This window comes from Eublepharis macularius, chromosome 1 (assembly GCF_028583425.1).
Source record: "Eublepharis macularius isolate TG4126 chromosome 1, MPM_Emac_v1.0, whole genome shotgun sequence".
In the NCBI taxonomy this organism is placed as follows: Eukaryota; Metazoa; Chordata; class Lepidosauria; order Squamata; family Eublepharidae; genus Eublepharis; species Eublepharis macularius.
The window spans coordinates 97834800-98081062 of NC_072790.1; the positions used below are offsets into that span (position 1 = coordinate 97834800).

At 41.8% G+C, this 246263-nt stretch overlaps 1 protein-coding gene across 2 annotated transcripts; it reads left to right on the forward strand.

The window, feature by feature from the left end:
- Nucleotides 1–34088: 34088 nt before the first annotated feature.
- Nucleotides 34089–189353, forward strand: FOXO3 (forkhead box O3). 2 transcript variants are annotated; one of them, XM_055003368.1, is made up of 3 exons: nucleotides 34089–36047; nucleotides 177881–179316; nucleotides 186895–189353. In XM_055003368.1, the coding sequence occupies exons 1-2, from the start codon at nucleotides 35490–35492 to the stop codon at nucleotides 179279–179281; spliced, it is 1959 nt and encodes a 652-aa protein (XP_054859343.1). In that variant the 5' UTR covers nucleotides 34089–35489; the 3' UTR covers nucleotides 179282–179316; nucleotides 186895–189353. The 2 variants fall into 2 exon arrangements, with proteins under 2 accessions (XP_054859343.1, XP_054859271.1); XM_055003296.1 differs by having other exon boundaries at nucleotides 34091–36047; nucleotides 177881–179306.
- The last annotated feature ends 56910 nt before the right edge of the window (nucleotides 189354–246263 follow it).

Below are 246263 nucleotides of genomic sequence, written 5' to 3' on the forward strand. Positions count from 1 at the left end.
CACTTCATTTCTAGAGCTATTCTCTCGGTATTTATTATTTATTTTAACCACTTCTCCTCTATTTCCTTGGACTCAAGGTGGTGCATAAATGTAACAACAAAGAGTCCCTCTACACAAGACCTCTTACATGAGGACACACAAGTGAAAGGAGACGCAATGCTAGCTGGGAAGCATAGTTTAAAAAGGCAGGCAAAGCCTCTGTCAATTTCCTCTCTCTAGGAGCTGCCAAAGATCCCTGCTCAGAGAATTTGTTAATTTCCTTTTTGCCTCCCAAAGGGGAGGTGAAATTGACAGACCCATAGGAGAGGTGAAGAGGAAATGAACAAACCCTCTGAGCAGGGATCTTTGCCAGCTCTGTGGAGAGGGGAAATTGACAGCGCCTCTTTTTAAATTACGCTTCCCAGCTAACATTGCATCTCCCTTCACCTGAACATCCTCAAAGTTGCAAAGGTATAGATTAACAAAATTAGATTAAAATTCACAATTTACCAATTTAAAAGCGTTCACACTTAAGAGTTAAAACTCACAGGTTCAACAAACAGACTGAGTCACTGGGAAAAACTGCTTTACATGCCTTCCTAAATATAGCAATGGAAGGTGACCATCAGCTGACCACCGAAAAGGCCCATAATCTTGCTGTGGCTGTGTAAGTCCTAAAGGAGAGCACCTTAAGGAGAAGGCTGTCTGAACACTATAAATGGTGCAAAGTGTTGGATCCTCTGGCAGTAAGTACCTAGCTTCCAAACGCCATCATCATGTGTGCAGTGCAGTTACACATAGGGACTGCATGCCTGCCATGGAAGAAATTTTAGAACTCTAAAGAACGCTTTAAGCAGTTCTCACAACAATGAAAACAAGTCAACTCCATAGTTCAGTAGGTATTAAGTATGTAAATATAAAGCCATGAACTCCCCAGAAGAATTTTCTCTGTGGGAAGTGTAGACAATGCAAACAATACGGTAACATTTGGGTGAAGAAAACAAACCTTTTGCAAGGGAGAAGGCCATATACATAAGGAAGAATGAGGGGGGAAACTAAGGGAAGCTCTTGGGGACCAGCAGCAGACTCCACATAATAGCTCAGTGGAAATACTGACACTACTATGGGAAACAGAAGAGAGCATTCAAGACCTGCCACAGAGGGAAGCTGAAGTGACCACTCGGAAGTATAGTTTCTTTGTTGGTTGAACCAGAAATGATGCAATGTATGAGGAGGAAGCAAGACTAGACCCACTTCCTACAGCCACAACAGAAAAATGTATGCTGAGGCCTTTGTGGTCTTCCAGGGGTCAGGATTATAATGTGCTTGCTTCTCTTCCTTTATGCTATACATGCCCAACCAGAGACAAGGTCTAGAGTGGGGAAATGAGCTGTAGCCATGCAGCCACAGGCTTTCTTCATATATTTCTGGAAGTGGTAAAAATGGATGGAGACACATCAGAGACGATGCAGAGACCTAGTCCATTAGAGAGAGTGATGCATAGACTAAGAATTCTTCCATGCATGCCATTTTGCCTGAACCAGACACACCTTCCCTCCACCAAGGTGACAGCAAAGGTGAAGCTGATGTGGGGGTGGGGGGGAATCCTAGTGTGACTCCCTGCATTCCCCACCCAGCTATTCTTGTGGGCCTCCCCTTGTCTTATATACTAATAGTCAAGTGGTTCTGATCTTTGAATGCTTAAATCCAGGAAGCCAAGAACAAACAAGACAGATCTTCCTACACACTTTAAAAATGCTCCAAGTTTGCAGAAAAATCTGAAATCTTAAAAAAAAACAACCTAAAATGGTAAAAGGAGCATCTGTAGCTTTAACCAGATGACTTCAGTGGCTGTTGCTAGGCAACCATAACAGTTCAGTCAGTATTCTGAGCCTGATAAAAGGCAGGCAGGGCCCTTTAAAGGACTGATTTGGACTTTGAGGGAGGGTTGAAAGTGGCCAGCAACTACCAGGCAACTTGATACCACTTGAATTGCATGACTCACCCAGGTCTGGGCACTTGCTACTGTTCAACAGCAGTCCCCTCCCAAAAGCCAGTGTAGTATAGTGGTTAGAGTTTCAAATCAGGATGTGGGAAAGCCAAGTTCGAATCACCACTCTGCTATGGAAGCTCAATGGATAACTTTGATCCAGTTTCACACTCTCAGTCTAACCTACCTCTCAGGGTTGTTGTGCAGATGGTATGGAGATGAGGAGAATGATGTAAGCTGCTTTGGGTCTCCATTATGAAGAAAGGCAATATATAAATGAAATAAATATATATGGGGTAAGCAGATAAAAGGTAAGTTTAATGAGTATGAAGGAGAAAAGGATGTAGAGTAGGTGAGCATATGGAGGTTGCCAGAAGGAGGGAAGAGGAAATAGTGTGGGAAAAGGGATACAGGGAAAAGTGAAGAACCTCCTGCAAGTCCTTGCAGATTCCCCGTCATGCAACTGGGCCATGAAGGAGAAGCTGAGGGTGATGAAGACTGGGAAGCAGACAAAGGTGGGTGGGAAAGAAGGAAGGAAGCAGATAAGGAAGCTATGGTGAGGAAGGGAAGGGGGAAAGGACATGGCAAGAGAGGGGTTGCCTCTCGCAAGTACTTGCAAGTCCACTTTTGTAATGTTATGCCATCAGAACTAAAGTGACATGTGGGCAAACAATCATTCCTCCAAAGACCTACTCTGCTCTTGATATGCCCTTGTGCTGACAGTACTCAGACAGCTGTCCTGTTGCACTGGTGGTAATGTTCTACTCCAGTAAATATCTGCATCAACTTGAGGATTAATTCATGCCCTTGATAACAGAAATGTTTTTTAAAATGAATGAATTTGTGTTCAGCTTCAGCATGGGGGTGGTTTTGAACTAAACATAAGATTTCTACCTCTAACAATTGAGAACAGTTTTTATTTTATTTTTATTTATGTTATGTGTAGTCTACCTTTCTTACTGAGACTCAAAGTGGATTACACAATATAATTCAATATGATCAACAGCTGCGACTTCTAATGAATAAAATATAGATTGCAGAAAACTGAAAACAATGTTGAAACAAAACATAAGCAGTTTGACATGACATAATAAATTACAGTAACAACCAGTGCACAGTAGTACAGCCTACAGTCCCTATCCTTTTATTGAAGCACATCTTTGAACCATTTCCTTTCAGTACAGCCCTATAACCTTATATGAAAACCCTTTTGAATAACTAGGTTTTTTACAGTTTGCAGAAAAAAAACAGAAAAGTGTGAGCTTTCCTGATCTCTTCAGGCATGTCATGCCCATACATGTACATTTAGAGAATGTGCATGTATGGGCAGCTGTTGATTCTGCCCATTTGCAGTTGGTAGATCAGGGTGTAAACTGCCCCCCAGTAAATAGCAGTATGTAGAAAAATTAGATTGAAATAGCAGACTTTGTAGTCAGTAATGTGGAAAATATTATCTGTTCTTGTTCACAAATATGATTATTGCACTTTTAATTCATATTTCTATTCCCATACTTTTAAATCGCTCTAAACTCATTAGCCATAGAAACTTAATGATGCTTAATTAGAGTTTGTTGCAAATAACTTATTAGTTGCTTTGATTTCAGTGGCACTTAAAGCGCCACTATTAATATCTGGATTGGTAGGTACCTTGCCCACTTTGGCTAGTTGTTCCATAGATTTGTATTTTTCAGTTTCCAGTCCTTCTGTGCATTCATAAGGATCATTAATTTCAGACTAGGAGCACATGGCTGCTACAGTAGGCCAAGCCATACTTGGTGTTTTGTAGGGGAGAGCATTTAATTATTTCTACAATCAGGGCTTTTTTTCAGGGGGAACGCGGGGGAACGGAGTTCCGGAACCTCTTGAAAATGGTCACATGGGCTGGTGACCCCGCCCCCTGATCTCCAGACAGAGGGGAGTTTAGAATGCCCTCTGCGCCACTTGGCGGCGCAGAGGGCCATCTAAACTCCCCTCTGTCTGGAGATCAGGGGGTGGGGCCACCAGCCCATGTGACCATTTTCTCTGAGGGCAACCTACTGAGTTCCACCACCTCTTTTCCCAGAAAAAAAACCCTGTCTACAATTATTGTGATTGCAAATATTGAAAAATTAGGTAGGGAGACACCTGAAACTAAATTGTACATACAAAATATATGGCAGATATTTTGCAGAGCATCTTTATTCCAAGATTATATATAATTATTTTCATATAAACTAGTAGTGAAAAGAACTTGCTGTTATTTAATGGGAACGCAAGTAATATATTATTAATATGGTGTTTAAAAGTACCTTTTTAAAAAACAGCTATGGTTTATTATATTTTGGTAATATACTAAGCATAGGTAGAATGGAATAGGGTATATGTATTCTTTCCTCCTATCTACAGTGACAATCCCAGGGAAATATATTTCTAAATGAATACTATTATTACATTGTCCTACACTGCTTCTGATTACCAGGGGCCTAAAGTACCATTTTTTCCATTATTTCAAAATCAGCACTGAAATGTGTTCATATTATATCACACTGGAATAGATTTTTTAAATATTACACTAGGCCATAAAATAATTTAATTTTGTTGACACCGATAAAATAAATCAGTGGGAGTAGCTTGCAAATGTGATTTTGTTGATATAGTCTTGTCTTCCTTAATGGTTACAAAGTTGCACTGTAAATATATAGAAACAAGCAGAGGACTTGTGGAGAAATCTTATTTTCCCCTTCCCAACTATTTCCCCTTTCTCTTTCCTGAGAACTCCATAGAATCTCCCCTTTTCCTGCCTTTTTCTCTCCTTCCCACTCCCCAGCCAACCTACAACAACAACAACAACGTTTGATTTATATACCGCCCTTCAGGACAACTTAATGCCTACTCAGAGCAGTTTACAAGGTATGTTGTTATTATCCCCACAACAAAACACCCTGTGAGGTGGGTGGGGCTGAGAAAGCTCCAGAGAACTGTGACTAGCCCAAGGTCACCCAGCTGGCTTCAATTGGAGGAGCCCCCCCACCCGGGAAGTTAGAGGACAATAGTGGACCCCCACTCCTGACAAACCTCTAAGGGGGATGTGTGACTGCTCTAAGAACTCATCACCATGGGCCAATAGGTCCCCCCCTCTTCTGATTTCCCTCCTCACCTCCCCCTGGTGGCAGCCTTTCCCTGGGAAAACTCCACACACTGTTGGCCACTGGGCTGGGCTCAGTTGCACAGTAAGGAATCCACAAGGACTTTTGCGGGGAGGGGATTCACTTTCCTTTGTATGTTTCTTCCCACACTATTTCCTCTTTTCCTTCTTCTGGAAACTCCCATAAGAAAAAATAGGGTCGTATCCCCTACATCAAAAGTGACATAAGCAATATTAACAGATGCCCTGCCCCCTTCTGGGGCCTAAGTTCTGCCTCTCTCTGCCCCTGAACTTATCCTTCACATGTGAGGAAATGACCCCTGACCCATATGATCCCTAGAGGTCTCTAGTAGTGTCATGTGACCCGTCAATGAACTTATCTCATTGCCCTCAACCAATAGGAAAGGGTTTTGAGTTTGTGGCATGCAGAGATGGGATACAATATGCAATAGCATACCTCCACTCCTGAGAAGCCTCTAAGTATTTAAACCGTGGTAACTGTGGCCTGCACTACAGGGGCCACTCAGCCCCAGCCCTTGGTGTAAGGGTAGGTGTTGGCTCACACATTACCACCTGCTGCACTATTGCCTGCTGGGAGAGCTATGGACATGCTGACAGCAGTGATTGTTGCTGCTAGTGAAAGCTAAGTGGCCTCTGTGGTGTTGGCATAACTACAGGCTCTTGGCTCTGCTTGCTCCTATCCTCAGCAGCAGCTCTTGAGGGCAGCAGCCCGCCAGGAGCTTTCCCTGGTTAATGGTGCAGTCTCTTCACGGGTCCACCCTCCTCACAAGAAAGAAGATGCAGCAGCCACCATTGTGATATCATGAAGCTGGATGGCCCAGGCTCAAAAGCTGCCTGCACTTGGGACATTCCTCCTTGTGAGGAAGACACAGCAGAGGCCATTCCCTCCGCCTCATGAGGATATCCTCCTTGTTTTCCTCCACTTTGTCACTACAATATAGAGTGGAAAATGGGACAGGTGAGAAGCAATACGCTAGCCCAGCCTAAAATGCATACAAAGGTCTTAGCAATTGAAAATGCAGACCTGAGAGAGTCAGAGAAACGCTTTCGTTCTTACCTCAATAATCTTAAAATTAAGATCAAAGGTTCTTATAATCTAGCTGTTGATCTTTACTTTATTCATAAGTAAAGATCAAAGTAATTTCTTTGCAACTGTTCCCATCTGATTCTAACACTCTAACCCCTAAGAATAATGATGGATTTGTACCATAAATATTCTTCATCTGTCTGAAGCATTAGGCTAGGTTTCTGGGCTCCTCGTTTATGAACGCCTCCTCCCTGATTTGTTTTTTTACCACCCCAGATCTTTCCTGCTACAAGTGCTGGCATGTGACTTAACCACCAAAACTTCTGAACAATGTCTTGTGTGCCAAATAATTACTGGAAATATGAATTATGGAAATATGATGGCGAGGCACAACCTCTTCAAGTATAAATCCAACCTGATCTGCTTAATATACTACCATGAAACTCTGATTAACAAAAAGCACTTTCTTCCAAGATTGATTGTAACTTAGTTCATGAACTGGTGACTCAGCTCAAATCTATGTATGTTTATTCATAAGTAAACCTAGTGTTTACATATGAATAATCAATATTCAATAATCCTAAACAGATGTATATAGTCCCCAAAGAACTTCAGATGTTAGAATGCTCATGCAAAAAGTAGCCATTCGCACTTTTATCACAACAGTAACCTGTTTTATTCTTCATTCCTTTATGCCTGTTAGGTGTATTTATGATGAAAAATAATTGCATTACTGCATTACAGTGATGTTGAACACTGAGATAATAGATTGTCCAAATTATTTCATGTGATATTATGATATTAATAATGAGAGATCAATTTAAAACTGTGGAGTCAAATATTTCCAAATAAAATTCTGAAAAAAATAAAAACTGAGAATATGTATTTAGGCTCTGGTTATAACAGTAAGAAAACATTGACGCTGTGTATACATCTATGTGTTCTATAAGCATCATATGTCAGCATATAGCACCACCTAGTGTTTGGATATATTTGTCCGCAATAGAAAATCTGTTTGACCTTTTCTCTTTCAGCCACTGTTACAGCTTCTCACCTGTTCAAGAAACAACTGTTAAAAGAGACTTTAAAGATTGGCTAGGGCCCTCACTGATGCTGCTAATGTAGAAGTCCTAGATAAACTGTTGTATTCTTCCCAAGAGATGGGTAAAATGACTGATCCGTTAGCTACCTCTCTTGGACAGCTTGCATTTGAAGGACATGCTACTCATAAAGTGTTTCCCAGCTGCAAACGCCTTATTGAATCTGACAACAAACATAACCAGTCTTTGCAAAATAATGTTTCTCTTGCTTTAGTATGCCATCAGGCCCACACCTTCACTCAAACTATTGCAATGAGCATGATCAGGATTGCCCAAGCTAGACACATCCCATTGGAAGTAACAAACCTCATTAAAGATGATCTTTCTCCAGGATAATTGACCTTACAGGCCAAGTGGAGATTTATAAATCCATTATATACCACCACCCAACACAAGATTATATTGTTTATAGTCATAGTAGTCACTCAAAGGAAACAGTCATAGTCACTTAAAGGAATAACCTTCTCTCTATCGTCGTATCTTCCCTATCTCTCTTGGCCTTGGTCTCTCAACCCTCCCTAAACTTCTTTTTCTTCCAGACCTGCAATCAAGGATTAAGGTGAGAATGCACAACAGCCAGCAGATTTTCCAGATTTTAGTCACTTTTAAGAGTGCAGGAAACCATGTACGGTGGGAGATGCTTCTTGGCTGGAGTCCAACCATATTGGGCTACACATTGCCCTCCATTGATTGTGATAATTTTGGCCTTCCAGCTAGCACTTGTGCTAATGAGTACTGAAACTTTGGAGACTGATCCACTGATGGACATGCCTACCCATTGCCACAGGGGCTTGCAACCACCTAGATCTATCAATGTAATTTCCTCAGTAAGGACAAGTCTTTCTGAGCACAAAATCTAATTACTATCAAGCAGCTAGGTGGGCTCGATTATGTTTACTTACCTTGTCTGAATGTCTCCTACCAACCTGCCACAAGCATCGGTGAAGTCTTCACCCTGCCAGCCCTTTTTCTCTACTTTGCTGAGATGCAGTCACCTTTTGTTAACTTTCTGCGAAGCCTCCCTTCCTAATGCACACAAAGGCAGGAAAAATCACAGATTCTTATCCTGGACTCACTCTGAATTCCTGGATATTAAATTATTTATTTGATATTTCTTTGTGCAGCTCCTATATGGATCCCAATTCCCCAGTGGGGGATCCCCTGCTCCCAGCCTCCGCCCCCCTGCCACTGCTTACCTGGCCAGTGGGGGGGGGAGGTGCAGGGAATGGACCTGGGAGCCCTTCAGCATGCTCCTGCACATTTCAGAGCACTTCCTTCTTGCACTGGGAATGATGTCATCCCTGGAGCAAGAAGGAAGTGAAGGCCCCCACACAGAGCTGATTTGATAAAAATGGCTCCAACGCTAGTTTTGGGGCTGATTTTTATCAAATTATCCCTGAGTACTCTGGAGCCCTTCTGCATTGGGCAGGGAATGATGTCATTCCTGGCATGACACAGAAGTGCTCTGGAACGCACGTGCATGGAGCGCACACAAAAGGTAAGCTCTCCCAGTTTGGGTCCCAGGTGACCTAGCAACCCTCATCTCCTTATTGCTGTTCTGCCAGCCAAAAGAGGCAGTCCAATCCCCTCTGCTAGCTCAGAGGTTGCCCACTTCACTCTTCTCTTTTGGAACTTGCCAACTTTTATCTTGAGACCTTCAGAAGCTCTGTCTGAAGTTTCCTACTCTCAGTCTCTGGATCATCAAAGCCACTGCCGGCGTCAGGGTCTCTGGCACCTGTGGCAACCCCCCTCCCGTGCGCGCACAGTGTGCACGCACCATGGACTGCACGATGTCATCGCGCGATGACATCATCGCGCAGAGCAAGCCAGGGGCATTCGCCGGCGGATGGCTGGGGTGGCGGGCGGAGGCTGCTCTGCGCTCCGCACGCCACCCCAGCAGCGGCTCGTGGCTGCTGCGCCTGGCTGGGGGCGTGTGGCGGTGGCGGCAACGGCACAGGGCTGGCTGGCTGCAGCAGCTGCGGGCCAGCCACGCCAGCTCTGCGGCATGCGCCTCTGCCCCCGACACCCCCTCCGGCGCCTCTCCAGGGCTCTTGCGCCTGAGGCCACCGCCTACCTGGCCTCTATGGGCGCGCTGGCCCTGATCAAAGCAGACAATGAACTCTGCCCAGCTCAGGAGACTGAGGACAGGTAAACTCCTCTGTTCACTCCTTTCCTCTGAAAACTCTCCTTTCCCCTTCTTTAAATCTCTCTCTCACTTCTCCTTGTGGCCATTCCCAGGGGCAGAATTCCCACTTGTCTGCTCCACATGGGAGTATTTTGTGCGTGTGATACAGCAGAAATGGAAAAACTCTCCCCCCTTCCCTGTTTTTGCCTGGAGGGGGAAAAGCTTGGGAGAAAAGCAGGAGCCCGTCTTCCCCCAGTGGCAACTTTCCAAGCCCATTTGGGCTCTTCTTTTTTAGTGCAAGCCATTCCCCAAAGTTGCTGTGTGTCTGCTTGAACCCGGGTTGGCTTCATGGAGAACTTGTAAAGGATGTGACGTTTAGAATGACCCTAAGCTAGTCAGACTATGGAAGCAGGAAGAGGGTTCCCCCTGACACTGAGCTTAATTCCCCCAAATTGATTGCAGCTCTGGGTAAGTGTCCCAAACCCAAGTTAGAGAATCCGTATGTGTCAAAGGATACAAGTGAAGAGACGCACATGTAATAACAATACTAGTTTAAATGTAGCCCATTTTACAATTTGGGCCTAAATCTACATTAAACTACCATTCTGCCATCTTTCTTCCCCCTATATTAAAGGAGCTGCTGGCTTAGGTTTTAACACCTGGCTTAAGGAATGCTTCCTGTCTAGGCAATCAGCAACAAGGAATGATCTGGCTTATAAGCAGCACCAAGAAATGGTGAATAATTTTAATTATAGCTGCCAAATTTGAGATGGCATTCAAATGGAAAGGGAGTGGTGCCCCACAGCTAGAAAATTTGATTCTTATTTCAAATCACCCTGCCCCAACATTACATTCTTCTCACAATGAATGGATAAGCCCCCACCCCCAGTAGGAACATTTCACAAGAAACCAACGAGGAGTGGGATCCAGGTTCCTGATCCAACAGCACACAGTTTGCAGTTTAAAAAATAAGGTCTGTCTAGACATTTTGAATGGCTATATGCTTGCAAAGTAATCTTGAGGGATTGTCTCCAAACAGAGGCACCCATGCTTTTATGTTTTGCAGTGGCAATCTAGAAACACAAATAATACAGTTTTTGCAACCGATGGATTCTAAAACTCATTTTTTAATCATTTGTTTTGGTATGACCTGTTAAGATTCCAGTGTCTCATGAAAACTACTTATGCATCCTGACATTCATATCAAAACAAGCTACATAGAAGTAAAATTTACTGGTTTCTGTGGAGCTAGTTTTCACAAAAACATGCTTAGAATTAACAACTTTATTTTTTTTGGTTACCAAGTTCTTATGATAGTATAAATATTTCCACTCTGAATGGCCCAGGCAAGACCGATCTCATCAGACCTTGGAAGCTAAACATGGTCCACCTTGGTTAGTAACTGGATGGGAGACCTCCAAGGAAGTCAAAGGTCACTATGCTGAGGTAGACAATGGCAAACCACCTCGGTTAGTCTCTTGCTTTGTTGCCATACATCAGCTATTACTTGACAGCACTCTCCACCACCATAAACATTCCTTCCTCTTTCTCACGAAAAATAATTTGTCATCACTTTTTTAAATAGAGAGGATCGTAAAATAGCCAATACACTAAAATATAATATAGAAGTGTGTCGTATTGATTGTGTATGCAAAAATATACAGAAATGTGCAAAAGTATACCTATCTGATCATAAACAGTCTGATCGAACTAGATATTCATAATTAAAATAATGTTGTGAGGTTCCATAGAGAAGTTGCACTTCAGCTACAAAATGATATGAAAGGATGAACTTTGACTTCTACTTCAAAATGTTGTATTTCAGACTCTAATTTCAACTGTAATGCCATTGAAGAAGCTGAACGTTGACTTTAGGCTAGAACTTCTATAGGATGCTGGATTATTCCCATTTTGAAATAAGCTTTTCATATCTGTATTAAAATCAATTGCATCTGAGAAAGACTTCGAAAACATAAAATATAAGAATTTGAACTAGAGTTTGCCTGCAAGTTTGAATAGAGCCACAAGATGGCAGAATCAAATCACTTAATTTAGGGACCTACAGTTTCTGTTTTAACTTGGGAAGATTGCTCAAAATATTATTTTGTACAGAGCTGTTGGATTCCCCATCCCTTAACACATGGTTAGTAGCTCAAGGGTCGTCGGACCTCATCACAGCGAGCCTTCATAATTAAAGCATCTAACCGGATAACCATGGAACCAGTTTTGTTTAATCCTCATACTAGGTGGTATTACTCCGTTTTAGGTTTTTTGCACTCTTGAGAGTTCTCTTGGGGACTCCATTAGAATGAATGATATAGCATATGAATCCTAGTTCTTCTGAACCACAGGGGATTTCATCCTCTCCAACAAGCTCTGTTTTACTTGGATTTTCCTTTGTGTAACAAACTCTTTAAAACGTTAACACTGAGTAATATCATATAACTTATATCCTTAAAAACAAAGCTTCAGAGTACATATCTTCCTTTAATGTTTCATTGTACTACTGCATAAAAAGTGACAAGTGTTTCAAGAAATGAGTTAACATAACAGGTTTATTGCCCTCATATATAATTAACATCATCATTTCTACAACTGACCACGTTCTTTTTCAGCCAATCACACAGAAGCAGAACTCTTTATACAGCTGCAACTGATTCTAGCAGCACAGATTGCATTATATATGCTTTAAAAGTTATACACATTATGGAGGCTATATTGTTTTCAAATCACACTGTACATAACACCGGAGTCCTAGGAATCCAAAAAATGACTCAGTGCAATATCATGCCTGATGAGCCCTTAGCCTGCGCACAGTAAGTTAGTGACTACTGGCTCAGTGACAGAGCATATGCTTTGCCGGCAAAGAATTCCTGTTTTCAGTCACTAGCATCTCCAGGTAACAGTGGATCCCATGTAAGGGGGAAAAAAAATCTTTCCGGGTTGAGACTTTGGAGATCCACTGCCAGGATATTATTTATTTACTTCATTTATGCCCCATCTTTCTCCACAGCAGGGATCAAAATGGCTTACATCATTCTCTTCATTTTATCCCCAAAACAACTCTGTGAGGTAGGTTAGACTGAGAGTGAGAGACTGGCCCAAGGTCACCCAGCTAGTTTCCATGGCAGAGTGGGGATCCGAACCTGGGTCTCCCAGATGCTAGTCTAAAACTCTAACCACTACACAACACTGGATCTCAACACATTAGACAATTTAATGTTCAGCTCTGTTCAAGGCAGCTTCATATGACTATGTCTCAGTTCATCCTTCATACCTTGTGAGTACCTGAAGTTCTTTAAGATGCCAAAAGAATGGAGAAAGATAAAGCTAGTAAAAACAGGGAGCTCACTTTGCTTCTGGCTATTTCTGTGCTCTATTAATTTTAATTTCTTACTTTATTAGTAATCTTCCTTTTTCACTGAGACTCAAGGCTAACCCTTCCAAAATGGTGGGACTTGACTATGCATTGCAGATGTAGCACCATCTATTGCAATGAGCTATGAGAGCAAATTAGCAGCCCATTTCTTCTCCTAAGCAAGAGATAGAGAGCAGCGTGACTGGAACAAAGCAATTGCTCCTATTTCTTGGGAGACTTTCCTCATTAAGACCTTTGCACTAGGTAGTCAAATGTTTAGAATTAGATGTTTCTTCATAAGGATGTTTCCAGACCGGTGGGAAGGGGAGTTAAGCACATTGGTTTTAATATATGTGTTTCTTGTAACAGAAAAGCAAAAAAAATGAGTAAATGTTTTGCTAATCAAGTTGAAGAATAGGCCTGAGTACTTGCAAGTAACGATCACAGATAACCTCTGTGGAGAGTCTACCCAATTTCCTGTGTTTTGTTTATTTAAAATTTCCACAGCTGATACTGGCATAACTTGTACAGAGTGAGGATAAATTTAGATTACTGCTAGGATCCCACCCAGAGTCTCTGAAATGAATCCATAGGGTTCCCTTTGGCTAAGGGGGGATTCAGTTGCTGATAGAAGGAATCATATTCCAATGGAAGCATCCTTCCCCCATCAGAGGAAACCTCCTTGGATCCAATTTTCTGACACTTCTACCCTAGTCTCCCAATATTTCCTTCACCATCCTTCTGTCTCACCTGCTATGAAGTGTAATATGAGTTCCATTTGCTACAGCAGGAAAGAGGGAAGAAGGACGCAAATGGACCTTTGGAGCAATGGGGATGGAAGAGTCTTTTTTTTTTAGTTTCTATATATTTTATTTAAAGAAGAAAATAACAATGCATAAAGGAACAAAACTAGAATATATAACAGAGTACTTAAACTACATAATACTTCTCCTCTCAGTCTCCATACTTACTACTTTGCATTCAACATTTTGTATTCAACTTTTTATGTTCAACATTATATAATAATTCTTCTTAGTTTTTCTCAGTTTCCAGCTACGTAATCAAAAAAAGCTTTCCATTTTTTTTGAAATTCTTGGATCGATCTGTTATGCATATAAGAAGTTAATTTAGTCACTAACACATATTCATACAATTTGTTCCCTCTGTACAGAATTCTGCCTTCCATTGCATATTCTACTCTCACTGCCATCACCATATATTTTAAAAGTTCACTGTGCTCTTTTATTATATTGTTTGGAATAATATTTAATAACATATTTTTAGGATTCAGCACGAAGCTAAACTTTAATATATTTTGCATCTCATATATTTTTATCCAATATCTTCTCGCCTTCTTGCATGTTCACCACACATGATATAATGTTGTGTCCATACATTGACATTTCCAACACCTTCCACTGTAATCCTTGTTAGTTTTTGCAATGTCCTTAGGGGCAATATACCATCTAAAAACATTTTATGCCAGTTCTCTCTTAACATTTGACAGTCTGTGAATTTAATTTCTTTAGTCCATAAATTTTCCCATTGACTCATAGAAATATATTCTTCAACGTTTTGCATCCATTTTATCATATAGTTTTTGAAGGGCCTACTGTTGATGGTCTTGCTGTCTCTGAGCACTGACAGGGTTCTGGAGTGGCCCTTAACAGTGGCTCTTTAGGTGTGAAGAAGGAACAGATGCATTACTGACTGCCACTACTGAGCAGTGATAGAAAGGGGGCAAAGCTTGTATACACACATGCAAATGTAACTGGACAGTGTTGGCAGGAGGGAATAGATGGAATGGGTCAGGAGGACAGATCTTGTCATGGTATACCTGAATTCAATAACAAGGGGTATAATTGTTCAGGGTCCATTGCTTAAGGTATAGGTACATCATGACTGTATCTGCTGTTCTTCTTCTGACCCAAAGATAGAAAACTGTGGGGCATAATAGAACCCATTATGTGTGGAGTCCCACAACAAGCGCAAATAATCCACAACATGAATTAACATGGTTTATATTATATTTTGAAACTGTATTAAATACAGAAGCAATTGCTACAGAAGCCCATCACAACCTATGTTACTGATTCCAGTCTCTATCCTATTTGCATCTTCCCTTGTCCTATAGAGGCCTTGTCTGCGACATATGTGGCTGTCATGGTAGCCATTCCACATAACTTAATGTATTTTGTATTATATATTGCACAGAGCTCTTTTTCAGTGGGATCTCCCAGGATCTGAGATCCGGCACCTCTGAAAAAAGATGACATGACTGGTGGCCCCGCCCCCCCAGCGCCCAAAGACCCGTGGGCTGTCTCCCTGGGTGGAGCTTCTCCCGGGCTGCCTTCTTCCCTGGCCTCTTCCCTAGCCTTTCCCTCCCTCCCTCCCTCCCTTTCTCTTGCCATATCTTTTCTTCTTCCCTTTCTTTACCTTCCTTCCTGAGGCACCGCTGCTGCCTGGCTGGCTGAGAGGCAGGCCGAGAGGGAGAAGGAAGGAAGAGAAAGCCACCCTCCTGTTGTTCTTGCCACTGCCACCGCCACCGCCGCGCCAAGCAAGAAGGAAGGAGGCACATGGCTGGCTGGAGGTGGCGGTGAAGGAGCAGCTTAGCGGGACGCTCCCCCCTCAGCCGCCCCGCAGGGAAAGGGCCCCCATCCTGCCCACCAACTTCATGGTGGTGCTGGTGGAGGTGCCCGTCGAGGGGGAGAAGGAGGAGCACCAGGCAACTTCTGGACGTGATGTCATTTCCTGGAAGTGACATCATCGTGTGTTTCTGGTGGCATGCGCATGCTTTGCACGCGCACATGAGATAGAGAGATCCACCACCTCTTTTCCCAGAAAAACAGCCCTGATATTGCATATGTATTACATAGACTTAGTGGATTTGTCATATTCAGTTGTTCCATGCAACTGCAACAGGAAATCCCAAGTTTCTGTTACCAGTAAATTGCATCCTCATTTAGGATATACACAGATTTTTGAGATTTTGAAAATTGTTGGCAGGGGACTTAGTAATGATAGGAAAAGCATAAAGGAAAGCTGGCACATAGGAGATATGGGCTTGGATTTACCATAACATTTCAATGGATGGATTCCTGCCTGCAAAGTGTAACATTGGCCGATTCCAGACGGCCCTCTGCCTCCCGAAACGTTGCGCGTCGTCGCGCGTTGTCGCGCGGAAAACGCGAAATATCGCGTTTTCTCGCGCGAGTTTTGCGCGACCTCGCGCAAAACTTGCGCGAGAAAACGCGATATTTCGCGTTTTCCGCGCGACGACGCGCAACGTTTCGGGAGGCAGAGGGCCGTCTGGAATCGGCCATTTGCATCTCTTCTCTCCCTGTGCAGCCCCCAAATGCCTGTCAAAGTCCTGAAAGTCCTCTGTCCCCAAGGAGCAGCATTATGATTTATAAGAAAGTGATCAAGTTGTGCTGCATGGGCAGAAACCTTCCATCTACTGAAACATTTTGCTAGATCCAAGCCATTGGGGACTAAGCAAAGCAGTAGTACTGTTGTATTCTTGAGGGCAATTACTAGCTATAGGGAATGAAATCAGGGCAAATTCAGAATGCTTGTGTTCAAAGTCCTTAAAGCAGCACACAACTGCATATCAATAACAATGGAAATTGCTGCAAGATCACTTCAGGAAAATGACAATCTTTAGAGACTTCCTGATAGCCAAACTTTCTCACTGTTCTCTGTTCCTGCTGACATCTTATTCACTTTTCCCCTTGAGGGCTGCATTCATTTTCGGAATATTATAGAGTCTGCATATCACCTCTGCCTGGTTTCAGAGCCCCCTTTCTCAACCAAAGAAGTATCAAGTTGCAGCCACATCCATGCCAAAGGGCTAAGAGACAACTATGTTAGGGCAGCACTCTGAATCTGTTTTGCAGAGCACACAATGGCCACACACACCAACCATGTAAGCAGCCTGCCTTCCACTCTGAACAGGGGTTTTCCACATAAGACACAGAAACGGCCCTGAGAACTCAGGAAATCACCAAGGAGACACTAAGAGTACACCTCCAAATGAAATCAACACATGGGATACTTAGCTTGGTAATGTGTGTATGTGTGTGTGTGAAAACAGATATGGGAGAGCAAGAGCTGTGAAGACATTAACACGGCCGTTTGCAAAAGAAGTGGAAAAAAACCAGCTGCTTTGAGTTGCCAACACCTGAAAAATCTGGCAAGAGGACAATTGTTCAAACACACTGAGAACCTGAGGTCATAAGGGTTTATATATCTGTTGTTAAGTGTTAACATTCGAATCTAATCTAGAGTGAATGAGAAGGAAAATACCAAGAAGGGGGGAAGTTCATTCCTTACCATTGTGTGTTCTTAACGCATAAAGAATATAGCAGGACTAAGACAGGGAACAGAATGAAATTGCAAACATTTCTGTAAGTTTAGCATCAGCTGCTTTAACCAAGCCATAGGACTGCCACCTTTTAAATATTTATTCTTCTTCTTGTCCCTTGAGCAGCAGTTTGATCAGCAGCCATTAGGAAGTGACAGTATTTCTCTCCATACTATGGAAAATTTCATTTGTGAATTTCTGCAGATAAAAGCTGTTGTTTAAAGCACAAGAGCAATCTGAGCTGGTTTTCTTCAGGACAGTTTATTTATTTAGAAATTTTCTGTGGTGTGGCAATCAACCCCAAAATTCCACCTGTCTCCAGGACACTGAACCAATCCTGGGTAATTTGCCCTCAAGCATGCCCCAGACACGGGCCAGCCCTGGCTTATGGATGGGAGGGGGAGTGAGCTGCCTCAGTTTAAACAGGGGGAGGTAAAGTTTGAGGCAGATTTAACACAAGACTTCAAACTTATAAAATCTTGAATCACTGGTATCTAACTCCTAGTAAAATATCCAAATAATTTTCATCTAGTCCTCCCTATTGCTGGAAGAAATGTGGTGCTTATGGGTCGTATGCACATGGCTGGTGGCAGTGTCCTAAAATTATGAAATTTTGGGAAGTAGTGCTTCATCAAATAGAAGAAATCACAGGCTACAAGATACAGTTTAGCCCACAAATTGTCTTTTTAGACGACTGGCAACATTCCCATATTCCATCAATATGACGTGAATTAATCAATAGGCTTTTGGTTGTGTCCAAAACATTAATTGCATCGAAATGGAACCAACATACAATTCCATCCATCAACCATTGGTTAATAAAAGTTTGGGATCAGTTCATTCTAGAGAAAATAACATGTTGTTTACAAAAAGACAATACAAATCCACATACCTCTTCCTTTTATGAGAAATGGTGGCCTTTTTTTGATTTTGTCGCTAATAAAGACCTCTCTCCTCCAAACATTCTATATCAAATGATATTTGATAGTTAATCTCTTTGGTATTAGTAATCAATGTTTAATAACATTGTAATGATATCTTAACCTTGTCCTATTTTTTGTGAATCTATTGTTACTTTTACTGTTTATCTTGTTGTTGTTTAATTGTTAATATTGTTGAACATTCTCCTAATAAAAGTTTGAAAAAAAAAGTTTGAGGCAGATGGAGCTCTGCAGCATTGTGATGCCATGGGGGTCTGCTCTCCAAAGCTGCAATTTCCTCCAGGGCAACTGACTTTTGGAGAATAGCTGCTGTTCCAGAAGAACTCCAGGCCCCATGAGGAGGTAGGTAAATCTAACTGGTGTGTTGTTCTTACCAACACTACAAAGCTATTATAGGGAGATTAAATAAACCAAGGTTTATAATAGGGATCCCAGGTCCCTCAGTGGAGGCGGGAGATCTGTTCCCACCCTCCGCCCCCTCCCTGCCACCACTCACCTGGATGGTGGGGGAACAGGCCTTCTGGGCCTGTTCCTAGGGTGGCATAATGACATCTCTCTCAGTAGTGATGTCATTGTCTGAGAGCACTTCCTTGCTTTGCAGTAGGCCAATTTGGGAAGTGACATCATCGTGCCTCCCGCCAGAGCACATGTGAGCAGTCAAGAACCAAGGTGAGTGCTGGTTCTCCCCCCTCCTGCCAAGGCAAGGGGACCTGGTAACCCTTGTTGATAACATGAGGTGTGGGGGGGACTAAAAATAAAATGTAGAGAATAGATTTGCTACTATTTGTTTGCAAAAACTGGGCATAATATGAAGGCTTCTACACATGTGTAGAATATTTTCCACCTAAGAATAACAACATTTTTCTAGAAGAGATTCAATGCAAAACACTTACGTATATGTGCAGAAAGCCTTTCTTTTATGAAGGAAATGCCCCTCTTTGGTCTTTGTTTGGTCTTGCTTGTTATATGACCTGCCCAGGAGCTGTCTGATTAGAGTAGAGATGGGCACAAAGCACAAAAAAACCAAACCATGAGGTTCGTGGTTCATGGGTATTCATGAACCAGGAACCACAAACTGGCATGAACTGGAGCAAATCTACGAACCAGTTCGTGGTTCATGGGGTTTAAATGCCCCTTTCTGGCCACTTAGCAGTGGCAGGAAAAGGGGCATTTGACAGTTTAAAGGGCCCTTTCCTGCCTTGCAAGTGGCAGGTCCCTTTAAACTATCAGCTGGCAGGCGGTGGGGCCCTTTCAACTGCCCAAATCCCAGCCCCACCCCAGCCCCACACTTACCTTGCCCTATGGGCCTGCGGCATCCTCCCCCTCCTCCCGCTAGGGGTAGGAAGGCCATTTTCCGCCTCCTCCACCACGGCCATTTGAGGGGTGGGAAGGCCGTTTTCAGCCTCCTCTGCCCCCCTGCAGGCCCACGCAATGGCGTAAGACGCCAAAAACAGCCTTCCCGCCCCTCACAGGATGAGGGGGAGGACACCGTGGGCCCACAGGGCAAGGTAAGTGTGGGGCTGGGGTGGGGGGCTGGGCAGTTTAAAGGGCCCTGTGGCTTGCAAGCAGCAGGTCCCTTTAAACTATCAGCTGGCAGGTGGCAAGGGGGCCTCCTTGCCTGGTTCATGTGGTTTTTTGGGTCGTAATTCGATTCGTGCCCATCTCTAGATTAGAGTAGCGGTAGTCCCATGGACATTGTGTTGAAATCCATTATTCTTTCATGAACCCTGGAAAGGTCTGGCTCAAATTAAGTTCCACTATTAGCTCTAGTCTACAGATCAGGAAACTGAAGTTGAGAGATACTGATTTATCCAAATCAAAAAGAGTCCAGTAGCACCTTTAAGACTAACCAATTTTATTGTAGCATAAGCTTTCGACAATCAAGTTCTCTTCGTCAGGTGCTCGAAATCTTATGCTACAATAAAATTGGTTAGTCTTAAAGGTGCTACTGGACTCTTTTTGATTTTGCTACTACAGACTAACACGGCTAACTCCTCTGGATCTATGATTTATCCAAGCTACTCAATGAGCAGAATGCTGTACAACAGTCAGATTTCAGTACTCTATCTACTGGACTGAACTATCTGCTAGTTTACCAATTACAAGTATTTGTAGGGCCAAACTACACTACATATAACAACTATAATCCAAAGAGGAATAACTCAATCTTGGAAAAGGCATTTGGGAGCAGAGAAGCAAGAATGTGACATACAACATTGCTTTCTTTGTCCATTATTTCCTGTTCCAAATAGCCTCTTTCAACAGGGCCATTCTAAGGATTTTTGGCATACTAGGTGAATGACTTTGTTGCCCCCCTGCACTACAGGGAACCTACTGCTGCCCCCACACACACCATGGGAAGCCACCCCCACTCAAGCCTCCCTCTCTGGGGTTGGACTGTGACTTCCTGCAATGCCACATCTCCCATCAGGTTTGGGTTGAGAGACAAAAATGATCCTGGAAAAGGGCCCTGTCCCTCAATCAATGGGGGAGGAAAGAAGGCCCACCACCATCACCCCCAAAGAAGGGAGAGAAGGAACAGGCTCACTGCAGGCTATTCAGTGAGGCTGGGGGGCACCACTGCAGCTGTCACTTGCTGCAGCAGACCCAATGCCATAGGAGGAAAAGGTGGCTGATTTTAGTGCCCCTCCAGTTCTGGTGCATTAGGCAATCACCTAGGTGTGCCTAATGGATGGGCCAGCCCTGCTGCTAACAGCTTACCTGATACCCTTTGTAGGAGAAAGATACTTGACAGCAATGTGGATTGGGAAACAGTAGCTGTGGAAGAAGTTAAACAGTCCACAATACCTACCACTTTTCTGCTCTTGATAATCCCTTCAGGAAATTATAGGATTTGGGTCCAGTGGCACCTTAGAGACCAGCAAGAATTTCAGTGTAAGCTTTCAAGAGTCAGAGCTCTTCGTAACACAGCTCTGACTTAGGCCAAATCCACACGCACTCACCATCCGCTTATCTTGTGCAGTCATGGCAGTTGGGTTCATTCCGCTACCATGCTGTGCATCATCACATTCACCCTCCCAGTACGTCTTCGTGGCACAATCAGTTCTCCACACACCACTGAGTAAAGCGTTATAGTGGGCACTTCCCTCCTCTGTCGTCAGTGTTGACGGTGCATGTCACTTCCCTTTTTTTAAAAAGAACAGTTAATTTTGTGCTATACTTTTTAAGAAATGGCAAAGTCCCCTCCCCCTCAACTTTGATTGGCCCATTTTTTTGCTCGTCACAGACCATTTTTTAACAATTGGCTGGTTGTTATGGCGGGCAAATTTGAAAATAATTTGTCACATTAAAACATTCTCCGGAAACCCTGTTGCTCACAAAGTAGGTTTTCTGGTATACCGACCTTTCTTTATTCTGCAAATGCGCTATGAAAGCCCTTTTTTTTTAAAAAAAAGGGCTGGGCAAAAACAGATTTCCACCATTATCACGTGGTACGGAAAGGAGGCACAATTGTGGCGCGGTGATGGTGGGGAACACGCGGAATGGGAAAGCGTGTGAGTATCTGCTTGATCAGTGCCACGGTTGCGAAAAAGGTGCGGAAACAAAAAGGAAGTGTGGATTCGGCCTTACACTCTGAAAATCTTGTTAGTTGCTAAGGTGCCACTGGACCCAAATCCCGCTATCCTACTGCAGACCAACACAGCTACTTACCTAAACTACCTTCAAGAAATGGTTTTTCATCTTATAAAGTGCCCGAAGGCTACAGTTCTGTGCATTTGCATGCTACAGAGAAAACAGATAAATGCCTAGAAAATATAATAATAAGGCATTTCAGGCTTCTTTCCTATGGTAATCCCTCCCCCACTTCCTGGAACACAAAGTTCCTAAAAGCTATTGCTCCTTGTTGACGATACCTGCTATGGAGCAGATCCAGACCCATGGTTTACCATGGAGATTGATGACCTGCAGAGACATCCAGAACAATGCTTGAGGAAAGCTGAATCCAACAAAGCATTATTTAGCCTACTGGAAACCCACGTAGCAGCTGTGGCAGCAGCAAAGAAACATTACTTCTCTGCTACTGTCGCATCAACCAGTTCATGATCATCCCAGTTGTTTAAAGTAACTTGGCATCTGCTGTCTCCCAAATCTAAGTTTTTATTATTTCAGGAACAAATAATATGTGGTGAGGCTTTAGCAAAGATTTTTTTCTGATAAGATCTTGAAAATACATTCTAATCTGGATGCTGCTTGTAACATAGATTAAACGAAGAAATGTCTAATACACTTAACATGATAACACCCATGTTTACAGGATGTTGACAGGATCTTGGGATCTGTAGAGACCACCACTTGTGCTCTGGATCCTTGTCTGTCCTGGTTGTTCAAATCATGTAAGGACTACATTAATGAGCTTTTGGTGTTCATCGCAAATCAGTCATTGACTCAGGGCACCTTCTCTCAGATACTCAAAAAGGCTTTTATCCAACCAGGGCCGATTCCAGACGGCCCTCTGCCTCCCGAAACGTTGCGCGTCGTCGCGCGGAAAACGCAAAATATCGCGTTTTCTCGCGCGAGTTTTGCACGAGGTCGCGCAAAACTCGCGCGAGAAAACGCGATATTTCGCGTTTGACGCGCGACAACGCGCAACGTTTCGGGAGGCAGAGGGCCGTCTGGAATCGGCCCTGTATAAAAAAATCCCTTCAGAAAAAAAGATGCAGCCAATTATCACCAGTCTCTAACCTGCCATTTCTGGGCAAGGTGATTGTGAAAGCAGTGGTGGACCAACTTCAGACCCTGTTATTATTCATCTGCACTGGACCCCTTTCAGTCTGGTTTCAGGCTGGGGTTTGGGATGGAGACTTTGCTGGTGGTTTTAGTTAATGAACTCCCCATCTGAATATAGAGGCTATGCCTCTTTTTTCTCCTACTGGATTTATCTGGCTCCTTTGACACCATGGACCATTACATCTTGTTGAGACATTTGGAAGCAGAAATAGGGATCAGGGGATTTGTACTGGATTGGTTTAAATTGTTCCTTACACACCAGACAGTTGTCATTGGAGACCAGTCCTCATCAATGTGGGACTTATTATGTGGGGCTCTGCAGGGGGCAATGCTATCCCTCATACTATCCAGTCTCTGTATAAAGCCCCTAGGAAAAATAATTTATACTTCGGAATTGGATGTCATCAATATGCAGATGACACCCAACTCTACATTTCTCTATCCAAATCTCCTGGAGATGTGGAAAAGACCTTGAGCCACTGCCAGTGACCAAATTGAAACAGAATTTCAAGAATGAGGTAATGTTCAACAGGAAACCTGATGTCTTGAAGGACATTGTTGCCCACTTTTGATGGGGTTCAATTGATTCAGTTAAGCGCCTAGGGAGTGGGAGCAGTTAAGCACCTACTGGAGTGGGAGCCAGACGGGGGCAACAGCAAGTGTAATAGGAATGGGTGTGTGTATGTAGTTCCATCCATCCCACTCTGCTTGCTTTTGCTGCAGTTTCTCTGTCTTTGTGTAGAAGGAATCTCAAACTTCAGGTGTAATAATGTATCTCCCTCTAATGGTTGCTCCTAGCAACATATAATGCTCGTAATTGGCTCACAATTGATGGCTTTATATTTCTACTATAAAGTTAATATTAAAAAGGGCACAAGGATATAGATATATATTGAAACCATGGATTTCTTTTTAAAAAGAGCCAGATTCACAGGATAACTGGATTATTGCAACAGAGGAACTCAAAGCAGAGATCTGTAAGGAATCTGCCTTAATGTGCATTCAAATGCTAAATGACAGGGTTTTTTTCCCCTTTAAAAATGGCCATTTCCCAGGCTATTGTGGAAGACGATGAATGTAGTCCTAATTATTCTGATCCTTTATCTGACCTTATCCAATAAGTTATTACCTAGACAATATGACTGAGCCAAAACCAGTCCCTGTAAATTTTAGAAAAAGAAACCTCCACATTCCTTGTCAAACACTGACACTGAAAATAAGTCTCTGCAAGTCTATGGAAATCAGGAGCACAAATTCACAGCAAGTGGCAAACATCATATTGAACTGTATGATTTGACCCATTCCTCTGTTGCAATTTAAATGGTGTTCTGGCCTACATTGTCCTCCTCTTTCTCTTTGTATCTTTACTGTATTTCCTCCTTCTGGAATTGTAGGTTTGTTATGTTTTTAAAAAATGCTAACTATGTCCACAGATATCTGTGCTTCAACTACACACACCAATAAAGCAGAAGCAATGTGTAAAACAAGTGGAGGAACCCACAAAATTTCCCTGCTGATATAGGGCTGCCAGCCTCCAGGTGGTGGCTGGAGATCTCCTGGAATTACAACTGATCTTCAGGTGACAGATATCAGTTCCCCTGGAGAAAATGGCTGCTTTGGAGGTTGCACTCTGTGGAATTATACTCACTGAGGCCCCTCCCCAAACTCCACCCTCTCCAGGCTCCGCCCCTGAAATCTCCAGGAATTTCCCAACCCAGACCTGGCAACCCTATGCTGATATGAAGTAGCCACATGGCAGGAATCCTCAGATTTCTGAAGTGGGAATTTAGTTTTGAGTTCAGTCTATGCTGAACCTATGTGTAACAGGAATTCACTGTTAAGCAACAGTGAGTATTTGACAACTGAAATGTTGAGGTTTGTTACAGACTTGAAACCAGCAGTATCTTGATGATGGTACATATTCAGCCTATTTTATTCACAAATAAAGTAGATCTTGTGTTCAATGATGAGTATTGATTCAATGCAGCAAACAACACTCCCATCTCAATTGAAACCTAATTGACACATGCACTGGAGGCTGAGGCCAGTGGATCGCTTGAGCTCGGGAGTTTGGGACTGCAGCTGTGTAACGTCAGTGGATGTCTGTTGCTGTTGCAGTGTGGGGTAGTGGTTAGAGTGCTGGATTAGGATCTAGGAGACTGAGGTTCACATCCCCATACTGCTGTGAAAGCTTATTGGGGACGGGCCATAATAATAATTGCCACCACTCACATATACAAATGGCAAATCATACTCAGGGACCTCCCTGTTGGGAAAGTCAAAATTAGAGACCTATTGTCAGACCCCAGGACATCTGCGTCCTGAGGGAGAAGGACTGGGCATGCCAACAGCCCTGTAACTGGTAGAATGAGGAGCCCTGGGGGTTGGTAAAGGCAGGGTAGGAGCAGACAGGAAAAAGACCTACTTGAGGACAAAGGTATCCTTGGGAGAAAAGATCTACTTAAGAGTAGGCACAGGGCAGCAGGAACTGGGTGCGTTGAGGAGGAGGAGGATAAAAGGGGCCCAGCCATAGGAGATAAGAGGGAAAGTACTAGGCTTGGACTAGCTTGAACTAGGGAAGGAAAGCAGCCAACCTAGCCTCTACATTGTGAGCAGAGACCCAGGACTTCACTGAATTGCAAAGGCAGCATTCCTGGCCAGGAAGCTACAACTACTGCTGGTCCAGTCCTGTGTCCAGTGGTAATCCTGCCAGAAGTGGAGGTGGCCAAAGCTACCAAAGACCTGGGGAAGGACCTCAGCAGGGGAAGCAGGCTTAAGAAGCTGGGCGAAGGCAATGCTTTAAAGCTGTGTGTCTAATTTTCCATTTAAAAGGCTTAAAATAGATTTGCTAACACAAGGATGCAGACACCATTCACTTCAGGAATTCTCCCCTGCTAAGAGATCAGGTAAAACAGCAGCTTTGACAGTCAAATGTTACCTTTGGTCAAGAAGGGTTTCCTAAACATGATTAATGTCTTCCTCTTTTATATCAGAAACCCCTGATGTCACTATTTCTGCTAAGACATGGGACCCAATGTTTCTGAATACACTGAAATGCGTATGTTTTCCTTTAAGCCGCTTGGGATTGAACATATGTCAGCCCTGAACTAGGCCCCTACCCCCGCTTTCTCACTCAATTTGCAAAGAAGGAAAATCTATTTTAAAATAACACATCTTTGCAGTGCTTCTCAGCAAACAGCTATTTAAGCAACCTCATCTTCTCCCACAACAGATCTTTCTCTTCTGGGTTCTTTTTAAAAATGTTATACCACTGACAACTATCAACTTTAGCTATATTATTTCTTGACCATCCACCAAGATACAACAGAAGTGAGATCAAGAGGTCTAAAAAACTTTGTGTGGCATTGTCACTGAATTTAGTGAGCTTCTAGGAAAACAGTAATTCTTATCTTCATTATTAAATAAAAAGGACTCTACACTCACAAAGAAACAGGAGCCAATGCTAGAGATTATATGAAAGAAAGAAAGAAAAAGAAAGAAAGAGTCTGATGGAAAGGATATGCTTGCTTCTTTGTGGGAGAGAATAAGATCTTATAAATGCTGACTTGATAAGAGTCTTCCACTGTATTCAAAGGACTGGGCTGCACATATTGTCCTAAACAAGGCTATTTTTTGCTTACCTTGCAAAACATACATCAGCTAGAATATATGTTCCATTCCTTGGCCCCTGTTTGCTGGTATCACATAACCTGCATATGAGACAAAAAGTGCATGAAAGCTTTACTCATGTTGTTTAATGCATATATCTCAACACAAGTTGAGATATATGGATATGCATGCTTCTGATATGCACTAGCAAAGAACATGCCAACCAACTGAGCTATGTTTATATAGTGACCTTAAATAAACATTTATACCTGACTGAGCTAGCTTATCTCTGCTGTATTTGCTGGAATTCCTTTTGTCCACACGCACACACATTTCTACAAGTACTACAACATATCCAGAACAAATAGAGACATCCACAGGCACTTCTTGTATAAGCATAGGGAGTGGCCTATAAAGATTGCAGTATGATAAACAAAATTTAGGAGTGTATTTGACCCTGAAGAAATATTTGATTGTTAGCTGTTAATTAAGGCCTTTCAAAAATTACAAGCCTTAAATCAATCAGGTCCAGTCCATTCTCTGTCCTAGAAAACATGTAAATAACAACACATAAGGACATGGGCCTCACACACGTTATATTAATCTGTTCACCTTTCACACTAAACAGGATTCTGTTTAATAGGATAGATTTAATAGAATTGTGTCCACAGACTAGAAAGAATAAGTAAATATAGTGATAATGCTCTTACTCCAGGCTCAGACAAGAATGAATGAAGAGTGAAGAACTTGAAGACACACAGCATCCGCATATATGCTGCATGAAAAAAATAATAGCAGAAATTATTGTCACAAATATTTTCTAGTCTAATTTTTTTATTGATTGTATTAACTTCATTGTAAGGTATTTGCAGACTGACACATGAAAAAGCAGCTACTAAGTAGTCTAAAAAAATAACAAATTGCTCATCATCAGTTCTCACACAGGTGCTGTGCTCGTATTTCCTCACAACAGAACAACCACGCTGCCTAATGCTCTGCGCGACTGTTGCTCCATTCACTGTCATCCGGTCCACAGTTCCCTAGTCTGCTTCTCTCGGCCCTACCTCATTGAAGCCCCCAGTGTTGTTTACTTGCACACATGCTGTCAAGATCCTTTGATATGGGCCACGTTTAACCCACGCGGGCAACAGCTCGTCCAGTATTTGACAGGCTGGTGACCAAGCAACTTTGAGCCACGGCCATTCAGATGCCCGCCACATTGTGTCAAATTCCCTCGACCTAGCCTAGAGACGCCCAGGGCTCCCTCCTGCCTCGCCCGCCAGTGGGAGGTGCTTTGGACTGAAGCCACCAGCAACAATGGAGCGAGCACGGGGCAAGACCGGACACTGAAGCGCAGAAAAAAGAACTTCTTAGCCTGAGGGGGGGGGCATCGGCCAGGCATTGGGGCGCGCGAGAGGTCCTCACGCTTCCCCCTCCTCTGGCTCCATTTTACTAGATTGTTTATTATTGTGCAGGGGCGGGGGAGGGAAATGCAGCTCGGCCAATCGCCGCCTCCGCGGTCTAGACGGACGGCACCTTCCGAGCAATGCGAAAAGAGGGAGGGCTCCCGCGGTCACGCGCTTATTTGGGGAATGACATCATCGCTTTGCACGCGGCAGCCTAGCTTGGTCGGCAGAGGCCGGGCGGAGAGGAGTGGTCTGCGGCGAAGAAAGGGAGGGGCCGGCTAAGGGCAGGGAAGAGGCGGGGCTTCGGGAAGTCGGGAGGGGTGTTGCAGGTTGCGGCGCGAGCTGGGGTTGCTGTACGTCGCAGCTCCTGGCCCGCCGTGAGGTTTGGCTGTCGTGTGCAAATCTCTCTGACTCTCGAGGCTAGGAGGCGTTGCTCTGCGCCGTTCTGTGCCAAAGAGGGCGCGCTTGAAGAAGTCCAGGGAGATGGGTGGCAAGTTTCGGGGGCTGCGGAAGTGAGCGCTTTGGCTGTGGACTGGCGCCTGAATCTCTCCTCTTGTGGAGAAGGTCCAGGTGTTGCATAGGTTCAAGCCACACAAGCAGAAATCAGGAAAAGGGAGCATTTGATGTTTCCGCGTTCAGAAGCAGTGACGGGAAAGTGAGACGCTAACAGCAGGAGGTGCAGAAACTGCCTTCCCACGTTCCACCTACTGTAGTTCCCGCAAGCTTCTAGGAATACCGTTCACGAAGACTTTGTGCGTCTACTTATATTGCCATCCCACGGTGCAATGGCTTGTTTGTTGGCTGTTGCGCGCGAGTCCTTTCGTGGACGCTTTTCAGATGCGTGGTTGACCTTTTGCAGTACCTAGCCAAAGCTCGTTCAAATACAATGCTTTGGTTGCAGAGAGGGCTAATAACTAATAGTCACTATAATTAGGTGTTCATCAAGTGTTATTATCCATATTTACATATGGACAAACTCTGACAGTAACCAGGCAAAACAAGTTATATTACTTAGGCAAGTCCATATAGAAGTATCATTAGCAAAGCAAGAGCGTGCATTTCCTCATTCTCAGTCTCTTCCTCTAGTCATTAGGACACTTCTGGGAGGCACTTATTTTACTGTAAAGTATACTTACCTTCAATTTAGGGAAACTTACAGTAATATATAGAATTTGTTTGTAAGAGCCTGTGCTGTTTTTTAAAAGTTCAAAATGTCCCACGTAAATTCAACCCAGGAGAATTTCACTGACATCCTAAAAATGGCTGAGGTGTTTCCATAAGAGACAGATAACTAAACATTATGCCCAGACTTTCTGATTACTAGGAAAGCCATTTTATAATTAGCATTCAAAGTACACAATCCAATACATTCCCTCCTTAAAGCAGCTGCTACTCCTACATACACCAGATTGCACACGTGACAAGGGTGTTGTGGCTTTCCTTCAGATAATTCAGCAAACATTGGATTGGATGAGTGAAGATTTTGCATGAGAGACAGTAATGGAACTGAAAAAATGGGATGTACTCCCATGTATGACAGAATGAAAGGATATAAGCGTTCTCCTTTTACCATACTTTCAACAATTCTCAGATGGGGAAGGATGAATTTCCAGTAGAAGTCATGACTATGTGTATAAGCACCTAAGGAATTAATTTTTTAATGAATACTGGCATACTGGAGAAACGGGCGATTTCCCCTTGAATATTTATTTGCAAACATGACATACATTACAGACCTATACAGTATCACCTTCATAAATGTTACTTTTCTGAAGTTGCTCAGTATGATTAATGGATAAAAGCTAATGAATCAAATAATTTATCACAGTGATCAGATAAACTTGAGCAGAAGAAATTTCAGCAAGATTGCAGAATTTGACACACTGTAAACCACTTGAAGACCAAGCCCATTCTTGGAGAGGCCTCTTGGGCCTAAGGTTGTCACTTTGTTAATTCTAACAGGTCTAACTGGTAAAAATTCAACAGAGATGTGTGTAAAGTGCTATCAGTAGCAGCTGACTTACTACAACCTTTGCTGGGGTTTTCAAGGCAAGACAACAAACAGAGATGGTGGTTTGCCATTGTCTGCCTCCACGTAGTAACCCTGGTTTCCCACTCTCCCATCCAAGTTCTAACCAGGACCAGTCCTGCTTAGCTTCTGAGATTTGATGAGATCAGGTTAGCCTGGGACATCTAGGTCAGAGCTCAACAGGTATAGCTTTCTCCATCATTAAAAAACCATGATAGGATTTAAAAATTTACTTTATGTTTATTGTCTGCCTTTCTCACTGAGACTCAAGGCAGACTACACAGTGAGTCAGTACAGTCAGTTTCAATGACATTTCAATAAACAATGTAATAGGGTATATACATGCAAATTTGCAAAGATTTTAAACCAACTCCAGCAGTAATCCAATACAGAGTTGAAGAAATGCTGTAAGAGCATAAGCAATTCTAAGACTGACATATTAAACAACACAGGAACTATTCAGTAGGATATATATAGTAAAGTCTATATCATACTTACAGCAGGAGTAGTAAGGTTTATAGTTCCTCTCTATTCCTTTACTGATGCATCTCTTTGAGACCACTTCCTTACAATATAGCCTTCCTATCTAAAAAGCCTTCTTGAATAATTCAATTTTGCATAGTTTGTGGAAAGCCAGGGGTCGCAGCTTTCTTGACCTCTTCAGGTAGGTAGATACATAAGGCCACCATAGAGAATGCCCATGTATGGGAAGCTGTTTTGCCTATGAGCAGGGTGGCACCTGCAGGAGACCTTGTTCAGATGAGTGAAGCTGCCATGGAGGAACATAGGGAAAAAGGCCATCCCACAGAAGACTATGAGCTAAATTTCTGCCAGACCTATCAGGAAAGTGGTGGCATTCCTCTGATTTGCAATCAATGCCCAGGCCTACAACACTGGTTTGTTTTCAACAGTCTTTATAAATACAACCTTACTGAATTGGTCATCAACCTTTTAAAAATAGTTAGAACTATACATTTGCAACAGGCAGACACTGAATAACATTTTAACACAAGTATTAACTTTTGCTTACCACTCCTCCCCTTCCAGTAAACTTGATTAGTCAGATTATGGAGCAATAATTATTTAAATTCAAAATGATGAAAATCATTTCCTCCAACTTTCTGATGCCTTTTCATGGTTTCTGGCCTCGCAGATTCATTGTCTGTTTCATTGTATTTGTAGTACTAAAGAGTGAATAGAGGTTTCCTGAGCTCTCTTTTTGAATCCACTCATTATTTACATACTTGCATCATATATCCTCACTTTTGTTCAGTCCTGAGTCCCTTCCAGTGTGTGGAGTTTTGTTAAGGTCATTTTTGTTCAGTGATCCTGAAGTCCTTTCCATTTCAGTTTCTTTATATGTGGATTTTTCCTTTTTGTTCAAAATACAATACAGTTTTCAGAAAGAAGTCTCCTGGCTTGAACTTCTGCATGCTTAAGATATATCTCTGCCACAGACTGGAATTGGTTTAATAGTGATTGCCTTTAATTTGGGTATCTTGTGGGTTCTGTAATGTGGGCTAATGAGCACTAAGGAAGAATTGTTGGTTCAATTACCAAACTACAATGCTCAGGGATATAAAAATAGCCCCACTGAATTCTTTGGGGAGAAACCATGACAAGTTAAACAAGGGTGTGTGTGATATAAATTTACATCTGGAGAATCCTTTCAAGGATTTGAAAACAATGCTGGTTCTACGAAGTCTTGTCAAATGTCATTAAAGAATGTTCACCTGCACACAAAAAGGCAAGGAAGGCCAGAAGCTTTTCATTATGAAGACTGAAACTGGATATAGACTGTTGATTTAAATAATGCTAGCATGAATAGCAGAGCAGTGTTTTATAGTTTTGTAACAAATGACTGCTTTTCCTGGCTAAAAAATTTGCAATTTTTGGGAACTAAATACAAATACAGCAACTGAACGCAACTGAGATAGCTACTTGTCTACTTTTAAGTCATCCCAGGGGTTTTTTTTTATAGGAGGGAGGGATCCCTCACCCTCTGAATTAGACAACAGAGTACTTGGTATTAGCTTGGTGGATCACTGACTGTGCTGACGTGTCCTAAGCATAAAAATATTTGATATTTCATGTCTGGTATGTGACAGATTAGTCTCAAAGATAAGCATGGCCATGCTAGAAGAGATAAATACTGATAAGGTGGAAAGTATTATAGCCAACTATCTATCAACTACAGCCAGCCTGAAAGTTCTATAGCTGCAAAAGGCCAAAAGGCTATCAAGTCTTATCCCTCCAGTGCAAACCAGGACTTTGTTCACACTGGCTTCTAGAGAGCAGTTCACATCACAGTGTGCTACAAGCAGAGACTAGATGCACCAGCCTCAGGTGCTAGCAAAACAAACAGTTTCAGATGCCACATCCTACAGGGGAGAGAACCCAGTCCAAAGTTATTAGCTGGTTATTAGCTTCAAATATGACATTCTGTAAGACCCCAAACAAGAGTAAAACTCTATCCATAAGTCTACGAAGTCTACAAAGAATATGTCATTTATTTATGTATTTTATTTACTTTATTTATACTCCACCTTTGTCCACAATGCGTGGCTTACATAATTCCTCTATTTTATCCTCACAACCACCCTGTGAGGTAGATTAGGCTGAATTTTTGTGACTTCAACCAGTGAGCTTGTGACCTTTGAACTGGAGTTTCCCACGGATTTGAATCTGAGTCTCCCAGATCCTGTTCTGACACACTAACTGCTACACCATGTTGGCTCCCTCTTCATTGGAATGCAAAGATGTTCTGCCCCAGGAGAAAGGAGAGAAAACGCATTTTAGAATATGAAAAAAGCATTCTAGACCTCTATGGACCACAAACAAAGCACCAAAGAAAAATATTAACATTTATTAATTAAGAAAATGTGTATGCTTCCGCTCCACACCTGTTTGAGGCAGATCACAATTAAAAACAATAAAAACTAGTCATATCAATAAGAACAAAATATCAATTAAAACATTGCCAATAAAAGCAGACAAGAGTATAAAAGTGCTTATGACAGAGCACACTAAAATGATGTTGACAAAACAGTTTGCAGGCAAGGAGCTGAACATAAAGACAGCTAAAAAACCTGGTGAAAGATAAATATGTCGGCCTGGTGTCTAAAAGATAGTAAGGGGAATACCTGGTGAGCCTCAGTGTCAGGCACCACCAGAGTAAGTTCTGTCTCTGACTGCCATTTGCCTTGCCTGTGCAGTGTGGTCACAGACAGAAGGCTTGGGAAATCTCATTTGGACAGTCTGGGAGGAGGTGGTCCTTCAAGTACATGGCCCCCAGCGCCCCAGTGCTCAGTCCATGACTGGGTCCCAACGAAAGGCAACTGACACACACACACCTTACAAATGATTCCCTGGGGGTAAGCCCCATTGAATAGGCCTGAGTAAGACTTTGCGTATACCTGCTTAGAGTTGCTGTCTTAGGGCCTTATACGTAAGAACCAACACTTTGAATTGTGCCTGGAAACTGCTATCAAATCGTAGTTGGCTTATTGAGGCATATTGAAGCATATCCAGGTCTGGGTTAGCGTCGAAATGCTGGGAACATGAAAAAAATTGGGGGGCCTTGAGGGACACTTTGCTTATATTAGAATCTAATTACTGTTAGTATTTATACCAGTAAATAAGTGATGCCTTGCTGTGCACCTATATGTCCAAGTTTATGTATCTCTGGATTCTGGATCAGTCTCTAAACAGGAACCAGTTACTCTTTTAACCCAGTAAGATAGTTTAAATAAAAATTATAGGATTTTTCAACAAAAGTGGAACCTAGAATGACAAGCCACTCATTAAAGTGACTCCTCCCTCACCTCCCCCCCCCCCCCCGCAAACACCATCCGCCTGCACTTTGCAATAGCAAGGGCATTACAATACCGAGCCACCTGCATGTTTTGTAGTAAAACAACAGAGAATTGTAAAGATTGCGCCAATGTTCTAGGGCAGGGGAAAGCAGTCAGCATGTGCACCACTATTTCTCCCAAAACAAAGGCCGTTGAATGCTCTGTCCCCCGCCCCCCCATCCGTATGCCGAGTCCATTTTACAGAGTGAAAAAGTGAACGAATTGCTGAATCAGAAGAAATGAACTAGAGGGAAAAGAAACGCTGCTCCGTTTTTCAACCGTTATGCTAATCATGAGCTGTAACACAATACTCAGATCATTTTCGAGTTGTCATCGCTTTCCTAGATCCGCTGCTTATTGTTGCTGTTTTTTGTTTTTAAAAAGGCGGCGTTCCAAAGGGCACCGCGGGCAGAGACACAGCCTCCCCTCGCACGGCGTGCTGTGGGACTGGCGGCTCCGGAGCAAGTCCCTCAGCTGAGCGCGTTAGCCCGTCCCACTTTGAGGGAGGCGCCCAGGCTGCTACGGGGTTAGGTTGAGGCTCCCTGCGTGTGTCTATAACTTTGTGTTGCCGCTGCTGGTTGTTAGGAGAAGGAATGTGGAAGTCAGCGGAGTGGAGGGCGCCAGGCTGTTCCGGCGAGCGGGCTGCGGCGACGGCAGCGTTTCTCCCCGGCGGCTCGTTCGCCTTTCGCCGCGGCGTTGCAGGAAGCTCGTTCGCGCCTCCCGCCTCTCGCTCCAGCCCCGCTTCTTCGCCGTCTGCCTAAAGTGAAAGGCGCTGGAGCCGCAGCCCCAGGAAGCGTGCGGCAGCGCTGCCGCTTTCTCCGGCGAACGTCTCCCTGGGATTTTGCTTGCTGTGGGGATGCTCCCTTTCGGGTTCTCGTGACTGGGAGCCGGCCGCCCGTTCTGCCTTCTTTCGCTCGTGTGGACCTCGCGCCGGTCTTTTGGCCAAGGCTTTTGTTTTTTTAAATGACTTGACTAAAGAAGGGAAACTGTCAAGATGGCAGCAGCAGGAGCGCGGAGATTATGAACGTGGTGTCGGTGCTGGAACAAAACCCATCTTCTTGGCAGCCCTGCGGAGCGCTTCGGGCTTTTGGACCTGTTGGAAGAACGGCGGTTTAACTGCTGGGCTTTCGAGCTTCTCTCCCTCTCCATTGAAGGATCAGAGAGTTCCGGCTGTCTCCCCTTTCCCTCCCTCCCTCCGTTTAAAAGATTTGCTTTCCCTGTTTTTGAAAACCCTTCCCTTCTCTTCAGGGGAGGGAAGAGGCGGCATGCACAGCTGTGGCGAATGCGGCCGGATGCCTTGTGAGAGTTCGGCTCCCGAGGAAAGGGCGCTGTGAAGGGAGGCAGGGAGGGAGGGGAAGTATCGGCGGGGACGGCTCCGAGAGAAGAGGCGAGAGCAACAAGCGAGAGGCTCGGCCTGCGCTTGGATTCCGGGGAGGGGGCGCGGGTCTCTCGCGGAGGATACGGCGCGATGCTATTGGAGCAATCTGGCACGGGGTGAAAGATAAACAAACACGCGGCACGCCACCGCCGAGTCTGCTGGCCTTGGGGGTGCAGCGAGCGCCCGCCAGCCGTCGGGACCGGAGGAAGAGGCACAGGAGCGTCCTCGATCCGAGAGCAGGAGGCTCGCGAATCGGGCTGCGGGGGAGGGAGGAGCGGCCGCCGCCGCCGGACCTTTAATGGAGAGCGGCGCCTTAGCTCAGCCCCGCTGATCGCTGCTAGGAGGCGGGCCGGGCTGCGGATCGGGCTCCTTCGGCCCCACTTCTCCCAGCCAGCGGCCGACCGGCAGGAGCGCCTGCGGAGCGGGGGAGGCCGAGATGGCAGAGGCTTCTCCCCCGGCGCCGCTGTCCCCCCTGGACGTGGAGTTGGACCCCGAGTTCGAGCCCCAGAGCCGCCCTCGCTCCTGTACGTGGCCCCTGCAGAGGCCTGAGCTGCAGGCGAGCCCGGCCAAGCCCACGGGCGAATCGGCCGCCGACGCGGCATCCATGATCCCGGAGGAGGAGGACGACGCCGACGACGAGGAACAGGGAACCGGCTCGGCCATGACTGTCGCCGTTTCCAGCGGCTGCGGGAGCGAGCCCCTGGCCCCCGAAGAGGCTGGGCGCCTGCTGGCTCCGCTGCCCGGTGAGGGGTCCGGCCAGGGCGCCAGCGCGCTGAGTGGCGGGCAGCAGCAGCAGGGAGCGGCTGCGGCGCCGCGGAAATGCTCGTCCCGGCGCAACGCGTGGGGGAACCTCTCCTACGCCGACCTGATCACCCGCGCCATCGAGAGCGCCCCAGAGAAGAGGCTCACCCTGTCCCAGATTTACGAGTGGATGGTGCGCTCCGTGCCCTACTTCAAGGATAAGGGCGACAGCAACAGCTCGGCCGGCTGGAAGGTGAGCGCGAGGCGCGAGGTTGGTCCGGGGAGGGGGCGTCGGATGGCGGGCTCTGGCGAAGCGGCGGGAGTCCCCGCTCCGGAGTCCTGCCGATGCAGCACGCGCGCTTGCTACTGTTTTTAAAGTTTTATCTTCCGTGGTTCATGCTGTAGCCGAGACCGTCCAGTCCTACCTCCCTGTGGCGGGCTAAGCAGTACACTTAATCTGCGGATGCAGGAGCTCGGTGTTAACTAGTGCAGAATAACGATCTCCGGCGCGTTGCGCCATAGACGGTCAAGGCTGACGCTGGTTAGAAGGCATCGAAAGGGCGGGAAAAGAGGCGCCCTCTTCACCTTTTCTCCGGCCTGACTTTGATGGGGGAGGGAGGGGTTGGCTTACAAACATGAACTAATTGTTGTTCGGTGATTACTGTAAGTCAGTCCCTCAAAAGGTCACAGCACATTACCATAAGCATGTAGCATATTAACCCACATAATCGGAATTCCTAAATTATACTGCTCCTGAACTAGGAACTGAAGCAGATGACTGTGCATGAATGAGGCGGTTGTGCTGCTGACGTCCGGGTATGTTTTCACAGAACATTCCATACAGCAGCATATCCCACCCCAGCAGGTCTGCCTCTGCTGAAGGCTGCAGCCCAGGTTTGCCTTCTGCCTGTCCACATGGGCTGGTGGGGCAACCACAGGACAGTGCAGACAGTAGTCTGCCCAACTAGTTCTCCCCTGTTGGCTGTGAAGGGGCTCTTTCCCAGGGACACTTGTTGCACTTTCAGTGGTGCTGTGGAATGGCCAGGCAACCCAGAGTTTCCACACAGACATGCTCAGAAGGAACATTCTTGCAAGGATTCAAATTGTAGGCTTGACCCTTCTCTGCTTCCCAGGAGGGCAGTCAAATCAGGTATGCTGTGCCCTGCACATTTCACCAGTTAAAGATTAAACAGTGGTAGCAATGTAGATGTAGAAGGGCAGGTAGTGGTGGTGGAGAATGGTCAGAGTCCAGGGTGCTTCCCAAAAAGCACTGATGCAACTCCCTCTCTTTGCTGCTTTGCTATCTGGCCCCAACATCAGCCGCTGTCTACGTCAGCCTGGTATTTGCTGGGTTGAATGTGACCTGTGGTTTCCACCACCGTCTTTTAGGGAAGCTAAGAGGCTTGCGAGTGGTGCAAAAGAATGAGCAGCAGGTCTAAGATATGAATGATTTGTTTTTTTAGGTATGCCCAGGTGAGGGGGGGGGGTTTGCTGGCCATTGCCAGATTTTTTTTTCAGCCCACCAAGGTGTACATCAAAAAATAAACTGGAGTAACAAACTCAATCATTTCCCAGCAGTAGAAAGGGAGCCAAAATTATTCCCCCTGTTCAGTCTGTGGCTGCTGAGTGAGGGGATGATCCCTGTCCTTTGTTCGATGGGATTATATTCTCACAATCGACCTTAGAACATATTCAGTACTAGAATATAAGTGGAGGGACTTCACTGGCTTGTGGCAGTCCTCACTGGTAGATGTGGATTTATGTAATACTAATTCAGTCCTTTATTTTGAATATTGAGATCTCTTATTGTTTGGCAAGGAAGGGAAACTTTTCAGTAACAAACACTAGAAAATAGAGCATGCAGAGAGTGGCCTTGAATGCAACATTATAAGACTAAAATCCCAGGAGGTTAAATATTAAATAGTTAAGAGAAAGTACTATCTAGTGCTAGCAGGGGTAGACGGAACTGCCCTATTTCTTTACATAGCCATCTATTGTATTCACACACACATTATAACCCAAATATGTATCTTCCAGATACCCTTTTAAATTGCTTTGTGTAAAAAGTTGAACTCAGAAGGTAATACTGTAAAGCTCCACTCGTGCTTTCATGTTGTCTTTTGTTGTGACATTTCCATGCGTAAATACACAGAGATCACAGCTGAAGTGTGTTTGTCTCTTTTAGGTATAAGTCAGAGCTGTTCTGTTTACATTATACATACCACATAAAGGTAGTTTTAAATTCCTGAGCAGAGTTATATCCTTCTATGTCCATTGAAGTCAGTGTGTTTAAAAGGGTATATTACACTGGAAGTTTTGTAGCAGTATGCTTATGGTTCTAATCTTAATCTTCCTTTTTTCAGAAGCAGGTTTTGGTAAAGATGCAATAGTGTGTAAAGTTACTTGGGAATAAGTTCGATTAGGTAAAGTGGGGTTTATTTCTTGGTGAATATGCATAAGATCAGTGTATTAAGGGTCAGGTTGAAGTGGCAGTTTATGTAATTTGAATCAGAGAATCTAAGTAAGGTGCACTGGAGAAGTAGCAGGGTGAGGAGATACTTAACTTTTTTCCTCCCTGTAATTTCTCTGGTTCAAATGGCCCCTTCCTTATTCCATGCGGTTTGAAATATGTGTTTTTTGCATTAGGAAACTACAGGAGCAAAAGCACCCTAGAAGTGATTTGAACAACAGGAAACAGTAGGCAGGGAAAGATTTATGCATGCATCTCTCTTCCCATCACTTCTCTGTTCCCAGTGTTGCTTTTCTTAACAACAACAAAACTGAGCCATTGTTTCCTGTATTTATATGTAATATGAACAAGATTCAAGTCCAGTAGCACCTTTAAAGACCAACAAGATTTTCAGGGCATAAGCTTTTGAGAGTCAAAACTCCATCAGATACAGGGAGCTTTGCCTCTTGAAATCTTATACTCTGGTAATATTTAGGGTGCCACTGGACTCAAATCTTGCTCTTCTACCCTACATCAACATGGCTACCTACCCCAAAACATTTATATAACACATAATTTGTTCCTTATGGCATGACTAAATCCATAGATTTTCTTTTTAAAAAGCCATAGGTGTACTTACCTGTAGTCTGCCCCCCCACATCCACATCACACTTGCATACATCTCAGATGAATCCTGTGGTCCTCTATGTGACAGATGTGGATTATAGTAGCATGTGCAAGTACTGTCAGTGCAGGGGAAGAAGCAACATTGCTGTGTGAAAATTAGTGTCATGTTGATCCTTCCTTCCTCAGGCCCCACTTGTCCAGTTTTTGTGGAAAATGTACCAATGATAGAAAATTCCTGTCAACCCTGGAGTTGGACAGTGGTGGGGGGTTTTTTTGAGAGAGAGGCAGAGTTGAAGGTAGTACGAGAGAGATGTTGGTGAATGTGGTGTGCACACTCACCCCATTATTGTGTTTGTTCACTAGTTTTGCAAGGTTTTGAAGAGCTGCAAAACCCAGCAAAAACCTGTTTGACCAGAAAGGCCATTGTGACAGAAGAAATTACAGTGTAGGGCCAAGCTAGTGACATCTTTGTCACTCCACCTTCGATGCTATTTTGAATAATTGTCTTTCTCCACCTGCTGACACGGTTTTACAGTTAAGAAAAGATGGACTTCTTCATGTATTATAAAATTCATATATAGAAGGGTTTTTCCATATAGAAAATAAGATGCAATACATGCACAGCAATGTGATAATCTATTTAGAGGTTTTGCTGCAAAACAGATGTCGACTATGGCCAAAATTCTCTCTGTAGTGCCATTGTGTGCATGACAAGTTGGTCTGTGGGTTGTATGCTGTGTCAGAATTTTGAAACATGCAAACTGGCCCTGAGTTTTTCACATGTGAATATTGCTGTAAAAGATTAGAAAGAAAATATTGTCTTTGGTGCATAAATTGTGTAGATAAAATGGTTACATTTTGTATGAGGATACACAGAATCAATATATGCCAAATGCGGAAGGACTTCTGGAAAAGGGGGAAACTGTTTTAAAGTGTTCATATAAAATGAGGTTCATTTCTACCCAGCATGCTTATACTTTACTGCACTAAAGGTCAGGATTTTTAAGCTTTGCTGAAATGTTGTTGCTCTGGTTCACTTGCCTGCTGCTGGTCTTCTGAACAAAGAAGGAAGAAGAGCCCAGTTTTGATACAGAGCCTGCATCAAAAGCATGAATGAGTGCATTTATTTAGAACTCTAGTATCTTTACAATTTATTATAAAACCTCCTTTCCATTTTGAATATCTTTATTTGATGAGAGTAAAGGAGAATGCAGCACTATACGTTAGAAAAAATAATTTGGAGGCTTGAAGACAAAAACCATGTTTCTTTTGGTAACTTGTTCATGTGTTTGACTTCTTGGTTGGACACATTACTTAAAAACCTAATTTAAGTGCAAATGAAAGATTTCCACCAGTCTGAGAACTTGATTTAGTACACTCCCTTGGCTCAGGATACAGTGTTTACTCCAAGTCTAGGTTTTGTCACAGGCAGGCTATCAAAAAGAAGGTGTCATTTCATATTTGCATACAGGTTACAGTTATGTCCAGTAATAAAAAAGTTTTGTGTGTAACATTTAAGGGGGTCGTTTACTTTTGGGATCATACCCCTTTCAAGTAAATATGGTAAACATTTCTGTTTTGTTAGATTAACGTTCAGCAGTTTAAAAAAATCAAGGCTTGTGTCATAATATACAAAAATATATAGATGTATTTTGATAGCTTCTTTATATAGCAAATTTGCACGAGAGAGAGATGCAAGTGCCATTAGGAGCTTAGCTGCTTTCCATGCTTAGCATGGGTGTCCGTTGTGATGTGTCAGTTGCAGACTTGCTTGTTTGTCATCTTATTTGTTGTGACAAAACCAGCCTTTTAGCTATTACCTTGAGTGTTCAAAAAACTCAAAAGAAATAAGAATAAAATACTATGTAGAAGCTTGCAGGCCTGAAAGGTAGACTCCCCCCCCCGCCTTCAATTTCTTGGAAAACTAGTAACAAAGCCCGTTGTGGGAAAAAACACAACGAGCTCTAGAAAAGGGAGGGCGGGCAAGCAGGTATAGCCTCCTCCTCCGTGACTGACCCCAGCCGGATGAAGGGGTGGGTGGGCGGGCATTACCTTATGCGCCGCTTCTAATCCCAGCTGGTGAACGGGAGCGGGCATTGCTGCCTGCTCCACACCTGATTTCAGCAGGGTAAAGGTGGGGGATGGGCACTGCTGCCTGCTCTGCTCTTGATCTGGCTAATACTACGTCTTTGTAAACTTGTATTCGTCACCCTATGACATTGTTTATAGAAATGTTCTTGACACTGTATGGAAATGCCTGCCTTTGTCCTTGCCACTGATTTTACTAATCCCACACTATGTAATCCACCTTGAGTCTCAGTGAGAAAGGCGGAATATAAATGACGCAAATAAATAAATAAATAATTAAAAAGGGGCTGGACATTGCATCCTGCTCTGTACCTGATCCCAGCTGGGTTAAGGTGGGGTGGGCGGGCGTTGACATCTGCTCTGCTCCTGTTTCCAGCTGGGCGAAGGCGGGGAGTGGGCATTGCCACCTGCTCCATACCTGATCCCGGCTGTGTGAAGGGGAGGGTGGACATTGCTACCTGCTCTGTGCCTGATCCTGGCTGAGTGAATGAGGGGCAGGCATTGCCACCTGCTCCACTCCTGATCCTGGCTGGGTGAATGAGGGGGCGGGGATTGCCTCCTGTTCTGTGCCTGATTCTGTCTGGATGTAGAAGGGTGGGCATTGCTGCCTGCTCCACGTCTGATCCTGGCTGAGTGGAATGGGAGCAGGCATTGCTGCCTGCTCCATGCCTGATTCCAGCAGGTTGAAGGGGGAGTGGGCATTGCCACCTGCTCCACATCTGATCCAGGCTGGGTGAAGGGAGGTGGGCATTGCCAACTTCTCCGCTCCTGATCCTGGCTTGAATGGGGGGACGGGCATTGCCTCCTGCTCTGCGTCTGATCCCAACTGGGTGAAGGGGAAGTGGGCATTGCTGCCTGCACCATGCCTGATTCCGGCAAGTTGAAGGGGGAGCTGTCGTTGCCACCTGTTCCGTACTTGATCCAGGCTGGGTGAAGTGGGGAGCAGGTATCAGCTCCTGCTTTGCACCTGATCCCAGCTGGGTGAAGGCAGGGGGGGCATTGCCACCTGCTCCGCTCCTGATCCCAGGTGAGAGAAGGGGGTGGACATTGCCACCTGCTCTGCTCCTAGTCCCAGCTGTGTGAAAGCAGGGGGTGGTGGGCATTGCTACCTGCTCCGCACCTGATCCAGCCTGGGCTTCCCACCACGACACACTCTCTGGAGGGACGTGCTGCCTCACCTGGTCTTCCCTCCACAGCAGCACCCTCTGGTGGCACACCAGGGTAGGAAGTGAGTTGTCTGGAATATGCTTAGTCTTTTATATAGTAGGATTTTAATTGATTTCAGTAGCAGGAGTATCTAGGCCATCCAACAAAGCGCCTGCATTAATTAGATGGCTTAGTATTGTCGAAAAAATTCTGACGATTTATAGTTTTAATTTGATTTTGATTTTATTTCTGAACAGCCTTAAGTGGTGCTCAGAGCTAATTAACACGTTGAAACACAGATCTCTGGAGACACGGTGATAGAAGTCAGAAAGAAGAAATTTCTCAGTGCCCTCTAACATTGACTGTGTTGGAAGATTAAACCACACTGGGAATCTGAAGTTTTATTTTCCAGGGTCTTGGGCAGCCTTTGAAATGAATGATAACCTATAATGACTACCAGGCTTTTCCTCACTAATACTAAATGCTGACTTACCAGAGTTGTAGTCCTTCAGAGTAACCTCACTAGTTTCTGTAGAGTAATGGAGAATAAAGCATTCTTATGTATAACTCTAGGGCTCAAAGAAGGGTCTGAAGAAGGGGGCTCTGAATACCAAAAGCTTACACTCTGAAAATCTTGTTGGTCTCTGATGTGCCACTGGATTCAAATTTTGCTCTTCTATAAACCAACATGCCCACCTAAAACTATCTAGGGCTCAAAGTGTATTACATAAATCATTTTAAAAATTATATTTGCATGTATATGGGTGTGGCAAAGGAAGAGAACATTTTCGGGGGTGGGGGAAAAGTTTATTTTTGTGTTTCGAATACACATATTAATTTGTACTACCTTAGATATGCATAATTTTTTCCTTTTTTTTCTTTTGGAACATTACTTGGCATGCCTGTGAAACTAACATGGTTTGGTTAAAAAGTATTTTGAGGCTATTTAGAAGGTATCATGAGGCAGTCCATGGTTAAGCTTATGGTATGCTTGCTGAATATCCTTTACTATGGTAGAACTATTTACTTACTAAATACCTTAAAGTGTGGACACATTCAGTCTTACTTTTGGCATGTCACTACTGTAATGCATTGGAGAAGGCAGTATTAGGCATAGTAGGAAAATAGCGCTACATAATCGTCATGATTTCTGGATGTATCTATCAGTATATTAATTCTGTGGGCCATTTTCACATAGGGCCCATATAATTCATAAGCTGCTTACAGAGAGTATTCACGCCATTGTTGCACATTCCTGGTTGGCACTGACGTTAGATTCTTTGAACTCCTCTTACAAATAGTAGGGCTCCATGAGCAGTTTCTGCAGTGTGGGAAATGTTTTTGATGACCTCTATGTGGGTTCCTTAAAAAGTGGGTGTTAGCAACTAATATGGTAGGTGGTGTGCAGCAGGGAGAGTTTGATAAATATATAGATCGAGAGCGACACTGATTTGTTGCTTTGAAAGTATAAAAAATACTATTAGTATTTTTTACTTAAACACATGGTCACATGTATAGGGGCTGAAACTATACAAGCCTTGATTGTGATAGTACCTTCCTTAATTCTGTAATGAATGGATAAATGGAAAAAAATAGTATTGGCACATACATAATATATGTAATAATATATGTGATCCTTGGACCACATTTGTATAATATAATAATATGAGTTACAGGCTTGGAAGAGAGTCAGGGCAGCTTCAGAAACGAACAGTCTGTGCAAATACAGGAATTATTATTGCTTCCTGTATTTTTGTGTATCAGTATATCAGGCTTGTAATATTATTATGCTGGTATTTGTGTTCACTGTCTTCCCCTCTGTTATCAGTGTATGGTGTCCAGCAATGCCATCCTCTTTTCCACACACAGCCCCATTAGCATTGCAGCAGCAGAGGTCAGACTCCTTCCCCAGGGCTCATATCAACTCCTCCCATGGCATCTCAGCAGGAGGCACCTCCACAGAGCTCTAGGCTACCTTCCCTGTTGCGGAAGCAGCTGTCAACACGTGTTAAGCCCCAAGCAACAAACCCTGGCTTTGCAGCTAACTCATGATTCAGGTGGCTCAGTCTCAGTCAAGCCGATGGGAGGCCTTGCCTGGGCAGGGCAAACACAGGCCTCAGGCCACTAAGGGAGCCACCAGAGAAGCTCTAGCAGCAGCGAGCCTGACAAAGAGCAGAACAAATACCCTGCCCAAGACTGAGTTGGGGCAGGAGGGACCAGGAACCTGTAGAGTCTGCCTAGCCCTCCCGTCAGATAAGCCAGGAGGAAAGCCTCTCAGGGAGGCTGGGTTGGGATTGGGATGAAACCTAGGAAGGGGATAAAGGTAGGTTCCTTTAAAAGTAGGTTCCCATGAGGGCTGACGGGGAAAGCAAGGGAAGAGGCATCTGGAGTGTGTTGGGTCTGTTGGGCAGGAAAAGGAACAAGGTGGTGCAATCCCTTTCCCTGCCTGTTTGAAGCTTGAAGACACCTGCCTTTGGCAGCCTTCAAAACAGTGGCCGGCCAGCTGGTGACGTCAGTAAGGGAGAAGTCTCACATATGAAAAAGGGACGGTGTTGGATTTTGGACTGTACTGATCTGTGGTGCAAGCAAAAACACACCTCTTCTGTCTGCTCCAAAACTAAGTGCTAGATGAGAGCTCCACCATCCACCCAACCCTCCAGGTATGCCACATGCTTCAGAAGAAGAAAGGGGGGGGGGTCTCTTGGATACCTTGGAGCAGGAAAGTAGCTTAGCAGCTTTCAGTATCATTGATGATGGCATCTTTTTGGCATCCTTTTGGATGGCCTTTCTGAGCTGGGACTTGCTGCAATACACTTTACATAAGGCTGCCTTGAAAAGTTAGAAAATTCAGATGGTGCAAGAGCAAGATTTGGGTCCAGCGGCCCCTCAAAGACCAGCTAGATTTCCAGGGAATTTAGTCTTTGTCAGGGAACTTTGACTTTCGAAAGCTCATACTCTGGAAATCTAGTTGGTCTTTAAGGTGCTACTGCACCTGACTCTTGCTCTTCTGCCAGAGATCAACACAGCTGCCCATCGGAAACTGTCTTCAGTTGATGGAGAATGCTGCAGCTAAGACACTGATCAAAGTGAGTTTTCAGGACTATATCATTGCAGTCTTGGCCCAACTACATTGGCTCCCAGTCTGTTTCCAGGAGCAGTTTCAAGGTGCAGGTGTTTACCATTAAAGCTGTATATGGCTTTGGATGAGCATACCTGAAAAACCTCCTACTCCTTTATGAAGCTACCCAACCACTACAGCCATCATCTGAGGCCCTGTTTCAGATTCAACTGCCTTCTGAGATTGGAAATGTGGTAACCCAAGAGAGGACCTTCTCATTTGCTGCAGCAAAACTTTGAACATGCGTTTCCAGAGAGTCTCACATGTCGTCTCCTGTTGTCTTCCACCAGCTTGTGAAGACTTCTTTGTTTCATTTGGCATTCCTTCAGTGATCCCTCCTTCTTGGTCTGTTTATAATTTATGTATGTGTATTTTATTTTATTGTATCCTATTTGTATTTTAACTTTGTTTGAATGATGTGTTTTTGTTTGTTTTTAAGATGTGTTTTTGTTATGTATGTTTCATCTGTTGGCTACATTGGTGGCCATGATGAGGGCAGAAAGGCAGGGTGTAAATTTTGTAAAATATAAGGGTCAGTGACATAGTAGTTAGAATAGGACCTGGGAAGTCCAGGTTCAAAGCCCCAGTTTTGAAGCTTGCTGGATGTCTGTGAGCCAGTCATGTATTCTCAGCCTAACCTACTTCACAGTGTTATGAGAATAAAATCAGGAGTGGATAACCATGTACACAGCTTCTTGTTAGCATGCCAGGATAAACATGCTCTGGATAGACACACTTCTGATGGGCAGAGGTCTATCCAATGTTCAGCATGATCAAAGAACTCTCTTTAATCCTCTAGGCATAAGAGAGGAAGGGCAAGTCTTATGTAGGAGTGATTTTTGGAGTAAGCAGACGTTCTTGTCTGCTCCAAAGCTCAGCCGAACAGGAGAGCCTTCCCACAAACAAGAGTTCACAGAAAAATTGAAAGGAAGGGATCTCTGTGTTATTCTGTGCCTCAGCAGAAGGCCATGGACATATGAGTGTTCGTATAGAAGACTGGCTTCAGTGCTGATGGTGCTGTAATAATAACCAATGTTTCCTCCATAGGCTTCTCAAGATCCATCCTGTCGTCTACATTCTAATAAACCTATGTGCAAGCTATTTTAACACTCACCTACACATTTCAAATCCGCCTCACAGTGATTTATTTATATGACTCAGTATCTGCGTTCTCCTTTGAATAACTGATGAGGGTACAGAGATAATGTTTTAACTTTTGGTTTTCCTAAAGTGAAGAACTGGTGAAAGGAGGGGCTGGATATTCTTCTTTGTAGAGAAACAAATGTTTTAGTGCTTTTTCTCTACTCTTGTTTGGTAATTTGATGAGGGTGGCTTATTTAAGGTCACTCTGGAATATACTTTGCACACATTTTTTGTTCAGCACTCTCACAACTATTTCTCACTCTTTTATCCTTTACAAGGAGCCCCCTTAAGAAAAAAAGTACTGTGTTAAATATTCCAAAAATAACAGTTTTTTTTTAACAAAAATGAATGGTCATGAGCACTCTTGCCTGGAAATGGAATCAAGACAGATGAATGATAAAAGAAGAAAATGAGGCAGATGAATGGTAAAAGAAGAAAACAAGAGCTCTGGGAGAGCAATAAATCTGGCATTGTTATATTCACATTCCATTTTACCAACCAGCATGGTACAAGAGGCAGACCTCACAGTTCAGTAGCTTCAACTGGAAAGAAGGAAAAAAAACCACTCAATTTTCTGGACCAATCTTCACACACAAAGCAACCTAGGAAAAGAGAGAGGAGGGAAGAATTCAAGACTTCTCTAGCAGCCAGTAAGCTTCTACAGATGGTCCACTTCATACCTCAGTTCTAACGTGGAATATTCAGTGACTGGCAGAGTACTGTATTGCAAAAAGCATTTGTCAGATCTAGAAAAATGAAGATATTTATACTTAAAATTCCATAAATATACCAAATAGTATAATTTTATGTTAACTTATAGATAATGCATTTTTGTTGTTCAGTGAATAAAAGAAGTTTAGCTTTGATTAAAAATAAGTATTGCTTATATTTCAGTTTTTCTCAAAATGTCTTGTTTTTTTCCTAGGAAAAAAGGTTAAAAGCTTTTTTTTTCTGTGTGGCTTTACAATTTTTGGAAATTTAACATCTCTAGTCATACTGTGCCAAGCCTTCGATTTGAGGCTGAGGATAATGGATATGTCTCTTAGCTGTCCTATGTCACTGACAGGAGTTGAGGGGCGGGGACATGGGGGGTGCTGTAGTGCCAACGGTATTATGCCACTTCCAGGAAAAACCTATAGGTGATGTCATGCAGCTCTAGGAATTACAATAAATTCTGTGGCAAAGCAATAGGGTTTCTGGTGATTCCTAGAGCAATATGATGTCACTTCCAGTTTTTCTCTGGAAGTGACATAACACCATTGTGCCCACTGTGATTTTTATTTTTTTCTTTTACCAGCTGTTGGCGCTCTGGCAGGTAATGGGAACTGGGGAAGGCCCCCACCCCCCACCCCAAGTGGATAAATGGCAAGCCTACATTTCACTTACCTGCCATTGGGTTTTGTAGTTTTGTGGTATTTCTATACCTAATCTAGTTGACCAAAATCATTGTTTTTCTCATATATGTTTTAAGCCTCTGGGTTCTTTCATACAGCTATATCAATAATTCTAGAATTTAGAAGCAGATATTTTGCTTTATTTTGTTTTTATATCAGAAGCCTAATTAATCTACACCTGGTATGTTTATCTTCCTTGTGAGAGATAAAGACCAGCTGCTGGTATATTTTGATTTTTTATAAAGATTTTTCTAAGCTTCTGTTTCAAGAATGTGATACCATACAAAAATATCTTGCAATTCAAGTTTAGCTTTGCTTGATACCTGCTTAGTAGGTTTAGGTTTCCCTTCCTTTTGTCTAGAAAGATATAGATGCTAAGCATTAATAGACAAATAATTTAGCAGTGGTTTGGATTTGCAATTTACTGTGTGGTAATCAGGTAGGGAAACATTACAAAAGTTGTTAATTTTTTTCTTACAGATCAGCTCTAACTTCAGTGAACTTATTAAGTATTATTAAGTCCCATTGAGGTATATGGTATTTGCTTCTGAGTATGCATGTTAAAGATTGCTCTGTCAATCAGCATGTTTTGAATGTTGGTTGCATTCTTCAGCATACCAAAAAGAAATCATGATTACATCACTGTGTTCTCCCTTCACCACAGTATTTTACTGCAACATTCTTGAAAGTGAGTAGAGTATTGAGGAACAGCAAATGCAGGGAGAGTTGTAGACATATACAGTGAAATCCTAAGAAGAGTTACTCCAGTCTTAAGTCCATTGAAGTCAGTGGGCTTAGACTGGAATAATTATGCTTAGGATTTCACTGATAATGATGCACTCTTACATGTCTCTGCTACCATGTGTCAAAAAAGCCACAAATGCACTCGGCCCAGCTGGCTGTGTGAATCATTTCTCCATAGGTATGCAGTTGCAGTTGGGGATGGTCACTTGGGGGAAAAATCAGTATTTTTCAGATCTCAGGAATGGTTTCCATACTGATATTTTGGATTTTTTGGGTTCCCAATGCTGTTTGGCATTCAGATTCAGATTTTCTTTTCAGATTTCTAAAAATTTTGGAGGTCTGTTATTCCCTATGGGGAATTCTTTCTGGGGGGCTGGAGTGGCTGTTTTCAAGCAAATTACACCAAAATTGCAAGGAATCTAGTTCTGCTTGCCCACTAAAGACCCCCCCGCCCAAGTGTCAAGTGAACAGGGTAAACCCAGCCGTCCTACTTGTCTCCGTTACTTCCTATGGGGAAAAATCCCATATTTTTTCCAGCCACACCAAATATCTCCCATCAGAGATGCATAACATCCCTTCCCTACAAGAGTCCTGGAGGGCAGAGCATCGGAGAGATCATGGAGTGATTCCCATCTTGGCTGGCTGGCTGGCAGCAGCACGGCCACTGTATTAGCCTCTCTTCCCGCCCGCTCCCCCCAAAGAAGCACCATCTGGTGCGTCTTCAAATGGTTCCTGAGTCTGGTCACTCAGAGATGGCTCATAGACTTAAACTGCTGGTGCTGTGCAAAATGGAAATTGTCGATCCTCTTGAAGTACTTCCATACCATTTAGAAACAAGGGCACCCACACTGACTAGCAGCTGCGGGCACTGTTGGAGCTGCCTCCTGTGATGGGTTTTTGGTAGACATATTGTGTTTGGAGGGGGCCTAAGGAGATGCCCAAAGGAGAAGGGATTGAGATGGCAGCACCTTGGGGTGCACCTCCATCTCTTCAACTTGCACTACCTCCCACTGATCTTCCTTCCTCTCCTCAGAAGGCCTGCTGGACTATGGAGGAACCAGAGAAGGGGTGCTAAGTCTCCACTTCAGTTCTACCAGCATCCTCTGGGTCCCTGGGAAGAGCTTGAGAGGCTGAAGATCTCTTTTCCCCCAAGTTCAGCTCAAAAGACAGTTCAGGCTGCTCATTCTCCTGCTGCTGAGTCACTGCAGCAGCCTGAGCGGCAGGCCCCAGTGCCAGCACCTACCTCAGGCACCTCTGCAGGCTGCACTCCAATCAAAGCCTCAGTGAAGGAGGGCCTTGCAAAGCCTCTTCATTGCACCACTCCAACCAGAGGATGGGAATGGTGGAAGACTGCTGTGTGGCAGGCATCTGCACAGGTGATGGTGGTGGAGAAAGCCGTAGTCTTCCCCTCTGCTCCACTACTCTTCTGCTTAGCCTTTCCCCCAGGGCCCCACTGCACTCCTATCATTCATTTTTTCTCTCTGGACTACTTCACCAAAGTAGGCTAGCTCCTCTACTAGGCTACACTGAATTCTAAGTCTGAGCACTAATTAATCTGCTTTTAAACCCAATTCACTAAACTGTAGTAGACCTTTTTCTGTCCACCTGGCTCCCTGAGCACTAGCCTGTATTTGCCTGAAAAACCCACACAACTCCTCTCTCTTTTAAAACTCTTTAAAAACCCACACAATCTAGGCTTGATTTAATAGGATTCTTTTTTAAAACTTGCTTCTGACTTTGTAGCCTATAATCTAATTTTTTTTGTAAGTACAAACTATGATGGATGTATGGAATTATTTTTAAAACCTCCATTTGTTTTTTTCCAAGCCTGCAGTCAAAGCCATTCCCCCTCCCAAACAAACCCTGGAGCATAAAACTTACGCTCCAATTTTTTTTTTAAAAAAAAAATTTGATTTATCACTTGGAAGCCTTAAAAAACCCTACTTCTTAAAGACAACATTGGATCCTAAGCTGAAATTTAGTTTGTGTTTTTTAAAATACCTAAACCCTCACCTACAGTTAACTGATATTAAAACCTAACCAGAAATTTTCTTCAGAACCTGCTGCAACAATTAAAAGAAAAGAAAATCCAGCAAAACAGCACAAGCCTTTTAAAAACAACTCAATACAAAACCAAGGAAATTTATATTTAACAAGAATCAGAAAGAAAGCAAAAGCTCCTTCCTCTAAATCTTCCAGGCCAAAAAATTCCCTAAAAAATGTGAAATAATGTTTTAAATTTGGTGGGCCAGTCCTGGTGGTGTCCAGAAGACACAGACAGGGTCTTCCTAGGGAGACAGCAGAAGGCAGCCGAGATTGCCAGAGCAGCGGCAGGCAGGCAGCCAGCACCACCAGGATTCCAGAAACTCTAGCCCTGCAATGGAGTCAAGCTACAGGGCAGGCCAGTTTTTTATCTTTTTTACTCATGCTCAAAGAACCATGGAGGACAGTGAGAGAACTGTCCTGAAAGTTTCAGTGCTCCCCCTAACTTCTGATCCCATTGCCTGAGAAAGCTGCCTTCCTCCCACTCCTCTTGTTGCCTGGGAAATGTGTTAAATAGAAGAAAAACAAGCCTTAAAATGCTGGCCAGGATATTCCAAAATATTTCCGCAAATATTCAGGACCCAATTACTGGTATTCCAAAAAAACGGAATATCGATCCGGATATATATCCGACAAATGCTAATAAGGCATTTTTCAGATATATATTCTGACTGAATATATCTGAATGCACATCTCTAGTTGCAGTTACTAAGAAGAAAGTTTTTATCCTGAGCTCCTAAATTTGGAGGTGAAAATAGAATACAGAATTTGGAAGTGGACTTTACTATGAAAGGCAAGGGCCTGAGTTATCTGTGTACTTTAAATTATTTTTAGTTCTTCCTATTTATGCTGGATTATAACTTCTGTGCATGGAACACCAACTATAAGATCAGAATTGAGCAAACATAAGAGGAGGAAAAACTCAATCCGACAATCTGCCTGATAGGCTTGATATATAACATGACTTCAACTCAGACGAGTAAGAAAATCATGAGCTGGATGTTAACAGAAGCTCCCTTGGCTTTATCTGCCAGGGGTTGCAGATACTGTATGGATCTCTACAATTGAAATTTGCTTCAGTGTTAATAACTACAAATAGACATGCCCAAAATAGACTTTCATCAGGGTAGCAAACTGTTTTCCTGTGTCTTGAATTGGAATGTTGATGGGTGTGAAGGGAAAATAACTAGGAAATATAGCCACACAATTTACAGCATATGATTCCAAGAGACTCACAGGAGGTGGTCTTGAAAGTAGCAGAAAATAATAAATATGGCTGGAGGATTTTTCGTACCTGGTAATTTGTTAAATGTGTGCAGAAATATGATTGTCATTGATCTGTTTTACACAAGGTATGTGTGAGTTGTTACGGATTTGCTACTATGGATAATGTGGATCACAGTGTTATAACAGCATAGCAGGGAAGAAAGAATTTTGAGGAAAACAAGCTTGGGTTAATGAATCTCTGCTTCTGTGGTGATCCTTGTCTCCTGCTGCAGAACATATCTCCACGAGTTGCCTTGTTTTGCCTTGTTTGAAAAGAGGCTCTGGGAGTTGCCTGGGTTTTCCAATCCAGCTGCTGTGTGTGTTACTGATGATTGTGACAAGGGAGGCAACCCTGTATGTTTCACAGCCTGTTTTGCTTCCATAGGTTGTTTCGTCATAGATGTGAAAGCAAAAGCACTCTGTTAGCTCATGTAATTCTATACCCTTCCTGCTCTTTTGAAACTTGGCTACATGTTACAGCTGCATACGTGGAAACTGTCTATTTAAAATCCTGGAACTCTCTCTTCCTACATTCAGAAAAAACTCGAATGGCTGGAAATTCTGGCTCAGCCCTCCCAGGAAGGAGAGAAAGAGCTCTGGGCAGATAAAAGGAATGGGAAATAGCTCCTTACCTTACAGAGGAAGTCATTTTGCCATCTTGCTGTTGGCTGAGTCTTTAAAATTTAATTTTATTAAAACTTTTGATATGAATGGAGTGAGGAGAATTTAACTCCCTAAGTGCCATTGTTCCTATTCTCTAATGAAACCAATCAGGAGCAAGATGGAGAATGATTTCTTCCGTCAAGCAAGGAGCCATTCCTTATTTTTCTTTTTCTAAATTTTACTAGAGCAATGGTTGGTTGTTGTGGGTTTTCCGGGCTGTATTGCCGTGGTCTTGGCATTGTAGGTGTAGCACCAAAAGACTTTTGGTGCTACACCTCTGAAGATGCCAGCCACAGCTGCTGGCGAAACGTCAGGAACTACAATGCCAAGACCACGGCAATACAGCCCGGAAAACCCACAACAACCATCGTTCTCCGGCCGTGAAAGCCTTCGACAATACATTTACTAGAGCACTTTCTCCTTTGTGGGCTGGCAGGGAAATACGAAGGTGCTCACAACTGTCCCTGCTTTCTAAAAAGAAAGAACTTTCAGATTTTAAATCTTCTCACATGTGCAGGAGAATTAGGTGGTAGAATGCTGATAGACTGCACCTCTTCAGACTGCAGGTGGAAAAGCACATTTTGGAATGCTCCCCTAAACCCCTTGCAAATAGAAAGCCAATATAGCAAGCAAAGAGAGTAGCAGAACCTTTACCTCGGCTGTGCTCCCCTCCCCCTCCGCATTTGCATGGAGTTTATTTTAATGAAAAAAAACATTTAAAGCTAGAATAATCGAAATCTACAGTTTGAAGAGTTGGTCTGTTCTGCCTCCATGAGGCTGTGTCATTGCATGGGCCTAAATTGACGTCTTTCTGAACATGGTGTGAGAACAAATGCTTCTGGTATTCAATCACATCCTTACTTGTCTAGTAATATATGAGAAATAATTGCACTTACTAATTTCACTTATGCCTAATACAGTGAACCATGCAGGGCTTTTCTTCCCTTCATATACTTACGGTGAGGTCAACGTGTTATCCCGCAATGTATCATTGAATGTGTTATGGATAGGCATAGCATACCCCACTAACAGTTTGATCCTAAGAAGAATTACTACTTTCTAAGTACATTGAATTCAGTGTAAGGTAAAAATGAATTTGCTTCCTCCTTCAGAAACACATGGGCAGCCCACTCCTAAGACGTGGCCCAGTGCCCACACCCATGCATCAACATAAAAGCGCATGGACTTAAAAAGCCCACTCCCTGTGGACTTACACAGGAGAGCCATGCTGGTGCCCGAACTCGGCAAGGCAAGGCATGGCCGCCACCAAGAGCACCTGCCCGCCGTTCCCCTGATAATCCTTCCCACAACAGCGAATGGCTGCACTACTCCCCTGACAGGTGTGTGAGGGGCAAGCAGCGGTGCAGCCAGTGGGGAGACCACGATCCCCACTGCCTACCAACACCTTCGCTCCCATCAGGGAGCAGGCATCCTGGCCTGGGAGTGGGCAGAGGTAACACTGAAGGTGCTGACAGGGCACCCACCCTCTTGCCTGTTTAACTCCCATTTCTAATGAGGGCCAGGCCGGTGGCTGTAGCTCCACGTGCCTGCGAACTCCCCCACCACCATGAGAAACAGGTTCCCCCTCCCTAAAAGGTGGGACCAGAAAGGCTGCAAAGAGTGTAGAGGGACCCAGTACCCAGGATCAGCCCCCCAAGGTCCAGGAAAGGCAACTCTGTAGAGGTGAGTGGGGGTGGGTGCTGCAACAATTGACACTGCTGCCCAGTGGAGACCATTGGGGAGATGGGAAGGACCATTTGATGGGATGGGAGCAACCAATGCTCCTCAAATTGCAGCAGCTCTATTACACATCACCACATCGAAAAGATTTAAGGAGAATGCAGGGTGGCCCTCGCAAGTCATGCTCCAGTCCTATGATGACACCCCCCCCCCAGAATGGAATGATGGCCTGCGTTGCACCACCCCCACCCCCACCAGACACACACAAGCTGCACACCAAGTCCCACCCTGCTGCACGCTGTGAACCTAAGGGGGGAAGGGGGAGGGAAGCTGGCCGGGGCTGAAGTTTCCAAGGTGCAACTGGACACCTGCTATTTTGGCCTACAGAGCCATGCAAAGGCATGGAGCCACCTAGAGCCTCATAGGAGCAACTCCACCTGTCCCAGCCAAGAGTCAGAGACCATTTGCTTTGAAGTGTGGAATGGCAGCCGTTCGGGGAAGTGGAGGGGGCCTACTGTCCTCTAAAGGCAAGCAAACAGATTGGAGGGCAGTTGGTGTTCAAAACAAATTTTATTGAATTGCGAAAAGGGAAGAGGATGTCTGGACACTTGTCTCACCAATGTCAACCAGCAAGGCCAGGAGCGAAGCCAGCCTGCACAACTGTCAGAGCTGTGGGATCCATTCCTCTTTCTGCCCTCACAGGAGTGAGGTTGAAATGCAGGCTGCCTGGAGAACCACTCCCTACGCTGGACTTGCATGGCAGTTGAAGAGAATCATGGGGGGGGGGGAGACCTGTCTAAAAGGGAAGCAGACATGTATGGCAAGGGACCTGGCCCTGTGCAAGCCCCAGCCTAGTCTGCCACATTCTGAGAGGGTGTACGTGGGTGGGAGTGGCGGTGGCAGCAGCTCCATTTGCTTGGGTGCAGCCCACAGGCAGATGATGCATGCCCCTCTGGTGAGAAATCAGCTCTCATCTGCCTCAGGATGGTCTGAATCTGTGAGGGAGACAGTCGAGGGGCTGAGCAACCACCACCAACATGGAATTATGAAAACCCAGTCACCTCGACCTGCGGCCACACTTCCTCCTCTGCTGGATTGCACCCAGCTGAGGGGGTCTGAACAGAGCTCCCAAATGGGAAGCTGGAGCCCCCCCCCAAATGGCTGTGTCGAGCCCCCCCCCACCAGCGAGCCTCATCTGCAGAGGCTGGTGTTTAGGAGGGTGTGGGTGAGGGGAGGGGGGAAGCTGTTGCTGATGAGTGAGCTGGGACACTGCTACCCCATCTTCTTCTTACCTGTCAGAGCACCCTTATCCTTTCACGAGCTGGGACTCAGATATCAGAGAACCTGCAAGGAAACCTGGGTGGAGTTTGTTAGTATAACATTCTGGACTAGGCACTTCTTCCCTTGAGTGAGTGCAAAGTACTCCCTGATTCCTCAAAGCCCCCCAAGTGCTCTTGTGCCCCACCACTGTGAGCACTCTGTCCCACCTCACGCTCAAAGTCCCCACAGCTCTAAGTCCCCGTGGCAGGGGGCTGCAGGGCAGGCAGAGCTTCCAGCCACCTGCCAACTTACCCACGTTACCTTGCCCAGAAGTTATATAAGGCGCCCGGTGAGCTGATTGGGTGCATGGAGGGAGGCTCACCCACCACAATGGTACACGCAGATTGGTCCCTGCAGTAGTCACCATCCTGTGTTCCACCGGGCCTCATGGGTAGGGCTGGGCGTGGGGGGGGCACCTATGGGCTACGCCACCTTTTTCGTGGTATAGATTTCTGCCACTGCAGGGGGCGTGCCTGGGCCTGAAGCGGCTTAGGGAGCCCTCCCCGGCACACCCCCTATGGTGCCAGCACAGGAATTTATGCTGCACTTACACCTATGTTTAGCTGCCTGTCCTGGCTGCTGCCGCTGGCCCATAGCAGGGGTGCACCTTGCCGGGCCATCAGCAGAGGTGGGGGGGGGTACGTCCATGTAAGTGTGAGTTACAATAATTTAAACCTTAGTCCATTCCCTGAGCTCTTTCAACCCATTCCTTCGGATTGCGCAGAAAGCCATTGCTGATTTACATATGTCCATGCAGAAGATAAAATAGTTCATTGACTGAACTAAAACATGCTGTCAAGCTGGTTCAAAAGCAGCCCATGGGTAAGAAGAGATTAAAATTAATACTTGAGGTATCTGATCCTGGAGCCTCTTGTGTCATGAGCATTTTAAAGACTTTTAATATTCATATGTAGCTGGGACAATGAGATTCCCATTCACACCAATGATAGGGCACTTCCTTTTAAAATGTCATGCAGAAGAGACACAAACTCACTCTTGAATTAGCACTGAACACACTAAATGGGCTTGCATGGTACCTGCACTGTAAGAGGGTGGATGCTTTGCTGCACATTTAGTTTTGGCTCATGGCCTTTACCCACCAAAATATCTGATGGCAACAGTTTTAAAAATGATGTTTGTGAAGTATTGTGTACTGTGTAGTATGCATTGTGAGCACGAAAATAGTTCAGTGAAACAACATCTCACTTTTATTCTGCAAATGGGCAAAACCAACAGCTGCCTGTACATTCACTTCTCTGTAGTGGCCCCCACTTCAGCTTGCATGAAGAGATCAGGAAAGCTTCCACTCCCCTGGCTTTACACTGTGCAAAAACCAGTTATTCAGGAAGGCTGTCTTACACAGGTAAGACAGCTTTGCTGTATGGAAATGGTTCAGAGATGCTTCGATAAAGCGATAGGGACTGTAGATTATACTATTGTGCGCTGTCTGTTACTGTTGTTAGTTTCATAATGTTAAATTACTTATATCTTGCCTCACTGTAGTTTCAGCTCTGTATCAGATTTCTGCTTGTTTTCAAATTTCTGCCATTTATTGTTTGTTTGAAGCCCCAGCTGTTGATTGTATTGTATTACACCATGTAATCCACCTTGAGTCTCAGTGAGAAAGGTGGACTATAAATAATGTAAACAAACTTTCATCATAATCATAACCTTTATTGCATTGGTTCAAAGCCTTAGCAAGCACACAGTTTTACTGAAAAATTCATTATGATGACAGAAGGACTGATATTTAAAAGAGAAATTATATACAGTTATATATTTTTTAAAACTATTCACAATCTGTAAAGTTTGTATAGTTATTCCAGTGATTACAAATGGTTTCCAAATTTTCCTAAATGAAATAAGTTCTCATTTTCAAATGAGTTCTTGTTCCTTGTTCATTAACAAGTTTTTTTTAGTCATTTCAATCCATACTTTGTATAGCCATATTTTTGTAGTTGGTAATTTTAGAAACCCCCCCCCCCCCAAGACGTTTGGCTACAGAGACAGTCTGGCTACTGTTTTCCTAAAAGAATATAACATTTTGTAAAGTTACCTTTTTGAAATAACTGAAGAGAAACAGGAGGGGATCAATATCAACTGTGTACTCCAATGTTTTACTTCTTAAAGTTGATATTAACCCAGTATATATTGATTTTGATGCAATTCCATCTTCCAGAGAAAATATGTGCACTAGAAATCGTCACAGGCCAATATTTTTCAGAATATTTATTTTGGTGTCTAAGGAAGCATTATACCGATGGTGATGGTGTGATGACACCCTGTCTTCAGACTTAAAAACTAGGGACTTAACAGCATAGTCCTCAGGCCTGCCAGGCACTGGCGCAGCCAGGAGTGAATGCTCTGTACTTGTCTGGGCAACACCAGCAGAATCCAACAATTGTAGGGCAGCTGCAGTTGACAGTGCCGTGAGTGGCAGGAAAAGGCGTAGCCAGTCCATGGGCTGGGCCACAGTTCCCATCTCCAGCTGCCAATGCCACTCCGTATCTGCATAGAGCAGGAGTACCGGGCAGGAAGACCTCCACGATTGGGCTTGCCGCACCCTAATAAAGTCACCTGGCCTGAGCGGAGCCCTGCTCCATGGGAGGGGGGCAATGAAGGTGCAGACAGGGTGCCTGCCTACCTCATTTCCAACAAGGGCCAGGCTGGCGGCTGAAGCACCACTTGCTTGCAAACTCCCCTCCCCCACCTGCTGCTGCCGCTCTGAGAAACATGCACTGCCCCTGAAAAGTAAGACCAGAAAGGTGGCAGGACCTGATGAGAGTTGCACTTGCAGGATCAGCCCCCCCCCCAGGGTTCTTTGCTTATGTTCAAAGTAAGAAAAAGAGCAAAGTCATAGTAGGCCCATTGCAGGGACAGGAAAGTGAAATTGTAACAGACGATGAAGAGAGGGCAGAACTGCTCAATTCCTACTTTTCCTCAGTCTTCTGCTGTGAGGGAAATGGTGCTCAACATGGCAGTAACAGAACACGTGAGGAAGGAAAGGAGTTACAGCCTAGCATCAGCATAGGGGTAGTACATAAACACCTAGTTTCTTTAAATGGAACTAAGTCCTCAGGGCCAGATGAATTGCCTCCAAGGGTACTAAAAGAACTTGCAGGTGTAATTTCTGAGCCTCTGTCCATTATTTTTGAGAATTCTTGGAAAACAGGTGAGGTGCCAGAATATTGGAGGCGGGCAAATGTTGACTTCATCTTCAAGAAGGGGAAAAGGAGGATCTGGTTAATTACCATCCTGTCACCCTATACCTGGGAAAGTTTTGAAACAAATTATCAAAGTCTGTCCTTGAGCATTTAGAAAGAATTGCTGTAATTACTAAGAACCAACATGGGTTTTTCAAGAATAAGTCATGTAAGATTAACCTTATCTCTCTTTTTGAGAACATTACTACCTTGCTAGATCAGGGGAATGCTGTAGACATAGTTTATCTCGATTTCAGTAACTGTTTTGATTAGATTCCACATAATATTCTTGTTGACAAGTTGGTAAAATGTGGTTTGGATCCTATTACTGTTAAGTGGATCTGTAACTGGTTGACAGATCGCACCCAAAGAGTGCTTGTTAATGGTTCCTCATCCTCTTGGAGAGGAGTGACAAGTGGAGTGCCTCAAGGATTGGTCCTGGGACCTGTTTTGTTGAACATTTTTATAAATGATTTGGATGAAGAAATAGAAGGAATGCTTGTTGAGTTTGCAAATGATACTAAATTGGGAGGGGTAGCAAATACAGTAGAAGGCCTGGATGAAGGAAACGTCGGAGTGTATTGCTAACCTTTGTCAGGACTCTCCTGCTTTTGTTATCACTGTGGGGTGCAAGCAGATTGGTCCCTGTGATAGTTGGCATCCTGTGCTCCGTCGGGCCACCTGCGTAAGACCGGGCGTGGAAGCGACTTTCCCTGTACAATGAACGCTATGGGCATGCCATCGTTTTTCGTAACTTTCTGCTGTTGTTGGGGGCGGGGGCTGAAATGGCTTACAGAGACGAGTAACTTGTGTCCCACCTCCCAGCCCATCCCCTGGCCTGCTGGCGCAGGGACTTATGCTGCAATTATGCCTGTGACTGGCTGCAGCAGCGGACACCAGCAGAGGGCCAGGGTGGTGCAGCGCCATGGCTGGGTGCCGGGGTGGCGGGGTTTATGCTGGTATAAGTCTGGAATACACCAGCACAATTGGTAGTTGGCTCCTTGAGTGCTTTCGCTCCTCCCCCACTCAGGATTGTGCTGTAAATTGTATATCCTATATACTTTCTTAGTTTTTTTTCTTCTATCCTTATTTTAAATTGAGGCTTCTAGGACTGCTTAGTCTTTCTGTCCTCAGTGAGGGACTCAGGATGCCACCTGGTATTCACTTGAGGTATTATTATAAGCTTAATCATGCAGTAGGCTTGATGAAAATAACTAAGAAACAGGTTTATTTCAGTGGTGTGCATGGCTTGGTTGTTTCTTTGTTTTACTTTTCTCCAGCACTCTTGGCATTACAGTAACCAAGTTACTGGAGAGCTGATGTCTGAGAAAATGTGACAATTACAAAGCAGGTTTCTTGTTTGACTGATTCAGGTTTCTAACATGGAACAAAAAGATGTTCAATTTTGAACAGGAACAGAACCAAAACCCTACCTATTTTCAAAATACCTAAAACCCCTAATTGAGTTCCTGCCTAACCAGCACATCTCCTAAACCTTCTTCTACCAAAACCCAACAACGTTCAATTCTGGCAGTTGGCCAGCGGTTAAACTGCTGAACTCCTTTCCCCTCCCTCTTCTTTTCTGCATTCCAGTCCCCCATTTGGAAATGATTAATTGAGGTTCCTGGAGGACAAAACTTGAAACTGTCCATCACAGGAGGATTTAGCAGAACTTTTCTTTATAGAGCAGAAATTATGACATCTACAAATACAATAATTTTTTTAAAAATCTCTGTAGAAATTTAAGCCATTCATTTCAGGGCTCTTTCCCATTGATAGTGAACCCAACAGAATATTATATATGTGCCATAATAATCCTTTGAACGTTTCATGTTCTCTGTTCATTTATTTTGTAAATGCAAACTGTTTTATTTGTGCATAATTGCCTGACTGTTACCACATGCTATGCTTCCTAACCTTTTGTCTAGACTAGGAAATGAGGTGTGATTAGCAATTTCGATAAGTAGTGCGTGTTGACTTGACACATTTTCAAACATCACTTAGTAGCTAGAGTAAACAGAAGGTGCATCCTGCTTCTTATATATAAAAAGGCTTCTTCACCCAACTAACAGTATCAAGGGGATTTTCAATTAAAAAAAGAAATATATATGACTAAAGATCAAAAGGCAGGGGAGTCCTGGAATCAGGGATTTGCAGAATATTTACACTTACACGGAATATTTTAAAATATTTGCAAAATAAAAAAATGCTATCTATAAAGAAGCCAACTGCTTACACCTTTGGTCCCATCGGGTGCTGGTGAGTCTTCCTCTATGGGACACATGCCCATTAAAAGCCCAGTGAAAGCAGAAGACAGGAAAAGTAATGCATGTTGGTACGCACAGAGCACTATATTGGGGTGGATCCTACCTCTGTCCTGTCACTCATCTGAGCAAAATTTGAACCGTTCCTCCAGCCCAAGGAGCCTTCTTCCAACTTATGTGATTCTTAGGCTGAAGGAAGGCTTCAAACTTTGTTCAGTGGACTGATAGGATCAGATTGAGATAGGATCTACCCCATTGTTTCAGCCAAAATGCCAGGCAGACTGCTTGCTTCCTTCACACACATGGATTGCCTCCCGGGGAAGACTAAGTCAGACTGCCCAAATGAAAGGAGAATACTTTGCTTCCGAGTTGATTTTAGGCTTGCTTCTTCTGGGAGGAGGAAAGACAGCTGACCTTGGGGATGCATTAGGTAAGTTTATGGACAGAGGCCTGTGCTACCACCAGGGTAATGGGAATGGCTGTGTACAGTTTAATCTTATGCTTGTTTACTTGAAGGTAAGCCCATCGAATAAGTGCCAAGGAATGTACATAAGATTGAAGCCTTAGTCAGTATAACCAGTGGTTCTCTGTGGCAAAGAGTCTGCTATTAGAGCTTCCCAAGTGTAATTAAGACCACAGTCAGACTCTCAGCTGTCAGTTCTCACACTCGTGTCAGGTTTTGTGATAGACAAGTAAAAGGTAGCAACTCATAAAGGGACTACCTAAAAAATACTCAGATACTGCTTTGTTCTTTAACATGAGGAAGCAGAAATAAACTTTTGTATTAGAATAAACTTTACACATAGTCTGTTTTTGTAGCTGTGAGCTGCAGTCCCTAAAGGAAGAAAAGGAAATTTATTTAAAACCATTACCTGAGAAGAAACTATTGATGTCCCTTTATAGAGTTTAGAGGTATGTGTGAGACTGAAGCAAAAAATGGAATTGTCTTTTCTAACTGGAAAAATCATACTATGTCAGTTGCGGATATTTCTACTAGCTTGTTTTAAGAATATCACTGCACTTGAAAATACAATGATGATCATTGTCAACCTGCTATTATGAACTGGGACAACTGGCCTAGTTGCTGTGCTAAGTGTTTTGGCTTGGTAGCTTGATTTCTGAATGTACCCAAGATAATGATTAAAATAGGCACTGTTTATCACTGTCAATCTAAGGAACCTGCTTGGAGTTGCTAATTTGGTGTCTACCTAATATAACAACTTAATACCCTAACCAGTCATTTATTAACGATTTACCAAGGAAACGAACAAACCTGGAAGTGGCAGTTCGTTACTAGATGCAGATTCATGAGTCTCTGTATTCTTGTGATAAATCTCCAGGGTTTTTTTTAGAAAAGCATAATCATGTTTTATTAGTATAAAGGCTTACATTCCAATCTTCTAGGGAGGTCTTCTTTTTATTTATCTTGGAAGAAACTGAAGTTTAGAAAGCAATGATTTATGCTAGGGTTGTTGGTTTTTTTTGGTATGAATTAATTTTTATACCATTTGCTTTTGTTAGAAAGGCGTTAGAATTTCCATCATAGAATTTTGGCAGAAATTCAGAAAAGCAACAACTATGTCAGCATAAACAAGTTATCCTGGTTGAAGTTCTTCAGATCAGCCATTAAAACAGCCATCAAATTTCAAGTACCATAGACTGAATGTCAATTTGATAGAAGGTTTAATTTTTCACACCACTTGTCTCATACAAATCCAATTAAAATCAGTAGGAACTTCACTTCCTCCCAAACCAAGTCTACTTGCACAAAGAAAAGGCCTGGAAAAAACAAAAAAGGAGATGATTTAAATCACTTCTAATAACTGCTGTTGCACTGGTATGCAGATGTTCATCATTTGGTGAACTGATATTTGTGAATTAGACAAATTCATGAAAACATTGGAATATCAATAGCTATTAGCAAGAAGGACAAAACATGTGTCTGTATGCTTTTGGTATACCTAAATCATATATATATAGGCAAAAGCTGGAAGTAATGCACTGTGAATGGAGAGTTTTATTACTGTGTACTTTTGTTCATTCTCTCTGAAATCTCAAAAATGAACCTCGCCATGACACATCTAGACACTTCTGATGAAGTTGCAGGGCTGTATAAGAAAACTGATCACCACTGTTCCCATGCACAGGCATGTTTTTAAAGTCAGCCAAAATTTTAATCCTTCCATTCAGAATTAGATGAAACAGTACATGATAACTTTTTATGTCTTTTGCAGTTTTAAAGACACAACTATACTGTGAGCAGTTTCCAGTTTTAAGCGAATCTACCTTCTACCATTCAAAATCTAGGCAGCCATTGTCTTTTCTATAGATGAAAACAGTAGCGGTCCATCGCGAGAGGTTCTTCTCCCCTTAAGCACCCATGTCCTCTGTTAACCCCTCTTCCTTGGAAGTGGTCATAACTTAATGGAAGAGCACATACTTTGTATGTAGAAAGACCGATAATCTCCTGTTAAACACAGGTCTGGAAAAGACAGGAATTCTTTTCCATGTACGGTCCTAGTGGCTGTTTAAGATCATCGCAAATTCCAACTTACCAGTTTGCAGATTGAATCCAACCTTGGGTAATTTCCCTTTGTTGTATATCTGCTCAGATTCTGCATTTTTTGCATTTGAAAGGGGATTCAGCTGCTTCCCATAACAGTTCATGTTTCATTATAATATCCTTTATACAGATCTGAAAAAGGTTCAAAAGAAGGGTATTATCTAGAGTCTTGTAAAGTTTTAACAGTTTATGAACATGACATTCAGTTAATAGATAGTACATTGTTGTATCCATCATTGCCAATATATATGCATAATATCTTGTGGTCCTTTTTCCCACACTAAAGTTTACCTAATATCAACAATCACTTTTTATATAAGACAAAGAAAATAGTATACATTTTGCCCACGTAGAAGAAGAGTCCTGCCATTTTAATCCAAAAGAGCAAAACTGGAACTGATACAGTTTTTTTTTTAATGATCATAGTCCTTCACTCAAATTTACTTTCCAATGCATTCCAGTCAAGTCTCGATGTGTATTTAATTGAAAATAGTTTGCCAGATCAGGGGATTTTGGAATATGCAGAAACATGCATCATGAAAATATCCTACTGCTATTATGTTCAATGTAGGGCTTATTGGACATATACTTTTATAAAAGGCTATGAGTAGGTCCAGTTTATCCATTAAGAAGACTGCATTTATGTGTTTTGATAAGAGATAATTACTGCTGATATAAGCAAACCAATGTGTTGTAGTGGTTAGTGTTGGACCAGGACAGAGGAGACTGGGGTTTAAATTCCCATTTAGCGATAAAGTCTATTGGATAACTTAAGGCCATTTGCTGCTTCTCAGCCTAACTTGTCTCATATGATGGGTTGTAATGACAATAATATGGATCCTGAACTCTTTGGAGAAAAGGTGAAATAAAACCATAATAGGTAATTTCATGTTGTCAGAGGATGGTAATGAGCTCCCATATGCAGGGCCAGAACAGGGGGCTCATGATATGGATTAGATTACAGTGCTGAGAAGGGCTTAGATAAGCACTGTGGGACAACCTGACCCTAGCAAGGGAGAATCAATACCACTTATATAAGAGAAGGTCTTCTCAGACCAACCTTTCGTATTTCTTTCTGAGGATTACCACACTTGGACAAGGGTGACCCAGTAGACCTTATGTACTTGAACCTACAAAGGCAACTGGGAAATTATCGGGTTCACCCTACTAATGCATTTTACAGGCAAAAGCTGCAACTGATAATGAGTACTCCAGTAATGCTATACGCATGCATTTTGTGTCACTTTCTGGACCCAAAGTATTCAAATTCAGATTTATTTGATCAAAATAACACATTTTACAAAAATCACCACAAATATGTTCAGTAGCCATGAAAACAATCAACCTCATGTGCAGAGAAATTATTTTAATGTTTATGGCCATGAAAACAGCAGAAGCCACTTTTTAACAGTACAGTTCTCTTGTGGTTGGCAAGAAGAAATCAAGTATTTGAACCTAAAATCTTCCTTGGGTAGCAAATATTCAAGATGCTTACATCTTTATATAAAGAATATTGAAGCAAAATATACCATATGATGGTGGTGGGGTTTTAACACAAGGTGGAAATTGGATGTTATATTCCTCTTTCTGTTGCATACGGCTCGGGAGGTTGTTGGAAGAAAGGGAAGGCTGGAAAGATCCATTTCAGTAAACTCTTCACAGAGGCTGAATCTAGCTCATTGTCTCAAAGTATATTTTCCTATAATGACCACCCAGGACTGCAGTAGGCAATTGCTAAAACTACAAAAGAGTAACACATTTCCTAATTGTATTTTAGTAAGAGTATAGTGGTAGCTTTCATGGCCATGAGAATGTATAATCATATAAAATGAGATAGTACTGCATGAAGTAGGCCTCAGTGTCTGTACTTGGTACACGCATTGTCAAATCTAACTTCTTGATGTTTCACAATATTAGCTGTCTCCAAGAATTTGAAATAGGTTGCTACCTCTTGGGTAGGCAGTAGCAATGAAGTGATTGCAGGCAAGTTGCATAAGCTAATTATTGGAACTATAAGCAAATTATAAATTTCTCCACTTACTAATATTAAGGGTAAGCTTGAGGGTGGGGAAGAAGCTGTTCAGGACATGGTTCACTTCCTCTCTGCTCTCATGGTTAGCTGACAATTTTATGTTCAAATTGCTGAACTTCTGAGCTCATCATTGGTTTTTGAAAAGGTTTCTATTACTTAATGTTTTACAGAAGAGCTTTAAAAATGTGACTAAACCATCTGCAGAAGCAAAACGTAAGTAAAATAGATGGGGTTATATATGCATGGATTAAAGCTTGTGTTGTAGTTGCAAAGTCATGACAGATTTTAATACTGTAAGTTTTGTCAAGTTACTAACAATTTCAGTAGTCAGATTATTTATTTATTTATTTAGAAATTTTCCATGTTACTTTTCCAGTAGGGTTGCCAGGCAATGCAATGCCTGACAATCAACAGGAGTGTTGGGAGAGCATTGGCAGGAGACTTTTAAAAATGTATCCTTATGTACTTAACAGAAAGTCTTAGTGGAAATGACAAAGGGTAGTTCTGGGAATAGCCAGACACTCCATAGTACAACCATAGAGTTTCTGGTGATTCCTAGAGCTACTTGGAAGTGATAAATGGCAGCTCCAGAAATGGCTGGAAACGCTGGTAAAACCATAGAGTTTTTGGAAATTCCTAGAGCTCTTGTTTGTCACTTCCAGTAAGAACTCCTGATAAATACATGAGGTTGCATTTTTTTAAAAAATTTTTTGCTGCTGCCAATCCCAGCAATGGGACCTAGGGGTAGGGGAATCCCCCAGTCCCACCAGAGGCTTGACAGCCCTATTCTCTGATAATCCTGAGGTGGCTCACAACTAAAACATAATATAAAAAAGCATAAAACAAACATTGAACAACCTAAAGATGTACTCATGATTTGAACAGTCTTCAGGCTAGAAGCAGACCATGGCCGTCGTCACACGGGCATCTGTTCCGTTAAATTTACAGCATATAGCGTCATCACTGATATTGGCACAGTAACGTTTCTTTGGGTCACCTCGCGTTTCTTCGCGCTCCCAGCTGTCCATACCTAAGCGCTCTGTTCCGTTCTCTCTAATGGGCGCAGAAGCAGCTCCTCCCCCTTTAAAAAAATTTTTTTTTGGCGTTTAATTCCGCTATAACGGAATAACATTAGATAAACATGCCTGTAGCCTACTGCTGTTTCCTGAATAATCTGAAATCCGTGTGCACAACTGAAATTGTTGTCAGATGGATGAGGCTGCAGTCTTCCGCGCCTAAGATCCTCTCGGTAACGCAAAACTGAAAGTGGAAGTCAGATAGAACGGTTGCGAAGTTTAAAATTTTCCCGCGCAAACAAAATAAAGGCATTATATCGCTATAACATCGTAATTAAAAAAAAAACTGGAAAATGACTGAACACGGCCATTTTTAGCAAGGTGTAGTTTTGGGTTAAAATAAAAATTTCTCTAATGGCAATTCAGTCATTTTTACTTGTTTTCTTCAGCAGAAAATTTTCATTGTGTGATGTCGTTATAGCGATATAAGGACATTATTACAAAAAAAAAAGGAGTCGCGGGAGAAATGGATTCTGGGATTGAGGAGAGAGAAAAAGGGTGGGCCTATGGCGTGGCGAGGCGAAAAACATCAATGTGAGGCATTCACACTGAGGCGCAAAATATCGCAACTATCAAGTACAAAGCAGAAAAGAGAAAATCGCATCAGTGTTGGAATAAGGTGGGTGTTTGCCGGGAAATTGCGCCATTTTCGCGCTAAATAGAAGCCCGTGCGACGACGGCCCATAAGAGACAGCTCATTATTTGAGACAGCTCAAATGATGGCACCGCTTAGTTAAAATGCTGGAAAGAAAGAAATGTTCTGACCTGGAGCCTAAGGGAAAGTAGGGTAGAGGCCAGGTGGGCCTCAAGGTGGGAGGTCATTCAAGAAAACAAGGCTCCTCTACTGATTAGATAAATGTTTTGTGCTTTCTAGCAGACAAGCAGATTCAGAAATGAATTTTAGAATGAGGCTGGGAGGAATGAGGGACACTAACAATGCAGTCCTAAGCATAGTTGCCCTGTTGAAAGCCAACTGCTATCAATAGGCTTAGAAGAGTGTAACTCTGCTTAGGATTGTACTGTAAATATATCATTGTACACCTAGAAGTATGGGCAGTGTGGTGGTGCAAAGTGGGATTCCAGTGGTGGTCTTTGTTTTCTCCTGATCCTGTGTGGGAGCCATTCCCATATTTTATACTAGAAGGAAGGTGGCAGCAGCAGCCGTCCGGTTATTATAATTTTGCTGTTACTGGTAGTTCCCATGTGGTGCAGAAACATCCTGAAAGGGTAATTCTGAGAATGTGGAAAGGGCAGGTGGGGATTAAAATTTGACCCAGTCATCTCTCCTTGATCGAAGTCCTAATTGCTTTAAAACTGGCTCCATTCATCGTATGCTGGTAAAATTTTTTGTTAGTAAGCAGTGGTTTTTAGAGGCTGAGAAGAGATATTTATAAATAAATATATTTAGAACAGTGGTGTTTATTTCTCCTACTTCTAACATGCAAAAGTAGTTGCAGGCAACACATCCTACAGGCATAGGAGTAATATAAACCAAATTGTTTCTTTAACGGTTCTGAGAAGTTGCTATTATCATTTTGCTGTTACTGGTAGTGCCCCGACTTGGATAGCCCAGACTAGCCCTATTATGTCAGCTCTTGGAAACTAAGCAGGGCCAGCCCTGGTTAAGTACTTGAATGAGAGAGAGCTAAGGAGGTCCAGGGTTGCTCTGAAGAAGCAGGCAATGGCAAACCACCTCTGTAACGAACTTTTGCCCGTGTTTGAAACTAAGCTTCTACTTAACCAAAAGAAAGATGCATCTTTTCTCATGGAAAGCTTTCAGCAATTAGTTTTCAGACCTGTCAAACAGCTAAGTTCTTTGAACCACCTGTTTATCAGTACATTTATTTATATAGGGTTCAACATTGCTTTGCAACTCTTTATCAAACACACAGACACCTGTCTAGAATTTATTTCACTTTATTGAAAATACACCCTAGTTTTTTAATGAAGCAAGTAATTAAAATATAAATGGTTATTAATATAAATCTTATAAAAACAGAACACAGGAAGGCAATAAGAAATAAGTTTGCTAACATTTCCTAATAAATTCCAAGTTTAACATAATCAAAGTTTCTATGAAATGCATAGGTAAAGATAAATTCTCACCTAAATTCTCTCAAGAGATTTCTTCCATCAGAGCTCTGACATTCTATCTGAATTTGCAATTTTATAAGTCATCATATGCAAATACCTAAGAGCTTTTCACGTGATAGCACAAACAAACAATAATTGGTCCGATGCTTCATTGAATATTCATACTTTCTATTGTATAACCTTCTAATTAGTAAAAAATGACATTATACTCAAATTTGCAAAACAAAACTATAAATCTCTGAGATGTGCCAGAAAAAGTTAAGTTGACATATCACTATTGGTTGAATCTCTGATAGAGGAACATTAATCTCGACAAAGTCCACTATTTTAATTAACTGTCAAAAGATTAAAGCACACCTATTAGAATTACCTAACAGTTAGAAAAAAACACACAGACGGTTCATGCAAAGTTTGAAAGTTCATCTAGAATACAAGTACATGGCATAGTATTGCTTAGTATTGATCATTGTCATGTGCTTTTATCTATATTGGTGCAACACCGCTGAATGTCTCTAGCCTTGAAAACTCTATGGGGTTGCCATAAGTCAGCTGCAATTTGACAGCATAAAAATTATTGTTAGTAGCATCTAGGTGATCTTTTGCTTGTTCCTCTGTGAAGGCAGGTAACAGTCATCTATGTCTCTGCCCAAGTGATGGTGCATAATTCATGCAGGATAAAATCTTTACTCTGGGCATGGTCTATTGAAAAGAGTTCTTGGAAAAAGTGTATTTTGAGAACAAAGATGAGGCTTACTTGAGAGGTGAAGAGACTACTAAAGAAAGCTGCCTTGGGGAAGTGATTTCCAGTTTTGATATAGAGTCCAGATCTGTTAGTATGAATGGAAATGTTGCTGCTGACTTCAGCTGAATGTGGAGTGTACTCTGTACTTGTGATATATTATATTTTACAATATGTACATATGTATAGGTGGAGCAAAATTAATTCCTGTTCTGTTTCTTTTCATGGAGTTTCCCAAAGATTCCATTGTATGACACTTCTTGAGATATTTTGTGTGGGGGGGGGGCGAGGTGGGTTGAGCTTGATAAATATAGAGTAAGTGCTACTAGAGTATGTAGGTGGAAGGAAGGAGAATTTCTGTGCATGTATACCTCTGATGTCTTCCAAAGACTTTGTTTTTTAATTTTTTAAATTTGAAAATAAAATTAAAAATAAGCCTCATACACAATAGAAATAAAATAGTGAGAAATCTACAACTAGGCATCAATAAAAGGTTTCCAACTACTATCTAAAAATAAGTCCATCCACAGTTGTCGATATGCCATATGTTCAAATGTTGCTAAACTGTCTTCTGAAGACTTTATGAAGCAGCATTGTACATGTGGACAGCTGGCCAAGTTGAGGCTGAACTATTGTTCTTCTGCCAGGGCTGGTGTGGAGCTGCCTGGGAGAAAAGAGTCTCCTTTTGGACATTCTCCATCTCAATCAATTTGAGATCATTTGGGAGAACCGCTGAGATTGATTGATCATTGGTAAAGTTCATGAATAATGCTATGTAAAGAATGTATTGTGTGTAGTGATGATAGGATAAGATAATGTAAACCAGAGATGGGTACTATGAAGAGAATGTGCTTACTAATGTGGTAATCACTGATGAAATTTAGAAAGCAATGGGAAGAAAACCCTCAGGGGACTAGTACTGGACAACATAGCACTCCCAGTTGAATCTCGCAGCAAGCCAGGACAGCAGAATGGTAACTACAGCTAGTTAAGATTAAGAACCACGATGATTAAAAACAAATTCAGAAGATTTGACATCATTATCACATTCTTTGTAGGTTTAGGACACCATGACCTACAGTATCAGTCACAGCTGGTCAATCCAAGAATATAAATAGTGAAAAGAATATTCAATTGGCTGGAGGGAAAGGTTCACTCTGGGCTTTTCCAACAGCTGTCTACAGGATGCAACTTTAAAACTCACTGTATCTTTGTGTCAGCTTGTGGGCCTGAAATATCCCAATATATTTACATATCTTAAATTATAGCTAATTGATATTCTTTATCACTTGGTGTCACTATGCTTTCCTCTGTATTTATTTATTTTAGACATGTATATTCTGCTTTTCTTCCCAATAGGGACCCAAAGCAGCTTAAATCAGTCCCCTCTCCTCCATTTTAATCCTATGAAGTAGGTGAAGTTGAAAGAGAGTGACTGGCCCAAGGTCACCTAGTGAGTTTCCATGACATAGTGGGGACTTGAACCTGGGTCTCCCAGATCCTAGTCTGATCCTCTAACCACTACACCATCTTGGCTCTCTTTTGACTGACTGTGCCATGACATATATGGCCACTAGGGCTGTTTGGTGATTCCTAATGCGCTATTCTTTTCTCTCAGCTTATGTTCAGTTTGGTGTGTGGTTAAAGGTGTGTGTGTAATGTGGGTTCTGGCCTGGCCTCTTCCTTCTTTTGGCTTCTTGCTGCTTAAAAAGTGTGCTTTGGTTTCTTGGCTGCACCCCCTTGGTACAATTCAAACCTATGCCTCTTATTTGCCCTATGCATGATTTTCTCCAATGTACTAAATAAGAGCTAACAGGAATGCCTTCTGTGAATGCGCAGTTGTTTATTCTCTTGTTGCTGTCATAATGTTTACAGTCCTTTGCCAGGAAAAAGCCAGTGCTCCTTAGTCTTCATTCCTCATGACTTGAACCCTTATGCATGGTTGCTTCTGCCAAGTGAGCTGTGGAGGTCTATGAGTGGTGTAGTTGGAATTACCATGGTTCTTCTTTGTATGCCTGTCTGGCAAAAGGATTGTGTTTGCAGGAGAACTGAACGTGCCCTGGAGTATATATCCACGCCAGTGTTCCTACTGGTTGTGTCACATCCACCCTATAGTTGGAAAGCTGTGTTTCCTTTGTTCCTTCTCTGTGTGTGGGCATTCATGGATTGAAATCAAGTGTGCACTCTTACTGGCATAGGGGCATCATCATTAGCCTGCCCTAGTATGATTGCAGTTGACTTGTGCAGTTGCTAAGCTCTCCACACCTTGGCATTATCTTTTTTTTATGTATGTAAACATATGATACCACTACAGGCACTAGCCCACAAGGTTCAGAATGAAGCTGTCCAAGTACAGATTTTCCTAAACCAAGCTTTTTATTATTTCCATATAGTGGCCAGAATGAACACAGAGAAACAGCCTGGAGTGGTTAGTTTGGGATAAGGGACATCGGTAGGCTTGAAGTTTTAGCACCTTATTGTTGAAAGCACATAGCAAAGACAGACATGGGTATTTGATAGTTAATCTTTTTTGTCTGAGCTAGTAAAGAGTTTTAGTTATTTGCCAGTTGCCATAGCTGAATCATAAGCAGCCCTAATGGTTCACGTAAAGAGGGACATTAGCATAAAAAATTTGCTGCTTAGGCAGTCTTGCTTATCTTATTCACATATGCATGGCAGGCTGATCCATGGATAAACTTGGAGAGATTACTTTGGTGAAGGGTGGAAGATCATGTCTAAATTCTGTGGAGCTCCCTTTCTTCAGTGACCATGTGCCAATCCTGGAGCCTTTCAGAAGCACTGCTATACTGATTGTGGGTGGTAAGGATTAAGTGCTTGGCTAAGTGACATTTATTGTCTGTATTTTAATGTTGAATGTGAGTTTAATGTTATGGTCCACCCTGAGCCCTGGGGATAGGGTGGATAAATATATTACTGACCTAAATTGGTAATGTTTTAGTGAATTGCTTTTGTTTAGTTATGAAAACTATTCCTCATAGCACTGAATGTGTGGCAGCCCATGATAACTCTTCAACTTCTTCAAATGGAATCATTAGAAGTGTAGTTGTTTATTTCTCTGGAGCAATATTAGTAGCAACTCAGAATCTAGTTGCTGCCAATCACCATCACTCTTTTCTCACACAAGGAAATCCAGAAAAAATTCCTGAAAAACCTGTTCATCTGTCATTCTCTAAGGTGTATCGAATGAGTGAATGAAACAAGCTGTATTGTAGTGCTGGTAAAGTAGAAGGTGCTACATCTCCACATTCAGAGGACAGAGGTTCAGTTCCAAATAGTAAGATAAACCCCGTTGATTTCTGTGGAAATTAAGCATGTTGAACGTTTTTTGGCTCCTTAAGTGGTAAGTCATAGTATCTCTTTCCATGGGACTGGTCTTTCAAGACTATTTACATAAATGTGTTTTCTTCCATTATGAACGCCCAGCTGGGTGGCAAATTGATGGGAACTAATCCATAGAAGTAGTTTTCTTATTTGCTTTGGGATGATTGCCATGATTAATGGCTGTTTTTATATTCTCTCGTCAGCTTTGAAAAAGCTGTGTATTCTAAATGTGCGTATTCTCTGAACTACAGGTACTCTAGTATCTGTCTCCATATTAAATGCTGCTCCTATTTCACAATAGGGAATAATTGAGAATGACTGGAAAAAAACATGGTACAAACTTCCAGCCTTGACAGTTCTGACAATCCATACAGCAGTCATGTTCTGATCCTTATATCAAAGCTGAGTATTAAAATCTAGCATACCAAGCAAAATATGGTCTTAGTACTGTTCCTTTTTTTGCTGCTAAAAGCCAACACATCTGCTTTTTCCAAAGCTGCTATGATGGACACCCCCTTCACTCTCCCCACTGTGAGGCAGATTTTCCCACCAAAATTCAGTTTCCCTGATTTAGTTGGTTGTTGTGGGTTTTCCGGGCTGTATTGTTCCCTGTTTTAACTGGGCAGCCCCAAGTAGCATGCTAATATTTGTGGCTTTGAAAGTCTGTTTGTCCCATCCTGACACACAGATATAATTTTGACTTTTTAGCCCAGCCCAGGAACTTGGTGTTTGAAATGGCACTAGAGACTGTATAGTGTTCAAAAAGAAATAACTTTATTTAACAGGCAGGAATTGAATGTGTAGTCAGGGGGTGGAAATGCAGAGGTAAAATTTTGTTGCTATTACAGAATACACTTTGAGTAAAGGCAAAATAGTATCCTTAAAGCTTATTTTCATATATTCTTGGTTCTTAACAATGAAAGGTGTTTTATTTAGTAATTTAGTTACAGCAACAATGTTTCTTCAGAAAGTCTCCTGTGACAGTTCAGGTTATCTAGAGATAGTTTCTTTATTTGTGCACCTAACTCACTCATTTCTTGAAACTAGAGGGTATTTCAATCTCCTGAGTAGTCTAAAACTGTTTTCCCTTCACAATAGACCCAGGGTCCTCCTCAGAGCCAAACTCCCTTTGAAACTTGGCTGGAAATAATCTCCTCAGAAGATATAACCCCTTTTTGGTTTGAAAGGGAGTCTCAACCCAGTACCCAACCACTCTCACCAAATCACACTCCCAGTTCTCTGGTGTCTGTGCAAAGCATACTTGAGCTTGTACTGATGCTTAAGACTTTAAATTCTTAGACAGAATTCTACCTCAGGACAGTAATACTACAGTTAAGGCAAAGGAGTCTTCTTCTATCACTCTAAAGGTGGATCTGTCTGACTTTTCTTGTCAGACTCCCCTACTCCAAATCCTGCCAGAAAACCAACTGATTGCTTTCAGACTTGTTCGAACTGACCATTCAGAGAATAGGGAGCAGCCTGTCACTTAAGCTCTCCATTCTAGGGAATAATTAACCCTTCCCCTCCCAGCTCTCTGATTTTGCTGCACTTTGGAAACCTGCTGTTAAGTGCAGTCTGTCACAGCTGCACCTAAATGTATCTATTTTGGCTGTAGACTGAGGCACAACACGTCTCATTACTATTGAAATTGAATCAACATCTGTAATGACTCAGTTACCCATTTCTTTCTGGTTATAAACTCATACAAATACTGGGTACTCTGACTTTGGGAGTGTTTGTATTAGGGATAAACTGGGATTCCTTTAAAGATGTGTACTAAAGTACCCAGGACCAAGTTATATGTCAATTCAGGTCTCTTTTCTTTTGACCCAGGAGTTCTAGAGGTATTTACGCTGGGTTATCTGCTGTATGTTTGTCTAAAGGTACTCTCGGAATATCATCCGTGACTGCTTGTATTCTAAATGTGCATCCATGTCTGGTTGTATGGGTGTATTGTCTGCTTGTATGGGTGTACAGAAAGTGATCTTACAGGATGATAAGATGTGTGTAGATATAGATAATCCTGGTATAAGTCCCTAATCAGTTACGTACCTCAGCAGGCTGAATACATGAAACTACCTTATTTTGAATCAGACCATCAATCCATCAATTTCAGTATTGTTTATTTAGACTGGCAGCAGCTCTCCAGTGTTTCAGGTTGAGGTCTTTCATATCATATCCTACCTGATCCTTTTGACTGGAGATGCCAGGGATTGAACCTGGCATCTTCTGCATGCCAAGTAGATACATTACTATTGAGCCACAGCCCTCCCCTACAGCACTCCCCCTAAAGGTTCCCCTCATCTCTCAGCTTCCAAAGGGTTACAGAGACTAAAATGCTGCACTGATCTCTTTTGTGGAAGGGTAGGTTACAAATGTGGTAACTTAAAATACCAGGTTTTGAATTAGGTGACTCTGTGTCTCCTGTCCTCAATACCAGTGTTCAGCAAGCTGGTGAGGACTCTGCAGGTCTCTTTTGCTCTAAGACTACTGTATAGTTACAAATCTCTGGGTCACGGTGAGTTTTTCTGAGTGATCATAACCTTGAGGTTGTAACCTTGTAAAGGAATTAGGCTGCATATAATGTTTCCAAGAACTGGAGACACCCTACCCTATTCAGCTGGTACAGATCTCTGGATCAATTACGAGCATTGGCTCAATATTGCTGTAGGGGAATCTTGCCACTGTATTATAAGCTTGTTGCTACCCGATGGTTAATTGGGGTGTATGATTGAGACCAACATGTCAGAGGAGCAGAATGAAGGTGCAATAAGTTTGGCCAAATAATTTTTCTACAAGTAGCACTAGTGCAAACATATCATTCTGGTTAATATGTGTTGTTACTTTTAAATTTGTCACCTAAGGAATATCATTTGTTGGATCAGATTATTTTCTTGTAGAATATGCAGGTTTTTGAATTGCACAAAGCTCTTCATCAGGCAAAATGAATAGGGTAGCTAATTCTCATTGATGTGTAAAGCAGATTTAGATACAATTAAACGAGAGTCCCCAGAGAGATGGTGGCTTAATAACAAACAGTTTTGCATTTCCAACACATTGCATTGTATTTAGGCATGAGACTTTTTTTTAGCTCCATCATTTTTAGTACTGTATTTTAGTTTTTTAGATTTATCTATCTGTTACTTATTTTAGTTGCCTGGTTTTATGGAATTGTTTTCTTAAGGGATTGGGCCTGTTAGAAATAAAATTAAATATACTATATATATACTATATTTTGAAACAAAATTGAGTCAGCTGTGTAAATAGACACTAGGCTTCCCTAGACAAACCCAATTTAGGGGAATATTTACTCCATCATGTTTACTCTTGTGTCCAAAGTTAAGATTACTGCCAATTATTGTTTCCATGGTCTTAGTCCATACTTGTTCAAAGTGAACTCACAGGGAAAACTAGCAGAAACAAGGAGAGCTTTCTAAAGCAGAGTTCTAATTTTTCTGTAGTGCACCAGCTTTCAAGTTAGGGAATGAATTCATGCTGAGGATACTTAATATTCTTTGGGGTTTGTGGTGGCAGTAGTAAGTAACAGAAGAAGACATTGTCCTTTTGTCATGTGGGAGCATTTCAGATATCCAGTAACACTTCTGTAAACCATGCTGTTGCTGTTGACCCCTCCAAACACCTCCAAATCTTTCAGTTCACGTCAGCCATTGTGCAATATCATCTTTCATCTAGCCTGGAATCTCCTCAGTGTTATGCTAGTCATGAGTCTCTGCAGTTTCTTCATTGGTTGTCTGTCAGGTATCATTTAACAGTTTTATGATTTGTGCCATTTTGAATGCATTTCTTTAAAGTTGGTAAGTTCATTATTCAGCTCTTGAAAGTAGCAATGTGGATTAAATTGTATACATGTGAGATGACATTCTGTTTGTATATGCCAATGTCCATTTTCATTTTTGTTGGGGGTGGTGGTGGAAAACATCTGCTGGTGGTCCCTGGCCCCGGGAGGCTCGGTTGGCCTCAACCAGGGTCAGGGCCTTTTCGGCCCTGGCCCCAACCTGGTGGAACTCTCTGTCTGAGAACACCTGGCCCTGTCAGGATCTTCTATCATTTTGGTGGGCCTGTAAGACGGAGATGTTCCACCAGGCATATGGTTGAGGCCAGCACGAGATCTTCACTGAGCCTCCCACTAAGTGTGGGGTTATACAGTGTCCACCGTCCGGCTGCCTAACATATGGGTACAGCACGGGGCTATGTAGTGCCCATTCATTTGGTGACCCACGTATGGGTTGCAGTACATTATCTGTCCACTTCCCTCCCCCTGTATGTTGATGGGCAGGAATCTGGAATTGACTCCATCATGGGACAGTTAGTATCATTTTATGATGAGCTGTTGTTTTTTGAATTGTTTTAATATTTGTATTATATTTTTATAACTGCTGTACCTCGCTTGCAGGAAGGGCGAGTTAGAAATGTAATAAATAATAACAACAACAACAACAACACAGGGAGGAGCATAGTATTGGGTTTTTAATAGGACACCTAAGGTAAGACATTATATATTTTAGTTCTTGATTTTGGTATCTGAGCAGTCGTAAGAGCTATCTGTGAGCTTGTAGTAAATGTTTTTTGTGTTGCACCAACATTCAAAATATTTTAGTTTTTTTTAGTATTATCCCTACTCCACAGAATAAGGGTGCAGTAAAAGGAGTCATTACTAAATTATCCATTGAGAATGAGAGATGCAAAGCAGGAGTATTGATGTTAAAAATTAGACGGGATGTAAGAACTACCTTACTGGATCCAACTAAGGTCTGTCCTGTTCAGTATGCCCTTTGTACCGGTGCTCAATCAGATGCCAGTAGCATTAGGAGGTTTACAGATGGATCATAGCCAACTTGTGCTGATTGTTTTCAGCATTTGGTAGCAGTTAAAGTGTTGGACTAGGATCTGGGAGACCTGGGTTCAAGTCCCCACTCTACCATGTAAGCTAACCTTAGGCTAGCCACTTTCTGTCAGCCTAATCTACCTCACAGTATTGTTATTGTGAGGATAAAATAGAGCATAGGAAAATGATGTTTTAGACCATCATGCATTCCTATTGGGAAGAACAGTGGGATATAGAGAGGCTATAGATAACTATCTTCTCCTGGACTGATGAGATGGTGTTTAGGGCTTTGATGGTGCCAGTCTGTACACAGAGATAACAAATGAAAAGGCGACATTTCTTAAATGACAATAGTGTAGGGCTAGGTACTAAAAGAAATGTGCAGTTGTGGTTTGTGCATCTTTGTAAGTAGGTCCCAGAAAGCAGTGCTTGGGGAAATTTTTTTCTTGCATACTCCAGTTGTAAAAGGCTTGCAGAATTGCGACTGGTGTGTGTGTGTGTCATGAAGTGTACAACTGAATTCAATAGAACTTCTCAGGAAACATACTTAGGAGATAGTTATATAGTTCTTAAATGAAAATGGTCTGTGAGGAAGTCCTTCTTCCCCACCTCCCTGGCAGTAGTATTGTAGTTAATGACTCGGAGACCTCTGACGTGTATGTTTCATAACTCAGAGTTAGGCATTCTTTACAGACTATCATATTTAGTGCTGTGTGCATACATATACACAGAGAGAATATTGTTTACTTCCTCTGTAAGTGCTGGGACATTCAGTACTATGAAGTATGATACGGTTGCATAAACACTAGGGCCAGATTTATCTCTCACTCCTATCTTTCCTTTCCAGTCTTGGAAAGTGATTAATCTGCAACACACGTTTTGTTCTTGGATTGCACTGCATTATTCTCTAATCAGTTACAGTTTTGCTGAACTCTGGTGATTTCTTGAAAGAACATTTCTGTGCCACAGCTACTTGAAAGAGAGCAGGTGGGCACAACCTAGCTCGGTGTGTAGTTTGCATTTTAAAAACTTCATACTCTGTGGTTAGGAAAGACAAATATTGTGCCTGCTTCCTGTCTTCACTGGGGGCTGTTCCTCCCTGGTCTTAGTGTAGTTAAGCCCATCCATCCCAGATTTTATTTAATCTTGTAATTCCTATACAACTTTATCCCATAATTAAAATTTCTGTGAAAATCTCAGTCAGAATTTCTGTGAAAGTTCTGTGAAAATTTCAACAATAATTTTTTGCTTATTAATTTGGGACTTGTTAGTACAGAATTTGAGAGCTGAAAGATGAAGCTCATTGAGATTCGTGAGCAGCAGTGAAATGTGCTCCTGATATTTGTTTTAGGTAAGCAACTATTCTCAGACTAGCAGAGAAAGACATCAGCTGTGCCCGCCACTTCCCATTGTTGTGTCCACCCTACATACATTACAACAAAGATTGTTCCAAATCTCAACTTCCTCATCACTGTTTCCCTCCTTTGCAGATTTTGAGCATTTACAGTTGAATGGGAGTATGCGGCTGAGGCAAAACTAATAGAACATTTCCCACTACACAAAGAACGACTTTGTTAAAGGTAGATGGGATCCTTGGCAGACTATAAGGTTTTAGAATTGAATGGCTCATTTTCAGAACCTGTCGTCTGTTGCATGATACTTATCTGTAAGAATGCAATTTATTTTTTGTAACATGTTTTATTCTATCAGTGTAGCTGCCACAACTTTGTGGACTATTCTTCCTGAAAAAAAACATACTGCTCACCCCAGCTTCAAGCAAATTTGTGTTTCGTATTAGTGGTTTGTAGCTGTGCCGTTACACGGTTCATAGGGCATCAGAATTTCCACTCTAGACAGAGTGTGCGTTGACAAAAAGTCCACAAATAGCTTTGAGAACAATCAGCTTTATATGAGCAAAACAAAGAGAAAACATGTTACATTCATTCTTCCATTATTATATAATGTAAAAAGATACAGCTGAAGTTTTCAGTTTATTTTTAGTCACTTCAAGAAAACTGTTTCCATAATTTGTAATTGTGTCATACAGTGTTGGATCACAAATATATTTTCCTTTTCTCTGGGACATCATTTTGCTCCAGCTCTTTTCTATGACTTTTTGCTCCCTATAGTATCCTGCCCACTTAGCAACTTGATTATCTTAACAAATCTCAGCCTGATATTTGGAAATCACTTTTTTAGGAAGCTTTCTGGTCAACTGGAAAAATGTTTCCTTTCATTGTATTAATTGCTGTTTTTCTATTGACAGTGACAACCTCTTCAGAGAGGTATTTTAAGGAAGTCAGGGCAGAAGTGAAATCAGAAAAGTTAGCTTTGTTTATAAATAGCTGTGGTAGGAAAGCAGGTGTTTGTGGAGCCAGTGGTGTGTGTTCTACGAAATAAAAACCTAAAAATACACTAAGGGAATAGGCCTAAAATATTACCTACAATGAATTACTTAACTGGGAAGCCACGATATAATCTTAAATAGACATTCCTGAACACAATGAAATGGTAATCTGAGGGCTCTTCAGTGTTATCTCCAGCGCTTAGCATAGAACACAGTGTGATTTACAAGCAAGCTTGAAAACATGATGTTCTAGTAACTGGATACTTCTCATTCATGTAACTCTTAAACTGTGTATTTCTATCTATTCCTGCACCCACCCACCCTCAGATACTACAGAAAGATCAGAGGTGTTGGTTGTTCTCTTTTGTCTTTAAGCACAAAAGGTTTTTGTCTAATAAAGCTTTGCCAGTTTTACTTTCATTCCTAATGCATAACCTGAATTTTAAATCTGCAAGACTTAGCAATCATTAATATAGCATGCAGTGGAAATGAGAACACTTAAACTATGCAGGATGTTGAAATTCTGTGATTGTAACATTGGGCTCAGCAGAGTTACTGCCATAAGCTCCAATCCTATGTGGATTTACACACACTGGGCACAGATAGGGTCATTCCCAAATTCTACTGTACTTGTAGAGCCAGAAGATATGCTGACCCGGGTGAATCATGATGTCATTGGAGCTCATGGCATGAGGTTACAGAAGTCTGTTCCCTTCTCTTGAAGGGCCCTTGGGCATCCTCTATGTCACTGCACTCAGGAGCTTGATGGCTCTTATGATAAGAATGGCATCCTCCCTTCCCTTTCAGTGGCAAAAGATGGTTTGTTGTTGGTTTTATTGGGGCTGCAAGGAGTTACAAATCTTTGTATGAAAAAAGACCTGGGTCTTTTGGCTGCAAGTATCAGTCTGCCATGCTTCTGATAAGAAAAAAAAATGCCCTGGTCCTAATGGTCTGCTTGTGAATTTTTGGGAGAGGTTGTGGAATGGGTTCCATGATTCTATTGTAATGTTCTGGCTGTTGCTGTATCTGATTAGTGGCCTTATTGCATAGTTACATCATCTTGTCGTGGATTGTCTTTATTATTTGATATTGACACAGTTACTTCCTATAAACTTTCATATTAATTACATTATATACTAATAGCCAAGTGGCCCTGATCTGAAGATACTTAAAACCTAGAGATTGAAGCCATAAGCAGACAAGACAGGGCTTCCTGTTCAACAGCAGCCCCCCCCTCCCACACTAAATCTAGTGTAGTGGTTAGAGTTCAGGGTAGGATGTGGGAGGCCCAGATTCAAATCACCACACTGCTGTAGAAACTCACTTGGTGACTTTGATCCAGTCACATACTTTCAGCCTAACCTACTTCACAGCTGACTTCTCAGCTCACTTTCAGCCTAACTTCTGGAGAAATGAGCGGTGGCTCACAAAAGCTCATACCCTATCACTAATTTTGTTAGTCTTATTGATGCTACTGGACTCTTGTTTTTTTCCACTGCTACAGACAGACTAACACGGCTACCCATCTCAGTCAGAGTTGTTGTGAGGATAATATGGAGTCAAGGAGAATGCCGTAAACTGCTTTGGGTTCCCATTGTGGAAATAGGCAGTATATAAACAAAGTAAATTAAGAAATATAGATTAAGATGGGCAGATAAAAGGTAAGCTGTTTAATGGGTTTGAAGGAGAGAAGGGCATAGGGAAAGGTGAGCATATGGAGGCTGCTGGGAGGAAGAAAAGAAGAAATAATGTGAGTAATGGGATGCAGGGAAAAGTGAAGTAACTCCTGCAAGTCCCTGCAGGTTCCCCACCTTCCCACCATAAGGGGGAGGCTGCTGGGGGGAAGATGAATATGTGGGGCTGACAAAGGTGTGGGAAGGAGAGAAGGAAGCAGAAAGGGGGGAGAGGCCATGGTGGACAGGGAAGAGAAAGAGGACATAGTGGAGGAGGGGAAATGAGATGTACCCCACAAGTCCTTGCAGGTCCCCACTTGGTTTTTCTTAATTTATTATCTCAAAGTCCTTGCAGGTCCCCACTTGTTTTTTTCTTAATTTGTTATCTCTCTCTTGAGATAGATTACAGTATACATATCCAGAACACGACTGTTAATTTCATGTTTAAAAAATTGTATGACTTTGCTCCCATTTTTAGGTCTCTCTTCATTTTTGTCTCTCTTCATCATAATTCTTTTAAAGTTTTGCTTAATGCACTGTAGTGCTTAATACCGCAAAGTGTCTTTTGGACCTAGAGATTTACCAGAGTAACTATGTGAACTTACTGAAAAGGGAAAAAATGGCTAGATACTTTGAATCTAATGGAACTTGTGTTCCAAAATTTATATTTACCAATTGTTGCACCATATTTAACTTATGATATGAAAGCAACAATTGTGCCAATGAAATTAAGATGTACAATAGATGATTATGTGCAATCCTAAAACCCTTCTAAGCCCATTAACTTCATTGTACTTAGAGTATGCAACTATGCTTACAATTGCACTGTCAGTCTGTTGCAACAGGGACCACTTTAAAGACTAAAAGCATAAATTATGCTATGAGGAATATTGTAGCATTCGTAAAAACACCTCTTTATTTTTTGTGATTTTTATTTTAACAATCTTGTTGTTGTTTTAAAAGAAGACATACATTGTTCCATCAAATAATCTTAACATATTTAAAATGTGTTTGTGCTTGTGTTAACTATGAAAAAGAGATACTGGATTTGTCTCTTACAGCTGGTGCCTCTGAGCCAAATTCACCATTTGTTGTGGATTTGAGAGGCTTGTCTGGGAAGCCATTTAAGCAGCCCAGTTCCAGTGAGAGATCTGATAATGGTCAGTGAGAACAGTAATCCCAAAGGCCCAAAGGGATAACAACAGTCAATAACCTGGCTGCCAATCTTTAAACTTAATCATGACATGATGACATTCTTAACATTGAGAGGATGTTATTCTTCCCAATATGTTCATAGCACACAGAAAGAGAAATAGTAACCAGAATGAAATTGGGATAGACAGGCACTAAGGAATGTTAGTGTTCTCTCAGATGTGTGATAAGAAGTGTATTTTGTTGAAATTAGGCTTGATTGAATAAAATGGAGAAATGTTGTATTACTACATGATTTTTTTTCATTGCCAGTGATTGAAGGCTTTCTTTTTTTGTTTGGCATTCCCTCAGTGATTACCACCCCCCTCGGTTGCTTCCCAGTGTTTTAATTAATGTTTTAAAACATGTTTTTATGTACTTTAGCTCTGGTTTTAACTGTTTTAACAGTTTCAAGATGTGATTTTATGTATGTTTTAATTGTCAGCTACCTTGATGGCCTTTACGAGGGCAGAAAGGCAGATATAAATTTTGTTAAATAATAAATAAATAAATACTTTCCACATATTATAATGCCTAGGAACTGCATTCGAACAGAGTGTTCCCGCTATGTAGTTATCTATTTTTGTTTTCTAACTTCACAGTTAAAAACACCTCAAACAAAATATAAAAAAACCTTCTATGTCAGCCTACTACTGTTTGTGTTGTTTCTTAACGAAACAGTACAATGTAAGGTAGCATAATGCCCAAGGGGTCTTTTACTTATGTGTAGTTTGTTCTTGTGCTTCTTGTTACTGTCAAATAAATGTTCTCCAGGATGACTTTTCAGCCTAGTTCAGTCAGGACTAGCTTCATGTATACTGAGAGGTTAAAACCATGTTTGCCTGTTGTTGGCTGCTTCTGTTTTGACTGCAACCTCCACCATCACCTCTACTAGCACAGAAAGCAAACCTGTCTGGTGCTGGACTGACTGTCTTCCCATAGGCTTTTGTTGTTCCCCTCCCCCCTGCCTCATTGGCCAGCTGCTTTTAGCTTGACTCAGCTAACTGGGAGTTGATATAGGTCAGTATAGCAATGTGGACGTAACTTCTTGTTCTCATTCTCAAATCCAGTTTTGTTTAATCTGGCATTTTGCCAACTCTGTTAAATCTCTGGGCTCAGCTCCTGTGCCACAGTAAAACAGGACAAAGATAGGCCAATTTCTCTAAACATTTTCTTTCTTATCATTTCTTTTATGCATATATTAATAGGAAGGAAGTGGAACACTTAAAACTACTTTAAAAACATAAAAAGAGTTTTCTTTTTAGCTAACTCTAGCCCATTAAAAAGTTTAAATGCTGTTGTCTAAAGGGAGGCATGGTCACAAATATCTTAATAAGCAGAAGGAAGGCTTTAAGACCTGGCAGCTTCCTGTATGATGGTTTCAGGCACTGGCAGATTCTGTTGACCTTAGGAAGGCATGCTTCCCCACCCCCCGGCTTGCCCTTCCCCAAATCAGGTCATCCACTACCTCAAAAGTTCATTGTGGTGCATTGAGACACCAAGGCCTGACAGTTCTATTTACTGTCACCAAATGTAGGTTTGGCCCTCATTTGAAAAGTTTATGCAGTCCATCACAGCTCCAGCTTCACAATATGGATATAAATAGCTTCCAGTGGGCTCTCACTTAAATCTTGTCCTCTGTCTCCAGTTGTAATTTATGACTGAAGAAGCTGTGGGCCCATGAGGAATCTCAGGATAGAGCCATGCCCCCAAATCTCCCTCTTCAGGATTCTTTAGTGGGGGGGGGTTGAATTTCTTCTCCACCCATGCCCCCTTCAACTGACCCTCAGTTACTCCTGATATTCCATCCCTTCTAGAGCTTATTTAGTCTCGTCTGGCAGTTTTTGTTCAGGTTTCTTTTTCTTTCTCTCTGGATAATACATACCTCAAAATTTCTTGAGTAGTTAAAAATTCCTATCTCATCTATCGTGGCCTCATTATGCAGTATTTATGGGGACTTTAACTAATTTATGAGGAGCCCCGTGGCACAGAGTGGTAAGCTGCAGTACTGCAGCCCAAGCTCTGCTCATGACCTGAGTTCGATCCTTGCAGAAATGGGGTTCAAATAGCTGGATCAAGGTTGACTCAGCATTCCATCCTTCCAAGGTTGGTAAAATGAGTACCCAGGTTCCTGGGGGGTAAAGTGTAGGTAACTGGGGAAGGCAATGGCAAACCACCCCATAACAAAAGTCTGCTAAGAAAACGTCGTGATGCAACGTCCCCCCATGGGTCAATAATAACTTGGTGCTTTCACACCTTTACCTACAAAACTGAATCTTCCTCCCTCCTCCTGTCAGGGGGGAAGGGTTGGGAGAGAACCGGAGGTGATGGAAGGCAGACCAGGTGAGCACGCACTGTCTTCTACTGCCACTCCTGGTCATGAAGTGAACCTAAATAGTGACACTGGGAGCCGTGGTGCTTCCCAAGGCTATCACTTGCTGTCTGGCCCTGGCTGGGACTTGCCCTAAGCCTCTTTTGATGGCCTGATGCCATAGGCAGTTAACTAGGTCCACCTAATGGACATGCCAGCTCTGGAAAAAAATGTAACTACTAGAGAAAAAATCTGTACATTTGAGTTAGCCAGAACATTTTTCTTTTGATTATGCATTCTGTTTTTCTCATTCCAAATTTCCATCCACTTGGCTATATTGTGTGTGCTTAGAAATTAACCTTTTAAATTTGATCTCTTAGTTGGAGAGACTTGCTGTGTTATTCCTTCCCATGCACACTTCCCTATCGCTCTGTTCACCTACCAAGGATATCAAGAAGGGAGGTGCAATAATGCCTTGTAGAGATGAGGAAGCTGTCCCTGTCTTATACATACTCAGAAGCAGAAACTCCAGACTGATTTGGGACAATCTGTTAGTTTCACATAAGTTACTACGTCCCAAGTGATGTCACAGGGTCCACTTCAGGTAGGTTGTCATCCCTAGATAGCTTAATCATCTGTATCATCCTGCAAAGTGTTTCCAAAGATTTTAACCACACATCAAGTACAGAAGTGTGTTAAAATGGCTGTCTATATGTAGAGAGTGGCTGTGACTCAGTAACGGAGCAGATGCTTTGCATGCAGAATGTCCCAGTTCCAATCTCTGGCATCTTCCAGTTGAAATATTTCAAATAACAGGTGTTGGGAAAAGAACCTTTTGTACCTAAAACCCTGGAGCTCTGATGCTAGTCAAAGCAGATAACAGTGAGCTAGATGGACCAATGGTCTACTTAGTATAAGGCACATCTTTCTGTATGCTCAACTAGTTTAGCAAGTGGTTACATGAACATTATGGTAAGTTACCTCTTATTATGCAGTCATCTATCCACCCTGTATTTGGTAACTGATGAGGAACATCTGTAGAATAAAGTGCTCTTCTGTCAAAATTGTGTCCTTGGTATATGCATGTAAAACAAGGCCTGGCCACTTGCACCTAGGCGGATTTTGCTCACCTTAAACTGTAGCTATTATAAAAGACAGTGAATATCTGTTTTGACTAAACCATCATGCAAGGGAAATGCTGAAATGATCTATCTTTACACAGATGTCTTTTCCTTCTTTCTCTTTCCATTTAGTGGGAGCATTGGCTGTTCCTTGGTGCTTTCTTTATTATGTGATTAAAATGCCCTGTTCATTGGTGGTGCTATCTAATCTAACTTAAGCCATTTCTAGAGCCCCTGTTCTGTCATCACTGTGCTTTGTTTGGTCCTATTTACAGAGAATGTACTTTACTCCACAGATAATTGGCTCATGCTGAGCCTGATGAAAGTCTTCTGCTTTGGATCAGCTGACCTGAACAGAAGTAATAACTCATGGATATTTTGGTCCCTAACAATAGAGAGGGATTTAGTTTATTAATTTTTTTCTGCTTTGCATTGTCCCCATTAGGTGTGTTTCCTAATGTTTTCCATAGCTGTAACGATTAGGTATTACCTCAAAGTAGAGAAATACCTAGCATTTTAACTGGCCTGTGATAATGATTTTTGTCGATAGAAAATGTTATTCTTTTTCTTAAAGCTAAAAACTCCTACTTGGTCTCTAGGAAGAGATGATAGTTCCATAAAATCAACTGTGGAAATAGCCCAAGAAAACACATCCCTTCAGGCATACATGTTAGATATTTCAGCACCTTACCCCCTATTTATTTACCTTAATTCTGAGGAAAAGAATAAATATTTAATCAAAGCTCCATTCCAAGGTCACTGGTCTCGACATCAACAGGGACAAAAGACTTGTTGGCCTAAAAAGCAGAGGTTGTTTCCAGTAAATGCAGGTTTCCCCTTATTAATCGGGGAACTGTTTAGTTTGGCAGCTGTATTTCTATTCTGAGTTGCCATTACGCCCCCCCCCCCCCCGCCAGTCTTCAGCAGGAGAAAAGGATGCTCAAAACACCATCCCATTGCTGTTTCCCAAGAGAGCTTGGAAACTTATTGGGGTAGGGGGAGAGATATTCCTTCAAGGCAACATGCAGTCATGTGTTTAAGTGCAGAGTGACAAGTACTGATCATGTGTTACCGTAATTGAATTACCTGACTTAATTACCTGTTCAGCGTGTAAGACACATGGAGTCTTGTGGTTAAGGATTGGAAGGAAACAAAATAAAAACTGAGCTAGAAGCTCTTCTGGTGGTTTACCTTTGTGGGATTTTCACTGAAAAGTATCTATTTCTTTTAGCTGAACTTTCCTATGAATTTAAGATTTCAGACACATTTTAAGGCATTAACAGGTCCAGCAGAAATGTTAGATTTTTCTTGAAAGACCTGAATTCATATTCATGCTCATCTGTGACCCTCTATCTCTTATCTGTAGTTTGTTTTTTATACAGCCATTTTGCTGACTTGTGAGTTCATTGTTAAAATATTAGTGTGTACCTGCAGGGTGAATATATTTAGTTCACCTGCATATATTTATCTCACTTGATGTGGTGGTGTGGTGATGATACCTCCCTTTCACATAATGAAGAAACTTCCATGATTTGAAGGACACTTCTTTGAATGGAAAATTCTTCACTTAATTGAAGGGAACTTGAGGGTAAATGTTTTCTAAAACAGAACAGTGTCATGGCCAGACAAGCCTCTATAGATGGGGTACTGTTACTCAGAAAGATCTAGTCTTTGTTTCTACAAGATTTGTTCATGATTGTAGCAATATCTTCAGAAGAGTCTCCTCAGATAACATTAAAGTATGGGTTGGATATGAAGGAGAAGGCATTCCATCATGTAATTGGGGCCTGTGTTGCATACAGCTTCAATAGGCCAAAGAAGTAACAGCTTAATTTTATTCATTTTCATTATTTTTATTACTACTTTATTTTTTATTTCACCCACTATCTAGTTATTTGGTGGGCAAGGCTGTTGCAAGGGTGAGGCTGCTACTGGCCAGGCAGGAAGGGCTGATGAAGCCCCAACATCTCCCTTGTTCTGTTCACTGGTACTTCAGACATTTTTCATGCACCCTGAACACCATCCTTCAGCACACTCTGAGAAATGTAGTTCTAGGGTTACATTTTTCAGAGCGCATCAAGGCATTGCCCAGGATACCCTAGAAAGAGCACCCACAGTGCTGGGGGACAAATGTTTTGAGAAGAGAGGTTTTCAGCCCACTCTGGTCTGTGCTAGACAATCCAAATATTATCCAGTATTAATGGATATCTGTAATTTGTATTTACTGTAATTACAATATTAATGAAAATTGCTTTTTTGGTTTCGGTATTTTTCAGTTAATGACTGCATGCTCATCCCTAAAAACAGCATTTTGAACTCTACCTGGAAATCAGTGCAGCTCTTTAAGGACCAGTGTAATGTGGCTGGTCTCTTAGGCCAGGTGTTATTAAATAACCTTACTGTTGCATTCTGGATAGACTGGGAAGGATTCAACTATCCTCCAGCCTAAGGAGCTTTCCTCCAACTTGTGGCTCTATCTCCAAAAGAATTGCCACCTAAGTTGGATGACATCTCCTCAGGTTGTAGGAAGGCTTCAAACATAGCACAGTGGAATAGGAAGGTAGGGGTAGGATCCACCCCACTGGACTTCCTGAACAGTCCTCAGAGATAAACAGTAGAGGCTACCAAGGCACAAATAACAGTAGCTGAGTCTTGTGTAATGGCTGGAGCAATGGACTAGGATATGAGAGACCCAAGTTTGAATTGAAGCTTGGCCAGGCACACACTCACAGCCTAACCAACTTCACATATTTGTTGTGAGGATAAAATGGTGGAGGGGAGAATAATGGATTTTCTCCATTTGTGAGAAAAGCAAGGTAATAATAATAATAGTCTTGGGACATAGTTGGAAAAAGCTACTTCTTCAACTATAGCTGGCCAAACATCATGTCTGCTCAATGAAGACATTCAAATGAGAAGCTATACATTTATAGGGAGTGTGACTCCAAGCAGAATAGATTGCCCACCTACTTTTAAATAAATAGGGCTAGCAATCCTCAACATTTCTAATTCATCTGAATAGAGCTTCAGGCCTTCCATATAGCCCATTATTGTGCAGGACCTCCTGAAGACACTAGAAACATGCTGTGATTGGCATTGGCTTTCCTAGTTTTTTAGATTGTACTTGCTTGCAAAATAAATGCATTATTACCTTCACATGCTGTAGTGCGTAAGCACATACATGCAAAATCTTTTAGATGTATCTGTTGAATGTATAATGTACTGAATGGCCTTTAGTGAGTTCCTTTTGCAAGAATGATAACATAAGTCATGAAAAGCACTTTTGACACACCGATGTTACAGAAATTAATATTAACAACCAACATTGCAACAACTGATAGGGCAGGTTTTGTTGCTTTTGCTGCTTGGAATGCCTAAAACCTGTTTTATTACCAAGAACTAACAGCAAATGGTTAAAGCTGAACCACCTCTGAAGACCACTGTTCAGAAAGCCAAATAATGGGAAATAGATACATTAATGGAATCAGTTTTTTTAATTGTCTTCCCATTCTCTCAGCAGCCTCCATCTCACTTGTAAACCAGTACAAGCAATGAGTTCACATAAAGGCTGACTGGTGCTGCTTACTTAGCATTGAACGAGGGGAAGCAAGCCATAATTTGTCACCTCTTCTGATACTTTATTTTAGCATCATTTCATATAATGCTGTCAGATGACTAGCGCAATACCCCTATGAAATGCACCATTATTCCACCATCTTATGCCTGTGGATAGAAATGAAACTTGCCAAGCAAGCTCTGGATAATAAAATAGCTCAGGAAACTAGGATATGTTCTTATATAGAATCAGAAAGCCATCTTACAGCTCCTGAGATAGTGCAGTGATTGACAGAAAATGCTGACCAGTAGGAGAACGTCTCTATCATACACATTTTTATTGATGCTGAGTAACTGTTTTCCATTGTTGTCTTAGTCCCTCTCAGATATGGATCATTGATGATGTTTTTAATGGGGCATTTTTTGGATCATTCTTAGCAAATTTCCAAGAGCACAGCTCTAGGTATATCAGGACTCCATAGAAAAGATCTCTTTGGAAGCTTCCAGTAGAATTGCTAAACTTATTTTTGTAGTGTGATTCTCCAGTGCAGCTTCAATGTATAAAACACTAAGGAGGTTAAATTAACACCAAGCTAGCAATGAAAGTGTCTGTACCTTCATACTTCTCCACTGCATCACTGTGTCCCTAAGATTGTGATTAATTTGCTATCATGAGTCTAATTTAGAACCTAAACAGGAAGTATGTGATTTGGATCGAAAAATTGCAGGCTGTTGCTATTATGTTGTAATTTTTGGGCTCAACAAGTTAAGGACATTGTTGGAATACATTTTTCATTTACTTGTCACATCTTCTGATACTTTATTTTAGCACCATTTTTTATAATGCTGTCAGATGACTAGTGCAATACCCCTATGAAATGCACCATTAAAACAATAATTAACTTTTCTGAAACCAATCTGTTTACATAAAATAGAATTTAATCTATTTCAGCCAGATAAACTGAGATCCGAACTGGCTGAGTTTGCTGTTCACATGTACCTACACCCATGTGTCAGCTTTGTCTCTACTCCAGTGGTTAACAGATAGGGAATCAGCCCCAGCCTCCAAGTGTTCCTGTTCTATATACATAGGGCTTATATATAGGTATCAGGGGATATACCTTGGATTGGTTTAAATGGTTCCTCCTGGGATGAACTTAGAGGGTTGCTATTGGAGACCAGCTATTCTCAGTGTGGGAATTACCTTCTGGGGTTCCTCAAGGTGTAACATCCCCCATGTTATTCAACCTCTGTGTAAAGTCTTTAGAAGAACTCATTCATAGCTGTGGAATTGGATACTATTGATACGCAGATGACATGCAGCTCTATATCTAAATCCTCTGGTGATGCAGTAGAAGTGCTGAGTCACTGTTTGACAGCTGTTTGACAGCTGGCTGAAAGCAAACAAATTGAAATTGAACCTAGACAAGGGGAAATGATGCTGGTTGGGAAAACAGAGTTCTTGAAGGAGATTGTGCTTCCAAACTTTGATGGGGTTCACAGAATCACAGAACAGAATCACAGAGTTGGAAGGGGCCATACAGACCTTCTAGTCCAACCCCCTTCCCAATGCAGGATGAGCCTAAAGCATCCCTGACAAATATTCATCCAGCTTCTTCTTGAATACTGCTAATGAAAGGAAGCTCACCACCTCCCAAAGGCAGCTGATTCCACCTTTGAACTACTCTGACCAAGAAAAAGTTTTTCCTAATATCCAGCCGGTACCTTTCTGCATGTAATTTAAGCCAGTTGCTTCGAGTCCTATCCTCTGCGGCCAACTGGAACAGCTCCTTGCCCTCCTCCAAATGACAGCCTTTCAAATATTTAAAGAGAGCAATCATGTCCCCCCTCCTCTTTTCCAAACTAAACATTCCCAAGGCCCTCAGCCTTTCCTCATAGGGCTCAGTCTCCAGACCCCTGATTATCCTCGTCGCTCTCTTCTGCAATTTTGTCCGCATCCTTTTTGAAGTGAGGCCTCCAGAACTGCACACAGTACTCCAAGTGCGGCCTGACCAGGGCAGTATAAAGAGGGACTATGACTTCCTGCAATTTCGATGCAATGGTCCTTTTGATACAACCCAAGACTGAGTGTGCCTTTTTTGCCACCGTATCACACTGACTGCTCATATTTAGTTTACAGTCCACTCTTACCCCAAGATCTCTTTTGCATAAACTACTACCCAGAAGGGTATCCCTCACCCAGTATTTGTGCTTCTCATTTTTGTGGCCCAGATGCAATACTGTGCATTTATCTATGTTGAATTGCATCCTGTTCACAACCGCCCACTTTTCCAGAGTATTCAGGTCTTGTTGAATTTTAACTCTATCTTCTTGGATGTTTGCCACTCCTCACAATTTGTATCATCAGCAAATTTAATGATTAGCCCATTTACCCCTTCATCCAGATCATTGATAAAAATATTGAAAAGTACCGAGCCCCAAACCCCAAACCAAGCCCTGTGGCACCCCACTGGACACCTCCCTCCAATCTGATGAAATGCTATTGACCACCACTCTTTGGGTGAGGTCCTCTAACCAGTTCCCTATCCACCGAACTGTCCTATAGTCCAGTCCACGGTCTTCCAGTTTACCCATTAGAATGTCATGGGGAACCTTATCAAAAGCTTTGCTGAAATCCAGGTAAATCACGTCAACAGAGTTCCCATGATCCAGTAAGCTCATCACTTGATCAAAGAAGGAAACCAGGTTGGTCTGACAAGATCTGTTGGGGACAAAACCATGTTGACTTGCCTGGATCACTAAGCAGTCTTCAGATGCTTACAGATAAATCCCTTTAAAATCTGTTCTAATATCCTCCCAGCAACAGAAGTCAGACTTACTGACCTGTAATTTCCTGGGTCATCCTTCCCTTTCTTAAAGATTGGGATAACATTAGCTTTTCTCCAATCTTGTGGCACTCCCCAGTCCTCCAGGAGGCCTTGAAGATGATGGACAGAGGCTCTGCAAGTTCTCTAGAAAGTTCTTTGAGCACTCTTGGGTGCACACCCATCTGGCCAAGTGGATTTGTATTTGTCCAGTGCAGCCAGGTGCCTCTCCACAACCTCTCTGTCAATGTCAACTAGTCACCCAGGTGTCCTGTCATGTCTTCTACCATCTCTAGATTGGATCGAGTTCTTCAGGGAGAAAACAGGCAAAAAAGTCATTAAGTCTGTCTGCTTTTTGACCCTGGCTGACTCAGTTAAGAGCCTAGGTGTTATACTAGATCCAGCACTGCTGCTAGAGAAGCAAGTAAATGCAGCTGCAAAAAAGGCCTTCACCCATCTCAGACTAGCTTGGAAGATGGCCCTTTACCTTGATACAGACAGTCCGGCACCTGGATTTCTAGCACAGTAACTACGAGACTAGACTACTGTAATGTACTCTACATTGCCCTCCCCTCCCCTCGGAGACTCCAGCTGGTGCAGAACTCTGCAGATCATTAATATCAGGAGCTAGACAGAGTGTATGTACATATCATTCCCATTCTGCAGTCACTCCAGTGGTTTCCCATCAGTTACTAGGCTCAGTTCAGAGTCATGACTGTCACATTCAAAGCCCTTCATGGCCTTGACTACCTCTCCTCCTAAGTTTCATCAAGGCAGCTTCGTTCATCTGGACAGGGCTTTCTGCTGATACTGCCCTGCAGTTGGGCAAAATCAACAGCTACCTGCACACAGGCTTTTTCTGTGGTAGCCCGTACCTTATGTAATGGCCTGCCTGTGGGTCAAGAAAGCTCCCACTCTCTTGGCTTTCTGCCACCATGCAAAGCTGAATCATTCAGGAGGGCTTTCTACTCAGATCATAGGGCTGTGTCATAAGAAGCAGTCCATAGAGATGCATCGGCAGGAGTAGGGAACTATACTCTATGTTGAGTACTGTCTGCTGTAATGTCTGCTAATGCAGACATGTACCTACTAGGGAGTTTCCATGTTGCTAAACATGCCATGAAATTGAGTTATGCTTGGTTTCAGAAAGATTTCATTTCAGTACTTCTGTTTTATGCTAGTTTTCAAATTTTCTGCTACCAACCACTGAATGTCCTAACTGCTATTTATTATTGTACTTTGATCAGTGAATGTCATAGCTGTTGATTATATTGTATTTTCACGTGTACTGTGTCATCCACTTGGATCTCAGTGAGAAAGGCACTGAAGGTATGAATAACAACAACAATAACAACATCTGCCTTATGCTGCAGTTGGCTTCTGCATTAGTGAGACTCCTTTCTTCCAGTGCAGCTGTGGAGGCAGGTGGAAATAGGTGGTGCATTTCTTTGGGACTTTCAGTTGGCTCCACTAGGGGAGTTTTTATTTATTCCACCACTCATGTTGATTTGCCATCCTTGGGGCTGGAACCACTTCTAACTTCAGTGTCACTTGCTTGCTCAGATTTTCTCCTGGTCCTGGGAGCATGCCACCAATACAGAGGTATATCAGTGATAGATACTATCTGCATAATGATGGTGCCATGTCAGCAGAAAACTGAGTACTGAGCACTTAAGAATTCTTTTCTAGTTGTTGCTCTGCATTACCTGATATTTTGGCTTTGAAAAGGCCATATGCCACTCACATTTGCATGATCTTAGTCCAACTAAAGGCAATAGCCATGATCCTGAAGTTCATGCATTACAGTCAGGTGAAAAGGTAAGGCTCAACCACTTCATTTCCATTCAGTCAGTATAGGTGTTCACATAAAAAAGAAACGTGAGCTGTTCCAGACAGGGCCGGCACATCCATGGAGGCAGGTCCAGCAGCCACCTTGAGCGCTGAGGCACCAGAATGGGTGCCGGGGGCAGGGGCATACTGTGGAGCTGGCGGTGGCAGCACTGGCGGCTGAGCAGGAGGGCTGGGAAGCCGCCTGTGCGCCACCCTGGCCACCTGCTGCTGGCGCTCAGCTGCTGCACCCGGCCGGGAGCGCGTGCTGGCGGCGGCAGTGCAGGGCAGTCTGAGCGGGCAGCGTCCCAGCCCTCCTGCTCAGTTGCCCCATGCTGCCACTGCTGCTGCCTGCACACAGCTGCGGGCCAGGTGTAGCAGGCGGCTGGAGCAGCACAGGGCAACTGAGCGGGAGGGCTGGGAGGCCTCCTGCGCACCATCCCAGTTGCCTGCCACACCAATGGAGCCGGCTCTGGGTGCGCACGGGTGTGGCAACAGCCCTGAAACTGCCCCTGGCCTCAGGCACCAGAAACTCTGGCACCGTCCCTGGTTCCAGAGACGAAGGGTTGAACCCTGTGGCTGCATGAGTGGAATACAAGCATAGCAGTGGCCTTCCCGCAGCTATCTTCTACAAACCCTGAAAGGGCATTTGGGAAGGTCAGGGAATCCCTGTGAAAGAGGCACCACAGGAATGTCAGCGAGGAGGCAGAACTGGGCAAAATCACCCCCAATTAATTGGTTGATATTAAATCACAGACTTGTCCTGAAAACCACAGCGTATGATATACTGCTAAGTTTCTTGAGGCTTTTTCCCCCCTTAGGGACTGTTAGGGGGGAAGTAGCTAGGAACTGAGGAACTACTAATTTGTAGTATTAAAGACCAGCTGTGGAATTGAATGTGCTCTAGCTGCAGCAGCATTTGTGGTTAAGTCTCTCCATGCTTTGTTCAGAAATGGCTGGGAGCAGTTTGGCAACACTACTGTAGCCAAGAACTTTTTGTTCAAAAAAGAAAGTTATGTTTTATACTCTTCAAAATGATCAACAGTCTACTTTATGTCTGTACCAACCATAAAGTGTTGTCTATATAAGAACTGTGGTTTTTTTTCTTTTTAATTAAAATAACCAACCTTTTTTTTTAACATTTTAATATGTTTTATCTGTTTAGACTTTTCCAAACAGTTGTTTTTCTTGGAAGTCTGAACGCCATTGCTAGATTTTTTAAACTGTGTAGACTATGGGCACAATAAGTTAACCATTTGGTTAAATGAGTAGAGAACAGCAGGTACTGAGCAGAACCATCCTGACATCCTGTGGCCCTGTTATACTAGTAGTCCACTATCATCTGTGTTAACCATGAGGTTACTTTGGCAGAGTCCTTGGTGGAAGCATACCTTCAAGATACACCAGTGTATGGGACTTAGAATCCTATAGCTCTCCAGCCAGCATGGCAAGACTATTGTACTCTGCTGAAAATCTATTTAACTGGGGTAAATTAAACTTTAAAATGGTCATACCCTTTTCTTTGGTTCTGATTGCTGAATTTTTATAATTGCAGTTGTGCTTTTGTTGTTTTATTTTTCAAAGAGAAGCACCCAACATGTATTGGCTACCTTTTCTTGCCATGCCTATAATTTTAGATCACAAAAGGTATTTTCATTCACAAAGAGTGGATGCAGTTTCACATGCTTTTATCAGTGTTCTGCTGAAATGAATGGAAGTTACAAATGCATGGTATGGTGGCCAGTTGCACATAATTGTACATATATGGTCTGATTCCATTACATTGCCCCCTCTACTGCATATTTGTCTTTATCCTGGGTTAGTATGAAGTATTACACTTTCAACATAGGGATTCTTTTAACTTTAATCATTGTATAGGTGGAGAGGATTTTGGTAAATTCAGCTTTTCAAACCATGCTGTTACCTGACAAACTGCAGCAGCTGAAATTACCGCCTCTGCATAAGTGTTAAAGGAACATAATTCTAAATTTTGAAAGACTGGCCATCATTGATTCATATATATAGCATATGTAAATGGTTTGTAGCTCTATAGTTTTCAAAGAATGCAACTTAACACTTGTCAAGTGCTGCAATATCACAAAAATTTACATTCCTATGGCAATTACATTAATTTGTGCCTGCACTTCAGGCTGGCATGTTTGAATAGCATTTCAGTTAGAAGTGAAAAAGTACTTTCTCCTGTCCAGCATTATGAAACTAGCTGTTTTTGTACAAAGGCAACATAATGACTCAGTGAGACTGTCATACACATGATGCAAGCATTGGTAGTAGAAGGATGGGAGGGAGTCTTGTGTAATTGTGGAATTTGGGCTACCCTACTCAACAGTAGGAACTTCATGACATTCTACACCATAGTGATTATATACAGAAAGTAAGTCTGATCATAGGTGCAACTGAAACTTTTGGATAATTTCATTAGAACTTAAAAACTGTACTTTGACTGTACAGTAAAGGAATTGGCTTGAGAAAGTCTTTTAATTAGCACGGCAACTTATCTTAATACCCTCCCCATTCCAATTACTTACAGGAAAAAAACTCATAAAAGATCTCATTCACATCACCCAAGCTTGAATAATTAGTTCTGAAAGATTAAACTTTTGTTCTAGGGATCTGCTGCCAAGATACAGTTGTTCAGCCAAAAAACAAAAAAACCTAAAAATCCCTTAGATACTCAGTTACGTGTTATTTTAAGAATATACAAGGACTGGTTTGTAAAATTCCTGTCTTATAAAAAAGAGTTTGCAAGTAACTATGAAGGAAAAATCCAGAAGAAGGAATGGCTAAAATTGATTGACATCTCTGCTTGTTGTTTATAGCAACTCCTTTTATAATGCAACACTTCAGAGATGCCTTTTGTACTTTCAAACACATACATCCATCATAAAGCCTGAACCATAATCCATGGAAGCTGAAATACTTGAACTGAAATATAGTAGTTCCTGCCCACGTTTAAGTGTATGACTTAGGCTACAATCCTACAAAACAGTTTCCTGTGAGTACGGTTTTCCATCTTGCAGTCTCACAAGTACTGAGACAGAATCTCAAGTCATACAGTGCCATCTTAAGAAGAGCTATGCTCTTCTAAGTCTGTTGAAGGGTGTGATTATCTTTAGGATGGCATTGATAGACTCTTTCATCCTGTGCTTCCCAGTTATCTGCAGCACAGCCTTTCTCTTACTGTGCACTCAGCTATTCTAAAACACAAGCAAAACGTTTGAAGGGCTCCATTGACCAGTATGGCCACAACTGAGGTGCAAATTTCAAGTTCATAGTTGAATGTCATTATAATACTGTGAATTAGATTAATTGACCCATTAACCCAGTCACTAACCTATCCTTAGCTTTATTTAAAACATCCATAAGAAGTCTAGCCTTTTTTCAAAAAGGAAATTCCACAAACTCCCATTGTGAATTTAAGGCATTTTCATGCCTGAAGCGATAATAGATATCATCCTGAACTCTTTTTATGATATAGATGTAAAACATACCTTGGCAAGAATGTATGTGGTTGTCTTCCCCATTGCCTGTAAGGACACATGGCACAGGTAGCGCAAGAGATACTTAAAGTCAAGGAGAGAGAAAGAGAGAGAAATAATGCCTATATACAACTTATCTCCTTGATCAGTGACCCAAAGCAGATTTTCACATAATTCCCTACTCCTCCACTTAATCCCCACAACAACAACCTTGTGTGGGTAAATTAGGCTGGGAGATTGTAATGTCACCTGGCAGTTGTGAGAGCTTTGAACTGTTTAAGGTGTCAGACAGTTCCTAGTCCGACACCTTAAACACTGTACAACACCAGAACTCAAGTGCTGAATATCTCATGTGAAAAAGTATCATTCTATTTCTGATACACTTTTATTTTAAGGGAAGATCTCCCAGTCTTTAATACGAATCTAGTATCTTGTAGTTTAGTAATCTGTGGTGCTGGCTGTTGAGTATCTTGGTGACCATTTCTGTCTTCATCTCTTCCCCAAAGCAAAAAACCATTTCTGGAAATCCTGCATTTCCTCCTGGAGCAGGAATTGCTTCAAAAGAACACAGAAACTGCTTTCTCCATCATAGGCAGCCATTTGATGGTGATGCCAGTACCCCATTTTCAAAATATCTGAGATTGGATTCCTCCACAGCAAAAACCATTATTCTTCACCCAGTCCTTGATGTGTTTCTTGGAAGAGATATGTGTGAAATACTACATCCCTTCTCTCTGGAATACTTTAAATACTTAAAACTGCCATTATGTTGCCCCTCAGTCTTTATGACTATTTCTGTAGGGTAGATAGTAGAGAAGGTTCAGGGATGGCTAAAACCCTTGATCATAGGAAATAATAGAGCCTCCAGTTCATTCTATATACTTTAGTAAAGAGACCAAAGGCATAGCATTCTTCTGTGTGTCCATCTCAGTAGGCATGCAAAGTGTACTAAATCATGAAGGAAGGAAGATAATGGATGCAAACTGAAAAAAAACCTCATTTCTTTCCATAACAGTAAAGTAGTTCACCAGTTAGGTCCCTTGGGAAATAGAATAGTTTTGAAAGCACAAAATGACTTGTTTAACAGAAGGAAGGGCAGAAAGAAAGAAGTAATAAGGAGGAACATTTTTATTTCGTTGGCCTGCTGCAGATTTTCCTTCTAAAATGATGTGTAGTAGTTTTTGGAAGAAGACAGTAAGGAGTTATGAGTGCAAAAATACGGAAGAAGTGTTTTTTGTTTTTTTAGGAAAGAAGCAACATTTTGTTTGAAAGTGGCCTTTGGAAGGAGTGAAACAAACAACACTATCACAATGAATCTTTCTTTGCATGCAGTTGTCACTAGAGATTTGTAACTCTTTTCTTGGTTCATTGTTCCTGGCCAGTGTGTACTCCACATTCAGTAGTGCCAGAATTAAGATGAATCCTGCCTGTTCCAATAAGACTGCTTTGTTGTCAAAATTACAATACTTGTATAGAAATTAGATTGACTCCAACAGAGCTTGCATGATACAATGTGATGCTATTGTCATGTGATACTTTTTATTATTTACAAGCAGCCTTTCCTCCCCAAAAAAGTTTTTTCTCCCCCCTCTCCAACTGGTTTCATGGGGGGGCGGGGAATCGCAAGAAAGTTGCTGCTGTGGATAACTTATTGTAAGTTTTAAAACTAAGCCTGATGAATGTACTTACAAGATCAAATTAAGTTAACTCTGGTGGTGCCAGATTCATGTCATCTTAACCAGTTGTGTTGTATTGAATGTATGTGTTACTGGAATCAGATCTTTCATATGCTCTATCAAGGCCCATGGAGTAGAATAAAAGAGAGTGAAAGACCTCACAGGGATGCTTCTGAGTGCAAGAAATGGGATGCATTTGATTTTTTTCCATACCTCACTGAGAGACACCACAAACTAACAATTCTTCTGTGGAATGAATTTCTGTGTGTGAAATGACATGTAGCCCAAGTGGGTATCGCACATGCTTCCTGTCATATCTACACATGCTGGAAAGCTGCGTTTTCTATCCATGTGATAGTCTTCTCATGAAGTGCATGCGTCACATACATGAGTGCCTTCCATATAGGCATATTTGTGTGAAAATAGCACTGAATTGTGCCCTATCCTCAATTTATCCATATACAAGGAAGAAGATAAACAGGCAGTGTTGACATTTGTTACATATTTTCCCATTACAGCAAAAGTTGCAATAGCTCTTTGATAAGGACACACACAGAGTGGCTTCACGGTTTACATGGTAGACAATAATCCATGTGTTTAAACCCTCAAGATTCCCAGTTGTGGTTATTTAAAGTGGTTGTCCACACTTTATGCCTTTGCTGCAACAAACTCTTGGTAATACCCTGGTGTGCCTGCAGCAGTTGTGTTTGCTGTATGAAATGTGAAACTGCTCTTTTAGAAACTTGTGAGAGACCAATATCCTCTACCAAGCATAGTACACATTCTACTATAGTGTGGCTTTTATAGTAATCTAAGACTGATGGATTTTAAGAGGCAGTCAAAGAAAGGAGTATTGCAATTATTCAAAATGATGATTTTTTTTAATGCAGTGTTTTCCTTCTTTTAGTGGGAAATTACTTTTAGCATAATGTAGCATCCATGTGGATTTGTCTGAAATGTCCATAATCAGGAAGAAGCAGCAATTTTGTCATGTCCATTGGTTTTTGATCCAGAGGAGTTAGCCATGTTAGTCTGTAGTAGCAAAATAGAAAAGAGTCCAGTAGCACCTTTAAGCGGTGCTACCTTTAAGAGGTGCTACAAAATAGAAAAGAGTCCAGTAGCATCTGTGATTCTTGAAAGCTTATGCTACAGTAAAATTGGTTTTTGTAGTCCTTCCAAAACAGTGATTTTGACATTATTCCTTCACTGAGGGAATTTTAAAAATTTATTTACTTACTTAATTTCTATCCCACCTTTGCCCCCAGAGGGGACACAGTATGTCTTACCGTGTTCTCCTGTTTTCCATCATGGAAATGTTACCTTGGAATCAGCCCAAAGCTCAAAAGAAGCAGAAATGTTTGAAAAGCTATATTTGAAAATACACAGCCAAACATATTTCAGAATTAGCAAAAGAGTTTTGAATTCACCTGGAGTAGATCAATAGAGCTATTTGAAGCTATAGAAACTGAATTTATCAAAATCTTAACATGAATATGCCAAATATGGAAAACAAAACAATGGCCCACAGACTGAAAGCATTCATTCTACATTCTACATTCTAATTATGGGAAAAGGAGATATCAAAGATTGCAGCAAGTACTGGACCATCACATTAATTTCCCATGCAAGCAAAGTGATACTCAAAATTTTATAACAAAGGCTCTTACCATATATGGAATGAGAAATGCTAGATATTCAAGCTAAAGTCAGAAAAGGAAGAAGCACTAGATATCATAATATATTATGGTTATTTTAACATATCACAGAAATTCAGAAGAAAATCTGTTTCTGCTATCGACTGTGTGGATTATGTAAAGCTATGGATGATTTTAAAAGAATTGGGTGTGCCACAACATCTGTACAAAATCTGTACTCTGAACAAGATGCTACTGTTACAATTTAGATGAAGGTAGCATGAAAATTGAAGAAAGGGACTTTAACAATTTGAGATGTGCAGATGACACATTACTGGCAGAAAATAGTAAAGACTTGAAATGATGACTTTAAAAGTGCCAAAGCAGGATTAGAGCCGAACATCAAGAAGATACAAGTAATGACTACTGAGGAATTACGCAGTTTTAAAATGAGATAGGAAGAAATTGTTAAAGATTTTTTATTAGGCTCAATTATCAACCAAAAGGGAGGCCTCAACCCAGGAGATTGAGACTTGGAAGGGCAGCCACAAAGGAACTAGCAAAGATCCTTAAAGGTAAGGAGGTGTATCTGGGGACAAGACAATCCCTAGATAATTCATACTATAGTATTCTCCATTTCTGTGTATGTATGTGAAAGTTGGTCAGTGAAGAATGCTGTCAAGAAGAAAATTGATTCATTCCAAATGAGGTGTTGGAGGAGAACTTTACAGATACCATGGACCACCAAAAAGACCAATAAGTGGGTTCTAGATCAAATCAAGCCTGAATTCATCTTAGAAGCTAAAATTACTGAACTGAGGCTATCATACTTTGGTCACATCATGAGAAGACAACAAGACTCACTGGAAGAGACAATAATGCTAGGAAAAGTTGAAGGCCATAGGACAGAAGGAAGACTCAACATGAGACGGATTGACTCAATAAAGGAAGCCATGGCCTTCAATTTGCAAGACCTGAGCAAGGCTCTTAACAATAGGACATTTTGGAGGCTGTTAATTTATTGGGTCACCATAACTCAGAAGTGACGATGGCACATAACAAACACATACACACACTTTAGGTGGCATTGACAGTAGAGATTAATCAGTTTGTGTGCAAGTCATCTCAAGTGATTTGCTCTGGTTTAAAGAAAGAGTTATTTGCCAAAGAGAATATTGAGAATGATAAATTAAATTGTTACTCATTTTCATTGTTGGCGTACATATTTGAATATAAAATAGCAATATTCTCAGTAACATTTGAGAAGTTAAATGCTGAAAAACAGCTATTTTAGAAGCTTGAATAGCATCATTCAGGCACCCTGTTTCATTGTAATGTTCTGAGCTATCAGAAAGGGCCCATTGAAAACTGCCTACCTTGTAATGGGAGTAGTATAAATGCCAGGTTGTGACTAATTACTGCTTGCTTTAAACAAAAAACCAGGCAAATGGAATGAATTTTCTTTGGAAGGAGAAGCTGGAAAAACAACATGTGTTTGGTTCAGAAACTTGTATTGCAAGTGGTCCATATGCTGGCTTCTGCTTCTTTGTTGCTAGATTGCAAACACACGGCTGCACATTTGCAGTTTTGAATTATGGCCTTTTGCATTCAAGCAATTAAAAATATTTAAAGTGTTTTTGAAGTGGATTTGCTCTTTGTTTTAATGCAATTCTTGCATAGCTGTAGAAGTCAATAACTGTTCTCTTCAAAGTTTGTGCTTATGAGTCAGTAGCCTAAGAATAAAGTCTACATTGTTAGGAAATATGGAGCTATATGATAATGTTTTGTTGCATGAAGGATGGTGGCAAATTCAGGATATTTTCTATTTTGAACATTGGAATAAGCTATAGTCTTGCTAAAAATTAGACAGTATCTCTGTATGAATGTATATGTATAATTTTAGGAAGACCATAGTATACAACACGCACAGAGAGGCTAGTATTGAAACAGAATGGATGAAGTTAGTATTGAGACATACAGTAGCAGTTGTTGGCCTCTCAGTCCTTTTATTCTGCAAAAGAATGGCTTCTCATTCCTGAACTTGGTAGAATTGTATGGAATGCTGTAGGGGGTGTTGCATGGTGCACTGTTAGAAAGCCCTGGGGTATACTGTTAGATGTATAAGTTCAGCAGTCTGCTAAAGCTGTTCAAGGCATCTGGTCATCTGTCCAGGAGATAGTCTGAATTAGCCCTGATGTTTCTCTTCCTCCCTCTTCCCCCTGCTTATCAGATTATGGTTGCTATGGGACGTATCACGTGTACCACCAAACTGCTTTTAGAAATATCCACATCCATCACCTCAGAGATGATGCACACTATAAAGAGTCTCCTGTTTTCCAGTTCCAGTTGTTCTGGGAAAAGAGGAGGAAAGCTTCTATATGTAAGCATCTCTGCATCGCAGCCTTGGTGCACATGAAATGGTGGCCAGCAATTGTGCATGGAGGGTTACAGATGGGCATGCCCAGTGTCCACTTCTGAACAACTCTCCCTAGCTCTATTTCAGCTCAGTATCTGCATGTTGAGTCTATGGAATCAATACACAGAGAGTGTTAGCTACTATAGAGATTGCCCTTGCCCTTGCACGAATCGTATACTATTGTCTGGTGTGCTTTTCTATGTAAAGAAGACCATTGTTAACATTTATTTTACTTATTTCAGTTTGAAAACATTCTTGGAATAGAATTAGATCTTATGGGAGGCATGTGGCTGTCATGAAAAGCAGTATCCCCACGTCTACTTTTCCTTAATATTTGCTGGAAGTAGAAAATGCATCACACAATGCCTCCTCCACTCAGCTTTATTGGTTGCTGCCTACATGGGCAGGGAAAGTTGCAGCACCTCCCTCTATGCACAGTCCCAATGCAAAAGACCTTTGTGAACTTGTCATAATCAACCTCCAGATTGAGACCATATATATTATACTGGAATATCACACATGTCTAACTTTAGATAAACCTTTAGGATTGCATAGATTTAATAATGGGTGGTGCGCTCCATTAATTATAACCACATTTCCACAGCTGTACATTTGATCAAGTGATGACCTATCAGGATAGTTGTGCTATATATTTATATACTGAAGCTTGTCGTTCTTATCCAAGCAAGACCTCATATCAACCAAAGGTCTTCCAATCTTTTTCAGCCTTTAGACACTTTTGGAATTCTGACACAGAATGGTAGGTACAAGAACGAAATGGCTGCTGCAGGAAGCAGAGCCAGCCACAGAATGTCTGGTACTGGGGTTATGCTTTAATTGTTGTAGTAACTCGTCAATGTTTCAAGCAGAAGAACTGCTTAACAGGATGACATTTTAAATAAACATATAGTTTAAAAGTATTGTCTTGCTTATACACTGTTTACCTTCAGCAACACAGAGAAGATCCTTGTGCTTGGTTGCAGCACAGCCAATCATATCTCCAATGGCCAATCAGAAGCCCTGCTGGGCAGGAGCCTCAAGATGTTTTAAAAACACTTGGTGGTGCCAGGTAGGGTTTCCAAGTCCCCCTACCCTCTTGGTGGGAGGTGGGAGACCTGGTACTAACTGTTCTGTTCTCCCTCTGAGGCGGATGACATCTTGGGTGATTCCCACCATCCAATCAGGGAGGCAGGAACTAACTTAATTCCTCTTCCTGTCTAGCCTGTGGGACCACCCTCTGTTCAGTTCTGTTCCTGCCTCCAGGGAGAGCAGTTCTGCAGCAGACTAGCTCTGCTGCCTTTTCTCTCTCTATCTCTTATTTATCTTTTTTCTTCCTCAAATCATTCTTTACCTTACTCCTTAACTTACTTTATTACCTTACTCTCCTCCCATTTCCTCTTCTTTTACTCCTCTTGCCAAAAAAAGAAAAGAAAAGGACGAGATGGTCTCTAGAGAGTCATCGGACTCTGAGGAAAGCTTCATGGAGAAGAATTTGGGCTGTTCCCACGGAGAGCCGTCCTACCGATGGCGGGAACAGGCCCAGCCAGCACCAGCATGCCTCTGAGGCTGTATGGGTTCCCTGGCGAGGAGAATATGGGCTGTTCCCATGGAGAGCCATCCTACCGACGGAGGGAACAGGCCCAGCTGGCACCAGCATGCCTCTGAGGCTGTATGGGTTCCCCGGCAAGGAAATGGCCTTGGAAGAGACGCAGGCCTCTCAACAGCTCCGTCTTCCACAGAGGGAGCTTGTTAAAACAGCGTGCCTCAGCCAGCCAGCTGAGAACAGCGCCACCTGGTGGAGCTCAATTTTGGCGGGAAACAACGCAACGCGCTTGCCAATCTCCTGGCAGGAGAAACACGGCTGAAACATAATCCAGACACCCAGAGCTCTAGCCGACAAGCCCAGGAGGGCCATGTAAGTGTTCCCCCGAGCGTGTTATACCTCCAGAATTCTTGTCAGCAATTAGACTGGCTGTGAGGGAGGAAATCCTGTTACTTTACCAGTCAGAAGCACCTTAGCCCTATAAAGATTCCAGGAATCTCCTCAGCCCTGGTACCATGTGAATGTGCCCATGCCAATCTCCTGGCTGGAGACTTTACAGGCCTTTCCCCTTTGGATTTAGCCCTGCTTTTACAACAGGATCTAGCCCTGCCTTTCCCTGTCAGATGGGTAATGTATAAAGGGCGCAATTTTGCCCTTTATACCAATTGCCAATTTAAAAGGTCTTTGAACCTTTTAACTCTTAAGACTAACCAGGAGAGAGGAAATAGTGGTGTGGTGTCTGCCTCCTCCTCCCTCCATGAGTAAGGCTGTAGCTCTGTGGAAGAGCTTCTGCTTTGTATGCAAAAGATCCAGGTTTGTTCCCCATTAACTCCAGTTTAAGAGATTAGGTAGATGAGGGGAAAAACCTCCTCCTGAGACCCTGGTGTCCTGCTGCCAGTCTGAGGAGATAACACTGACCGATGGTCTGAGTCAGAATAAGGCAGTTTGTAACGTTTATCAGTCAGGGATCCCCACGGAGCAGGGGAATCACCCTCAGATAGAGTTTGTAACGACAGGGAGAAGGATGAATTCCTTCAGATGTGGAAAAGGAAGAAATATCCCTACCAGAACAGTCAGCCCAGCTGTCAGAATCTGAGGTCTACCAGTATCTACTACCTAAGACATTCTCAGCCTAAGAGCTGTAAAAATTAGCCTTGGGGGAGTAGGACCCTTAGACTGGGAATACCAAATCCAACCCAGAAAAACGAGTCGCTTCCTAGTGAAGGTTCCTCAGAAAAGGTCCTCCCATTTCCAGAATATCTGTGGAGAAGGTTCAAGGCTGAGTGGTCTAAACCATAAGCCAATTAATAATCTCCAAATTTGGTCCCAAAACAAAACAAACTGTACTCACTACCTTGCTTTGCTATGAGTTGTTGCAGGTACCTGCGATGGAACCTCCAGTGGCTACACTTCAGTCATCTGGGTTCTGGTCAGAAGATGGGTAAGGATCAGTCAGAGACCACTTAGACAAGAGGAGGGAGGCCATGCTAACAAGAGCTCATGAGGCCGGGACCATGGCTATTAAGGCTACAGTTATTGTCTCAATTGCCTCAAGAGGGTCAGGAGTATGGATCTGGAAACTGATCCAACTCCTCCTGTACAACAATAGCTGCTGCCATTGAAGGGGCAAACAGAAATGTAAGGGCCAATACCTTCAAGACAGACATCATCCTGGATACATTTACCTTTTTCTTCTAGGATTATGGTCTTGACAGCAGTGACAAGCTGGCACGCTTGAGTAAGAGCATGGCCAGCAGATTCACACACTTAAAATATCGTCCTGGCTTACCTCTTTCAGCAAGACAAGCTATTTGGGGGTGCCCTGGGAAAGATCTAGATTGAGACATAGGACAGAAGAATGTGATGCCAAACACACTCAATCAATCTGAGAGGAGATCCATTGGCCCTCAGCCTTTTATTCATAACACACACTACTAAGATCCAGACAAGATTCCAAATGGCCATCCTGAGGTTAATCTAGGCAGCCCTTTAATAAGGGGGGGTCTTTTCAAGACCGCACTTGTAGTATAGTGGTTAAGTAACTGAACAGTGATGCAGTACTCTGCAGGTTCAATTCTCACTGCTGCCATGAACTTGCCACATTGCCTTGAATAAACCAGTCCTCTCAGTCCCGGCTCTCCAGCTGTATTGTGGGGATAATGCTTACCTTTTCCCAAGATCAAACAGCTAGTTCTCCACACGGGGAAAGAGATCAACCTTAATACCCAGATCTCTAAGACAGAACTTGCTAGCTGTCCCATGAGAGGCCAACTACTCTTTACCATCAAGCTTAGGTTGACAGGCAGGCCTTACAAATAGTCTCACAAGGCTATTCCATGCAATTTGAAAGTTGCACGGAAGACCCCTCCAGAAAGGGGTCTGCTCAATCTTTTTCTCAGTCCCTAAAAAGAATAGGGACTGGAGGGTGTTATTAGACCTCAAGTTTTTTTTGAACAAGTTTATCAAATTATATGACTTCTGAATGGAGACTCTCTGCTCAGTCGCAGTGACTAATCAATCAGAAGAACACACGACATCTACAGATCTCACAGAGACATACCTCCATGTACCAATTCTGACAGCCCATCAACAATATCTAAGATTTTATGTTTAAAAAAAAATAAAATAAAATTGGCAGTTCTGAGCCATCCTGTTTTGGCCTGTCCATCACACCGAGAGTATTCACAAAATTCATGATCAACCCCATCATACGTTTCAGAGACGGGGTATTCATGTTCACTTGTACCCAGATGATCTCCTGATCGGTTCAAGAGAAAATCTCACCACAACACTGAATTCACCATTCAGTTCCTACAAGCTTGAACACCTGGGTTAGATCAGTCACCAAAAGGGTTTTTTTCTATCCCTCACCAAAGAAAAGGTCAGGAAGACCAAACTGCTGACTGAGACTGTCATCAGAGTGCCAGATCATTTCTCACAACACTGCTGAAACTGATGGGTTTGCTAGTTGCTACCTACAATGCAATACCTTTGGGGTCGTCTGTAGGCAAGACCACTTCAGACCTTTCTTAGATCTCATTAACAACAGATTGTGGAGAAGACAGATCTTCCCATTCAGATACCACTTCAGATCAAAACCCATCTGAGCCAAGGTCACCAACCCAATGCAAAGCAAAAGATTCATGATCCCTTGAGAACAACCAATATTTACAGGTGTAAGAATCAGGTTAGGCATGTCTTCCTATCAATGATGTAGAAAGGGGAGCAATTTGCCTGGCCCTGTTCCAGTTCAGAGATCCGTATGGACAAGGTTGCAGACAAAATATATATAAACAAGCAGGGGGGATTCAAGACCTTGAAGTGACACAGGTGGCAGCAAGGATACTTACCTGGGAGGATGGACACTTAGCTTCAATCAGAACTGTACACATCAAAGGCATATCCAATGCCCAGGCAGACTGGCTGAGGGGACAACAGGGGAATAGTCCCTTAAGAAACATCTCATAATATTGCGCTTCACAACACCTCATGAACCTGTGTGCGCCCCAACACAGCCATCAACTACCAGTGTAGATGACAAGATTTGTTCTACTCACAAGCAGATGCCCTGACATTGCAGTGGCTATTATGCCTCCTCTATGTATTACTACCCTTACCAGTAACAGACCATGCCTTTCCACCCTCCAACAGATGATGATATTTCCACCTTTCATCTCACTGACCTCTTCGGTCAAGTTACAGCAGGGACCAATTTGGCTCTCTCATTTAGACTTACTCTGCTGAACCGTGTGGGAATAGAAAGGAACACCTTCCTAAGATGGGGATATTTCTGAGAGGTGGCCAACATTCTCCTAGCATTCAGAAAACAGTTCATGCTCAGAATTTACAACTCTTATTGGGAAGCCCTCACTCAGTAGACATTTTACACAGCCCTGACCAAGCATCCATTTGAACTGGTCAAGTATGTTCCCCTGAGAAGGCTGAGAAGGAAGACTATCTTCCTTATTATGTTCACATCTGCCAGAAGATTTAGTCAGACCTGAACTCCATATCTTTCCCAATAGTAAGGTGATGCCTCGTACTGTCTTCCAAAAGCGTATTCCAAACTCCATAGTTTGCAAGAGATAAGGCTACCATATTTCTACCTGTACCCTAAATAGACGAGGGAGAGGCTCTGATACAACCTAGATGTCAGAAGGAGGCTCAAGGCCTCTGCTCCGAATAGTGCAAATTAGAAAGTCAGTCTTACTGTTCTTAAATATATCTCATCTCAGTTTGGGGAAGAAAATGTCTTCAGCAGCAGTAGGTGCCAATAGCAAAACATACACTATTGAAACTCCTAAAAACTCTCTTTGCAGAAGTTCCTTGTGGAATACCAGCTCACTCTTTGAGGAATGCTACTACCAGTGCAGCGTTACACAGGAACACTTCTGTAGAAAAAGGCTGCAAAATTGTCAGTCTTGACCTTATTAAGATGCTACAAATTGAATCTATATGATTCAGTGGACACTGACTAGTAGAAAAGTACTGCAGTACAGGATCATGGACAAAGACCATATCCCACCCAGAAACAGGAAACTGCTTTGGGAGCACCCAAGATGTCCTCCGCCTCAGAGGGAGAACGGACCTTTGGACACTTACCGTGAAGGGTCCTTCTCCTCTGAGGAAAGGAGGACATCTTGCCCTCCCTGGGTCTCCGTCCTTCTCTACCCTGCTGCCTCATTCTTATACCTCCTCCGGGTTATGCTTTATTTAAAGTACATGTTAATGCAACAGGTGTTTTTTCTCTCAGTATTGACAGTTGCTGAATGATAAATTCAATGTTACTGCTTTGTGGAGTCACCTGAACTGAAGAGAGGGTGGTCCCACAGGCTAGATAGGAAGAGGAAGAAAGTTAGTTCCTGCCTCCCTGATTGGATGGTGGGAATCACCCAAGATGTCCTCCTTTCCTCAGAGGAGAAGGACCCTTCACAGTAAGTGTCCAAAGGTCCGTTCTCCACGCACCCCAACTGAAAAAAAGCATGCACACGCGACAGCCCAGCACGATGACGTCACTTCCAGGAAGTGACATCATCGTGCAGGGTGGGAGCCGCCCCTAGTAGTGCTTCCATGCTCCGCAGGGTGCTGAATCAGGCACAGTTCGGTGTGAATCAGGCTGCTGAGGCATGTGGGAGCCATACGGCCGTACCAACAGGGAGTGTGCTCATGAGGCACGGCCCCCCCTCCCGCTGGCCAGGTAAGCGGGGACAGGGGGTGGATGGTGGGAGCGGGGGATCCAGGAAAGGTGTTGGCAGGCCCCATGCTACCTAGAGTAGCCACAATGGGGATCCCTGTATCAATCTCTTCCCACTGTCTTGGCACTTGCAGGCTAGAAATGCAGCAGAAATTATTCCTCTAAGATTACCAAGTAAGACAGTTTGTCCTGCTGCTGCTGCTGGAAGTATTACTGAGTCTAATGGACAAAAAGAGGACCATGAGCACAGGGCCGGTGCCAGAGGTTTTGGCGCCCGCGGCGGCGTGTGCGCGCGGGCGCGCCACGGACTGCGTGATGACGTCATTGCAGACGTCATCACGCGCCGCAGGGGGGCTGGGCGGCATGTGGAGGACCGCCGAGCGCAGAAGCTGCGAGCTGCTGCTGGAGCGGCGTGCGGAGGCTGCTCCGTACGCCGCCCCAGCAGCAGCTCACGGCTTCTACGCCCAGCTGGGGCGGAGGAGTGCACAGCAGAGCTGGGGTGGCTGGCTGCAGCAGTAGCTGCAGCCAGCCAGCCAGCCCCGTGCTGCCGCCGCCACATGCCCCAGCTGAGCGCAGAAGCTGTGAGCCGGGGCTGGGGCGGCGCACGGAGGCTGCTCCGTGCGCCACCCCAGCAGCAGCTCACGGCTTCTGCGCCCGGCTGGGGCGGAGGAGCACGCAACGGAGCCAGCCAGCCCTGTGCTTCCACCGCCGCCGCCCCCACACGCCCCAGCCGGGAGCAGAAGCTGCGAGCCGCTGCTGGGGCGGTGCGTGGAGGCTGCGCCCGGCTGGGAAGTGTGGCGGCGGCAGCGGGGCTCAAGCGGCGCACAGAGGCTGCGCCCGGCTGGGGTGTGTGGCAGCGGTCGTGGCAGCAAGGGGCTGGCTGACTGGCTGCAGCAGTAGCTGCAGCCAAGTCATGCCAGCTTCGCTGCACGCGTCTTCACCCCCCAACACCCCTTCCAGCGCCCCTCCAGTGCCCGCGCGCCCGAGGCCACCGCCTACCTGGCCTCCATGGGCGCGCCGGCCCTGCATGAGCAGTGGCAACTTCTGTCTGAAGTGGTAACTAGTACCTCTTGTGAGAAGAGTTGATGTGTAGTAGCTAATTGTGTAAGCAGAGAAGTCTCCAGTTCAGTTCTTGGCCACAAGTTCGCTTAAGTTGCCTGAGACAAGTTCCATCAACAATCCAGGGATAATAATACTGAAGCACTTTTATATGACTGTTGTATGGATCACATTATATATATATATCATACACTGAGATGATACGTGATTTACATTGTACACTTGAGCACAGTGAATGTATGTACAGCAAAGTATTTGTTTCCATTTATCCATATTACATGAAGACATATGCTATAAACATGGATTTGTATACGTTCTACTTACACCTTTTGTTAAATTTAAAGTAGCTCTACAAGAACTTAGAAGAGCTATATATGTAGTTATAGTGGGGAAGAGGCAAGGCAAGTTTCTCATTTAACCACAGAAATCCTTTTGTTTCTTTTCTATATGTTTCACAGACAGAATGGGATTTAGACAGACTTCCTGATACTTTCCTTTGATAGGAAGAATTGCAAACCCAAGATAAACATTTTACAGTGCAATACTGTGCAGAGTTATGGTTTAAATGGCCTTAGACAGGAGTAACTCTGCATAGGATTGCACATTAAGTGATCTAATTCTGTAAGTAAATATAGATGATAAGAGTCAATTATAGAGGTTTATAGATCCAGAGGAGTTAGCTGTGTTAGTCTGTAGTAGCAAAATCAAAAAGAGTCCAGTAGCACCTTTAAGACTAACCAATTTTATTGTAGCATAAGCTTTCGAGAATCAAGTTCTCTTCGTTAGATGCATGATCCGAACTGGTCAAATTTGACCAGTATTTGACCAGTTCGGATCATGCATCTGACGAAGAGAACTTGATTCTCGAAAGCTTATGCTACAATAAGAGAGGTTTATACTGTTCAGGAAACAGAATGCATGTTTCTACTGCACAAGTATGTTGAGAATCTCATGAACTAAGGATAAGAAGCTGATGTACCTAAGCTGTTGTCTTAATAATCTATATTTGCAGCTGTATCTAAACATCGAAATAACCTGGCCACAATGAGGTTGAACCACTCAAAAATGATAATAGATCTGTACTTAGGTTGTAATTTGCCAGTTAACCTTTAAAAAAAGATTCCTACTTTGGAGTACAAATTGTCCATAATTATATGGTGGTAGAGCAGGAGATTTGGTCAGAAAGAGAACCAGGAGGTGGTCAAATCTGCTCTGGTGAACAAGTTCATGACAAGTATCAAATTCAGTTGTATTATGAGAATACATGTCACAAAAGAGTGAGCATGTGGCAATTGGCAAGTGGTCTTTGGACTCAGACGTTGATTAAGTACTTAAGATAGTACTTGCTGTAAGGAGAAAGGAGTTTAACAAGTATGCTATTCAAATGGAGGTTGTGTGTTGTTAGCCAAGCCTGAAAATGGAATGCAAACAAAGAAGTGGTTTCTTGCAACACAGCTCTTTCACATTGTGATTAGAGATGAGCCGTATAAAAAATAACATTTGTTGAAGGGGTTCTTGAAGGAAACTGGATGCCAAATTCATAACTGTTATGGGCACTCAGGGCAGAATGTTCAGCCATCATACCAGTTCCAAGAAATAAAAGGGAGAAGCATTAAAACAAGTGTATCTCTGTTAATCTGTCTGAAAGCTTTTGAGATGGTTTGGACAAATGATTCCTTCCAGGCATATGGTGCAACTATCTTCATTCAGGACCTTGTGCTGCGAAAGATTTACCTTTAGCTATTTTTAGTGTACTGAGTACTCTTGGCTTGAGGGAGAGCTACATGGAGAAGGTTATTTAGGAGACTGTCTTTGCATTATTTTATGAGATTTCTGGAGGCAAGGTAATATTTTCTTTTCAAAACAACATTAATGCTGCTGATAATGTAATGATCACATTTGCAGAAATAACATAAACCATACAAAGTATGACAAATCTCCAAGGTTTACTCAGCAGGGCTGTTCATGCCACCGTATGCCAGTGTCTTAAGTGCAACCACAATGAGCGGGAGATGCTGTTTTGTCAAGATTTTACTGGTCTAGTTAGGTAACATTTGGTGAAATCAGAGAATTGAAAAGATTTGACAATCAGGTCTCAAAAAACAAAATTCTACTGTATAGTGTCCAGCACAATTTAACATTGGTTGAAAGTATTCATAGAGGATAGAATTGTGCCCTGTTTGTGGAAACATCATGAACATAGGGAAGATGTCACAAGACATCCAGTATTTCTCCTCAGAAATAATCTGTATTGTGTTATCTGTGGTAGCACTTCTGATAGGGAGCTTGACACATCCATGCCACTCACAGAAAAAGGCATTTCTGCTTGCTTGGCATATTCCCCAGTTATGCAGAACAATATACATTCCAATTTTTTAAGAGAAGAAAATCAAAGAAACAATAATAATGGTCCAGTGAGCATGTCCAGGATCTTCCAGGAGCCACAGAATGTTGAAAGCACTTGCCTGTCAACTAATTTCCTTCAAACGTGAAATAGTGCAGGAGAAGGCAATTTGTGAGCTGACGCCAACTGCTGTGGCTAATGAAATGTCCGGACCACGTGGCCTTTGACGCTTGGTCAAAGTCAGAGTTACTGGGATTTGGCTCTCCTTGCTCCTGGCCTGTAGTAGCCCTCCAGGGCAGTTGCCCACTGGGAAATTTCCCTGTAAGTTAAATGGCAATTTACTCCTGACCCCAAGTACAAGGGGCAGAGCCCCTATTAATTTATTGTATCCTCAAATAGGGTGTGTGCATGAAATTAGGATCAGAAGTGCATGCTGAGACACACACATTCCCTCCCCCAAATTCTCACACACAGAAGAAGGTAAACATTCCACCCCATTAGCTCTAGGTACAGATGCTTACTGAACCCTGAACCTTAGCAGCATTAGGTAGGCCCATAGACAGAAATCTTATGATGGGCCTACCTAATGCTGCTAAGGTTCAGGGTTCAGTAAGCACACTGAAGTGGGGGCTAGAGTTGCCAGATCCCCATCTTCTCAATCCCTTACATTCAATGGGTGGGCCCCAATGATGTCATAAGTGGAAATCCATCAGGTGGGACCTGATGATATCTCAGTAAATAGCAGTATTCCTAGTAGTACTTACATGTACCACTAAGTATATACTATATGTTGTCTGAGTGACTACCCAGTACTAAGAGTGGCTTCTTATTGACCCAGCTCTGAAAATATACCAGAGTAATGCTGTCCCACAGCTTTTGTATGGAGCAGAAGTTTGGGGCTGAAATAATTACATAGTCGCAAAACTGGAACCCATTCAAAATCTCTTTCTAAAAAGAATTTTAGCCCTACCCAGAGGCACCACAGCAGCCCTGATGCAGGCAGAACTCAGCTTGCCTTCAATCAAGGCATGCGTACCTGTTATCATGCTCAGGTTTTGGGAAAAGATCAAAGGAATGACACTGTTGGTCTACTCTGCAGTGTCTCATGACAATGCAGAGAGATGCTGGCTGGGTAGCTTATTATAACATTTTCCACTGATGTTCAATCACAGATTATTCTCATGGTGTCCCTACAACAGGCACAAATATTCATGTCTGAGTGTTCAAGTATGATACTGCCTCATATAGACAGTTAACCTCCAGCTCCAAATTTTCACCCTAGTATAAACTATAAGGGACCAGCCAGAGACTCCTGTCTGACTCCCGTAACTCTTCATGATCTCAGAATAGCACTAACATCTGTCCATGCTCAGACCATGTCAGACCATGCTCACACCTTGATGGTTACTGTATGTGTTGCACTTTTGTATATGAGATGTTCTAGTCTTGGAGGATTTACCCAATTACATTCTGTTTTGTACACTATACAGAGCCCAGGACAAACTTCTCACAGTACTTTGAAAGGTTTAGACTCTTCTCTGAAAGCAGAGAAGCTGATTTTCCTTCTTTCAGATGTCAACCTGTTTGTATCATATAGATTGTTGCTGTTTGATTTGGCAGCTAGGAAAATACGAAAGTTGCATCTGAAGGGTGTCATATTTTAATATGAGAGTTTTAAGACCTGGTTGTTTTAGTGATGTTATTTATGATTTATATTTTTTTCTTTTAACTCATTCTGTCTGTTTTAATGGGCTTTGGCTACATAACAATAAATGCTTCTGTCTGACTACCCAGATTTGTCATAATTAAATAGCACTGAAGAGATGGAACTAAAAAGCAAAAAATAAAATGGAGGTTAATTATATGTTAAATCTAAAATGCTGAGCTGTTAGTGTCATATTATTGCCTCCCATCTCCAATTTACGTGTGCAGTGGTTCATAAGCAGGCATGCTTAGAGGTCTTAGAAAAAGCCATATATATCTGCAATATGGCACAATGTCAGCTATCTAGGAAAAAGTGATTTGTTTATAATATACTATGACTCTTTTGTTAATTTAATTAGTTTGCCTGTAGTCTTCTCTCAAGAGATGTTCCAGGTCATATGGTGTGTGTGTGTGGGGGGGTGAGATTCAAAACTCTATTTGGAAAGTGGGGGTGGGGCATGCCAGATAAGCAGAACCTTAATTACTTAACTGGGAGATAGGTGTGATAGTTTTCTTTTTGTTTGAAGCATTTGCCAATGACTTAATTCTGGACTGGCTTGACCCACATCTGGCTTGCTTTTGGTAGTTATTGGGCTTCGACACCAAACTTCTATACTAGGTTTTATTGTATCTTGTCACAAAGGTGGTCAGTTTCTCAATTCCCAGGGATCCTCCCTGTACTACACACAAGGATCTGAGGACTGTGTATTTTGTTACCCAGCCAAACCTGTCCATGGGTGGCCATGCTCTATAATAATAACAATACTATCCATCAGGAAGGGTTTAATAAGTATAGAGTACATGCATGTAGGCATAGCCAGAGCATTTATATGTAAACTCAAATAGATGTAACCCTGAAGTGAGTCATGTCTATATATTTCTCCTCTATTTGAAGCAATTTTCCTCTCTTCACTAGAGGCAGTATCGGGTTACAGAATAAGCTACTTCTGGAAACAAGGGCCGAATCCACACTACATAAATTTTCCCGCAGTTTTACAACTTTTTTGGAGCAAATCTCAGTGCTGTTCACACTACCTGTTTTCCATTCCACAGTTCTCTCGCTTCTCTTTCGGTTTGGTTTTCATCGCCAGTTACTGGTCTATTGCGGGAGTTGCACGGTGGACGTGAAAGCCCAGAAGCGGTTTTCAAGCGCCTTTTCTTGAAACCACCCCCACTTCCGTTTCTCTACCCTGAATAGGAAACCCGTTCCTAACGCGTCGATTGGCTTATTGTCCCCGCAAATGCTCTGTACTCCATGAACTCTGGGCTTTCATAGCTTACTTTGTTCTATTGAAAACATTATTTTGATGTTGCCAGAATAAAATCTCGTTGCTGGGGAAAGCGGTCTGGAGAATTCAATCCTCAGTGGCGCAATGCGGGCCACCACACGTTTTTTTCCTTTTTAAAATATTTTTTAATCTGATTAATGTAATATCGAAATTCCGCTAAATATTCTTGCACAATTCAGAATATAACAGAACACATAGGCACTAAAGATTCCCTTTTTTCCACGGCCACTGCCACTTCCTAAATATTTTCATAATTACTGAAATTTTAAATGGGATATCTTTTTGCACAGATCCCAATTTGGTTTTCGGATGCAATCTTGAAAGTTAGATAGATGCATTGAGGAGCCGCTGCACTGTTGTGGCTTCAAAGCTTCATCTCTTCAACGAAGCTAAGAAGCACCGTCCTATCGAAATTTTCATGTTTCTGATTGGAAAAAAAGGAGTCGGGCAGCAGCACAAGGCCTTCGCATAGAGTAGCGCCTGTAGGCAACCAACATCTGCGAGGTGCACTGCATCATGATCAAAACTACTTGCACCATCAAAGCTATTATGGGATCCATGATAATGAATCCTACCAGCCACTACCACCCACAAAGAGATCTTTCCTGCACGCTTCCTTTTTATAGGGTTTTTAAGTACCCTGCCAGAAATGTGAACCAATTGCTACTAAAAGTGGCACGTGATATATCACTTTGCTGATGTTTCAGTATATGGTGATTTCGAAATAACAGAAATCTGTTTAAAAAATTTTTTAAAAAATTGGGCGGGAAGATTGATCCCCACCCACTAAGACAGCTTTGCCAACGGATATGTGAACAGTAGATCGTGCAAGGAATACACAGTTTCAGCATGAATGTGAACAGACAGGTGAAATTTGCAGGTTGGAAACACACGGATTTTTTCCGTTAAAGAAACGGAAAATAGGTGAGTGTGGATTCGGCCAAGAACTGAAATCTGCTATGGACATTCAGTTCAGCTACCTACAGCCAATTATAGACAAGGTTTTCAAGCATCCTAAAGCAAAATACACATAAATGTAGCTGTATGGAAAAAGGGATAGTTAAAAAACAGCGAGTATGAGATTGACTCTACCAAAGGTGTTTCAAGACATTCTGGTGCCTGAGGTAGGGAGAAAAACTCAAACAGCAGCTGTGCTGCTGCTGTAAAATAAATAATTTACAATAATGTCACCCAGATTACTTGGCAAAAAATGTGTATTTTCCCTTGAACATGGGGTCAAGCAACTACTGCATGCAGGGGCTGCCTGGTCTGTGCACTTGTAGTGGTACCACTTGTAGTGGTATATTGGTGATGATCAGGGCTTTTTTTCAGTGGGAACGCGGTGGAACAGAGTTCCGGCCCCTCTTAAAAATGGTCACATAGCCGGTGGCCCCACCCCCTGATCTCCAGACAGAGGGAAGTTTAGATTGCTCTCCGCGCGGAGGACAGTCTAAACTCCCCTCTGTCTAGAGATCAGGGGTTGGGGCCACCGGCCATGTGACCATTTTTGCCTAGGGCGATTTAAACTTAAACTCCCCCCTTGTTCCAGCTGACCCAAAGTAACATCATTGTGCGGTCTTGAGTTCCACCACCTCTTTTCCCATAAAAAAAGCCCTGATGATGATGCATAGGTTTTCTCTTGAGTCAAGTATAAAGAAAATGGTATATATGGAGTAGCTCATAGTTTGAGCCTTTGCTTGAGTCTCAGGACCAAATGATGATAGGAGGGCAGGTAGCTGTACGAAACCTCTATACTCAGAGACTAAATGTTTATCCCGAGTTTCACCTGTTTAACCTGAAGGCAACTCATGCTAACACCAATTTTAAAATGTTGCAATAAACAACTCAATTTTAGAATCAGATTGTACTTCCTGCTGTTGTTAGTAGGATTTTTTAAAATTAACTAGTAGTTAGCTAATGTGCATTGACCAGGTTTGCGATCTTCAGAAGAGTGTGGGGGGAGGGGTGGTGGTAATGCTTTAACTAGTGTTAGGATGAACATTCACTGCCAAATATTTTGAAGGGTGAAGGAAACATTTGGAGCCCTCAAATTTCCCTCCGTTGAGCCAATATGAGGGTTCTGCTGACTAATATTTTTTTTAATCTAGTCTGGTTGCCTTTTTACCAGGAGCACATGACTATAGCCAGTCATATCTGGCCATGTGACAATGTCCTTAAGTGCAAATAATGTTAATTCAGGGTGAGCTCCCAATTCTTTTTGCCAAAAGTTTCTCAATCTTCTGCAAATTCAAGTGAAAGAAAGTGTTCATTGGACATTTGTGAAGCTGTACTCTCTGTACTCAATAAGCATGATGGACTATAAATTAAGTAAACAAAATAATTCACATTCAAGCATGTGCACCTCCTTTCTGAACTATTATAGCAATGTGTTGATGGTAGCAGTGGTGTGAACCTTCTCACAGCCCTGATTGGCTGTTGCTTCAGCAAAAGGAGAGATGAGTTTCAACATTTATTTTGGCTGAGCCATAGCTTAAACCCAAAGGTGCTTGGAAATCAGATTCTCCTATGCTTACTACCTCATTGCCAAACTTTGTTTTACATGCTGTCTGTTTAAATGAACATCACAAGCAGCACTCACTGTACTCAATCTGGCTAGGCTCACTTGACCCTGCAGTATCTAGAAAGTTGTGCAAGGTCAAAGCTGCAGGCCAGATTTAGCTTTTAAATTACCAGTTGCTTATTGCTGGCATGAGCTATAGGATTGGACTCCACGACTTTCTTGAAAATACAAGCTATGGAGGAAAGAGTCTTTTCCCTTCAAAAATTCCTTACTCCAAAGCAGGATTCTTCACTTAACTAAATCGAATTGTAGGTGTTTTCCATCCTGAGTTTATTTTACTTCCTGTGTGTATTGTTTTCCTTTACTTAAGTCTAGGGATGTGTGCCTCTCATAGTCATCAAAATTTTACTAGTTTTTTTAAAGGAACGCTTTTACCTTCCTGTCAACAGTTTTTATATATATAGTTTGAGGTAAAAATTCTAGGCTGCATCCATATATCACTGCATATTGAGCTATCATTGCCCTTTAGTATTCATTCACAACTAGACTTTCACGTGCAAACAATGATTTCTGTTGTGCAATGATAGCACAAAATTCTACAGTGTGCGGATGCAGCCCTACTTCGGATTAAAATTTGATTTAGGTTAAATGTTTGTAACAACTGCAGTATGCCAGTGTAATCCCAAACAAAGTTACACCTTTGTAAATCCAACAGAGTCTAACTCTGTTTAGAATTGCACTGGAAATCTGTGAGTTGGAAAGATTTCTGAAGCTATATAAAGAGGTTCCCCATAGTAACTACTGATACATCTACTACTTAACAAAATTTGAGTCCCATAGGATCTTGGAGACAAACACATTTTTCCAGGGTATAAACTTCCATTAGTCAAAGCTCACTTTGTCAGAGCTTATAGGAAAATTTTGTTAGTCTCAAGGGGTGCTACTGGACTCGAATTTTCTTCTGATACTACAAACTAACATGGCTACCCATGTTACCCATGGCTAACTCATGATGAGTTAAATAAAGCATCTTTTAAAACACAGATGTGAATACCCATGTACTACTTTATGATGCAAGTGATATTTAACAACTTCTGACTCAGCCTCCATTAATCTGTGCATTGAATGGAAGAACATTTATCAGATAATTTTGTTCCATTGACAAATTGTTGACTACTGAACATAGTGACTTAGCAGCAACCCATTTGGACTCCTGCTGCTTGCAGTGCCATTGAATAGGGAATTGTGACATAAATTTTGGCTTCACTTTTATGTAGAGGATTGATGAGTCTCATTTCATGAATGTTAATCAGCCCATTTGTGTTCAGGTATTAAGTTATTTCTTACATAACTGTCATTTAATACAGAGTGAATTCGTTTGACCTTTGCCTATCTCACTTCAGTTCTGTCACAGTTTTACTACAGCACCTCATGCAGCTGTTTTTCCACTGAGCGGCTAATACCTCTTGATTATGGCTAAAGGCAAAGACCTACAGAAGTATATGCTGTGTGTTGCCTTATCTGCAGTCTTGAGAGTGTGATTAATAGCTTTAAGAATTTTAATTTGGTGTGGTTAACCATTACAACTCTCTTTCCTGAGGTTGCGAAGCCTGACAAATGACTTTTATACACCTGTGGAGGCTGAAAGTGGCTGCAGGTCTTCAACTAGCCCAGAAGGAAATATTCTAGTCAGCCTCACAGTGCACTCTGATCCAGGTAAAACCATGGTTTAGTTTATCAAGCCAAGTCCTGTTGGCACAGAATATTTACAGGGATACCCCTGCAAGATCTACTTGTCATTTTGCAAGTGATGTGGCTATAATGGTACCAAAAGCACCTTATATATCTGGGTGCAGATGTAACAACAACTTAACCATAGTTAAAGAAAATCATTATTTAAAAACTTATTTCAAAAAATAATTTCACATTATGGTTACAGCCAATCCGTAACTGTGTTTTTAAGTAATCTTATACAATGCTTGGCGATGGGTAAGACAGCTAACCATGGCTGCTTCCACAAGGGGACTGTTTCCCACAGGGAAGCCCCCGTTTTTCTACAATTTAAAAAAAGAATGGTAGAGTGGCTGTGAGTGGGCTGAATCCACACGTACCAGCATAGCTCTAAACTGTCTGAATGCCAGCGTCATCTTACCGTGATTTCTGACATCATTGTGCCACGATGCCGCTCTCGTGGTGCGATTACATCAGAAATCATGCCAGGAAGATGCAGGCATTCCGACAGTTTGGCACTATGCAGGTACGTGTGGATTGAGCCCAGCTGTAGCCACCAAACTGATGAGGGCAAAGATCCTCTTTCATTCTTATGCTTTTTAGCCATTTAAAGTAATTTTATTCCATTTTCTTGTCAAGCCCAACTGCCATGGGAAAACGGGAGGAGAAGGAGGAGTGGGGTTGGGGCAGTAGCAAATAGTGTGGGACTAGAGCAGTAGACGCCATTCCTGCCTGCTTCCACACCATTTGCTGCAACTGTATTTTATTTTACTGTATTTTAAGTTACTTTCTCAAGCATAATAGCATTTTTTTATAATTATGGACAATGCACGCCATCACACTCTGCTTCAGCTTTCCTGTATACAGCAAATACTTTTACACCCTCTATACCAGTGAAAAGCACAGCAACGATAAAACCATGCAGAAAGCCATTTTTTGTACTTTGTGGAATCTGTTAGTGTGATGCAAGTTGCACACATGCAGTGGGAAGTGGAGAACCAGACCAGAGGACTTGATGGAAATGCAGTGATGCATTCAAGACTGATGTATCGTCATGCTTGTTAGTTTTACAAATGAAGCGTGATTTGGTTGGGAAATTGAATATAAGGCTGCTTTAAGCTTCAAAAAGTGATGTAATATCCATGTCAAGACAGATTCATGTATTATTAGCCAAACTAGCTAGATCACATTACCTTTACTGTAAATGAAAGTCTTAGTTACTGAAAGTCTTAGTTACTGAAAATGGATTCGTATTTTAGAATGGAAAAGGTGAAGTTTGATGTCACTCCTATTTTTCAGAAATTTACACATTTCTCTCTACAGAATTTAGTAGTTAACATGGTGACTCTTTATAGTCCCATAAACCAAAGTTCTGTGTAATTATTTACCTTGGAAGGAACACACAGACATTGCTGTGAATCGTGTTAGACAACCAGGTGTTCTTGATTTGGGATATACTCATACATGTCCTTAGAATTATCACTTGAATTTGGAGTTTTGTGCTGTAGAGAAGAGACTATGCCAGGCAAAACTATAGTTAGCAAGAAAATACAGAGAGCAAACTGGCAGCACACATTGTTCAGAGTCAGGCTCTGAATTTTTGTCCCTTCCTGTACAGTTGCAGCACAGGCAGAAGTGAGCCTAGTCAGCATATGTCTTCTAGCAGATCAGGGAACCTTACATAAAACACTCCTTAATAAACAAGAGAAAGAGGATGGACTACTGTACATACACTGGCTTGAATAATAGGAGTTTATGAAACAGGACTGGGAAAATACACAGTGTAATTGGGCACATCCTGCACTTAGTGAATCACCCAGCTCCAGTATAACAAACATTGCTCCATTCAGGAGAGTTCATTCCCTGCTCTGTGTTAGGTGTGGGGAATTGCTGAGGAGAAGGAATTTATTAAGCACTCACCTACCAAGATACAGATTTCAAGATATGCTTTCAAGATACAGATTAAGGATACAGGCAACTATCCAGTTGAATGATTTAGGATACAGGCACCTGTCCAAATGGATAAGATCTTAGCAGCTAATGCCGCATGGTTGTATATGGTAAAAAAGGATTTCACGCAGAATGCGAAAAGAATATGCATATCTGGAAACTATTTTCATAAGTGATTCTTAAAAATGAAATCTGATCATGGGCTGAATTATGTATGGATACTTTCTTATTTTTAGATCTGGAGTTCTCAAACAGTTTTTTTAATCTCTGATCCCAAGTAAGCCCCCAGAAGATGCATAGTGGCCATAGGTGCGGCTATAATATAGACAAAGGTCATTTAACTCAAAATAGCAAACCAGTGCTTTGTCAAAACGCACTGATGTCTGCATTGCAGAAACCACGTCCTAGAATATTTCTGTCCTTTCAAAATTTTTATATCTGTGGTTTCTAGACTGTCCCTGGCATGTTGTGACCACTACTGGTAACTGATTCATACACCAGCTTAAAGTGGGTTTTGCCAACACCACCTACACTTGTTTTTTCCCTGTTTCTTCTTTTTGAGAAAGAGAAAGGGGGAGAAAGACAAAAAGAAAAATAAAGCTGAATTAAAAATGGTTCTTGAGTGAAAACAGTGAAGACTACTCATCTAACTTGAATTTTCCACATCTGGCTAATCCAGCCAACAAAACTATTGCTATGCATCAAGTGACTCATTCCATTGTGATACTTAGGAATAGATAAACTCTTGATGAGCTACCTTATCCTGTTCTGCTGATTTGTCTTCTTAATTCATCATTCTTGAATAATGAACAAAGCTGTGTTTGTATATTTGGTAAAATTACATGCTGCCTCTCCAGAGAACTGTTTGAGGTGGCTCATACAGTAAAAGTAATACAATCCTATACATAAAAGCCAAGCTGTATTGGCGACAACTCGCTTTTTATCCTGGCGCAGGTGCACTGTGGCCCTGTGGGTGTGCCTGCACCAGGATAAAAGGAGCATTGTTGGCGGCAGACCTCTAAGAGGCCATGGAGCCAGCGGGGAGGCACAGCCCAAAGGAGGCCCTCGCGCGGCCTTCCCGTTGCCTCTGTAGCAGCTGCAGGGCCATGTCATGCTGTGCCTCCCCGCTGGCTCCACAGCCCCTCAGAGGCCTGTCTGTGGAGCTGGCAAGGAGGTGCAGCATGGGGGAGTCCCCCCATGTGGCCTCCCCACTGCCTCTGCAGTGGCTGCAGTATGCTGCACCTCCCTGCCAGCTCCTTGGCCCCTCAGAGGCCTGCCTACGGAGCTGGCAGGGAGGTGCTGTGGGGGAAAGCCCCCTGCGCAGACTTCCCACTGCTTTCTGTGGCAGCTGTGAGGCTGCACTGCATCTCCTTGCCGGCTCTGTGGCCCCTCAGAGGCCTGCCTGCAGAGCCTGTGGAAAGGCGCAACGTGGCTGCGCTGCCACCATGGAGGCAGCAGGGAGCGGGGCTCCCCATAGCCACTGCGGGGCCTTGGGATCTCCATGCCGGGTCTCCTTGCCACGACCTCTGAGGGGCCATGGAGCCAGTGGAGACGCACAGCGTAGGGGAGCCCTGCCCCCATTGTGTGGCCTTCCTGTCGCCTCGGCCTGCTACAGGGCCTTGGGCAGGCTGCACTGGCGCAGCCCTCCCAAGGCCCTGCTGTTAGAGCCCATTGTATTTATTTTTACAGCAGGCTCTGTTGCTAGTAAAATAATAATAGTAACCATAAAAATATCCATGTTAAAACAAGCTAGAGTAATACAACATAAAAACAATCCAGGCGGATAAGAACAGCTTAAAACAATATTCATAAGCCTAAAATGATATTCATAGAACAGCTCTCAGGCTAGAAGCAGTCCATAAAAGCAGCTTTAAAAGGTGAAACCTCAAAGCCTAGGGAAAAAGAAATGTTTTCACCTTGTACAGGGTTTGTGAAGAGGACTGGTGGGTTGGACAATAGGCAGTACTTCAAGTGCCCTGGCACCAAATTGTTTAAGGCCTTAAAGGTAAGAACCAGCACTTTGAGTTGAATCTGGAAACAGATGCGCAGCCACTGCTGATCTTTCAGCACGGGGTGATTAAATTCCTGTATCCAGCGTGCAACAAAATATGTGTTTACCACAGCACAAATCCCTTGGTGAGTTTAAGGATGTGCTTACATGATGGGTGTTTAGCTAGTGTTCAACTGATCTTCATAACATTAACTTCATCCCTGTCTTCTGCTTGCCAATCTGTTCTAACGGTTGTAGAACTGGTATTGGCCATACTGTCTCCATGGTAGGATGATATCAGAAGCCAGAAAAGTGCTTTTCATTCCTAGGATGCTTGGGTTTTTTGCACTTCCTGAAAGTCTAACTTAATGTAAAGGCCAATAAGAGCATGGAAAGTTGCCAGGGTTTGTCACATTTTGTGCTTTCTTTAAAAAAGAAATTCAAATTATGTTCAAAGGTAACCCTCATTCTCAATTAGGGTAGATTCCTCAATCTGAATAAATGCTGTACTATAAGCATGTTTTTGCTCATTTAGCTTTGTACAAGCTATTCTGCTTTTGCCAGTATTCAGGAGCTGATATTTTCAGCTCGCTGACTTGGTTTTAAAATACTCTTTTTGCTTTAGTGTATTACAGGCACAGAACCAACATATACACAGCATATACCACCACACAGCCAACATATATATTTGGTTCAGCCATTTCCTTTAGTGACAAAAGCGGGCATCTCAACTCATCTCATGTAAGATATGATATGGGAACTCTCTGCAAATGCAGGGCGTACATTGTATAATTTATCCCCTCCAGAAAGGAAGAGGAGTTTTTGTTTGTTTAGTATATTTCTATCCCATCTCTCCAAAATTTTTGTCTGAGGTATTTAACAGTAAATTAGACAATTTGTTTAAAAAATAAAGTGGTTCATAAAATTCCAACAATAAAATCCTCAGCAGTTCAACAGTAATGTCTGGAATCAAGGCCCTAGCCCGACTCAGACATGGCAGTAATCTCACCACCACACACCAGCCCAAACTCCCTAGTGGCTGCCGCCCACAACCCAGATGGGCAGACACTCAGCACAGCCACCGGGAAGCCTGACAAGTAAAATCAAAAATATAATTTTTTTAAAAACAAAAAGGTGGACTATGGAGAGAGGGCTGAATACTAAAAGTGAGTAAAAAGTTATTTCAAAGCCTGGATGAAGAGGAATGTTTCTACCCAGCATCTAAAAGTCAGTAAAAGTAAGCACCAGGAAAGCTTCAAGGGAGAGGACATTCTGTAACATGGGACCAACCACAAAGAAAGCCTTGTGCCTTGTTGCCACTCTCCTCACTTCTGCAGCCAGGGGAAATGTTAGCAAGGTCCGTGATGAAGATTTTAGATGTTCTGTAATGAGCATATCCTGGGCCGTGGAATATAGACTGGCAAAGATAATATGTTAGTATCTGCCAGGAATGGTATTAGCACTGAATGAGTCCATGCCACCCAGTCATTATCTTAATGGCACATTGTACATCACACGCCTTGCTTCCACTTCCTGCCGTTTCAAAGCAATGTCAGAGGAAGGTGTGAAGGACAAGCATAAGAAGTCCTTCAGGAGAATGTCAGTATTGCCTGAGAGGCATTCTGAATTTCAGTGCTGAATCCAGGATTAGGTGAAATAATATTTCACCAAGTGAAATAATGGGCTTGAACTTTTGCCTATCCCACAATTTAGCTCCACAGCCTTTCAGGCTCAAGTAAGGACTTTCTCTTTGTTGCTTCCCTTGAAAACTTGCCTCTCCCTCCTTCACCTTCCCGCTCCCCCTGTAACCCATTACTGTGCCCTGGTTTGACTTGCACTGTCAAAGTCTTCCAGCTAACAAGACACCCACTGTTCTGGTCAGCCATCTCCGTAAATTAAATGCATTCTGTGACACATTGAATTCAGCAGAATTTATCTAAGGGACAGCAGGGAATGCTGAAGATGGCTGGATGATCTGAAAATAAAAAGAGTTGTTAACAAAGAATCTATATGCAAAGTACATGTGGGAAATTAGAGAAGTTAAATAGAATTGTAACAATAATCCAAACATTATAGTTGAAATAAAGCTTCTCATGCTCAGTGCAGTACATTTGAATGACACTTCTTAACACAAACATCCAAACTCAAAGGGCATCTGTGACAAAATGGATGCACTCATATATTTTATTAATGTAAATGCAGTGTAATTAATCTGTCCATATGGCAGGTGGTGTTTTTACTAAGAAGTGAATAATCTAAGCTATAGGCTGAAGGGAAGGCAGGGTACAGAGGGGATTCAGGTCATCTGCTCTGAGTTCATAAATAGAAACAAGGAACCTTTTGTCTCCTTTGTCTCCCAAACCTTGTAAACTTAAAGCCTTTGTTTGTTTGTTTTTATTAATGGGTTACTTAGCTTTTCTTTCAGAGAATCAGTTTGTTGACTGATGGGGCCATGTGGAGAAATTGTATCTGAAAAAAAGAATTAATTCCTCTGGTACATCATTGTAGTTGGAAAGCTGTGCACAATACATCTGCTATGTAGCTGTAGAGACTCATCTAGACATTGCTGCTTTTTGAACAACCCCCTTATTTATGCAGCCTTGCTTGGCTAGCTCAGTTAGCATTCATCAATGTAAATGCTCAGTGAATCCCTATACATATATACTTGTGCAAATATCTGTTTTGGTGTGCTTCTGTTCTTAGGCAAAAGTTTCTAACATCCACATGGAAAGCTCTTTTCTGTCTCTAAGCCCTCTTAATGCAGTACTTGGCACAGAGCAATAGGAGCTTTGGTCTTTGATGGATAGATACACATGTTCTGGCCTAGTTCCATGAGTGTCTCTTTGAGGATAAGATTTGGGAGAAACCTATCAATGTCACCCAGCCAAGGGTGTGTGTTCTTGGATGAAGATTGCTGGGGAGGGGTGTGTAAAAAGAAGTAAACCTAATATTTCAAACGTCGTCTTTTTAGAGCAGTATGTCTGCTTTATTCCTTGGGAGACATCTATTTACCTTCCTCAGCAATGCAGTTTCAGGAGAATGGGTATTCAAGGACCAATCCTCTACAATATGCTGGTTTGTGTGTGTATGAGAGAGAGACGGGGAGAACAGAATACAGGGGTTCTTTGGCAGATAGGCCAGTGTGAAAAAAGATTATTTGAAGGCAAACCCATTAAAACAGAGCAAGAGGGAATGGATGGAAGCATCTAAGAAAATATAGAGATTACTATTTTTATGTAAGTATGAATGAAGATCCCCATTTCCTCTGAGTCACATACTTATTTACTTAATTTATACCCTACCTTTGTCCCAAGTGGGGACAAAAAGCAGCTTACGTCATTTCTTAATTTTATCTTCACAAGAACCCTATGAGGTAGGTCAGGCTGAGCGTGTGACTGGCTGAAAATCACCCAGTGAGCTTTCATGGTAGTTGGAGGATTTGAACCTCAGTCTCCGAGATCCCACACTGGCTCCGCACATGGTCCTGTTCTCTGAAGGAAACCACAATTGCTACAGCAGAGTGATATGGTGTAACTCTTGGTGGACTTCAGAATGGGGGTGTGAGATCCCATGTTGTGATTCTCCTCTCTTCTTTAACAATAAAACCCATCCCTGAAATACCATGGCAGGGAGGAGTGTCTGCTAAAATCAGTTCTGAAGTTGACCTCAATGGGATTTAAGCTTCCTAACTATGAACAGAATTGCAACCTTAGTATTTTGGAACTGATATGTTTTACAGAAACGTAAATTCATGGCATCACTCCTTTATTGTAAATAAAAATATATGTTGCAATTAGTATTTTGACATTTCCATGGCAAACTAACATATTCCTAAGAGCCACATATTCTTAAGAACCACTGATTTCAGTCATAAAAGACTTTGGGCAAGTCAGTGTTTCTCAGCCTCAGGCTGACTTACCTCACAGTGTTATTGTGAAGATAAACTCTTAAGGACTGTAAGGGTCATTATATGCCAGAAAGGCTATAAAAATGGTTAGGGAAAATAGTACCCTTATAGAGATAGAAACATTTCCATTTGAAATTTTAATAATAAAGCCATGTTAAGCCACAAAAATTAATGCATCCATATGTCTTCCATGTGGAAGTTTACTAACAGGTTGGCTAAAAACAAGAGATGAGTTGTATTTGTTGATGTATGTCTTCAGGGCTATATTCATAGATGACTTGATGACTTAGGGCATGCCCTATCTCACAGATAAGCAGACATAATTCACAGCAGTTAGGTCATTCATCCTGCGAGATAGTAAGCAAGTACAGGTCATAGGGAACTGGAGATAAAGATACTATGCAACAGCAGTAATAGTTCAAGGTTTTGGACTTCTTTGTCTCCTGCCCTGACCCAGCAGTCATTTGTAGTTGATTATGTAGCTATTTGCATTTTTCAAGTCAAAATGGCACTGCAGCAGAGGATCTAAATGAATGCGCTGCATGTTTGGGCCAGCACAGTTCAACTGTATCTCTTGATTGAACGTGCACATTTGTGGTAGCTGAGACATTTGATCAGGGCACACGTATGTTTTAAAGCACACAGCATGTGTGTATGCTTTAAATAAAGCAACTAAAGTAGATTATGTGGTGACTGCACATTTGCCACTCGTGTTCTGTGATACTGAGAACCTAATAATAAGAAGAGAGGAATATGCTAACCATAAAGCAAAGAAAATTCTTTTGTTCATTTGCCAGCTTGTTCCTTTAATAGACTCAGAGCATTCTCTTTTCCTTTTCATTGTCCATGTCTACGCACCAAATTTAAACAGCTTAAAACGATTGTATGTTCTGCAGTTGTGGTTGGGGTGTGTGTGTCCTGCTAACTTTCTGAAGATCCTGAGGTCTATTGCCAATAGTTCCCAGAGCTCTTTGGTGAAAACCACAAAATAAAACAACTTGCCATTTGCAAGTAACCTTTTTTTTGCTGGGCCTGCCCACTCAACCAGATTCTAATGTCCCCTTTTAAACTCCAGTAAAGTGAACAAGTTTGAATGACATATATCGTAGACAATTGGCACAGTGCTATGAATGCAGTTGGCTGGATTTTTCTGCAATAAACGTGGAAGTAGAAGCAATTTAAATATACTTGCATGTGCCTTGTCATTTAAACAGGTATGTTTTGTGCCTGGCTTTATAAAAACAAACCTAGCCTTGATGCTTGAAAAGTAGGTTGGCAGAGTAATTAAGAGTACCTTCTGTCACCTGCACTAGACTCAGCTGATCTGGTCATCCTGATCAATGCCTTTGTAATCTTGTGGTTGGATTACTGTAACACTCTCTGTTCGGCTGTCCTTGAAGACAACGCAGAAACTACAGCTGGTCCAGAATACAGAAGCCCAGTTATGGTCAGGGGCTAGCCAATGGGAACATATATTGACCATTTTGAAGCAGCTACATTAACTGCTAGTTCAAGTCAAGGTGCTGGTCATAACCTTTTACAGGCTGAGACCACAAATCTATTTGAAGGATCATTTTCTCTAGTATGTTCCCATACAGTCTTCAGGCTGCCGCCACCTGGTTATTTTCCTGCTTAGGGCAGCCTGCTTGGCATTGACTAAATCCTGTACCTTTTCCATTATTGCCCCCACTCTGTGGAATGGGCTCCCTGAAGAGAAGAGTGGAGCCCTCTTATTGGAGATCTTCATAAAGTGCTACAAAGCTTGTTTGTTTGCCCAAACTTTTGATAGGATATAAACAGCAAGCATGTTTGCAGGGAGGGAAGTATTTGAGTTTTTAAAAATTTATTTGCTTTTAATTTGTAATGTTTTAATTATTTCATGTAAGCTGCTTGAACCAAGCAGAAAGGCGAGGCATAAATATTTTAATAAGTAAAAATTAAAAGTTGCATGGTTGGTCTTTTAGCTTAACTTCATAAGATGATAAGCTTAACATCAACTTCTGCACATCTCCCAAACAGTATTGTATAGGTATGAAGCTCTGAAGTCATAATGAATTTAACGCCTATCATATTTCAGCTGTTCCAATCTCCGCCCCTTTTTTGATTCTGACATGTTAATAAACCACTCTAATCATTCCATTTTACAGCATGACCAGTAGCTTGAGCCTTGGCAGCTAATATAGCATCCTTATAGAGCAAGAGAAGTCTTCAGGTTGCATTGAACTCTACTTTCCAGGCATGAATCCCACATCCCCAGCTACTTACATTGGATCCTGTCACAAGTTGTAGTGGCCTCCAAGGTTCAACCTGGAAAAGTCATAGAATTCTGTGGAGTGAGGCTTCTGGTCCTCTCCCTGTCCATACCAGTAATGAACAACTTACCCTGTTCTGTGTGTCTGGTTCTGGAGCTAGATCTAGTTGCTCATGGAATCAGATTGTAACCTGAATTGTTAGGCAGAGGTGCTGCAAACTTCATGGTAAACATGTTTGGCAGGAAAACATGTCACTTTCAACAGCAGCCATCACTTGTGAGCAGAGCCTTGGATCTCCTTGCCTCACCACCATTTGTCATGAACATGAACATGAACAGCTGCCAAACAGCTTTGTGACTTTACAGTAGTGGCAAGGTGGGGGGGGGGGGTCATTCTGCCATGTGATTGCTTTTGCTTCTGCTTCTGCATAAAATCAATTCTTTCCTAGGGATATGGATAGTTGGGACAGGTAGTGAATTGACTGTGATTCCCACAAGGATGTGCAGAAAAATGCATATGTGAAATAAAATCAATAATATAAACTCTGGAGAGGGAGGACATGAAGGAATGAGCTGGTGCTAGGCTGCTGTGGCCCTTCTTAAATGCCCAGGGTAATGCCGATTGCCACTTTGGGGCCAGGAAGGAATTTTCTTCGAGGCCAGACTGGCCAGGTATCTTGGGGTTTTTTTGCCTCCCTCTGGGCAAAGAGCAGGGGTCACTGGGAGAGGTTTTTTTTTAGGGGGGAATAGCTGTTAATTTCCTGAATTGTGCAGGACGCTGGACTAGATGACCCTTTGGGTCCCTTCCAGCTCTGGTGTCTCTATGGCTTGAGTATAGCTTCTCAGCACTTCCATCATACTTGTCTTTATAAGGCAGACAACGTTAAGATAGGAAAGCAGGTTTTTTTTATGGTAACTGGCTGACTGATTTGCTCTTTATTTAAATGACATGCTGCTAAGCACCACTAATCAACAACTGGTCTTTGTGTGTGTGTGTGAGAGACAGACAGACAGACAGACTAGGACTCCCATTTGGCTGTGAGAATATGACTGTGTGAAATGCTGCTGAATACGCTGTACTGTACTGTTTGAATATGTAGAACAGGCTTGAGCTGTTCACAAAGAGCTGAATTGGTCAACAGCAAAATTACTCACTGCTTGTGACAAGCGGAATGTAAGCCATACCAATGGATGTTTAAGCATCCTCCTTACCATTAGGTGAACCAGAAATGTACTCTATGCTTGCTTACTTCTTATTTCACTTCTGCCAATAAGCTAGTTTGATAGTATGTGTCATGATTTCACCCTCCTTGTTACCTCTTACTATGTAGAAGGAATAGGACAACACTACCATTTCCCCAAATTTCAGTTATTTAAACCATTTTGCAAATTATTTTTTTCAAAATCAAAAAAGATTTCTGTGTCTGAATGTGTGAAACAAGTGTTGTCTAAAATAATAATACTTTCAGCTGAAATAAATAGCATGACTACACACTCCAAACACTGCACTCTCCAAAACCCAGTTTATAAACAGGATTTGATCTTGTGCAAAGATATAGAAGTACACAAACAGAAGGCATGGCATCTTAGAGATGACGAAATCATAGTGAAGTATTTTTATCCTGTCTGTCTACATACAAGATGAAATAAGTTTTTAAAAGCTCAAGCTTTTCTGTGGGCCTTGAAGGAAATGCCCACATTCTCTGTGGTGTGGTTCACAATTTTTGGTGTGGTTTTAGTATGTGGCAAGTGAGGCCCTCCCCCATCTTTAATTGCTTGTACTATTTTTGTTCTGACTATACAGTTCTTAAAGAACACAGACTGTGCTACTGTATTTACAAAAGGGACATTGAAATGATAGGGAATGATGAAAAAATCCTGACTTCTAGAGAGGGATTTACAAAGGGCAGAAGATGAGTCCCTGAGAGGTTTTTTTTGCTGGTTTAATATTCTCTCTCAGCATTTCTGTTATTCTGAAATCTTTAAAATACTTCTCCCATTTATTCTCAGAAGAGAGAAAAACAAAGGGAAATATTTCATATGGCTGCCGCTGTTAACACAAAAAGACCCAAATTGCGGAGACTTTCTGTGGACCACTTCCTAGGAATATGAAATGTTTAAATGTTAAGGAAAATTTTTGCTATCACTTCTTGAAAAGTAATAGAAAGAAAATAAATGAAGTGCTAGAAAGGGAAGACTGTGACACCATTATGGAAGAGTGCCAGAGGGGAGACTGGGCAAACCTGTGTCAATCCCCATTCAGCTATGAAAGTTCCTGGAATAGGGCAAATCCACACTCACTCATCTTGCGCTGTCGTGGCAATCGCCTTTATTCTGCTACCAGGCTGTGTATCCTCACATCCACCCTTCTGGTGCGTCTTCATGGTGCAATCAGTTCTCCACATGCCACCGAGTATAGCGTTACCGTGGGCAGTTCCATCCTCTGCCATCAGAATTGACGGTGCACGGGGACTTCCGGTTTGGGATTCATGGAGGTCTAACGCAGCTCCACTTGCGGAGCTGACCGGACTGCCGTTTTAACCGGCCGGTGGGGTGAAAATAGCCCGCGGCCGACTGCTCTCAGGCGGGGAGCAGGCAAAGAATGCTCAAGACCCTAGGGTGAGCTAGATCTCGGACGAGGGGGGGCTCTACACAACGGGTCCCCTCCCGATCCTTGAGGTCCCACCTTGCGACGGGTCGGCTATAATCTCTGCGGCAGTTTTGGGGCCAATTCGGCTGGCATAAGACCTACATACCCAAGCTTCGATTGGGGGAAGAAGCTGAGAGGAGAACTTAAAATCGAAACAGCGATTACAACCCGAGAAAAGTGAAGAGAAGGTAAAGATCATTATCTTCTGATACGGGACAGATTGATAAAAACAGAGAGGAAAAAAAAGTAGATCTTTAAACTGCAACAGACTAGTGAAAAGGAGGGGAAGACTCGGCAGGAATTGTATTTGAAAAGAGACTAAGCTTAAAGAAGTTATTAAAGAAATTGGACTATTGTTTTGAATACCTGTGGCTTTGGAGCTGTGAGAAAAAGACACCATCGCGAGATCTGCTGTGGGAAGACGGGAGACAGGAAGTGCGTAATAACAATAGAGTGGCTGGAGAGAAGCGGCCCTTGCTGGAGGGCAGGAAGTAGGGAATCGCCATTTTTGAAAGGGGAAGGGTCGCGGCTTTGGCGGAAGAGGAAGTAGGCCATCTTGGATTACAAAACCATAGAGAAACCATAGAGAAAAGACGCCCGACATTTTGGACTCTTTAAAATTTAATTTTTACAAGAAGACCGGGACATTTAAAACAGAAAAACGTTAAATTTTACGCCACGGAGTTAAGGAAGAGAGCGGATTCGTGGGAGCGAGCTAAAGCAAGCCCCACGATGTCAAAAAAAGAGTGGCAATCGGCAATAGAAAACCTGGATAAAAACTTGGACAAAAAACTCTTAGATATGATTAAAGAACTCAAGGACACGAAATTGGAGCTGATAAAAGAGGTTAAAGAGGTTACACAGACAGTAAAATCGGAGCTGTCAGAAGTGAAAAAAGGTATGGAAACAATACGAAGTGAATTACAAGGAACGCAGCAGAGAGTTAAAACAGTAGAAGACGCGATGGAGAATTTAGCAGACACGCAACAAACAGAGATGAGATTGGTGAAGGGGAGAATGTCAGTTGCAGAAACTAAACATATGGAGAAGCAGCTACGTTTTCGTGGCTTGCCAGAAGTGGAAGGAAAGTCAGCGCAAGAACAGATGACTGAGGTGTTGGCTGAATACCTGGGGAAGGAGGAGGAGGAAGTTGTGGCTATCCTAGATGTGGCATACCGTGTGAATTCGAGAATAGCAACCCAGAGGAAACTACCAAGAGATGTGATTGTGCAGTTTACAACACGAAATATGAAAGAGAGGATTGTGACAAAACAGTTTCAAGATCCATTGGAGATTGATGGCAAGACGATTATTATAATGAAGGAACTGCCCAGATCAGTGTTACTGGACCGGAAAAAATATAAAGTGCTAATTCAGATTTTGAAGGACATGAAAATCAGGTACAGATGGGAGTTACCGGAAGGAGTGTCCTTTGAGTTTGGAGGGGCCAAAAAACGCATCAGATCTGAGCGAGAGATGGAGCGATTTATTAAGGACAATGAAAAAGACTTACCAACAAGATCATGAGTATGGAGTGTAAAGTATTATCTTGGAATGTAAATGGACTAAACTCACCGAATAAGAGGAAAAATATTTTTCACTGGCTACTAAAACAAAAATGTGACATTGTTTGTTTGCAAGAGACCCATATTAGAAAACAGGATGTAAAATATTTAAAATCCGGAAAACTGGGCAAAGAATTTGTAGCGGCCTCCAACAAGAAAAAAAGAGGAGTGGTGTTGTACATAAAAGAGGAGCTACAGCCAAAATTTGTTATGAGAGATGTGGAAGCTAGATTTGTAGCAGTGGAATGCATTTGGAATTTAAAGAGAGTGTTGGTAGTCGGACTTTATGCACCTAACGGTGCAAAAGAAAGCTTCTTTGAGGATTTAAGGAAGCATTTAGACGATCTTGCATATGACCAGATAATTCTTGCGGGAGACTTCAATGGAGTGACAGACTTGGAACTAGACAAAAAGACTACAACGGCACAAAAGAAAAGAGGACTATTACCAAAGCTTTTTTTTGAGTTGATTCAACAAGAGGCTCTTGAAGATGTATGGAGGAGAGAATATCCTAAAAGCAGACAGTTTACTTTCTATTCTGCAAGGCATTTTACATTATCAAGAATTGATATGATCTGGGCCTCAAAAGACTTAGCATTATGGACTAAGGAGGTAGAAATAATGCCGATGGTAGGCTCAGATCACAACCCAATTATGTGGAAATTTGGAAAAAGGAGAAAAAGGAAAGCATGGAGAATAAATGAGGACTTGTTACAGGAAAGAGAGAATATGGAAATATTGAGAAGAGAGACAAAGTTTTTTATACAATACAACGTGAATAAAGAAGTACCAACCAATAAAGTTTGGGATGCTTACAAGGCGGTTGTAAGGGGCATACTAATGGACTTAAATGGCAGAGCAAGAAAGAAGAAAGAGGAGAAAAGACAAGAGATTGAGGAGAAAATAAAAGCCAAAGAAATACAGCTAAAAAAGAGACCAGGGAAAAAGAAGGTATACCAGGAAATTAAAATACTTCTAGAACAGCTAACAGCAATGAGCAACAAAGAATTGGAGTGGAATCTTAAAAGACTGAATCAAAAAGCGTTTGAGGGTGCTAATAAACCTGGGAAGTACCTGGCATGGCAATTGAAGAAGAAAAGGGAAAAGAAAATAATAAATAAAATTTGTGAAGATAACAAAACGTATTTGGAGCAGACTACCATTAGTAGAGCCTTTTATAAATTCTACGCTAAGCTGTATAATAAAAAAGAAGTAAACAAAGAATCAATAGCGTCATATTTGGAGAAAACCAAACTTCCAGAAATCTCAGAAGCTTGGAGAAATAAGTTGAACAGTGAAGTAACTGACGAGGAAATAAGTAAGGCAATACAATCTGCAAATCTAGGAAAGGCGCCAGGGCCAGATGGACTTACGGCTAAATTCTATAAGACAATGGCTAATGAACTGGCACCATTCCTAAAAGAGGTGATGAATGGGGTTTTAAGGGATCAAAGGATTCCAGACACTTGGAGTGAAGCGAATATATCATTGATCCCAAAAGAGGGCCAAGACCTGACTAACGTGAAAAATTATAGACCTATATCGCTACTCAATAATGACTATAAAATTTTTGCGAAGATATTGGCGGAGAGATTGAAGGGGTGGCTCTCGGAAGTCATAGAGGAGGAACAAGCAGGCTTTTTGCCAGACAGACAAATAAGAGACAATTTAAGGACAGTGATCAATGCTATTGAATATTATGACAAGCGTTGTGACAAAGAGGTTGGTTTCTTCTTTGTAGACGCTGAAAAAGCGTTTGACAATTTAAACTGGGACTTTATGTTTGCCACTATGGAAAAGCTACAATTGGGAGAAAGATTCATCAGAGCAATTAAGGAAATTTACAGAGACCAGACTGCAGCAATCGTGGTGAATGATGAATTGACCAAGAAATTGACGATAAGTAAAGGAACAAGACAAGGTTGCCCGTTATCTCCATTGTTGTTCATTTTAGTATTGGAGATTCTGATGATACAAATACGTCAAGATGAGGAAATTCGTGGAATAAAAATAAAGGACTATTCATATAAGGTCAGAGCATTTGCGGATGACATAATGTTAATTGTAGAGGACCCATTGGAGAACATGCCAAGAGTGATAGATAAGATCAAGGAGTTTGGAGACTTGGCAGGTTTCTTCATTAACAAAAAGAAGTCAAAGATACTATGCAAAAACATGACTAAGCAGAAACAACAATTGTTAATGGAAACAACGGATTGTGAAGTAACAAGTAAAGTGAAATATTTGGGAGTCGAATTAACTGCAAAGAACATAGACCTATTCAAAAACAATTATGAAAAACTATGGACTCAGATAGAGAGAGACTTGATTAAATGGAATAGATTGAATTTGTCATGGTTGGGAAGGATTGCAGCAGTTAAGATGAATGTGTTACCAAGAGTAATGTTTTTGCTACAGACAATACCAATCATCAGAGACTCCAAACAATTTGAAAAATGGCAGAGGAAAATATCAGATTTTGTTTGGGCAGGCAAGAAGCCTCGAGTGAAAGTGAAAGTTTTACAAGATGCAAAGGAAAGAGGCGGAATGCAACTGCCCAATCTGAGACTTTATCATGATGCAATCTGCCTAGTTTGGTTGAAAGAATGGATGACATTAAGGAACAAGAAACTATTAGCCCTAGAGGGATATAAAAAAATATTTGGATGGCACGCATATTTATGGCATGACAAAGTAAAGGTCAACTCGATGTTCCTGCATCACTTTGTTCGGAGAAGTCTATACATAATCTGGAAGAAGTACAGAATTTATCTACAAGAAGGAACTCCTTTGTGGGTGGTTCCATATGAGGTGATAGACCCGAGAGCTGTTGATAATGAACAACAATGTTTAACGTACAAAGAAATAACTAAAACTGAAGCATCCAAACTCAGAATAAAGACACAAGAGGAACTATCACCTAACTACGACTGGTTCCAGTATAGACAGATCAGAGACTTATATAATTCGGACTCTGTAAAGGGAGGTATACGAATAGAGAATTCGGAACTAGAGCAGACCCTTCTTAAAGAAGATAAGAAAAGAATATCCAAGGTATACCAAGTACTGTTGAAGTGGTATACCGAGGATGAGATAGTTAAAACACAAATGGTGAAATGGGCTATAAACTTTAATAAAGAAATAACAATGGAGGCATGGGAATACTTGTGGAAAACTACAATGAAGACAACGACATGTACTAATATCAAAGAGAACATCTACAAAATGATCTATCGTTGGTACATGACACCAAAGAAGATTGCGCTAGGGAATTTGAATACTTCTAATAAATGCTGGAAATGTAAGAAGCATGAGGGCTTCATATGTGGTGGTCGTGTGAGGTAGCTAGGCAGTACTGGGGGGAAATAATAAGAGAAATGAGTGAAATTTTACAATTTCAAATTAATAAGAACCCAGAACTCCTGCTACTGAACTTGGGAATGGAGGGAATTCCAGCCCAATACAGGACGTTGATATTTTATATGACAGCAGCAGCTAGACTTTTGTATGCGCAAAAATGGAAAGTACAAGAAGTGCCAACTATTGAAGATTGGATTTACAAATTGCTGTATATGGCTGAAATGGATAAGATGACAAGAAAACTGAGAGATCTGGACTCAGGGCAGTTCAACACAGACTGGGAGAAGCTGAAACAACACCTGGAGAAGAAATGGGAGGTGGGAGGAAAACTGTGGCAGTTTGAGAACTACTGAAGCATTGAAGTAGAGGGGGGAGACTTTACCGGGGGGAGAAGAGATAAATGCGAATTAATAAGCAGTCAGATTAATAGATTGATATATATATAGATATATATAGGTTAACAAACAGAACATAGAGAGAATAATTAATTATAAGGACTAAATATAAGGATTGATTAATTAACAATATTTTCTTTCTTTCTGGTACCAAACTGAATGTCTGAAGATATAGATGGGTCAAATTGATTGACTACGTGAGGAGAGATATATAGAATTATTATAAAAAGATAGGATGAGTAATATATAGAGAATGTTAAATGGCTTGATATAAATGAATGTATGATCTATATGGTTTATGATATATAGAAATATTTGAAATTGAAAAATGGGATAAATTGTTTATCTAAGATGGAAACAAAGACTTACAGTTTGGGCATACAATGTTAAAAATAGTTAAGGATGTACTGCTTAGAATAGTGGAGAATATATATTTGTTTTAGATAGAGGAAGCTAATAAAAGTAAGGGAAAGGGGACAAAGGGTTGGAAAGCTGTTGGAAGTCAACAAAAAGGGGGGGAAAGGGAGGGGGTTAGAGATGAAAAAATTGGGGAAAATTGAATGTAAATGTGAAAATAATTGATTCTAACCCAATAAAAACATTTCAAAAAAAAAAAAAGAATTGACGGCGCACGGCACTTCCCCTTTTTTTAAAAAAAGGGGTCAATTATCCGGTATACCGATATCTTGAAGAAGTAGCAATGTTTCCCGCACCTGCCGTTCACTGGAGACGACCGTTATGGGAAATACAGGATTGCTCAGCTTAGCACCTCACACTCTTGAAAATTGAGGAACTCAATAGGGAAACGGTCCCCGTGTGACATGCGCATGCTCCGGTGACTGTTTCTTTTCCCGTGCAAACCGCTGCTCACTATGGTTGGTTTACCGGTATACCGACCATTATGCACTGTTACAAAAAGGGGAAGAAAACGGATTTCCACGAATATCACATGGTTTGGAGGGAAGGCGCAATAGTGGCGCGGTGATGGTGGGGAACACACGGAATGGGAAAGCGTGTGAGTATCTATCTGCATGAATAGCGCGCCAATTGTGAAAAAGCCGCGGAAACAAATAGGTAGTGTGGATTCGGCCATAGTTGAGTTAGTTACCACCTTTTTGCCTGCTAGTTCACAAGAACTGCAATTTTAAGAATACTTTTCTGAAAGTCCCATTAAATAGAATGAGATTTACTTCACCCCCGGGAGCCACTTTGTTGTTGTTGTGGTTAAGAGTGGTGGGACTCTAATCTGGAGAACCAGGTTTGATTTCCCACTCTTCCACTTGAAGCCAACTGGGTGACCTTGGGTCAATTACAGCTCTTCCAGAGCTCTCTCAGCCCCACCCACCCCACAGAGTGATTCTTGTGGGGATAATAATAACATACTTTGTAAACTGCTCTGAGTGGATGTTAAGTAGTCCTGAAGGGTGGTATACAAATCGACTGTTATTATCGCGCTGCCCTTAAGAGCTCTCCTGCGCTTCTCAGTGGGCTGATTTTGGCTCCAAATGGGCCTAATCAGGCCCATTTCAGGCCCAAATCAGCTCACTGAGAAGCGCATGCATGCTCCCCCCCTACATGATGATGTCACTTCCTGGAAGTGACATCATCATGTAGACACTGGAGCAAGTACACAAACACCAAAAAGGTAAGCACCAGGTCCTCTGCCCTTCCACCAGGAGGCTAGGGTGACCTGGCAGCTCAGCTTGGAATAAAACTGCTTAGGATTGTTCCCAGAGTTGTTCAGATGAAATGAAGCATTGAGTAGAACTATATATGTTGTTTTGAGCTCACTGGAGGAAGAGTGCAATAATAATATAATTAAATAAAAGCTGTATCTTTTAAATCAGACTTGCAGAATTGGCGACTCAGCAAATGGAATGCTGTTTTGGGACCACCAAATTGTTTAACAATCACTATTTTAATCTTTTCAGGCAAGCCAAAATCTTGAGTATCACCTCCTGAGCCTTAGTCTATTATACATGCCTGGTAGGTTGACTGGTTTTCTGGGTCAAAGGTTATGCCTGTTTCTGCTACACAGAACTTCAGTGTTTTGTTAGTGTGTTGTGCATCTGTTCTTAAGTTGTTTGGAATGGCAAGGTGAAACAAACAGGACAGAGCTGATCTCAAACTACTGTACTTCAGTGATCCACCAAAGGGATAAGCGCTAAGGGTCCATCACTTTATCCTTCCCTCTTTGTTCTGTGTTGTACTCAATGGCCTCTATTTCTGTCAGCAATTTTGGTGACTCACCAGTGGAACTATGATGATTCATGAGTGGATTCTTGTCTACCATTCGGGTGTCAGTTGTTCTCCCCTTTCATTCAAGGGACATTTCTTAGTGCAGGATTTCTGATACTTTCAAAATCAATATATGTTACAGTCTGTTGATAAACTCTTATTTTTGTACAGCCAGTTTCAAGCAGTCTTTCCCCCATCTTACTCCTTTGTCCAGATTTTGAGTTACAAAATATTTCCATCCTGTTGCAGTTGCACAAGGCCAGCCTCTTATTTTAGTGTCAGCTAAAAGCTGAGTAGAAAAGAATACTAGGATATCTTGCTGACTGGGATTTTAAAAAAGTTGGTTCCCATTGTGATAGCTTTTTTGTGCAGGTTCACTTTTTCCAAGTTATTTTTTATTTTCCCTAAGTCATGAACATCGAGCAGCATTTACTCAGATCTTGTTAATTTTTTTAAAATCTACCCTTCTCATATTTGTGATTTCCTCTGAGGTCCCGGATCTCTTGCAATGTAGAGACAGTATAACCATAATTGGCAGTGCCAAGGAGTTAGCTTTATTCATCAGCTTGCACAAGAACTTAACGATCTAATGTTTTATAGTTTGTTTTTTCACCATTTTTGAGACTGCATAAATTAAAAAGGCTTCCTAACTATTTTCTCAACCCAAGATCATGTTAAAGACGGTGTCCAATGCTTCTGCTGCCACTTCTACTAGCTCAGGCCTATCAAGGTTGATGGATGAAGGAGCAGGAATGAATGGATAATTCCAATCCTACCACCCACCACCAGCTGCCCTAGACATCCGCTTTTCAGATCTGCCCCTGAAGCAAGAAACTGCCTTGGTCCTGTTCCATAGTAATATTTTGCAAAGCTCTTAATAAACACAGACTTAATGTCTGTCATTATGACCCATAGGATGTATGTGTAGGGAAGGCCAGTATATTAGAGCCCAATGGAAGGGTGAAATCCAGGCCAACCATGGTCAGAGGTAGTGAACAGGTTTTGTCGTAGCACTTGTCCTGACTCCCAAAATAGACCACTTCTGTTTTCCCTATAGAAGTGAGTGCCAGCCATTGCCTTATAAGAGAAGTGGATGGTGTGGGGTAGAGTTTTAAACTTTGGCTGCAGCAGTGCTGACTCCAGCTGTTAAGAATGAAGCTTGCAACTGTTTGTATTCTGGGTTCTGTTTCTCAATTCTGCTGGAATAGGATGGAAATCTGGGAATGTGTGTGTACACACACAGCATGCTAGCTGTTGCATAGAATATTGGAGTGACACAACTTTGGCCAACAAATCTTCCCTCTTCAAGGAGGAGGGAACAGCTTAACAAATAAGGATGGGATTGTGAAGAGTCACATGATGACAGATGGGATTGTGAAGAGTCACATGATGTCCTGATCTAGAGGGGGTGGGGCTTCTGTACCTTTTAGAAGTTGTGTTGAGCAATGATTTTTGGTGAGAGCAGTTTGTCATGAAGGGATTAGGAAAACTGCACTTTCTGAAATTCCTTGTCCTCTGGAGGAACAGCTAATTTATTCTATCTCTAAGCCATTGTTACAAGTACATAATAGAATATAGGGTGTCAAGCAAACTATTACAGATGTAATCTGGGAGCATATCTGGATGACAAGTAGACTTATGTCACACTTTGTATTGCAGTTTTGAAAGTTAACCCACAACTCAGTTCAGTACATGGTTTCTGTTCCTTTGTCAAGTGACATGGGCTGTAGATAAGTTCTGCTTATTTTTAGATACATTTAAAAAGTTTACTCCAGAGTTTCCAAAACCTGGCCTTGAGCTTTTCATCTCTACATGGCAGAAAGGGGGAGGAGGAAGGCTGGCCCCTACCATCATGGCTGCAGAAGTCGCAGCATTTGCTGAATTTCTGTTTGTCTAGCCAAGACTTGGTGTGGGATTAGTATTGAACTACACAAGTCTCACATGGAGGGGAATTCCTTATGATACCATTGTAGGGAATCCAGGAGGACTAACCAACAAGAGATCCTGGGCACACCTCTTGGATCATGCAGTGATGCAGTAGAGTGACAAAATATTATCAGATAGCCTCAGCAGAGATGGGTGTAAAGAGCAGAGAACCCGTTGTGTAACTACTTTTACCCACACACCATCTGATTTCATGACTCTCTTAGGATTCAGTTTTACATGTTAGAGAAACTCACACACCATCATCATCATATTTGCAAGAGCTGTGAATGTTGTTCAAACTGCTCTAGCAAAGGCCTTTATTGACTGTACATTTTCTACTTACTATATATTTTGTAAAGGGATTTGTAGTAATTGCCTTTATTAGTGATCCCTTGCTCTTTTGAATCCCATTCTCCTTATCCTTTTGAGGCGTTATAAAGTAAAAATGAATGAACTAGGAAGGTGTGGTATGTTTCTCATTTCCTTTTACTGTAAACTCTTCCTCTGTGTAGTAGGCAGGAAGCAACATTAAAAGAACAAGCAAGTGATGCAGAAAGTGTATGTTTTAAACAAATTACAACAACAAACCTAAGCCAGCCTTTATTTTTCCACCTCACAAAAAAAGTTTACAGCTACACAAAGAAAGGAAGACAACTGAGTAGATGGATGGTAACTTGTCAGACAAAAATTAGATTAAATTTGAATGGTTGTTTCAGCTCCTGTCAATCAGTTCTGAAGGACAAAATTGGAAATATAGTATAATTTATCAGACCACCAATCATTTATACTTCTGTATCAGCCATCAGTCCAATTCTAAATGTATTTTCTTCATTTCAGTGGATTCATTTTCAAAGAATTATGTTTCTGGTTCAGATGAAAGGATACTCTCTAAACAATATTGTACTTCCTTGCCTGTGTCCAGTTTTTCCAAATTCAAGAAAGCGAACAACTCAAATTGTTCTAAGAATTGCTGTTACATGTATGATGGGAAGTCTTGCACCAACGACCAGAGACATTTTCCATCAAAAATTTCACTTCTTTATTTTTCTGTGGAAAATGTTACATTTCTAAATATACTTGGTATCATAAAATTAATAACCATGAATGGATGCCATTGTCAAAACAATATTAGGCAAGACTTAGCAGTTTCAAAGTTGTCATTAAAGTTTTTCAGGTGATTATCCCTAGGAATTGTGTGAGGATATATGTATGTTTTATTGATCTGTAAATGGGGTGCACAAATAAAACCTCAAATACATATACTAATCCAAATAAAAGACCAAGTTATGAGTTCACCTGATTGTCTCTACAGGTCAAATAATAACCAAAGCTAATATTCATACTTGTGTGTGTCCTCTCAAATAGTATTTTATTTATATACTTATTTATTTAGGGTATTTACTCCACCCTTCTCCTGATTCAGTCAGGATCCATGGCGAGTGACACTAATAAATGCACCACAGAATAATTATCTATTAAATTTTTTAAAGTATATTACTAAAAGTGATAAACCAAAGTGCAAATCTATAGACTTTAACATATGGAAAGGATATTGAATCATTGATCTAATACGGCCTTTACAAGTAACACAAGTGGTGGAATACCCCAGTGACCTCCATGAAAGAGAGAGTTAAATTCTCTTGAAATAGATGACTGATCTGTCACATCAACAGGTTGACAAATATAATTCCAATAAAATAATTTCCATTTTAAAGTTTGTTTGAATATAACATTTAAACCAACTTGATTTATTATCTGTTGTTCTTGTTCTTGTTGTTATTCAGTGCAAGTATTTGTTGCTATTGGGTCATAGATTAACAGATAAACATGGCAAATCAGATCATGTTGTATTTAGGGCATCAGGAAACTTTCTAGAAAATTTCCTGGAATATTTTCCCATTCCATTTTTTTCTGAAAACCCTGCATAACTGAGTTCCTCTGAATTCATGTAGAAGTGTCATGCAGAACATAGAGCCCATAGCTATCCTCCGGATTCTTTGTCATTGGGTCTGCAGAGACCTCACATGTTCCTACAAAGGTGTTTGAAGTTCTCCCAGAGCACAACAAATAGCTGGAAGAGAGAGTGCAAACTGAACATTGCTTAAACATAATCCTAGGCATGGAAGGTTACTTTGGCTACAATATAGCTTTACATTAATTTTAATTCCTAATTTTGGCGTAATGTATTTCAAAATTTGCAGTTTTTTTAATATGGTCTTTTGCTATGGTAATCATGACTATTTCGATGCTTGAAAAGGCATGAGGGTGGTGGGGGGTGGCAGTAAACAAGATTGCATGGCACTTTGCAGCAGTTTTTAAACAACTAAATTCTCCTCTAAAAAGGCAATGAAAACCACAGGTTCGACCCATAACTTGTAGACAATTTAGCTCTGAAGAAGTACTTTTTTTGTAAACAAAAAGGTGCCAAGACTTATATCTAAGGTTGAGCCAATTTCCATATGTTCACCCATCATGACTTAGGAGACCCCCTAAGAAATGTGCCAGTACCCAGTACCGGTGAGTAGCATTAAAAAATAAGCCATGGATTTAGGAAGAAAAATCTTGAAACATATTCACCAAAAATATTATAAACAAGACTACTTTATAATGTCATTAACTATTACAAGTCTTTTTGTAGTTTCAAGCAGGTCGCTGTGTTGGTCTATAGTAGATGAGCAAGATTTGGGTCCAGTAGTGTTGGTCTTTAAGGTGCTGCTGAACCCAAAGAGTCACATCCTCAGATGTTTCATATAGAGAAAGGAGAGGGGATAAGAGAGAGAATTTAGCATTGAATGTTGCATGAATGAACACCCCTTAAGTATCCCACTCTAAATGTAGGAGTGGTTGAGATTGGTAGGAAGATTTAGGCAGGCTATAAGAACAAATTGAAGTTCTGTATAGGAGAAGTAATTACAATGTGATTAAAGATTTCAGCAGAGACAGAATCAGTTATGGACCAATCCTGGCAATGTTTCACAGCTGCTGAGAGGCTGACAATTACAGTGCAGTAAGATGGATGGTTTGGGGATCAAGGATTAGTGCAGGGGTTGGTAAAATTAAGGCTGAAGCAAAGATAATTCTAATAGATACAGAAGCATGGAAAACATCTTTCTTATTGGTGAAGAGGATTTTCTTTCATTTCTGAACCTTTCATTTGCAGGATGTCAGGGTGTAGCCAGAGTCTGGCAAGAGAATTGATAGGAAATGGGCTGGATCAGGGAATGAGTCAACTGCCCCTAGAGTTGGGAGTCATCCACATACAGAGTAAGCAATTATAACATTTTTTCTCAAGAACGTGCCAAAAAAGAGCTTTATTCATTTCTAAAGAACTTTTGTGCCAGACAGAATACATGTTTTCATTACAATATCACTTTTCATATTCCTAAGCATATCCATTACAACTTACAGTTTTTTCTGGAAAAGGTAGATTCAGACAACCGTTCTTTCCCCAGTGAACGTTGCCTTGGCAGTAACGTCTGGGAATCAAATGAAACTTAAGTTGTCAAATCAAGATGGGTAGCCATGTTAGTCTGTCTGTAGCAGTAGAAAAGAGCAAGAGTCCAGTAACACCTATAAGAATAACACAATTTGTGGTAGGATATGAGCTTTCATGAGCCACAGCTCATTTCTTCAGAAAATTCATACTCTGCCACAAATTTTGTTAGTCTTATAGGTACTGGACCTTGCTCTTTTCCACTGCCAAGTTGTTAGAGACAAACTAAATATCAATGGATTCTACTGACACCATTTGTTTAGACAAACTGTGGAAAAAAATTGGTTGGCTGCAGAATCCATTGTTCAATAGACTCATTCAAACCTCTCTGTTCCATTCCTTTATTTTATTCTATTGATTTTATTTGACTTCATTCATACCTCATCTTCTCCCCTTACATCATTCTTCACCATTTTTTTCTTACAGCAAACCGTGCAAGGTAGATTGGCCCAAGCTTCCATGACAAAACAGGGAATCAAACCTGGGTCACCCGGATCCTAGTCTGTCACTCTTGCCACTACATTACACTGGCTCTCCACTTCATTCCCACTAGTGAACAAGTGCAAAAATAAACTCTTGTGGGTGAAGAAAATGGGTTCATTAGGTCACAGGTATTGACCGTGTGCCAGATTCTCTTGAGTGATTATTGTCAATTAAGAAATGAACAGCAGGATTACTGTGTTCAAAGTATGAACTTTTAAAATGTTTCTCTTTTACTGTCTATATGACTCCATTCTCCTAATCTAGGACATGCATTTCTATTCTTCTGTCAAATGTGGCATCCTTAGGTCACTCGTTCTCTTAGTCTAAAGTTTACTTCACAGGGTTATTGTGAGGATAACATAAAGGAGGATGAATAATGTATGCCGCTGTGTATTCCTTAGATGTGGAGTGCTTAAAAATATGTTTAAAGATTGAGTAACAGTTGCAACCTAGAGATGATAGAAGTTCTGCTCTGCTGTGTTCACTTTTGGTCTTGAATCACTCTCATTCTTTATATCCTGTATTTTAACAAAAAAGAATTTCAAGTAGCAGTAATGTCAGTTAAGACGAGGCAGGAGGGGAAATTGCTAGATATTCCACTTCTTGAAAAAGAACAGCTAAGTATCCTAAGCTACAGAAGAGAGAGAGAGGCTGGTGTACATGTGTGCTGAGGTAGGTGTGGGTGAGCCAACTGATACTATGCTGTTACTGTGGTTTTGCTTTTTCATTACTGAATATTTGCTAGAGAGACTGTGTGCACTTACACAATGCATCCTCACCCTGATTCTAAACAATTGATTTGCTTTTGGGATTGAATTAGACCTGATGCAATATAGCTTGTATAACAGTGGAATAACCAGTTCTTGAATCTCCATCCCAAATATTCTTATCATTACTGTGTTGTGGTAGTTCTTCTGTCGACACATTCTTTGAGTAGGCTTTGAGGTCACAGAGATTGATCTACTTTGTGATAATAAGCACCTCCATTACTTCTGCCCGAGTTTCATTTTTAGTGTTCTTTTATTATTATTTATGCTGATTGATTTTGGATTTTCTTAATATATCTGTTGATTTCCCCCATATACCATGCCATCAATACTTTTAACAAATGGAAATTTTTAAAAAGTTTTCCATCCAAATTCAAACTTTGCTTCTTTAATAAACAAATAGACAGCTTACACCCTGATTCTAAAGAGTACTTGAAAGGAACTTAATTTCAATCAAATGTGCTTAAATATGTTAAAACCTGATCATTGCAGTTCTCAATTTGCCTTTAAAAAAGTATTCCCCAATAATTAAAAAGTATTTTCCCCAATAATTTGGTGTGCATTCTCTGCTGGTTCTACTCTTCCTATGTGCTTCCTCTTTTAATTTTTAAACTATATTTTATGTCATGCTCCATTCTACCCCATTGGTTAATATTTAGCATTTACATACCACATTTCAAATATTTTAAGCATTCAAATACTTCAGTACAGTGGAATTAAGTATGCTTAAGGTTTCAGTAGCCATAACTATATAAAACTGTGTGTTAGATTGGGGCTAATGCATACTGCAGGCATATAACTTTGTAAATTAGGGCAGTATTATTATCCTAGCATTGCAAACAGAGAGTGGTTCATATTCTTAATCACAACATCATTATATTTTATTTTAGGCATCCAATTACATGCATATATTTTATTCTAATTTGTTTAGAATATTTTCCACCTATTTTTCACTTTAATTTATATTTTATTTTAGGCATCCAAGCATCTTGAAAGTCGTAACTATGTATTATTCTAATTTAATTAGCAAAGCTATGATCACCAATTGTTGCAAAGGAAGTTATGTAAAGTTATTTGTTGATGCTCTTATTATTACTACATTACATCATGTCAGAATTAATAAGATGAACAACTAAAAGATCTTGGTTCACCTGTGCTAGTCTATAAGCACCATAAAGAAATAATGCATATTATTGCTGTTTGTTTAATGTAGTTGACTTCTAACTTTAACCACCTGTAGCCCAGCTGATGAAATGAGTCAAGTGGCTCATGCCCATTTATAATAAAACTGCCATTGTTGCTTGAATCTCTTGACTGTCTGAAGTTTTTGGTCCTTGCCTTCTGTAGTCTGATTCCACTGTAGCCTCGTGTAGCTTCAGTGTCCCCAAACTAGTGCCATGAATATCATCAAAGGACCTCACATGTACCTCTGAACCATGCACAGACAGCATTGCCATGTAAATGTTTTGTGATGTTTTCTCATTATTGAAAACCTTTGGTCTCATCCAGGCTGGTGTATTCTTTCATCTTCTTGAAGCCATGCATGTGCTTGATCCTGGCAATGGGTTGCTCTACTGGCCACCACCCATAATTTGTCACCTTAAAGAAGGCCATGCAAAACTCATATTAGTTGGTAACAGCTTAAGTCAATCTTAAGTATTACTCTTGCAATAATATGCATAACAACAGGTGCTATTAGAAGGCAGTGTTTCTCTAGATTGTGTGACTTGTGCAGAATGAAGCGTTTGCAATTCACCTTAATTTATATTCTGCACTTTTGTTCCCTCCAAGCATGTCCTGGCATTTGGGGCAAGGCAAGCTTAGCGCTTATCCTTGTTATATAGGCACAGAAAGAGAGAGAGATGCATCTTGGTATCATGACAAGATGGTCCTACTTATAGACTTTCACTTATTCAGTTACTTGTTAGTTTATTCCTAAATTAGCAACATGTCCATCATTATGACACAGGTGTGAATGTAGAAAGAGATGACATATTTTCTACAGAGAATCCTGGTGTGAGTGTGACTGTGTGTGTCTTCGTATGTACATGCACACAGTGTATCTGTGCATACACTATGCACTGATACTCATTGACCCCTGTGTGATCCTTGTCAGGAAAGGCCACATTACCTAGTATCGAGAGTAAGGATCTTTGCTTCTCTTCCATCGTGAAGTTTCTTTCAAATAGGTAGGACACTGAACTCATTTAGGAGCAGATTCCTAACTGGATAACCATGCCCAACTCCTGTTCATACATACAGCAAATGGAATGCTTACCTTCTTTCATCCTCAGTGTTTTATCACAAGATAAAGGATTAGTTTCTGTTCCTTATAAGCAAAATCTGGGAATCACTGCAGCATGTGACTGAGAGGCCCACACTGACCTAGAGCAGCTGCCTAGTGGTGTTTGTGGAAAAAACAGTACAGTTTGTCTCAGGGGGTAGAGATAACAGCTAGATAACAGTCTTCGAATATTGAGCACAAAGAAGATAGTAAGAAAATATTCTTCTCCACAGCTCTATTTGTTGCAGCACATATTTCCTTTGGCCTAGTTACAGTTGCTTGTACTAGATCACTAATTAGCAAACTGTGTATTGAAATACAACTGCTAGAGCACCACAAGAATTAAACTGATTTAAAAAAATAATTGGGCCTCTCTTGCAAGGCCAGAGTACACACACAGAGATGAGACAGGCCGCTGAATTTATTCATGATTCACTGTTCTGCTGCCATTGGATAGTGGGTAACTCTGATGAGCCTTTCCATTGGGGGCGGGGAGGTGTCACTGAATCATTCTATCTCTTCTAATGCAGAGGTGCCTCAGGATAACACTGTCTGAGAAGTCAGACCTAGAACAGCAATACGTACTAAGTTATGGGGTAGGCTCCTCTACAGAATAGTGTTCTGTACAAACAAAAACAAAGCTTTGGGGTTATACAAGAGAAATCTTTCTCCAATTTTTAATTCAGGACAAAAGTGTGTTGTTTATCAGAAGTTTGGCAAACTCCAGGACTAGATGGATCTCACAGGCACCTCTGCAATATATAACTTTTTAACATTTTATTTCATGCTATTTTAGCCTCTCAGTAAGCACTGTGTACTTTGGGGAAGGCATGAATCAAAATAATTTTTGACTTTTGGCAGTTCAGCTAGTCTGTGTGGATTTGAAAGAAATGGATTACTTACTGTTACGTACTGGGTTTCCCCCCTCCTTGCATGGCTTTTATTTTTTTTGTTCCAATTTTTTGTTCCAGTTATAATCTAAATACACAAAGTCGTGCTTTGCATTTTTCTGCAACAGAACTCCTGCACTTTATCACAGAAAGTCTGAAAAATGATCCTGTTACCCTACAGTAGCTCTGTTTCTTGTCATGTGTTACTGCAACTAGCATCATATCAAATTAAAATAACTTCCTGATTCAGAGGTCAGGGCACTAAAGTAAGATCTTTGTGTTTATCAGCCACGCAGGGTGAAGGAAGCTGTCCTGCTGAGCCATTTTATGGCCTCCGATTGTCAATGATTTTTTGTCATAGTATAGATTATTCTGGCATTTGGTCAGTCTCTCCAGCTGTTTGACGCACAAATTGAAAACAACACTGAATTAAGTTGTCCCTTGCAACGTGAAAAGAAATAAAGGATATTTATGAAGAGAAAGAGGGGAACCAGCCTCATTGTGCCAAAGTGTATTGGGTTAAAATTAGTCTGTCATACATGTACAGATATTTTTTTTCTTTTAGGCCCTTTGGGAATTATCGCTGTAACTCAGACTCAGACTCTGGCTCTGACTAACAGTCCCCCCACCCCCACCTTTTGTAAATACCATTGAATTATAAGGACTTACTAACTCTGGATTCTCTTCCAACAAGGCTAAAGGAACGTAGGGCCCAGAAAGACGAACAGAGAGGAGGTAATCCCATCATGAAGTAAAGGTCATGGTTTTGATAGCCATTGCTTTCATGAACAGCAGTGACTGCTTTTGGGTTGGGGTCCAGGGAGTTTCCCAGTCTCCATCACAATGAGCCCTGAAGGAAGAAGGGAAGGCAGTACCCTTACTGGGCCACAGCTGCTGCACTGTGCAGATATGCCGTTTTTGTGTGGAACCTGGCACAAGCACAGGGTTATAATATCACTTGCTGGCACCAGGTTCAAGCAACCATTCAGAAGCTGTATATCCTCAGAGTGCTGCAGATACGGCACCAGTTGCTGGTTCCCATCACTCTCTGGAAAAGACACCACCTTCCTCTTGCTCTTCAGACATACACAGTGGTGAAGGCTGAGATATTCCAGGCCACTGCTGGTCAAGAGGCCTGTTGAAGCCAACAAGGATGTCTCCTTTGAACACAGTCTATTTATGTTCTTAGTTAAAAGGTAATATTGTTAAATGTGTTGCCGCAGCCACAGAATACTTTCCTAGATTAACTGGAGACATTCTTCTGTGTGTATGTAGGCTGCAATGCAAAGATTTCCCACTTGAAGAATTTACAGGAGTTGGACCAGATTATGTAATGAAGTAAAATGGCAAATATTAGACTGTTACTAGGGTTTCTTAAATATGGTCATCATGACAACTGCCCTTCTTGTCCTCGGTTACTGCTCCTTTCCCAGTTGTTCAGCACAAAGATTCCCCAGGCTGTACATTTGCAGAGAACTTGTAGGAGGAAGGATCTTTCAGGCAAAAGCCATGATGGACGTTCTCATTTTGCACTCAGCAGTGGGGAACACAAAGCAACAAAAGGACTTGCTTCTATCTTTCCTTCCTTCCTTCCTTCCTTCAGAGGGCTGGGGAGGTTGGGCTTTTAGAAGATGGTAACAGCACTGCATGTCTGTCTTGCTGATGGGAGGGCAATGCTTGTCATTCAAAGGAAGTTGACTGTTTTGAACCCATCTGCTTTTAATGCATTCACTAATGAGGGGAGAGAGAGAGAGACTAGTTTAAGCAAACAATCTCCTTTCACACATGCATAGTAAATTCTATTCTAGCACAGTCAGATCTCTTGAGAGAAGGCACTGACAAAGATAGCAGTGGCTATGGCTGCAGAAAAGTAAAAAGACTCAAGAAGATGGTTCATTCTCACTTCACATTATTTTTCTTTGTTGAACATTGATCTTTCTTTCTTAAGACCATTGTTTGTTGTAGTTATCAATGATCAAGAGAGTGTGTTTTCCCTACACTTAATTCTTAATATGATGGTAAACCTGGATCTGGGCTGTATGACTTTGGATTTCAAGTGGAATACTCTGGTATTTAGCATTCTAGGGGAAAATGTAGGCTAGATCTCTTCTCACTGCAATTTGTTTTCTGTGTACTGGGTGTTTGTTAGTATGGAGGAGCATTCAGTTATGTGAATCCTCATCTTCACTCTGAAATGGCATAGCCAGATATAGATATAGCACCTCAGTGAGAACTGAACGCTGGTCTGTCTTTGTCTTTAAATTTCCCCCCCTTTTCTCTCATTCTGTCTCTGTGTGACAAAGGACAGGCAGTGAATTGTAATTGTAATGATGAATTTAAATTCACAATCTGAAGCAACCAGTTTGTTAATATTATTAATTATTACATACATTGGATTAAATAACTTGATTTTTTAAAAAGTGACTCAGTAATCTCTGTTTTTCTTAATGGCAAATGGTCTGCCAACTTGACAACTTTTCCATGTTGTCTAGTGACTTGAAATGATGCTCAAAACATAGTAACCAAGAACTAATATCAAAATCAAAAAGAGTCCAGTAGCACCTTTAAGACTAACCAATTTTATTGTAGCATAAGCTTTCGAGAATCAAGTTCTCTTCGTCAGATGCATGATCCGAACTGGTCAAATACAGAAGAGGAGGGGAGAGAGGGGAGAAAGAAGGGGACCCTTCTTTCTCCCCTCTCTCCCCTCCTCTTCTGTATTTGACCAGTTCGGATCATGCATCTGACGAAGAGAACTTGATTCTCGAAAGCTTATGCTACAATAAAATTGGTTAGTCTTAAAGGTGCTACTGGACTCTTTTTGATTTTGCTACTACTGACTAACACGGCTAACTCCTCTGGATCTAAGAACTAATATGGTGCTTTAAGACCTGGATCCAAATTCTAGGCTTATTCATCTTAAAGGATTGGGGAAGAACTGTCCCTCAGCTTCAGTGCCCCATATGTAAAATGAGACCCTGCCTCAGGCCTGTAGCCAGAAAATTTTTGTTAGGGGGCAAATAAGCAGTGAGACAGCAACCTATTGTGTGTCTGTACAGAAAAGCCATGTTTATTTTTCTAGATAAATAAGTCAGTCAAGTGGTGTATGATGCAAAACATGTTTCAGGTTTATTAGAACTGTCATATTTACATGTAGAATATATATTTACCATTTATACAGCAAGCCCAATAAGCCAGGCTAGCAGAAGGTTGCTCACAGCCAGTAGCAGACACAAGATGCAACCTGAGGCCTCCTTAGTCATAGCTCACTGGACTACATCAGTGTCCACTATTCCACGATTCTGCAATTAGACTGAGGAAACTGGGAAGGAAATTCTTCTTGACTCCCCACCCCCTTCCAGCCTCTCTGATCTAGTCAGGAATAGTCCACGTAAGTACTGAGAAAACTACTTTCATTTGCTTAAGGACTCGAGACTTGTCTTAAGAAGAAGAGGAAGCTGACAGTTTTAGGGTGCAGTACTAAAACTGCATGGAAAATTGCCCTGTGCCATAAAGCTCACAGGGTGACTTCAGTCCAATCACTCCCTCTCAGCTAATCTACCTCACAGGGGTTTTAAGAGGGTAAAATGGAGGAGGAGAGGATGGGGAAAGGGCAGGACAAATGTACAAAAAGAATGGCCATTTGCAACATGACATGTCAGCTTAACCATATTCACAAGAAAGGCTGGATCTGTTGTACTTTTTACAATTTAAAAAACAGTATCAGGTAGAGTTACCCCTAAAGCTCTCCTATCACAGCTCTCAGTTTGAAGCATGCAAGCAATAGACTGAAACTGGAAAAACTGGGGTCCTCTGCATATTGTGTCCTGCCTAATTCTTTTAGGAGAAAAATGGAAAACTGGCATCCATGAATGAAATGTATAACATTATTGACATTTTGAAGATTTATGTATTTATTTATTATTTTATATCATTTATAGTCCGCCTTTCTCACTGAGACTGAAGGTGGATTACACAGTATGAGATTAATACAATCAGTATCAAGTACATTTCAATACAGTATCAAGGATATTTCATAAACAATACCATAGGGTAAATAGATATAAGTTTAAAGACATAGTATTAGCAAGAATCCAATACAGAGTAGAAAAAATACTGAAGCAGAACATAATCAATTCTAGAACTAACATTAGACAACATGGAGCACTGGTGGTACATAGGAGTACATATTTAAGGCAGCAGATAATATCTAAGGCAATATAGTGATGGTCTATAGTCCCTAACTCATTAGCGAAGCATCTTCCCTACAATATAGCCCTCCCATTTGAGATATATGTTTCTCCCTTTTTAATAACACTAGAATTTCAAATCACCCAATAAAACTAATTGGAAATAGTTCAGACCAGACCTGAGAAAGTATTCACACAGCATGTAATTAACTTATGGAACTCACTGCTACAAGATGTCGTTATTATAGTCTCTACAAGCAGCAAAGTAACACAGGCTTTCTCAGACAAAAATAGACAATCACTTGTTATTGAGGCACATATAATATACAATAAAAAATGGGGGGAAACATCAGAGGAACAGGAGAAGGCTGTTTAGGGCTTACTGGTATGATGATTCTGGGATAAGCCAAAGACTGAGGTCAACAAGATGGGCTTTAAGGAAAGAGTAGGGTTGCACACCTCAAGGTGGCAGCCTGGAGTTCTCCTGAAATTACAACTGATCTCTGGATGACATAGAAGAGTTCTCTTGGAGAAAATGGCTGCTTTAGAGGGCAGAATCTATGGTATCCATCTTCACTGAGCTCTCTAGCTCCCCTAGACTCTGCATTCCACAAGCATCACCCCCAGATCTCCAGGAATTTCCCAACTAGAGGTGGCAGCCCTAAGAAAGAGTGGTATGTGTGAGAGAAGGCACCATATCTTGACTTAGGGAGATGTTCTAGGCATAGGGGCAGAAAGAGAGAATGGATGGAGATGTGACGGAGAATAGAAGTCATAGGGAGGGAAATAAGAAGAAGCAAGGGCCAAGGGACAACTGATAGCCTCCTCTTGGCTTTCAAAAGGGATTAGATCTGCCAGCTCTGCAGCCTCACTGGGCAAAGCCCTAGTGCTAGTCTTCCCTTTCCGACACTCACTTGTCACTGGAAGAAGGGCAAGCAGCATCCCCACCAAATGTTGAGTAAGCCACCTGGTGACTGCTGAGTGCAGCAGAAGAATTTCCAGCCGTCCCCCACACAGCATCCACTGCCGCATTCCACCCAGGAGTTACACACAAGTCAGGAACGCTAATTGGTGGGGCAGGGCACATTTTGGCTGTGGCATTGTATCTTTAAGCCTCACTGTAGCTATAGGCCTGCCCTGCCTTGTTGAGTTGTTGGCGGGGAAGGAAAGAAGAATTTGAACATTGTACAAATATAAATAATACAATATTACAAAACTGAGATAAAGCTGTTTCAGTCATTATGAATTGACTGTTCATATAAGACATTTAAAAGGTCCGATGATCTGAGGGGCTATTTATGTGTGGTTTCCCCACCTGTGTGTAATACTGCCCTTTACCAGGATTCTCCAATACTGCCCAATACTGCCTCTCTTGGTAGACTGAGGATAATTCCTTGGGTGCATAATAATTCCTTGGGTGCATACGTATGGAAATATTTGATCCAAGTAGGCCAGCTATTTATTTTAGTTATAATTAGACCCATAACTAAATTCAAGTTCCTGATATTAGGGACTTCAAGGCTTGCAGAAGGAACTTCATGGACTGAAGCCGGAGTTTATCGTCTCTGAGCTGCACAGAGTGGTGTGCATTCAGGTTTCAGGCCCTTCTTCAAGCATAGACATGAACAGAAGCATGTAACATCCATCCTGGCAAACAGGCAATGTAAAGCCTCAGGACTGGTCAAGCCCAGGGCAAATACTATCAACTCAGATTTCTGCTCCTTCATGGTCAATATACAACTTTTTGCCTGCTGTATTTTAAGTGCAAGTTGAAGTTCTTAGTTCCCTAGTTCCAGCAGTTGACATCATGGATCCAGAATAAGAGGAAAATGTACATAAGAACATAAGCCATGTTGGATCAGGCCAATGGCCCATCCAGTCCAACACTCTGTGTCACACAGTGGCCAAAATACCAGGTGTCATCAGGAGGTCTGCCAGTGGGGAAGGGACAATAGGAGCCCTCCCACTGACTGCCCCCCCCCAAACACCAAGAATACAGGGCATCATTGCTCTAGACAGAGAGTTCAATCTATACCTTGTGGCTAATAGTCACTGATGGACCTCTGCTCCATATGTTTATCTGATCCCCTCTTGAAGCTGTCTATGCTTGAAGCTTCCTTTTATCCGTTCTAGCCTGACTGTGCAGCAATTTTATTGAGTGCCCACGAGTTCTTGTATTGTGAGAAAGGGAGAAAAATACTTCTTTCTCTACCTTCTCTATCCCATGCATAATCTTGTAAACTTCTATCATATCACCCCTCAGTTGTCGTTTCTCCAAGCTGAAGAGCCCCAAACGCTTTAACCTTTCTTCATAGGGGAAGTGTTGCATCCCTTTAATCATTCTAGTTGCCTTTTTCTGCACTTTTTCCAGTGCTATAATATCTTTTTTGAGGTGTGGTGACCAGAATTGTACACAGTATTCCAAATGGGGCCATACCATTGATTCATACAGGGGCATTATGATACTAGCTGATTTGTTTTCAATTCCCTTCTTAATAATCCCCAGCATAGCATTAGCCCTTTTTATTGTCGTCACACACTGTATCGACATTTTCAGTGAGTTATCTACCACGACTCCAAGATCTCTCTCTTGGTCAGTCTCCGCCAGTTTCGACCCCATCATTGTGTATTTATATTTGGGATTTTTGGCCCCAATGTGCATTACTTTGCACTTGGTCATGTTGAACCTCATTTGCCACGTTGATGCCCACTCGCCCAGCCTCGACAGATCCCTTTGGAGTGCCTCACAATCCTCCCTGGTTCTCACCACCCTGAACAATTTAGTGTCATCCACAAACTTAGCCACCACACAGCTTACTCCCAACTCCTAATCATTAATGAGCAAGTTAAAAAGCGCCAGACCCAATACTGAGCCCTGCAGTATCCCACTGCTTACCACCCTCCACTGTGAATATTGCCCATTTATACTCACTCTCTGTTTCCTATTAATTAGCCAGTTTTTGATCCAAAAGCGGGCTTGTCCTTTTACCCCATGACTATTGAGCTTACTTAGCAGCCTTTGATGAGGAACTTTATCAAAAGCTTTCTGGAAGTCCAGATAGACAACATCTATTGGTTCTCCCTTGTCCACATGTTTGTTCACTTCCTCAAAGAACTCTAACAGGTTCATGAGACAAGATCTTTCCATGCTGAGTCTTCCTCAGTAGCTTTTGTTCATCAATGTGCCTACTAATTCTCTCTTTAATAACGGTTTCCACCAGCTTACCTGATATTGAAGTTAGACTGACTAGCCTGTAATTTCCCGCATCTCCTCTTTCCCGAATCTCCTCTGGAACCCTTTTTAAAGATGGGAGTGGCATTAGCTACCTTCCAGTCCTCAGGAATGGAGGCAGATGTTAATGAAAGGTTACATATCTTTGTCAGGAGATCCACAAGTTCACATTTGAGTTCTTTCAGAACTCTTGGATGTATGCCATCCGGGCCTGGTGATTTGTTAGCTTTTAAATTGTCTATCAGTCGTAGTACCTCCTCTCTCATCACCTCAATCTGACTCTGGCCTTTCAACACTCTAGTTCTACATTTTGATCTGGTTATCCATAGCTCCAGCCTGGCTGAGACACCAGAAGAGATGCTCTCCATTTTATTTAATTTGGGAAATTATTTTCACATTTACACAAAGTTTGAGGTTGAATCTAAAGAACTGTGAGCAGAGTTATGCTCACAAAATTATTTTTCCAACCTCACCTTTCTGCACCATCCAAAAAGCTGCCTTGGGGACTGATGGGCCTTGAGGGACAGTTACAGGCTGCACTAGGAGGGACAGTAGACCGAGTGGGAAATCCATGAAAATCGCAAAGCTTCTCACTCCAAGCGGAAGGGACTTCTGCAAGGACACCCTTTGAATCCAACTCTTTTGTAATTTGGATATTAAGAGGATCTTTTTATACAATTTATTAGAAGTATTGTTTACACTGGTTGCTTTTTCAGAATACTTTTTGTAACGTATCACATCACCGTAAAACAATTAGAGATCTGGTTTATCTTTTTTGTCACCATATAACTCCAAAATGTTCAGCTGTGTGCCAAAGAGGAATGTACTGGTAATTAGTCACCAAACTACCCTCCTTTCTGGCCCTTCCAGTCCAACAGCAATTCAAGGTGATCATTCATCACAACATTATATATTAAAATTTGACTACATACCTGCACTGATGTATAGTAAAATCCTCCTTTCCACTTGGCAGGATAATACAGGATGAAAGGTTCCCAATGGAGGCAGGTAGTTATCTGTATGGCCTCTAACATCTGTATGGCCTCCAAGTCATAAGTAGAATTGCGCCCTTTAAAGCCCATTGATTTTAATAGACTTAGGTGTAATTCTATTTAGAATAACACTGTACATCTTTTAAACGCTAGCATGTATTTAGCCAGAATTCTGCCATGTTGTTTTCTTGTGTTATTATCCAATGGAAATAGGTTTTTTCCTTGACTTCTCTTTTTATTTTGAATCTTGGCCTTTGGCTTTATATGTTCAGGGGTCACTATTGAGATGTGCTGCTTATTATAGAAGCATGATTCATAGAGAATTTCACAAATTTTGGGTTTTTTGATGCCACTACTTGAATAATAATCTACCTTCTGTTATCAAACAAAATCTCTCAGTACCATTTCAGGATGAGATTCCATGTTGAAAGCCATCTGGAAGTTCCATTGCTCCATAGTCCGTGGTTCCACTTCTTTTTAAACAGAAGTCATAATGTTATATTGGTGTCTGTTCTGAGCTTTCAAGAATACAATAAGCTATAGAGGTAACATGGTAACAAACAAATTTTTATGCCTTTGTCTGGGTGCTACTTCATTTCCAGTGCCATCATATCAATGGTAGTTTTCCATTGTTTTAAAGGGGAGATGGGTCTATTCTGTATGAAACATATTCAGATAATAACATTTGAATAATTCTTTTAGAAGTCCCCTTATATTGTTAGAATCTATGAATGAATCTATGAACTTTGCAACAGAAGTCCAAAGGGCCAGGGAAATCCATTGTCTCGGAGGTAGGATGGAGGATAGATCAGAATGCCAAATGGAAATCTAATCATGTTACTGTCAAACAGCTTACCTAAAAGGCTTAAGAATTTCTGCAACTCCATCTTTGCTATCTAATATGTGTGTATATAATCTCTTGATGATCAAGTTTTTAAAAGACATGCTTTGTTTGATACTTTGAAAAATAAATGTAAAGCTTTCATTTTAGATGAGGTTATACCAATGCAAATGCCTCTAAAACAAGTTTCTGAATATACAGAAAGCCCATGATAAAAAGGAAAACCAAATCCTATTTTCCCTTATAAAGTGATACAGACTATTAAATTGAAGTGCTCTTTGTCTTTTGGCAACTGAAAAGTATCATATTTTGTATTGCAGTTTTTAAAATCAAGGTCATCTGCTCTGTCCAATGATAAGCTAATTACATGTTTTAAATAGCATGGAACAGGGGTTCCTGTTTCATATTAGTATTTATAATAGAAAAATCGAAGACAGTCCAGAGGGTGGCCTAAAGCCTCTGGCTAGAAGGACTATTATACCATGCAAATTGTTGATGGGCCTGTACAGACCTGCTAAAACAAAGTTGCTTTGTAGCATGTATATGATCTTAGTCTAATCAGTCACACAGTAACTATATCCATTCCCCAGATATGAAAGTTAATATGTGCAATTCATGGCGCCTAACCTTTTGCTGAACTAGCAAAAGTTAGCTGTTCAAGGAAAGAATCTTAAAGGCAGGCAGTTCAATCCAGAGAGAGGGAGAGAGGCGTGTACCTAAATCTCATTAATGGGATTTACATGCAGATATGTATGACTAAGGACCACCATATATTGTGTCTTATCTGCATGTTCATACATTAGTACAAAATCATAACTCTCCCCCTTATCTGTATCATTAGAGGAGAAATAACAATTCTAATGTTTTTTCTTTAATAGTTCTGAATATTTTTTGCAATGAAACTTAATAATGGAATTTTGCTTTTTCTTTATGCCTACCTTTCCTTTCTATGAAAGTCATCTTCTTTTCTGTATCCAATATAATGCCTTCTCAGTTGAATTTGTTGTTATGAGCACTAGTATTTCACAGCATAACAAATCATTCAGAAGGCTTCTGTCTGGTAATCCCTTGTTGTTTGGGCACCGTTGATCAATATATCAGTAGAGCTAGAAAGGTTCAGCTTCTCTTACAGTGTCTTCAGTGAACTTAGAATGGTGTAACTCTGCTTTGTATTGTGCTGTTAGTCTCTGAGGTTCAGGATCACTTCATATAGAAACCATGAACTGATGCCTGGAGGCAGTTTTGGAGTGTATGCAGGCTAATAAACTGAAGCTTAATCACAATAGGACAGAAGTGCTACTGGAGAGCAGAAGGTCTGACCTGGGATATAAGGTGTCACCTATTCTGGTTGGGATTGCACTCCACTTGAAGGAACAGGTTCATGGTTTAGGGTGCTCTTGTACCAGGGCCTACTGCTGAATAAGCAGGTGCAGCTTAGCCAGGAATACCTTTTAAATAGCTTCTACTTGTTAGCCAGCTGAGAACTTTCCTGGGTAGAAAAGATCTGACTACTGTGGTGCATGCCCTAGTTATATGTAGATTAGATTACTGCAATAAACTCTACATGGTAGGGAACTTCAACTAGTGCATGTTGTCTAGAGTGGGTCATAGGGACCGTATCTTGTCAGTCTTGGTCCATCTATACTGGCTTCCAGTCTGTTTCTGACTACAATTCTAGGTGCTGAGGTTGAGGTTTAAAGCCATACATGGTTTGAGACTGGAGATGGGCACAAACAGCAATACGGACCAAAAAAAAGCCACGAACAGTCCAATCTGCTGTTCGCGAACAAGCTGTTCGTGAGGCCCCATTCTAAACTAACAGGTGGTAGTTGTAAGCCTTGTTCGTTGCTGTTTGTCAAGCCAGACAGTCTGGCACCTGCAATCAATTCCCTTGGCAACTTAGGCAGGGATTGTCTGAACTCCTGCTGTTGCCCTGGAAACCCCAATCTAAGCCCAATTTAGCTTGATAAACAGGGCTTCCTTTCAAGTGTGGACCTCCAAATTTGTTACAAGGGAGCAAAGAGCAGGGGGGAGGGGGGCTCCCAGCTCTGACTTTGCAGACAGTGGAGAGACAGTTGCTGTTGGTCTTTTGACAGAGAGAGTGCATTGGAGATTGAATTTTCTTTGTGTGTGGTGGGATAGGGATCTACCCTTTCAAGTTCCAGGGCTGCTGCCAGGCTTTGGGCCAAGCTGTTATTTATTATTGGTACCTTTCCTGCTGCCTGCTCAGGTAAGGTTTCTGGGAGTGGTGTGGTAGGGATCTATCCCTTCAAGTTCCAAGGCTGCTGCCAGGCTCTGGGGCCAAGCTATTATTTATTATTGGTAATTGTTCAATTCTGTAATATTTTGAAGTGAATAACATTTTTATTATTTATTAAAAATATATAATTTATGGATAATTGCTTTAATATAAGAGATAATTCATTTAACTTCAATAACCTCTGTCTTATTAATAGACGTTATATAAGAGAATCGATGAATTGTGATTTATGTGGAGGTGCACCTCAGCAAAAAAATTGATGGGCCCCTCATCCTTGTGGGGCCCCTAGGCTTCAGTCTAGTCAGCCTTATGAATAATACGGCCCTGTTAGCAATCTGTTTCTTTTATTTGTTTGCATCATAGTTCTGAATGCCAGTGTAATAAAGCCTGTATTCTGCTTTGATTTTCACCTACATGCCTCACTATGGCTAATGTTACTGAATAAGCCCTAGTTTGATGCTCCTTTTGGCACCAAACTGGAGGGGGGGCAAAGATTAGGAAGTGGCAGCATCCTATTGAAGGGAAAGGCTCTAAACCTCGCTTAAGAGGGCGTTGTAGAGCAGTGAGGGATTCCTGCTGGATACAATGGGTCTCCTTAACCGAATGACCCCCCTTGTAGGTTCTGAGCAGGACTGCACCCTCGCTTGCTTGAAGGCTAATTGCCCAAGCAGGCAGAGTGGGTGACCTGCCAGGTACTGGGGCAGTAGTGTTCCAACCAAACACAGCTCTCCAAACAATTTTTCCATAGGTTTCAGTTATGACTAACTTTAGCTAGATTAGGACTTTTCTGTATAAAGACTGCCTTGCTGGATCTGGCCAAGATTTATCTGGATCACCTCTACAGATGCCTCTAGTGTTTACAAGTAGAACACGTTGTTTGTCTCTGCCATCTGATAGTTGGAGCTATAGTTCCTCTTTGACATTTTGTGGTCATAGCTAATGTCCCCTGATAATCTTTTTGTCTATTAATTTGCCTGAGTGGTTTTTGAAAACTTGATTTTATGATTTTCAAATACCTAATCCTTTTTTAAAAGCCATCTAAGACCAAGGCAATCTCATGTCATTGAATTCTATATGTTAAGTATGTGTTGTATGAAATACCTTTGTGAGCTCAGCATACTGCCTTTTGCAAACGTTAGTATATGTGTGTTTTCCTCTACATGAGTGAAATCTCTGTGCCAGAAAACTATTGTGATTGAACTGGTCCTTAGGCTTTTATTTATTTTATTTATTTATAATCCTTCAAGGTTAGACATAGGCATGAAACGGAAAACCCTCAAAACGAGAGTTTCGTGTTTTGTCATGATCCACGAATTGTGAACTAAGAAATTTCACAAAATTGACGTTTGCTGAAATGATTTGTTAGTTTCGTGATTTGTCAGAACCCAGGCATTTCAATGGCCCCCTTCATACCCGGAGATGCCAAACTTGCAGGGATACTTCAGCGGGCTCTCCTCCACCCACCTTCCCAATTTTGCAATACGTTGATCAGGAAGGTCACTGAAACACGAGGCAGAGAGAGGTGCCTTTTATTAAAAAAATGCTGACATAGAGCAGACCAGGAGGTCTGTGGTTGGCTGACAGACCTGCCTAACAGGGTTTGGAGGGTGTGCCCATGGCTACAGAAGGCCCACCTCCTTGGTTGCCTAAGGAATTGACCCCCCCCCCAGCTCCTGGCTGTGTAGGGCAGAAGGGAAGCTCCAGATGGCTAGGAGAGCTGCCAATCAAGGGTAAATGGGCTATGATTGGGGTTTCCAATGGCAACAAAAGGTCTGGGCCCATTATTGCCTAGGGAATCAATGGATCAGCGCCAGCCTGTCTGAAATTACGAATTGCTAACAGAACAGGCCAAAAAGTCGTGAATTTCGTGATAATTGTGTTATAATTGTAATGATAATTGTGTTGGCCCCACAAAACGTGGTTTCGCGATACACGAAATGGCCCATTTTGTGACAAAATCTGCTTCATATTCCGATTCATGCCCATGTCTACTCAAAGTCCAAGGATGTACCTTATTGTAATATACAATAATCAATGTGTAACTGTATGGAAAATCCTTCATGAAGCTCTGTTTGATGTAGCATAACACTTCCACTCATTGCACGAGAGTAAGAGTCAGGAGCAGGCTCTTTGAGACTGCTGAACACACTGATTTGATTAATTTTAGTGTTTATTCCATGTCCACTAAAACATCACATTTCCTGTTGCGAAGTAGCTAATTTACTCACAGTTTCCACAGCTTATTGCCCTCAATAAAATGGGTAGATTCATAACAGGAGAATTAACATTGAGTCATCCTTGTCATCTTCCACATAGAACTAATGTATTTCAGCTGTGGCACAGAATAATGCCAGAGCAGCATACAAATTGGATATTTATAAATTGACTAAAATTACCAGACAATGTGTTGTAAAGGCTGTAGGTTGAAAGTGAAATAAATAGTAGTTTAGGTTAAAATATCACATAAATTCAGTGCTTGTTTGTGGACTGAGTTCACAGGAGTAAAACTGAATCTCTGTTGTTCTTTACTGTTCACACATACTTCTGGGTACAGTGCATATCCCACTTTTTCTTATCAAGGGTAACATGGGAATGTCCCACATTTCTCCCACATTTGTCATTTTAGTTCCTTTCTGAGTTCTCAGAGACCTCTTTATATACTGAATAAAAAGTTTCTTCTCAGAATAATATTGGTCCTGGTCTCTATGGTACAATCTCCATGGATCACCATGAATTCCCTCTATGAATGAATGTAGGAACTTAATCATCCCAGGACGTGGCTGTAATATTTAAAGGCTTGCAGCCATGGTCGGCTTCAAAGGTTACCATTGTAGGGCACCTTCAAAGGTAGAATACCTACTGGTGACCAAAGAACATAGCCCCTCACCCACTCCTGCCAGGAGTCACCTCAGAAGCCATTGCAATGTTTCAGTGCCTCTGAACAATCTGCCATTTCATCTTGGGAGACGGACCCAGTGTGAGCCTTCTTCAGGAGGAAATATGTGTATAAGTGTGCCTGGTGAGACAGTATGCTTACTAAGGGAGGCTACTAGGTGACATCTTGCCAAGGGCCACCCAAAATCTGGAGCTACTCCTGCTAGTCAGCCACACGGGTGTGGTTCATTTTGCTAATGGAATCAGCTCCCACAAGGAGGGAGGATTCTAATTATGGGGAGAAAGCCACACAACTATCCCCACCCACATGCTTGCAGGTTTTTTAAATAGTACATATAACCATGTGGTGGGATGAACTTGTGTCAAAGAGGCTTGTCTGGTGCATCTCTGCCTTGCAGAGCTTTATTGCACTTTTTGGATTGGTGATTTCAGACCTTGGAGGCATGAGAGGAATGGGTTAAACACCCTTTCCTAATCTTCAGAAATGCCAAGTGTGGCTGCTAATTACCTTATCTAGGATCTTTCAGTCATATCTGTCTTGACCGTAAGAGAGGCAGACCTGCTAAAGAAAATGTTTCCTAGAGTTCAATCCTCTGAGCCCTCTCCCAGCTGTGTGTTTGGTAGCAAATCCCACAGATTTTAAAATGGCCACTTTTTACTGGACCATCTACCTCCATATTCTTTTTGGCTAATTTTACAGCCAGCCTAGCTAAAATTTACAACATAGCTTGATAATGTTTACAACCACCAATTATTTTAAACACAGATATTAAACTGGAATTTGCTCTAGGTTTATGAAGCCTCTGTAATGCTGATTATATATGTATATGTATACAGGTATGTTGAAGATGGATCCCCCCCTTACTTAAAAAAAAAAGATAGTAACCTTGCCTTGTTTTGACCAATTTTAATATGGAGTAACATTTAAATCTAGAAAATACAGGCAATCATTTCAGTCCAAGAGCTTTTTGGATGTATGAGAATACCACATGTTCAAGGACTTTTCAGTCCACTACAATGTTGGGCACAGTTCCATGCAACCATATTCATTGTCTGTGCAGAGCTGTCCCTGTGTTAAGTATGTGAAGAAATAGTTGCTTGTTGGAGGTTTTTCTTGTGTCCTGGAACACCAGTGGGTCTTCCTGTTGGAGTTGCACACACATGCATGCGCCTTATGCTAACCAGAGCTGCTGGAGTGTCAGGGAATGGGCCCAGGGGAGGGGGGTTCATTTCTCTGAGAGCTGCTTCCAGTGTTCAATATGTGCCGGAAGTGCAGGTTTGGCTGAGTGGAATGGAATGTTCTCTGTAGTTTTCCAAGAACAAAAACAGCTGGGCAAGAAGCTACTGAGACAGTTTCTAAATTTGAAAAATAAACGCCACACAACCACTTAACTGTTGCTGTCTCTCCTTATGAAGTCCCTCATAAACAGAGAACGCTTGGTATGTTTCCTTAGGACGAGAGGCTATTCCTGATTTTTTTTTCCTTTCATCCTTTGACTCCCCTCCCTTCTTTTTTGGTCAGACTTCTTACAAATTAAAGCGTTTTGGATTATTGACAATTACATTTCTCCCTGTATTTCCTTCCCCCACTTCGCAGTGGAAAAAAGTAAACTGCAAGCAGCATGCTCTCTGAAAGTAAAACAAATGTTACTTATTAGAGGTCTCCTGTGGTCAGCAGAAGGCTGCCTATAGGATAACTGGAAATGTTGCCACTAACTGAAAGTCTGATGTGTTCAGTCAATTCCCAGATGCTAAATTTTCAGCCAAGGTGGGCTTATTTATTGTAACAGTTTAAAATGCCATTTTAAAAAAGTTCTGGGAAGATAAATATTTCAGCCCTGATACAGCTTTTCATCATGTGCAACTAGTGTTTCTGGATGGAGACAGTATCCTCATTCAAAGACGCATCCAACCTCTTTGAAAGGATCTAGACCAACACTACCATGCAGATGCACAGTTTATTTGTTCAGTTGTTAATTTCATTTTAGCATTCTTATGCTCATTAGATTTTTACACCACTTCTTAAACCACCTTTCAGAGCTGCTGGCAATAAATACTACGATAACACTACAAATCTTTAGCAATCATATTAAAGTCAATACAATTATAATACAAAGAAGATTGATAAGACTATACCCACCAGAAAGGAATTATCCTGACCATTTTTTGTGTAGTTGTTGAGAGAGGAAACTTTACAAGCTTCCCAAAGTGGGGAATTCCATACTTGGCGTGCTGCTGCTGAGAAGTTTAATGGTAGAGCCTTCTGCCACACCATGGTCAAATCCACATTCACCCATTACCCGCATGTTTATCGGATATCTTCCGTTTGCCTCCAATCCGCGATTTTTTCCTCTTCGTTCACATTCCTGCTTCCAATCCGTCTTTCTCGCGCGTCCCTCCGGTCACATGGCCACTCGAAAACCGCTTTTTGGGGCGGGACCTTTTTTTCCCGCCCATTTTTTTTATTTTTTTGAGCGCACTTTTCCGTTATTTCGATCTTGCCTTATAAAGAAACATCATCGAAGATAATGATGCCTCTCTTTCCCCCACTGACAGCACTGATGGCTCTCTCCCGTTTCTTTTTTGGAAATTTGGAAGCATGTGGGAAGCTTTCGTGGGCATTTCCTATGCAGGACAGTTCAGTGCTTGAATTTTACTGAAGTTTCACTTCCTTGGAGTGTCATTATGTTCCCAATAGTCCCTGGCCGAATCCGTATTCACCCCACACCCGCATTTTCCGCTTTTGCGGGCGGGAACAAATCTTCCCAACCGTTTTTAATTTTTTAATTGTTTTAAAATTACTTTTCCGTTATTTCGATATCATGATATATAGATAACGATGTCTTGTCTCTCTGATGCATTGACGGAGACCCAACAGTGTGCCCACATGTCTCACGCCCCATTTTCCTTGTGTGAGGTTATAGAACATCATCCCTGACAGTTTTCGAGGAAATGTAAAATGTCATTGGGGACCGATTATAACTTGGGGGAAACATGGAGGAGTGATGGAGGTCCTGCTCTGTGTTTTCTTTATTTTGAATGATTGATTCACTGTAATTTCGATATTACAGTAATATAAAATAAAAAAAATAAAAAACAGTTAAAAAGGAAGTTTCGCGAGTCCGTTCTGAGGATGGATTCACCCCAAAATGATTTTTCAAACTACCAGATTTGATTCAGAAACAGCATAATCAATAAATCCAATGCTATGAAGTCAAAAACAGTATTTTGCAGACTACGGAGCACTTGCAAGTTGAATCAGCCAACGGAATGGCCAGAGAGACAGGAAGGGGGGTGGTTTTTAAAAAAACCGCGTAAATTGCGCATTGGCCCATTCACGGCCACCGTGAAACTCCTTTTGAAAAGCTGTGACCACATATTCGGGAGAAATGCGAATGAAATGCATATGTTTAATGAGGTAATGTGACCGGCACTCGGGATTGCGTGGGGAATGCGGGGAACATGCGACTTAGAATGAGTAATGTGGATTCGACCCATCTGAAGCAGTGGTCTCCCAATAAGGCAGCCTCAAAATCTCTCAGCACGCAAGAAATGTATGTGCACATGACCCAATCATGTGTTTAGATTAGGGATGGAGCCTGTGAGTGTGATCCCCCTTCCTATTGGACATACATTAATTTTACAAGCTTATGTGATCTGCACAGGACTTTCATTAAAGTCCTGTCCTTAGTGACTGTCATACATTCACATCACAAACAGATTTTCATCGGTGGGTTGAGGCAAAATGTTTTTTTTTAATTTAAAGAGCTTGAATAACAGATAATAAACACACCATTGCTACTTCATCAATACCCCCTTTCCCAGCTGTGCTTTAAAAATTGCTCTCCACTTATAATATGACCAAAACAGACAATCAGATATACTGGACCAAAAACAGAAGCTTGACTTCATAATTCCCTATAAGCTGTCTTTTTTTTTTTTACTATGCCAATCCTTTAACAGTGAACAGTGAAATGTCTTTTATAACATTCAATTTTCCAGTTTGTTCAAAAGGGATTCTGCTGTAGCTATTTTTGACTAATTACTTAAATAACTAGCCACATTAAAAGCACTTTGTCCAGATCTACAGGTAAGAATAACTACAGGGAGACTGGTTTAAATGGTCTTCATATGCAGCTATTCCTAGCAGTGGCTGCCATGTGCGGAGAGACTGATCCATGGATACTGTCCCACTCTAAAGGAGTGCCATGCCTTAGTGGTTTCCATCTGATAGTTTCCTAATTTGAATGGTTTATAATTTGTAAATATCATGGACAGCTATGTTGAAATGCATAACTATGGCCCTTTTAGAATCCTATGGACAGGGGAAGAGCTATGTGCCATATATGCAAGAATGGATCTTTCTAGGTTTTGCATCTGTGCACTTCCAGATTTGGGGTCATGGACATAGATATCAATATAGGATTTCTTTTTATGTTGACATATTTTAAAGATAGCAATTTTGTTTGGTCAAGAAAATTATTTTAGGTAGTGATAAGCTATACAAAGAAACATATTTCTTTTTACAGCTAAATGTATTTGCCTAAACATATTTGCCTACGAGTATTAACACTAGGTAAGAATATCCTAATGCTAATAGGATGCAGAAAAGAGTAGAAATTAATCTAAGCCCCAGCTTCTGTACCCTGTTTTCAGTGCCAGAACTCAGCTCTAAAACATAATAAGAATGCCCTTGAGCATGTGCAGAGAATCATTTTCTCAAATCTTTCAAAGGGTATACAACCAACCTCCCACAATCTGAGATTTGGGGCAAGGACATTCAAAATGCAGCATGTGGACTTGAAGCTCAACTCCTTTAATTTAAGAGGAGTGAGAAATAATCAGTGTGTGGTATATGGAGAGTTTTCAGAGTTTGCACCAGCTTCAGCCACAAAGCTTACTGACTGTACAACCCTAACCCACTGGGTTTAGAACGATATAACCCTACTTAGGACTGCACTGTTAGCAACCCTGGTTCAGTTATTGTCTTTAAGCTTAACTTACATAACAAGGCCATTGTGAGAATATAAAATAGGATAACACTCGTGTACCATACCTCTTCCTGCCTTCAAGATGGGTGGAATACAAATGTAATAAAGAAATCTTAAACCCTAGATAGTACTTTATTGGCCCCAAATATGAAATTAAAGATATTTTTCACTTGGGGACCAGAGAATAGTCTGGTGGTGCTGCGGAGTTTCTGAAGACCAGAAGGTGCAGACCTGGTCAGTAACCTGAATAATAAGAGCAGGATAGAAATATAGACTTAAATCCAACAAACTGTAAGTGGAGCTCCAAATGTAGAAGGTGGAATTTCTGACACTTCCTGGTTGCTGCAACCTATTTCAGAAAGAGGATTGGGGGATTCTTGGGAATGGCATGAATATGGGTATAGCTGGAAGGGAGATGGTGAAAATCATAGTCCCAATCACATGCAGAATGCATATTGTTCACCATTTGTCCTCCTCCATCTCTACTTTCCTCCCTTCCTTTTGTTGTTTCCCTCAAAATCTCAAATTATAATTTTTTAAGCTCCTTGGTAGAAGAGCCTCTCTTGTTTTCATCTGTGAAGAGCCATTAACACTGATGACATTGTCCAAATAAATAATATTTAACATGCATTTGTGGCTTAGTGAGGCCGTGCTTGACTTGTAACACATCACTTCCCAGTGACCTTGTTGTGAAAATAAACTCCTGTTCTCTGGGACTGCAAATTAACTGGAACCAAAATCTGACCTCAACATAAGGAATCAGACAGATAGTCATGTAACCGAGGACTGCATAGTACCCTCAGTACTTCATCTTGCTAATTGTTAGCTTTATTTTAAAACATAGAAAAGGGTAATTGGGCTTTAAGAGTTAAAGTGCACCACTCTTTTTATTTTTAAAGCAAGTGGATTCCTCACTACATTGTTGGGAATGATAAATTGATACCACATGTTGGTTCCAGACAAAAAAGCCTCTGTATTCCAGTGGAGGCGATTGCAGCTGGTGTCTGAATTAATGGGCAAGCTCCATAAGGTAAACATGGTATGGAAGGGGCTGAAACAGACACAGAGCTAGGAGAACAGGGAAAATTCTTGCAAGGAAAGATCTGCCAATTTTCCTTGACCAAAGAAGAAAAAAATACATGAAACCACTTCCAAGTGACACACTGAAATAGGAGGGATGATTAATTGTCCACATGAAATCAACTAAACAACATAAACTGTCCTGACATAAGGTATTCCATGGCATCATCTTTTTGAAATTTGTGAATGAATGTGGCTTTTAAGGTACAATGCGTATCTGTTTTAAGAAAGGACATGATCCTATTTTTCTTAGAGTAGCCATTCATACTGTATTGAAGACAAGATTTGGTCATCTAGAGAGAATACCCTAGTGTTTCCCAACCTGTGGGTCAAGACCCATAAGCGGGTTGTAAAACTTCTGAAACTAGGTCACCGGCCAGCTGTCCCTAATGGTGGCTTCAGCCTTTTGCATATCTTCTTCCTTTTCTCTTCTCACATTTTTGCCTCCCCGCTTCCCCTTTATGAGGGGGGAAAAGGTGTCTGGCAATTAGAATAGTAGGTGGAAGAAGAGGGAGATTAAGTAGGAGCTGTTCAGCACATGTAAAAGTGAGAAGAGGAGAGAAACAGGTGTGTGTGAGCTGTGTCTTGAAGCTGCTTCTTCAGCAGCCCAGTCCCTTGCTCAGCCCCCTGAAGTGTCTCACTGCACTCTGCCTGCTATGGGAGATGTATTTCACTGAGCCACTTGCTGCCCATCTCCTTGCCAGCATCTGCTGTCTTCCTGCATCTCCTTAACCTTGCGGGGTCCCCTCTCCGCACCTTCTCAGTCTCTTGGAACAGCCCTTGATGGGTCACCATAAGAACTAAATTTGGACTTGTGGGTTATCATATCAAAAAGTTGGGAACTGCTGCCTTAGATACATTATTAGAGGGATATATGGTGTCTGACAGGGCAAGGGACTTCAGGCACCTTCCTTTGTCATGCCAGTAATGACACCATTCCTGATGCAACAAAGCAAATAAAGGCCCCCATGCAGGGCAGTTTTGTTAAAATCATCATTCTCCGTGTCTTTTTCTCCATTCCGGCTGGGTGGCAGGAGACAAAGGCTGGGAGCAGCGGATAACCTGCCCCCACCAAGGAACTGGCAGCCCTGTTTTTCCATGAATACTTTAGTTCATTCCATCAATGCATTGTCTGACCCTTTCATCACTATTATGGATTGTTCATATAACACATTCATGTACAGAGTGCCTTGCATTTAAAAAAAAATTATTTATTGACTGAGTAGATAGTTTTGGATCATAGAGTTCTGAGTTCAAATCTCACTTCATTCATAGACTAATTAAATGGTTCTCACCATGTCAGACTCTTTCAAAATCAGTTATTTATCTTTAAAAATGGAAATAATAGTGCCCTACATCATACCTGTGGAATATGCTAATATTATTTCATTTGGGAACTCTGAGTTAAGCACCGATCCCTGTTCCCATTTTTAAAGACAGTGAACTAAATTGAAGAGAGACTGACATGCTGAGGACTAAGAAGTCCATGACCAAAGAGAATTTGAATCCAGAACTCTGATTCAAAACTCTGTCCAATGTCCACTCAACCATATTGGCTGAGCTAACTTAAATGAGAATGTGTCACTTTGTGAATTGTCTCCTAAAAAGGCTTTTCTTCCAATATTATCTTCTACTTTTTAGCTAAAATAATCTTGTGTCTGCATGCCAGTGATTCAGTATATGTGTGGGAGCTCCAGGGTGCACATAGAGTTCTCTGCTCCAAAAGAACATTGCTCCATTCAGATAGGGGAGCTGTACATGTTTAAAGCTGCTCCTTCCAATCAAGTGCGTGGGGAAGCCAGCTAACACAGATGTTCCATGAGCCAATCAGAGTGTATACGCATTTTGAGTGCTTGTGGAAAAAAGAAAACACTAGGGATGTGTGTTTCAGCTTTCTGAATGCTGAAAGAAAGCCGAAACAAAAGTGTTTCGGCTTCTTTCGGGTTAGCCGAAACGTTTCGGAGAAAGTCGAAACGTTTCGGCTAGCCGAAAGAAAAAAAGCCGAAACGTTTCGGCTTCTTTCGGCTTTTCAATGGGAAAATGCCTCCGTCTTCCCGGACGTCTGGGGGAGGCATTTTCCCACCGAATCAGCCCAAACTTGGTGGGGACCTTCTTCTAACCCCTCTCTAACCCCCCCCCCAAGTTTCAGACCGATTGGACTTTGGGGGGCCATGTTATGGCCCCCCAAAGCAGGTCCCCCTATCCTCCCATAAGAAAGCGAAGGAGCAGCATATTGTTAGCATGCTGCTGCTCATCTTCTTCATTATTTCCTATGGGGAAAAAATGAAGAAGCAGGCTTCCTTTGCCGGGGTTGGCATTCCTGTCAAAATATTCCTGTCAAAAACACTTTATTTCTTGAACAGCTTTAGGATACACAGCAGGGGGGCGCACCAAAGGGCATGATAGAAGTGTACTACACAAAATAATACAACCCACTTCACCGTTTTTGACAGCAGTTGTTTTTGTGTGATTCTCTGATGTGAAGTAAGTTGTGTTATTTTTATGTAGTACACTGCTTTCATGCCCTGTTGTGCCTTCCTACTGTGTAACCTAAAGCAGTTAAGGAAATAAAGTGCTTTTGACAGCAATATTTTGGGGTGATTCTCTGATGTTAAGTGAGTTGTGTTATTTTTGTGTAAGATACTGCTGCCATGCCCTTTGGTGCGCCCCCCTGCTGTGTATCCTAAAGCTGTTCAAGAAATAAAGTGTTTTTGACAGGAATCGTGTTTTGTGATTCTCTGATGTTAAGCGAGTTGTGTTAATTTTTCTGTGTGGGGGACTGCTTGTATAATGTGTCATAATGCTTTGCCTACTTGTACTTTGAAAGGGAGAAAATAATTTTTAAAAAACTTTATTTTGTGTTGTTCGTGTTTTATTCTTTGTTGTGCAGTTGGTTCCCATCATAGGGAACAATGGGGCTGGCTGGCCAGCCATCTCTGTAGGTGGTGGGGGAATTTGAGGGAGGGTGTCTGTGGTTCAGGTGCTCTTTCACAGGGACCGGCTGGCACTCAGAAGTGTGCCCACCATTGTGGCACCCCTGGGCTGTGCAGAATTGCCCAGGGAAAGAGAGTTTAGAAGTTCCCAGCATAGGGAACAAAGGGAGAGGGCTGGCCTTTGCCAGCCTGTTCCTGGGGTTATGGGTGTGGGGCAGGTGGGGGTGGATTTGGGTCTGTGAGGGGCTAATGTGGGGATTTGGGTCTTTGTGTGGCAGCTGGGGGGGAATTGGGTTTGTGTGGGGCTGTAAGGGGTGGACTTTAGGGGCTGAGAGGACCTACTTGGGGAGGCCATGAAATGCCCCCCCAAGTGGGAGCAGGCTGAGCCTTGGTGGGGGGTGGGAGGAGGGGTGGGAGAAGGGCCCCTGAGGGCTGGGGGGCATTTTGCATGCAAAATGCCACCCCTGGCAAGACAAGCCTCCCCCAGCTGTCAGTGGTAGAGATGAGAGCACCTACTTGGGGAGGCCATGAAATGCCCCCCCCCAAGTGGGAGCAGGCTGAGCCTTGGTGGGGGGTGGGAGGAGGGGTGGGAGAAGGGCCCCTGAGGGCTGGGGGGCATTTTGCATGCAAAATGCCACCCCTGGCAAGACAAGCCTCCCCCAGCTGTCAGTGGTAGAGATGAGAGCAGAGCACCTATTTGGGGAGGCCATGAAATGCCCCCCCCAAGTGGGAGCAGGCTGAGCCTTGGTGGGGGGTGGGAGGAAGGGTGGGAGAAGGCCCCCTGAGGGTAAGGGGGCATTTTGCATGCAAAATGCCACCCCTGGCAAAGGAAGCCTGCTTCTTCATTTTTTCCCCATAGGAAATAATGAAGAAGATGAGCAGCAGCATGCTAACAATATGCTGCTCCTTCGCTTTCTTATGGGAGGATAGGGGGACCTGCTTTGGGGGGCCATAACATGGCCCCCCAAAGTCCAGTCGGTCTGAAACTTGGGGGGGTTAGAGAGGGGTTAGAGGAAGGTCCCCACCAAGTTTGGGCTGATTCGGTGGGAAAATGCCTCCGCCAGACGTCCGGGAAGACGGGGGCATTTTCCCATTGAAAAAGCCGAAAGCCGAAACAAAGCCGAAAGCCGAAACGGCTGGCTTATTCGAAAGAGATTCTTCTTTCGGCTTTCGGCTTTAGCCGAAATTTTTTGGGTTGCACACCCCTAGAAAACACCCTGGAACTTTAAAAAAAAATAGGACCATGCTTAACAGTAGTCAAATTAATATGGCTTTCCCCCCTCTCTCTTAAATTGATAGTCCACAATGACTCTTTTGTGCATAGAAGTGAGAAGAACTTGAGTTTGGCTGCACACACAACAGTTGGTGTTTTTTTTTAAACGCACTTAATAGTTGAATGAAAAAAGCATGTGGATTGCATTTCTTTGCACACCCCAGATATCTTCCATTAACTTAATGTAATTCACTGTTTGTGTCAATGATAAGCATGCAAATGTGATTCATCTACCTTCAACAAGAATCCCTGTGGTAAATTATAATCACATTTAGCAAGTTGACTGATCCTGTTGCCTTTCTATTTTCAAAATAGCCAGCAGAATGCAATATTTGTTTTGATTTTTTTAAAGAAACTCTTCTTTGCCAATATTTTAAAAACATCTATATCTTTGCATTTTTTACACATAAAGCATACAGAACCATTGCAGAGGTTTTGCCAAGGCGGCATACCTCCAAAATGCTACATTTTTATTCATAAAAACCAGGAATGTTGTTCAGAGCTATTTTTTAAGCACAGGGTCTACAGCCAATTTTTTTCTCTGTTCAGCTACTATAAACTTAAGGCACTTCTCAATAGAGTTGTTGGAAATTTCCTTTCTCATACTGGCCCATTAACTTGCATGTGGTCTGAACATCATAGCATGACTTAAATACCCCAGAGATGTCTGGGAAGCTAGTGTGTTTTCTCTTTTAGTACAGGCGGTTATAATCACATCAACAGTACTTTCATTTCTTCCATATGATGTTTCTTGTAGCAGCTGGCTGGAACTTGGCATCACTGGGCCTTTTTACAAGTCCACTAGATGTCTGTAATTTAACAACTGACTGAGTTGTATATAATGACAAGTCTTCTTTGGAAAATTATGACAATGGTCTTGGGAGCAGAATAACAAAATGCAGAAAGTGGGACATACCAACGCAGAATCAAGGAAGAGAAGAAGGTAAAAATGATGGTGCACTGGGGAAAAAAATTATCTCACTCAAAGATCCCTAGACATTTTGCACAGAGTTTTGTCTGGTGATCTCTGAGGTAATACTCTCTTAGAGTGTAAGGTTTTATTGTGATGAGAACATTCTAAGAGATGGTTGCCTCACAGATTACTGGAGTTGTTCATGACATATGTAAGATCTTCAAATTAAATAAAATTCCTTTTCCCATTGTGCCATCATTTTTTTCTAGCAGATTAACAAGCCATTTAATTCATCCATTGCCAATGAAGAAGAAAATAGTTAATTGTTATCAGTTGCTGTTTACAGAAGACTTTCCTTTTAAAACATGTTTTACACCATGATTTTCAACACATTTACTTAAAAGCAAGAATATTATACATTTTGTTTTTAAATATGGGTGTGTAGGATCACATCCTATCACTTAGTTTCACCGGATATATTGCTTGTTAAGATAATCTCCACAGTATCTCAGTAAAGTACTTGGAGAGGGAAGTCACTATTTAATTAAATAATTACTTAAATTCAAATAATTATTTAAATCCCCACCCCCCAGTTAAAATATACAAAATTATTGTTTGGACATCAAATCAAATATATTACTTAAATCAGGGGATTACAAAAATAGCATCAGTGGTAAACACTATTTGCTACAGAAGAACTCTAGCCAAGGGGGGGTCATTATATTCCTGTAGGGAGGATCCATGTGAGTTGTATGTTCAGTACAGTGCCTAGAAGTTTATTTATGTAATTTTACCAGACGTCGACTTTGTACACAGACAGTATCAGGTTCAATCCCTGGATCAGGTAGTAGTTAATTTGAAACATCTCTACCTGAGACCCTGGACACTGTGCTGCCATTCAGAGTAGACAGTACTGGCTTTGAGAGAGATTCAAGTGTGTGTAAACAGTAGTAGCAGAAATAGTAATAAGATCAATTTTAGAAATTGATATGAAAATTTGTCCTTTATAGTAATGTTTTTCCTCTTTTATTCCTTTCAGAATTCCATCAGGCACAATTTGTCCCTTCACAGTCGATTCATCAGGGTACAGAATGAAGGAACTGGGAAAAGCTCGTGGTGGATGATCAACCCAGATGGCGGGAAAGGTGGAAAAGCACCACGCAGGCGTGCTGTTTCAATGGACAACAGCAACAAGTATACAAAGAGCAGAGGACGAGCAGCTAAGAAAAAGGCTGCTCTACAAGCGGCGCAGGAAACTAGTGAAGACAGCCCTTCTCAGCTCTCCAAATGGCCCGGCAGCCCAACCTCACGTAGCAGTGATGAGCTGGATGCATGGACAGATTTCCGGTCCCGTACAAACTCCAATGCCAGTACGATAAGTGGCCGCTTGTCACCAATATTGGCAAGTACTGAGTTAGATGAGGTCCAGGATGATGAAGCTCCATTGTCACCCATGCTGTACAGTAGCCCACCCAGCATGTCTCCATCAGTAAATAAACCTTGTAACGTTGAGCTGCCTAGGTTGACTGATATGGCTGGCACCATGAACTTGAATGACGGCCTGACAGATAATCTTATGGATGACCTTCTGGATAATATTACTCTCCCCTCTTCCCAGCAATCACCCGCAGGAGGACTCATGCAGAGAAGTTCAAGCTTTCCGTATGGATCCAAAGGTTCAGGTCTTGGTTCTCCATCAAGCAGCTTCAATAATGCTGTGTTTGGACCTTCATCTCTGAATTCCCTCCGTCAGTCTCCCATGCAAACCATCCAAGAGAACAAGCAAGCTACATTTTCTTCCATTTCTCACTACAATAACCAAACGCTGCAGGATCTGCTGGCATCAGATTCGCTTAGTCACAGTGATGTCATGATGACACAGTCCGATCCACTCATGTCACAGGCTAGCACAGCTGTGTCTGCCCAAAATGTACGCAGGAGTATCATGCTTCGGAATGACCCAATGATGTCATTTGCTGCTCAGCCAAGCCAGGGCAGTTTGGTCAATCAGAACCTGCTCCAACACCAGCATCAGTCCCAGAATTCTTCTCTCAGTGGCAGCCGTGCCTTGTCAAATTCCATTGGTACTATAGGTTTAAGTGACACAAACAACATTGGGTCGGCCAAACACCAGCAACAGTCACCTGTCAACCAGTCTATGCAATCACTCTCTGACTCACTCTCAGGCTCTTTATATTCCAACAGTGTGAGCCTTCCAGTCATGGGGCATGATAAATTCCCCAGTGATTTGGACCTAGATATTTTCAATGGGAGCCTGGAATGTGACATGGAGTCCATTATCCGCAGCGAACTCATGGATGCAGATGGGCTGGATTTTAATTTTGATTCCCTCATCTCCGCTCAGAATGTTGTCACTCTGAATGTGGGAAACTTCACTGGTGCTAAGCAAACTTCATCGCAAAGTTGGGTTCCAGGCTGAAGGATTTATGCAAAGAGGTGAAATGGTCAGTGCAGGTTAGCAATGTTTAGTCTGCTGGTATTCATTTGACTAGAGTGCACTGTAAAACTATAACATGTAATACCACAAAAGTTTCTAAAATAATACAGTCTTTATCACAGTCTTCTTAGATCTTAGTGAATTGGTTGCAATATTATATACTGCAATCACATAGAGTATATTCTTCCTAAATCAATGGCTAAGGATTAATTCCTGTAACCTTTATCATCCTTCTACAAAGTGATCTTTACAAACCAATTTTCCTGGAACATGAATAGAGTGGTCTTATTCATTGATCCTGCACATGATTGGATCCCAGGTATATAGCAATGAGGGAAGTACATTCTTTGTGAAGAGAGGATTTTGATGCAGAGTCATTCTGGCACAATGCCACAGATGGTAGCTTCATCCTATTGGCTTCTCAGCCAAGTACATATACCAAAGCTCTGAACCTGTAGTTCTTCTCATATGGAGCAAAATTACCAGTACAACCATGCATCCTTAGTAGGATTCATGTATCGTTTGTCATGCAAATGAAAAGGCAACTGGAAGGTGCAATTCTAAGTGGGAAAATGGCCCAAGATAAGAGTTCAGCAGTATTTGTCTCTACTATTTCTGCAGTTCTCATTGCAGCTCCCCATAGCTGTTTTTCATTTTAAAAATGTCAGGAGACTATTGAATGCATCTCCTATGAAATATCTAATTTGGCTCTTAACATCAATGGTTTAGACACACTTTCACATCTAGATACCTATTAACAAGATATTACTGTTTGTCCAACTGAGCATCTAGCCTCAGAAATGTGTTGAACTGCTAGCAAAATATATGCATCTTTGTTTGTATATTTTCTTGTGGTATCACAAGCACGTTCATTCTTAAATGCAGTTATTTTGTTTAATACCTTCTTTGTGTATATGCTATCAAGTTGCAAGCGACTTTTGGCAACCCCAGCAAGGGGCTGTCAAGGTAAATGAGAAACATAGGTGGCGTGCCAGCACCTTCCTCTACAGCCTTCCTTAGTGGTTAGCCATCCAAGTACTGACCCTGATTAGGTTTTAAGATCTGACAAGATCGGGCTATACCATGCTGCCTTCCCTCCCAATATCTTCTTTAATTCATTTCAAATATTCACACACCTGAAAGATGTTTATAAATTGCAGTGTAATTTACAAGGGGTCATTTTCTTCTTTCAAATGATAACCTTTGTTCATATACAGTTAAATCTGAATAAATTTTCCAGAATATTAATACAGAAAACAGGCTCAGGGGACTGTTTTCCTTCCTAATGCATTTGCACTGTTTAGATGTAGGTGTATCTTAAATCTGATATTAGCAAAGATATATAGATATGTAAAATGATAGTCTTCCATTGATATACCAAAAGTTAGTAAATTATTTTACACATATTTCCCATTTACTGAACACTCATACTTCACCCCAAAACCACTATTTTCTTCCTCGATCATTGCCAATCTATCACCAATAATTTTACCAGTGTTTGCTTTTTCACCTTTCTAAGAAACCTGCATATAGTGAACATGCCTGGAGGTGTTTTCTCCCACCGTTACAAGATGTAGCAAGTTTATCTAATATTATAATTGTTTTATTGCAAATATTATAATATTGTAAAAATTATAGTTAGTGTAGCATTTGCCTTTTATAGTATGCCCTCAAATAGGAGTGAACAACATCAACATTATTAAACTATCAAAGATGGTATGAGGCCTTGGTGTATAGTGTTGGGTTTCAAACGTCTCGGTAAGGATGTTAATATATTTCTTCGTAGTAGTGAAACTTCCAAGCTAAACCATAGGGGATCTTTATTGGGCCTGAATTGGCAACCTCTCATTTGCTACATCAGTGCCATTTAAGCAAGTATGAGCAGCGTGGCAAACACATTCCCTGGCATAGGACATGATTCTTTGAGAGGTCTTTAGTTGCCACACTAGTGAGCAAATGTCTGTTACTCTGTGTTTCTCAGTGGTTATCAAGAAAAAAGGAAGAGGTTTAAACTTAGAAATTCATCTGTTGATTTGTGGAGATTCCACCTTAAAAAGGGTTTTAGAACTCCTGGCAAGTAGATTTCTGTATGCCTGGTATAATAATAGGGTTTCAGTGGTTTAGAATAAGGAAAAGATGTCCTTTTAACTAATATCTGTCTTTACTGGGCTATGAACTGAGCAGTTGCTGAAAGGGTATAGTGTGATTGTTCCCATTTTTAAGATAGAGATTGGCCTGATCAGGGACATCAAGTTGATAGGACAGAAACATCATCTTCCAAGATCTGTCATCTGGAGTAATAATTAGTATAAAATTTCAGCCTTTCAAGGTAATCCTTGACAGATATACCTGTATACAAGCCTGTTTAATTTATTTGAAGATCATATTATTAAGGTGGTATTTTATTTGTTGATCCTTGGATCTTTGCTGTAGGAAGCATGATGTGCCCCATTTTAACTTTTTAAAATGTTTATAATAGATAGAATGTTACAACTTCCTTGTTGATCCAGTTTCACCACCAGCACGTTAACAGTATCTTGCACTTGGGGAAACACTAATGCGTCACCTTTCCATTCCGGACAAATTTCCAGTACAGTATAATTAACACCTATGGGAACCAAATGAGTATAGTAATCTGTATTAGGTAATATTTCAGAGCTTCTCTCTTGCTGCTTCAGTTGAGATCAGGGCTTGGAGAATTTAACTCTAAGCTAACAGTAGATGAATGAGGTGTGATAATAAAGCAAATGAAATAGTTTTCCTGTCCAAACTATATAATCACAGGCTCACTATTCGGGCAAAATGAACTCAGTTGAGGGTGAGGTACCATTCATAATTTGCTATCTCAGTTCTTGCAATTGCAGTTTTAAATTGAGAATGCATTTTATTCTAATAGTTTGTTGCTTTCAAGGCAAAAAAATCTTCCAAAGTTATTGTCTAACAACATATTACGTTATAAACTGCAATTCATATAAGCTCCAGACGAGTGCTGCTGAGTGCTCCTTTGAACAAGCCTCACATTTATATGGAATGGCAAACCAAATTAATGATTTCTTTTCCTTTGGGTCTTTATTAGAGATGGGCACGATCTGCATTACGATCGGAAAAAACCCACAATAATGGCGATTGCGCGATCGTGAACTGGCGGATCGTGATCGGCCACAGCCAGCAATCGGGAGGGGCCTGGATCGGGGTGATTGGGCTCAGATCGGGGATCCAGACACTCAGGCGCCAGCAATCTATTCCCCTGGCAATGGAGCCAGGGGAATGCCTGAGCTCTGTCTGCCCTCCTTCTGTCGCCCTGGAAACCCGAATGGAAGCCCAGCTTTCCTTGATCAGCAGGGCATCTTTCCAACCACAGAGCAGCAAAGCAGTCACCAGTTGGGAGAAGACACCCAGGGGAGGGAGGGGGAAGGGGGTGTTCTGTAGCCATAGGCACTCCAATCTCATCCCTGCAAACCCTGATAGGCAGCTCTGACGGCCAGACACAGACCTCCTGTGTTGCTGAATGGGACCCATGCCATGGGCTCCCAGGCTGGGTTTCACTTTCTGCAAGCAGTGGAGTGGGACAGAGCTCTTGCTTGCTACTTGCTAGCCTTTGGAGAGAGAGACTGAGAGAGTCAGCCGCCGCCACCACCCACCTTCCCACATAGCTGGGAATAGCAGCGCGCCCCACTTTGGCATCCACAATCCACGGCTCGGGAACGGGAGATGATCTGTGCGGATCGTTAATTCGGGATCGTCGCCGGCACCGATCCATGATCAGCTGGATCGTTTATTTTTTGAATCATGCCCATCTCTAGTCTTTATATATATTCTTTCTCCAACATCCCTATATATTTTAATTTACAGACTTCAGGTGGGAGAGGGAGCATATCTGCACCTGCTCTTGATAGGGTTGCCAGGCCTCTGAATATTTGGTGGTGGAAAGTGCTGCCAAATCACAGCCAACTTAGGGTGACCCTTTTAGGGATTTAAGGCAAGAGCCATACAAAGGTGGCTTGTCATTGCCTGACTCTTTGTAGCAACCCTGGTCTTCCTTGAATCTTTAGGATCTAAAACTTGAAGGGGGAGCCTAGGAAATCATAGTCATGCCTAACAGATTGAAGAAGGGAGAGCCTTATGAGATATGAGAGTATCCTAGTAATATCTGGCGGCGACTGGGGACAGCATGTGGTGGGATTGGGCAGACCATGGGTATGTCTAGGCATAGGATAAAATTTAACTGCTTTGGAAATGTAGCTAACAGAAAAAGCTCTCATCAAGCAAGGTGGAAAGCAGCCCCCCCCCCCCCGTTCTGATCACTAATTGTAAGGTTTTGTCCTCTTCCTGGAGACCCTGATGCTAAAACCCTGAAACTTCAGGACAAACTCTAAAACCTGGCAATTTTTAACTTTTCCCTTTTTTCGGTGCAATATAATAAGCATTGCACTAATCTGCATGAGTTTGTGTCTCTCCCCAGGGAGTACCCTTTATAGTTTAGTCCTCACTGAAATAGTACATTTATGACTAGCCTGTAAGCAGTCCAGATTGCTAGTGGAGGTGCACAAAATTGAATGCTTCCCTATGTAAAGAAAAACATTCCCTACACACGAAAAATGTATCAGGAAAAGGAGTCTTCTATAGTATTCTTCCTCACTGCATAGTATTAGCTTTCTAGGTGTAGGAAAGTGTATCTTTTATGGATCAACATTCAGTCTTCTCACATCAAATACACTGCTTTTCAGTAGGCAGTTCACACATTCAGCTTAGTTTCCACATGCACACATATTACTAGCAGGTGTATTTTATTTTATTTTATTTACATTATTTATAAATCCACCTTTTCAACTGAGGCATAAGGCCGATTACACAATGTAAATCAATGCAATCTGTAGGGTGATACAACCACTAAACAATGTAATAGGACTAGGATTTACAAAATATTTGAAACAGAGCTGTTGTCTGAACAAAGCATAGGTATTAAATATGACGTGTTCAACAGTGCAGAAACATGGTATTACATTAGTAGAAACATAGCCCATTTTCCTGGACCAATCTGTTGTGATGTTGTTCTGTTTCCATTACACAAATGCCCTCCTGAAAAATTCAGTTTTACATAGTTTGCAAAATGCCAGGAACATGAGAGCCTAATGACCTCTTAAAGCAGGCCATTCCACAGGATGGGGGCCACTATAAGAAGGCACGTGTTCAGGTAGTTGTTGATCTTGCCCATCTGAAAAGTGGCACCTGCAGAAGGCCCTGCTAAGATGAGTGAAGCTGTCATGGTTGACCATAGGTGTAGAGGTAGTCCTGCAGATAGGAAGGTCCAACACCATGCAGGGCTTTGTATGTGATAGCCAGTACCTTCAATTGAGCTTGGCAACTGATGGGCAACAAAATAAGTGCCTAAAATGGGTATAATATGCATTTTCCAACTAGTTCCCAATAGTAACTAAGCAGCGGCATACTGCACATCTGGAATATCTGGATTTATTTCAAGGGGATACCCATGTAGAATGCATTACAGTAGTCTAGCCTCAGTGTTATCCTGGCATTGATCCAAGTATGTGAACTGAAAAGATGTGAATTGAAAAGATTTTTTCTTTAAACAGAGCAATACAGGGTGACTAAAAGCAAAGGTGGACAAGGATCCTGTACTTATAAGGAATGAAAGTAATGCATTGTTAAAATTCAGTCTTCTGCATATCTGTGAAAGGCTCAGTCTTCCTGTGCAACATTTGTGTTGTCTTAAATTCATATTGATTGACTGTTTGTTCTAACTAGCATTCCAGTTTGCACTGTGCTTCTTTCTGCTCACAGAAACATAGGCAGAGCATCTCTTCTAACTATGCCAGTGGTGGTCCAGGCAACCAGATGACTTCAGTGGAATTCTAGAAAGTGAATAGTAGGGAATTGTTTGCACCTTGTTAATGAAGTGGGATTTGTGAAGGATTACACACCAAAGATCCCCTGACTAACTGGCAACTAGGTGGCTCATCTCCTACTGTATGCAAAGCCACATATATGCATGAGTCCTAAAAGAATGAACAGTTGCATTTACATACTGTATTGCAAAATATACAATTGCATACATTGCAAAGTCTGAAGGCTGGCTCTGTGTCAACAAATATCCCTATACTGACATCATGATAGATTTCCTGGATGGGATTCTGGCTAGTCAGCCAAACACTGTGATGCCTGATCCTGATGTTTACACTGCAACAACAGAAGGACGAAATGTGTTGATCCATCCAATTGCTTATTCATAAAATACTTACAATGCCAAGATTAATGACAAGCAAGTTTCGATTGTCTAAACCACACAAATGCTTTTGTTGCTCTCCAAGTTCCTGTGAATGAAACTCTTCTTTAATTGGGAGCAACTGTCCCTTGTGCAAGTTCTCCTTTGGACATTGCCGCAGAAGCATGAAGAGCGGAAGGTCATTTGTCCAGCTGCTTTCAGCCCTTGCTGTGATGTCTGAAGCCATTCAATGAATGTAGTATAGAGGGCAGAAATGAATATGCTTTTGTGCATCTATGTACACTCCACAAATCAGCATGGAAAGGATGTGACATTGAGATCTTATCTCTGTGGTGCCTTGCATTTATTTTATCCATATATGTATATGTATTTTATTCATTTCAGTCAGTAGGGCTACATTCAGACTTTGTAATAAACCATCCTTTTAAGCCCTGGTTTGTTCCAACCATGGTTAGTTGTGATACTCAAATGCAGACTATTCTGTTGGGCCAAACTGGGATTTCAAAGTAGGGTTTGTAGCTCGTTTGTTAACTAGGTTGGTACTAATTCTGAATTAATAAAGCATAGTTCGTTGAGTAGTACCAGCCCTTGTGGCTGCCTGGCCATAGAGACAACATTAAAGGAATATATTATCTGTACTAAGAGAAAAAGAAAAGGCAAGAAATAAAGAATCCAGGCTTTATCCATGGACAGGGATTTGTTTTTACACTTTAGGTTATGTTGCACAAATAAAGATTTAAAAACCTAAGAGTTCATCATGATATCTAAATATAACCTGTTCCAGCTATGCCAGCAGAACTCTAGCATTTAGCAGCGTGTATCCTATCACTCTGTGCATTGAATGCAGAGTTGGAGGAATAGCTGTATGGGTTGAGGGGATGAAGCAAAGAAGGACAAGTGAGGGAAATCACACCTCCTTCATCTACAAGGGCAGCTCCATTGCAGAAAGGGGATGATTTAACTCCAGTCCACTGACCTGTACAGATGTTCCTCTGCCTGGATCCCACAGCCCTTCGCTAGGCTCCAAAGGGAATGCAGGAACTGAGACAAATGCAGGAAAGCTCCACATGCCTACCCTGTATGGATGGTCGGATATACACCAGTATTTAACTGTAAAATGCAATTTCAGTGAATCTGGCAATGCCATGGGAAGAGCCCATCCACTTGCATATGCTACTCTGCATCCTTGCAATTGCGCAAATCTTTAACATAAAGGTATTTTAGCATAGGAAGTGGAAGCTTCCACAACAAAATGCTGTACTTTCTGTAGGGCAGTGTTTATGATGATCTGATCTTGACCATTTTGACAGTCTATAAACATTCACTGATATTATTTACCTTTTTTTTCCAGGCCCTTATACTGACACAAGAACGAAAAGAAAAAAAACCCTTTGCCAAATCAACTGTCAGCAAGTGGACAGAGATACTGTTTACAGCTTATAACCTTTGTGAATCCTGTATTATTTTCCTAATGAAACAGAGACTGTTAATGAGCCCCAGAATCTGAGTGAGAGACTGCTTTTTCTGGAACTCAATGCATTCTTGAAGTATGCAAAAACTTCCTATTGTGGGATGGGCAAGCACCAATTTGTGGATACAACATACAGTCACCATCCTGCTTCAGAACACACTGTGTAGCCTTTAGGATAGTTTTATTTGTCAAACAATATATGGTGTTCAATATGTTAATGGGTTGCAGAATGCTTTGGGTTGGCTTTTTTGCCCAAGGTTTACCCCACCCCTACTCACCTTCTCTGAGGTGATATTTTTACCCCCTCTGAAATGCTTTAATTGTTCCTTTTTCTCTTTTTTACATGCTGATTCTTTAAATTCAGAATAATATATGCACAATGAAAAGCTAAATCAGTTTTGGTTCAGTAGATCAATACCACTTGAATGATGCAGCTTTTATAACATAGCCAAGTGATTGGATTCAAGACTTTATGGGAGGATTTTAATATTTTTTGTTTGGGTTCCCCTCCCCCTCCCCCGGGTTAGTTCTGAGAGCAATCCTAAGCAGGTCTACTCAGAAGTAAGCCCCATGTTATTGAATGTGGCTTACTGTCAGGAAACCATCCTTTAAGATTGCAGCCAGAGTCTGACTGAGATCCAACAACCCCTAAGTAAGTTTTTCCCCTTAATGTATGGGGTATGCCCTTTGTTTATTCTCAGCATCAGGAGGGTGGATTTTACCTCACAAAATTAGCCACCACCAATGCTGCATCCTAGCCAGTGTTCAAATGGTATGAGGGAGATGGGCATTTCATAGAGTTAGTCACAAACTAGTTTGCTGTTGGTTAGGCCAAGCCTAGCCTTGTGTGTTGTGCTAGCATGTTCTGCCCAAATAGCTGCAATGAATTTTATTTTTCATCTATCTTAGCAACTGGATGGTCTGAAAATGAGTAAGTGACGCGGCACAGTTTATCACACCAAACAATTTGACCATAACTATCTAGAAGGCAACAGCTTGCTTTCAAATTATAATAACAATAATAATAGCGAAAAATGTAGGACATAAAGAATAGACTTACTACATTTTTAAAAACCAGAGTTTTGTGTATATGCATCATCCAGAACTTGGGTGGTTTATTACATTGATAATTATTTTTTACATCCTATCCTTGACTGGTCTTCTTGTAAATGTGACACTGAGACCTGAGAGGAGAAGCTGAGGGTTGGCAGAAAGGAGAGGCAAGGGAGGGAAAACCATACAGACAGCTTTTCATAGGAGTGTTGACTGTAATTGGATAAATTCCACTGAAAAACAAAAATAGTTTTTATATATTTTGTTTATATGAGTTTCTTTTGTAAATTTTAATAGTTATGACAAACAACAGTGATGGTGCTGTGCAGATCCTCTCTTCTGATTATTTTTTACTGGAATCTCTTTTTTGTGGGGAAAGAGGGAGAAGAGAGACAGAAGGAAACCCCAGCGGTACATTTTAAATTAAAAAATAAAACATTGGAGTGAAGACACTTTGGCTAGGACAACGTATACCTATCTCTTCAAAGTGATATGTGAAGACGTTTTTCTTGGCATAAAGATGTAATGCATATAAATATATAAATATATTTTATTATGTACAGAAACAGATCATTATGCATGAGTGTTAGGAGAACAGACTAGCATTTTAACCCAAAGTTTCAGTGCATGAGTTTCTACTGGCACATGAACCATGTACAATATGATGTGACTCCCTTCAGCCACTACATGCAAGTGTGTGTGTTCCCATAGACACACACAAGCACACACACACACATCTCTGGGCCCTATAATGGTCCTTCTTTTCCAACCCTCTGAGGTAAACTTGGTGAAATCACAGCTCCTAGTGTGATGGAAGTTTTGTTTTGTACTGTAGCCTCCTCATGCTTGTGCTACGCTACTCTATAGATGAACATGTGAACTCCATCATGCAGTTCATAAATGAATAATCTGTGCTGTTGTGGTTCTAAGTAGATTATAGAACATGAACTTTCCAAATAGTCAAGATTTTTATCATTTAAAAAAAGACAGACTATTTTTTTAATAATGAAGGTGGTGTATTTGTCAATGGCAGGGTCTAGTTTATCATATTTCTTTAATTAGAAATAACCAATGTGTTCATTTGCTCTCTGCATTGGAAAGGGCTTCCCCGAGAGGAAAACACTATATTAAAACATTATCTGTTCCAGGGGCTTAAGAAAGGTGTCAGTTTATTTAGAGAAACTCAGATATAGGTACTTATTACCAAAGCTAGTTAAGAATTTGTTTATCTGCCTTCACTACATAAGAGTATCTGGTACATCATTAAATGTGAATTCATCTGACAATGTTGTTTTTGTTTTTTGTTGCTGTTCTCTGATACAGTAATGCATTTGGTGACTGATTGTGTTTTATTTGTAAGTTTATGTCTTTCTCCCCCACAGGAAATCTGTGCACAAAAAATCTAGTTCACAGCAGGTTTTATGGTTTCCTTATTTTTTACTTCTGTTACGTTTCCACTTGAGGTTGCAATCTTTGAGAGAGACAGCATAGAAGAAGATTGTCCCTTTTGCAAGCTCTAATTTTGTCTAGGCGATTCAATTATATAAAATGTAGACACAATGGGTGCAATTCAGCCAAAGTTAAGTAGTTGTTGAATTCTGACAGCTATATCAGCAGAGTTTTAAAGCTGCCATCCTATGCATACTGAGCTGGGAATAATCCCCCACGGAACTTAAGGGGACTTCTGAATAAACATGCAGTGCATCAGATTTCATGTCTGCAGTCCTAAAGGCCTACTGGAAAGCAAGCCCCTTCTCTCATTTTCCTCCCATATAAAAATTATACCCACATGGGTGAGCTTCCTTTTATGTTTATATACTATGCAGACATTCTTAGAAGATAGATATTACTTGTAAGTTGTGTAAACATGCATAGAAGCCCAACTGTGTGGGATGAAATTGTTATACGTTCCCAAGAGTGCTGGAGGAGCTGTCCTGATGGTGAAGACAAACAACTATGTCACCCCAGGTTTGTGCAGAGGAGGTGAACATCCGAGTATACATGAAATCTCATCACAAAATTTACAGACCATTGGGTTCTTTTGTGTGTATCCTGCTACTGTGCTCAGGTAAAGGTGGTGCATTCTGTGGGTGCAGTGCAGGAGGCTCTTCTGCTAGCTGGATGTGCCTTTGCAGTAATGTAACACACCTTGTGTCAATGGCGCACACTCATCTTTAAGCTGACCCAAAGGGTAGGATACAAGTAACTGACTTCAGTAGGATAAAAGAGCTTGTAGAACTCCAAGTTTGTAAGACAGAGTTTGATGTAGCCACATGGGACACGTCCCCACCAACTTTACATATTTCACAGCCTAATCCTGCATATTCCTCAGGAGTTATACCTACTAACAGAGCATTGCATTGTACTCTTAGTTATAGGAGTATAAATCAGAAGTGAGACTTTGAATATCTGTTGTTCCGCCTTCATTCATCTATTGCTGAACTCCAAAATACACAGCCCTTAACTGGGAACCTGATTAATAAACATTGCTCTTCAGACAACTGCCTGGAGATTATGTTCCAGTTTAGAAACTGAAGTAGCCTCTGTGCTTTCATTGTCATCCGTCAGGGGCTATAGAATCAACTGCTTTGTCCAACCTGCCTCTCTGTGTTGGCATCTACAGCTATGTTTTATGTAAAAGCATAAAGGAATCAAGTGCTCAGTGAAATCATGTACCTGAATAGTTGTCTCTCAGATGTTGTACCAAGTAGTCACGGATCTTTCTACATCCAAAGACAAATATAGCTGATTGGCAATATGGCTTACGTTCTTGGGTTACCCATTTCAGACCACTTCTTCTGAAGTAGTCCTGGAGTTCTTATATTGACTCCAGACAAGTGATTTAACTTTCCCAACCCTGCAAACACAACACTCAAGGGCTCAGTTGTGAAGATCACTGAGTATTCCAGACCTAAATCCCAAATAACATCTAAGCATGAAACATAGCACGGAAATGAATCCACTAGCCATGTGTTTAAGGTGTTGGGGATACACGATCATATTCAACACTTGTAAACAACCTCTGTTGCTCTAGTGAGTCTGTGGACAATTTTACAGATTTGTTGAATTATTTGTGGGATTGTACATCTAGTATAGAATAGGGCAAGTAGTTCCATCCACTCAACTCTATTTTTCAATTATAAGTCCATTAAAAATTGGATTGAATACCGATTTGGCACAGATGCACAGACAATTTTCCATAAATGTCTTTTGAGCGCTTCATAGTATCCTGTTTTTAGCCGGCTGCATATTTCTTGATTTCACTCTTATGAATTAATTTCTCTGCTAATAGGTTACCAGGCTACTGCCTATCATACAAACTGTTTTCAAAAACTAAATATTAGAACATTTATTTCTTGGAAATTACATCATTGCTTGGCAACCCAACCTCCTTTCATTAATTTCTGTACTTCTATATCAGAACTACCAGCAGATGTGAAGGGGGACCAGATACTTTTATTTGCTATGGGGAGAGATGGGGTGGGATGGGAAATGTATTGTACATTTTGGCTTCTCGTGTGAAACTTTTTTTTAACCAAAAAAAGTTGCATGAATGGACAAAATACGTATACAGTATCTGTAAAACTGTCTTATCTGGATTCTTTCACTGTCAAACAATATACTTTTGAAATAATATTCCATCCACTGCCTTAGTGCATGGCCATCTTTCCTAACAAGTACATGATTTTTACTTTTCTTATGAGCTACCTTGCAGTTTCATTAGAAAGCCAGTACTGTTGTTAACTGAGGCTTTTGTGGAAACAAGTTGCTGACATGGGTGAATATACTACCTTGTTACATAACTGATTGGGAATCAGTTTGATTTGGAAATCTTCCCCATTGCAAATGAAATAGCAGTGCAGAGCTTACCTTCACTTGATGTTAGTAGACATTGCCTTGTGTATTCCATTCTCAATTGTAATCTAGTTTGTAAAAGAAATTGTGACGCATGTAAATAAAGCATAATGGCTCTTGATGCGGAACATGCAGGTTCACTTTCCTTTCATTATTTTATCTTGGTAAAGTTGTTTTAAAACGAGATGTCTACAGGAGAAAAGGAACCACTGCCTCAAATGTATTAGATTTTTCTTCTGAGATTTCAACAAAGTTTGTCTAGTACACTTTTTACTAACTGAAGCTTAGGGAAGCTCCCTTCTCCATTTTATCCCCAGAACTACCCTGTGAGGTGGGTTAGGCCGTGAAAGCATGCTGGCCCAAAGTCCCTCAGCGTCATGGCTGAGCGGGGACTTGAACCTCAATCTCACACGTCTTGAGTATTACACTATACTGGCTTTATTTTTGCTATATTTTTTCATTACTTCCCCATATTAAACCCATCCTGTTGGCAGAATACTAAGAAGTCAAGAAAAAGACTATGGTTGTTGTGGGTTTTCTGGGCTGTATAGCCGTGGTCTTGGCATTGTAGTTCCTGACGTTTCGCCAGCAGCTGTGGCTGGCATCTTCAGAGGTGTAGCACCAAAAGACAGAGATCTCTCAGTGTCACAGTGTGGAAAAGATGTTGGCAGGTCATTTATATCTGCGCAGGAGGGGTGGGGTTGAGCTGAGTCATCCTCTGAAGATGCCAGCCACAGCTGCTGGTGAAACGTCAGGAACTACAATGCCAAGACCACGGCAATACAGCCCGGAAAACCCACAACAACCATCGTTCTCCGGCCGTGAAAGCCTTCGACAATACATCAAGAAAAAGACTGTTCCTTGATATACCAATGTTCTTTATGTATGGAGGGCAGTGTTGTATAATACAAAACTAATCATGTTTTGCAGGATGGGAATGTGAACTCATCTACCATGAACCAACAGATAGAGCCTTGGACTTTGCCTCAAGTTCACATATCAGCTTGATCCACAGTCTTGTACTCTCTGCAATTCATAGCTCCAGTTACCTATCCGTGAAATGGGAATAACAAAACTCTACTTCATGCAGATTAATGGCATAAAGGAATGCTGTTACAATTCCAACCCTGAGTCCTGCCAATGCAGTTCTCTCTCTTGTGTGTATATGTATGCAGATGTTTTGGCCTGAGCAATTCATACACAGTATATCAACATTGTTAATACTTCTTTTTCACATCTGATGTAGACTGTTTTCTTAACGTGGGTAAAGACTCCAGCCTTGTCTGTGGGTGGCCTTGTTGAGCTGCTTGGCTCATCCAATTGCAGCCAGCCAGTTTATAACCCAATAGAGGGATAGTTCTTGTTATTTAAAGAACATAGGTAGTCTCCTCCTGAGTGGTAATGAAAGCATATGCCGAAAAGTTGGCTGTATTTTAAAACCTGCGGAATAAAGAGCAATGCAATATAACACTTGCAATGCCTTACAAGGGGGATAATAGATTTCTTTTTGCTACTCAGAATGTTGCCAACTGCACCTGAGCTTAAATTTGTTCTTTGTGAGTAATCAGACCACAGCGCCTTGCTTTGAGAGGATGAGAGATGAAGTTTCAACTCTGTAGACAACATTGGTTAATTCAAAGTTAAGATATGCAACAGTTTGGTTTGCCATCCAAGCTACATTTAACAGCAGCTGCTTCTGCAGTTCAATATGATTTTTTTTAAATAGGAGGTTGAAGGTTTGCAAGCCATACTGCAGCCTAATCATTTATTTTTGCAAGGAGGGAAAGGAGTAGTTACATTTTGGGAACAGATTTTACAGTTACATAAGCAAAGCCTGAGTTTACTTCTTCTGATGTTCCAGTTTTTCACAATGACTCCTGCATGATAATTTTCCATGAATTTGAAATTGTGGCAGTTAGAGTTCTGTGTCAGCACACTTCTGTATGTAGCAAAGTGAACCACAAACATTAAAAAGATGGTATTTCAGCATGGGCAAAACACTCACACGAAGCCAGCCAATGGGCCAAACTACATGAGAACATCTTTTAATGATCAGACTGTCTTTTCCTGCAGCCACACAGCAGCTGCAAGGAACATCTTTTTTTAAAATTCTACAGGGTGGAGTTGATTTGGCTCAGAATCATGGCACGGAACAAGGGGCTGCTGCCTTTCAGGGGGACCCTGACCTGACTTGTTAAAGATGTTCCAGTGATGCCACCAGGTGCTGACTTCTGCTAATAAAGCTTCACGCAAGCAGTATCAGATCAGAGTTACTAATTCAAAAGTGATTGGAACTGCAGTGAAAAGAAAAATCATGAAGTTGGTTCCAATGACATGCTGGTGGCTGACTTGTGCTAACAATGTTATGAACCATAACAACCTCACAGTTCCAAGTCCATGAAAATAAAACCACGTTTGTAATCCTTCACCTTCCTGGGGCTGTTGGCACTAGCATGGAGGTTTTCCATGCTGTTAAAGTTATCCATGTGATTACAAGTATCATAGCTCCTACATTGTCCTACAGTATAAGAAGAAAACTGTTTCACTGCTCACATTTAATGCAGTCCTCATTTAGCTTTCATTCAGCGTAGAATTGAAGCTAAAATATATGGTTCCTGTTTAGGAGGTGACATTTCCTGTGATAGTTCTCTTCTTTAAAGCCTGTAAGAGCATCTGTGTGAGCACATCCTCAGTGCACTTTGCTGAATTTATTATTTATTTACAAATTTATATCGGACCTTTCAGTCCAAACAAGGTCATCATAGTGGCTCACAATTAAAACCAGAACATATAAACCCCATCATAAAATCAATTAAAATCACAATCAAAACACATAAAAACAGCAATTTAAACATAGGGCAGGAATCCTGGTCACCTGGTACTGCAAGAGACAACAATGATGTGGTTTTATTGAATTTATTTCTCCACTTTTTTAAAACTTCATTTTTCTTCTTGATTAAAAATAATTGCTAATTATTATTTATGACAATAAGAGCTAAAGAAAGATCTTTATCATGAGAAACAGTTGTTTTGCTGTCTTTCTAATATGGAAAAAGGCTAGGTCATGGTGCATTGTCCTGGCTCAGTGCCATTTCACAGTAGCCATAGGAGAAGCCACATTTTTCTTCATAAGAAAAAATGTTATTGCAGTATTATGGGAGAATCCACAAAAATGTGCTGTGCTGTGTTCATTTGATCTTCCATCATTACACTCTTTGTGTTGTAAAGCACCCAATCCCCAACATTGAATGCATCTAATGGGGGAGGGGGAGACAAAATATAGTGTATTCATATGCCCATGTATAGAATTTAGCCTTTGACAACTCATAACTGAACGTGCAAACAGCCTCAGCTGGAGACTACTATGACTGAGGCAATGTAAAATGATACAGAAACAGACCCCAAGAACAGACGGATGGCATCTCCACCCAAGTTGTCACTTGATACTGCAGTCACTAATGAGTAATTAGAATGCATGCATGAGATTGTCTTAAGAAGGGTGGGAGACAGTACTCTGGCGCTTCAAACATCTGCTGTATTCTAGGTTATAGCACAGAGTTTAATTTTTTTAATAAATAAATATAGCTGTCCATCACCATTGTATATATTTAATACTTGTGCAATCTAATCATTTGCACTCTCACTCAGCAACAATCCCTTCTGAGGTTAATTAGCCTTATTCTCAAGGGAGTGCGCACAGCATTGGTGCCCTAGTCCAAGCACTTAAAAGTAATTCACAAATGCCAGCTACAGAGTTTTTTCCCTCCACCTAATTTCCCCCAGTTTAGATTTTGTTGTTATCAAATTTAGCGGTTATCAAATGTCATGATTGTAGTCTGCACTATGAACGGGCCAACAGTCAGTTCTCCTGCTTTCTAAAGAATATCTCTGTCAGTTGCAGACTTGTTGCAAAATCTGTTGATTGATGACTCATAAGTTCACTTAAGGACTTTGACTTTTCAGTCTAAAAGTGGCAATGCTAGTCTTTTGTGCATTCTTTTCACTGCATTTCCTCATTACCATCTAAGTTAAAACATTTTACAATCAAGCCAGAGTGTTTGGTTGATTTTGTCTTTGCCAATCCCTATGAATTCCAAAAAAATTGTTTCCTTATGGGCAATAGACAGATTCTTAAAAGTTATCTCTTCATAACACAAGACTCCCAAATAAATGTACTTAGGACAACTGGCATAAGCAATTTAAATACTTTGTTTTAAATTTATCATGATTATGTCCACAAACCTGTTAAACCAGAGCACCATTGGATTTAAGCCAATTTTACACCCATTTACGTCAACAGAGCTTATTTGATTGAAATCTAGGCATTCCTACTTAATTGGTTTGTGAATCAGGTTGTTACTCATAGATGTCAGTAGGACAAAGGTGTTTCATTCCAAGTCTTTCAGCTTAACTAGCTGGGCAGTTTGTTCTAGCTTAAACTTTGTTTTCTTGTTTAAAACTGGATAAAACAAAAATATGTTTTTAAAAAGATCCAACTCCTTTTTTATTATGGGATAAAACACAGAATTGTTTCTACTGTATGTCTCCAAATCTCAGAGAACAATTTTTAAGAATTTTTTTTTTTTTTGAAAAATTTTTTATTGGGTTAGAACATTTTTATTTTTACATTACAATCAATTTTCCCCTAGTTTTTCGTTTCTAACCCCCTCCCTTTCCCCCCCTTTTGTTGACTTCCAACAGCTTTCCCACCCTCTGTCCCTTTTCCCTTACTTCTATTAAATTCCTCTGTCTAAAACAGATATACATTCTCCATTATATTAAGCAGTGCATCATTAACTCCTTTAATTATTATACACCCAAACTATACGTCTTTAGATAAACAATTTATCCCATTTTCCAGTTTTGAATAATTCTATATAAACCTATAAAAATATATAAACCATAAAAATTTCCCACATTTAAATCAAACAATTTGATTTATTCTCTATATATTACTCATTTCAACTTTTTATGGTAATTCTATATAACTCCTCAGATACTCAATCAATTTAACTCTTCTATACATTCAGTTTGGTGCATATAAATCTTGTCAAAGAAAGAAAATATTGTTAGTTAGTCAATCCTCATGTTTAAACCTTATCATTAATTATTCTCTATCAGTTGACCTATACATATCTATATATATCTCAATCAATTAATCTAACTGCTTATAAATTCACATTTCTCTTCCTCCCCCGGTAAAGTCACCCCTCTCTTTTATACTTTTATTATATTTCAGTAGTTCTCAAACTGCCACAGTTTTCCTCCCACCTCCCATTTCTTCTCCAGGTATTGTTTCAGCTTCTCCCAGTCTGTGTTGAACTGCCCTGAGTCCAGATCTCTCAGTTTTCTTGTCATCTTGTCCATTTCAGCCATATACAGCAATTTGTAGATCCAATCTTCAATAGTTGGTACTTCTTGTACTTTCCATTTCTGCGCATACAAAAGTCTAGCTGCTGCAGTCATATAAAAAATCAACGTCCTATGATGGGCTGGAATTCCCTCCATTCCCAAGTTTAGCAGCAGGAGTTCTGGGTTCTTATTTATTTGAAACTGTAAAATTTCACTCATTTCTCTTATTATTTCCCCCCAGAACTGCCTAGCTACCTCACACGACCACCACATATGATAGAGGGAGCCCTCATGTTTCTTACATTTCCAGCATTTATTAGAAGTATTCAAATTCCCTAGCGCAATCTTCTTTGGTGTCATGTACCAACGATAGATCATTTTGAAAATGTTCTCTTTAATATTGATACATGTCGTTGTCTTCATTGTAGTTTTCCACAAGTATTCCCATGCCTCCATTGTTATTTCTTTATTGAAATTTATAGCCCATTTCACCATCTGTGTTTTAACTATCTCATCCTCAGTATACCATTTCAGCAATACTTGGTATACCTTGGATATTCTTTTCTTGTCTTCTTTAAGAAGGGTCTGCTCTAGTTCCGAGTTCTCTGTTCGTATGCCCCCTTTTGCAAAATCTGAGTTGTATAAGTCTCTAATCTGTCTATACTGAAACCAATCATAGTTAGGTGATAGTTCCTCTTGCGTCTTTATTCTAAGTTTAGATACTTCAATCTTAGTTATTTCTTTGTACGTTAAACATTGTTGTTCATTATCCACAGCTCTCGGATCTATCACCTCATATGGAACCACCCACAAGGGGGTTCCTTCTTGTAGGTAAGTTCTATACTTCTTCCAGATTGTAAATAGACTTCTCCTTACAAAATGATGCAGGAACATCGAGTTGACCTTTACTTTGTCATGCCATAGGTATGCGTGCCATCCAAAAAATTTTTTATATCCCTCTAGGGCTAATAGTTTCTTATTCTTTAATGTCATCCACTCTTTTAGCCAAACTAGGCAGATTGCATCATGGTAAAGTCTCAGATTGGGCAGTTGCATTCCGCCTCTCTCCTTTGCATCTTGTAAAACTTTTACTTTAATTTTTAAGAATTTTTTCATAGCTGTAAAAAGGGGCTTTGGAACCCCACTTGGCAATCATGACTAAAATTCTAGGTTTATTTCATTTATTTATTTAGTGCATTAATCCAAGATTTATAGCAATTAATATCCAATCCAATCCTAGCATTTAATCGTGTCCAATCCTTGGCTACTCTGTAGATCGTATCCCTCCAGGCCTTTCTGTCTCTGACTGCTTCTTTCAATTCCTTCATGTTCAGTCCAGTGTCTTTCATGATGGTATCCAGCCAGCGGGTTTTTGGTCTTCCTCTCTTCCCCATTCCACTCACCATTCCTAGCATCATTGATGTTTCTTGTGAGTTGGCCCGCATTACATGCCCGAAATAGCTGAGCTTCTGCTTTGTAATCTCCCCCTCCAGAGACATGTCAGGTTTTATGTGTTCCAAGACAGCTTGGTTTGTTACTTTTGCTGTCCAAGGGATCCTCAGGAGTCATCTCCAACACCACAGTTTGAATGCGTCAATTTTTCTCCTGTCCATTTTTGTTAAGGTCCATGTCTCACATCTGTAGGTTGTTATAGGAAACACAATGGCTGTGACCAGTCGGCGCTTGGTGCTTATTGTGACATCTTTGCATTTCCAGATTGAATCCATGCTGACCATTGCTGAGCGTCCAAGTGTGATTTGCCGCTTTACTTCAGGTGTCCAGTCACCCCTGTTATTGATTTGTGAGTCTAGGAAGACAAAGTTGTCAACCACGCCGATCTCATCACTGTTTATCTTGATATGGACTTGTTTGTTAGTGTTGGTCATGATCTTTGTTTTTTTGATGTTCAGCTGAAGCCCCAATACTTCACTTGTTGTCTTTAGTTTCATGATCAGAGTCTTCAGATCTTTAACCTTCTCTGCTAGCAGTGTAGTGTCATCTGCATATCGCAGGTTGCTGATTGTTCTGCCACCGACCTTTACCCCAATGTTCATCTCATCCAGGTTGAGCTTCCTCATGATTACTTCTGCGTATAAGTTGAAGAGGAATGGGGAGAGAACACAGCCTTGTCTGGTGCCTTTTCTGATCTTAAACCTATCTGTGTCTCCATATCTAGTTCGTACTGTCACTTCTTGGTCAGTGTACAGTGATCTGATCAGTCTGATTATATGGGCTGGTACTCCAATCTGCTTCAATGCAAGCCAGAGCTTGCTATGGTCGACACAATCGAAGGCTTTGGCATAGTCAATAAAGCAAATATAGAGGACTTTGTGATATTCTTTTGATTTCTCCAGAATCCACCTGAGGTTGGCGATATGATCCCTGGTTCCTCTGCCTCTGCGAAAGCCGGCTTGGACATCAGGGAGTTCGTGGTCGAAAATGTTCCCCAAATGCTTCGGGATGATTTTCAGTAAGATCTTGCTAGCATGTGGTATAAGGGCAATTGTGGGATAATTGGCGCAATCCCTGGCATCACCCTTCTTAGGAAGGGGAATGAATACTGATCGTTTCAAGTCCTTTGGCCAGGTACAGGTCCTCCAGATCGCTCGACATAGAGCTATTAGTGCAGCTCTTGGGACAGGCTTGAGGAGCTCAGCTGGAATAGTATCAATGCCTGGCGCCTTGTTGTTTGGGAGTTGCTGAATTGCCCATTCTATTTCACTCTCCAACAAGTCTGGTTCCAATTCGCTATTATCTAAATAGTCATCTGGTTGATCATTAATAGGGCTGGAATACAGTTCTTCTGTGTACTCTCACCATCGCTCTTTGATATCATGTTGGTCACTTAGCTCAATTCTATCTCGCCCCTTGATGGTTGCTTGACGAGTAGAAAAAGGCTTTTTTATTTGTTTCACTGTGGCAAATAGTTGTTTGGTGCGTCCATTCTTGTATGTTTCTTCGAGACTGGCGCAGTGAGCATTCAAATGTTTGTTTTTAATATAATAAAACAATAAAATAATCTTCATTCATATAACCAATATAATAAGCATGACATTTTAATAATTCCAGTTTTAAATAACACATAACTATATCCACCAACAGAAACATTAATTTAATGTGATCTGGCATTCATAAAAGTCATAAAAAATGTTCCCACTCTAGAATGAATATACCTAACCTTTGTATCTCAACTCCTCCCTTTTCCTCTTAGACAGAGAATTTATACTTGAGTCAAGACAGAATTCATACCATACCTCTCTGCCTCAACTCCTTCCTCTTGTTAAACTCTTCACTGTAAGAATTCCCAGTATGATCGTCCCACATATCTGAAGAGTTGTGACTCACAAAAGCTCATCTTGAAATTAATGTTGTTAGTATTTAAGATGCCTTGCTACAACAGATGAACATGGCTACCTCTCTGCAAACATTCTGCCTTCCCAGCCAATACCACCTTTGTCTTATCTGGATTAAACGAGTTTGTTCACCCTCAGCAGCTAGACCACAATTTCAAGACATTGGCCCAGGACCTTCACAGTTGTCTCTGGAGGCCTGGATGATGAGATATGAAGCTGGATATCATCAGCAAAATGGTGACAACCCACTCCAAAGCTCCTGATGATTTCAGCCAATGATCTTACATAAAAGTTAAAGAGCATCAGAGCTAAAACAGACCCTTGGGTTGATGGCAAGATCACCACCACTATACACATCCTACCTGGAGGTAGGGGGTGGACAGCTAGCAAAAATTTTGGATGGAAGACAGTAGGAATAGAGTTCACAATGCATTCTCCAAAGGTCAACCCCTCTGAGATCACAAAGCCGCAAGAAGATTAAGGACATACCATGGGCTACGCAAAAACTTAGACCATGATATACAGTCTTTCCTCCTGCATGTACCATATGAATACAGCAGTACTGATCAAAGAGAAGGAAGGACGAGAAGGGGGCTATTGCCTACTGGAATATCACAGGCTTAGTAAATACAAACAGGTCCTGCAACAAAACGTTACCGATTGCGGAGATAGTTCTCCACAGCTGCTAGACACCTTTACCCTTTAAATTGGATTTAATGCTCCCTATTGTGTCTTTTTTTGTTTTAGATTTTCCTGCGACACTGAGGTGGGCGGTCCCCAAGGTTGCAGAAGCATCTGGTATCAAGCCTAATGGCTCCAGTCTACGGGTTTAAGTATCTTCAGATCAGGGCCACTTAGCAATTTGTTTAGACAACAGGGGGACCCATAAGGACTTACAGAGGGCATCTCATTCTCCCATCCCCTGCCATATCCTTTTTCCTTGCCTCCATAGCCTCTCCCCCTTTCCCTGCTTTTTTTCTCCCCTTCCCATCTACCTTTGTCTGCCCCTCAACTTCACCTTTCCCTCTCCCCACCTGCAGCCTCTCTGCTAAGGCCCAGTTGTGTGCTGCCTGCTGAGGTGAGCTCAGTTGCATGGTAGGGAACCTGTAAGGATTTGCAGGGGATACTTTACTTTTCCCTGCATCCCCTTCCCCACACTATTTCCTCTTTCCATCCTCCCAGCAGCCTCCATATGCTCACCTTTCCTTACATTCTTCTCTCCTTCAAATCCACTAAACAACTTACCTTTTACCTTCCTCCCCATCTTCACCTATATTTCTTAATTTATTTTATTTGGCCCCTCTGCCACCCCCACCCCCAGCCTTTGCAGTGGTGGGATTTGCCCTGCAAGAGTGATGACTTCTTTTGTGTAGCACATCTAGCACTGGGCAAAGTTAATGGCAAAATGTTGTTGTTAATGTAGGCTGTTTTGGGCTGAGAGACTGAGACATTTCTTTACCCTCCCAAATTTCCATTTGGCTGTCACCTTGAAGGCAGCCCATACCTTTAAAAAACACTGAAACATTGTAGAGTAATTATTGGCTTTCCTTCTGTTTCGCCATTCCTTCCCTGTTGCTACCTTTAGATGCCCTTGGGAGATGGTACTAATGAGATGACCTGCTGCCTGCTACCAGTATCTGCCTCTTTAAGATTATGAAATTGAGCTGTACAAGTGGATGAAAGTATAGAATTAAAAACTGTACATCACCTGCACATTCTGGCTGTGTGCTTCATCTAGCAACATGCCTGTTTTGAATCAACACATTTTTTCATTGTTGCTCCTTAAGAAAATAATATTTTACTGTTGATGTTGTTTTCCCAATAATACATGAAGTGACCTATCAATCTTCTCTCCAATAAAAACCTATTAAGGAAGTAATTAGCCTGTATCTGAAAAGGGATGATTTTCCTTCCTTTCTTCTTTCCTTCCTTTTTCACCTTCCCATTTTCTCTCTTGTAGTTTGATTCTGGAGAAAAAAGACATGATATGATGACCACATTTGACAGAATTCTGCAATAGGAATATGTAAACTCTGAGAAAAACAGGGCTTCTTCCTCGTTGATTAATAGTTTGTAGCACTCCCAAAGCTGTGTATGATCACCAGCAGGAGCCAGTCCAAGACAATCCTCTTCTTAGATTACAATCTGATTACAAATTGCAAACAGCCGTATAGGCCGCTGGGGTGGGGAGTCTGCTTTCTACTGAAATTTTTCTCAATTGCATTGCAAAAATTTTACAGATTTTTATGATTTTCACACTGCTTTCCTGCAATTGTCCTGTACACTCCCAATCCACCACTGGCTGAACTGATCTGGGGAGAGGCAAATAAGTTATAAAAAAAGATTTCTCTTGGCTGTCCTGATCCTGCATCGAGAGAGGGGCGAGGGGCGCATTCCTTGCCTCTCTGGCATTACAGCCTTGCCCAGTTTGCCTGCCTGACTCTCTCCCAACGCGGAACATCTTTGTGCTAGTTGAGTGTTCTGAATTGAACCAAACTACTTTACACATTCTCACACTGCCTCTTGGGATTGTGGTTTGATGAAATATATTCTAAGCATACACCAACATGATAAATGCCACTGATTGTCGAATGCCACCAGCTATATAGGCACAATAGCAGCACATAAACTCAAAATATAGCTAATTTTCAATTATGCATGACATGCCCATGCTAACCCTGGAGTATACATAATCAAAGCGTGCAGGAAAATTTAAACCAATACAAACAGCAGCTACCTGGCAAGCCACCATGCTGAATACTATCACAGCGCAAATTCAAAAACATTTTGAATACTACTCTTTTTAAGTGCTAGAGAAAACATCAATGTGGTCATACAAGGTGTTCTGTACAAAAGAATACGGTCAATGCAAGCAAGGTAAGTTTGCTTTTTAAATACTGTACTTGCAAAGCCTGAGTCAATACTAATAGAAGGAATAAATAGGCCTTTTGCTTTTGAACTGGCACAAGAGGGAATATATATTTATGTCTGGATTGATCAGGCTTGTTTGGATGGTCTTTGATGTAAAAGTTCCTTAAGAAATAAATTCTGTAAAATAAACATGATAATCGACTCCCTCTTTCTTGTGCATTCTACTAATGTAGTAAAGGTGCCAATTTATTATGATTTATAATGCACAATCAATGCTGCTGAAGAAAGTTGGGCATGTGATCAAATCAGAGCCATCTTATAAAAAAAGTTTATATGGATGTATGCATGGTTCCTGACAACACAATGAATCCTTTATCCAGTGTGTGGCTGCTAACAGTGCTCATGGCATATTTACTCTCATTGCAGTTTAAGAACTGTTGACCTCAAATAATAATAACTTTAACCTCTTACCTAACAGGATGAGCTAATGTAAGGGGTGACCAGCAATGGGATGATTTGGTTCTTTAACAATGCACTCTTAAGCAGAGTTACACCCTCCTAAGTAAACCAGCTTAGAAGGGTGTACCTCTGCTTAAGAGCTCACAGTAAATGTGCTATCATACTGCAAGTATTGCATGACCACATGGGTGAGAGTGATGTGCTGGATTTTAAACTTAGAGAAAGAGCCTTTGCACTGGCATAAAGGGCTGCAGAATGGGGTTCCATGCCTAGAGCAATGATTCAGCAGACAAAGCACATTAATGGAATGTATCCAACACTTTGCAACTTGCTTCCCCAGGAGATGGGAAGTGGAGGCAGTGGAGTTAAGCCATTTGTGAATAATGTGCGAGAATAAGCAATGGATTACTCCTCCCATCAGTTTCTATGTTGCACTGTTTCTGGTCATACTTGGTATTCATGCAGTCATCTACCTATAAAACATTGCCACAATTGTTTATGAGCAGTGTTTATATTTGTCCCTGTGATGATTCAAAGATCATTTTGCCAAATCAGCCACTCTGCCCCACCCATCTGTAAGTGTGTATGTTCAGAATCTGGGCTGAGTTTGGCTAGAGCAGTAGAATCAAATACTACAGTTAGGCCGTTTCCACACACATTGAATAATGCACTTTCAATGCACTTTAGTTATCCTTTAGAAGTGGATTTTTTGTTCCACACATGGAAAATCAGTTACAAATGTGCACTAAAGCGTATTGAAAGTGGATTATTTAACGTGTGTGGAAATGGCCTTAGTTGGCCTGAGAGCACAGCATGGTGCTAGAGACTGGACAGGGCCTTGGATACAGCAGCCATGATCCTTGATTGATTATTACTTTTTTGGAAGGTAAGCACTTTATGGGGTACTAGTGGCACCTCTGGGCATTTGGGACTTGGGCTGAGAGGGGAGAACATCATGAGTACCAGCATCTCTTCCCTCTTTCTTTTTCTTTTAGGAAAAAAAGCACTGCTTGAAGTGATATATAACAGCTTTTTAATTGCCTCTCACCTTACAGATGACAGACTCAGATGAGAATCTTATACAATAGGAACCTAACCAATGGGAATAGATCAACCAATTCCACAAGGGCATTTTCAGATTTAAACTTAAAAAATGCAAGAGCATCCTTTGTCCTTGTTCTTCTCTGTTTTGCTAAGGGACAGCTCAGTTCAATCAAGTGTAATCTTTTCCTTTTGTGTTTGCCTTTGGCATTTGTACGATAATTACCTTGAGTTTTCCCTTGCAAATAGTGGGGAGTTGGGAGGGAAGGCAATAAAGGAAAGTCAGGTCCCCCTCCTCTGTAACAATTTACTTCATTCATATGTCACCTTTCTGAATTGCATTAATAATAATATTTGATTTATATACTGCCCTTCGAGACAACTTAACACCCACTCAGAGTGGTTTACAAAGTATGTTGTTATTATCCCCACAACAATCACCCTGTGAGGTGGGTGGGGCTGAAAGAGTTCCATATTATCCTCACAACAACCATGTGAGGTAGGTTATGCTGACAGTGTGTGACTGGCCCAAGGTCACTCAGCAAGTTTTCATGGCAGAGTCAGGATTTGAACCCAGGCCTCCCAGATCCTAGTCTGCCACTTTAGTCACTACACTACACTGGATCCCAATGGGATAGAAATGCTATGCCAGTTCACAATTTTGAAAAGAATATTAGTATGAAACATGCCTATTCTTATCAGTCCTTTGACCCCAGACTGCAGCAACAGACTGAAGCTTGATGATGTTCTACTGATAAGTTATAATACTCATCACACAGCTGATCTGATCCAGCTAGGAGTTACCTGCAGAAGCAGTCACCTGAAGAACTGTATCATCTGAAGAACTAGGAACTACTTATGTAAACCCACAGCAATATATGATTTGGCTGTATCTGGCTTTTGGAGTTACATACAGTTCCTGTTGTACCGGGAAATGCAATACCAAAGACAGTCAATGCTGTTGGCTGCAAAAGTGGCAATTGCTCAGGATTAGCATGGACTGCATTCTTCCCCCTCCAACCCGCCCTCCCTCCATACAAAATGGACTGATTTGTGCTCTTAGAGCAACAAAATCAGCCATCTCAATGATACGGAGAACCTTTAGCTAGGTACATATATAGCTGGATTGGGATCAGAAGGATTCAATTAGCTCTAAGACAAATACAAAGGAGACTGTAAAAATAGCTAAAGTTGTACAACCCTGTTGGTATATGCAAAATCCAAAAACAATAATAAAACCTATGGAGGTTGCAGGTTACAACATTTTAAAAGAGAGAAGTGTAGAAAACAGATTTCTCCATCATGATGTTTAGATCTAAACATCATGGCCTGAAAAGGCTGTTTTCCACCTTTCTATTATTTTACATTTTGTAACATCTATCTTGATGAAAAACTCTGGTGAGTATTAAAGCTTGCACAATTGTGTCAGTTTGTTTGGTCCTAATAAAAGGTATTGTCTGGATTTTGTTCTTATTTTTTGTTAAAATAAATGCCACGATCTCTCTTCCTACTTAAAAGCTCAGTAATAGGTGAAACTAAGTTAAGACATTGAACATATGTATCTATTTATTTCTAGAATATTTCTAGACTCATCGTTGCTTTTTTAAATTTGTGACAAAAAGTATCTGTTCTTAAACTATCTTCTCTAATTTCAGCTAAATTTCTGGTGCCTTTTTGGTAAGTGAAGTTTTTAGCAGTCAGACCTCCTCCCACACTAAAAGGGCAGTTTTTAGATATGGAATATCATTAACTCCTTTGCCATAAGTCCCAGACACTGCCTGGCCCCAGGCAGAATGGATACCAGCCAGCCTGGAGACTGGAAAGTTACCAAGCTGTGAGCCACAGGGGCAATGGCTGACTGACGGCCCTCCACACCGCAGAGAGCAGCAGAGATAATGAGGCTTCCTGAGACACCTGCCTGCCTTCCTCCCCCTCCCCTCTCCTACTTACCTAATCAAGGCTATTCAGCATATCTGATAGCCTTCTTTCCTGGAACTTACACGGTCATCAAGCAATATTTTTACCAATAGTTTATCTCAGATAGTCATATCAAACCCTTCCCAAGTTATTGTCCTACCTTCAGACAAGCCATTAAGCCATTGTTTGAGAGCAGAGACATCAGCTTTGCTCCAGGGCACATTTTGCCCTATAATTGGGCTGCTCAGCCAGGTGTTCAGTATGTGTGTGCCTTGGAACCCATCCATGTAGCCCCAGTTTGTTTGAGCTTCTTCTCTCCATGAAATGCTGGTTGTTTTGCTGCTCCTTCATGGATCTCCTCTTCTCTTCAAGACTGGTAATTACTGCCCTTCCCCCCAAACTGCTTTCCCATTTCCTCACTGCCTTCTTAGTTAGCTCTGTGTGTATGTCATTTGTGTTTTTCTGTATGCTTGCCTTTTATTTCTCTTTTAATTAAAAAAAACCCTTCCTGTTGAACATTTGCCTGTTTATTTGAGAGTTCTCTAAGGAAACAATCCCTGTAGACATAGGAGGACAATCCCAGTTACCCCTTCTTGCTGCATCTCCTTTAATGCTAACTCCCAAACAAATTAAAGAAACCCTCCATTTGAGTAACAAGTTCAAGATATCTCTGCTCAAAGATGCAAACCTCCATTTTCTTTCAATATTTTCTCTTAGTATTTTGACCTCTCTCAAATAGGAAGGAAGTATAATAGAATTTCAATAACATGCCAGATCTCTTAAGGGTATTTTGTACTTGAGAGTGCTAAACATACAATATTTATAAAGTGCATGTTTCTTTTAACATGTATGCTAAAAATAGAACACCTCCACAGGCCTATCACAACTCTGCCAAAAGAGACATGTTTAGTGTCAGGATGTATCAGCAGTGACATTAACAGGGAGTCCTGTAGCAGGGTCCCAAGAATATTTAGCTTAACATTCCAGATAGCTCTGGTGAGTTTTGTGCTACAGTGTAAGTGCACAAATGGGGCAGCACAAACACAAGCGGAAGAAATGTAATGGTCTGAAAAAAGCTCCCATGCTTCTGTCTGCAGCCAGTAAAATTACTTGATTTTCAAGCATGAGCATAAGAGGTCTCTGAAGTGGCATCTCAAGGGTTCATACTATCTGAAGAGGACTGTAATTTGCAGGGCAGAGGACTATTCTGGTTGAAGAATATAAGATCCACAGTCATTAACCTGTTAAGTTCATGCAATTCTTTTAGCAGGTCAGCTCAACTCAGTCCTCATAATACTTTCCCCTATTGTGAAGCCGTCCTCAACATCTATCCTGATCTCTCCTTGTGACTGAAATTCACAGGGTCACAGAAAGTTTAGGGTTTGAGACAGCTGGTGCTGCTAGATTAAAATGGGCCCACATGTGTGATAAAGATAGTTAGAAACCAACATATTTTTTGGTTGCAATTAGGTGAGGGTTGAGGTTGGGGTAGCTCCAAGCCAAGGAAGCATATTTGGTCATTGGCAGATAAGAATTAAGGCTCATGCAGCCATGACTGGAGTAGCAGAGGAGTTGTACCAGGAGAGGTCTGACACCAGCTGATACCATGAAGACTGGTATGAAAGAGAAAATACTTCTGGGCCACACCCTTTTCCACTGAGTTATTTGAAACTTTTATTTTAAAAACATTCTATTAATTTTTAACATAAAAAGCTTCCACATTCATAGTACAAATAATCTTGGGAATTTAGCGTACAATCTAAAAATTACAAGTTTACAGCATCACATAATCACATAAAAGGTTTTAGATCGCAGAACAAAATGATGACATTATACCAAGTCAGGGCAGTTGAACAATATAACAGTAATTTGTAATAAAACATCACAGCACTATTAAGACAGAGATGGCTTATGAGTGGGCCTTATGATTAGACATCAAATTGCATAGGACTTGCCTTTCTTCAAGGAATTCTTCATAAATTGTACACCGTTGGCCGGTTTGACCGGTTTCGCTGTAGATCATCATTTCTTGAGCCATATGCTTACAGGAAGAAGCATCGTTGCTTTCATTTTCCAGTGTTATTAACGTACTCTAAGTTAACTGACTAGTTTGTATTTTTCTAATTTTTTACAATATCCCATCAGGGTTAATTTTGAGTTTAGTTGCATTGTACAACCAACTATTGCTGTTTATCTAATGATCTTTCTGAAAAGTTTTCATACTTGAACTCTATATCAATCCCATTTCCAGTGGTTTTTTTTTTTTTAATGAATTACCCTGTAGCTTCTCATCGGTTCTGAATTGCCAACTGAATAATCTGGGGGACATTCCAAAAGTATGCAGTGGATTAAATGGGAGAGAGCAGGTAGCTAAATTAAACTGGACTGTTTATAACAATGGAGAGGAAAGTAATGTCAACGACATAGTACACATACATTTACTCCTCTACCACAATTATCTTCAACCTTTCCAGATTTGGGGCTTACTTACCCCAGGTGGCTGCATGGGACCCAATGATCTGCAAGCATGTGGCAGGAAGTCATATAGGACTGCCAGTCCTCCAATGGGGGCAGGAGATCCCGTACTCACAGCCTCCACCACCACCCCACCATTCACCTGGCTGAGGGTGGGAGAAAGGCATGGGGAACAGGCCCAGGAGGCAAAATACCTCTTGGACAAGCCCACAGTGAACATGCACCTAGTGGGACAGGACAATGTCACTTTTTGGTATGACATTATCGTGCTAGATCCTGCACTTTACACAGGGCTGATTCTTTAAGAATCGGCCCCAAGGGAAACGTAGGAGCATTCCACAGCCAGCGCAATGATTTCACTCCCAGAAGTGATGTCACAGAGTTGCCACTGGGACTGTGCCCAAAGACGACTGCTCTAGCACAAAGATCAATACATTATCAATGCCAGCAGGTCATTTTTTTCTCTTGACCTTTCTCTATTTCTCATGACCTCTTATTTATTTAATGTTGCCCATTCTTTTAATCCATCTCCTCCATGCTTCCCCTGTATCCTTGTTGTTTTCCGTGCCTCTTTGCACCTGTTCCCAGTACAGATGTCATCAGTTACACCACCACCACAAGTAGAACTCAAGTCCTTGATCCAACATCATCATCACAAACAATTAGGATTCAGTGGGCTTATTCTCATGATTTTCCAATAACATGGGACCTGCAGTTTTTAGTCAACTGATGGCAATTTCCCACCAGAAATACCAGGCTGAAGCAGTTGTGTACATGCAGACAAAATGTGCTGAAGTCCACTGAACACACGTGAGGCTACTTTACACTGAATCAAACTGTAGGTCCATCAAGGTCAGTATTGTGTACTTCAATTGGTAGTGATTTTCAGGCGAGGGTCTTTGACATCATCTATTACCTGATCATTAACTGGAGATGCCAGGGATCAGAACAGGGTCCTTCTGCATGCCAAGCAGATGATCTGCCGCTGAGCCACAGCCCCTCCCCCTAAGCCACAGCTTCTTCCCCAAAAAAACACTGGAATGACTTATAGGCATACTATCAAGGAATGTAGCTTCTTTCAATGCTGACTTCACTGCATGTTCTTGGCATACAATAACCATTTTAGGCCTTAGCTCTTGGCAACAACAGGTATAACCAAGAAATTAAACATCACAGCATCCATTTTCAGAGAATATGAGACTGAGCTAGTCATCCTGTCATATTCTTAGTACTACAGCTAGTATAACTAAACCAGAAGACCCATATTTTTTAAATAAAAAACCTGGGAAATTAAAATATATAGTTAAAGAAGCCAGTAAAAGAGGTAATAGTGGTGAAAGAGTTGGACTAGGGCTGTTTTAACTTCAGTTCAAATCCCCACTCAGGCATGGAGCTCACGGGGTTACGTTAGGCCTGTCACTCTTAACAACCACGACAACAACATTTGATTTTATACTGCCCTTCAGGACAACTTAACCTGCTCAGAGTGGTTTACAAAGTAAGCTACCTCACAGGTTGTTGTGAGGACAACATAGAAGGGACACCATCTACATTCCCTGAACATCTTGAAGAAGAGTAGGTTAAAATGTGATGAACAGAAAACATTTGTATTTTAATTTTAAAAACTTATTTAGTGTTCATTAAGAAATGTAAAGCATCACCTTAACTGTGGTGTAGTTGCTAGAGTGACAGACTAGGGATGCCTGCTCCACCTTTTGCCCCCTGGCCCCGCTCACCTGGCTGGTGGAGGGGAGGAGGGGGAGGCAGGCTAGGGGATACCAGAACACACAGTGAAATGGTGCGCACACGCTTCAAAGGCCCTGATGATGTACTTTGAGGTGAAAATTGGAAGCCACAGGGTCTCAGTGGGGACAAACTGATCACCTAAGTTTGGGAGTAATTTTGGCCCTGCTGTAACCCCATAGCTTCCAGATTTCAACCAGAAGTGACATCACTGGGGGGGCGGCCTTCAAAGCATGGGCCCCCCCACCTGCCTAGCAACCCCCAGTCTCTTGCTTTCAAGATAAGGGAACCTGGCAACCTTAGCAAGCCAGGTTCAAATCCTCACTCTTCCATGGAAGCTTGCGGGGTGACTTTGGGCCGGTAACACACTCAGCCTGACCTCCCACACAGGATTGTTGTGAGGATGAAATGGAGGAGAGTGTAATATAAGCTGCTTTGTGTCATTGGGGAGGAAGGCGAGGTATAAATGACGTAAAATAAAAAGGAAATAAAAAGGAAAATAAACTCTATCTTGGTATAGTTCTCCACCGAATAAGTCGGGGTCTGTGTTTCCGCTTCTATATTTCTAGCAATTGCATGTTGCTTACTTCTAGGTCTAGATTAGGGTCCTTCCTCAATAGCTTTCTTAAATGGACCAATCTGATAGTGATTTTCTGACAAGGATTATATATATAGTCAGACAAAATGTATGAGGAGGAGAAAACAGTGAATTCATTTTCCTAGTAGCCCAAGGAGATTTGATTAACCTGTACCTGTGGCACAGAAAGATTAGACGCATTCAGACATATTTTCTGTATTTATACACCATAACTACCATCTATCTCATCTTTGCCCCATCTTTCTGAGCACAAAAAGCTTACAATTTCATGCCATTTTCAAGGCTAATGGTTTCTTCTGTTGAGTGCACAGGAAATGAAATATCTTTAGAAGACACCAGTGTTTGTGCCAATAACATCCGATTAGGCCTAATTGACACAGTGATTACCAAATAGTTTGCTAAAAAGACAAACTACTGGAAATTTGTTTGGGGGCCTATTTTCTTACTTTGAAGTCACTCTTCTGTTTGTCTAGTGTAGGCCATACCTTCTTATCAAAATAACACCATGAAATGCAGTTTCTGACCAACAGGAAAACACCAAAGCGGAGAAAGATCTTTCCATCTGTTGCTTAAGTGCTGTCAGCTCCCTATATGTGCCTTGTGATAAGCACGGCCTTGTAGAATAAGAATGCAGAAGCAGAACATTAGGATTTTATAATTTTAAATACATTACTAAAAATTTATACTTTGTGTAGCACATATGAATTTCAATCCATATTTATAAAGCAATAAGGGAAATCAGGTACATGTTCTTCAATAATTTCTTTACCTCAAAAGTAAACACATTAAAAAAGAAACATGAATAGGAAGCAAGCCATTATTACACTCTGAAGCAATCATTGCGTTGCTCCATTATATCTTTCTGTTTGTTCCAATATTTTTGAATGCTGCTCAAGTTACGTTGAAAGTATTTATCTTTGGCAGGCCTTCTCTAACACTTATATAACTGGGTAATTGGTGCTATTTCAGCAGTATCCTATAATTTGCAAATCCATTCATTTCCTCCATCTCTCCGTGCCTTCCCCCCTATGTTTTCCGTCTATATTTACATTCCATAACATATTTATTATGATCTGGGGATATGTTTTCCAAGGAGTTAGAGATGTGACACCTCTGTGGCTGGAATTCTACACAGTGCAGGGGCACTACTAGATGGGGATAATGGGAAATACTATTCATTTGTCTCTGCTATCACCTTTGTCCCTGTTACAGACCTCATATAAACATTCTTCAGGAACATCTATATCACTGATTATTTAAAAGAAACTATTTGAAAGTAACCACAATAAATGCTTAAAATAATACTGCCTTTTGAAATTTAATCCTAAATACATCAGCCTCACATTCTCCTTGCCTTTCACCACAATATCAAACAGCAATATGTAATTTAAAAATGTTTGTTGTGATAATTTTCCTTTTCGTACTTCATAATAACTGTAGCCAGTGTAATGTGTGGTGTTGTCTGGTGGTTAGAGTATTGGACTAGAATCTTGAAGACATCGGTTCATATCCTCACTTTGCCACAGAAGCTTGCTCGGTGACCTCTTAGGCCAGTCACATGATCTTAGTTTAATCTACCTCAGAAGACTGTTGTGACGGTAAAATGTGGAAAAGGAAGGAAAGTAGGTAGGAAGGTAGGTAAAGGGTTTGTGCCTTCCTCATGCATCTAATACGTTGGCCTATACATTTGTTTATAACAATAGTGCATAAAATCTGGAGAGTTTGCAAGAAATGCAGGTGTGCAAAATCACATGTACTTTGAAATATTGGGTGCCAGCTTCTTAAATTTTATTTTATGGACCTTCTTCATTTATAGTTCACCTTTCTCATAAAGCAGGTAGCAAAAATTAAAAGCCAACAATAAAAAACAATGAAGATAACTTAAAACTTTCATTGATCATTAAAAAATAAAATTAAATTAAAATAATATTCCCTGAATAATTCCCATTTCATAACCATGGGAACCATCTTGACCTCATCTGGTGCGTTATTTTTAATGGAGCTATTTGCCAGTTGTTGCAGGTAAGGTTGTAGCTCTGGGTTGGAAAATTCCAGAATATTGGGGGGCAGAACCTAGGGAGGGCAGTGTTTGGGGAGGGGAGGGGTATAGCTCCATGGAATCCACCCTCCAAAACAGCCATTTTCTATAGAGGAACTGATCTTTGTTGCCTAGAGATCAGTTGTAATTCCAGGAGATCTCCGGGCCTCACCTGGGGGCTAGCAACCCTAGTTGTAACAAAGTTGCACAGTTACTAAAGCATGGAAATGTGTGGCGAAACACAGTCTAAGCCAGTATATTGCAACAGATAAAATTTACTTTTATTGAAGATGATTCACATTCACTTGCATTTTTATTGTAGCAGAAAAAATGTATGGTTGTTGTGGGTTTTCCGGGCTGTATTGCCGTGGTCTTGGCATTGTAGTTCCTGACGTTTCGCCAGCAGCTGTGGCTGGCATCTTCAGAGGTGTAGCACCAAAAGACAGAGATCTCTCAGTGTCACAGTGTGGAAAAGATGTAGGTCATTTGTATCTACTCAGGAGGGGTGGGGTTGAGCTGAGTCATCCTCTGAAGATGCCAGCCACAGCTGCTGGTGAAACGTCAGGAACTACAATGCCAAGACCACGGCAATACAGCCCGGAAAACCCACAACAACCATCGTTCTCCGGCCGTGAAAGCCTTTGACAATACATAGAAAAAATGTAATCTAAATAACAGTATTCTCTGTTACAAGTAACTGGCTAATATGAGTGGAAGTATGGGTGTGCCTCTTGCAAGCTTGCACAGAAGAGCTCTATAGAACCTTCTTTATTCTTGCAAGGCCAGCAGGAGAGAGAGGAGGAGATAGAAGTTTTCAGATCAGAAAAAGAGAGGATTCTCTCTGTCAATGTTGATTAACCACTCAGGTGTCCTGCCATGTTTTCTACTATCTCTAGAAGTTTCAAGTTGTTTTAAAGGGCATTCCCATGTAGAATATGATACAAAATCTAGCCTTTTGTTTATAGTGGTATGGATACATATGGCTAGATCAGGTGGATTAAGGTAGGGAGCTGGATTAATTGCTTCTCTAGCAATAATTTTGGGTGAGGATTAATCCCCAAACTTGTAACTGAGTCAGCCAGGGTTAGTTGCATCCTATGAAATGGGATATACTCAGTGCCCTCCAAGACCTTAGGTTTACTGGCCAGCCTTACTGACCAGTATCACCTTTGTTCTGTCAAGAATCATTTTCAGTTTGTTCACTGTTAGGCAGCTACAGCAGCATCATGCGGTTTAAAAAAACAAATATGGAGCTGTGTGTCATCAGCATATTGACGCCCAATTCCAAACCACAGAGGGTCTCTCCCAAAGGCTGTGCATAAAGTTTAAACAGCATCGGAGATAAAACTGAATCCTGTGTGAGTCTATTCCCATGAATCCACCTGGTCTAGTTTTACCTTCAATTAGTATAATTTATGATTCTCCCTTTACACATGCACACAAATGAACTTAAACCCAGACTTTGAATGTCCTATATCCAGACCAGAAATTATATTATCCTTAAGGATAATTTCAGGCTCCCATAACTACAATGTCTGAAAGTTGATTGGAAGCCTAAATTAATGTGTTGTTCGAGAAATGGATCGTTTTCTCGTAGAATTGGCTACAGTAGAACAGGTCATTGCTTCATCAAAACCAGTTGCTTATCTCAAAGTGGCGTTTGAAGTAAGACAAATGCTTTCATATGTACTTACCTAACGTGAGACCCTTTGAATTCTGTGGGGCTTATTTCTGAATATGCATGCACTAGCTGAAAATAGGTGTTGAAGTTTTTATAGGATTTAAATATTTACATATTACTCATATTTCACCTTTTGAATATTGTTGTAAGGTACTTTTAGTAAAGTATCAATAGATTGCAAAGAGAAGGAAGGAATCCTTCCAGATCCTTTTGAAAATGACAGCCTGAACCACAAGCCTTAATAACCTTTACTGTAAGTTGTCCCTAATAATTTCAAATGTATTCTACTTTTCTTAGCATCAGCCAACTTTGGACACATAACTTCCCTCTTTAGATTTTAACAAGCAAGGGACCCACAAGCTCTTTCTGTGGGCATCTCATTTTCCCCTTCCCTACTATTTCCTTCCCTGAAAGCTCCATAGCCTCTCACCCTTTCCTACTTCCTTCTCTCTTTCCCATCCACCAACCAACTTACCTTTATCTACCTTCCCTAACATCTTCAGTTTTTCCTCCTTCCCTACCAAGCACCCTAGAAAAAGTCTGGTCATGTTGTATAGCGCTGGCCACTGGGCCAGGCCCAGATGTGTAGTGGGAAACCCGCAAAGACTTGTGTAGGGCACTTCAGTTTTCCCTGTATCCTTTCCCCACACTATTTCTTCTTTCCTTTCTCCTCGCAGCCCCCATATCCTCACCTTTTCCTGCTTCTTTCTCTCCTTTCCATCCACCCTCCAACCTGCATTTTATCAGGTCCCTCCCCATTTTCAGATACAGTTACTACATTTATAGTCCACCTTTCTCCATAATGTGGACCCAAGGCATGTTACATCATTCCATTTCTCCAAAACAACCCTTTGAGGTAGGTTAAACTAAGAAGAAGTGACTGGCCCAAAGTCAATCAGCAAGCATCTAATGACAATTCAAAACTGGGTCCCCAGATCCTAGTCTGAAACTCTAAATACTACACCACACTGGTTTTCATGTGATGGCTGCTGATAAACACTAGGAACGGCTGGACCTGAGTGAGTCATGGAACTTGCATGGTATCAAGTTGTATGGTGGTTGTTTCTGCCTTGTCCTAATGAGTCCTCGTTCAGAGGCCAAAACAGCCCTGGAAAGGGTCCCCCTCCAGCCTTTTCCCAACAGAACTAAAGGCTTGAAGGCTAACAATACAGTTGTGGTTCACTATCAACAACCACTGAACACATTTGTTTCTTAAAGCTACAGGTGCAGCTTCTATTATTTGGGGCAGATTGAAACCCCCAGTGTATTTTTTTTAAGATTTCAGATTTTTCTGCAAACCTGGGGCATTTCTCAGATTTGTAGAAAGATCTATCTTGTATGTTCATGGCTCCAGTCCCTGGATTTACGTATCCAACTATCCACAAATTTGGCCACATTATTGATGATACTGTACTTAGAGTCCACATGTGAGTAATAACTTTTCAATATAGATTAGGTGAGACATTGAGTCTTTCAGTCTGATCACTGACACCTTTTTCATATCAAAAGCATTACCTGATTTCACATCTTACAGAAAGTGAGAGAGGAAACTGTCATTTTTATACTTGTAGTTAGTGCATCTTGAAAATTAATTCCTTTTAGAGCTCGTCTATTTTGAGTCTGTGAAAAAAATTGAACTTTACTTCTGAGAACTGAAAGGTGTTAGGATGCTATTAAAATCTGAAATTGGATTCTTTTGTCTGTGGTAGCTTCCTGGACCCCCTCCCCTTCTCAAGGATATGCAGAGTGCATATTCCTTCAGTTAAAAAAGGACCCTCTGGATCTTTGTCCTTTTAAGAAGTTGTTCTTTTGAGATAACTTTGCATGGAGAGATCACACACCCTGATTTATATTACCACGTAGCCTTCAGTGAACAAATATTGTAGGCAAACACCTTTAATTAAAATGAAAAGGGGACTAGTGGCACCTTAAAGACTAACAGATTTATTATGCCATATAATTTTGTGGATTAGCCCACCTCAGTAGTAAGATGAAGGGTACCCCCCCTGCTCAAACATACACAATGGTACGGAGTTATTTTTTAAAATCCAGGATAAAATGCAAGAGGTATAATTTGTGGCATGTCTTCCTAATGCTTAAATACACATGGTAAATACAATCTAAATTCACAACAACAGTATTTGATTAGAACAGTTTTCCTAACTTTGCTAAGCTAATTCAACTCCTAAAGAGGGTGAGAAAAGCCTCATCTCAATGAAGCCTGGATAAACACAATGACAACTTGGCTGCTGCCAATGGTGTGGTGGGGAGACAAAAATCCTGGGATCCCAGTCAACTTGAGGGTCCAGTGACGCTGGAGTCATCCTGCATTCAGCAAATGCATTTCAGTTTATGTTATTTCTACATTGCAGTCACTAGGGGCACAGGCCTGACGGGGCACATCAAACAGCCGGAAGCTCTGGCTTTTGATGCCCTTTTCAGTAGTGATTTTTAAAGAAAACTCTCCATGGCTGCACATTACAAGACTGAAGGAAACATGGGATGTTGCTAAGCCCACCAACCAACCTGGCATGTCTTCATTCTTATCTCTACCCACCTTCTATTTTTTCTGTGTTTGTTTCCCCACTCCCACCCCAATTTTCCAGTTTCATTCATTATCGCAATCATGATTGGGAAATTAAAAAATAGATAATAATAGAACAGAAAACTTCTTTTTCTATTATGAACAGAAAGGATTTTGTGTGCCAAGATAGTTTTTCCCAAGAATCTATCAAAGTAATGAAAGGGCGATTCCCCTCCCCCTCCCCCAACACCCACACTTTACATGTATTGTGATCTGTATTACAGATTATAAATGTGGAACAGTGGATGCCTAAGTTTCAGTTAATATCAAAGCAAACAATACTCTAGCCTAAATATGTGACTGTAACTTGTATTTATGTTTTTAAAATAGAGATTGTTTTGTGTGTGCTATGTGCCATCAAGTCACTTCCAACTTAGGGAAGACCCTACAAATTAACAGCCTCCAAAATATCCTATCGATAACGCATCTTGCAAAGTGAAGGCCGTGGTATCATTTACTGTGTCAATCCATCTCAGGTTGGATCTTCCTCTTTTCCTACTGCCTACAATATTTCCTAGCCTTACTGATTTTTCCAGTGAGTCTTGTCTTCTCATGAAGTGACCAAACTATGATAGCCTCAGTTTTGTCATTTTAATTTCTAGAGAGAATTCGGGCTTGATTTGGTCTAGAACCCACTTATATGTCTTTTTGGTATCCACAAAATTCTCCACCAACACCACATTTAAAACAATCGATATTTTCCTGTCAGCTTTCTTCATTTCCAACTTTCACATTAATACGTAGTAATGGGGAATACTGTAGTATGAATTATCTTGATCCTGGTCTTCAGAGATACTTAATGGCCTTTCCTAGTTCCTTCATGGCTGCCCTTTAAAGTCTCAATCTCTTTCTGATTTCTGGATTTCAGTCTCCCTTTTGGTTGATGATTGAGCCAAGGAACAGAAAATCTTAAACTGCTTGTTTGTCTGTCTGTCTGTCTGTCTGTCTGTCTGTCTGTCTGTCTGTCTGTCTGTCTGTCTGTCTGTCTGTCTGTCAAATTTTTACCCTGCCCTCCCTGCAAACTGGCTCAGGGCTTCTAACAACAAGGAAAACATTATGCATTAAACTAATAAACAATTATCTAAAAACAATATTTAAAAGCTCAGTACAATACACCCACCATAAACAATACATAAACAATTTAGATTTCTTCATTGTCAGCCTTAAAATTGAGTGATTGCTTTGTAGTTATTACTTTTGTCATTTTGACATTCAACTGTAATCCTGCTTTGGCACTTTCTCCCTTAACCTTCATCAGTAGTCATTTCAGGTCCTTACTATTTTCTGTCAGTAATATAGTGTCATCTGCATATTGCAGATTGTTGATATTTCTTCCACCAGTTTCTGTCCATCTTCATCTAAATCGAATCCAGTTTTTTTATGATATCTTCTGCATATAGATCAGATAGGGACATAATATACATCATCTGACACTTTTGCCAATTGGAAACCATTCTGATTTATTGTGTCCCAATAAAAGCCTCTTGAACAGAGCATGGTTTGCACATTGAAACAATCAATGTTGTAGTACAACATTGCTTTTAAAACCACCCATAGCTTTTCATGATCCACAAGTAGGGGTATGCATCAAAATAATAACCCAGGAAATCAGGATCCAGGTTTCAGGGATCTCAAAAAATATGGGATTCCTGAAATCAGGGAAAGATACTCTGATTTGTTTAAAACAGATTTATTCTGCCATTATTCCCTATTGGGGAAACTATCTGAGGTGGTCTGGGAGGGCTGGGGGTGGCATTTTTCAAGCAAACTACACCAAATTTTCAGGGAACCTACTTTTGTTTTGACTGTCCTCTAAAGACTTCCCAACTTTCAGGAAGATTAGATCCCAGGGTATGATTCTATGGGTACCTGAAGAAGGTGCCCCCAGCCACACTCCATTGTTTCCTATGGGGAGAAATATTTCCAAGCAGGGTCTCTGGCAGAAGCATACAAGAGCAAAGCTGTCAGTGACCAAAGGCACACTCCCAAATGCACGAGGAAGCCAAACAGAATCAAACTGAAGCAAGGGAATAGATAGAATCCCCCCAGAACCAAAGTTAATCAAGGTGACCAACATCAAACCATGTCAAAAATAGAGATTTCCATCCAAACCAAACTGAAGCAAGGGACACTGTTACAACTTAGCCCAATTAAACTAGTGTCACAGAAGTCAGGCAGACAAGGAGAAGTCCTGCACGAATTTGCCACTCTCTCCTCCCTCCCTACCTCATACCCTCCCCCTCCTCCCCCTCCCCTCTTGGAAAAAAGGGGAAGCCCCAAAAGGAGCCAGCCAGAGGCTAAAATCACATTTCCTGGATTTACCTGGATTTGGAAAAGGGGGTCTGGATCCGTGTTCCCAGATCAGATCCCGGATTCTCTGGATTTGAAAAAACTGTATTTAGCCAGATCAGCAAAAATCTAGCTTGATTTGTATGAAAATAGACAGTGCGGAGGCCATCACACCCTAACTGTGTATCTGGGCATTCATCAAAGAAGATACTGGGAAAGAGTAAAAATATGATTGCAGAGTTGTATTATCTATTAAATAATTATTTATTGTGAAAAAGTTGTGCAAATAGTAGGAGATTATGTTTGTAACAGTTTGTAATGGCAAATAGTAGGAGATTATGTTTGTAACGGTTTTGCTTGGGTAACTTAGGGGAACAACTACTGTTTATTTACGCTCTGGAAAAAGATCATCTCAAAACAGGAACATAGATAGCAGCCTGTTGAACACTATTTGGATTATGGACAATATATGAGAGACTTGGCAAGGAACATTATTTGGATTATGAGAGACTTGGCAAGCGACTTTAGGAGTCTTCTCTCCGATGGCGTGACTGATGAGTTGGGTCATCCCTGGAACGTAGGTCTTTACCTTGGGAAAGAGAAAGAACAAAGACAAATATAAGGAATCAATTTACAAGCACTTGTCTTCTATAAGATTTACCTTGTGATCTGGAGCCTCCTAAAAAGTTGTACGTGCCTCCAGCCAAGGTTCACAAGCACAGTGAAAGTGGGGAAAAGAGAAGCATCCCCTGGAAAGCATGACCTCTTGTATACAATAGTATGATGATTAATTGTTTTGGATGTGAATTATGCATGTTTATTGACTGGATATTTCAATACTGATGTAAAATTGAGGTATTGATTTTGTACAGTTATTGATTTTGTGATATTTTGTGATAGGGGGTGGGAAATTTAGAACTGAATTCTTAACATTACTGATAGCATTAATGTTATTAGGGATAAAACTATTGTCTATATAGACTCGGGTTACTGTGCAATAGGTGTTGTGGGATTAGTGGCTGAGGGCGGCAGTCATTTGAATTGGTGGTTGATATGAGGTCGGGGATCCCAGTGGTTATAGGACGAGGGAGGTATGGAGGTGGGGCTAGGTATTATAAAGAGGCCTCTTTTGGCAGTGGGGCTAGGTATTTAAAAGAGGCCTCTTTTAAAGAAACCATCGCTGGACCACACTGACCTGGTCAATTACCGTCTGGTTTCGAACCTCCCATTTCTGGGAAAGGTGATTGAGCAGGTGGTGGTGGAACAGCTGCAGGGCTTCCTGAAGGATGTCTCAGCCCTAGACCCCTTCCAGTCTGGGTTCTGTCCGGGACATGGGACAGAGACATTGCTGGTCGCCCTCACAGACGATCTTCGTAGACATCTGGATCGAGGCGGCTCGGCGCTGCTGATATTATTGGATCTGATGGTAGCATTCGATACAGTCGATTACGATCTTCTGACTCACCGCTTCGCTGATGTGGGGATACGCCTTACAGTGGTTTGTCTCATTTCTCTATGGTTGGGGACAGAGGGTGGCGCTTGCGGAGAAATTGTCATCCCGCCACCCTTTGATGTGCGGGGTCCCACAGGGAGCAATACTGTCCCCTTTATTGTTTAACATCTATATGCGCCCCCTTGCCCAGTTGGTGCGAAGTTTCGGACTTGGGTGTCATCAATATGCAGATGACACCCAGTTGTATCTGATGATGGATGGCCGGCCCCGCTCAGCCCCAAATGTCCTGGAACATGCTTTTGCAGCCGTGACTAGTTGGTTGAGGCAGAGTCGGCTGAAACTGAACCCAATTAAGACAGAGGTCCTGTACTTGAGCCATGGGGGATTAGGTTTGGGACTCTGGCTCCCGGCCCTCAATGGGACACCGTTAGTGCCAGTTCCAAGGGTTAAGAGCCTGGAGGTGATCTTGGTTGCCTCCCTGAAAATGGAGGCACAGGTCACAGTGGTTGTCAGGTCCTCTTTTTTCCATCTGCGGCAGACCAGGCAACTTGTCCCTTACCTGTCAACCCATGATTTAACTACAGTGATCCAAGCAATGGTCATCTCTAGGCTAGATTACTGTAACTCGCTCTACGAGGGGCTACCCTTGAGCCTGACCCGGAGATTACAGCTGGTACAAAATGCAGTGGTGTGTGGTATTATGAGAGTGCCAAATAAGGCGCATATAACACCATTCTTACATGACCTGCATTGGTTGATAGTGGAGTGCCGGATCAGATTCAAGGTTCTGGTATTGACCTACAAGGCCCTGTGTGGACTGGGACCAGCGTATCTATGGGACTGTCTCTCCCCATATATTCCCCAGACGACACTTCGATCAGGGGACAAACAGCTGTTGGTGGTCCCTGGCCTCAAGGAGGCCCACTTAGCCTCAACTAGAGCCAGGGCCTTTTCGGTCCTGGCTCCCACCTGGTGGAATGTTCTGTCTGCTGAAATCAGGGCCCGGCAGGACTTACTATCTTTTCGCCGGGCCTGCAAGACAGAGTTGTTCTGCCAGGCATATGGCTGAGGCTGGGCCTCCGCCGGCCAGGAAAAAAGGTGTATAAAACCCTCCCTGTGAAGGTTGTCCACCATCTTGTTTTAAATGTGTTGTTTTTAATGAATATGAATTTTTTATTGTATTTTAATTGTATTTTTAATATGTTGGTATCTGCCCTGAGCCCACTTGCGGGGAGGGCAGAATACAAATTTGAAATAAATAAATAAATAAATAAATAAATAAATAAATATAAGGGAAGAAGCCAGAGGTATAGCTAAGCTTGGGTTCCTTCCAACTTTTGCCCCATCCCAAGGGATGTTGGTAGTGAGGCTAGGACTCAATGCCCTCTCCCGTCTTTGCTGCTGTGCAACGCCAGGTCCATTAATAACAAGACCGCAACCCTTCAGCAATATTTTGCAATGGAAGAGGTAGACCTGGCGTGCATGACCGAGAACTGGGTACAGGAAAATGAAACTGTTAGCCTGAAAGAGCTGCCCCCCCGCCCAGGTTTCTCAGTCCTTCACAAGTCATGGGACAGTGGCCAGGGGGGTAGGGGGTGCTCATTCGAGAGTCTTTCTCCATCAGGCTGCTCCCCATGCCAAAGATTGCCAGCATTGATTGTGTGGGCCTGGTGTGGGATGCTGAAGAGAGTATAGCCATCTGTCTAGTGTACCGATCACCCAGCACACCAGCAGATGCTGTGCCTGGCCTGTTGGAGGCAGTGGCTGGCTGGGGCTTGGAGTACCCTAGGCTTCTGGTCTTGGGGGACTTCAATGTCTATGCCGATGATGCTACCTCCTCATGGGCCATGGACTTGATAGCCTCCATGGCGGCATTAGGACTCTCCCAATTTGCATCGATGCCCACACATCAAGCAGGACACACGCTGGATTTGATCTTTGGTGTGGGGATACAAGTGGATTTGGATGAACCTATAGCAGTGCCATGGTCAGAGCACCTTGTCCTGAGGGCTTGTCTGGGCACCATGACCCCCCCCACTTGGGCGACGAGCTGATTTATGCTCGCCTGCAGAGTCAAATGGATCCAATTGAATTCCAGAATGCTCTGCGGGATCCGATGCCCCCTGGTGGCTCATTGGATGAGCTGATAGAGGACTGGAATGCCCGTCTCTCTGAAGCTATCAACGAGATTGCTCCCTGTTGTCCTCTCCACCCCCGAACTAGAGTAGCTCCTTGGTATACTAATGAGCTACAACAAATGAAACTGGAGCTGAGACGGCTAAAGCGAGTGTGGCGGCGACTCCATGACACCCAGTTGTATCTGATGATGGATGGCCGGCCCCGCTCAGCCCCAAATGTCCTGGAACATGCTTTTGCAGCCGTGACTGGTTGGTTGAAGCAGTGTTGGCTGAAACTGATCCCAACAAAGAAGGAGGTCCTGTACTTGAGCCACGGGGGATTAGGTTTGGGACTCCGGCTCCCAGCCCTCGATGGGGCACCATTAGTGCCAGTTCCAAGGGTTAAGAGCCTGGGGTGATCTTGGATGCCTCCCGGAAAATGGAGGCACAGGTCACAGCGGTTGTCAGGTCCTCTTTTTTCCATCTGCAGCAGACCAGGCAACTTGTCCCTTACCTGTCAACCCGTGACTTAACTACAGTGATCCAAGCAATGGTCATCTCTAGGCTAGATTACTGTAACTCACTCTACACGGGGCTGCCTTTGAGCCTGACCCGGAGATTACAGCTGGTACAAAATGCAGCAGCGCGTGTTATTATGAGAGTGCCAAATAAGGCGCATATAACACCATTCTTACATGAGCTGCATTGGTTGCCAGTGGAGTACCGGATCAGATTCAAGGTTCTGGTATTGACCTATAAGGCCCTGTGCAGACTGGGACCAGCGTATCTACGGGACCGTCTCTCCCCATATATTCCCCAGAGACACTCCGATCAGGGGACAAACAGCTGTTGGTGGTTCCTGGCCCCAAGGAGGCCTGCCTAGCCTCGACTAGAGCCAGGGCCTTTTCGGTCCTGGCTCCCACTTGGTGGAATGTTCTGTCTGCTGAAATCAGGGCCCGGCAGGACTTACTATCTTTTCGCCGGGCCTGCAAGACAGAGTTGTTCTGCCAGGCATATGGCTGAGGCTGGGCCTCCACCAGCCTGGAAAAAGGGGTGTATAAAACTCTCCCTGTGAAGGTTGTCCACCATCTTGTTTTAAATGTGTTGTTTTTAATGAATATGAATTTTTTATTGTATTTTAATTGTATTTTTAATATGTTGGTATCCGCCCTGAGCCCACTTGCGGGGAGGGCAGAATACAAATTTGAAATAAATAAATAAATAAATAAATAAATAAATAAATAAATAAATAAATAAATAAATAAAAGGGAAGAAGCCAGAGATATAGTTAAGCTTGGGTTCCTTCCAACTTTTGCCCCATCCCAAGGGATGTTGGTAGTGAGGCTAGGACTCAATGCCCTCTCCCGTCTCTGCTGCTGTGCAACGCCAGGTCCATTAATAACAAGACCGCAACCCTTCAGCAATATTTTGCAATGGAAGAGGTAGACCTGGCGTGCATGACCGAGAACTGGGTACAGGAAAATGAAACTGTTAGCCTGAAAGAGTTGCCCCCCCGCCCAGGTTTCTCAGTCCTTCACAAGTCATGGGACAGTGGCCAGGGGGGTAGGGGGTGCTCATTCGAGAGTCTTTCTCCATCAGGCTGCTCCCCATGCCAAAGATTGCCAGCATTGATTGTGTGGGCCTGGTGTGGGATGCTGAAGAGAGTATAGCCATCTGTCTGGTGTACCGATCGCCCAGCACACCAGCAGATGCTGTGCCTGGCCTGTTGGAGGCAGTGGCTGGCTGGGGCTTGGAGTACCCTAGGCTTCTGGTCTTGGGGGACTTCAATGTCCATGCCGATGATGCTACCTCCTCATGGGCCATGGACTTGATAGCCTCCATGGCGACATTAGGACTCTCCCAATTTGTATAGACGCCCACACATCAAGCAGGACACACGCTGGATTTGATCTTTGGTGTGGGGATACAAGTGGATCTGGATGAACCTATAGCAGTGCCATGGTCAGAGCACCTTGTCCTGAGGGCTTGTCTGGGCACCATGACCCCCCCCCCAGCTTGGGCGACGAGCTGATTTATGCTCGCCTGCAGCGTCAAATGGATCCAATTGAATTCCAGAATGCTCTGCGGGATCCGATGCCCCCTGGTGGCTCATTGGATGAGCTGATAGAGGACTGGAATGCCCGTCTCTCTGAAGCTATCAACGAGATTGCTCCCCGTCGTCCTCTCCACCCCCGAACTAGAGTAGCTCCTTGGTATACTAATGAGCTACAACAAATGAAACTGGAGCTGAGACGGCTAAAGCGAGTGTGGCGGCGACTCCGTGACGAAGTGACATGAATATCTTATAGGACATTTATGAAGGCCTATGAGATGGCAGTAAAAGCTGCAAAGAGAGACTACTATGCAGCTTCCATTGCATCTACTAGTTCTCGCCCAGCACAACTTTCCAAAGTGATTCGGTCTTTAACGTTCCTCACACATGGGACAAATAAAAATATAAATTCGGTAATAAGCTGTGAGGCTTTTGGAGACTATTTTGCGGATAAGATCCTGTCACTCCGCCGGGATCTGTCCACCATGGTTGATGCAGTATGTGTACTGGAGGCCCCTTGGTCATCCTCAGGGTTGATATTAGATCAATTCAGGCCACTTTCCCAGGAGGAGGTAGGCAGGGTCCTGCATGCTGTGAAACCTACCACACGCCCACTGGACCCGTGCCCATCATGCCTGGTGAAAACTGGCAGTGATGGGATTTGGGCACCATTAGCTGACATCATTAATCTTTCTCTGAGTTCTGTTTTTTTTCCAGACTCACTGAAGGAGGCAGTGGTGCGGCCCTTATTAAAGAAACCATCACTGGATCCTGTTGATCCAGCCAATTACTGCCCAGTTTCAAAACTTCCATTCCTGGGTAAGGTAATTGAGAGGCTGGTAGCGGAACCGCTGCAGGTTTACCTGGATGATGCCTCTATCCTGGATCCCTTCCAGTCTGGCTTCAGGCCTGTCCATGGTACAGAGACGGCTCTGGTCGCCCTCACAGATGATTTGTGGTGACACCTGGACTGGGGCAGGTCGGCACTGCTGATACTTTTAGATCTTACAGCAGTGTTCGACACAGTCGATCATAATCTTCTGACCCACCGCCTTGCCAATGTGGAGATTCGTGGAACAGCCCTGCAATGGCTGAACTCCTTCCTTCACAATCGGGGACAGAGGGTGGCACTCGGGGAACAGATGTCCACTCGCCATTCTTTGGTATGTGGTGTCCCTCAGGGGGCGATTCTTTCCCCGATGCTATTTAACATCTATATGTGCCCCCTCGCCCGGTTAGCCCGCAGCTTTGGGCTGGGTTGTCACCAGTATGTGGATGACACTCAGCTCTATCTACTGATGGACGGCCAGTCTGATCTTGCTCTGGATTCCTTGGCCAAGGGTCTTGAGGCTGTGACGGTATGGTTACATCAGAGTCGCCTGAAATTGAATCCCCTGAAGATGGAGGTTCTGTGTCTGGGTCGTGGGGCGATTGAGCTGGGGACCCGGCTCCCAGCCATCGATGGGGTACAATTGAAACCTTTGCCAATGAGGAGGAGCCTGGGTGTGACCTTGGATGCCACACTTTCAATGGAGGCCCAGGTCACAACAGTTGTCAGGTCTGCCTTTTTTCATCTTCGACAGGCCAGGCAACTGGAGCCCTATATTTCGCCCCGGGACCTGGCCACAGTAATCCATGCAATGGTCACCTCCAGGCTAGACTACTGCAACTCATTCTATGCTGGGCTGCCCTTGGGCCTGACCCAGAAGTTACAGCTGGTCCAGAATGCAGCAGCACATGTCCTTACCAGAACGCCCATCCAAGCGCACATTCATCCTGTGCTGTGCCAGCTGCACTGGCTCCCAGTTGAGTTCTGGATCCGGTTCAAGGTGTTAATCTTGGTGTTTAAAGCCCTTCACGGACTGGGACCAGCATACCTGCAGGACCGCCTCTTCCATTACATCCCCTGCAGGGTGTTGCACTCTGCAGACAAGCAACTCCTGGTGGTCCCCGGTCCAAAGGACATCCGTCTGGCCTCAGCCAGGGCCAGGGCTTTTTCTGCCCTGGCCCTGGCCTGGTGGAATGTTCTCCCACTGGCGATCTGGGCCCTGCGGGACCTGTTACAGTTTCGCAGGGCCTGTAAAACGGAGATGTTCCGCCGGGCCTTTGGCTGAGTGCCAGCAGGTGTCCTCCTTCTTCCATCTAAGACCACCACTTCTTCTGGGGCTGCTCTCGGCCATCTGTTAAGCCCGTATATGGACTCCCAATATTTGTTTAAATAGCTTGCTCCTGGACTATTTTAATGATTTTTAAAAAATTATTATTGATTTTATGTTTTTGTGATTTTAATGTATTTTTTAATGTTGTTAGCCGCCCTGAGCCCATCTGTGGGGAGGGCGGGGTATAAATCAAATCAAATCAAATCAATAAATAATAATAAATATTATATTTATTGTCTATTTATTGCTGTATTTATTGATAACTAAGCACCATGCACTTTGTCTGATTACTTGAATTGAATTAAAAATTATGAATCATAGTAGAATTTGGCACGGTGCACTTTCTTAAACGTCTCTTAATTGTCAATTTCCCCCATGGAAGGGCAGCAACCTTTCCACATCTGGTGCGGCAGAACCTGGAGGAGAGGCTTGCCTTCCCAACCAACCTGCATATCAGGCCCAATCCTGATACACACCTCCAATTGAGGAGGAGGTGGGTTTACAGCACTCTCTCACCCCTGCTGCGGCCATTTCTCTGCTCCCTTGCTCACCTCTTGTTCTCTCCTTCACTTTTTCTCTCTCATCCTCGCACTCCTGTCTCTCTGCTCCTCCGCATACACCACCCTGGCGTCTCATCCTGCTGCTCTGCCCTGGCAGCTCAAGGTGGCACTGCATCTGAGGGTGAGCTGTGGTTGGGGCTACACTTGCTGCTGTTGGGTGAGGCTGCCACCGACTCCACAGGTGGTAGAGAGGCTTCCCAGGACACTGCTGAAGAGCTACAGCATTCAGGACCTTGCTCAGCAGTCTGCCTCTCAGCAACTTGTTCCTGCTGTGTCCTGACACCATTTGTGGTGCAGCAGTATTCCCTGCTGCTGCTTGTGCCTGCCATGCCTGGCCCTGCTGCCTCCTCGGGGACTGCTGCTCCCTCTGTTGCTACCCCCGAGGCTCTGGGCTCCATGCCAGTGTCTCCTGTGGCTCCGGTGATGGCCCTTGCTGGGGCAGCCCCTGCTTGGGGAGGTAAATTTGGGGTGTGGGTGGGGACATAGCCTTCATCCCCAGACATATGTAGAATATAAAATTTCAAAATTAATTACAATGAGAAATATTGAGAGGCACAGGCTATACAAACTGAGCAGATGATATAGAGAATCATCAGGACTGATAAAAGAGAACAGGGGAGTTTTCAGATTCTTTAATAAACAGAAGAGGACTGCATTTTTTGCAGGAATAGTTTGGCTGGAAAGAGGTGAGGAAAGCTCTTTTACCCAATTATGCTTCTTTTACCCAATTATGAATGCTTATATAGCTATATACATCATTTGGTAATTTATAAGCCTCTATATTTAAGAAAACAAAGAATGATTTTTTCTGCCTCATTGCCCAATAGGCTTTCCATCTCTCTGCCCAGGGTGGGGGGACCCCTGCCCCTACCTGTCATCCTCCAGATGCACTCACCTGACCAGCAGGGGAGGAAAAGCATGGAGGGGAGGCATGTGCACATGCTCCCCACTCCCGTCATGCTTATTTTCTAGCACGACAGGGGAGCCACTGGGCACACTGAAGCCAAGCTGAGGCGATTTCTACTGAGCTCTGCTTCAGCATACCTAGCAGCTCCTCTGTCATGCCAGAAAATGATGTCATTTTCTGGCTCAGTGTGGGAGAGTTCCTAATTTCAAATCAAATTAACTATATCTACAAGTTTCCTGCTTCAAGTAAACTAGTTCCTTGCTTAGTGTTTGTGGCAAAAGTTGACCGTGACATGATTAACTCAATCACAATGGATAAATATTTGCTTACAGATGTGCTGAGACTCGAGAGATGAGCATTTGACCTTATAATTAACTCAGAAAGGAGACTAGGTTGCTGTCTCAGATGTGTTTACATTTGGCTTAAGAAAACTCCTTTATGTCTTTTATAATATTTGTCCTTCGTTGACATGAACACTGACCATTTCTTGTAGCTGGAATGTGAAATGATCTCAACTAATCAAGTTGTTTGCTTTTAAGATGAACTTTCTTGCAAAAGGGTACCTCGCTTTACATTTTAACTAATTTTAACTAACCACTGATATTTTAGTGAGTCTGATCCATGCTGCTTCTTCCCCTGGACATCCAGCATCTGTTTTCTGGGTCTAAAAGTGAACGGAATGCCTTAGCAGCCCCCTTTTCTATTTTCTGGGGCAGCCTGAGGCCCTAGTCAGCTATAGGGTTGCTGCCGTAACAGATTTTAATATTGTCAATAGAATTAAAAGGCTGTCCCCTCTTTCAACAGATCCTCTTTTATTACAGAACAACATCAAAGTTTCATCTTTCAGTTCTGACTGCTCCTTCAGGTAGCAGACATATTTATATTCAGTACTGTGGATGAGAGGTAGAAGTGGGCCAGTACCCTCATAAATTAATTGTCTCACCCCCATGAGAGACTGAAGTCCCTTGTAGGTTGAGTAGACAGGAAGAATAGGTTCGACAGAAGGAAGAGGACATTCTATCACTTGGGTTCTGCTGCTGCCACTTCTATCTAGGCCCATCACCAAAATTCTCACTCTCCCCCACCCGAGCCAGCTCCACACTCAGCCAGCATTCCACAGCAGCAGAACAGTTTAAATATAAAAATCATTCCATATGTTCATTAATATAGATTAAATTGAAGATAGCAGGCACTGAAGATAGCAAGTTTAATTCTTTCCTTTTATTAAAACAGTTACTGCAAAGTAATATTGTGGTGGGATTGGGTTTTATCACTGACTAGTAAAAATAACACTTCGCTACCAAGGCAGCCCTTGTTTGAATCCATCATGTTTAGGGCTGCCAGTCCCTTGGTGGGGGTGGGAGATCCCCTGCTCCCAGCCTCTGCTCCCTGCTGCCACTCACCCGCTGGCAAGGACAGTAAAGACTCAGTGGAGTTGGGAGTAAAAGCCCAGGGAAGTGATGTTATCATGCCCGGTGGGGAGCATGCACATGCAAAGTGTGCATACAAGAAGATCACCGCCAGTAAGTGCCAGGTCCCATCCCCTGCAGCCAGGAGGGTAAGGGTACCTGGCAACCCTAAATTCACAGTGCTATAGTGACACAGTGACTCATGTTATGCTCAGGGGGGGGTGTAACTGTGGGTAGGGTTGGTAGCGTGATCCTGGAATTTGGGTACCCCTGGTTGACATCATCAGCTTGTCCCTTAGTTCTGGGACTTTTTCAGAATTATTTGAAGAGGCAGTGGTGAGAGCTCCCATGAAGAGAACTTCTCTGGTTCCCACTGACCCAGCCAATTACCTCCCAGTTTCAAATCTTCCATTTCTGGGTAAGGTAATTGAGAGAATGGTGGCTGAACAGCTCCAGTTTAGTGTAGTAGTTAAAAGCACCAGGTTTGATTCTCTACTCCTCCACTTGTAGCCAGTTGGGTGACCTTGGGTCAGTCACAGCTCCCCGGAGCTCTCTCAGCCTCACCCACTTCACAGGGTGATTCTTGTGGGGATAATAATGATAATAATAACATACTTTGTAATCCACTCTGAGTGGATGTTAAGTTGTCCTGAGAGTGCTATATAAATCAAATGTTGTTATTATAATTATTGAAAGATTTCTCTATCCTGGATCCATTCACTCTGGCTTCTGCCCTGGCCATGAGACAGAGATGGCATTGGTTGCCCTCACAGGTGATCTCCATCAGCACCTACATTGAGGTGGGTCAGTGTTTTTGTTATTATCAGATCTAACAGCTGTAGTGACATGGTTGACTATGACATGTTGACCTGCTGTCTCGCCAACATGGGGGTACATGAGATGTCCTTACAGTAACTAGTTTCATTTCTCTACAGTTGGGGACAGAGGTTGGCACTTGGGGAGCAGACGTTGATTTGTTGCAACCCTCAGGGAATAATCTCAATTTGTGGGAATGGGTGTTTAATGGGGACACAATCAATTATTTGTTAGTAGTTCAATCAAAATTTGCTCCATGGTATAAAACTATTTTAAAAGATAATCTCAGAGCCTCATACTTGGTAGCTATAACAGCATATAACCTCAGAACAGCGTTTACATCACTGCACTTCCAAACTATGCCAACGGAGCTACTCCTTGGACAATATTTAAAAATACCCCAGGAACAACGCATTTGTATATGCAGAAGTTCAGTGGAAGATCTTCACTATGCCTTGGTTTGCCCTTTATACCTGGAGTCCAGAAATTAATTTCTGGGAAAGACATTAGAGAACTTAAATTCCCTTTCCGATTCCAACAAACTAAAATGTATGCTGTCAGATGTAGAGCCCATTGTTTCCAACAGGATGGCACTTTTTGTTCTAGCTGCCAGAAAAATTAGAGCAAATGTTGTTCTTAAGAAAGCAATCTGTTGAAATGAAATGTAATTTTTGTGTCTGGATATGAATTTTTAGAAAAGATGTAATTTTAGAAATTTTAAAATTTTAGAGTTGTAAATATGTTTTTAACTTGTAAAGGCCTATGGCCACATACAATAAATTTGTCTGATCTGACCAGTGCTACCCTTTGATGTGCGGCATCCCTCAGGGGGCAATTCTTTCCCCAATGTTATTTAATATCTACATGCACCCCCTCGCCCTGGTGGTTTGAAGTTTTAGGTTGGGCTGTCATCAGTATACTGATGACACCCAACTATATCTGTTGATGAACAGTTGTCTAGATATCGCACCAGATGTCTTGGCTAATGAGTTGGATGCCATGGCTGAGACTAGAGATGGGCACAAACTGGAAAAAACCTGAACCATGCAGTCCGTGGTTCGTCAAATTTCACAGACCATGAACTTTCATGAACCTGCCCCTGGTTCATGAACTGGTTCATGAACTGGTTCGTTTGGTTGGTGAAAACATCACATCTGAGTCAGCAAATCATCACTTCCAGGCCAGCAGAAGTTCACTTCCAGGTCAGCAGAAGATCTGCAGGAAGTCCATCCCCTGTTGCCTAGGAAACTGATTGATTGGCCCCAGCCTGTCTGCAGTGACAAACCAAAAAATGAACCAAACGAACCAGCCTAAAGTTAGTGGCAGTTTGTCAGAAATGAGATCTGATGAACTGCTGGTTCGCGAACCACGAACCGGCCTGGTTCATGCTTAATTTTGGTTCGTATTTCGGTTCATGCCCATCTCTAGTTGAGACAGAGTTGGCTGAAATTAAATCCTTCCAAGACTGAGGTTCTGTATCTGGGCCGTGGGATGATGGGTATGGAGATTCAGCTCCCAACCCCTGATGCAGTGCTATTAATGCCTACCTCAATGGTGAGGAGTCTGCGCGTGATCCTGGATTCCACATTTCCAATGGAGGCTCAGGTCACAGTAGTTGCCACGTCTTCGTTTTTCTATTTTGCTCCCTATCTTCATGCAATGGTCACCTCCAGGCTGGACTGCTGTAACTCACTCTATGTAGGGCTGCCCTTGGGTCTGACTCAGAAATTGCAACTTGTCCAGAATGCAGTGGCACGTGTCCTCACCAAGACACCATTTAGAGCACATATACATCTGGTGCTATGCCAGCTGCACTGGCTACCGGTTAAGCTCTGGATCTGGTTCAAGGTTTTGGTTTTGATGTTTAAAACTCTTAATGGACTTGGACAAACATACCTATGGGACTGCCTCTCCCAATATGTCCCACCGAGGGCTTTATATTCTTCTGATAAGCAGCACTCACCAGCTCTTACAGTTATCTTGTTTTGATCTTCTAATGGATGCCTCTGACTGTTTAGATCTTTTTATTGGGATTTGTACTGCATCCGAGGCCCGGGGGGGGGGGGGGAGATTTAATTTGAACTGTAATTTGTATTTTGTAAGATCAACCATTCCATCATTACTTTATTAAGCTTTAATTTTTAATTATGGCAGTATGAAGGGAAAGCATTGAAGTGTAGTGTTTAGTGTTTGTATGCTGCCTGTCAGGGCTTGCCGCCGCTGCCGCTGGGCGTGGCACTGGGCGGTCTGCTCCTGACATCATAGGGGGGCCAGGGATGCTGCAGGACCCTGCTCTGTGGAAGGAGGGGCGGTATACCTCACCCAGACTCCCTCTCAGTCCACTCGCTGGCCTGCTCAACCTGGCCTGCTTGCCCCCTGTGTCCTTCTTCATCCCCTCCTTCCAGAACTCTCCTCCAAACCTCCACTCTTGCATTGCACCGTTCTCACTCCACATCATCACTCCTCACTCACACCCACCACACCAGGGCTCTTCCCAGCCAGCTTTTATAGGGCTTCCTTCTACTGTCCCACCCCTCTTCCAGCCTGGTCTTGGGCTGCACCAAGCAGTTGCAGCTGGGGTAGCTGATCTGGCCCCACTGACCAGCACCAGCTGTGCCTTGTTCCCTGGCTGCCCAGCCTCCCTGCCTTGGCTGATTGCTGAAGGCCTGTCCAGCTGTAGTTCCCTGGCTAGCAGCCCGGCCTCCCTGGCTGAGCTGATGGCTGAAGGTGGGTCCAGCTGCAGCTCCTTGGCTGGTTGCCCAGGGCTTCATGCAGAGTGCCTCCACTAGCCCCACCTGGAGTGGCTTGGCTTTTGGCAACTCCTGGGCCAGGCTACTATTTTCTAGCTGGGGCGTGGCTTTGGGTTGTTGGGGTTGCTGCTGCTTCTCCTCCTCAGGTAAGGCCTTTAGGTGGGTGACTGCTGGGCCCCCAACCCCTCGGCCCTTGCCCCCTTCTGCCTTGCTTAGTCCCCTTTCCTTCCCTAGGGGAGTGGGACTCGCTGGCCTCTCTCTGTCTCCCCCTGCCTCCTGAGGCCCTGGGCCTTTGCCCCTTGCCCCTGGCACCGGCAGGTTCTGGCCCCATTTGCCCATGGGAGGGGTTGGCCTGCTGTCCCCCAGCTGCCCCCTCTGCCTGCCAGTCAGACCGGTTGACCTGCTGTCAGCCGGCTGACCAGTTGACCTGCTGTCTGCTGGCTGACCAGTTGACCTGCTGGCTGCTGGTTGCCCCCTCTGTATGCCTGTCCGCCCAGTTGACCTGTTGTTCCCTCCTACCAAGTCTGGGGGCTGGGACCCAGACCCCGGACACTGCCTTCCCCTTTTTTCCACCCCCCCTTCCCCTTCTCTTTTTTCCTTTTTTCCCTCCCCTTGTACTATTGTAGTTTCTTGTAGTTTACTGTTTTAGATGTTAAAAATAAAAAATATTATAAAAAAAAGAGGTCATTTATCTCAGCTCTCTCAACTGATAGTTGCCGTCTACCAGGGGTTGGGAAAAGGTTTCTAATCAAAGGATGGCATTTTAAAAAAAGTTATATATTTTTTATTTTAAAAAAGAAAACAAAATACTAGTATAAAGGGATTGTATAGCATATTTGTATGAATCAGAAATAATTATATATAACACAATATTTAAAACAGGAAATATATCTCCCCAATATTCCCTTAATTAAATTTTAAGACACTATCTAAATATAATGATACTTACCTATGTTAGGGAACATTTATATTCAACATTTTAAGTTTCAAGTTTCATAGCTAATCTGTTTTACAACTACATTATTGGTTTAACATTATTACATATTCAATATTACACACTTTTGCCAGTTCTTCATAACCACATAACTTTTAACAAATAGATACTATATCAAAATACAAAAATAAAGTTAATTATATATCTCATGATATGATTCTAAATTTGGCCCCTGCTTTCATAATACACATTCCATCTCTCCTCAAATTTTGTGGTAGATCTATTTCTCAAATAGGTTGTTAATTTCACCATCGCTGCATATTTGGCAAATTTTTTCCCATTCATCTAAACTTGGACAGATGTCTTGATTTCCATTTTGCTGCATAAATGATTCTAGCCCTTGTCACCATATATTCAAAAATATTCAAAAGTTTTCAAATATCTCTTCCAAACTTTTTGGTAATTTATTAGGCAATATTCCTAATAACATTCTTGACTTCCATAAGATAATTAAATTTTAATATATTCTACATTTTTCCATGTAATTCCTTCCAATATCTTTTTGCTTTTTTACAAGTCCACCACATATGGTAAAAGGTTCCACCTATATCTTGACATTTCCAACATTTTCCTTTGTAGTTTTTATCTACATTCTCAATATCCTTTGGAGTGATATGCCATCTGAAAAACATTTTGTATCAATTTTCTCTCAATGCCTGGCGGGCTGTAAACTTAATTCCTTTTTTCCATAACTATTCTCATTGGTGCAGAGGTATTTGCTCTCTAAAGATCTGCATCCATTTAATCATTTTTTTCACTTTTTCTTGTTTCTAACTGAAGTAATAGCTTTTTGTTTCTCCTGAGCATTTACCATATTGCTGTGTGCTAAAAAGCCACCTTTATTTCTCATATGCTTATCATGATAAGTATCTATCGGGGACATGAGCAGAGAGTTTAGAGGCTTCAATAAAATCATATGTCTGAACTATATTCTCAAGAGTCCATCTCTGATTATGTGACTCCTTTCTTGTGTTATAATCATTTTGATTGATTTCTTTATCCACAAATAATTATGTAAGCCTTCATCTAAGTCTACTGATTCAAGTTTTTACTATTCTTATTCTTGCATTTTTAATTCAGTCCACAAACCAGACCAGACCTGCAATCTGATAATATAATTTTATATTGGGAACTGCTAACCTGCTTTTTCTCATCTCGGAAGTATTTTAAAACTTACAGCCCAATCCTAACCCCCCAGGCAGCGTTGTCGCTCGTGCACCTGTGTAAATGGGGTGGCGCTGCATGGCTCCCTATGGACTTTTGCAGGATAGTCCTGCTGGTGCTCGAGCGTGGCAAGGTGAGATGCAGCGGCCCCTGGGAGGCTACCCACTGTTCCCACCCACCGTTCCCACCCACCGCCACCGCTACCCATCATTCCCACCTACCGCCACCCACTGTTCCCCTGACAACCCCGCTTACACCAGCCAATGGCCACATTCCTCCCGACATTCAGGCGAGGGGCAAACAGCGGCACAGCAAATGGGGAGGGCCAGGCTGGTGGCTGCAGCTTGGTGCGCCTGCAAATACCCGCCGCCACTGCCACCACCAAAAGAAAAAGGTTTCCCCTCCCTGAAAAGTAGGGCCAGATAGTAGGGAGCTGATCTCTGTTGCCTGGAGATCAGTTGGAATTCTGGGAGATCTCCAGCTACCACCAGGAGACTGGCAACCCTAAGTAGTCCCCAGGTTCTGGAGAAGCAGGTGGGGGAAGGCAGGGCCGTCAATGAGTGACAGGAATGCCCACTGGGAACCACGTGGGAGGCCGGGAGGCCATTTGGAAACGAGGGGAATGAAAAGCGCGCTCAGATTTGCTGCTGCACAACTTGAACAAATCACTGCATCTCTACAAAGCGAGAGCCAGGCCCGGACCTTGACAGCCATGTCCCAGTACTAGGGAGATGCCCCCCAGAGTGAACTGACAGACCATCCCCACGCCAAGTCCATCCCTGCTTCCACAAACACATCCCCCACCCCCTGGCAGCAGCTTTCCACCTGCAGAGACCATCTTCCTGGCTTATCAGATGCCAGCAGCTCAGCCTCCCAGAGAATGAAAGTCCTCAGCACCTCTCCACCCTCCACAGACATTCATGGGCCACAGTTCAATTCCCACCCCTCTGCCTGAAGTTACATTGGGGGGGGGCAGGGAGGCAGGAGGGGATGCTGCTTGATACATTTGCAGGGATGCGTGAGTGGACATGTGTGACAGGGTGTTGAGAGAGGTGCTAATCACAATGTCAGTCAGGCATGCAAACACAGAAGTTTGTTGTTTTTCAACTCATTTTATTAAACTGGAAAAAGTGCCATTGTTTCTAGGCTGGAAAGGCAACCAAGGCATTTTGTGCAGCCCTCCTTCTGCACTCCCAGGGGCAAGGCTGAGATGCGGACTGCTTTGTGATATTGCTTCCTGGGCTGGATCCAAATGTCACTCGCAGAGGATTACTGGGGGGTGGGGGAGGAAGCAGACATGCTCAGGACGTGCCTGCAAGAGAAAGACACACATGTGGGCTTTGCCTCGGTCCATGGCCAAGGCAAAGCCCACACTCCAACATCTGAGAAGATGCACATAGTAGAGAGCAGCAGCAGCGGAAGTGACCAGCTGATGCAAGACCTTCTGGCGAGGATGCGCTCTGTCTTGGAGTGCTTTTACCTTTAAGGGAGAAAGCAGGCAGGTAGTTATAAACACCTGGTCAAGACTAGTTTTCTGGGCAACTGCCTCTGGGGCAGGCAGGGGCTGCTGCCACCGTCCTCTCCCCCGCCAAGGCTAGCGGTCAGGTGAGTTCAGGTGATGAGGCAGCCAGCACAAATCAGTGAGCCGGCTTAGCCACCACCCCATCTCCTTCTTACTGGTAAGTGCTACCTCAATCCTTAATGAGATGGAACTTCAGAGTCAGATAACCTGCAAGGACACATGAGTGGTTATTGTTAGTTAGCCAGACATTCTGGACTTTGCCCTTCTTCCCTTGAGCGAGTGCAAAGTTCTCCCACTTTTCTTGCAAAGTCCCCAAAGTGCACTCAGTGCCCGCCACTGTACGTACCCTCCTGCCTCATGCTCAAAGTACCCACGGCAGAAGTCCGAGGGGCAGAGCCTTTGGCCGCGTGATCACTTACCAGAGGTCATGAGCTGCACAGCCAGACATTTTGAAGGGTGCGTGAGCAGGTGATTGGGTGTGGGGAGGGGGGCTCATCCACCCTGGAAGTGGACGCGGATTGGCCCCCCGTGGTAGTTGCTCCTTCAGGCCATGTGGGTGGGGCTGGGTGCTCAGAGAGGGGGCCGAGTTTTCCCTGGCAATGGGCCTCTATGGTCTACGGCACCTTTTCCTGTGGTGTAGCTCTTTTGTGCCGCTGTGGGCGTTCCCGCGCCTGGTGGGGCTTAGGGAGCAAACTAACTCCGGCCCCACCCTCCGCTCTGCCCCCTCCTGCACCGGTGTGGGGCCCTGCGCTGCTTCTCTGCCTCAGCCCACCTGCCAGGCATTCCCGCTGGCGGTGGCCTGGTGGCGGTAGCACGCCTCATGCCACTGCTGGTGAAAGGGCATTTGCGCCCACGTAGGAGCCACTTACGCCCACGTAAACCTTTGTTCTCTCTCTATGCAGTTTCCTCCCCTTCTTAAAATGGGGCTGTAATTCTTGGTTTCTTGCCATTCCAAATAAATTTATTTATCTGTGTTTGCAAATGTTAATATTCTTTCTTCTCTCTATATATATAAAATTTGGAATAAAAATAATTAATTTTGGCAGTACATTCATTTTAATGGCTGAAATTCTCCCCAGCCACAAAAATTTAATTTTTAAAATGAATTTTAATAAATGGGAAATCAACAGAAGCAATTTTGATCGAAAAAGAAACATGCCAGGGTTGCCCTCTGTCACCTTTATTATTTATATTAGCAATAGAGATTTTAGATACAAAGATCAGACAAGATATAAGGATCAAAGGAATAAAAGTAGATGCCACAGAATTTAAAATGAAAAATTTATGTAGTTGATGTAGTTTTAACAGTTTTGGATCCACAGGATGGCATTTTCACATACATTCACATGCCATTTAATATCTCTGCAGATATCGTGCATATCAGAAAAATAGAAAAGTGATTTAAAATGCACTTATATTGCATTTTGAATCAACTGATGCCATGTGGGGAAGTTGATTTACAATCACACTTTAAACTATGGTGTGGGATTTCTCTCACAGATTTCTGTTGGTTGCTCTATAGTATGCTACAGGCTACACAGTCTCAACATCCTATCCTCTGATTTGCTAGCATTCTAAGTGTGAGTCATAAGTTGGCAGTACAAGTTTCATCTTTTTTAATTCTTGGTAACATACAGGTTTTTCTTGATAGAAAAAAAATCACAGAGAAACATTCAGAGAAGTCCTTGCCTACAAAAGACGTCTTCCACTGTTAACTCAATTGCGTTATGATCTGGAAGTCCCATGGATGTAAATGACATTATCTCCCAAGTAATCATTTTAAGAATTTCAGGCTTAGGCTATAAAAATCAAGACAACAATTTAAACATGAATGTAGTCACTGTCTTTACGGGACATAATTTCATCAAAGACATCCAGCCAACTGGTCATTACAGATAAAAATTGTTATAATATAGGTTTTTTTTAATTTTTACAAAAATCAAATGTTCTCATATGTCAGAAATCCTAACTATATGTGCTAAACTATGCAAGAAAATGGATGTTCAGGATTATTAGAAAATATTCAAGTTTGTTCATTATTCTGGTGTCTGGTTGCCTGACTTGAAGTCCAGTGGGATAATGGAGACCAAGTTATGTTAGTGACAGGAATGTTTATCAATCAGCAGAATTACACTAAAGTGGATTGTGTTAATAGGACCATCTTCTGAAATCACTGCCTTAAGGGAATAAATTTGAGTTCATTCTATGTAAGCACAATGGTTCCAATTTGCTGTTCTATTCTTTTTTTTCCAAGTGCATTTGCTAGTCATAGCAGTTTTCATAAGCTGTTAGTCACATATGTTTGCACATGCCTGCATATAGGCTGGGAAGGATGGAGGCAAATATCACAGTCCTCCCATTCCCCCACCCCCAATGTGACAGGCAGTATCTTCCACTAGACAAAAAGGAGCAATTTTTTTCCTTACAGTCCTTTAGATTGAAGGGACATAAAGCAAACACTATATTGCATGGTAATACGCATACTGTCTTAAAGTATGCACAGTGCAATCAGCATCAATAACACACCACAAAGAGAAATAGACAGACAAAATGATCTGAACCATGGGTTCCCAACATGGTGCCTATGGGCACTATTGTGCCCACTGACATCTTTCCTGGTGCCCGCCAATTGTTTTTGGAAAGTGGGTGGGGCCAGGTGGGCTTTTGCCAAGCACAGCTTCTGATGGGGAATTGGAGATTTGATTGGCTGTGCAAATTTTAAAAATATTGCTTTGGCAGAAGCTGCTTCCACAGCACAAGGAAATTTACTGTGTGAAGGCAAATTGTAGCAGCCATTTTGTGCACTCACCACACAGTATTAGAATTCCAAGTGTGTCCGCAGATTCAAAAAGGCTGTGGGCCCCTGATCTGGGCCATACAAAATGAGTTGAGAAAGATCAAAAATGAGGGTAGATCTGAGATCTCTTGAGTCTTGACATCATTTATTTAATTAATTTAATTTAAATTTATAAGAAGTTATGCTCTTTCTCCAAGGGACTCCCCCTCCTCCCCACACACATGATTAACCGTTTTGGAGAAAAAGATAAGCAACTTGTCCTTGATGTATAAGGAAAGGCCTGTAAAGAAATTACATGGAGATGTCTATTGTTAAATAAAGATTAATCATATGGGTTGAGGGAGCTAATGACTCTTTTAGCATATACCTTAGTGTGTGCATACACCTTAGAGGGCTGAGAGGTGTTGGTGGAACACTTAGGACCAATCAGATAGAACATTCCACAGGACCCATTTGCAGGTGCATCAAGTGGCAGTCATGATGGCAAAAAAGTGTCAGTACCTGAGGTGTCAGAAGCACCTTCTTGTCCTTTATCTACAGACAGTTTTAGATTGATTTTGCTAGGGAAAGGATTCGTAGGGTTGTGAGGGCTGACACTTATGTACTTGATCTCTTGCTCAAATTGGCTTGTAAAATCATGCTTGGAAAATGTGATGACACCATTGTTGAAAACTCCTTATTAATGAGGGACTTTTTCCAAAGAAGGATGAATTTGCAATGTCTCTGCTGAAGAAGTACCTTGAGTACCTTGGTAAAGCAGTATAATGTACATCAGGTCTACTGATAGTGGCTATGGTTTGGAAGAAAAATTAAGACATGTCTTTCTAAGATATATGCATCTTCTAAAGAGCTGTAGCAGAATGTTCTTATGGAAAACTTTTCTGAAGATACTCCTGCCTGGCAGCTGCTCAGTCTTTGGTGTGGGGCCATCTTTCCTCTTTGCGGTGTAGCTAAATTCTTATGCTTCCTCTTTCCAGTGCTGAATTCATCACTGTGGGAAGGTTCTTCTTTCAGAATCTTCCACTGGTTCCTTTTGCCTATTCCTGAAGAACTCATGAACAGAGGCAGCCTTTGTCAGTGTGAGGATGCTTATGAAGTGGATGGTTTCATACATCAGTGTGGGAGAATTCCAATCTATTCAAGGCTATGTGCCAGGTGCATCCACTTACCCAGCTCAGAGGAGTTACTGCTACTCCATCCTTTGCTGCCAAGAAAATTGTTTACTCTGGAATCATGGGTCAAAAAAGCAAAACAAGAATCTTTACTTTGAGAGAAAAGAGCAAAGAAGACTAAACTGTCCCTCTCGCACAAACTTAATTCTCTGCGGCTTATAACACTGAAGGGATTAAACCAAGAAAATGGCATGCACTGAGAGTACAATTCTGATACAAAGCAGGACTCTGTTTTGCATCACTGCCTTCGGACACAGCAAGAGTGATATACAAACTCTAGTCTAAATGGAGAGCAGCATTTTCCTTTCCATAGACCACAATGCCTACAATTGTACATGAACAAAATTGCTGGACCAAACTGACATGCCTGCCTGATGATTCAGAAAAGCCTGTCTGTACCTACTACATTAGAGAGACGTTGTTAAAAAAAACAGTCCATCCTTTTGTAAATATTGTCCAATGTATTTATGCCAAGGTTATTGTCAGTTTAGGTTATCTACTGAATAAATAAAATCATGCACGTGCTGCCTGAGGGAAACTTTTAACATGTGGCCCAGATTTAAAAGAAGAGTCTTCCAAAGATCTTTCTGTGCTTTTCAAATATCGCCTTACTTGGATTCTCTTCCAACCTTCTTTCAAACTTGCCCCATTTACTAGGGCACTTTGTTAGCTAGCTTTGTAGCCAAATGGGACATTTGCAACCCATAGAAACCACTCACCCACTCCCAATCACAGAAATAAGATGTGTTCCAACTATTTTCCCCATCTGAGTTTTCCTAGATGACTGGTTATTTTATATTTCTATATATTTTTGAAGTTTAAACATTTGTCAAAATGAATATGCCTATGAGGAACATGGAACATTTAAAACTGGTTTGTGTATGAACTTCACTTTCCACCTAAATACCCGAACATGCCAACTTCCTTTCTTGTCATTCACTCTGCCTCTGTGTGTCATTGTCATAGCTACAAAGTCTGCTTAAAAATTGGCTGAGAAAAAAACTGTGCTTCCATCTTCTAAATGTAAACTATGCAATAGTTATTCATACAAGGTTTCTTCCTTTACAGGTGAAAAAGAGAATTTTTTTTTCACCTTTAAAGCTGAAAGAGATATTTTTGTATGCAACGAAACAACAGTCAATACAGATTTCATGAGATAGTCCAAAACACAGAACTGATAGCCCTTTATTTTCCAGGCTGAATCTTAATCAATTGGAATTTTGTCCTCAGCTTTTAATAAGGACTAAATTTCTCACAGCCACACATACCTGTGTTAAACTGATACAGTTCTCTTTCAGTCAACAGAAGTATATTAATTTGTCACCGAAGGTCTGGGTTTTTTGAAATAATGCAACAAAATAAATTCTTTTTTAAGGATTCATGTGCTCCTTGTTCCAAAGAGCACACGTTCTCTTCTCCTCCAAACTGACCATAGTCTATAGGCATATGTTTATTCATCTACATGTATGCATTTTAATTGCCATTTGCCTTGTACAAAAAATGAAATTTTTAAAAAGAAAAAAATAGAAAATTTGTTTATAGGGTTGTGCAGAAGTTGTGCAGTTTCCTGTTAAAAAGTAAGTGCCAGAAGAAATGAGTAAAGTGAGTTTGTGTCTTGAACCTCTATATTTCCAAGAAGAAGAAAAAATCAATATTCATCTATCTACCATACAAATTGCAATCCTCAAAGAATCTTTGTTTTATTATGCCAAGTGAATATGATTATCCTTAAGCAGAAAATACTGAAACAAAGTAAGCTTCACTCAAGATGGGCCCAATTAAAACAAATCAAAAAGACAATCAGGTACATTGGTTCTGCCATACAATAACAATATAACTTTAGAGGAAAAAAATGTTATCCCCAAAAGTATCTACAATTTAAGGCAAGCTATGGCTGGTATCTCTAGGAGAAGCTTGAAAAAATGAACTAAGTTTGTAAAAACACTGCTGGAATCCAAATAATTTCATGACTAGTTCTGCATGAGCAAGATAATTTGGGCTTGTGTTTCTTGAATATCAGCTCCTGTGCCACATTCAAAACTGAAGAGAGTTGTCTGTGACATGACATGGAGTCTTGCCATTCTAAAAGGTAAAAGCCCATTGGACATACCTATGCCCTGGAGGACACCAAAAATAGTTCTTTGAAGCCTCTGGCCATTATGCTGCTGTCCACAAATGTAGCGTAACAGCCCTCCTAGATAGTTGCCAGCTGTGGGTTGCTTGAAAAATACCTGGAGATTTAAGATGAAACCTGGAGAGGGTGGGGTTTGGAGAGGGGAGAGAGTTCAGTGGGATACAATGCCATAGAGTTCACTCTTCAAAGCAGCCATTTTTTCCAAAGGAAACAGCTCTGTCATTTGGAGATCTCCAGGTGGTACCTGGAGGTTGGCAACCCTACTCCTAGAAAAACTGTCGTTTGGTTATCTTCTCTTCAAAAGCAACATCCTTATAGACAGATATGAATATCGAGAAAAGGACTGAACATATGAAAAATGCTAGCAATCCTAAAAAGCTTTAACACAGAAAGGATTCATGTCTGTTCATTTTCAGACTATTTAAATGTTGATACAAAGCACTTGAAGATAGATACTTAGGTTTTCCAGAAAATAGAAATGCTATTATAAAAAGCAATAAATAAATAAATACATAACAGGCAGAATTATGCCTTTAAAAAAAAAGGTTTTGGTTCATTTAGGCTGCCATCTCAAAATATGAAAGCTTAGTAGGCTGCCAGGATTTAGTGTTTGTGAAGTTTTATAGAGTTGGAAAAAAATAAAGAGAATGCTCATTATATTTATGGAGCTATGTAGTATTCTGGAATGAGAGATGATCCTTTTTTTAAAAAAGAAGTCTTCTATAGAAAGAGACAGTGGTTAGGTTACACAACATTTGGGTAGTATTGTCCTTGCTTCAACTTCGTAGTGGGCAAAGGAACTATTGTTCTGTATTTGTGACAGCATGTGATTCAGCTTGTGCAGATTTCACGAAAAGAATTTTTAAAAATTATTTTAAACAATAAGATCAGAAGTTACTTCATGCACTTTCTCTTTTTTTGATGGCCAAAACTTTGGCCAAATAATTTGGAGACTGATTCTTTCTTTCTTTCTTTCTTTCTTTCTTTCTTTCTTTCTTTCTTTCTTTCTTTCTTTCTTTCTTTCTTTCTTTCTTTCTTTCTTTCTTTCTTTCTTTCTTTCTTTCTTTCTTGTTATTTATATTCTGCCTTTCTCACTGAGACTCAAGTGTAAGATTAGTACAATTAGTGGCAAGGACAAGGGCAGGCATTTCCATACAGTGTCAAGAACATTTCCATAAACAATGTCATGGGGTAAAAGAATACAAGTTTACAAAGATATAGTATTAGCAAGGATCCAGTATGGGGTAGAGGAATTGCTGAAACCAAACATAATCAATTCTAGGACTTACATTGAACAACATAAAGCACAGGTAGGATATAGGAGTACATATGTTATATTTTAAATTATAATTTCATTATTTACAGTTAAAATATAGACAGTCGCTTCTCAGATTATAGAAAATGAATGTCCTCAAAACAACAAATAATATATTTGACTCCTGCTTTCATTATTTTGCCTGTTGTCACTACTGAAAACTGTAATCCATATTCTATTTTGAATAACAGTAAAGCTACCATTTCGCTGACCTGGATAGCCCAGGCAAGCCTGATCTTGTCAGATATTGGAAGCACAGTTGGCCTTGGTTAGTAATTGGATGAGAGACCTCCAATGAAGACGAAGTTGGCAGAAGCAGACAATGGCAAACCACCTTTGTGACAGCGGAACTACAAGTGACAAAAGGCACAGATTGGACACTTGTCAGCTTCCCTCAAGTTTTGATGGGAAATGTAGGCAGCTTGGCGGAATGGTGGACAAGTGACAGTTGAAAAGTCCATTGGACAGCAGTCAGAGAGCCAAGTTGCAAGACTAGGATGCCTACATTTCCCATCAAAACTTGAGGGAAGCTGACAAGTGTCCAAGCTGTGCCTTTTGTCACTTGTAGTTCCGCTCTTAGTCTCTTTCCATGAAAACCCCATCAGGGGTGTGTTTAAA

Excerpts from the sequence above, each read along its gene's own strand:
- FOXO3 (XM_055003368.1), top strand. The coding sequence starts at position 35,490 with ATGGCAGAGGCTTCTCCCCCGGCGCCGCTGTCCCCCCTGGACGTGGAG. Across the intron at positions 36,048-177,880 it reads ACAGCTCGGCCGGCTGGAAG|AATTCCATCAGGCACAATTT; the intron begins GTGAGCGCGAGG and ends TATTCCTTTCAG.